The 288,358-nt window shown below is 36.0% G+C and overlaps 2 protein-coding genes and 1 pseudogene across 6 annotated transcripts; 2 read left to right on the top strand and 1 right to left on the bottom strand.

Annotated features, from left to right (window-relative positions):
• The first annotated feature begins 11,195 nt into the window (after positions 1–11,195).
• On the top strand, positions 11,196–28,753 carry LOC149796228 (heat shock 70 kDa protein 12B-like; annotated as a pseudogene). Its single transcript, XR_016422509.1, has 5 exons — positions 11,196–11,341; positions 21,940–22,242; positions 22,779–22,988; positions 25,900–26,023; positions 26,723–28,753. The product of XR_016422509.1 is annotated as a heat shock 70 kDa protein 12B-like (transcript).
• LOC149796229 (uncharacterized) lies at positions 11,337–20,233 on the bottom strand. The gene is made up of 5 exons (XM_089966190.1): positions 19,924–20,233; positions 19,140–19,320; positions 16,626–18,883; positions 15,732–15,832; positions 11,337–15,379 (listed from the first exon to the last, which is right to left on the bottom strand). Exons 1-3 carry the CDS (start codon positions 19,944–19,946, stop codon positions 18,842–18,844), a joined length of 246 nt encoding a protein of 81 aa, XP_089822316.1. The 5' UTR covers positions 19,947–20,233; the 3' UTR covers positions 11,337–15,379; positions 15,732–15,832; positions 16,626–18,841.
• A 68,835-nt stretch (positions 28,754–97,588) lies between the features above and the next one.
• Positions 97,589–231,581, top strand: LOC149796227 (oxysterol-binding protein-related protein 11-like). Of its 4 annotated transcripts, XR_016422508.1 has the most exons (25): positions 97,589–97,848; positions 98,969–99,003; positions 102,915–103,020; positions 105,146–105,193; positions 110,948–111,029; positions 116,755–116,831; positions 128,923–128,976; positions 132,349–132,485; positions 135,967–135,978; positions 144,632–144,734; positions 149,989–150,030; positions 153,159–153,239; positions 161,368–161,432; positions 163,210–163,328; positions 165,591–165,724; positions 166,475–166,560; positions 170,283–170,364; positions 178,191–178,353; positions 184,906–185,016; positions 197,266–197,426; positions 207,735–207,854; positions 208,899–209,060; positions 212,817–212,882; positions 221,101–227,529; positions 227,594–231,581. XR_016422508.1 is itself a non-coding variant. In XM_089966186.1 (24 exons), the coding sequence occupies exons 1-24, from the start codon at positions 97,699–97,701 to the stop codon at positions 221,179–221,181; spliced, it is 2,277 nt and encodes a 758-aa protein (XP_089822312.1). In that variant the 5' UTR covers positions 97,589–97,698; the 3' UTR covers positions 221,182–231,581. The 4 variants fall into 4 exon arrangements, 3 of the variants coding, with proteins under 3 accessions (XP_089822312.1, XP_089822313.1, XP_089822314.1); XM_089966186.1 differs by having other exon boundaries at positions 221,101–231,581; XM_089966187.1 differs by lacking the exon at positions 135,967–135,978 and having other exon boundaries at positions 97,591–97,848; positions 221,101–231,581.
• The last annotated feature ends 56,777 nt before the right edge of the window (positions 231,582–288,358 follow it).

Below are 288,358 nucleotides of genomic sequence, written 5' to 3'. Positions count from 1 at the left end.
CAACTAGATCACTACCACTTGGATACCCCTCTCCGCTTGTTTTTTTAGAACCAGCTTTTTTTTGGACTTTTCCTTTTCGCTGTTCTTGCTGTTGTTGTATATCATAATCATCAATTCCTTTTTTAAATTCTTTATATCCCAATTCTTTTGTATCCAAGCGATCAATCTCTTTATTCGTTTTATACAACCAATTAACCCAGTCATCTCGTTTTATATTACTGTTTTTATACGCGTCTTTTAAAAGGTTTTTTCTTGAATGATAGCTTTGAGCGGCAAAATTACCAAAAGTCCTATAATCGTTGGATTTCAGTAATTGAAATTGTTTTATTTGTGTTATAGCCATTTCAGTGAGTTTATCTATAAAGGAAACCCCTCTTTGAGTGGAAATTTTTTGAGGTTCACCAACATCACCCTGTTCAACAACGGGTTCAGAATCATCAATATCAGCTAATCGTTCATACTCTCGTTGGGTTTTTATATCACTGGAAAGTTGTTTTATCCGTTGCTGTGTTTGTTCTGTCTCTGCTGCTATCTTTTCAAGTACAGGAAGAAGAGGCGCCTCTTTCCGTTCGCCTTCCTTAGGAATATCTCCGTATATTGCCCGTTCTGTTGCCGCTGTAACATCCCTAGTCGCTTTAGTTACCGGGGCAAACAGTTGTTCGCTTCCAACAGTAAAATCAGTTTGTAGTTGCTGCCGCGTTTGAAGTTGTTCTCGGACCCTGTCTCGTAACGGTATGAACTTTTTAAGCGCTGCTAGCCGCTCTCTGGCTAGCCGAGTAGTAAGTGATTCGCCTACCATTATTGCAAATTGCTCCGCAATTTCTAATTTCCCGCCGAGTGTGGCGGGGGAATATGTATACATTTAATGTGCCATCGGGGGCTCCACGGAGTTTTCGTCTATAATCCTTCTAATGTTTTTGATCTTACTAGAAATCTCCCGGCGTCGTTCATAAACACGTCCGAGTTTTTTTCGTATTATTTCAACGGCAGTAAATAGTCCAATGAATGCATTTACGTCATTGTGGTACAGGTTCTCATTAATCGTATGTTGTAATCGTTTTATAAAAAAGTACTCGCGGGCCAGGGTAAAACGTCCCCGTTTCGATTGTTCGTTAATAATCTCATAATCGGATAATATTTTTTCGCTGTTGAGACCATCAGATAATTCAATTCCTTGATTTTTTAATTTTGAAATCTCGGCTAATATATTATTGATGACTTCGATATTCATATTCTTATAAAACATCTTATTTTTAAATAAAACAAAAATTATTTTACAAAATGAACCCCGCGCAGTGTGTTATTTAGTATGAAGTATTACAGACAATTCGTCATGGTGACCTTGTCAATCGCTGATATTTGTGTACGAAAATCGAATTCTGTGTCCGGTCCTTTTTGAGATCGCTGTTTGATATATTTGTTCTGCAACAAATCGTACTGAGGCGATACAAATGTCGAAATATTTTCCTGCCTCATTCATCGACTGAAATATTTTTTCCTCGTGCGTTGATGTATTAAACGATTTGACACCCTTTGCTTGCTTTGAGCACTTACCAGTTTGGCCTTTTTTAATATTTTCGCTTTGAGAGATAGCTTGCAAATTACACAGTCTGTTATCTCGATAATTAGAATTAATGTGATCAATAACGAGACCATCCTTGATCAATCCGTGGAAGCATTCATAGATAATTCTGTGACAGAGATGGTTTTTCCCTCCAGCATTAAATATCAAATACCCCTGATTATTTTTCCATCCAACTGGTTTTTTTAGTCTACAATTTCTAACAACACGGTCGCGAGATGCCTCGTAATTAACGAGCACAGGATGCGGCTGAAATTCTTGGTCCATTTGTATAATAATACTACTTGTCTAATTCATTATTTGGTTTAATTATAAATCTTTCAATGTAGTCTTGAGGAGTTTTGATGATTTTGTCTTTGACGGAGTCAGCGGTGGGGTCAATGACGGCGTTTTTTATTCGTTTGTCATAATAGCGTTTTAACTCCCTGTATCGCTTTCCGCCACAATTGATACATAATTGTGATTTTCCTCTTACACCAACGTGGCAAACCAAGCACGGGAGGGGGCCAAGAGAACCATTACGAACGCTTTGTAAATGATACCCGCAGAATTCACCTCTACATGATTTATTGCACGGGGTTGTCGACCCAATCATCAACCATTTGCAGTGATTCATTATACTATATTCTTTCATTTAAATACTTGTTTTAATTATATGGAGGAGTTCGAGAGATTAGCAGCAATTAAGCCCTGGAAAAATATTAGGTTTAATCTCGACAGAGTCCTCAAGGACGCACCAAAAGCGTTAATAAACGATAGAACTCTGTTGAATAAAATACGCGATTGTATCAATGAATTCAAGCGTGATGGTGCATCTCATAGTTGGTCAACATTTCGAATTGATGGCGTTGTTGATGCTACCATGAACGACAACCGCGCAGCAACGATAATATCACAACTTGACGGTAAAAAGTATTTCTTCAGAGTAAAATTCATTGTCCGGGTGGAATCAGGTAATTGGGTCACACGTGATAAATTTGAACCAGTTCTCAGCGACAAGAAAACAGTCATTGTTAGCCGCGACTCCAAGCCGGGGCTGTTAACCGGAATTGACAGACCATACTATGAACGAGCGTATCCTGAAACAGCAGTTGTTTATGGAATATACCCGTTAAATAAGAAACCTGATATCGGAAAACTAGCGCCGATGAAACAGTCAACGGGGATAAATTGTGTAGCAGAACGAGTAATAGAGCATTTTACAAATGCACGTCGAGGGAACAAATTGACTGATTTACGACGTAGCAAAATCAACCGGTGGGAGGAGACAGTACGCGAGCGTGGAGCAACCATCAGCGACATAGGTGGCGCTATACAGTTTCGCATTTTGCATAGGGTTAGGATTTTAAAGAAAAAGAATGTCCCCGGCTTTCCTCACTGGTTATACTGGCTATTTAAAAAAGACCTTGTATATCTTAGGTATAATGCAAAGAACCTTTAATTGCCTTTATTTTGGTGTATGATTGATGGGTGTACTATGGGTTATAGAGTATACAGCTTGGCCTTACTTCAAATGTGCACCTTTCAAAAAAGTGCTAGCTCTACTTGGTCATTTTCACTTCCTGAACTTCAGAGGTCAATTGTATAAAAAAGAGCCGATAGCTTTTTTTACATTTTATATATTTGGTAATTCATTCATTGCACTTTCAGAAGCTGGCATTGTCTAGTCTGGCAAAATTCATTTTCCCTATTTTAATAGCTGCTATGTATAGTGTACTTTAGACTAATTCAGACTGATTTTTTAACACAAGGGAGCAGTCATTTTAGTTAGCAGTGTGCTTAAATCATGTAAAATTTCCAAAAGTACAATATCCAAAAGAAATATCATCCACATTACATTAATGTAGCATAGAGGTATGCAAACATTCTCTCCACTGTGCATGTTTTAAATGCGAACTACTTCACCTTACAGACGTCACTCTCTCAAAAGTACATATTATCTGGTGAGCGCCACCATAAAGAAGATGTAGGTATTATTTTTTTATGATTTAATTATGTTTATATGGCTGAAACATTTAAGTCGCAAGCATCAAAACAATCCTTATGAATAATTCTCCTGCCTTTTTCCCCACAGAACAGTATTTATGAGTGTCAGAGTCTCTAACAAGTCCAGCCTACCCCCCCCCCCATGATAAAAGTGAGCTATTTTAAGAATGCACATTACATTTTGTAAACATAGCAACCAGTGTAATGCTGAATGACAGGAACATGAAACTAGCCAGAATTATTTCTGAGATACCAACAATGAATTTTGCAATTAGAAAAGGGAGGTAACTCATCAGCTTCATAAAGGTCAAAGGTCAAAGTGTAAAATATTTGCCTATTGTTTAATATGGAAGAAGCGAATTCACTTTCTCTTCATTTATTTTTTTATTTCATTGCAAATAAATGAAAAGAAACATTTTCACCATATATTTCTGTCACTTATTGCAATAGTTTTAAATTTAAGTTGACTCTATTCCTATATTCTAAGTCTTCTAATTTCCACATAATTAAGGTCACTACTCACACAAACATACCTCATGGCAAATTATGTAAGCAAGAGAAAAATGATCATAATTTGCTTATTTTCATGCTTAAATGCAATATGAATGTACCATTTTATTCAGAACATCATACATAATTATACGAAAATAAAAAAAAATAATTGCAAACATTTTTTTATTTTCTTTAAGGTGGCGCTATACAGTTTCGCATTTTGCATAGGGTTAGGATTTTAAAGAAAAAGAATGTCCCCGGCTTTCCTCACTGGTTATACTGGCTATTTAAAAAAGACCTTGTATATCTTAGGTATAATGCAAAGAACCTTTAATTGCCTTTATTTTGGTGTATGATTGATGGGTGTACTATGGGTTATAGAGTATACAGCTTGGCCTTACTTCAAATGTGCACCTTTCAAAAAAGTGCTAGCTCTACTTGGTCATTTTCACTTCCTGAACTTCAGAGGTCAATTGTATAAAAAAGAGCCGATAACTTTTTTTACATTTTATATATTTGGTAATTCATTCATTGCACTTTCAGAAGCTGGTATTGTCTAGTCTGGCAAAATTCATTTTCCCTATTTTAATTGCTGCTATGTATAGTGTACTTTAGACTAATTCAGACTGATTTTTTAACACAAGGGAGCAGTCATTTTAGTTAGCAGTGTGCTTAAATCATGTAAAATTTCCAAAAGTACAATATCCAAAAGAAATATCATCCACATTACATTAATGTAGCATAGAGGTATGCAAACATTCTCTCCACTGTGCATGTTTTAAATGCGAACTACTTCACCTTACATACGTCACTCTCTCAAAAGTACATATTATCTGGTGAGCGCCACCATAGCGAGATTAGAAACGTCGTTGAGATTTCCAATAACCGTTACAACGATAACCGGTGAAGTATTATACGAATCGAAGTATAAATCAAATGGAGCCCCAATCAAAATTATTGATCATAACGAACACGCGTGGACGCCCGCGATCACAGTGTTTCCACGGGATAGAACAGTAAAGTATATACCTGAAGAATTCCTGGGAGAACAATTCTCCAAGGATGGTTTTCTCGCGGAGAGGAAACTATTTGATGCTATTGCTTGTTTGTGTAAAAACGACCCTGTATCAGTGTGGTTACTTCGCAGCGCTGAAAACGATGCGGATACCTTTGATCAGTTTGTAAGACCAAACGGTGAATTATATCGCACTGAAGCGTTTCACAACAAGATGAAAAAAACCGCCATGGAATTTGAAGAGCATGATGAACAACTGCTAACAAATTGTTTTACGATTCCATCGGTTGCGGCTCATGTTTCAGCAAGGAAAAATGCGTGGAGTCCAACACGCAAGGAATTTCTACCGGATGTACAATCCAGTTGTTTGGAATACTATCACGGTGGACTATGGAACACTGAATACAACCGCGACGCTATGATTTCCGTTGATATGGTTGCCTGTTATCCAGCGAGTTTTCTCGGGTATGGATCCGGCGCTGGGTACTTTAAACGATTTGGACACCCCAGACATGAAATGACTCGTGTTGCTATTAATGGACCGCTGCCTGATTTTGATTTAACCGGATTCGCTCGCATAGTATCATTTGAATTCGCGGCAGGACTTCATCGCTGTTGTTATATTTGGATCGGTAGACACATGTCTGAAAAGAAGTGGTTGCCAATAGCGCTGCTACGGTATATGATTGATTGTAAAATGCTAATTTCGTTGATTGTCAGTGACGCGATTATATCATATCGGGCGCAGACTGAAGTCTGGTTACCAGAACCGGAGCGTCTAGATAGCATAATTGACGAGTCCAGAAAACACATTGATGCCGACGAGGAATATATCATCGAATGGTCCAAAAAGATATTCAACCAACGAAACCGCGAGGCAAAAGATCTCGGTAGAAGAATAATTGGTAAGTTCACACAAGGTGGAAAAAACTGCGACTACAAACGATATTGCTCACGGCTGATTATAGATGACGCAGAATATGATTTCGTAATCAAGGACGCAGTGGCGAAAAATAAATACGTGAACTGTAAAACAGCTTTCTTGTCCAATGGAACAAGGTTGGGTACAGTTGTTACTTACGGCGATGGAGACAGCCCGGCATATCCACATTTGAGGGCGTCTATGCTGGGTTACGCCGCTATCAATTTATTCTCGATGATAAATAGATTTCCCGACACCGCGGTTAGAGTTGCGATTGATTCATTTTACATAGACGTAAAGTATAAGGGAAACATAGCCGAGTTTACTAGTCCGGACGAGAGTTGGGGTACATGGAGAATTAAAAAAGAAATACGACGCGATTATTCCCCGTCAGCAGATGTCACCGTTGAGAACAATTACTTACGCGGTGATAATCTATCAGAATGGTCTAATGCACCACCGTGTTCCGATCCAATTTGTAGATACAAAACAGTTTATTTAAGCGGCTGTGGCGGGTCGGGAAAAACGACTCGGGCAATTGAATTATTTCGAACGCGGGCAAGTATGATCGTGCTTACACCGACCCATAGACTAGCGCGAGAGATAAAACAACGAAATGTTGACGCCGTTACTTATAACAGCTTTTTTCGATACAGCGGCGGTGAGTGGACTCCTGATCGAATGGGTGAAAAATTTATTCCTGAGGTTATCATCTGGGATGAGATATGTACTGTTTCGTTAGATGTTTTACAAATGTTTCTTGATTGGTTGCTGCTCGCGAATACAGCGGTGATAATGTGCGGAGATCATGGCCAACCACCACCATTCGTCGGCGAGGGTCCACATGATTGGTTAAAGGGTTTTGTGGACTATTATGAAGAAACCGATACTGATTACCGAGCACTTGATGAACAACTGCGCGAGGTTAAAAAATTAATCAGATTACAGCCGGATAGAATTCAATGTGAAATAATCCGCGAGGTGATTCCCGAAACTCCAATGAATGAATTTTGGGAAACATGGAAACCAAACGATTTGATTGTAGCGAGTAGAAAGATAGTCAGAGACACACTTCAGCGGAAGTTGTTTACGTTGCATAAGGAAAAGTTTCCAATGCGCCCAGTGCCGTTATGTTATAGACCCGCGGATACACGGCGGCAGAACATTGAAGTTGAAATTCCAGGCCCGACAGCGTCGGGGACAAAAAAACAAATTCTCGTGCTGAATGATATCGTGCTGGTTGATATCAGCGTCGTTGAGGACGCGCTACGTGCTGATAAATCCCCGTGGACGCTAGGATACGCAACGACAATACATTCCTCGCAGGGACTGACTATCACGGACACAATTGTTTGGATGGTTGATAATCGCATCGAATGGTCAAATCTAGTCTATCTTGCAGTGTCCAGAGTACGGAGGATAAATCAGCTTCGAAGAATTGTTATTGACGAAGCCGGTGACGGAGTCACTGACGGAGTCATCAACGACATCATCGATGCAAGCGTCATTGATAGAAAACTCTCGGGTTACCGCCAACAGGATAAAAAAAAACAGCGGCGTTTTGATATTGATGCCGAATTAATAATTGCGTTACGACAACAACAGAATAATCACTGCGCGAGTTGTAATTGTGTAATGCGTTGGCGTTATTCGGATAAAGACGCTCGCCAATTTACCGTGGACAGGATCGATAACAGTCTCGGTCATGTCAAAACCAATGTGAGGTTGACCTGTCTTGAGTGCAATAGACGCAACGGCGCTAGTTAAGACCACGCGGGGGCAATTGAGTATCGTCAGGTATCACTTGTAGTTGCTCGCGTGTAAACCCCCGCTGCGGGGCAGTTGAATCCAGTCTATAGATCGGTGGTCTATCAGTTGATCGTGTTATCGTTGATATGTTATGTGTGGTAACACTCCAGATAGGATCAGTAGCTCTTTTTTTATCGCCTTCAAGCTCTCCTGGTTCATATAGATATCTAACAGTGACATCGCCGAGAATCGGCTTGGAAACGCTATCTATTTTTGATCTTCCGGGTATATACTTTTTTTTAATCGCGTCGCTGGGCATCATGTTGATTGCTCGGGTAATCTCGTTATTTAACGCGGCAATTACGCCTGGCAACTTTTTGACCCATTCACGAGATCGTTTTTCTTGGATGAATTCCTTCGCGTATTGATATCCAAATAACCGTTCAGCAAGAGTCCGATTGAATCGTTCAACAATTGCCTGATCACGATGTAGCGCAGTATGACCTCGTCGTACCGCGACGCTATGATGTTTCAGCGTTGATAAAACAGCGCCGCGAAATTCACTACCAGGATCAACTTGTAATAGATTTGGCCAGTGCAGAGGGCCTCTTCGATAAATCCGCTCAAACGCATCGGCTACTTCAGTTGCTGACTTTGTTTTCAACGGCTCCGCTTGTTTATATCGACTCGCAACATCAACTACGGTTAGCGCGTATTTGTAACCGTTGTCATGTGGCAGAAATAGTATATCAGCCTGATGAACTTCATTAGGTACGCTGACATCAAAGCGCGAGAAGTTGATTTGTTTAGGCGGTGGTAGATAAATTTGCCATATAGCCTGTTTGGATAACCAATTAGCCGCAACGGCCCTCGTTACTTTTTCAGCGCTTGCAAGCTTACCAATTGCGGCCTTCCCCTTCCAGTATCCTCTCGGAGAATAATAGATGGATTCCATGTTGTTATTATAAACGCTATCGTTTTCAATTACCAGCGCGAGAAGCTCCGCTTCCAATCATTAATTTACCTTTCATAGCCGATTTTACCAACCATGAGGCCAATTTTTCCTTGAAGGATTTATCAGGAATAGCATTTAACGCGTGAATTAATTTTACATCCGCGATATGACGCTGTTGCAGATCGCTACTTTTGTAGTAAGCAACATCATGAGCATGACACGCCTTATCGATAGCGTTTATTGGATACTCACCGAGTTTGGGCTGATTTTGATCATCGAGTCTGATATCTAATCGTGTTCCGGGGCCACAGTAGCTATATCCTGGGAGATGTTTTTCTCCTGGATACTTCGCCCACGGGGTTCCGGGGAGTTTTGATAACTTGGCTGCGATGTCACCTCCTCGCTTTTTTTTAAAACATCTCCGGATCTAATAGAAATAAATCTAAATTTCTTTATACCGCATTGTACACACTTACCAGTAAGGGCCGATCTGTTATTTCTTGTTGTAGCGGTTGTCATATCATTTGTGCCAGTACGTACTCTACACTTCACACAATATAGATCCATAATTTATGTATAGAGATATGAATATAATTGACTTTTCAGCGACCAAAACAAGAGAACCAGTTAAGCATGTTGCAGCATTACCAAACTCGATCCGGATGATTATCATCGGACCATCTGGATCCGGCAAGACGCAATTGTTACTCAATTTAATAATGAGATGGATGAAGTGGGATAAGTTGTATTTAATCGCCCCTAGCGTGGATGATCAACGATGCTACGAGGTGTTGAAAGATTTCAACGAGAATGCATCAGCGATCGCTGAAAAAAATGTTATTGAGTTTATTACAGATATCAATGATGCACCAGGTATCGATGATATTGATGGCGACGTTAACAATCTAGTCGTGTACGATGATGTTATGTTAGACAATCAAAAAAACCCAGCTAGGATATTTTCCAGAGGCAGGCATAAAAACACTGACGTGATATATGTCACTCAACGATACACTCAGATTCCAAAAGTAATCAGAGATAACTGTAATATTCTTGCTGTATTCAACGGCGTTGATACACACACGCTACGAAATATTTGGCAAACATGGTGCGGCGGTGACATGGACTTTAATGTTTTTCGAAACTTTTTTAGTCATGCTCAGTCGACCCCACATGGATTTGTAACGATAAATTTACATGATCCTCGGACACGATATCGTATCGGACTTGACCAAATATTCGGTTAAATTGTAAATAACCACTTAGCAGCAGGAAGGGCGATGACATCGACGCGGTCGTCGCGCTTTTTTACCGGAAGCTGACGACGCTGGGATCGGCGCGCAGAAGGTATTAATTAAACCAAATGACGATTGGACGATCCCCCGACGACGACGTCGTTTTTTTTTACCAGGCGCTGACGACACCGGATCCGCTGAGTGCAGAAAGTATTAATTAAGCCAAATGACGATTGGACAAAATGTCGGATTCGCCCTTCCTGCTGCTAATTCCGGTGACCGAAATTTGCATAATTATAGGCCACATTGTAAACACTGAAGATGATGACGTAAAACACAACCACGCTTCGAGACCGCCCATAATGTCAACAACGGTGAGTACGATCTCCTTCTGATCTCGTTCTTTTCTTCTTATCCTTGTTCTTTCTAATTATAATTTTGAGAGGAAACAATGAAATATATGTAGAACTACTTTTATAATTATATTTCAAAGTTTTTGTGGTACGAGAATAATTTAAATCGACATGCTCTGTACAGTATTGCAAAAACCCACAGGTACTCACTCTTATTTCTTGCCCAGTAGAATTCGTACTCCCTCACGTCCCACCACTCAATTTTATAAATGAAAAGCATCAGGATATTTAAAAATGCTCAAAAACTGAGTAATTTCATTCATCAATTTATAAATTCTAACCAGATTGTCACCAGTGGACCCCTAACATCCATTTTTCTGATGTTTCAAACAAAGCGGAAAAGAATTTGTGTGCTTCTGCAAGTTACTACTTTACATACACAAGGTTTTAAATAAGCTTTTTTTAAAAAAATCTGCGACTAGAATATGGAATCCTGGTTCAAAATTCGGGGCCAGATCATAAAAAAGTACACACACACACAAACGTACAGTCACTTGTCAGTTGAAGTTTGACCACAGCTTTATTCTTGCACATGTTTATTGGGTATTATGCACACTGAGTAGACACACAGACTTTGCTTTGGTGCCCATTCGAGGAAAGTAGGGGCCCTTTTTAAATTTTGGATCCCCACCCCACACAACACTTGACCTGATCCAGCCCAAAAAAACTTCCATCAAATCACAACCTCTCATGTATTAAATTTTGATCCAAAGTTAGCACTATATTCCTATAAGTTTGATAAGTAATCATGAATATAATAGTTGTCAAATTATGAAATACTTTTACATATTAAAATTCATTAGATAGACTTAAATCAGCTCACTTTCAAGCTCAATTCTAGAGCGACCTTTAAGAGGAAGAGGGAGAGGACGGATGAGATATGGAGCAAGAAGTTGAAAAACCAGATGGGGGAAGGAAGACATGCTGTGCAGCCTAAAAACTGAGCTGACCAAGCTCTACACATAGTTCAGACAAGGCAGACAAGAATGAGGGTAATTGTTTATTTATATCTTGCAAAAAAAGTATTGATAGATATTGAAAAATGTTTGGTACTAAGTAACTTGGCAAAGACTCTAATATCTGTCAGTAGTGTTTTGCACAACTTAGAAAATGCATACTTGTATTAAAGGATTAGTTATTTTACCAAACAATGTATGTTTAAACTGCTTTACATTTTGTTGCTACTCAACACCCCACCTCAATATGATTTGATAAAGGAAGACTATGCACAGATACCACAGAAAATACAGAGGCCACCTCATTTATATGGCCAGCTAATATAATACCAAAATTTTAAAAGTAGTATGGAGACAATCTCATTGAGTACCCCATTGCATGATGACATACATGTAATTGATATGAAACTAAATACAAAAGGTTTTAACATGGGTCACTTAAAATTTAAATGTACAAGGTATAGTGGAAAAAATAGAACAGATTAAGTTAATGTTGTCTTCCAAGGAAAATAATATGCATGTTTTAGGACTCAGTGAAACCAAATTAAATGCTAATCACAATGATAATCTATTTCACTGTCAAGGCTACAATAAACCATTATGCAGGGACAGAGAGACGGGGGGGGTGGGGGGGGGTGGTCTTGTATACATTACAAGATGTAAATGCAGAAAGGCGACCTGACTTGGGGTCACATGAAATTGAGAGTATTTGGGTAGAAATTTCACAAAATAATGCAGAATCATTCCTAGTTGGTTTCATTTATAGGCCACCTTCCACCAGAGCAATTTGGAATGATAACTTTTTGAAACAAATAGAAAATGTTCTTGCACAGGAGAAAGAAACATATATACTTGGCAAGAATAAATAAGGACCTACTCAGTACTCAAATAAGGAGTAACTGGATGGAATTTATTGAATCATTAGGCCTAGTCCAGCTGGTAAATGAACCCACAAGGCTAACAGAAATATCAAGCACTCTTATTGATCACATTTATACCAACCTACCAAACAATGTGACTTATGTTAATGTACCAAATGTTGGTCTTAGTAACCTCTATCCTACTTTTTTGACAACAAAGGTTAAATGCAACAGAAATAGGAAAAATACACACAAAACTATCACTTACAGATCTTTCCAAAATTGAAGTAAATAACAATTTCAAGATGACCTATATAAAGTTCCATGGAATATTATCCAAAATATGTGAAGCTCTAAGGGTGTGGACTGATTTATGGATGTAGTCTCTAAGCATGCACCACTAAAAGTACATTGAGTAAAGTATGAAATCCAACCTAACTGATTTACTACTGAAATTCTAGATACTATGAAGACATGAGACCAATTGAAGGCTATGGGAAACCATGCACAATATCAAGTATGGAGAAATAACAAACAAAAACTTTTTATCAATCAATGCTTGAAAACACAAAGAGCAACACAAAATCCATTTGGAAAGTCTTCAGTGAACTCATTGGGGTAACACACGAAGATGAGACAAATAAAATTCACTCACTTCTGGTAAATGACACAAAAGTCACTGATGACACTGACATTGCAAATGTTTTGAGTGATTTTTTTTCACTAACGTTACCACTAAGTTAAAAGAACCAGTGATAGAAAACAACTATAATGAACTGAAAAAATCCCTAAGGAGGTATGTTTCTCTATCCCACAGGTATCAACAAAACTGCTTAAAAAATGTCTCAGTAAACTTGATATCAAGAAAGCTACAGGACTTGATCAGATTGGTCCACCACTCATTAAAACTTCTGCCACAGCTATTTCAGATAGCATAACATTCATAATCAATATAAATATTGCAACCTCATCTGTCCCCAAAATATGGAAAACTGCAAAAGTAATGCATATGCACAAATCTGGTTCTAAGAACGATGCTGATAACTACCAGCCAATTTCAATACAACCAAAACTTGTCAAAATTGATTGAAAAAGATGTCCATGACTCGTTCATGTCATATTTAATGAAACAGTTGCTGTTACACCCTATTCAATCAGGCTTTAGACAGAAACATTCATGTAATTCCCTCTTGCTGTTTCTGGCAGATACATGACAAATATCCAGATGGACAATACACTGGCTTCATCCCCTCTAGGCTTGCATGAACTTAAACACTTTCTTGCATGTATGAGTTTGTATATAAATGAATACAACTGATTTTATTCATTGTTTTCTTATAAATGCACATACTATTGCATCAAACAATAATGCTTTCAGATTTTTTTTTAAACACCAGTTTATTTCTGCCTATAAACAATGTGGGCACGAAGATCATAAATAATCATTATAAAAAGTTTTCAGCAATTGCAGATACAATATTATACATTATTTTATTTTCAACTACTGCTATTTTAGGATATTATATAAAGTGTAACCTGCCTTAGCAGACACCTCCATATATCAGACACTGTTTCATATTTTACATAACTAAAATAGAGAGATCTCCTTCACCACACCAAAACTATAGTTGATGGTGGTTCTTGAGGTGCCAGGTTTCTACAAATTCTCCTCGGATCATCTTCCTTTAGTTCTCTTCTCCTCTGCATACCCTGCTTTCCCTCAAATTGACAGATGAGTGCTTTTTATATAAGCTCCCTGATGCGGGGATGTTTTCTTTTCCTTGCGAGGGTAGACAGACCATCTGCTGCTTTTTTTTATTGTAACATCGATGCCTGTTTTAAAGAAAATATTTTTTTCTTAACATTTGTGACAATCATCCCCATGCTAACCCATATTAACTTTTTACCTAATATTAGAGCCTGATGATTAGTTCCCAAGATGTTGTTTTTGCTCTCATTTGTTCTATCCACAAAATACCATATGAGACAGGATACATGTTTGCCCATTCCTTCATAAAGCAATACATTTTCATGAACAGGCATTAGCTAGTAATAATCTTGATGACAGCGTCTACCCCAAACATCCTGAGGATATTCCATAAACCCCATATATCCTTAATAAAGTGTATCAGTCCCCTGGGAAAGTGCTATACATATCACTGGATCTAATTATTAGACTTGCATTGCTCAAATCAAAATAAATATCCACTATAATGATAACAATACTAATTACAAGATCTGTATGCATGAAAATATTAAGATTCCTTACCACATATATAAATGTGTGCTGATTGTTGCAAAATGATTTGTATCTAATACAAAGTTTTCATGACTTGTACATGTGAATAATATTCCATTCGTCTGATCTCCAGGTAGGGATCATAATGTACAATCAATATATAAAATTATTTCTAATTTCCTGTAGTGAAACAAGCTTACACTATCTCCCCTTCTTTGTTTCTCATTACACCTCAGCCACTATGGATATTGTGATCCAAAGCAGTTAGCTCATTCCTAATCCTGTACACAGGAGGGATGTATGAAAATCTCTTGGCACTGTACATCATGATCTGCTGATGAAAAACTTTCAAGCTCAGCAGTGCTTCAGCAATTATCAAAAACATGTATCTTGTAACATGTGTTATTTGTAATCTGCTAACAGATTAATACAATTGTTAAATAATCATTACTGTTGGTAATTTTTGCATACATAAAATCTTTACTTAAGTGTTTAATGATAGAGTGTCATGGAATTGTTTATACCTGATGTGCATGTATTATACCTGAAATTACCAAAGACTTGAGAAGGAGAGTCACTATACATGTATCATGTGCACACATCTTATGAATTCTAACTTATTCAGATCTTCAAAGGTAAATATATACAGTAATTTATTATTAAGTTGAGAATAAAAACATTTAACGTGGTCTTCACATTTTTCTTTTAAATACCATGCAATTGTTGCAATCCTGAAATGGCATACCTGAAATTTAAGTAATACCCACTGTTTAGGAACCTTTGGTCTAAGAGCACCTGTGCCAAGGTTTTCAGCATTTTGACTTCCTTCTTGGGATCAACTTCATTAAGCCAAGGCTTTGTCCGCTCTCCATTCTCCAGGTAAGGTTCATGAAGACATTTATTAATGCCTTGGCCATGTGAGAGGCTCTACTCATGTGTATTGGTGATGTGATGTAGGACACTTCTCAAGATACTCTGAAAGAATGCCACAATCAATACCTTTAGCAATTAAAGCTGGTCTCTTTCGTCATGGTGATCATAAAGCAAAAGCTACATTGTAGAACTGGCTAACAGTTAACGTAGCAGGACTTAAATTTTGCTCAGATCATTGTTCCTTCAATATTCCTCATTACTCTGACATTTCAAATAAATTGCTTTTAATAAACTACATACCTAGAAGATTTGGTGATGAATATATATATGGATAAAATATACATTAAAAGAAATCAGAAGATAAGTATTATGCACTGTAATTTTGATTTCATACAAAAGTATACAATAGCAAATGTTTACATTTATGTTTCAAATAAAAGGACAGAAAACTCACAAAAAATTGTCCATAGCTGCTAGCAATCTTGCATGAAAACCAAAACTGGTTCATGTCCTGGGACCATTGTAATAAAGCCATATTATCCATTTGTTGGCAACCTTGAAAAGTAGGTACATAAAATAAAGTTAAAAATGCATGAAGAGCAATCATCAAAACAGTAACAGCTTTTCAATTCCAAAAGTTTTATAACACTAAAGAGTGAAAACCAACAAGTCATTTAATTCCCAAGAATAAAAAATGAAATTTAAAAAGAACTTACAGTTAAATCCCAAATAAGTTATATCACCAGTCCTAATGAATAAAGTTCTAATGAACTGCCAGTGGTTTCCAAAAACAAACTTCAACTGTTATCTCAGTATTTTGTTTTTAAATTAAATATGTCTTATGTGCATTCATCATGAGCTAAGTGGATAGATGGGAAGAGGGTGTTAGCAAGAACTGCATGTGGGACATAGATACATGTATAAATGGGAAATGGCATAAAGAAAACATATGAGGCATGTAGACACAATTTCAATATACAATCACTGGTCCTCTAAGTATTGAGTGGGGGGAAAAAACAGCTGTGATTTTTGGGTTAGCCAGCACAGTATACTGGAACTTTTTTGCATAACCAAAACAATGACAGTTCAAATTATGCCTTTTTCTATGCATCAAGTGGCAGAGTTGAAATACCCAACTCCACTTCTGAGAAAGCGAAATTAAAGGCTTTTTTCATACTCAAACTCAAACTAAGAAAAGCATGAAGTGGGAACTCAACATGCTGGTAGTTATAATAATGTCCTTTATCAGTGTTGGATTTGTTACATCATTGTTTTCAGCAGAATGACAATTGTAAGACAATCCCCACCCACACACACAAAAAATCTGCAAGAAATTTGTCATTTTTACCTTCCTGATTCAGTAGCAAATACTTCAGATACTGAAGGTGTCTTCATTCTCTCAGTATGTTGCAAAAGCACTTGGCAGGTGTTGATGTGAAGCATGAAAATGGACTGACCATCGGTTCTGTATGCTTGGGTTCATCTTTTGCTATATTCTTTGTAACTTTGTAACTAAAAATATGAATTAAATATTCATTTGTATTATAAGTTATGTTTTAAATCTGTTTCTGTGCACTGTGTTAAACAATTAGAACTGAAATATTTCATTTAAGCAAGAATACATTATAGATCTATAAAAAAAATCACATCAGTAAAACTAGCTTGACTGCAACTCATAACTTTAACTGATAACAATCTGCCAGCCATATATTCTGGTAGCACTACAACATCCTTTCCTATCATGACTAGAGATCCTTTTGTAATTGTACTCAATAGAGTGCTTTATAATAGATTTACTAGTAGTTGAAAGATGTACAATAAAATATTATTATTTGTTCCATCACGTTTACATGATAAGCTTATTAAACTTTTATGCAAGTAATGTGCATGTCACATTAACCTAAGGTGTGTGTGTGTGAGAGAGAGAGGGATAGAGATGATATAAATATTGATAACGCTTGTAAATTTATCTAAGTTCCCTCGCTGAATTTAAAAAACCTGTCTCACGAAGATAATTGACCGGTCTACAAAATGACCTTTATGAGCATGCTGTTATAAAAAATAAAAAGATATATTCCACCCCAACATACAATACAGTCACCGAGTGAAATATTGATCAGCCGATCACATCTGTTTTGGGAATATTACAAAGCAAGTCCTTTTGCAAACATTTTATTAATAAAACAGTGTGCTTTCAAACATACAGTAGGAACAAGATATTGAAAAATGGAGAACACTTATACATAGACATCAAAGGCACTTGATCCTGGGGAAACTAATGTGTATCACTGGATTATGGACGTTTCGCCCCATGGACGTTTCGGCCCAGGACGTTTTGCCCCACTTCAATGGACATTTCGCCCCACTTCAATGGACATTTCGCCCCACATGGTACATGGACGTTTCGCCCCACATCAATGGAAATATCGGACATTTATAGAAATTCACAAGCATTACACCATTATCTTCATTTTACTTTAGGAGCCTGCCGTTATGATTTAATTTCATGCCCCATAATCCCATCACTCTCATCCATTTCAATTACATTCAGCGTGCCGTTATATCAGACAATAGTTTCGTTTTTTCTTTCTTCATTTATGTAATAAGATCTATCGTTAAACTTTTTTTTTAAACGTTGAACTTTACTCATTTTTTTTTCAAGCTCGGGTTAATTGACTTTTTATCTCCTGCCATTTATTGGCATTGTTACTTTGAATTTTGTAAAACTAGCTATAAATCGGGTCCTAATTACTCGACTGAACTGCTGACAGAAACAGTCCAAATTAATGTATTTCATTTCTATAGCCCGATCGTTATACATTACATCTTTTCAAAGCTGTGCACAGACGATCTAAATGAAAATATCGGCAAAAAAAGGTAAACGAGATTTTACAACTATTTCTACAATGATTTTCGATACTTCCAGTATTAAATAGGAGGACTACTCAATTTATTGGATTATATGCAAGGAATATGTTTAAAGTGTTATTATTAGGCTAAAAGAGCGCCGGGTGTGATTCACACTCGGCTTGCTCCATTAACACGTATATGCTCATTTAGTACCCTGTCCACGAGATACGAGTAAGGGTACTAATATTAGTACTATGTTGGACCATACAATCTGGCACAGCATTTAAGCAAGGTGTTCGTGCTGATTTGGTGGTTTCCATACTTCTCCCATAACTTGATAAGGCGACCCTGAACTTTTGTTGTCTGTTTCTTTTGATGTCGTCTTATCTTCCCCTCTTGCAACAGACGAACTATAGATCCAACTTCTCTGGCTTCCTTATAAAGTAAAGTTATGAGGAGACAGAAAGGCAAATTTCCCTTTCTTGCTCTCCCGTTCATACGATTATGCCACCCTTCCACATCATTATTGGTTCGCATGCTTCTGCCATAAACTGACCAGGAGTCAACAGTCCATATGTCATTGTGAATTCAGGTGTCTTCCACATATCGTAGGAATGACTGCACATTCACTGCCTCTGGATCAACTCTTCGTTGTAATTCTGCAAATGACGGTGGTATGTCGTCTGCTGGTAATAGGGGGAGCGCGAAAACCTTTCACAGAAGTTTGTACATACTGTCATGTTCCTGATAGACCCGCTAGAATTGGAAACGAAAATACAATTATTTTTTAATTAAAAAAATAGAATTGGGACAAACAGATTTATACATTTTCGTAAATAATTTAGATTTTGACTTCTCAAGATATTGAATTTCCCAAAAAATTGTTGAGTTATAAGCGATTTTCAGCATTTCGAAAATTGTTTGAACTAGCTATCCAAAGTCTAAAGACATCGTAACTAGACTAATGAATATTAACATCGCAGCTCAATGGAGTGGACTGAAATGTGTTTACCTGTAATCCCAATTCCTGAATCTTTCTCCAAAGGGCCTGTCCAAAATGAAATGCGCAACCATGTATCTGCGGGGTTTCAAAAGCTGCTCTGATTCCTTGCCAAAGACCCTTTTCGAAGTCAACAACAAATGACTGGACTTTCTTTCGTTTCAGGCAATAGGTCCTTGACTGACTGAAAAACCTGAAAATGGAAGAGAAAAAGTAAAATTATTATTATGATTATTCCGTATCATTTAGTGTCTTTTATTTGTTTGTACAATAATTAATTTGATTACTGATTTTCTAAATCACTTTTTGATCTGGACGTATATATTTAGGATAAATAAATTGAAAATATATTTTCTGTGATAAAATACTGTTCATTATTTTACACATTATGATATTAAAGTAATTATCATAATCTTCTGTCATCATCAGTACACACACACACACACCTTTTTGTAATGTCTCTTCTTCTTTTCTGACATGATGCAAAAACACAGCGGTATCAAATAAGCCATATTGTTTTGTATGATTGATGATGTGTGTCGTTTCTCGCATTACCATTATACTGAGACAGGCTGTACTCGAGTGAGGGTTCATACTTTATTTAATGTGGGACGAAACGTCCATGGGCCGAAACGTCCATGGGGCGAAACGTCCATGTACCATGTGGGGCGAAATGTCCATTGAAGTGGGGCGAAATGTCCACTGAAGTGGGGCGAAATGTCTTGGGCCGAAACGTCCATGGGGCGAAACGTCCAGGTACCTGTATCACTATCATATAACACAGACATTGGCCTACCTGTCCAACAACAACTTCGCCATTTCACTGTCTGATGCCAGTCCTAACTCTTACATCAGTGCTCTCCATTGAACAAACTGGTCCCCAAGACGAATCCTTGATAAGTCCCGTTCGGTTTCTTCCCGGAAAGCGACAAGAGCGGACGACCTTTACGTTTTTGACTCTCACGTGTGTCCGCCATTTTTGTTTATAGTAGATATTTAAATTATAACCACGTGACTCATAACCCGCCCACTGGACGAAGATGACGTATACGTTTTTGTGGTCACGTGAGGCTTCCGTAACAGTTCGTGACCTGCAAGTTTCAATTAAAGCGGGCCCCCACAAAAATTCATTTTCTCTCGTTTTTTTATCAATTGCTCAATTTAATCTTCTCTAACTCTAGGTTTTTTTTAATTATTTCAGCTTATAAGTCGACACATTTCACTAGTTACATGATCTGTAACATTCACAAAATTACAGCCACTCTGCACTATTGTGCCTTTAATTAATAGCAGCAGAGAGGGTGTTGCTAGTGACGCCACTGAGTTAAAATGTATGTTTTTGGGATTATTTATGGTGGCAGCTATTATCTGTCAACTTTCTAGTACGGCTATTTGCAACCCTGCGTCGTTGAAGCCGCGACTTCGTAAGGATAAACTTATCAGTTCGTACAAATACTTGGTCCAAAACGAGGCTAACCACCGTGAAAACATTTAGATGTAAACACCTTCCTGGTTGCCAAAAAAGAAAAGGGCGAAGAAGGCTCAATATTTTAAAAGGTAAGGCGAACAGTTGCCAAACAAGACAACATTACGTATTTAGAATCTTTAAAATGATGTTTCTTTGCACTTGAATTTCATGGGACTATTCTTACAGGCTTTAAAACTGATTACTCTGGAGTTTACCTCTGGACTAAGGAGATACCTACCCATGTTCGAGTGCAGGTTGAGAATTAAGAAAGTAAATTGAGGAAAGGAAATTCAGTTAAATGTTTTAAACATTAAATAAACCTTCTTCAGATATAATAGGTTACATTCGACATTCCGGTAAAGGTACAATAACATCTGAGATATATCGCATGCATGGCTTTGTTACCATGGCATATTTGAAAGCGAAGGTACATACGCATTACTTATCATGATGGGATGTGGACCGCGTTGGATGTTCGTGTTTCAATCACTCCTGTTCTCATTGCATCAGCTTATATAATTAGCACTGTTCTCGCCGAAATGTTATACCACATCTCTTCGCCCCTCCCCCCAATGGTGTGCAGAGTTTCTACCATTTATTATGTATTTTTCTATTTTGTTCTCTCTCTCTCTCTCTCTCTCTCTCTCTCTCTCTCTCTCTCTCTCTGGTGACTTTCCAGTGTATGAAAGGAGAACATGTTGGATGCTCATGTTTCAACCACTTGGGTTCTCATTGTATTAACTTGTATAATTAGAACTACTTTCTCCTTAATAGTATCCCATATCTCTTCTCCCACCCGCAAAACAGTGCGCACTTTCAGCTATATACAATGTCCTTTTTTCATCTCTCTCTCTCTCTCTCTCTCTCTCTCTCTGGTGACTCTTGAAGTTTCTAACTCTCTGTTTTTTTTCTACAAACCTAAAAGGGTTAAATAAACAGCGTCCAATTTAATAATCTTTTCTCTGAAGAAACAAACTTATAATTATATTCATTTCTTCTATAAAAGACCGATGGGATAATTAATTAAAACTGTTCCTACAGAGTTTTGAATCTAATGGCCTTCAAATGCTGACTGCTTAGTCTTTTTATGATTCTCTGTGTCAGCTTTTACATAATAATGCACGCATGCGTGTATGCATGTATGTAGGTATGTCTGTCTGTCTGTATGCATGCATGCATGCATGTATGTATGTATGTATGTATATGAGTGGTATGTATCTAAGTAGATAACTAGTTAGCTAGCGGGTTTGAGAACTAACTTAATAGTTAATTAGATACCTAGGCTTGTACACAGGTATATATTTGCTAAGGAATTTGCACTTTAAATTTCTCAAACATTTGTAGAACAACATGAACCCTAAGGCAAATAAGCTCCTGGTTGCAGCCATTGATTTGGGAACAACCTACAGTGGATATGCATTCCTCTTTAAACATGAAGACATCAGCAAAATCAACGCCAATACTGTGTGGGCTGGTGGAAGTCTGATGTCTTTGAAGTGCCCCACTTGTATCCTCTTCGATGAAAATAAAGCATTTCACTCTTTTGGCTATGAAGCTGAAGACAAATATTCAGATTTGGCTATTGATGACAAGCATAAAAGGTGGTACTACTTTCGTCATTTCAAAATGTCCCTGCACAAAAAAGAGGTAAATATACATTCAATTATAAATCTGTTTATGGTCAAAGAGGTAAATAGACATTCAATTATCCATCTGTTTATGGTCAAAGGTTGCATGATAGGATAAGTAAACTTATTCACGGATTATTCTTCAGATGGTGATATATTGATCGAGTCTAGTAATCATATGGCACAGTAACATTTTCTTGTATAATTTTAAATCGATAGGAGAGTTCGATGGATGTCACCTTCGCTTCATGCCTATGTGACACTGGTTATAACGCAATTTCTGTAGTTCATTTATCTAATCTATCGTCTTAATAAACTATTTTGACGAAACTTAACCCTGCAATGATATTTTAGATAACTGTATTTTTCTTCACAATGCAATTACGATAAAATACCTTTAAATTTGTTGAAATCAGAGTTATCATTTCAACATTCACTACAAGGAAGCACATTATATGCATTCAGACTAATGTTTATTATGAACGTGGGCTGATAACTGTCCAAATTATGTATCTTTAAAGGACCTTATATGCTTACAGCATTGTTTACATTTAGATCAAACGAGACATCGAAATACCCGATGACAAGGGATTGACAATGCCTGCGAAGAAAGTATTTGGTGCTGCGATTAGATTTCTAAAGACACATTTGTTGAAAACCTTAGAAACTCGAGGGATGGGTGTCGCTGAAAAAAATATTCTTTGGGTCCTGACCGCTCCCACTATATGGAGTGACGCCGCCAAACAGTTTATGCGGGAGGCTGCTGTGAGTGAAGTATTGATGCAAGTGTTCATTGTGAGTGAGAATGGAACGAAGGAAGAGTGAAAATGTTAGTTTCCTATCAGCCAAGTTTTGTTAGTCTTAGTAGGGATGGTACCAAACAAACGAGCATATACACACACACAAATCAGCTTGTGAACTAGGGAAACGGCCATTTTGTACTGATGTGTATCCTGATCATCTCCCTCTCTCTCTCTCTCTCTCTCTCTCTCTCTCTCTATATATATATATATATATATATATATATATATATATATACATACATACACACACACACACACACATATATATATATATATATATATATATATATATATATATATATATATATATATATATATATATATATACACACACACACACAACTCACACTATACAATACAGACAACAAGAAAGCTCCAAAACTGTATTAATTCTAATCCTGTTTAAATCTTGGGTACACAGATGTACAGTCTTTGTAAATCAGATTAATACCTGATGCTGAATTCATTTATGGTGCATGCCACTGAGCTCATTAGATATGGCCTTTAAACAGATAGATGCTGAATACTTTCGATCAGGGTCTTGAGATCGGATAGTTGCTGAATACTTTCGATCAAAGCCTTGAGATCGGATAGCTGCTGAATACTTTCGATCAGGGTCTTGAGATCGGATAGCTGCTGAATACTTTCGATCAGGGTCTTGAGATCGGATAGCTGCTGAATACTTTAAATCAAGGCCTTGTTACCGGTGAGCTGCTGAACAGGTTCTGACACCAACAAAATCATTTTGAGGTTCATTTTGAGACTGACATTTTGTGTTAACCAATTACTTATAAATTCTCGTCCATCCTTCCACTATCTTAAGATCCCATCTTAGCAATAGGAATAATAATGATGATAAAACAATGACATTTCACGTAGTCATAGTTGTAAACCGGAACACTACCTGGTTTATCAGGGGTGCTCGGATAATAACCAATAACTAGATATTTGTGTGTGGGTTCTACCCGAATTATTATTTTTTAATTAAATGGCTTTCTCCGATGATGAGCTTGGGGTCAGTGCTGAACAGTGAGGGGATACCAGTCTTGTGTACAGATTGCTTCTATCTGTGGAACGTGGGATGATTGTACTGTAATTTTAGGACCATATTATATATGTTGATTTGTAAATATTTTAGTCTGATTTGCAGAGAGGAAAAAGTAATATTTAATAGATTTGCTGGAATCGAATTGTCTTGCCCAAACATCATAAAGCTTGACCCTAAATATTATGAAAAAACATTCCGCCCAATCAAATCCTTGGCAAGAGCTGTTGCTCAGACTGTTACTTTTAAGCATGAAAGACCTCGCATTGATTGCCTATAAAATTGAAAGCGTATGAAAAGTAAGGGACAAGTCTGAATCTTTCATGGCTTCCTCAAGCTGAATTATAAGTACGAACATGCGCATTTTGTTATTTTGTAGATTTTAAAATTTCAGTTTGTTCTTTGTGATTATATTATGGCACCAGCTAGTAACAGGGATAGATGCAGCTTTAGAATAGTGTCATGTGTGTACTATAGGTGAACTAATACAATGCCCAGAGCTAGCAGTGCCAACCCGTGCATGTCCTGTCAAGTGGTCCATTTGATGCAGCCAAGCACATCTTTTCTGCGTGCTCTTAGATCTTTTGAGTAACACGGGTGTTTGTATTCCTCCTAAGTGCTTACCAGTTTGTGTGATTTGTGTGATTTGGACTTTTTAACGTAGTTTTTTTCAGTCTTATTGCTACGATGTCTGCAGTGTGGCAGTTTATAGTGATGTCTAGCACTGAGGCATTATGCCACAGACATGTAGCGTGATGTCCCACCAAGTCACATTATCCTGACACCAGGCCGACCAGTCCTAACACTAACCTCTTAATCCTGAGCGCCAAGCGAGACAGCTGTTGGTATCATTTTTATAAGTCTTTGGTATGACTCGGCCGGCAATCGAACCTACGACCTCCCGCATCCGAGACGGACGCTCTAACCACTGGGTCACCGGAGCAGTCTTACCAGTTTGTGAACTATTGAGTCACAGAGCATCGATATTAACAACCACAAAACATAATTATGGAGACAAGTATTCATGAGTATGTACCATAATAATTTAAAAATCGATTCGGCTCATAGTTGAGAAGACATTAAAATGGCATTAGACGAATTTGGATTTGATTGTTACCTAATAAACCACCGCTCCACTGCCAAGTGGTTAAAGCGCACGCCTTGGATGCGGGAGGTCGCGGGTTCGTACCCCGGTCGAATCATACCTAAGACCTATACAAATGATATTAACATCTGCATCGCAAGGGGCTCAGCATTAAATGTTAGTGTTAGGACTGGTTGGCCTAGTGATAGGATAATGTAACTGGGTGGGACATTATGCTACATGTCTGCGGCATGATGCCCCAGTGCTAGACATCACTATAAACTGTCTCACTGTAGACATCGTAGAGATATGACTGAATATTGTTAATGCCTTCTAATGTTGACTACATTTATAACTACAGAGGAGTTAATTTGCTAAAGGATTCGGCAGGCAGGTTGGATAATTTTAACTTCTAGATGGTCCTTTCAGACCCATGCCATGCATAAAACGTTATTCTGTACTATATGCAATGGTAGCGTAGGGACCTTCGTGTTCTGATAATTTGTATATTATACTCTATTGACCTTGGTTGAAATTTAAGTCTTTGTGATGTTGATGCAAATCAAATTATTAAAATGTCGTAAGAATCAGTAAAAATTTAAATATTGTTCATGAAACTGGGCTTTATTGGGGGGAAAAAAACCCTTTAAATCTGACCTATATTTCCTGATTAAATTTATAAATGTAGACTTTGATTAGATACAATTTTCACCTGATTTCCTTATGTTCTTGTCTTACATTTAGGCGGAAATAGACAGTGGTGCATTGATAATTGCATTGGAACCAGAGGCAGCATCTTTGTATTGTCAGTTGTTGCGTGGTCAGGGAAGACTGACAGCTGCCAAGTACATGATCTTGGATCTTCGAGGTGGGGATATATGCATATGATCTTTTCACAGTACGTGTCTGGGTATGGATGTGTGTGTGTGTGTCTGTATATATATATATATATATATATATATATATATATATATATATATATATATATATATATATATATGTGTGTGTGTGTGTGTGTGTGTGTGTGTGTGTGTGTGAACGAGAGAGAGAGAGAGAGAAAGAGAGAGAGGTGCAAACTCGAGGGTTTTGATCACCAGCACCATAAACGTTCTTGCACTATATTTTCCTCCATAGGTATTAAAGTTACATTCATTAATCATATAGACAAGTTTCAATGTCACCAGCCCAATAAAAGGTAAATATTGTTTTATCATTGTACAAGAGGCTGGAATTTTGAGTTGCATGAACACAAAATCGAGCGTGAAAAAAAAACTGTTTTCTAAGATTATGTAGAAATTACTGCGGGTGATTCGTTCATGATTTTACATGGTCAATTAATTTATTTTTTATTTTCATTTAGGTTCATTTTGGGCAATTAATGAGATGAAATTTTCCAGTGTAATGTTCGTATTCTAAAACTTATGTTTTCCAAAGATTATTTTTATTCATCTATTTACTCGTCACCTTTCTAAAACAGACTTAGTCTACCAACCCTCTTTTCTCTTTTCCTGACGTTTTGCCTTTCTACCATTTTCACCCATGAATAAACCTACCTGTTTTTCTTAAGATGATATTGCTGATATAACTCTGCATGAGAAACAAGCGGATGGATCGCTCAGAGAACTTCACGAACCAACTGGAGGAGCTTGGGGAGGGACTAAAGTGGATGAAGCCTTTCATCAGATACTGATTAAAATAATTGGCGCTAAAACATTCAAAGCATTTTGTGACGAACATAAAGCTGACCACAAGGACCTGCTTCGAGAATTGGAAGCGAAGAAAAGAACCATAACCCCTGGTTCAGATAGCAAAATTACAGTAAAGGTGCCTGTTTCTTTGACTAACATGTATGAAAAAGATAGCTTGGAAACAATAGCAGATGCAGTAAAAGAAACACCATTCAAAGATAAAATGATTTGGGCTGCAGACAGGGTTCGAATGGAAGCAAACCTTTTTAAGGGGTTATTTCAAAAATGCATTGACGGTGTAACACAATGCGTGAGAGAACTGTTGCAAAAGCCAGAAGTCAAAGGCGTAGACACTTTTTTAATGGTCGGAGAATTCTCCGAATCTCCCATGATGCAAGCTGCCATTAAGGATGCATTTCCTAATGCTAAAATTATTATCCCAGCAGACGCCGGGTTGGCTGTTTTGAAGGGAGCCTTGGTCTTTGGACTTGAACCAATGAAAATTGCATCTTGAATTGCAAAGTATACATATGGTATCAACAGCTCACCTCCTTTTGACAGCACAATACATCCACAAGAGAAGAGGGTTGCTGTAGGTGGAAAGGAAAGATGTAAAGACGTCTCTAAGAAGTACATACAAAAAGGAGAATCCATAAAGATCGGTGAACGGAGATCTGGAAAGCACGTTAGCTTGAAAGCTGACCAAAAGGAGATGCTCTTGAAAATTTATGCTTCGACTGCAAAGGATCCACAATTCACCACCGATCCAGGCTGCGAGTATATGGGACGGTTGGTTGTTAAACTCCTGGAAGAACAAGATATTTTTACGGTGAATGTGGACATGATGTTTGGACAAACTGAACTCTTGGTGGAGGCTGAGGAAGAAACTTCAAGACAGAAATTCACGTCCTACTTTGACTTTTTGTAGAGTCTGTATATGCATTGAAGTTAGCGGGCAATAATACGGTTTTATAATCTAGGGTGATTTTTCTTCTATGTTAACAAATGAATTGAATCTAATGCAACATTTTATAATATATTATCTGTGACTGAAATAAATAATTTAAATTCCAGATTGCACGAATGAATGCATTACTGGAAAATTTACTATTAACATCATTGGAATATCAATGATCCTTATTGTTACTACCTTTGGGATACATATAGGATTTTGGTTTGGAATCAGTTCATAGAATCATTCTTCAAATATCAAACTTGTATTGCGGGAATTTATTATTGTTTGGGACAAAACCATGATTCTCCCCGTGCTATTTTAATTTGCCACACGATAGTTCTGAAGTATGCTTTGGGAATTTAGTATTTTCTGTGAGAAACAATTCCATATTACTTAGGAGGATATTAAACAACACAAAACCCATATGATTCAGTTTTAGTCACCAATAAAAAAAACAAGTTTCTCCATAGATTTCATAAGATGGACGTTTTCCTTCAACGCCAAGCCACATTTGTCTCTTATAGTGTGTAGTCATTTAAATAAGGTCCATTAATTGAGGAATGGTTACAAGGTTTAGATGATGTCATTTTATGTAGTGTTGGTAAGAAAATAATATGCCACATTTTCAAAGTAACCTATCCAACTATGACATAATTTTTGTTGCAAACGGGACCTATTCGCTGTTGACATATTGTTTAATTCTCGAATTGTTTTTTTTTATTTACATAGATAAGACAACAGTTTTGTATCTTTCGAAATTAATTTGTGTAAAGGAACTATTCTACATTTATTTTTTAGATGCATAAATCATTAGCACAAACTAAATGTTGAAAGCTGAATGTTGTTTTCTCAATAAAATGTCATTTTTACTATGAATATTACTTGAGCGTATGTGCGAATCCACTAAAATATAACCATAATTGAATAAAATATTTTATGCCGGCTTTCAAACAAATGGTCAGACCCATTTTTTGTGTCTATCTTAGGTGTCAGTTCAGTTCTATTTTAGATCTGTTTTAGAGTATGTTATAGCAGAATAATAACTGAGGGTCATGCGGTAAGATCTTTTTTCTTCTAACGAAGAAACACGTACAAAACACAGACAATAACACATACTAATTAACTGAATGTCTTACTTTTACAGATAAATTCTGATTTCTTCTATGCGTCCAAATGTATTCCGTAACTGTCGCATGAAAATAGGCGTCGAGGGCGCCAAATGACTTTTAATTCATCTGCTCAATGAGTTACCAAAGAACAGATTCACAAGCACATAAGAAGGTTGTTTCGTGACTTTCCTCCAATATACTTATTTTTATTTACAGTGAGATATTTCCTTTATCTACAATACAAACGATGCGCTCCAGTTTGGTTGCAATATTTGCCACTTTAAAAGAAATGGATTCTAAATGTTTTATATACATACCTGTTTGGGACGGTCTGGGTTCTGATTAGAATTCAGCATTACATTTCAGAGGAAATACAACCTTATCGGAATTTTAACATCACGTGTAGGAATTTTAACAGACAGTATTCAGGGACAAATATACGTATAATGATACACAAGAATGAAACAACAAGCACTTAAAGTCACCAACACTGTTATAGAGGACTTTCATATTGTTATCTCCCGTAATTAATCTTCGTGCTGAAATATATTTAAACACGGTCATTCAAAGAGTCGTTATTTCAGTCACTCATACTTTGTGGAAAAGTGAGATGGATTATTAAATGATTAAAGCAATAAATATATGTTTCATACATAAGAAAAATGGCTTTGCTTTTAATGAATAAACTTCAACAGAAATATAGATATTTTGGCGTAAGCAGTATATACGTTTTATTTCTAACCTGCAGCTATGCGATCAAAATTATAAATTTACTTGGATACCTAAAATTGTACTTTTTTGTTTTAGTTAACTTAGATTAAATGACCTGAGGAAATTGTTATTTAATTTATCGCGAATCGTATAGCATAAAACGTTCGAAAACAAAATCACCAATCTATCAGCTGATGAACTATAAGACTAATCATAAAGGAAAGTTACAACCAATGCTGCAATTGAGATCTTCGTTATTATTTCCTGTAAAGCGTCCATGCCAAGACTATATAAAATTGCAGTTGCATCAGTTGATAAATGAAGGGACAATTTCCATTGGTCAGAACGTATTCATATGATCAGATCCAATTGCGTTTATTTCTGTATAAACTGTACGGTGAACTACTTTATACTAACTTGTATCAATAGAGCCACGAGCACAGTAACTAACGTAAACACCGAACAGGAAGGAATACACACGGCATGCCATTAAAACGAAATAAAAACGGTGCTTTTATATTTTATTTAGAAACTTGAATACATTGATTTGACAGAATCAAATAACACATCGCTCCTGTTTATCTGAATATAAATAATTCTTATTTGACAAGATTTGAAAAGATAAAGATGGGAAATTCAAATTCTGCCAAGAACATTGGGGCTATAGCACTTCCACTGCAGCTCGTTACAAATCAAGTTAAAAAAGTAGGTAAATGGATATAAGGATTGGGTGGAAGGGGTTCAAAGACTAACAAGCAGCAGAGAAGGTGAACAGACCATAGAATTCCGACAAAACAAATAAAACAAGCAAAATAAATCATCTCGTAGAAAGGTCCAGATTTTTACAAATGAACTTTTCCTTGAGATGTTTTATTTCTGTAATGACCGATTATACTAATGAAACCCCAGTTCGAAATAGTAGCTGAAAAAAAAGTACTCTACGTGTTTATTTATTTCTTGTTTATCTTTTTTTGACGACCAACGTTGGTAGGCACCTTCTCTGCTGCTATTAATTTACCACCATACCAAGTTTGATGAATATTTCTCAACGCGTTCTCGCTGTCGTTTCTCTTCATCTGTTTCATCTTTATTTGTTTCATCTTTATTTGTTCTATGTTTCAAGTAATATTCAAGTTCTGATGGTGGTTTTTCTATTTTTGGATTTATGTTCTTTCTTTTTCTGTAATATATCATCAAACTTCTGTATCGATCTCCACCGCAATTTTTGCAAATCTGATATAATCCTCTAACGCCGTTGTTACAACCAACACAACTTCGTGGACCAGCATGAAGGTTTTTCTTTATAAGATAATTATGTTTCTTGCAATATTCTCCACGACATTTTTTATTACATTTATCTGTTGTTCCTTGACGCAGCCACGCACAGTTGTTCATTATATGAAATGATATCTGTTTAATTAAATTTACACCTCTTCTGCTGATATTAATTAAATCATTATGTTATAATAAAATGGTACATTCGGAATCTCATACTGCAAGAATAGCTCGAGAACGATTAGAAGCAATTAAAAAATTTCTTCCTGTCAGAGACTCATTCAGAAAAAATCTGCAAGCGCAGCAAGAAGCACAAGTTGACTATGAAGAAGAAACTAAAAAACTATTTAAGCCCGTCACTGCAGCTACTGAGAAAGTTACAACTGTCATCAAAGAAGATCTTCTTCCGGTATCAGAAAAAATAGCAAGAAGAACTAAACAGGCAAAGAAGATTTTACGAGACCTTCCAACTGGCATAGCTGCAGCTCAACCTCCACCTGTTGGTGAGGAAATACTTGAAAGTATTGGAGAACTTCGTACTGAAGTCGCCGATGTGAGAGAAAAACTTGGATCTAAATCCAAATCAGCAGGAGAAAACTTAAAATTAATTGCAAGATTTAACGAAGGATTTGTTGATATTATTAGAAATACTGAAAGAGAGAAATTACCTGAGATGATATTAAATAATATATCTGATAAATCTAATATTTTAAAACCCCTTCATGAAAAAACAAGTGATGATAATTTCATTAAATGGATATATTGCGTATATTACAACAAAAAACAAGCTAGAGGTTCAGAATTCAAAAGACTTAATGAAGAAGTAAAAAGACTTTACAGAGAGAGACTGGAACAACCAGAACAAGGAGAATTCTCCCAGTATCAGCTTCCTTCACCTCTGCAACAAATAGAACAACAGCAATCTTCTTCGCCGCAGCAAAGGTTGAAGTCGGAAATTAAAAGGGCTGAAGAGCTACTTAAAAAATCACCCTCCTGGAAGAAAATTCCTTCACCTTTACGTAAAATTTCTGCACCGGAAATAACATTTACACCGATAGATACACCACCTGGATTTCGAGGAAGTGACTCACCTGGCTCACCCCCGGTCACCACTGAAGTACTTACTCCGGTAATGCAACCACCAGTATTTAAAACACCTCAAGATGAACCTAAAACAGGATCTGGTTTATGTCCTGATAATATCATCAATGACGTGTCACGGTTAGAAGTTCTCATAGGAGGAAAACGTGCCGGAAATAATTCACCAGAAATAACACTGGACAACAAATTTTTACAAAAGTCATGTTACTGAAATAAAATTAGTCAATTCTTATCAATTTTTATGTGCTGAAGACGAATATGACAGTCAAATTGCAAAATTGGCTCTAGTTTTTTTGTAATCTGCAAGAAATTAATGTTTACATAACGAAATGCATTCCAATAGTAAAAGGTCAACTGTAATAGCCTACCTATAAAAAATCAAGTCATTGACTACATCTTAGATTTCTTCGCCTGTCTCTTGTACAGCTGTTCGGGAGCATCTCTGAGGAGTGTCCAGCAGTAGTCAGCCAGCATTGTAGTGGACCATTTTCCCTGGTATCTTTGTTCCATTGTTGCGATATCTTGATGAAAACGTTCGCCGTGTTGATCACTAACAATACCACAGTTGCTAGGAAAGAAATCCAAATGGGAATGAAGGAAGTGAATCTTTAGAGACATATTGCAGCCAAGTTTCTTATACTTCATCAACATGTCTTCTACTAGTTCCTTATAGTTTTCTGCCCTAACATTTCCGAGGAAGTTTGTAGAAACTAGGCGAAAAGCATTCCATGCTTGTTTCGCGTCACCTTCCAGCAAGTTGTTGAACCGGTCATCTTTGAAAAGCTCTCGAATCTGAGGACCCACAAAAACTCCCTCTTTAATCTTTGCTTCGCTGAGTCGAGGGAATTTTTCATGCAGGTATCGGAATGCTGGCAAAGTCCGGTCAATGGCTTTCACGAAGTTCTTCATCAAACCTAGTTTGATGTGAAGGGGTGGTAGCAAGATTTTCTGAGCCTCAACCAGAGCTGGGTGTTGGATATTCTTCTCTCCAATGGCTACATTCTGCCTGTGAGTCCATTCCTTCCTCATGTAGTGCATTTCCCTTGCTCGGCTATCCCACTCGCATAAGAAACACATGTATTTTGTATATCCTTGCTGCAGTCCCATTAAAAGGGCAACTACCTTCAAATCACCACAGAGGTGCCAGCTGTACTTGTTATACTCAATGGAATTCAGTAGCTGCCTTAAGTTATCGTATGTCTCTTTCATGTGGACAGCATACGCTACTGGAATAGATGGAAGAATGTTTCCATTGTGCAAAAGCACAGCCTTGAGACTCAGTTTCGAAGAGTCCACAAATGGTCTCCATTCTTGTGGGTCATGAGTGATTTTTAAAGCATTCATGAGGCCCTCAATATCGGAACAGAATATCAGATTACTTTCCTTTCTGAAGAAAGGCTCCAATTGCTGGTGGCGCTTTCGATATGCAGTAATTGTGACATCTTCTTCTAGAAGATTCCATTGTTGGAGTCTTGATCCTAGCAATTCTGCCTTGTTCTTTGATAAGTCCAAATCACGAATCAGGTCATTTAGTTCTTCCTGTGTTATTCTGTGTGGGGTTGATGATGCACCACAGTGAAAATCTGGATCACTGCATGCTGATGGACCAGGAGAAGAACAGGTCGACTCACCTTTGTCTTCGTCAGATGAATCAAGAGAATATTCTGCTGGAGGTTCTGGAATAGGAAGTCCCTCACCATGTGGAACTGGTCTCAATGCAGACGGAATGTTTGGGTAGACTATTCTCGACTTCTTTCGCTTCGTTATTCCGCCGGAAAGAGGAGGAACCAAGCAGAAGTAACAGTCATTTAGGTGGTTGCTTGGCTCTCTCCACACCATTGGGACTGCAAACGGCATTGATGACCTTTTGCAATTCAACCACTGTGAAAGCTGTGTTGTACATGTAGCACAGCATATATGCGGAGCCCAAGGCTTGTCTTGGTCACCAACCTTGCATCCGAAGTAAAGATGATATGCCTTCTTCACTTGAGAATTGATACTTTTCTTCTGGTTGGCAAATGTCACTTCCCCACAAATATAGCAAAAATTGTCCGCGGTATTAACACACTTTCGAGGCATTACTGTTCTTTATTGTACGTAAATGGATAAAATAATAAGTTTTATGTAACAGTAGCTTGAACTGTCTCGCACAACGTCTAAAATATTTTAAATGCTGAACCTATCTGATTGGGCTTTATATAGTACACTGCTTACGTCAGCTTCAGCAGCCGCCTGGCATTAGTATAATAGGCCTACACATGTATAGTACACTGCTGACGTCAACTTACTTCAGCAGCCGCATGGCATTAGTATTGCATTGCATCAGAAAATGATGCAATCAACTGTGGATGATGTGAGCATGATGGTATTATGCAATGTTACATCATTATTCCGGATGTTGCTGCAGTCCTACTGGAGAAATTTACACAGTGAAACATAGAAAATGAGGTATATGAATATCTTCAAAACGAGAGCCAATACAAATTTTTCACGGTTATATTCGTGTTCGGCACACCAAAATACTACAGATTAGGGCCTTTTCAAGTCAGTAATGATTTCACTGTTGACCAGTGTAATTAATGAAGCAGCTGGTATTTGTCGGCGACTATTTCAAGGTGGTATTATGGATATCGGCGTTTACCGAGAACTTATTGATGAACTTGTTGATGACTAGTTGTTAGATAAATGGTAAATAAAAATAAGATGATCATACATAATAATCATCGCAAACCTGTACAGGTCAGAGCGGTAAACTCACGATTACCAATCTATAGAGCTACTTACGGAGATGGACTTGGTGATGTTATTCAGGGATTATTTACAAGGATAGCTCCAAAAGTAGCACCTGTAGCAAAACAATTATCGATGAAGGCTATTGATATTGTTCGTGATAAAGCTCCTGGTGCAATTGTCAATGTTGCTGGTAAGGCGTTCTCGGCGATCAAAGAAAGACTAGCACGATTATTGCGACGAAAACAACAACCACCAGTGAAACTGGCAAGTACTGAGGTGATGCCTGCAGATGTCAGTAAAATAATAAATCAGGCTGCAAATCAAAAACTAGCGGCGTTAGCAGATCAAGGACTCGATGAATCTGGAAATAATATTTCAAGTTTGATATCCGGAAGTGGAACTTCCCGAAGTGGAATTTCCCGAACGCGGTAATCAACGTGTTAGACGAAAAATAATTATAATAAAATGTTCAAGCGCGTATCCGACACAGCATTTGACATGGAAGCACCCGTCCTTAAGGATGAATCGGTACGTGATTATCAGTTTTATTCTTATGACGCACGAATGCCAGATCAACGTGGAAGAATTGAACTACAAGTTCATGACACAAGTAGATACTTTTTACCCGCTGATGCTTTTCTTGAGGTAGAAGATAGAATTGTAAGAACAAACGATGCTAATTACGCAGATGCGATAAAAGTTGGTTTTGTCAACAACGGGATCATGGCACTGTTTGATAGCGCCACTTACATGATCGATGGAAAAAATATTGAATCAATTCAGAAAGATGTAGACGTTGCTACAACAATAATAGGGTTGGCAAGATATTCTGATGATTATACAAGATCAGCAGGTCCTACAATGATGTTTGTGAAAGATAATACCGGTCACCCTGAAAACGATCAGTATGATATAGGACGACCAAGAAATCATACCAATAACGCTGATGCTTTTATGGCGCTGGTGATTAGAAATGTTGTCCAAAATTTCAACTTGGGATTTGCAGCGCGTAAAAGTATGTTGCTAGGAGCCGATAGAAGATTTTCATGTACAATTCCACTATCGCATATTTTTGGATTTTGTAGGAATGTTAGAAAGGTTATTTTTGGAGCTAGACACACGGTTGTTCTTGTGAGAAAAGGTGATGATAATGATGCTCTGTGGAGACCCGCTGCTGATGCTGGTAAAGTAGTATTATCGAAACTTTCACTGTGGATGCCGGTAATGACTCCAACTATCGCAGAAGAACAAAAGTTGATTTCTTTCATGGACACTGGTGGTAAGTTCTTGTTGTCATGGTTAACAACAAGCACGGATAGCATGCAAACTAACGTTAACGGTCAGTTTACATGGCATATAGCATCACAACAGGGTGTTTCTGCACCACGACATATTTTTATTGCTTTTAGAACTATGATCGATTAGGTAATCAAGAACGTACTCACATGATATTGACAAACTAGGTATTACGGATATTTCCTTACGGATAAACGGGCAACAAGAACCAACAGAGAGCATACAACTAAATTATGAACAGAATCGTATAGGACGTGCATATCATCGTTTAATGTCATTCATGGGACGTGATCCAAATGTTGATACTGGGTTGCAAATATCACAACATGATTTCAGAACTTTATATCCGATTTATTATTTTTCATTAGAACATCTTGATCTATCAAAACAATCTGTCGTTGATATACATCTCAAAGCAACATTAAATACCGGTGGTGTTGATTACAGAGCAATTGCGGTCATACTTAGCGATAAAGCCATGTTACTTGAAGGTGGTAGTGGTCGAATGAGAGTCGTTGATGCACCAGTGGAAAATCTTTAATTATTCAGAAAAAATAGTATTTATATAAAAATGTCGTATAGTCATGTTAATGTTACTCTGACTCCCGGTCAGGTAAAAAAGCTTCAATCAAAAACCGCCAACAAATGCGGAACTAAGATATCACTAAAACGAGATCAGATTAGTGGTGGTCCAAACAAATTATCGTTGACAAATAATCAGATTAAACATTTCAATAAGGCCCTAGAATCAAAAACTGGAGTTCAATTCCATCTCTCTCCGAGCGCCATCAAAGACATGGTTAAAACAGGTGGTATATTTCCACTTCTAGCGGCCATTCCGGCATTAATAGCTGCAGCTGCTCCAGCCGTAGCAAAAGCAGCCGCGTTAGGTGCTGTTGGAACAGCTGCTGGAATGGCACTAAAGAAAGCAACAGGAAATGGATACAAAAAAAAGGGACGCGGCTTAAGATTGCCAGGATCTCGTTGGGGGAGAGGCCTAAGGCTTCCAGGATCACTTCGTTAGACGTTCCAGCATCAAATTTTGATTTACTTGATGCTGCTAAAAAATTAAAAATAAAAGCCTTTAGAGGTGTTTTTATGCGAGATCAATTACCGAAACAACCAAACAAACTCGAAACAGGTATTATTAATCTAGACTCGAATTCAGGACCCGGTACTCATTGGGTATCATACGCGGTTGATCCACGTGGAATCGTTTATTTTGATTCGTACGGGTTAGCTCCACCTGTTGAATTTATCAAGTATGTTGCACCACTTCACGCAGGAACCAGAGTTCGGTATTCAACGCTACCCACACAAACAATGACAGATCCGCTAATATGCGGCCGTGGAGTAATTAATGTACTCGACGCTATATCAAAATCATCCAAACCACCACATAAAGTTGTGCATGATTATACAAGTAACCGATTCGTTTCGCGTAAAGCGTTTTAAACAACAGGTCTTATTATAATGGTTGATATTTACGGAAGATCTTCTACTAGTAAGAAAATAAAATCCGACGTTGATCTGTCAAAGTATGCGACTAAAGATGACCTTGCTGATATCATGAACCTGGCTGGAGTTGACCCAGATGAAGTTGTTATTTTTCAAGATCGATATGGTAAACTAAAAACCAGCAATATCAAATGGAATGATATAGTCCGGCGAGTGCTCGGTGCAGTTACGGATAATATTCCCGTGTTTACTGACAGCGGCAAAATCAGAGATTCAAGTGTATCATTAGCAACAATTAGAAATGAAATTGCAAGAAGCGTTGCTAATCGTATGAAAAACACCGGTGACACAATGACGGGTGAACTCAGCATGAACGGAAATAAAATAGTAGTTTTAAGAGATCCAACATCTGACGAAGACGCAGCAACAAAAAAATACGTCGACAACGTGGATGGAAAACTATCCACGCTGCGGGCCGAGTATGACATTCACGTGGGCGCGTTTACAAGACTTCGAAGAAATTTTCAAAAAACTGATGATGCCACGGATAAGTTCTTTGGAACTCCTCCAGTCATCGACATGAAACTTTCTGATATCAAAACTAACCTAGACACGATCAAACGAACACAGTAAGACATCGTAGCGGGAATTCCTGAGATTGTCAACAAAACAAAAATTTGATTAAAATTCCAGCTGGAATAACTCCCGGGCATATCACAAACATCGTATGCACGGTATCATCGGGATTTGCAACATGGTCGCAGCAAAATAATACTCTCAAATATACCGCAACAGTCACTGGCGTGTACAGGCTGTCTGTGTTTAGTGCTGCAAAATTTGAAATATTTACAACGTTTCCATGGCGTCATTCCACCGACAGGTTTTCCGGGGTTGTATCTGTTATATTAAATAACGGAACCGAAGAAATATTTATTCTGGAAGCAGCTGATAAGAAATTAACCGCAACATCTTACTGGTGGTGTTTGGAATTTGTAGCTGAAACACCTCAATTGGTTACTGCATAAAAATATATATGGACGGTGCACAATACAGATACAATCAAGCGCGTGAATGGCAGGCGGCGCTAAAAGATCAAGTTGATCAATATACAGTAAAAGTAAAAAAATATCGACGACGATTAGTTATCGTTGATGTGATTGTTTATTCAGTATCCGCTGTTGTTGCTGGAACCGGTGTAATATTATCAGCGTTGACAATGATGGCACCAGTAGCTGTAACTATTTGTATTTCAGCAGCAACAACTATTGCAGGTGTGCTTAATATCATCACAAAAAAAATATGTACTTGCACGAACGAAAAATTATCCGATTACAAAATAAAATTACATACAGCGACGGTAGCATACTCGAAATTATCCTCGTTGTTAACAGCGAGTCTCAGTGATGGAATTATATCTGATTTCGAATTTTCAATGATGACCAAAATATACGACGAAAGTATCGGTATTAAAGATACGAGTATTAATAATGACAGAATTACTCCAGCAGATCGTGACCAACACAACTCCGCCAAAGATAACGATGATCTCGGTAAGTTCAACTAATCCTGAATTTAGTGTTAATTTTCCTACTGCAATTCCAGTAAAAGAAATAGCACTAGCACAATTACGGGTATATTACAGCTGGCCAAATGTCAGATCAAAATCATTTCATGGTGCACCAGCAAATAATTCGCTTGTATTTGCTAGTAAAAATAAACCCGATGGAACACCTGACTGGGTTGTTGTTGGAATATCAACTGGCAGTTATGAGGTCGAACAAATCAATGAGGAATTTCAGCGTAGAATAAAATCAATAACGGGAAAAGAAGCAAAAATATCAATTAATGTTTATGAACCGACCCTGTCCTCGACGGTTGAAATACATTCTCCCGATTACATCGTTGATATTTATAAATCTTCAATCAGATCCGTACTAGGTTGGCCTGAAATTTCTCCGGTGTATGAAGGACTACCAGAACCAACTCGGGATGATTTTACATCATCGAAAAGTTTTCATCATAATATTAAAATGAATTATACAAGTTTCTGGTGGAATATAGAAAAACGTGTATGGGATAAACGGGATCAATTTCGTGTCGATAAAACCGGTGAGTACTACTGGCTCTTACACAACGTTGATGGCGGTAATTCATTTTACGATTTGAATATCAATAATGTCATTCATATAGTAAATTCAGATCATGAAGAACAACTGGTTAATTTACGTATCCTTTTTCATGAATATTTGTCCGATGTGACATCTACGCGTGAAGAAATTATTAAACGAGTGGAAATTTTAAATAATATAGCTGATACTATTAAATATTTTCATAATAGAATCATAAACCTGGTTTTTGAATCATCAGGTGATAATAGAAGATTTTTCGCAGCCAAATACAAAATACCCGAAGCTGACATTGTAACGTTTAAGTTTCCTGATTATAATCCGGATAAATTAAGAAAATCTGTCAATGATGTCATTGATGAGTTTTTTCCTAAAATACTCGATGCATGGAGAAAACTAGCACCATATCCAACCGTTCTTAGATATGATAATGATCCACATGGCGGCGGAAGACACGTATCTCCGGGAATCGTTAATATAACACCGACGGTCGCGGTCAATCTGGTTTGTGACGTAATCGATGGCAGCTATCAAATAGATCTCGGAAGATCAAATCAAGCTCAACAAGGATACATCCTGTACACGTTCACACCACAAGTCCCCCCCCTGGAAGTTTAATCGTGCAAGAACCAACTAATCCTGTGTATCTACGGTGTCACAATAATATGTTAACACGAATAAATTTTAAGCTCACAGACCACCTTAATCGCTTAATTGACATACGTGGAGAAGAACTTGTGATAAATCTGTATTTGAAATCGTAGATCTTTATGTAATGGAGGGTTTTTACACACGAGGATTTCTTAACAGTTAGAAGAACATTTGTAACAGAGATCAGGCTCATATTCGATCAACTTAAAAAAAATAAGTAAAAAAATATTTTATTACTGATACAAAATTGTGTTTGGTACAAATTAATCGGCCTTGCAAAAAAAATATTTTTTTTTCTGAAAATTTGATCATTTTACACTTCACGTGGTCAGCGTTGACAGGGACCCCAGTTACCAAAACTTTCATTTTCATTATCACCAGTAACGGGGTTACTTTGGATCGTTTCACCAGTAACGAAGTTACTCTCTGACATAATTTTTCTTAATTGTCTTATACGAGTACTAATCGTTTTCTTTTCCTCGTACTCGTGGGATAACAGCGATCTAATTTTTTCCACTGCGGCAGAGAGAGGAACGAACTCCTTCACATGATCATCTTCTACGGTAGCTAGCGACTGAAACATTGCCCCCTGAATCCGTTTCATGAGCTTGTATTCAGATGATAGTGTGTGTGTTCCCTGGTTTTTACGTTCTTGTAAAATCTCAAAGTCAGAAACTATTTTTTCAGGATTTAGTTCATCAGATATATTAATTCCATCTTTTTTCAATTTTTTAATAGCAACAATTATATCATTGATATTTTCATGGTTCATTATATAATATATAAATCTTTAAAATAAAAAAAAAATTATCCCTAAAACCCCTATCGAGTCTTTAGCGAGTTCGTCGGGATGTTTCAAGGACAGCACAACATATACAATGAATGAAGAGCCCCTATCGAGTGTATTAGCGAGCTCAGATTATGCATTGGACGGCACAAACATATAACTTAATTAAGGAAATGGATATATACAATGAAATGGTTATATACAATGAATGAAGAGCCCCTATCGAGTGTATTAGCGAGCTCAGATTATGAATGAAGAGCCCCTATCGAGTGTATTAGCGAGCTCAGATTATGCATTGGACGGCACAAACATATAACTTAATTAAGGACGGCACAAACATATACGCTCAGCAAAAATCCCACCCACAATAATTAATCCAGTGGGTGATACGAAAATGTATCAACCACCAGTCAATATTGTGGTTGAATTTTGCTGAGCGGGGGGTTTTGCGGTTCCCCCGTTATTATAAAAATCGCAATTATGCGCACACCACCGACAAATTGTCAGCCATGGGGATTCGATCCTGGACCGCGAGCGTCACAGTCCAATACCATACTGATTGACCTTTCGAACCTTGTTATGAACATATGTTTCGGAAGTGAATATATAGCTAAGGAACCAATACAATTCTGAATTCAAGAAATACGTTTTCACCAAATAAGTTAGATTTATAAAAGCTGGATTATTTACTATACCACGCCATCTAACTGTTAGATGTTTTCATCCTTCCCATAATATAACTGTTAGATGTTTTCATCATTCCTATAATATAACTTTAGATGTTTTCATCCTTCCTATGACTATACGAGATTTTCAATCCTCTCTATGTCTGTTCTATGGAAAAATATATATTACGAGATTTCCCACTCGTAAATCTGTATCGTGGTCAAGGGAGTATTTAGTTGTTAATATTACCCGATAAAAAAAAGTAACCACACATACGCACACAAATACATAATCACACATACGCACACACATACGTATACAAATATATTTTGCTCTGAACAAGGAAAATGCAATTGATTTTTAATTCCAAACACTATATACGTGTATTTCTGTAATCGAGTAAATACATGCAGGATCCCTGTACTGTTAACCCGCCACGATCGATACATACTAGACGCTGGATTCTGCATTCAGTAAGCTGGCATATAAATGTCGGTTTTCTGTAGTTTAGATGTAATGTATATGCTGTGTTGTTCTAAATGTTTCACAAATAGAACAGAAAAATACACGAACTGTATATTTTTGTAAGTTAGAAACCGAAATAATTATGACCATAAAATTACCTCCCTTTCATGAGTCAAAAATAAGTAGTGTATGGGGGAAAATCTGTGACATAAATTAAAAAAATTAATTCGAGGTGGTAATGAGAATTATTGATATCGGAAGATAATTTTCTGTTTATATTTTTTCGAGAAAGCGGTTTTATATATATTTTCTGCCACTTTTTGCACTGAAGACGGATTAATATCAAAGTATTTCGCAGCAGAAGATATTGAATGAAATATAATTGCTTCGCCAGTTTCTGTGTTTGTAGAATTTACCGCCGTTCTATAAACTGTCTTACATCTTCCAGTATTACCACATGCAGAGTTCACGCTTTGCGTGACAATACGAAGGTTGGATAAATTATTGTTTTGAGGATTCCCATCAACATGATCAATAACAAGACCGTCTTTGATCAAACCCTTGTGACACTCATACGTGAATCGATGACAATGATATCTTTTCTTTCCAACTGTAAATCTAAGATAGCCAGTATTAGAAACAGTACCAACCGGTCTCTTCAACTTACAGTGTCTGATGATACCATTAATATTTGATTCGTAATTCTTAATGACAGGATGTGGGACAAATTTATTTTGCTCCATTATAATAATATTATTTGTTTAAATCATTGTTTGTCTGAAATCTTGATATATAATCCTCCACGGATTTTATAGCGTTTTCACCGCTATTATTTTTTTTTGTCATAATATCTTTTAAGTTCTCTGAACCGTTTTGCGCCGCACTTTCCACATAATCCTGTTTTTCCTCGCACTCCAATACCACACCGCAGACATGGTATTGGTCCTAGACTTCCTCGTCGTATGCTTTGTGAGTGCATCCAACAAAATTCCTTTCTGCAGGATTTGTTGCATCGATTTACTGAGCCGATCATCAACCATTTGCATTGAGACATTGTATATATAATATTTTTTATTTTAAATATTTGTTTTAATTATATGAACGAGTTTGAGAGATTATCCCAAACTAGGCCTGTTAAATATAAATTCAACCTCGACAGATTATCTCCAGACTTACAAGTGCGAGATTTGGTTGATCCGAAAAATAAAAGTTTGATCTCGAAAATTCACGACGCCAAGAAGGAATTTTACACGGATGGTGCATCTCATACATGGTCAACGTTCAAGATCATACGCCTTGACGGAGTCAAGGAAGCTGACAAAGTCACGGACGCCACAATGAACGACAAGCGAGCGGCAACTATCATTAACTACATCGCTGAATACGAGGGCAATCAAAAATATTTCTTCAGAGTAAAATTTGTTGTATTAACAGAAACAGGTAGTTGGATTATCCGTGACAAATATGATCCTGTCCTTGGCAATAATAAAACTGTCATATTAAGTAAAAATTCCAGACCAGGTCTACTGACGGGTATTGACAAACCGTATTATGAGCGAGCGTATCCTGTAACAGCGGTTATTTATGGAATCTATGAGATAAATAAAAACCCCAACGTTGATAAACTAGCACCGATGAAATTTTCAAGGTTAAATTGTGTAGCCGAACGAGTAATAGAACACTTTACAAACGCGATGCGTGGAAATGGATTAACTGATTTAAGGCGTGAAAAAATAAACTCGTGGGCTGATTCAGTTAAGGATACCGGTGCTACAATAAAAGATGTTGCTGAACTAGGAAAACTATTAAAATTTCCAATAACCGTAGCGACAATAACGGGAGAAATTCTGTACGAATCTAAATATAAATCGAAAGGAGCTCCAATAAATATTATCGATCATAACGCGCACGCATGGACTAGTGCAGTAACAATATTTCCACGTGATCGAACTGTTAGATTTTACCCCTCAGATACGAGCATGTTTGATTTTATTAAAGAAATAAGTAAAACCGATCCTGTATCGGTATGGTTATTTAAAAGTAATGAGGAAGGTGAATTTGATCAGTTTGTCAGACCAAACGGTGAAATATATCGCACAGAATCCCTCCATGACGAGATGAAAAATCTTGCGGAGATGTTTTTAGAGTGCGAGCACGCGGAAAATACTGAAAAATTACTAACTAATTGTTTTACCGTTCCATCTGTTGCGGCTCATTTCGCTAGAGAAAGAAATTCATGGAAACCAACACGATTTGATTTACTCGAGGACGTACGCGCAAGTTGCGTCGAATACGGACATGGCGGATTATGGAATACCAAATATAAGTACAATGATGTTATTTCGGTTGATATGGTTGCATGTTATCCAGGAAGTTTTCTGGGATACGGAGATTGTTCTGTATACTTTGAAAGATTTGGTGACCCAACAAACGAGATGACGCGAGTGGCAATTAATGGACCATTACCTGATTTTGATCTGACTGGATTTGCTTGTATTGAATCATTCGAGTTTAACGAAAATCTTCACAAGATTTGTTATGTTTGGTTTGGTAGACATTTTTGTGAAAAACGTTGGGCACCTATAGTTTTATTACGATATATGCTAGATTGTATGATACTGACATCGTTGGTGGTCAGTGAGGCGATTATATCATATCATGCACAGACCAAAGTTTGGTTGCCCATGTCAGATTCTGAAGTTATTAGCGAGTTTAAGGAAAAATATCCTGATGTTTCCAAGATGATATTCCTAATAAACTCAAAACCGCAAAAGATCTCGGTAGAAAAATTATAGGTAAATTTATTCAAGGTGGTGCATATGATTATAAAAGACATCACGCACGATTAATTTTAGATGATGCCGAGTACGATTTTATAATTGCTGATACAACAGCGAAAAATATATTTGTAAATCGAGAAAGTGTTTATTTATCCGACGGAACAAAATTGGGTACGATCGTTAGTTACATAAATGACGTCTCCCCACAGTATACTCATCTAAGATCTTCCATGTTGGCTTATGTTTCTATAAATTTATTATCGATGATTAATAGATTTCCTGAGACCGCAGTCAGAGTCGCAACAGACTCGTTTTATATTTCAAGTAAATATTTAGAACCTGTTATGAAATTTACAAGTAATGATGAACGATGGGGTTCGTGGAGAATAAAAAAAGAATTATTACACAATTATGCAGAATCAGCAGATGTTCCAATGAGAGATTTTTATCGTAAGGGTAATAAAATATCAGAAATGTCGAAAGCACCATCGTTGAGTGATCCAATAACCAGATATAAGACAGTATATCTTAATGGACCTGGTGGATGCGGCAAAACGACTCGAGCAATTAATGTTTTTAGAAATTCAGATATAATCGTGCTGATACCCACACATAGACTCGCACGTGAGATGAAACAGCGGCAAGTACAATCGTGCACGTATCATAGTTTCTTTCGGTGGCGCGGGGATACATGGACTCCTGAACGGATGGGAGAAAAATATATACCTAAAATAATTATTTGGGATGAGATATGCACGGTGTCATTGGATACATTAAAAATGTTTCTTGATTGGTTGTTGACGAAAAATACCGCTATAATAATGTGTGGCGATCATGGTCAACCGCCGCCTTTTGTTGGACCATCTCCACATGATTGGTTAAAAAATTTCGTTGATTATTACGAAGAAATAGATGATGATCATACAGCTCTTGATGAAAATTTGAGGGAGTTTAAAAAATTAATCAGATTACAATCAAACAAAATTCAGTGTGAAATAATACGTGGAGTGATCTCAGAGACCTCAATGAGTGATTTTTTGAAATTATGGAGACCCACCGATTTGATCGTAGCAAGTAGAAAAATAATCAGAGACGTTTTACAGGACTCACGGTACTAATTCCACTCCAATGGTAAACATATGGAAACACTATCATATTCAAAATTCAATAACTTAAAATTTATGGGTGCTGATAATGACACCTATAATTTTTCGTGCACATCTAACCTTGGTGCAAGCTTATGTGTGGAGAACATCATATGACCCGCGGCAATTTGTTTACATACATGTGCATGAAACACGTGTTATTGATTCTGCACCAAATGAATCAGGTGCTACTTTCAGTATTGAGTACTCCTGAGTCAAGCCTGTAAAAATGCTAAAATTGCATCAGTAGAAATTTGTCAATATTTTTTTTACATTACATATAGGATAAGCTCTCAAAAGATATTTTTCCTAAAATTTTAATTTTCATTATTAACCAATTATGGACCACCAAACCTGTAAATACTCTATTATTTCTTCACCCATTTCTAGACTGGTTCACAGTTCTTCCGTATAATTAGTACCGTGTGTCCTACAACAGCAGTTATTTCAGCTGCATAAAGAAAAATACCCAGAATTACCCGTACCGTTGTGTTATAGACCATCAGATACACGAAAACAGAATATTAATGTTGATATTCCAGGACAGACTGAAAAACAGAATCTCGTATTAAATGATATTGTCGCCGTTGATATGAGTGTGGTCGAAGATGCAATACACGCTGACAAATCTCCATGGGTGTTGGGATACGCTATGACGATCCACTCGTCTCAGGGATTAACTATTTCTGACACACGAGTCTGGATTGTAGACGATCGTATCGAGTGGTCAAATTTAGTTTATTTAGCGGTATCGAGGGTCAGAAATATATCTCAATTACGTAGAATTATAATTCCTGAATACGTTGATAAATTTAACATCATCGATGATGATATACTAAGAAAAAAATTAATCGGATACAAACAATCTGACAAAAAAAAATAAACGTGACTTTGATCTTGATGTTGAATTTATTACTGAGTTAAAACAGCAGCAGAATAATCATTGCGCAAGTTGTAATTGTATAATGTTATGGCGGTATTCGAGTAATGATTCAAGACAATTTACCGTAGACAGAAAAGATAATAGTCGCAGTCATACACGAGAAAATACCATGTTAACCTGTCTTGAGTGTAATCGACGTAGAGGCGCTAGTGCTAGTTAAGTGATCGAAATCAGTGAAGTGATTTTGGCGGTAGTTGTGTATCCGCGGGAATTATTTGTAGTTGTTCACTTGTAAATCCACGTTGAGGAGCGGCCGAATCTAATCTATAGATTGCAGGTCTACCTGAGGATCTTGTCACGGTAGATATTTTGTGTGTGGTAACACTCCAAATAGGATCAGTCGCTCTCGCTTTACCACCTTCAAGTTCACCAGGCTCATATAAATATCTAACTGTAACATCACCTAATATTTTTTGTTTTTCAACATCTTTTCGTTGTGTTGGTATATCTTTTTTTGTAATTGCATTAATGGGTTTCATGTTGGTTGTTCGTGTAATCTCATTATTTAATGCAGCTATCACGCTTGGTAATCTTGCAACCCATTCGCGAGATCTTTTATCCTGAATAAATTCCCTCGCGTATTGATATCCAAATAACCGCTCAGCAAGTGTTCGATTAAATTGCTCAACAATTGCCTGATCACGATGAATTGCAGTATGACCTCGTCGTATTTTGGTATTATGTCGTTTCATCAGCGATGATACTGGACCAAGAAATTCCTTACCGGGATCAACCTGTAGTAGCTGTGGCCATCGCAGACCACTTTGTGGTCCGAGTCCTCGTTGATAAATTCATTCAAACGCATCGGCTACTTCAGATGATGTTTTCGCTGATAGCGGCTCTGCTTCTTTGTATCTACTTGCATCATCAACTACGGTTAACGCGTATTTGTATGTTTTTCTACGCACAGTATCATGCGGTAAAAACAGAATATCAGCTTGATGAATTTCATTAGGAACACTGACATCGAAATACGCGTACTGAATTCGTTTAGGACGTGGTAGATAAATTTGCCATATTGCTTGTTTGGATAACCACGTTTTAGCAGTAGAATGTTTAACCGCTGCTGCATCAGCAAGTTTACCAATTGCTTCTTTGCCTCTCCAGTATCCTCTTGGTGAATAATAAATCGATTCCATTATTAATTACCAGCCCCAAGCGCTAATTTACCTTTCGTCGAGGATCTTACTAACCAATTAGCTAATGATTCTCTAATATTTTTATTTTTTATAGAATTTAATGCATGAATTAATTTCACATCTGCAATATGTCTATCTTGTAGATTTTGACTTTTATAAGGTACATCATGAGCATGACAAGCTCGATCGATAGCGTTTATTGGTTCCTCGCCTGGTTTTGGTTGATCTTGATTATCGAGCCTGATATCAAGTCTGGTACCAGGACCGCAATAATTATATCCCGGTAGATGTTTTTCTCCGCTGTATTTAGCCCATGGAGTACCTGGAAACTTTGACATCAAATTAGCAATATCACCACCGCGCTTATTAGGTAAAAACGAAAATTTCTTTCTACCGCATACAGAACATTTTCCACCATACGCTATTTTTTTATTTTTTGTTGTAACCGTAGCTAAATCAGTAGTTGGAGTTTTAACTTTACAGCGTAAGCAATATAAATTCATGTTATAAAATATATGGATATAATTGATTTCTCAGCAACAAGAAAACGAGAGCCAGTTAAACACCACCCTGCGTTACCAAATTCCATCAGAATGATTATCATAGGACCATCTGGATCGGGTAAGACGCAATTATTACTTAATCTGATAATGAGATGGTTGAAATGGGATAAATTGTATTTAGTAGCACCATCCGCTGATGATCAACGATGTTATGATGTACTTAAAGATTTCAATGAAAACGCACGATTACTGGATGAAGGTAATGATGTTATAGAGTTTATAACCGATATTGATGAAGCACCATCCGTAGATTCCATAGACGGATTTATTAATAATTTAGTTGTATACGACGATGTGATGCTAGATAAACAATCAAATCCAGCCAGAATATTTTCCCGAGGTAGACATAAAAATACAGACGTGATCTATGTTAATCAACGATATACACAAATTCCGAAAGTGATCAGAGACAACTGCAACATTTTAGTTGTGTTTAATGGCGTGGACACCCACACACTTAGAAATATTCATCAAACTTGGTGTGGTGGTGATATGGATATAATTAATTTCAAAAATTTCTTCTCACGAGCGCAAGCTACTCCACATGGATTTATAACAATAAATTTACATGATCCAAGAACAAGATATCGTGTGGGTCTTGATAAAATATTTGGGTAACAGGGGTGATGATAAAAATTAAATTTAATTAAACAGATATCATTTCATATAATGAACAACTGTGCGTGGCTGCGTCAAGGAAGAACAGATAAATGTAATAAAAAATGTCGTGGAGAATATTGCAAGAAACATAATTATCTTATAAAGAAAAACCTTCATGCTGGTCCACGAAGTTGTGTTGGTTGTAACAACGGCGTTAGAGGATTATATCAGATTTGCAAAAATTGCGGTGGAGATCGATACAGAAGTTTGATGAAATATTACAGAAAAAGAAAGAACATAAATCCAAAAATAGAAAAACCACCATCAGAACTTGAATATTACTTGAAACATAGAACAAATAAAGATGAAACAAATAAAGATGAAACAGATGAAGAGAAACGACAGCGAGAACGCGTTGAGAAATATTCATCAAACTTGGTATGGTGGTAAATTAATAGCAGCAGAGAAGGTGCCTACCAACGTTGGTCGTCAAAAAAAAAATAAACAAGAAATAAATAAACACGTAGAGTACTTTTTTTTTCAGCTACTATTTCGAACTGGGGTTTCATTAGTATAATCGGTCATTACAGAAATAAAACATCTCAAGGAAAAGTTCATTTGTAAAAATCTGGACCTTTCTACGAGATGATTTATTTTGTTTGTTTAATTTGTTTTGTCGGAATTCTATGGTCTGTTCACCTTCTCTGCTGCTTAACATTATAACAATTGGATTAACATTCCTATAATGTAAGAAGCGGACCTTGACAGTTATGATGTAGGGAGGGTGGGAGATCCGCTACCCCCCCCCCCCATTGTACCTGTCATTTTCTATGTCTTGCCCTGCTTGACAATTGACCCCCATACTATAACCATTTACCAATAGTCTTAATTTTGTTTGTAAGTAGCGTTTGTAGGTAGTCTAAACAGTGAATCAACAAGAAAACAGATTTAAAGACGCAAGAAATGATTACTCACGTATCTGGACCATAATGATTAGCAGCAGAGAGGGTGAACGGACCACTTGCTGCAATGTCCATTTTTGAAAAATAAAGCTTTCTACGAAAATGAAAAATATAAGGTCAATAACACAAAACCGAAGTCTCTAACCAAAAACCGCGAGTTCCTCTAGTTGGGCTAGGTTTCTTTGTTACTTTATTTTTGTCGTTCGTGTTTTTCTAAATGTTAATGCATGTTTCTGTTTACCCGTTGGACATTCATTTGTGGTCGCACCTTCTCTGCTGCTGTAATGCGTGAGCAATTAAATCAGTACTATATCAGGCTCTCAACCAAAGATTTTATCCAATCCTGTACGATATCTTGATCGATAATCATGCAAATTTATAGTTAAAAATCCGCGTGGGGTTGGCCGTGGTTTTGAGAAAAAGTTTTTAAACTTAACCATGTTTATGTCTCCTGAGCACTAAGTTTGATGAATATTTTTTAGAGTATGTGTATAAACTCTGTTAAACACAAAATATTACAGTTATCTCTGATCACTTCTGGTATTTGTGTATATCGTTGGGTAACATAAAAAATAACTGTATTTTTTATACCTTCCTGTAGAAATTATTCAACAAGATTATTAATTAATCCATCGAGGTCATCTACAGATGGGGCTTCATCAATATCTGTGATAAAATTATTAATATCATTGCCGTCCTCGTCCAACAATTATGCATTTTCATTAAAATCGTTAAGCACATCGTAGCATTTCTGATAATCTATGGATGGTGCCAATAAATATAACTTATCCAGCTCGAGCCATCTCATTATCAGATTAAGCAGTAATTGTGTTTCACCCAATCCTGATAAACCTATTATTATCATTCTGATGGAATTCGGTAATGCTGAAATATGTTTTACTGGTTCTTCCTTTCGTGTCGCTGAGAAATCAGTGACATCACTGTTATACAAATGTAATAAATAATATGGATTTATATTGTGTTTGATGCAGAGCATCCACCCCCACCAGTGGATTAACAACAATAATAACATAAAATAAAAGGCGTGCACTTACATGTAAATGTGTAAAATTTGGTACAAAAATATAAATTTATCCCCCTTGACAAGTCACTTAAAACAGGTGGTGTCATAACTGCTTCATTAGGAAAATTGCCAGGAGATCCATGTGCTAAATATTCAGGAGAAAAACATCTTCCTGGATATAATTATTGTGGTCCTGGAACCCGATTTGATATCCAACTTGACGAGCGAGATCAACCAAGACCTGGAGAGTTTCCAGTAAATGCAATTGATCAAGCATATCACGTTCATGATTTGGCATATGAAAATATGAATTTACAACAACGACATATATTGCAGATATGAAGTTGATTCACTCGTAAAATTCTATAAAATATAAATGTTTCAGAGACTCAATAGCTAATTGGTTGATATGATCTGAGATGAAAGGTAAACTACTATTAGTGGCTGGTAATTAATCAACCAATTATTATTATTATAATGGAATCGATTTATTATAGCCTTAAAGGATATTGGATGGGTAGGGTTCTGTTGCTGCAAATTGACTAGCACGATAGGCAATATGGCAAATTTAACTACCACCACCTAACAAAATTCAGCATGAACATTTTGATGTCAGTACTCCTGAAGAACTTCATCAAGCAGTTATTTTGCTTTTACCACACGGAACTATTAAAATTGGTAGACAGCAACACGTACATACAAATTCGCGTTGACTGTCATTGACGTTGCAAGCATATATAAAGAAGCACAACCACAATCAACTAAAACAGCGGATGAAGTTGTATCTTCTTTAAAACGAATTTATCAACGACGACCCTTGCGATGGCCATAGTTACTGCAAGTTGATCCTGGAAAAGAATTTCTTGTTGCACTATCATCTCTGATAAAAAAAAAAACATAATGTCAAAATTAGACGAGGACATACTGCAATTCATCGTGATCAAGCAATTGTTGAACGATTTAATTGAACACTTGTTGAGCGGTTATTTGGAATTCAGTATGCGAAGGAAATAATTCAGAAAGATATGACATCTCACGAATGGGTTGCAAGGTTACCAAGTGAGATAGCTGTGATAAATAATGAAATTACTCGCGTAACTTCTATGAAACCCATTAATGCAATTACAAAAAAAAAAAAACAAGTACCAATACAACGAAATGGCTCCTTTTCAAAACAACCAGTACTAGGTAATGTGACTGTAAGTAATTTATATGGTGGCGCTCACCAGATAATATGTATTTTTGAGAGAGTGACGTATGTAAGGTGAAGTAGTTCGCATTTAAAACATGCACAGTGGAGAGAATGTTTGCATACCTCTATGCTACATTAATGTAATGTTGATGATATTTCTTTTGGATATTGTACTTTTGGAAATTTTACATGATTTAAGCACACTGCTAACTAAAATGACTGCTCCCTTGTATTAAAAAATCAGTCTGAATTAGTCTAAAGTACACTATACATAGCAGCTATTAAAATAGGGAAAATGAATTTTGCCAGACTAGACAATACCAGCTTCTGCAAGTGCAATGAATGAATTACCAAATATATAAAATGTAAAAAAAAGTTATCGGCTCTTTTTCATACAATTTACCTCTGAAGTTCAGGAAGTGAAAATGACCAAGTAGAGCTAGCACTTTTTTGAAAGGTGCACATTTGAAGTAAGGCCAAGCTGTATACTCTATAACCCATTGTACACCCATCAATCATATACCAACATAAAGGGAATTAAAGGTTCTTTGCATTATACCTAAGATATACAAGGTCCTTTTTAAATGGCCAGTATAACCAGTGAGGAAAGCCGGGGACATTCTTTTTCTTTAAAATCCTAACCATATGCAAAATGCGAAACTGTATAGCGCCACCTTAAAGAAAATATAAAAATGTTTGCAATTAATTTTTTTTTCTTCATATAATTATGTATGATGTTCTGAATAAAATGGTTCATTCATATTGATGTTAAGCATGAAAATAAGCTAATTATGATCATCTTTCTCTTGCTTACATAATTTGCCATGAGGTATGTTTGTGTGAGTAATGACCTTAATTATGGGGAAATTAGAAGTCTTGGAATATAGGAATAGAGTCAACTTAAATTTAAAACTGTTGCAATAAGTGACAGAAATATATGGTGAAAATGTTTCTTTTCATTTATTTGCAATGAAATAAAAAAATAAATGAAGAGACAGTGAATTCGCTTCTTCCATATTAAACAATAGGCAAATATTTTGACCTTTGACCTTATGAACCTGATGAGTTACCTCCCTTTTCTAATTGTAAAATTCATTGTTGATATCTCAGAAATAATTCTGGCTATTTTCGTGTTCCTGTCATTCAGCATAACATTGGTTGCTATGTTTACAAAATGTAATGTGCATTCTTAAAATAGCTCACTTTTATCATGGGGTGGGGGGGAGGCTGGACTTCTTAGAGACTCTGACACTCATAAATACTGTTCTGTGGGGGAAAAGGCAGGAGAATTATTAAGAAGGATTGTTTTGATGCTTGCGACTTAAATGTTTCAGCCATATAAACATAATTAAATCATACAAAAATAATACCTATATATTCTTTATGGTGGCGCTGACCAGATAATATGTATTTTTGAGAGAGTGACGTATGTAAGGTGAAGTAGTTCGCATTTAAAACATGCACAGTGGAGAGAATGTTTGCATACCTCTATGCTACATTAATGTAATGTGGATGATATTTCTTTTGGATATTGTACTTTTGGAAATTTTAAATGATTTAAGCACACTGCTAACTAAAATGACTGCTCCCTTGTATTAAAAAATCAGTCTGAATTAGTCTAAAGTACACTATACATAGCAGCTATTAAAATAGGGAAAATGAATTTTGCCAGACTAGACAATACCAGCTTCTGCAAGTGCAATGAATGAATTACCAAATATATAAAATGTAAAAAAAGTTATTGGCTCTTTTTTATACAATTTACCTCTGAACTTCAGGAAGTGAAAATGACCAAGTAGAGCTAGCACTTTTTTGAAAGGTGCACATTTGAAGTAAGGCCCAGCTGTATACTTTATAACCCATTGTACACCCATCAATCATACACCAAAATAAAGGGAATTGAAGGTTCTTTGCATTACAAGGTCCTTTTTAAATAGCCAGTATAACCAGTGAGGAAAGCCGGGGACATTCTTTTTCTTTAAAATCCTAACCCTATGCAAAATGCGAAACCGTATAGCGCCACCTATGAACCCGGTGAACTTGAAGTTGGTAAAAAAAAAAAGGGCAACTCATCCTATTTGGAGCATTAGGACACAACATTTCTCGTGTGGTAAGGTCTATGGGTAGACCTGCAATCTAGTCTAAATTCAACTGCTCCTCAACGTGGATTTGTGTGTGTGTGGTAAGGTCTATGGGTAGACCTGCAATCTAGTCTAAATTCAACTGCTCCTCAACGTGGATTTGTGTATGTGTGGTAAGGTCTATGGGTAGACCTGCAATCTAGTCTAAATTCAACTGCTCCTCAACGTGGATTTGTGTATGTGTGGTAAGGTCTATGGGTAGACCTGCAATCTAGTCTAAATTCAACTGCTCCTCAACGTGGATTTGTGTATGTGTGGTAAGGTCTATGGGTAGACCTGCAATCTAGTCTAAATTCAACTGCTCCTCAACGTGGATTTGTGTATGTGTGGTAAGGTCTATGGGTAGACCTGCAATCTAGTCTAAATTCAACTGCTCCTCAACGTGGATTTGTGTATGTGTGGTAAGGTCTATGGGTAGACCTGCAATCTAGTCTAAATTCAACTGCTCCTCAACGTGGATTTGTGTATGTGAACAATTACAAGTAATTCCTGAAGACACACAATTACCACCGCGTTTACTTTTGTAAACTAGCACCTCGATGTCAATTACACTCAAGACAGGTCAGAATCACATTTTCTCGTGTGTGACCAAATTTACTATTAGTTTAGTCTACGGTAAATTGTCTTGGAATATTATTTAAATATTGTCACAACGTGTCTGTGTTACATCTTGCACAATGATTATTCTGTCGTTGTTCTAATGTCATGATAACTTCAGCATCGAGATCGAAGTTGCACTTTTTTGTCACACTGTTTATAACTAGCTTTTTTTCTTCCTACATCATTATCAATAACATTATCGTCAATAGTTTCTGTAAAGTCTATGATAACCCACCGCAGCTGTGACATTCTTATGACTCGAGATACTGCGAGATAGATTGGATCATCAACAATCCAAATATTAGTATCAGAGATAGTTAACCCCTGAGGGGAATGAATTGTTATAGCATATCCTAGTGTCCACGGAATTTTTTCCCTCACTCCGTCAGGCATTAACGCACTCTCAGCAACACTAACATGAACTAAAACAATATAATTTAGTACAAGATTTTGTTTGTCTGATGATCCTGGTATATCCACTTTAATATTCTGTTGTCGAGTACCTGCTAGTTGATAACACACTGGTACGAGAGATTTGAATTTTTTTCTTTATGTAACATAAATAATTGTTGTTGAGGTGTATCACGAACTGTCTTTCTCCTTGCAACTATCAAATCATCTGGTCTCCATAAATTCCGAACTTTGTTAATAGGAGTTTCTGAAATTATTTCACTGATTTTTTTACACTGAATTTTATTTTGTTTTAGACTGATTAAATTTTTAAACTCTCTTAATTAAAGAACAAGTACTCTATGATCATTATTTATTTCCTCATAATAATCAACACAGTTCTTTAACCATTCCTGTGGAGAAATTCCAACAAAAGGTGGTGGTTGGCCATGATTGCCGCACATTATTACAGCAGTATTTTTTATTCAGTGTTTCTATCGGCACTGTACATATTTCATACCAAATAATAATCCTTGGAATATATCTTTCACTCATTCGTTCAGGAGGCTATGCATCACCCTTCAACCGAAAGAAGCTGTGGTAAATATGAGATTTAACTCATCGTTCGTTCATTTCTCTTGGGACTCTAAAACCATCATATCAACATGGTTTGAAGAACGGACGAAATAATTCAATCGCAAGTGTTTTACCAGAACGCACAGGCTCATTGAGATAGACAGTCTTATGTCTAGCTACAGGTACATATACCGATGGTGCTGTCGATGTTTTGATATTTCATTATTTTTGTAATAAAAACTTTTGAAATCGGCGTCGGCAGATTCAGAATAACTAAGTTATTTGTTCTTGTTTTATTCTCCATTCGCCCCATGATGCATAAACGCATATATGTAATTGTTCTAACAATCCTGCATGTTTTTTTATTGATATAAATGAATCCGTTGCGACTCTAACCGCGGTATCAGGAAATCTGTTTATCGTGGATAATAAATTTATCGAAACATACGCAAGCATTGCAGATCTTAAATGAGTATACTGTGGTTACTCTCATCAATATAACTCACAATTGTACCTAATTTAGTTCCATTTGGCAAGAAAACTGTTTCTCTTATAAGTTTTACCTCAGTCAGTGAATCCAGAAGTATATTTCACTCGCTAACTCAGCCTATGATTGCAAAACTGACTTTTAATCTGACCAACATATATAACTAAATATAAACACAGATAGATTGAGACAGAGAAAGAGTGGTAAGGTGTAGTTGATAATGTAATATTCATCCTTACCTTGCAATCGTGTATCCTTGCATTGGAAGTTTAATATGGAGTGATGTCAGTTAAAATTCAGAAATAATGGTACGCGATTAAGCGATATACTACAATTATTCGCGAGTGCAGGTAAAGCAGCTACATCGATTGACGCTAAGTATTAAGAGGTTAATGTTAGGACTGGTTGGCCCGATGTCAGGATAGTCATTGCCCCAATGCAGTCATATAAATCAGGCGGTTGATATCATTATACAGTTCAGTCCAATCAAAAAGAATAATTTTTAATGCAATTTAAAAAATTAAAAAGCACATAACCAAGTCTATACTTTATTTTCAAGTCAAGTTATTTTCCCCCTGCATTTATCACATGTTTTCCATTATATGGACAGTCAATGTGGATCTAAGAGATTATAGAAGTTATTTTAATTGTGTAGTGTAATTGTATTCAAGTGAAAAATATAATCCAAGAAATCTATTTTAAATTTTAGAATAAAACATTAACCCACTTTGAGCTTTCATGTATTATAACTTTTTAAATTGTATCAAGATTCAGTGGAGAGAGAGAGAGAGAGAGAGAGAGATTCAAAATGATGAACTTCAAAAAAGAACATCAAAATATGGAAAGCAAAAGGGAAGATGGTGTGAAAGCAAAATAATTGTATGTATTTGAACAAAGAAGGAACAAAATCATATTTGCTGCAAGCAATATCGCTTTATGAACCATATAATAAATCTACGTTTGGCATATAGATAGCCTAGATAGAACACTGATAACACATTTATTGGGCACATCTGCTGTCCCGGGTTCTTACACCAGTTCTAACATGCGCAATGGTAAAGTGGTCTTCGTTGTGGTAACAATTATTAGAAGTATAACATCCTTTAATTGACCTATTAACAAAATAAACTTAAATATCTTGAGGGATATTGAGTATTTTGTTTCGGTGAAAAATAAGTGACTTTGAGGAAAAAGAGGACATAACAAAGTCAAAGATAAACAAGAAAAGAAGAAATACAAGTGTCAGGAATAAAAACGTCAGCAATTCATGAACAGTTCGTGAGTCCTATACCATCACCACCACAATATCATCTACAGAAACAGAGGAATGACCTGTAGGAGAGGTGATGATCATATTAATAACAATAATAATAACTAGATTAAATTCAATGATATGCCATCACAGAATTGTCAGGTTTAAAAATGTACGATTTAGATGGAAAGTATTAAGAAGTAGTACTCCTTTGCTGCTCGGTATCTGAATTCTCCACATCCACTCATCACATAACGTAAGCATATCAAATTTGCAGCAGAAATATTCCGTAATAAAGATAAAATGTACGACCGAGAACATTTATTTTCAACAATATTAGACAGAAAGTTGATATGTGCTGTTTTAATGAGCATTAATAATTTGTAATTTGTTAACATAGAAATATTGTTTTTGTGCTTCATCCATATACATTTGTGTGAAAATGCACGTGCCCTTGCTTTAGAATTGAATATAAAATTATATTTGATTCTTCGATAACGAATAGCTCAGAGGCAATATCAAACTGACCAAATTCATTTACGCTAATGACTTGATTTTGGTTTAATGTTTGACCCTACATTAAAAGTATTTTATCGCAACTAGGTTTAGTTTGCCATGGAAACAGCAATTAACTTTATTGCCAACCAGTCCTAATTTTCCAGTTTTGCCTTGCTAGTGAATATTCTTTCCAAGAAAAGCATCATAAATGTTAAACAATTATGTTGTAATTATTATGTTACAATCGGAATAGCTAAACAAACTTACTGAGTACAAACATGAATTACTGACAATATTAAGAATCAAGTCATGTGTAAACTTGACATCGATATAAGAGCACAAATATGAAGTCTAAAATGAAATACAATGCCACTGTAGTACTTGGCTAAGCATAATAATAACAGATCGAAAGAGAAAAAATATATATGATATATAAGTCTTGTGTTCATTTTTCTATGTGTTTTGGAGAAACTTGTGGAAGATTAGGACGTCACCGTATAAACTGCATTCATGCACAATTTATCCATCAGGTACAGCAACAGTGTCACTACAAATTGCATGCAGTTGCCGGCTACACGATAAACACACAACGTATTGGTTTCAATGCAAGTATATTTGTATCATAGCTTCAAGATAAATGAAAGACATTGACGCCCATGTTTCACTTTTCAATGCCTTTGGCTAAGATTTTTTTCTCACATGACTAATCCAATTTAGCATATATTTAGCTTATATTATTATGTATCGAGGGAAAGGTTCTTAGAGTCTGACAAGCTACCGCTGTGATTAATGCAAGATAAAATGACTGCAAATTACAAGTTTTATTGCATAATTATGTATTTTTAATGCTTTTCACAGCCATTACTATATATGTTGATAGTAAGTGAACTCGTGTTTAAGCTCCCACCAGCAAATAAAGTTTATACGAGACAGATTCCTCAGTTTATAGTCTCTTCCGAAAGACTGGAGGAGCGGGTAATGCGTAATGTGTGCGTGTGTGTGTGTGTGTGTGTGTGTGTGTGTGTGTCTTTAACGTAGCTTTAACAGTTTTTCAGTCATATGGCTACGATGTCTGCAGTGTGCCAATTATTGTTATGTCTAGTACTGGCGCATCATTCCTCAGACATGTAGCATCGTGTCACATCCAGTCATGTTGTCCTTGCTTCATGCCGACCAGTCCTAAAACTAACCTCGTAATTCTGAGCACCAAGCGAGACAGCTGCTAGTATGATTTTTATATATCTCGCGACCTCCCACATCAGCGGACGACAGTCTAACCACTAGGCCACCGGATCGGTCGGAAGACAATCAACAAGAACTAAAACACAGTGTGACTGCCAGATCGCTATATAAGGGTGTGTCAAATTGAACAATATTTCATTTTGAAAAATGTTTTTAACTGTTCACATCAGTTTTGTTTACAAAAATGACTGACGCTTTAATATGACAATTCTGAATCGTGTCCACAGCGCCACACGGGCTTCTTTGTTTACTTATTGAAAAGTAATGATTATATATCCTCTCTTTCTTTTACATTGTACTCCCATAAATATTATAAAGGGTTAACCCATAACAGATTGTTTATGATTTTGTTTGACAAAATGTAAATTATTAAATGTTCCAGACATCAGAATGTACATGCGTGGAGCCTTTTGTGAAAAATGCATCAAAATGTTTTGAAAATTTGAAATAAATTCTGAATTGTAATATTACTTTCCAATACAATAAAATCGTTAAACTTAACGACAGTCTGGTTAGACCTACTGGTACAGTGCCAAACTTGTGATTCAGAGGTTGGGGTTCTTTCTCGGACAGATCAATTATTATTTGGTACAGATAGTACTGCTGTTTTCATGGTATCGAGTACTCATCGAGGTGTAAAGTGAAGTCAGTGGAACAAAAATATCTCATATGCGGATAAAACCTTCTCATACCATTCAATAGATAACTTAAAAGATATGAAAGAAATTATATTACTCTTACTACATCGGTAAGTGTTACTATGTATGCTTCAGTGCTTCGATGCCAGCTTTAAGTCTCTGTCCGCGCATGTTTAAAAGATGCAGTTTTGTTATTTTTAGCATGTATTTAAGTTATTCATTATTACTTTACATGGTTTCAAACTGGAAGTTCAAATTGTGATCTTTATCAAAAGTCTTGTGAAAACTATTAATGTATAATTAGTTCATCCTGTTTGTTCACTTTTGTAGATAACAACATGGACAATATTAATACAGACGATTTGCCTATCGTCAAATCATATCTCCATTAGGACTGTAGTTTAAATTCTCTAGATGTAAACAAACATCTGTAGGTGGGGTGGTGAATAGATGGATATGTTTTTATGGTCAATTGATTACTGTCATCTACAGCGATGATGATGCTAAATGATTGGTGCTCATGAAACAAGGTCAATAATAAATATGTGGCATGTTTTGGTTCTATCGAACTCGAGCTCATGACTATGTAATTGTTCTGTGTGTCTATATATATATATATATATATATAGTTTGTTTAAATTTAGCCCATGTTTGTTGAGTGTAATGATCATTTTTAAACAACATATTTTATAGCTAAAATCAGTCCATGATTGTAGACTATAGTTTAAGATAATGTATGCATTTTGACCTTACAAGATTATAGAAGGCAAACCTGATTTTATATTGTTTGCAAGCTATAAATAAGTTGTTTACTGATAACTGAGTTTGTGGTCTGTCATTAGAATGTTATAGAAGAGAACTTGTTTACGAATGTGATGGGAGAATGACTCAGATCCAGATTATCTTACTGTGTCTTACGTATTAATATAAAGTTATAAAGCAAACGAAATTCTTCATTCCTACTTTAAGTTCATTTGTATTCAGATTTAATTGGAGAGGAGTCTTGACATTTTGGACTAAATCATTATTGTGGGATTATTTTTAATTTGTTCAAGAACGTTGTGCATTGAATCATTTTGATACATCAAGACTGTTGGCTCATCTGAAACTATTGTGACATCAACACATTCAATACTGGAATTCTTTCAGAACAGTCTATACGTTTGGACTTGTAATGTAACGTTAGTAGTGATAGTTGGCGATTGGGTACAAAATGGCATTAGAGGGACAAACGAGAATTTAAAATGGGAACGGCGCTTGGGAGACATTGTGAATTTAACAGGAGAATGGCACCTAGGGGATAATGGGAATTTAACATGGGTGACGTCATCAGATTTATAGGGACACGGGTTTATATGGACAAAATGGTTTACTTGGACAAACATAGACGTACAAAAAAAAAAACCTTATGCAACATAGAGACAAAAATGTTTTGGCAATGTGTATAACTTTTTGAGACAATTGAGTAGCCCTGAAACGGGTTGTTAGGTTCTTCTTCTTCTTTTTCTTTTGTTTCTTGTTCTTTTTCTTGTTCTTCTTCATCATCGTCCTCTTCATCTTCTTCACCATCTTCTTCTTCATCTTCATCATCATCATTATCATCTTCTTCTATTTCTTCTTCTTCATTTTCTTCTTCCCCGCTTTATATATTGTCTCATGGCCAGTTCGTCCAGGAGGCGTAGCACATATTCCGGGTGCATCTGGAACTCTATCGATTTCTGTAGTCTGCTGATTTGTTAGTGTTGACACGCCAACAATGGGGAGCCAGACTGGAGAACGTTCCGCTTTACAGGCCTGAAGCACGGAAGTGAAGGAACACACACCTCAAACAAGCAACAACACACGACCACACACAGTCCCTAACATCTAAATCATGTACCGTGCGGATCTAACAGATAAATTCTCTTGTGTATCAAGAGATTTGTTAGCTACGCTCGGTAAGGGTAAGTATCCATGCTGCTGCTAACCAGTTTGTTATTCAAATAAAAATCTACTTCGCTGAACAAGGAATGAATTAAATTGACAACGGGAGCTACTATGGCATTGACACCAGGAGCGCTGTTGTTCGTATTGAGAACTTTGAATCTCAGGTACGAGTTACTGCTATTCAGATCGATGTAATCACCGGTCACTCCTTTGATTTCAGATTCGATGGGGATGAGGTAGTCAAAGACGAGACAGGTTGAAATTCTACCCATTGTGAGTTTTACAACGTCTTCATGCGGGTGGAATGGCAAATAGATAAAATTGTGTTAGGAACATTTGCAATAATCTCGCTGCATCATTTTGTTTTGTTCAATAATAAAGGCTTCTAATTCTCTGGCGGTTTCTCTTTTCTTAGTCTTTCTAGCAACGTGATTACGAGCTCTGGAGGGCATCGACATCTATTTCTGCGTTGTCCTTGCTGTGGGGAGAACGAAGAAGGAATGCTTTGGTCATCAGCATGCAGCGCATTTAGAGGAGCATCTCGGCGAGCCAACACATCATTTCCAGTGTGAAGCAATATATTAGCTTTCAAGAAAGCTTCTTTGGGATATTGTTTGTCGAGGCTGACAATTTGGAGAAATTCATGTCATTGCGTCACAGCGGCAACTTTCAAAGTGTGCAATCCTGATTTCACCTTCGGTCTCAAGACGGGATCCACCTAAAGAACCGCAGATTTCAAAATATCTCCTAAACCATGTACTTGTTGTCGAACGAGTCCTTGTTATACATGTTCCATGACTTACAAGTAGCAAGTGAACAGTTTTTTTTTTAAATGTAGCTTCACCATTGTCGCTGGTATTCTTTTATACGAATGTAGACGTCCTTACGGCTACTGCAGAATTTACTTCGAAAGGAATGACTCGCAGTAACGAAAGCGGTTGTTTTTCCCACCACGTTATTCTCCACCACATCGAAGTACACAAACATCAGATTCACTCCTTTATTCACTTGCATGGGGTATTTAAAATAATTGAAAACCTCTCGTTGCTGTTGATGGATTTTTTGGGAACCATTTATTCACTTGCACAGGGTAGTTAAAATAATTGAAAAACCTCTCGTTGCTATTAATGGATTTCTTGGAAACTTTAGCGATGACTCCACCCAAAATAGCATAAAACTCGGTACAAAAGGTGATGGCCAAAGTTTTGGTATGCGAATTTGGCTAAGCGAGGAGGCAGTCCTTTTCTTTTTCTGTTTTGGGCAGGGGAGTGACGATGATGTGCACTTTTGTTGGTTGACATCTCTTTTCTTTCAGTACCACAAAATCACTGAAACGAATGGTCTGGTATGACTCTTTGTTTTACTGGAATACGTTTCCACTGATAGTCTATACGACGACTCATTTTTGTGATGGGCATCACTTGACGTTGAGGAGTTTGAAACGGACTAAATCATGACAGTTCTTGCTTGGGTAAATCCAGTAAACTCTGTAACAATCCCGATCTCTCTTGGAATTTGATCTTGGTGGAATTTGCTTTTTTAGCGGTCGACGTTCGGGCTAAAGAAGAATAAGAGGTCGTTGTCATCAGAGAAGTTCCTTTAGAAACGGGTTTCTATTTTTTCATCGAAATGGAAAAGACGCCTCTCAGATCTGGTTTGGCTGGCATCACGAGCAACGATGAAGTAGAAGAAGCTTCTGACCTCTCTTTCGGGTAGAAACTGTTTTCTCGGGGATCTTTTCTTCTTGGGGTGTTTCGTTTCCTTTTTGGGGGGGGGGGGGGGGCTTTTCTTGGGTATGTAACCTGGTCCTGCTACTCTTTTTGTCGTGTAACGTAAATGAATTTTACTTTCGGATGGCTGCTGTTGAGGCATTCAGATCCCATTTTAAAGTGATCGAATGATGAAACCTCCAAGAGAACCGCTACCTCCAGGCCTGAAAAAGATTTGCTTTTTAGTTCGAAGATCAATTCCGGAATCTGCCAGTTACAACAAGGCCGCTTTATGATTGTCAGAAAAGCGCTTGGTTTGATGAAGGATGTGAATGATCCCTTGAGTTACTTGACGCGCTGTCACCGTAAACCATCGTAAGACTACTTTGAGGCTGGCTTCTAACACACGATCACGCTCTTATGGATTTTGTTCAGGGCGCGAATCAATTTACCTGAAAGATGAGACTGAAAGAACGTCATGTTGACGATTTGTGAGACAGACATGATATTTTGGAGGTTTTTATAGTTCTTTTAAGCCGACAAGGACGTGTAAACATCTAGCCCACCTTATTCACACCAGTCATGAAACAGATGGGTAAGAAATCGCATATAATCAGGTTTGGTTGGTTTAAAAGCGACGATTAAATAGGCATGAGCTGTTTATGTTTGAGTGGCAGCATCTTTCGCACAAGTCAGCCAATGAGTTCCTAACTGAGTGACTAACACTTGATCTTGAGATTTATCTCTGGGACATTTCACCTGCTCTTGAGATTTATCTCTGGGACATTTAAACAAAACCACTTAATGGACACTGGGACCGATGGTACGATGAACCTTACTTTTTTGAAGCAAATGTGGATAATGTAAATGACACTGACATTACGATGATGCCATTTGCTTGTAAACCAGAGTTTAATTTCTTATTCGTCTTCTCCTAACTTGTCTTCTAAGATAACCAGATGTGTTTGACTCGTGTCAGACACGAAACCGTCGTCTTCGCGAGAATTGGATTCCACAAAGACGATGGATTCTCCTTGACTTGCTTGAAGGAGCCTGGACGTCGATTGCCTCCTTGCCCTCTTTGTAACACCACACGATGCGCTCAGGTGGACGATCTATTAAATATCTTTTGTGTTCAATCAAACGTTTGAAAAATTCGGCCTTGCTGAACCACTCGGACCAGCAATCCGCATGTTAAGGGGACGGCAAAGATACAGTGCCTATCAACTTGAATGATCTAACCTTTCGTCAATGGCTTTGAGAACAGACGAAGAGGCAGAAGAGGAAGATGTAAAGGTTTAGAATTTTGAAAATAACGGACAATACGAGTTTTCGTACTTCTTAGGACACGTTTATTCTGTGTTATAAATTGCGACTTGACATGAAATACAAATATAGATAAGAGGCAAATGGTTGAATACATGGCTAACATGCAAAGCAAATTGATTAAAATGCAATACGATCAAATCACTGTACAATAGTTTCGGTGAGAGTGTGGTGTCCTAGAATTTCTAAGGACACTCTCTAATGTTCTATTAGTCTCTACACTACTGACAGTCTCTAAGTTTTCTTCCCAGCGTGGCTTTCGTTGGTGTCGATGTCAACGACGGTACTGCTGTCCTGAATTTTGCTGTCCTCTGTGTCGGGTTTCTCTACCATTTTGGTTGACACGTGTTTAAATGTTACATTGTTCACCTGACGTTTTAAGTCCACTTTTATGATCAGACCAATTACACTTCTTTCGTCCGAGCATAGAAGCCAATACTTTTCTAGTCACGTACATCTTTCCAGTGAGAGTTTTTGTCACCAGCTACACACACATCTTCGTAAGCATCCAAAGTCGATAAAGTTTTACAAATCTTTTCTTCGCGTAGAATGAGAGTCTCGTGCATGTTAAAGGAGCAATCATGTTGCCATTGTAGGTACTGTTCGTAAATAGTCCAAAAAGAATCTGCTGATAAACGAAATTCCAAAACGCAGTCAATAACACGCACATCAATTCAAAGAAAACAGTTTTTGTAAAAGGTTTTGGTATCCTTCAAAGCTTGAGTATGGTCATTGATTCCCTTCCACGGAGTCTGTTGCAACACTACTGATAAAGGTCGTGGCATAGTGGTAAGCTTTTATACCCATGTCAGTCAAAGTTTGAATTGTATCCTTAGTCATTCAATTTTCCTTTTTTTTTCTGGAAATAGTAATGAATCAGAAGGGTATATTTTGTACCAAGATAAGTTGATCAGTACAGGAACAGAATTTACTGATGCATCAAACATACGACCATAAATCACTACTCGTAAAGGTACGAAGTATCTGTGAAAACCACCATGGTGATTTTAAACAGTCTTGGCCATTCTGCTTCAAATTCTTTATTTCCTGCAATTTCACAAACTATTTGAGATTTGTAGCAAGGAATAAGATGGTCGAAGTGTATCTCTCCTATAGTTAGTTGTTGAATGTCCAACTATTTGTACAATTTAACAGCAATCAAGCCGCTTATGGCATTCAAATACTATTGGTAAAAGTATATGTTTTTTTCTTCTTCCGAATACAGTTGTTTCTTGCGTTTCACTTTTATTCTGACAAACTCTTTGTAAACCCGTTCTCTCAGCTCCAGAGGTAGATCCTGAATGTGTTTTTCTAAACGTGTGTGTGTGTGTGTGTGTGTGTGTGTGATGCAATACCTGTAGTTTCACCCGTTAATAGTGCCCCACTACGAAGAATAATGTATAGGTACATAATGCTTGCATACATGTGTAAGTACGTTCGCATATCTTCCTTGTATGTGTCTTTTGGTATATATGTATGAATTTAATTGTTAAATATATTGTTACGAATTTTACATGAATACAAATATACTAGTTTCATGTCCAGATGAGTAGTTTAAGACTATGTCAAGAAAGAGTTTTTGCCAAAGAATGTTCTGTATCATTCATATTATGTACAACGTTAAATGTATTTCACGATGTCCGCCATTTTTGTTTTGGAGGCAATTTATGTACTGGAGGCACCTCCAGTGTGTCATATCATTGGTTTACATTGTTTCAATGCTGTAAATCACACATATAATAGTTTCATGTACAGATGGATATCTTGAGACTATGTTAAGTTCGATGTATTGCAAAACAAATGTTCTGTTTGATTGATATTATGTACAACGCTCAATGTATTTCACGATGACAGCCATCTTTGTTTTGGAGGCAATTTACGTATTGTAGGCACCTCAAATTTCCACTACGCGGTATATGCAATCATTATTGAACACCAATAAACCGTTGATATAACTAGTTTTTAGGTTGAATAAGTTACGCTCAACAAGAAAATAATGCATTTACCTTCACCTGCGAGGATAACGCATTAGGATGGTGCATGTTCTAATTTTCCCGCACCACCAACTTGTGTGGAGGCCAATGTTTACTGTTTATACGTGTGACACAAGGATTTTAGTGTTTGATCAAACGTTTGCGATTAAGATTGTAATAATATAATTAGCATTTAATGTTTGTTTTGTATCTCAATAACATAACGATATTTTGTATTTATTGAGTCTTAAATACTTGTTAACAATATGTACTATTTTAGCGGAGTGTTACACTGTGTGGTGCAAGCGAAGGTTATAAATATGGGTTTCGCGCAAAACAGTCAGTTTCCCTTCAACCGGCATCGCGTTCGTATGCAAATGCAATATATAATCGGCTTCCAAAAGTGATAGGGAATGTTATCATTCTCTAAGTAGAAATAATCATATTAGAAAATATCCATTCATTAATGCAATATGAAAATTAATAGTAAATTTATGTACTAAGGAAAATCAAAGTCAAAGATAAAGTGTTGAGTACTCTTACGTAGGGATATGGGGCTTCCATAACGCTATTTCAGTACATTTGTATGACTTTATATTTTTATCGTAAAAGAAATGGTCACCCGTTTCGCCTGTTAATTCTATTTATTTGAATCCGTTTGTATTGGGATTTTAATGTTACCCCTATGAATATTATAAAATTATTATAGTAAATTATATTTTATCAATATCATTATTTAATATTAGTTATTGAGACTGCTGGTTATAAGTATATGTACGTTCTGTTATACTAATTTATTTATTGACTAGGAAGAGAATATGTGAATTCTATTATTTTCAATTGATTATTGACATTTTAAGACTAAAAAAAATCCTCTATTTTTCTCATTCAGATTTTACGTTATAAATAATCTCCTCACATATAAGTAGCTAGTATAAGAAGCCATTATTTCTACAGGGATTTCGTCTGTTATCATACGACGTACTACGTACTACCAGTACATTATACTATTGCAACCAATTCAAAGTCTCAGTTTGAGGATTGCCGAACCATCGAAACAGGAAGAAATTTTCTAAATATAAGGGAGCGTGCGCTGGGAAATTAAACCGGGGTGGAGCACGTTACAATATCTTCGTATTGGTTTATTGCTATAAAGGTATGTATGTTTACCGTGGAAGGGGCGGAGGACTGTAATTCCAAAAATAAGCAAATATATAAGAATAACAGAATATAGTAAATAATCTTCATTACATATTTGGTAATGTGTATTATGCATGTAAATTGCCGGCGTTTTTCTCTTTCTCCCCCCCCCCCCCCTTTGTTCTCTCTGGACCGTTCTATCTATCAAGAACTTCAAATGCACTTGTCAATCGTTTATAGTTTGATATAGTAATTTGCATCCACTACTATGAATATGAATGGAGCAGAATAGAACGCAATTTTATTGATTTGACGTATGCAAAAATCACATAACCGATCATATGAGTTACATAATACATAATTCATATGCAATGCACTATTGCATAAATGAATGAATAATGGCGATAAAAATTCTGTGCACATAAATCTATTTCTATATTATTCTAATTTACAGAATAACTTAAATAGTGAATGTATAATCTAATATCATACATATAAGTTTAATAATTCTTTAAAATGAAGGTGCATTTCAAAATTAATTATCAGTATATTATGACTAATAATTTAGAAAATACTTATTTATGATTATAAGTATTATGCACTTCATAAATTGTTATTATATAATTTGAGTTCTGATGAAATATCAAACATTCGTCAATAATATATCAAGGTATAATATATTATTTCTTTTTAGAAATGTGAATTATACATATTACAAATACAAATAAAACTGTATATCTCTATTTATCCAATATATATATAAGATCCAGTTTTATGTATTTGTATGTATTAAAATATAATTCATCTGTACTGTATATGCATTTTTCCATGTCAGTTGAAGGATACAACAATTACGTTAGTTAAAAAATGTTAAGTAATGACGTCATCTTGTTTGTGTCACGTTGTTTATATCATGAATCAATTAGAAACAGAATATATTTAATGACTTAAGCAATGATATTGACTTCAGTTTGAATTCAGTCAGATGAAGCAATAAAGCTAAACCGGTCACACGCTCTACGTGTTATTATTGTTTATTTTATCATATATATATATATATATATATATATATATATATATATATATATATATATATATATATATATATATATATATTACAGTAACTTATCTAAGAATGCTTGTAGACCATCTGCTGTTTCTGATAATATCACCGTATAATCAGCAAACAATCAAAATTAGACAGATATTTTTTCTAAAGTGATATTCGCCTCTAAATTTGATTGTAATGTTGTTTCCAGATCATTTATATAAAGAGAAAACAGAAGTGCGAAGAGGCTTTCTCTCTGAGGACGTCCAAGTGAACAATCGAAATAGCCTGAGTGCGTGTTTAAGTGATTTACACATGACTGCGTTGAGCTTTTAATAAATCGGAATACTCTTAACATTTTCAGTTACTCCGCATTTTACTATTTTGTACCACATGTTTGTCCTTTCCACATAATCAAGTTTATTTTCTTGAGTAAATAAAGGCACAGAAATGCGTTTTCTTTTCTTCCAGTGGCTTTTGGTTGAAAAACTTTAATATAAAAATGGCATCTACTGTACTATGTATTCCGCTTATAACCAAATTTTGCATCAGTAATAATATTAAAATGAATTACCCATGAGGAAAGTCTTTGACTTAATATGCAAGTGACATTCATATTAACGGAAAAATTGCGAGCACGCAATCCAGATATGGCGCTGCAATATGTCTATGGTTATACAATAGAAGAAGTAAACAAAGAGGAAAAGATAAAGGTAAAAAGTCTTCTTATTCTTGATTTTATTGGGGGGGAAACAGTTTTACTTGTGCTCATTGCATTAGTTTCTATTGTTGTTGTTGTTATTGTTGTTGTTCCTGATGATGATGATGATGATGATAATGATGATAAGGAGGAGGAGGATATGGTTGATAATTATTTTAAAGGGGGCATGGCGATTTAAATTTTCCTGCTTTGAACACTTGCATTTTTGCCGTTAAAAGCTATGAATATAGCATTTTCTTTTCATATGAACCACGACATAATATACCTTTCCTCCCGTTTACCAATCGAACACCCCACCCCCCGAACCACTCAGGGGATTGGACGAGGTTGTGATGGATTGCTAGTGAATTGTCTTCTGCCTATATACGTGTAACTTAATTTTTTTTCATGTTTTGTCTATGTGCTCATTACCGCTCATCTTTCCTTTTGCATTTGTGCCAAATGACACTTATTGAGTTTTGATGATGAAATATTGACATCGCAATGTGACGTCAACAGCCAGAGCGTCTGTAAATCCAGAGACAGAACTGGCTGTCGTGACCTGAAAGTTATATTATCAAACATTGCCGTAAAACATGGTTCGAATGAGAAACTCTAATCCACGATTACTACAGGGTTCCAATGAGAAACTCTAACCCATGATTGCTATAGGGTTCGAATGAGAAACTCTGCACTAAGAGTGATTGCTATTTTTTAGCATCACCAACCAAGTAAGCAATCATCCCCTTTTTCTATTATTTCTTGTAAAATATTTCTTGGAACATCTATATAATATTGAAGTCGATATGCGCTTCATCAAAATCTCTCTTTCGGCTTTCCAGCTGAACTTATTCATTCTGCACAGTCAGAACAGTGGTAATTGATTTGGCTTCCAACGTCTTGCACAAGAGCCACTCCATGGAAAAGTTCGAATATCTGACGCGAGGTTTGATCCATGTGACGACCGATAAGTGCTTCTAGCTGCTGCGACAGCTTGCTGTTGTGCAAGAATATAGGAGACACTTCCATTATCAGCAAACATATACCCTGACAGAGAAACAAATTTATACATGCCAATCGACTTCTTGAAATATGTTTCTGGTCGGTTCTTATAGCTAAATTCAAGAAATGAAACAGAGCTCGGTGATCGTTTATGCTCACAACCGGCGATTGTAGTCCGTGTTTAACGAGTTGATGGACACCTTTCCAGACCATCAGATTAACCAGTGTTTTTGATAGTAGGCAAGAATGCTACAAGATCTGAAGATATTCTTTTTAATAAACATAACGAGTATTTCTCCAGTCCAATTTTATATCTGGCACATGACATGATACTAATTACGGTTCCGGAAAACTAGTTAGAGATTTATCTGAAACTGTTACAATTAGTTTTATAACACCAATGATTTCTCCCAAATCCGCTCTCCTTTGAAAAACTGCAAGGCTGTATCTTACAAGGTACCTTTGTCATCTGGGGTGTCTTCACCTAAATCGGAACTGTCCATTACAAAATACACAGGTTTGTGTCTGTGGATGAGCATAGAATCTTCAGATCTGGGCTTGTGTTTGGCTCAGTGCTCAGGCTTACAGACAAAACAAAGAATTGGTTCGGTATTGCAAGCAAGCTTTTGTATCCCTGCTTCACAAATTTCATTCGAGAGATTTGACTGTGATTCTCCAAGTCTCCATCTCAGAAGCATTTAAAGGCTACTGCTGGCAATGTCACTGACATACATGTTAGTGAGAAAATATTCAAGAGTGCGCGATGGGACCTTTACGAGTTCAGCGTGAACTACCCAGGTACTCAGAAAACAAATACTGAATGCTATTTTATACTTTCTCTTATTTTGGTTGCTTGTTATATAATCGTCTCTTTTGTATCTGGAAATTGAAAACTAAGACTAATTTGTCTGTTTGGGTCTGGAAAAATCTATGTGGAATATTTTCATTAACCTATGTTCAAGAAATTTCACAGAATGCATTGCTTACTCTACTTGCTTTTTAAATACTACCATAGTTTTCTATAAATGTGCCGTCGAGATTATAGAACTATCTTTCGTATGACTTTCTTCTATCAACAGTTGAAGCTCAATTTAATTTTTGTGAGGGGTGGGATGGAATGTTGAGGCTTGGATTTGTTTGAACAAAATTTCGGCCCCCCCCCCCCCGCACCTTGACAAAATTATTTATTTATTTATTATTATTAGTATTATTATTAGTTAAAAGAATTATCTTGCAGAAAAATCAACAATTTTTATCCAGGTTCAAAAAAATTCCAAGTCTCCGACCCCCACTCCACCCCGCAAAAAACAACAACATTCAATGGCCTCTTAGCATATGTGTCCACTGAGGTTTCGTCAGCTGTGCTCAGTGTAATAGCAGTAGATGTTGATGGTGTCAGCACTTTTCTCACTCTTAATTGACTGTTTGCAAACTTTGCTAAACAATGTTTGTTATATTCATTTATTTAATATTAACAGCAAAGGAACCCTTTATATCAATTGCACATGAAAATATAATTACAGGCCATTTATTTTCAGATACAACTTTTTAAAGTTTTATTCCTGTATTTCTGGTCAAAACACGCTGAAGAGAGTGCTTTGGATCCTTGTGAAATGGAGCACACGCGGTTCTTCTTGTTATTTGTGTTTCTTCACAGGACAACTCATATGCAATAGTGTAAAAGTATCAGTTTGCTTTCTTTGTTTATAAAAGACCAAGCATTTTATTCCAAAAAGTTTCTTTATATCCTTTCCTGCGTGATATATTTTAATACTATCTTGCTTCTCCACCAAACATGATGCACTAAAATTACTCAGTAATCGGTTTCTAATTGAGATGCATTCTTTGTATGTTTCTTCTCGAAGAATCGTTTCATATGAACCATTTGATTTAGACACCGTATTCAAACGTATACTTATGGCAGGCTTGGCGCTCAGCATCAAGAGGTTAGTGTTAGGACTGGTCGGCCTGGTGTCAGGATAATGTGACTGGGTGGGACATCATGCTACATGTCTGCGGCATGATGCCCCAGTACTAGACATCAATATAAACTGCCACATCGCAGACATCGTAGCGATATGACTGAAAAATTGTTAAAGTTACGTTAAAAATACAAATCACAAATCACATCACACATCACATCACACTTGTGGCAGAGAAAGCACAGGTCAAAGTAAATGTCAATTTGTTCGTCATCGTTTTCTAAGCTCGTGTTTCCCATGTTTGTTACTTACTCACACTCACACTATTTTGGGTTACAAAAAGAAAGCCTTTTTGTTGAAATGACGATATGCATATCGATTTCAGATGGAACACGTATTTGATAAAAGAAACGCAGAAGCGATGAGGGACCTTTTCGATATAAATAGGCGAAACTGGATTGTATTCTCAAACTATAGTATCTTCAGCAATCTAATTTCTGTAGTTGACATACATAATAGACAGCACCACCAGAATCATTTGATAATTGCTGGCATATATTTTATCCCAGATATATTAAGCCTAGAAGGTAAATAAAACGTACAATTTATTCCGTTATCAGAAAGTGTTCTTATTTGGTCGGTATAAGTATATCATAGCCTGATGCCAAGTAAAGAGAAAACGCGTACTTTGACGCTTCATACATTATTCCCGCGTTAGTAGTGAAGGGGGATACTATAGGGTCTATGGGATTTATCATTAAAAACACCCTTGGGAACATATAGGGTCTATGTAAATTTAACATGGAGAAAAATCGTGGGAACATATAGGGTCTATGGGAATTAACATGGCCAAAAACCCTGGGACAATATAGGGTCTATGGGAATTAACATGGCCAAAAACCCTGGGACAATATAGGGTCTATGTATATTTAACATGGCCAAAAAAAACCCCTTGGGACTGTATAGGGTCTATGTAAAATTGAAACATAAAAAATAAAAAATAAAATAAAAAAAGGGGTAGGCAATGGAAAGGCTATCTCTTTTCGAGAAATATGGCTGGCCCTGAAAAGGGCCTTTGGGTTTATGTTAATGTATTCATTAACATAAATGGCACCGCATTGGTCTTCTTCTTGTCCTTAGGCTGCGTTTTACTGTTGGTCCGTACATCAGCACTCTTTTCAGGCATCCTTGTCTTTCGACGTAGATCCTATGTTTCCACAGGCTGGTGTTTGTCCTGTGGACAACGGTCCACTTGGATCGGACATACATGAGCAAGTCTGTCCGAAACATCATGGAAGACACAAGGGTGGATGACTCAACTGTAGTCCACATCTTGAAGCGACGAGAACAGGTGAATCAATGCATTGAACGGCGCTTATTTATAGGTACAGGAAGGATTGAAACGGATTGAGTTCATTCACCAATCCGAACACGCGTTACAGAATTCAGTCAGCCCGCATCCAATCCGAAGAGAGCAGTCTGTGACGTCACGTAGTCTATATAGATTCGCTAGCGCTTGTGTGCAGTCAATCTATGCGACAGTGATTCAACATGACGGAAACTCAGAAAACGATCCATTGGGGTGCACCAGCAGGGGAGACTGCCCAAGGGAACTCGGACTTACTTTCAGAAGAGGTGAATTGGGATTTTGTGGATTTTCTCTCCTCGCAAGAATTTGTTCCGGAACCTTCGTTACCTTCTTCATTACCGCAAGTGGAGAATTTTAGACAGAGACAGAAAGAAGAATTGGAGAAATTTATACAACGACAAAAGGAAGCGGAACAGGCTTTTCTCCTACAGCAACAGCAACAAGAAGAAGAGGTAAGAAAAAAACAACAGCAAGAAGAAGTAGCAGCAAAGAAACAAGAGGGTGAAAATCAAACGGTCACGGTACTGTTGGACATTTTAGCGGAGTTAAGAAGTCTGAAACAAATGTATCAGACTTCTTTATCACGACCGAAGAGAATACGACCTTCCCGAGCTAAACACGTCAACCCTGTGACTAAGCCTACCGTACCACCCTTAGTGATTTCAACTCAATCATTATCATCATCAACATTACGCAGTCCAGAAGTAGGCCTTGGCCGTGGCAAAGGCATAAGGCAGTTAAAGTTGATTGCTTAAACTCACCCCTTCACCATGAAGAAAAAGGCCCTTTTCAGGGCCACCCACATTTCTCGAAAAGAAATACAATTTCAATTTGCCAATAACTCAAAAAAAAAAAAAACCCACCCATTTTACCCTTATAGTACGTGTCTGTGTATGAGTGCGTGAGTGTACGTTCTTATTTTAAAATCAAAACTCAAAGACACTTACCTTATATCATTCATTTATTCTTTTATCCATTTTTTTACAATCCAATTCACAGCACAACACTTTAATAAAAAGTTCATTGACTTCTTCTTTTCCTTGTTTACTCTCTCTGTTTTTTAAATTTCTTCACCGTCTTTTCCTCATTTTCTTCCCTTCTTCTTTTCTTCTTCTCCTGTTTCTTTGCCTCTTGTAAATAGAATTGTCTTTTTTCTTCCTCTTCTTCCTCTGAAGAATCCCTCTCTTCTTCCGAAGAATCCCTCTCTTCTTCTGAAGAATCCTTCTTTTCTTCTGACTCCTCTTGTTTCTTTTTTGGGCAATCTGGAGACCAATGTCCTTTTTCTTTACAATAATAACAGGTATCTTGACTTTTGTCTTTTTTAGTCCCTGTTTTTGTTCTTTTTTTGACGGTCTGGACACTCTGAAGACCAATGCCCTTTCTTCTGACAGATATAGCAAGTATCTTGACTTTTATCTCGAAAGGAAGGAGAATAGTCCGTAGGCTGGTCTGAAGAGAATTTTCTAATGACCCCTCGCAAAGTTCTGACGAAACGTTCCATCTGGTTAGTCTCTTCCATCGTTGTGCTCGGCTTGAGAGTGAAATGAATAGTGAAAGAACAAGACACACACCCTTTTATATACGCTGGTCTGCTATGACTATAAAGTAGCTCATGGTGTTTGAACTTGAGTCATTTGACTTTTTGCTTTCAAGATGAAACGATCCCATTCTTTTGAGAAGAAAGAAGAAGAAGAAAGTAAGAGGCAGAAACGTGATCTATCGCCTCGAACCAGGGGTGAAATCTTGGCACAAATTCATGCCAGTGATTTTGAAGAGGACATGAGTGAACCAGAATTTGAAACCTCTAAACCAAGTTCACTACCTTTAGTCAACCCTGAAAAATACTATTCCATTCGAGAGACGGAAAAGCGCTCCTCTAGAAAATTTAGAACCACGGCTTACAAATACACGGTGAAGTTTAAAGATTTCAAGTCTGAAGTACCGTTAGAGAAAGCAGAAGGGTTCATCACCGGAGTGTGGGATTCTCTGCTCACTGCACTCAAGCGACAATGTCAACCCAAAGAAGACGACCGCTTGAGACTTTCCATACAACACGACGGTTTGAAATCCCCTGTTTGGATCGAGTTTAGCACCCCTGCAGAATTGACCGCTTCCAAAGTCATGGACAAGATTCAACACGTGCAACAATCTAATGACCAGTTTGACATCACCGATGGAAAAGCCACATTGGACATGACCCACGTCTCTCCTCCTCAAGGGACCGGACGCAAAAAGATGTTATTGGTGAACGACCTTCGTAGCATTAAGCGTAGCCTTGTCCAAATTCACAATCCTCATGACCAGATGTGTTTAGCCCATGCCATCGTGGTGGGACGAACCTATGCCAACAAGAACGACACGGTAGAATGGAAAAGAGACTGGGAGAACATTCGACAATCGGACCGAGCCAAACAACGAAGTGAAGCAGAACTCCTGTTACGACAAGCTGGCATGTCCAAAGACACACCCTGTGGCATTCCTGAGATGCAAAAATTGCAAGATGCCCTAGCTCCACGATACACCTTGAAAGTGCACCCTCAAGAAGTGCGCGGGTCTTTGTCGTTTCGAGGGCAAGATTTTAAGGACGGAAAATACATTCATGTTTATCATCACGATGAACATTTCGATACCATTACCAGTATCACCGGATTCCTGGGATACGGTTATTACTGTGAGAAATGTGACCATGGTTATAACATTCGAGAGCAACACAAGCATTGTGGATCGAAATGCACAGGATGTTTGGCCTCTTCACCCTGTCTGAGCGAAGAACCAGTGCCTTGTTCAACTTGTCTGCGTACGTTTGTCAGCCCTACCTGTTACCAACAACATCTGAAAACGCAAGGTTCACAGAAGAAATGTGCTTGTCAACTGCTGAGATTGTGCTCTACGTGTGAACAAGTCATACGTACCAATAATACTAAGGCACACGTATGTTCAGGAAAGAAAAAATGTCACATTTGTCACCACATCGTGGACTTGGAACACGAATGTTACGTGCAAAAATACCAACCCCCACCAGAGAAAGAGGACGGTCACAAGAAGAAAGGCAATTTCATCTTTTTCGATTTCGAATGCATGCAAGAGACTGGCATTCACATTCCTAATTTCTGCGTGGCTCATCGAGCGTGCGAGAAGTGCATTCAAGAACCTATCTTCAGTCATTGCCCTCACTGCAGCAAGATTCCTGGAGGGCGTGAAAAAATCTTTCGGGGACCAAAGACGCTAGACGATTTTGCCCAATGGGTCTTAGACCCCATCGACAAGACGTGGAGCCAAGAGGACATCGAACTTTACGGAGATTGTCATCGTCATGCCACGGTGATGGCTCACAATTTCTCCGGATACGATGGACAGTTTCTTTTGAGGTACTATACGGAACAAGGCACCGAACGTCCTAAAGTGACTTTGAACGGAGCCAAAATCATTTTCATGCAAGTGGGACAAGTACAGTTTAAAGATTCGATGAGCTATTTGGCCATGCCTTTGAGTCGAATGCCTAAAACGTTTGGAATGACAGAAATGGCTAAAGGGTACTTTCCACACTTTTTCAATACGGAAGCCAATCAACATGCCGTTCTACCCCATTTACCTGAGGCTCACTGTTACGACCCCGACAACATGCGTACCGAACAACGAGAAGCTTTCTATGCTTGGTACCAGGCTCACGCCTCGGACCCTTTCGACTTTCAGGAAGAAATGCTAAAGTATTGTCGTTCCGACGTGGACATTTTACGACGTTGCTGTGGAAAATTTCGAGAACTGTTCATGGAACACGGAGGGGTCGATCCTTTGAAAGAAGCTTGCACCATTGCCAAAGCGTGTTCCTTAGTGTATCGAAAACGATTCATGCCTGAAAACACCGTGGCTGTCATCAGCCCTCAAACGACCAACTTTGTCAAACGTCAATACTCGGTCAAAGCCCTACGCTGGTTACATTACTTGTGCGACAAGGAAGACAAGTGGATTCAGCATGCCCGCAACGGAGGGGGCGAAAATACCATCGGAACGTATTCGGTCGATGGCTGGGACTTAGAAAACCCCAAGATCGTGTACGAGTTTAACGGTTGCTTATTTCACGGATGTCCTGTTTGTTACCCTGACCGTGGCACTAAAAATCAGTTTTTGCAACGAACCATGGAAGACTTGTACCAGGACACTTGTCAGCGACGCCTAAAGTTAGAACAGCAAGGATACCAAGTGGTGGAAATGTGGGAACACGAGTACGATCACCGTATGAAAACCGATCCCGAGTTTAAATGCCTCGTGGAAAGTTACCAGTTCATGGACCCGCTGAACCCGAGGGATAGTTTGTACGGAGGAAGGACCAATGCCACCTGTTTGCTGTACCAAGCCGACGAAGAGAAAGGAGAAGAAATCAAATACTTGGACGTGTGTTCGCTGTATCCCTACGTGTGCAAATATTGTCGCTTTCCTGTAGGGCACCCGCAATTGTTAACGGAACACATCGACCTGAAAAACATTCGACAATACGAAGGCTTGATCAAGTGTAAAGTTTTGCCTCCCACGAACCTATACCATCCCGTCTTACCTCACCATTGTCAAGGCAAACTGATGTTCCCTTGTGCCGTACTTGTGCCGAAACGTGCAACCAAGACCAACCTTGTCATCACAGCCAGGAAGAACGGGCCTTGACGGGAACCTGGGTCAGCGTAGAATTGTTCAAAGCTCTGGACATGGGATACCAACTGTTAGAAGTGTACGAAATTTGTCACTTTCCCAAGACACAACAATATCGCAAGGGTGACCCCACTCAGAAAGGCATTTTCGCCGACTACGTGGATGCCTTTTTGAAACTGAAGCAAGAAGCCAGCGGCTATCCGTCCTGGTGTCACACTCCCGAAGACCAAATACAATTCAAAGAGAAATACTACGAACAAGAAGGCATCACTTTAGACCACATCGAGAAAAACGAAGGCAGGCGATCGTTTGCCAAAGTGATGTTAAATTGCTTGTGGGGTAAAATGGCACAACGACCGTGTTTACCCAAGACGGAATATTTGACAGAACCTTCCCGCTACTTCCAGATGATTCACGACAAAACCAAATACATGAAACACGTGGACGTCGTTCGAGAGAATTTAATCTTGGTCAATTACGAAGAAGATCTGGACTTTGTACAAGACGACCCTTTTGGAAATGTCATCATTGCGGCTTACGTGACAGCCCATGCTCGCTTAAAATTGTACGAAGCTTTAGAACTGTTAGGGGAACGCGTCCTGTACTTTGACACGGACAGTTGCATTTACATCCATCACCCGATTCAACATCACCCTGACATCGAAGGAGACCGTTTAGGAGCCTGGACAGACGAGCATCCCGACGACAAGATTCTAAGTTTCGTCAGTGGTGGTCCCAAAAATTACGGCTACGAATACCGGGACAAACAAGGAGAAGTGCACACGACGTGCAAAGTGAAAGGACTGACTCTGAATTATCGTACCAGTCGAGTGGTCAACTTTGGGGTATTAAAAGAAGCCTTGCAATCGGGAGAGGATGCAAACTTTAAAGTGACCACTCACCAACCGAACAAGATTGTACGTTTACCCACTCACCACATCGTCAGTCGACCCTTGGAAAAAGTCTATCAAATCGTGTACCAGAAGCGAGTGCGACTTCCCAATCATTTCACCTTACCGTATGGACACGTCGGTATTGGTCTGTATATAAAAAAGGAACCCTAGGCAAGATCGATAGTTCATTGTGACTACCAAGACCGAGCGAACAAGATGAATACTTTGAAAGAGGCATCGTTCCAGTTTGGGGATTGTAAAAAAGTTGTATCTTCCTCTAGTGTGACTAATATTGGATGGATAAGACCCATGCATTGCGACGGAAAATGTCCGGAAGGAAACTGCGATTGTCCATGTGGTTACCATTGTAATTGCGTAACGGAGTTTGCAGACGAGTGCGATTGTGAGCCTTGCGATGGATACGATGCTGTACCTTGTGACCTGAGCGATGCCGTAAAGCATCATGGGAACTTTAGTGCCCCTACCCCTATCATGGAAAGTGATGCTGTGCGTGTCAAACCTGTGGGATGCGAAAGTGATGCTGCTCGTCCTCTTGGACATTTTACTGGGTTTCGTTTTAAAGGGGAATGTTCACCTTCACGTCTACCCCCCTACGGATGTCATCCAGCCCTGAGCAAACTCCTACCCATGTCACTCAACCCTCATCGAAACGAACCTGTGAAAGACGAATATTCGTTTCCTGTGCGTTTGTCGGAATACTGCGACTTTGAAAATCGTCTTCAATCGTTCAAACGAAAATGGCCAAAGTATCTGGGAGGACCGACCCCCGAAGAATTAGCCAGAGCCGGATTTTTCTACTTGGGCGAAGGAGATAAAGTCAAGTGCTTCAGTTGCGGTGTGTCACTTCACCATTGGGAACCGCAAGATTCGGCCTACGTTGAACATGCTCGATGGTCACCGAATTGTCATTACTTACCCTTAGTGGGACCGAGACATTGAAGTAACTTACCATGTCGTTGACGAAGAAGAAACCAGACTGGTTAGGAGTCAAATGTTGGACATCACCGAGACCAGTATTTAAACTTCATTTCAAAAACGATATTGAATCATTACCTAAAGAACTACAAGAGAAGATTTACAAGGAAGTTTGGCAGGGGTTTGCCAGAGTGAAATCTCAATGGGTCACTGTAGAACTTTTGTGTCGAGAAATTCATAAGAGGAAAGTGAAAAAAGTCAACCAGTGTGTTAGATTTCTTTGGGTCAAGGGTGCATTCCTCCTATTGTATCGCTTTAGACCGTTTACATCAAAAGAGTTCAGTGACATTCTTGGACGTTACCCTGAATGGCAGTGGTCAGAAATTACTCACTATGTGGATTACTTTTGTGAATTGTATGGACTGACCTATTCATGAATACTTTACAAGAGAACATTCGTGCTTTGCCTGTGGAGTTGAGAGAAAGGATTTACCGAGAGCTGGTTAAAATACAAGTGAAACGTAAAGAACAATTGCATCCGTTACGTCACCGGTGTTTGAACCACTGGTACCTGAAGGCTATACAAGGATTGATTCAATTGAAAGTGTTCCATCGGACAGACATTGATCAACGATCCTCTAGTTTTAAAAAGGATTGGTTTGGTATGGACGATTCTACCTACATCATTGTAAACGTACTGCATCGAATTCCAGAGGAAGAGTTAACGAATTACCAACATCTTGAACGCAATGTCAACTTAGTGAAAGAGGAAACTTCTGAACGAATTGTAATGTGTAGATTAGTGACTCAACGATTTAAATTCGACACTGAAGTAAAACCATGTTTGTGCAAAGAGTACATTTCTTGTGTCAGACCAAAGAGGATTTAGTATGACCTATTCATGGATACTTTGCTAGAGAACATTCGTGCCTTGCCTGTGGAATTGAGAGAATGCATTTACCGAGAACTGATCAAAATACAAGTGAAACGTAAAGAACAATTGCATCCGTTACGTCACCAGATCTTTAACCACTGGTACCTGAATGGTATAAGAGGACTGATTCGTCAGAAATTTTTTCACTGGTCAGACCTTGTTGAATACTTTCAGTATGTGAATGATGATGGGCCAGACGTTCGTAATTTTGGTTACTTGGAGATTCACTTACTGCAACGTATTGAGGAAGACGAGTTAAAGGATTACCAACATTTGTTACATGGAATCTGCTTAGAAAAAGACGAAACATCTAGACAAACTCTGACGTTTCAGTTACAGTATGTAACATTTAAATTCCCTACTGGAGAACGAACGTGTTTGGTTAGAAATTACCTTTATTGCTTCCGAAACAAAGACACTATAAAATCAAGTTGCCATGCCACGGATTATGTCACATATCATTCAACAGATTCCGTGGAAGGAACTCAATGACCATATTCAAACCGTGGATCATTACCATCAATTATTACAAGAATTTTATCCATTCAATTTGGGACGACAAGTGGTGTGTGTCTTAGTGACTTGTTTTCTGGGATTTCGTTTACCAGCCGATTCTTTGTGGACTCTTTACGATCAGTACTTACCACCTCAATGGTCTTAAATGGTCACGAAAAACTCCTTTTGCTCAAAGCCTTGCGGTTTCATCTGGATACTTCTCGACCTCAACAGGAAAAAAAGATTCGTCAACTTTTAGCTACCCAAGACGTGTATGACGATGTGTGTGTAGCTTGTGACTTACATCCCCATTGGACAGATGTCCGTGCCTGGAAAGAATGGGGTTTTGAGGCTTGGACCCAAGAAATGGCCCAGTATGCACGAGAGTTGTTCAAGGAAAAAAGTTACTTTTCAACCCGTGTTAGTGACGGTGCCAGAAGAACCCGTCACCCAGGACAGGACTGTCGTGGACAGGCCTGAAAGACCCTTTCGGGAGGACACTTGTGTGACCTTACCCCCTACTATAGAACTGGTTAGAACATTACCCAAAACATGTGGTTGTTGTACAGACACTTGTGTTTATTCCACGTTCATAGTTATCATGTGCCTTTTATCCTTGTACTTAAGCCTTTGGCTTTTATGTATTTTTGTCTTTCGTATTCATGTTTGAAAAAAAAACATTCAATAAACGTGTTCTGAAAAAGTATATAAACTCTTGTCTTGTTTGTTTTTCGTGTCACAAGTGACATTTCTCACACCATGGCTACCTCTACTGTCTCTGCTCCCTCTTCCTCTACTGTCAAAGTCATCGACGAACACTTAGATCGTGCCAGTTGGGAGGCTTTGTATCTTCGCCATCCCTTTAACATGCTCATTGCTGGACCTAGCGGTTCAGGCAAAACCGAATTCGTCAAACGTTTGATCGAACATAAACATCATTTGATCGATCGGCCACCTCAACGGATCGTGTCGTGTTACAAAGAGTGGCAATCGGCGTACAGCCTCTTGCGAGAAAGTCAAGGCGATTCCATCGTGTTTGTGGAAGGCATTCCTAAAGAAGACGACGGCATCGTCTCTGACTCCCATCAAACCCATTTGGTCATTTTCGACGACATGTTAGGAGAAGACGAAGAAGAAATTAAACTGTGGTTCACGCGCAAAGGGCATCACCGTAATGCCAGTGTCGTTTACATCACCCAAAATTTGTTTCAACAAAGTAAAGCCCATCGCACCATCAGTCTCAATGCGCATTACGTGGTCTTGTTTAAAAGCCCTCGAGATAAATCGCAAGTGCAAGTCTTAGCCAAACAGTTAGGAACGCCTTGGCTGACTCAGGCGTACGACGATGCCACTCAAACGCCACACGCCTATTTACTCGTCGATTTGAAACCTACGACTCCCGAGGATTTGCGATTTCGTACCCACTTGTTTCACCACTGGTGCCAAGACGGAGGGCCTGTCCTGTACACGTCTCCGTCCTCGACTTCATTTCACTCCCCATAAAAAAAAAATCTATAAAAACCTCAGACCCTTTCTCGTCTGTCTCACTCTCAGTGCGAACATGACGTCCCTTCAGTCGCATCTTCCCGTCAAATTGATTCGTGCCTTGTATGGCATCAGTCGAGAAAAAGATCCACAAACACGAGCTCGTGTCTTAGAAGCTAGTCTCAAAGAAGTCTTACGATGGTTCACGGTGACGGCACGTCAATTACTCCAAGGAATCATTCAGATTCCTCATCAAACCAAACGCTTTTTCGATCGAAACAAAGTCGCTTTGGTCCAACTGGCCGATCCCCGCATCGACACTCAAACCAAAAAACAAATCATTTTGAAACCTGGAGGGAGCGGTACTCTAGGAGGGGTCATCATTCGCTCACTCTTAAGATGGGATCCTAATGCCCCAAAAGTTATTCCCAAGACAAAAGTCCAACGAAGCCCCAAGAAGAAAAAGAAAAAGACCAGGTCCCCAAGAAGAATAACTTCTCCAGTGGCAGGACCCTCCTCTTACCAGACACCACCACCCCGGAAAAAGAGAAGAAGTCCCCAGAAAAAGAAACAGAGAAAAAGTCCTCAGAAAAAGAAAAGTCCACAGAAGAAAACTAGTCGCAAGAGAGGCACTTCGGCCAGGACGCAACCTTACACTCGCAAACCACGACCTGCCACAGCGGTGACTGCGTCTCCAGCAGCCTCACGTTTGTCCACTTCTCCGTTGATGTCACCAGGAACTGAAGAGTACTTGGAGACGTTGATCACACCAAGAACTTCTCCGTTGATGACCCCCAAAAGAACTTCCCCAGTGGCAGGACCCTCCAATTTAGCGGCAGTGGCTGCTGCTCACAAAGTACCTTCTCCCAAAATCAAAGTCCATGAAAGATCGGGTATGTTACAAAGTTTACTGGATTTGTCCAAGCAAGAACTGGCTCGATTTAGTCCGTTGCGTACCCCTGCACGACGTGTCATGCCTGTCCTCAAATTGATACGACGTAAAGACAATCAGTGGCGACGCGTTCCAGTATAAAAAAGGCCTGTGACCAAGTCGGGGTATCAGTGAACTTGTAAAAGATGTCACCTCCAAGAAGCCACAAAAGAAAGAGACAAAGGCAGACGCGTCATCCGACAAAGCGCTTAGCCAAGCATCGACGTTACCCTAAGAAAAGACACAGTCGTTCCAAGAAAAAGAGGCGTCAACAAAGGGGAGGATTCCTTGGCGATTTTGGGAAAAACATTGTCACCTTTATGACAAAGCGATAGTCCCAAAAAAAGATAAAAGGGTGTGCGTTAAGTCATCGACGTTAGTGTCTGTTCGGTGAATGTCCCGGAACCCACAAGCAAAAATGTCACCCTCCAGAAAACCCCAAGGAAAGAAAAGGAAAGGACTGCCACCACGTTTAGCCAAACATGGGGACCTGTTATCTGTCCTGTCCAAAGCTTCTCCACCCCTACGAAAAAAACTCATTCAAACGGCCTCCAAAGAGGTCATCGATACCGTGTGCGAATGCTGTTTGAACGTTTTGAAAGGCACGATCCCTTTGTCCAAACACCAGAAACAATGCTTAGGCAAACATCGTCACGTTCTTCGGAAAATGGTTCAAAAGAAAATTCCCATTCGTCAAAAAAAGAAGATGTTAGTGCAACGTGGAGGCATTTTACCTCTCTTGTTAGGCCCCATACTGAAAGGAGTCTTGGGAACCATGTTGGGAGGACTGGTGGGAGCAAGATAAAAAGGCCCTCGGAAGTCCCAAGATCTCAGAATCGACCCCTGACAACCCCATGGAAGGACGAAAACTAGCTTTAGTGCCTTACAAACGATGGATGGAATACCATCGTTGGCAAGAACAACGCACCCCGCATTTACCCCCCAATCCCAATTTGAGCGAGATGTCCCAGTTACAACACGAATTGCAGTCCTTGATGGATCGCCAAGATTTGTCCGAAACAGAAAAATCGCAAAAGTACGGTCAACTCTTGCAACGACTGCAACTCTTTCACCAGAAAGCTTTAGACGAAACAGCTCTACCCACTCTGAAAGATTTGAAGACCTTGATGAAAAGTCCAGCACCATCACTAGTACCAGTACCAGTACCGGTACCAGTGGTCAAGACAGAAAAAGGAAAAGGAGAAGAAGAAGAGGAAGGGTTTCAAACTCCACCCGAAAAAGTACGCAAGTTAACAACACCACCTACCTCCAGAATTGGATGGATTAAAAAGATGATGGCCACCCCTTCTTCCTCACAAGAGAAAAAGAAAGTGAAGACAGAAGTGAAACAAGAACCGATATCCCCCGCTCAGACATCCTTCTCTTCTTCGACACCTATTGCCGGCCGCACACGCAAAGCATTGCAATCCAAGAAAGTACCCCAAGAGAAAAAGAGTAGCATCCTCCAAGAGTGGGTGTCTTATTAACACACCAACCAACACAAAAAAAATGGAAAAAGTCTTAGCCAGCATTTACTACGATCCCTCCCATCCTGCAGGTTACGCAGGAGTTCAAAAATTGTATCGTGCTGCCAAAACGCAACTGAAAAGTCTCCGTTTACCTCAAGTGCAACGATGGTTACAAGAACAAGCTACCTACACTTTACACAAACCCATTCGACGCAAGTTTGCCAGAAGTCGCACCCGAGTGGAAGGCATCGATCATCAATGGCAAGCCGATTTAGCCGATGTCTCTCATTTGGCCAGCTACAATCGTGGCTACAAATATTTGTTTTGTGTCATCGACGTCTTTTCCAAATTTGCCTGGGTCGTGCCCTTGACTTCCAAATCGAGCAGCGAGTTAGTGCGAGCCCTGCAACGAGTGTTGAAACAAAGCGGTCGTCACCCTCTTCGATGGCAAACGGACAAAGGCACCGAATTTCTGAACCAAGCTTTCCAAAAAGAATTAAAGAAACGTGACATTCATTTTTTTACCACCGAGAATCCCGAAACCAAAGCCAACATCGTGGAACGTTTTCAACGCACTTTGAAAGAACGCATGTGGAAATATTTTACGCATCACCACACTCTGAAGTACATCGACATCTTACCGCACCTGGTGCAAGCGTACAACCAATCTTACCATCGAAGCATCGGACGTGCTCCGGAAGACGTGACTCCCGACAACGAAGTGTTGGTGTTTGAGCGTCTGTTTGGTACGTCCCCGACGAGGGCTGTCCCCAAGAAAAGTGGAGAGTTGGCCGTAGGAGATTGGGTGCGCATTGGCAAAACCAAACGCACTTTCGACAAAGGTTACTTACCTAACTGGACGACCGAATTGTTTCGCGTCACTGGACGAGTGCATGGCCGTCATCCTGCCGTCTATAAATTGGAAGACATGAACGGAGAAGTGCTCAAAGGAACGTTTTATTTGCCCGAGTTACAACGTGTCACCAAAAAAGAATTCGACGTGTACGACATCGAAAGCATTCTCGAACGCAGAACCCGTAAAGTGGGCAAACGACGTGTCAAAGAAGTCAAAGTACGTTGGAAAGGATATCCACCCAGTTTCGATTCTTGGATCGACGCTTCGCAAGTCATCGACTATAAAAAGAAGAAGTGACCATCATGCCCTTTCACACATCAGACGCAGCTACGTCGACCACTCCTTCTTCCCCTAGTTCTTCTGTGCAAGATTTACAAAAACAACCCTTGTGGGTGTGGTGTGGAGAAAGTGTGCCTAAAACGCAAATCGTCTTTTTCTGCCAAATCTTCGTGGTGTATTGTGTCATCGGGGCAGCCATCGCCAATTTGAGTTTGCAACAAGGAGACAAACAATTGTGGACCATTTTATTGAGCAGTTGCATCGGTTACCTGCTTCCCAATCCCTCCCTGAAATTCTCCTCGAACGGGAACCCCGGGAACCTTGTGTCCAGTGCCAGTGTCAGTCACCAGTCCAACCACAATCAGAACCCCATTTTGGGCGGAGACACGCCTCTGACGTCCAGTAATATCCCCTCGGACAGCCACAGAACTCTGGAATTATGAGTCACCAAAACCAATTTTACTTAACCTTACCCGGTGACAGTTCCATGGAGGTGTTTCCCAAGAACACGTTGTGCTGTTACACGGCCAAATTACCTCAAGCCATCCCCTTAGATCACGAAGCCCATTGGGAAGTGGCTTTAGTGGAAATGATTCACCCGACCCAAGTCCTCAATGTCCTTCCCAATCAAAATTTTTTTGATGTGGAAGTTCATGACGAGCAAATGCAACAGTGGATGGATAGCAATGTCAAATATGACAAGAAAACCCGTGCACAAAAGTACACCATCTATCACTTGTTCATTCCCCCAGGCTATTATTTTAGTGGTCAACATTTGGTCAGCACCATAACCTCCAGGTTTAATGTCGTGTTTCTGAAAGCTTTAGAGCATGTCAACAAAAGTGTCACCATGGAGTACCACAAAGCAGCTCGTCGCTTCTTGATGAAATTTGAACGAAGTAAAATCCTGTCCATTTTATTTTGTCCTGAATTGTTTGACATGTTGGGCGGAGACATGGACATGAGAAAGGCCATGCTCAAGAAAAACGAATTACCCATCGTTTACGACAACGAGTCTTTTAGCAAGTTATTTCGTGCCCCGGTAGAACTGAACCAAGGACTGAATTTGATGTTCGTGTATTCCGATGTGGTGGAGTACAACGTGGTGGGACACACCTCCGTACCGTTACTGCGTGTCATTCCTTTCAAAGTTGATTCTGCCACGAACGCTGACGAAGAAGGTGGAAACACTTAACACGTCCACCGCGAATTTGTCCATCCTCACTATTTGCCTGTCAGCAAGTCGTATTTGGACACGGTCAACATTGCTATAAAAGGAGATTTGGGACAAAATATTCCATTCACCAAAGGAAAAGTCACGGTGAAACTCCATTTTCGAAAACGGTTCTCTCACGACTCTTAAGTCATGTATACAGTGTACCGAGGAGTTGCTCGACAGCGAGGACACGGCTTAGGAGATATGTTAAAATCGGCCTTTCGTTCGGTGGCTCCGGTGTTGAAACCGATGGTGACACGCGGATTGCACGCCTTGAAAGATGCGGCACTGACGCAAGGCAAAGAATTTCTCCAAAATGTCATCATCGACAAACAAAACCCTAAAGAAGCCTTCATGAGGGCAGGCAAAAATGTCTTGCTGCAAACGGGCAAAGACATTTTAGGCCAACGAGAAACACCTATAAATGCCCTGCACGCTACCGAGTCAGGCATTCAGCAAGGACAAGGCAGAAAGAGACGACGAAGAAAACACCCTTTCACCAGACTTCAAGCGAGAAAGGCCAAAAAAAGAAGAACCGTTCGAGACTTAGACGTTTTCGATTATTGAGAAAGAACAGAACAAAAAAATGATGCACCGAGAGTCATGCGCCTGTTCCAAGACGGAACTGGATCTGTTTGCCATGCCCCCCACCATGATGACGATGCAAGAATCCCAGTGGGTGGAATTTCACCCCGTCTACTCATTGACAGCCTCAGCTCCCATCGAGTTTGAAATCAAAGGACAGCCCGAAGATTACATCGATCTGAATAGCAGTTACTTGTACTTGAAAGTCAAAGTTGTCGATGAGGACAATTCGACCCTAGATGGCGATGAGGTAATAGCTCCCGTCAACAATTTCATGCATTCCTTGTTTAGCGGAGTGGACTTGTACTTGAATAACAAACTGGTCAGCAGCAGCATGGATACTTACCCTTATCGAGCGTACCTGGAAAATCTCTTGACGTACGGAATAGATGCCAAGAACACTCATCTCAATGCCTGTGTGCTATGGGAAGCTGACGAAGCAGGCCAGTTTGAAAGATTCGAAACTGATGCAAGCAAAACACCAAACAATGACGGATTTGTAGAACGAAGAGACAAAATCAAAAACGGACAAAGTTTAGAACTGATGGATCGTTTGCATTTGGACATGTGGTTGCAAGAGAAATATTTGCTAAACGGGGTGAATGTTCGCCTGAGACTGAATCGTAGCAGTGCCGCTTTCCATTTGATAGGTACTAGTGCTTGCAAAACTGTCATCGAGGAAGCCAGGCTCTACGTACGACGCGTGGAAGTGTTACCTAAAGTGGGAAACGACATCAGTCAGACGTTGAGCAGAACGACCGCCAAGTATCCCATACGACGCGTGGAAGTGAAAACCTTCACCATTCCCAAGGGACAGCGATCCATGATCGAAGATCATCTGTTCCAAGGACAGCTACCCAAACGTTTGATCGTTGGTATCGTCGAGAATACAGCCTTCAACGGAGCTGTCGATAAAAATCCTTTCTACTTTCAACACTTTGGCGTGTCCAAGATCGAAGTCAGTCGCGATGGCAAGACCTTGTGTACCCGACCTTTCGAACCTGACTTTGACAAGAAGAATTACTTGAGACCGTACTTGTCCCTGTACGAAGCCACCGGACAGTTAGGAACCAACACCAGTCACGGCATTACGTACGAGGATTACGCAGGACGTTATGCTTTGTGGGCTTTCGATTTTACTCCAGACCAAGGCAGCGACGAGGGACATTTCCACCCTATAAAATCTGGTCAGATTCGTGTGGAAATTCAGTTTGCAAACCGAGACCCTGATGTAACGGTGAACGTCATCCTGTATGCCGAATTTGATAATACCATAGAAATCAATAGTTTGAGAGAAGTCATTCTAGATTACTAGAAGCCATGGAAGACTGTTATCCCTCTTTACCTAGTGGAGAAACTTTGGACATGGAATGTAAGGAGACTGTGGAAGAAGAAGTAATCATGATGAAATCGAGATGGCCAGAACAAGAAGCCCATTTAGTCTCCTGTTTTGCCAAACACTTGGTCGACAAAATGACGGAATTGATCAAGAAAAATTGTTATGGATGTCAAAACGATCATCCCAGTCAAATTCAACACGATAAATGCCTGATGTTAAGTCAAGAAGAAAAATTGGACGAGTATCTGGACGAAGCTTGGAGTCTCATCTCGAACAAAGACGTGTTGCACCAGTGGTATAAAGACTTGCGTGAACATTCTTGTCCACCATTAACCATTCAAGAGATCCATCGTATCGAAGCTCTCCTAAATCAGAGTGAGGAAACAGAACGAATAACCGTTTATTCGTCAGACATTTTCAAGCAAAAAGTCAGGATCGAATTGACGACTTATTATTACCTGTGAAGAAGAAAAAAACATGGATACCTGGGAACTTTATTACCTTTTGAACCACAGTTCGTATACGGCTTCTTGGAATCCTGTCGTCTGTGCTAAAGATGAACTCCCTCATCGCAAACCTAAAGACCATCTAGCTTACGTGATCAACACGGACGACAGTCATCTCCCAGGAACCCACTGGGTAGCCGTTTACTTTCCTCAAGAAGGCTGTGTGGAATATTTCGATTCGTACGGATTGCCCCCTTTGGAAGACGATATCATCGACTTTATGAGAAGAAATGCTCAAACCACCCGTTTCAATAACGTGAAATTACAAGGCACAGATTCCTTGGTGTGTGGACAGTACTGTGTGTATTTTCTGCATCATCGCAGCCTGGGCTATTCCTTAGAACATTTAGTGACTCATTTTGATCCTCGTTCTTCTGCTAGAAACGATGTGAAAGTAGATCGATGGTTTTGTGACCATTATGCTTATCTTTTGTCTCAAGCTAGGAAACGTAGTGTCCATCAATGGCCTAATGATTTCCAACAGTGGAAATCACAATTTCATTCACAACGTTGTCAGCCCTGTTTAAAGTAGATTGTCAATTGAGAAAAAAATGTTTGTGATTTGAAAAAAAAAATTGTTTGATGTTATAGTGTTGGATTATTGTTAAAAAATGTTAGAGTTGTTGTTTAGTGTTAAGTGATTTTTGAATAAAAAATGTTGTGTTTTGAAAAAAAAAATGCCTTTGTGGTTTGTTTAGCTATAAGAATGTTGGATTGATGCTCTTTCATTTCTTACTATCCCTCTCATGACACTCACTGAACGTTGCGACTCAAAAACCGTGTGGGGATGTTTTCCTTCACGTCCGCGCTTTGACTTTAAGAACCGGTTTGTTCCCAGTCTAACCATCCATTGTCGACTCATCCTCCTACGAAGATGTGCTCCAAACTAGCTAAGCTCAACGAAGCCTACGTGAATTTGCATAGGGTCAGACACAGTCTGATACCGAAGCCAGAAGAAATAGAGAATGTGAGAATGTTAAAAATCACTGAAGACCTGATAGAAGAGCTCTTCAGAGAAGAAATGAACAGGGAAAAAGAAGAATGGACAGAGAAGTACAGACTTCAGAGACAGCAGCAACAGCAGCAACAGCAACAGCAACAACAACAGCAGCAACCTGAAGCTGACAGAGGCTTTGTCCATTGCCGTATCGACACCAAAGAGTTCTTCTTCTCTTTCCGAACAAGCAGACCTATCGCCAGAAAGTCTATCCTCAGAGGACATCGCGTTCTTAGAAACTAAAAAAGAATGCCATAGCAAACAAAAAAAAAAAACAGCCCTTTTGAGGGCTACCCCAATACTCTAGAAAAGAAATAACGATCGATTTGCCAATGTGTGTAGGTAGAGTAGTGTGAATATAAACACTAACTCTTTTATAGAAAAATGTGAGGGTATGTGTTTGTGTGTTTGTGTTTGTAAGAGCTAACGTAAGTTGGTGAGGATAGTAGATTAAAATAATGTTTTTTGGGTTTTTGAGGTGTATATTTGGAGTTAGGTTGGATTGTTTTGCGTATGTGGATAGTCAATGGAAGTGATTCATAAAAAATTTTAAAATAGTGATGGGTAGCATAAAAAGTGAGTGAGTGAGTGTTTCTTTTAGGTCCGCGCGTTGTTACTGTTTTTTTTTGGTCATGATCTAGGTAAGATGAATTTTATGTTTTTAGGGGGATGTTTTCCATCACGTCCGCAATTTCACTATAAATTGAAACTCGTTCGGCAGTCCAGCTACCCTTGTTGATTGATCAACACCACCACCACCAGAAGAATGAACACCAGAATTGTGAAGCTGCTAGAACTCCAGATGCACCTGGAATATGCCAGGCGCATAGTAAACGAACTATCAGCGGAGGCTATCGTAGAAGAAGCAAGAATGAAGAAAGAAGAGGAGGAGAGAAGAGAGAGGGAAGAAGAGGAAAAGAAAAGAGAAGAGAGGATGTCGTTCAATATTCCCGAGACAGAGGATTGGGGTGTTGAAGCGAATCATCCTCCCTCTGCGCTCCCCAGAAGAAAGGTGAAAGAAGACTGGGGAAGAAGATGCGTGTGTGGCGCCAGGCCAGGAAGGTGCAACCATTAGATAGGTGCATCAGGAGTTCAAAAAAAAAACCAACAGCCCTTTTCAGGGCTACCCAATACTCTAGAAAAGAAATAACTATTAATTTGCCAATGTGAGTAGGTAGAGTAGTGTGAAAATAAACACTAACTCTTTTTTAAGATAGTGTGAGGGTATGTGTTAGTGTGTTTGTGTTTGTAAGAGCTCAGGTATGTTTGAGTGAATAGTAGATTATGGGTTTCTTAGCGTATGTGAAGAGTATAGTTAAGGTTTTATTATATGAAAATAGAAAGTAGGGGATGTTTTCCTTCACGTCCGCGCGTTGTTCGGTCATGATCTAGGTAAGATGAATTTTATGTTTTTTAGGGGGATGTTTTCCTTCACGTCCGTGCTTTCACTATAAGAACCCACAGTGTTCGTTGTTCAAACCATTCTGCAAAGAATAAAAAGAAGATGGCGTCAAACCAAATGGACAAAATACAAACCTTGCAAGACGTTTTAGACAACTTAGGAATAATGGAACAGATGCTAATAAGACTCGTTGAAGACCATTATTCCTATAGTCCCCATCGTGTAAAGATGGAAATTAATAACTTAAGAAAAGCAAAGGACAAGATTAGTGGTGTCATGAAAGAGATAAAGGAGGAGAAGGAGGATGAAGAGGAAAGAATAAGAATACGCAAATGGAACGAAAAAATTGAAAAAGAAGAAGAAAATGAAAAGAGGAAGAAAGAAGAGGAGGAAGAGAAGAAAGAAGAGGAGGAGAAGAAAAAAAGAAAGAGAAGAAGAGTGTAGGAGATAAAATAAGAAATTGGTGGAGGAAAAGAAGAAATTAGAAGAAGAAGAAGAAAACCCAAAGGCCCTTTTCAGGGCCAGCCATATTTCTCGAAAAGAGATAGCCTTTCCATTGCCTACCCCTTTTTTTATTTTATTTTTTATATTTTTATGTTTCAATTTTACATAGACCCTATACAGTCCCAAGGGTTTTTTTTGGCCATGTTAAATATACATAGACCCTATATTGTCCCAGGGTTTTTGGCCATGTTAATTCTCATAGACCCTATATTGTCCCAGGGTTTTTGGCCATGTTAATTCCCATAGACCCTATATGTTCCCACGATTTTTCTCCATGTTAAATTTACATAGACCCTATATGTTCCCAAGGGTGTTTTTAATGATAAATCCCATAGACCCTATAGTATCCCCCTTCACTACTCGCGTTAATCCCAGCTTCTCAGTACTTGAAAATCCATTTCAGGATAGTTACAAATATGCTTTTGTGTATTTGTTTAACATATCATGCGAACAATATAGTTTTATAATGTGATACTTGTATAATTCACGAAGTTTAACACGTACTAAAATTAATTTCCCTTGCTTGCGACCTTGTCCTATTTGTGAGAAACTTTTCAGGCAAGAGGATGAATTGACCAGTCAAAAGTTATATTGTTCTCCAAAAATAAAAAGTGTCCATATAGATTTTCTGATATTCCTGTTGACTTTTTTTAAATTTAAAAACAGAAAGAAAAAAGCTCAACACAAATAAACAAAATGAATCTATTATAGGAAAGTGGATTAAAAATGCATTGGAAAAGAAATAAAAGATTCATAGTTCCAAATGAATATTATAAGAATTTGTTTCCTTCCTGTTGGGGCCCCGAGTGGCCGAGTGGTCTATCGCGCTCTCCGTTACGGATCACTGCCATCTCACCTCTGTCTGCGTGGGTTCGAGTCTCGGATTCAGCCAATGTGGATATATGAGAAAGCTTGCCACTCGTGGGTCGGTGGTTCTTTCCGGGGTTTTCCCGGGTTCTTCCTCCACCATTAATACTGGCCGCCATGTATAGCATATCGTGTGCTGAAAAAATGGCGTTAAACCCTACAACAACAAAAATCCTTCCTGTTAAATGCAAATTAAGTATGAAACCCGAATCTGAGGAGTTATTTCGTCCATTTTGCATTGATTTCATCACTATCGTTGGCTTTTTTTATTGAAAAAAAAAATAATAAAAACAGCATTAAGACATAAACAAAAGAAAACAAATTGAGCTTAATAACTAAGTTAAATATAGGCAATCTCCCCTCAATATTATCTGTACATTTGTCTTTCAATGTGAAGAACCCTTGGACAACAATGGTTTTATAATGTAGACTCCGTATCATTGTCACTACCGTTTTGACCAGCTTACGAAGATTTATATTGTAGTAAATTTAGAGTATGTGCACGTGGTTGTAGTGCCCCGTTTTAAGCAATTCTTAGATTTGTGTGATTACTTGTTTGATTATTGGAATTTGGCGCCATGGAAATATTCCTGGCCCGAACTAATGAGCTAATCAATAGGAGCAAACGTCACGGAGTGAAGTGTTAGTGTGTTTCCATGATGTCCTGGTTCACTAGTACTGAATTCCGACCAGAACCGAATGACTGTCCCTGTCGTAAAATAGTACATATTAAAAGCTAGTGGTATACATTGGTAGCGTGCCTGCAAGGACAGCACTTACGGTATTAAACCGGTAAATTACACAAGGGCATAAATAAAAAGGGACTTGGCAGAGACCGTTTATGTCGCCATGCGGCCGAATATGGTGCAGTTATATCGGCGAAATGTGCCTGGAAAGCATACATTGACTGGCCTAAGGTGGCGGAGTTAAAATAGTTCCCATTGTTAGGGAGTACTCACATAGGTTCTAAGGCGTGAACGGTTGGTGGTACGGAAACATAATGAAGCCAAAACACGCAGATGTACGGTTGATGGATAGTTGACAGTTTGGTTTATCTGTGGTCTTGCATTAATTAGAGGAAAATTTAGGTATAGAATGGACACGTCGGGCTTTCTGATTTACAACTGAGATTGTATGGAAGTCTTTGGAAAGTCGGGGAAACTTATGACTTCTAGCGAGAATCGCGCCAGGGTTTGACAACCGCTCGGTCAAGTAAATACCCGTGTGCGTGTAACAATATTCTTGCTTTTATGCGAAATATTATGTTATTGTACTATGTGGTTTCTGAAATCAAGACTACTTTTCTATGTTGTTTAATGAAAGAACACACAAGAATTATATGACATTATCGTACCAACTTTCCTAATACCTTTATCCTTTATTTGTAGACCTTTATCCATTATTTGTATATCTTATATCGAAACTAGTCAATTAATTGAGGTGGAAAGTGAGAGGGGAAAATAAAGACGTGTGTAAAAATTCTCGAAGATGTACAGTACCGGTTGTATTAGAAAGTGATTAATGGAATAAAGTATTTGTAAATTGCCTTCAATGTTTATGTGTTTCGCACGTGCAATATATATTGTTAGCACGATGATAGTTTAAATTAATTATTAGACTCGTCGAAAATCAACGAGAGCATGCGGTCAAGAAAATTTATATTTTTAATCTCGAAATGGTGTACATAATTTGCCTTTTGGGTGGCAGGGATAGTTTTGCAAATTGGCCCCTGTCAAATTTCTTAAGGCAATAGTGTAACTTTCTAAGCTATTATTGTGTAATAATTAAAGATATGGATATATTGATGAATTTGGTCTTTCTGACTTGTGTTGTTCTTGAAATTGATATGAGGCATGTTCACCTCATGTAGTCACTGCACAGTATGTGGCCAGTTAAAAACCGAAAGTCTGCTAGGAAGCAGAGCTAGCAACCAAAGCTGTCATCTGTCGCCTTATGTCAATTCCCATGTGAAAGGTATTAAGGAATTGATTGAAAATGACTTTTTTTTTATATACATGATGCAGTCAGAATGTGCAATATCGAACCAAATATCGTCACATTCACCACCTCGTTGAATAGGGTTGCTATTTTGACCCTAACATTTAGGAACGTCTGAGGTGTCATGTACAACGAGATATCACTATCTTTAAGATGGCACTGTGTAAAGTGTCCAATATTTGCCAAACAATGATTACCTTCATCCCCTCGTTAAAGAGGGGTCATATTTTGATCTTAATCTTTGGCTATATTTCGGCCATCGTACGCACATCACCTCATCAATTTCGACGTAAAATTTTATCAAGGAATCGATCACAGAAGGAAGTTTTGAGATGACGCTGTGTACAATGTGCAAAATATTAACTAAATAGTTTTGTGTGTACCCGTTTCCTTTATCTTCGCCAACTAGAAAAATATTGGTAAAAAATAATTAAATGACCGATTTGGTGGTTAAGCTTGAACACCAGATAAACACTGCTATAATTCAAATCGAAAGTATTAGTAAAATTCACATTGTGTCACTAACAAACAGAATATTAATGGAACAAATGTGCCAAGGTTAGATTAACTAGATCTCTCCATATGCGGCCATTTGTTTTGATCACGTGACAATATGGCGTCACCTGACTTAGTATAGCGGATTGCTGCGATTATAGGAAGCAGGGAACCAGACTTGGTGTCCTGGCAATCGGAGCAACCTTGGCATTTTTTCTAGAGTCGCGAATGTTTCGGCACATACTTGACGGAAATGCCCGAGGGAAGTTCCGATCCGTGCTCGAGTAGTACTCATCATTAATAAAAAATATAAAATAAAAATAAGAAAACCAGAAGATTTGACAAGGATGAGTACAAAATAGCAAATTTTAAAGTAGATAAGTAGTTTTAACAAGTCTACTAAAAGCATGAATTGGTCCCATTGGTTTGACCGGAATTCCGTCATATTTAGAATGGCTGCCGCCGAGAAAAAGAAATTGAACTTTGCCCCACAAGATTTATCTAGACTTTCGGAGACTGAGAGATTGCAGGTTTTAGCAGTCATGCGAAGAGCACAGGTAAAAATAGAACAGAATCACCAAATATTAATTGCTCTTTCGAACGATTATCCCACATTCTTTAGATATGCGTTTATTCCAATTTTAGCGAATTTCATTAGCCATGAGATCGTGTCCCCGTCTTGTCAAAGTTACAAGGAGTTTGTCAACGTCGCCATTGTTGCTAAAAATAGATCGGCTTACTTAACTGGCCAAATCGTGATGTGTATAAATATGTTTGCTGACACTGTACAGTAAATGTACCAGACTCTTATGTCAGTTTTCATTTGAGAAATAGCTCCAAACTGATAACTGTCACATTTAGCCTTCGATTCCACCTTTTTAATAATTGTAGCACACTTTAACATTCACTTTCCGCTTTTGAAGTTTTGCCTCATTTGACAGCTATCTTATTTTGTGATGGTATGTTCTTGCTGTTGCATTAGGTTTTCGTTTCTTTGCATGAGCTTGAAGAAATTTTGCCATGGGTTATCCATGCCAGTCATTTTGCAATTTATTGTGAAAGTTGTACGAATTCGTTGTATAATAATGAACAGACACACCCCTAGGTCGTCATTGTATGGGTTACACGAGTAATACAAGTGTATTGCCCAGGGCACAGGGGCTTGTTACAAAGAAAATCTAGGGATGAGGGTTAGATTTTCTTTGTAACGAGCTCCTGTGGCCCAGGGTATTATCCTGATGATATTACTGAACACTGTTAATGGTAGAAGGTATATTTAAAAAAATCATGTTGCTGGACATTGGGAGTGCTTTGCTTTATACAGAGCTCAGATATTGTGAATTACCAGTGACAGCTGATGTAATTTCTAGAAATGTGGATAGAAGTGTTGGGGGTAAATCCAACATGAGGTGTACAGTAAATGCATACTGTTTGGGTGGGACTGGAGTAGGCCAAATATGTGAAGTAAGAGTAATGTGGCATGGATGATTTGGAACTGAGTCTTGACCCATTATTGGGGAAAACATTGTGATCAATTGTCAATGAAATTTTGAGCATTTAATTGCTGTCATTAGATATTTGGCATTATTTTAAGTATTTTACACTGTTATTGGAGCTCATTTACCAAAGTAGTAATTAAAAAGCTAAATAATTCCAATTGCTGATCTTTTTTTTCAGGCCTTGGATGAGCATGAGGAATCCAAAACAAGAAGGTAAAAATGTTGTTTTTGTGTTTAAAATTATATAGTTTAGCTTGTTAAATTTATGATGGAGTGAACCATCAGGTTCTATTGTGTATGTTGGACTAAAAATTTCAGGTGAATTAACTTATTACACCTGCTTAGTAGTAGGCGATGTGTTGGAAGAAAGGATGAAGATAGTCATTAAGTGGTATTGTGCAGGCTCTGCAAGTTAGATGGTATTAAAATATAAAAAATACAAAACATACATTATGAAAATATCAAAAACTTTCTTAAATTTGAAAAACTGCTATATATCTTCATTAAAAGCATTAAACCAGGGTCATACTACCAGGCAAAGTGGGCGACTAAGTTGCCTGAGAAACGTAAACTTGGTGTCTTCTGTTACATAAGCGAAAATGAATTTGGTGTGTGATTTTTAGAGGAACATTGAATGACCATCCTTTTTTGAGATGCTCCCTTGTCTTAGCCAGGTTAGTTCCAGTGTTATGTCTCGAGACAAAAAAATCTAGGCTTCAAGCCACCAAATAGTTGAGGCTGATATCAATTGTGCCAACAAACACATTCACAGGCATGTGTTTTGATTGACCATTAACCCTTTTCTGAGTAAGTTAGTAACTATTACTTCATGATTTTCACAAGTTATCCTTTGATAATAAAAACATACAAATTTGTGTTTTGAAACTCAAACTTATATAAATAGCAATTTGTGTTTTAAGAATAGAATCGGTGACATGAGTATGTTAACTGCTGCGTGTACATTATTTTCATAACAAAAATCAGTTTGGAACCATAAGTAAACCTGTCATGGGGAAATAATGGCAGATATTGCTATTTCTGGGAAGTACCACTTCGTTAGATTGTCACTTATCATAAACCATTGGGCAAATATATTCAGGAAAATATGCAATTCATAGAAAGCAGAATCTAAATATTATGTTATTAAAGATTTAGCTTTAAAATGCAAATATATCGGTCAGAAATACACTGGACACTGCTATGGAATTTGAGGGACACTAAGATCAAGTTTGTATTCTGAATTCACTCATTTTTGTGAAAATATGAAGAAGAAAAAACAGCAAAGCAGATTCTATTTAGTTGATACCTAACGTTATACCAGGTACATAGACAAATAATAAAATCTTATATTTTCAAGCCTATCATTGGACTGTTGTAATGAAGCTAAAAATAGGTGCATGTTGGTTGTATCAATTCGATTAAAAAAAAGGGTTTAGTTCATTTATATACCGACTTTAATTCTTCATTGTTCTGTCTATGAACAGTTATTGTAAAGTTTTATTGACAACTAAGAAATTAGGACGAAGAATATGTTCTGAAACGTGTGCATTGCCTCTCATGTACATGGCACGGGTTGTTTCAAACAAGTTTAGAAGTCTTTTCAACTACCATTTTATAGTGAACTTTCAGAAAGTAAAAAGAAAAATTCTTCATTAAGGATAGTTGATTAAGCCTTTGTACTAACTTGCAATTACAGTACTGTAATCTAGCTACACAGTTAAAATTCATTAATTGTATAGCTTCTTTTGTTCTCTTTTAATGTCATATTGCCAATATACACTGCATATAATTATGACAGCTTTTAAACTTGCACCAAATGTATTATAATAAAGATAGAAGTAAAAAAAAAATTTACTTGCAAAAAATGTATTGCATAAAACTGATGTTAAATGCAAATATGCATACTTGGATATAAAGTGCATACTTCAAATAAAAGAATGAAAACAATACACACACATGCGCATATATATATATATATATATATATATATATATATATATATATATATATATATATATATATATTGCTTGTCTTGCTTTGCTCCCACTTCTTCCTGTTCAATCACATCTCCCTGTTCTGTCCAAACAGAGAAGTCACTTCTCCCAGAAATTCAAGTCTAGCTATTAATTGACAACTATTCCCATATATAGTTGACTGATGCTCATCAAGGGCAAATCATTCCAATTCATTTTCATGTGAGAGATTAGAGATTTAATTAATCTCCGTATATTTTTGGGTTTAAAAACTTATTTTAATTAGACATCCAGTATTTGCTTTGAAATGGTTTTGGATTGTACTGATTATCTCAAGTTTCACATATAAAAAAAATTATTTGTAAAAATTTTTTATTTGGTGAATATCTGAGGGTAGTGGAAGCTCTAAAATTAGCACAAAAGTTAATTTGAAACATGGGGTTTTATCCTGCTTAACCACGCAAGATTAACAGTCTTGGGTAGGACATCAATAGTGAATTGGGGTTTTGGAATTTAATCCTAGCAGGTCAAAATCAGCTTTGCAATCCTGGTATTTTAAGTAGAAATGCATAGATGATGGCTATTATTTTGCCAACTTTGCTTGGTAGTGTGACTCAAAAAATAATCTGTGGTAATGTTCAAATGGAGAATGGGAGGTAATAACTTGTACATGGCTCTGAAGTTCTTAGAATCTGGCTTGCAAGGCACTTAAGGACTTTTTAAAAATTGTTCATTTCCTTCAACTAGAAATTCAGATGTCTAGCAGCTCATACCTTTACTTGGGTATCGATGGCTTTGTGTACATGTGTGTTTTGGAGTTTTAACGTAGCTTTAAAAAAAATCAATCATATTGCTACGATGTCTACAGTGTGGCAGTTTATAGTAATGTCTAGCACTGGGGCATCATGCCACAGACATGTAGCATCATGTCCCACCCAGTCACATTATCTGACACCAGGCCAACCAGTCCTGACAATAACCTCTTAATGCTGAGCACCTAGCGGGGCAACTATTAGTACCATTTTGGTATGATTCGGCAGGGGTTCAAATCCATGACCTCCCTCATCCAAGATTCTAATCGCTAGGCCACTGGAGATGTTGATGGTTATTTAATTGATGTTTATCATTTTAGTTCATTTTGCTAGACCAGTTCCCACTCACCAGTGTTGTGTAAATACACTGGCTTCAGCTGTTTGTTCCCTTCCCCCCCCCCATCCCAGTTAGTTGCAGGTAGTGAGATTCACACTGGTTTAGTTGATATGTTAGAAGAAATATTTTGGAAAGTGACACAGTGTAAAGGTTTCACCCAGTACCAGTATGTCTGGAGTAGTGTAATAATACGCTTGCTTTTCTGTGTGGACAGATACAAAAGACAGATTGTGAGTCCTGAGGATGCATAACATTTTCCCAAATCATACATGTTAATTTATTTGTCAATGATGACCTATTAATGTTTTCAAAGAATTGTGAACAATTTTAAGTTTAATTCATACTAATCAATACAACTAATATGTAAGAAGGATTTTTAGACTCTGCAGTTGCACACTATTATAAAAAATGAAATTTTGGGATTGAAGTCTCCTTATTCTGTTTTCCAGGTTATGAGTCCTGGACTCTCTCTTTTGAAATATTTGTAAGAACCCTGTTAAAATATTGAAAATAGTATTGTAAATCAATAGATGATCACTTAAATCATAATCATGTAAAGAGTTATTTAAAAGTTTCATAAATTGGTGGTTTCTGTACATGTTGATCATCAAACCGCTATGGTGGCCTAGTGGTTAGAGTGTCCGCCTTGGATGTGGGAGGTGATGGTTTCAATCCACGGCCGAGTCATACCAAAGACTTACAAAAATGGTACTAACAGCTGCCTCGCTTGGCGCTCAAGAGGTTAGTGTTAGGACTGGTCAGCCTGGTGTCAGGATAATGTGACTGGGTTGGACATCATGCTACATGTCTGCAGCATGATGCTCCAGTGTTAGACATCACTGTAAACTGCTACGCTGCAGACATTGTAGTGATATGACTGAAAAATTGTTAAAGCTATGTTAAAAATCCAAATCCAAATCACGCATATTGATCATCTAATTTCCATGTCTTCTCATGATATGTCTGATTTCCATCGTTTATTTTTCTGTTATTTTCCTGCAGAAGGCCCCTGGAAGGGCAGCTGTACAAGTACACAAATGTGATGAAAGGTTGGCAGACCCGATGGTTTGTCCTGGACCCAGAATCAGGCATGCTCGAATATTATGAGGTATAAGGAGCCTAAATGGTTATTATTAATAACACTTTGGTGTAAGGGAATGTAAACAAAGTTTGATCAAAAGTAGACTATACATGTCTTGTCTTCAAATTTTTCCAAGCCCATAAATGACTAAAGAAAATTTTTCAGAAGGAAACTTGGATTGTAGCTAACAGCCCCCAGATTCAGATATTTTGAGAATGTTCAGATACTTTAAAAATTTCCATGCAAGTAAATGAACTGAAGCCAAGAAAATCCTCAACGCTTCTATGATGCTCACTTTATTTAATTGTAACTTAGGGTTGTTCCCTGTCAACGTACATGATACTTAGGGAAGGCAGTTTAAAAAAAAAATATTTGCCAGGGTACTTTTATTTTACAGAGTTTATATTAAAATGATAAGAAATGTCTAAATTACATCTATTTGTGAGTACCCCACTTTAAAAGAGTCTTCCTTGGGTCCCATGTATATTTTAATGGAACAGCCCTTATAGAATGTCAAGAGTTTCGGGATAAATTTCGAGTCTGAGTTAATTCTCAAAGAATTTTGATAATATGGGGCCATGTTGGTCCAAGTTTCCTTGGCATAATGGAAACAAGATCCCAGGACAGAAGCCTGAATAGTTCCTCTGAACTACTGCAGTCCTGGGTTTCCTGATTTCATGAAGTGCAGTGTCATGTACCTATCCAACTAATGTCACACAAAAACACACTGCTTCTTGTTTATATGTTTCATACTTTACTGTTATATAGGTCATGTATATTTTGCATCCATATTTCACACTGGATGCCTATTACATTGTACCAGCCTATCCTCTAGGGATGCAGGATTGTTAATACAAAATCCTCTTGCTATCAGAACTGAGGGGTCAGAGTGAGTGAAAAACCCCAAATCATTTTAGTCAAATCTAGGGGTCAAATTAAATATTTTGGAGTCTTTGATATACAAAGGAGGGTAAAGGGAAACGGTGATTGAACGTCCATACTTCAAATTGGATTATTACTTATATTGTTAAGCCATTCTTAAGTCTTGATTCTTTTTTTTTATTATATACCTGTTAGTTTTATACCCATGAATGAACCAAAATTTTACCAACAACATTTTAATTTTTTTTATGTAGACAGTGTCTCATTTTGATTTGTCTGGAATGTAATGTTTTCAGGAATGAAAGAGGAAATTAATAATTAACAAATGCATTTTATATCAAAACAGTCTTTAGTAGCAAATGAACATATATAACAAGTAATATTTATGAGCAGTTGAAGTCTGAAATGCTTTTCAGCAAACACAAGCATTGTAGTAGATTGTACATACGGCCTACTGTGATTATACATATCTATAATGCGATAATTGGGGCCCAAAAATTGGATCGCGTTAATATTGGGGTTGTGTTAATGTGGGGTTTTACAGTATTTTACTTTTTTTAGAGAACAACTCATTGACACATGTGTATTTATGTCTAATGTGTATGATGAATAGGGTATCAGCACCGTTTACTATCGTGCCGTCATGGCATGCAGTTCAACTATAATGCATGTAATTCCATTGAAAAATTGCACACACATTTACAATATTCAATAATTTTTTCCCCAGATCATTGTGTCTGAATTCAACGTCTGATATACAGCATGAACAGAGTATCAACACCATTTACTTGCAGTCTGATATCGTACCATTGGGGCTTGTAATTAATCCATAATATATGTAATTCCATTGCCAAAATTGCATATTTAAACTATTCAGTAATTTTGTCACACATCATTATGTGTCTGAATTCAATGGGAAAAATTAACAGAAAAGTTATGTTAAGAAAGACGAAGCATGTGTATGGTTCATTACGTTCCAGGGTCTATGTACAGTGTCTGTACAAATTTCGTACTGCTAAATTTTTCTCATATGCATTTCCGTGTACATTTATCCATTGCAAATTTCCAATAATTAACGCTTGTATGCCTATTTGTTTAAACGACTACAGCAAGAATAATTAACAATCAACACATGCTTTCAGCCATATTTTAAATTGGGTTCATCAAAACTTTAGACATAAGTCTTTTGTGTGACACATCAAATATTTATTCCTGATAATGTGTTTTCCACATTTGGAAATATATTTAAAAGATTGCCTTTTATTTTCAGAAAGAGGAACACAAGAAACAAAAACCTAGAGGTGTTATTAATTTAGCAGTAAGTATACTTAAGAATTTATTTAACAGTATGCTTAAAATTGTATTTAGCACAAAGTATACTAAGAGCTGTATTTAACACTAACTATAATCAAGCCTGTATTTAGCACTAAGTATACTCAAGGCTGTATTTAGCTGTAAGTATACTCAGTGCTGCATTTAGCTGTAATTATGCTCACAGCTGTATTTAGCAGTACGTGTACTCAAGGCTTTATTTAACAGTATACTCAAAATTGTGTTTAGCACTAAGTATACTCAAAGCTGTATTTAGCACTAAGTATATTCAAGGCTGTATTTAGCTGTAAGTATACTCAAGGCTGTGTTCAGCTGTAAGTATACTCAAGGTTGTATTTAGCTGTAACTATACTCTGGGCTGTATTTGACAGCAAGTATACTCGGTGCTGTATTTAGCAGCTAGTACTGTTTTCAGATGGTATTGCAAACATTATCTGTTGCTGCTTCTAAAACATATTAATGCAAGCAGCCTGGAAAATCGATAAAGAAAGTTCCTTTTACATGGGTTTTAATAGTTCCACATCATTCGATCCTCTTTTAATGGGAACTGTATGTATTCATCTGATCCTCTAAAGGTAAAGGTGCTCGTACTGTTAAAATTAATGCCATATTCCATGGTTTCCCTAGCCAGATGTGTACAAGCTCCAGATATCCTGCTATTTCCAGTCATTTAGTATTCTATTTGCATTGATAAATGATTCCTTGTTAAGAAACAATATTTAATTATTTTAGGAAATATGCTGGTTGTAAATTACAGACCTGCCAACCATTATGATTTTGCCATAAGTTTTTATAAAAACATTACCCTTAAAATATGGACTTGTGAAACAAAAGGAAAAATATGGAAATTTGACTGTTGTAGTAAAATCAGGATAATTTGATGATCCTTGTTTGATTTGGATCTGGTTTCACATTAGCTTTAGTGAAATTAGTCGGAAAACCAGACTAACTTTATAGTTGTACCCCATATGCTTTAAAGTTATCACATTGATTGGCTACATCATGTCAAGGCAGTGGGAGCAAAGTTATCACATTGATTGGCTATATCATGTCAAGGGAGTGGGAGCAAAGTTATCACATTGATTGGCTATATCATGTCAAGGCAGTGGGAGCAAAGTTATTGCATTGATTGGCTATATCATGTCAAGGCAGTGGGAGCAAAGTTGTCACATTGATTGGCCATAGGAAGGTAAATATTATCTACATTTCACCCTATACTGGCTCGGGTTAAGTTTTAATGTGACCTTCATTTCGTCGAATATGTCAAGGTTTTGCACATTTAGATTTATACTGTTATTCATGAACCTTGGTGAGTGGATACATCTTGATGACCAATATACCCTCGTCACACGTGTAGCCACTTACCTATTGGGTGAATTTTGTGTTTTGCTAATTTCACAAGCTCTGTTCATGGAAGGAGCTGAATATTAATAATTTATCAGTGTCTTTCAAGAACTAAATTTTTTTTTAAAAAGTGTGGCAAGTTGGCTTTCTCTAGGTTTCTTTCAGGCAAATTAGATGACACTTATGGCGGGGGGGGGGGCAGGCCCCATTGGCCACTCGCTTAGATATGAGAGGGTCCTGAGATGGTTGAAAGAGGAGCTGGGTGTTGAGATATCGGATCTTTTTAACTCTGCAGTGCATATGGCACTACATTAGTGACAGTTTGTTGTGATAACAAACTCCGAATTTGTCCATTTGTCTTCGAATGTAATGTCTGTGTCACTGTGTTGGCATTTTTAGCATGCAGCTAAGTTACTAGTTTTAATTTACTATTTCGTAACCATTTTGCATATTCTGCATTTGACTTTGTTACAAACTGTACAGTGCATTTATCATTATTTGACCACATAATCCATATTATTTCCAGTTGGGAGCACTAAAACAAAACAGGTGGGTTAAGAATTTCATTCAACATTTTGGTCTTTCCACAGCATCGTGGGATTGTAATTTTTTTTAATTGACATTAAATTTACAAACTAATTCATATTTGAAATTTTGTGAAGAAATGGATGTTGAAAATATCGATTTATCATTTTACTGAACCATATCTGACTGAAACCATTCTGTTCATTCAACACATAGACTGGTGGTTTCTCTTGTTGACATGGGGAACCAGTCTGATAACTAATGTCCAGCACATGGACAGTAATACACAAAAAGAGATCAGCATCAGAAGCTTTAATATCTTTTATTGAAAAGTCAAAGTTCTTCTATTTTCTTTCTTTTTTGAATTTAATCTGTGTTTATTGTGATTAAATAAAGCAGATGGTATTTCCCAGTTACCATATAAACGTTCATCCCTAATAATCATAAATACTGATAATTATAAAGATGAAGCGCTAAGATAACTGCATGAAAGAATTATTATATCATTGTCATGAATGAAACAAATCATCATAAAATGGTTCAGAACTTTTTTGAACCAAATTCATGATAAATGAGAACTTGATGATAATATTTTTTAAAACCTTGTTGACAAAGTCCATACACTGAGATTCTCCTACATAAAGCCTAATGCCTGAAAAATTCTCAGGAGACCTGTGATCATCAGGAATAATTCACCTACTGAAAAAAGTAATAGTTAAGTAGATGAACAAACACATCAAACTGTTATATCCATCACCTTGTACGAAAAGATGCTATGGATTTTATCAATAAAATTTGAAGCTATCAGCAACTTCCCAGATGGCTTCTTTTTGGTCACAATAAATGTAATTTCTCTCTACACCAAGCTTCCCAAAAGGTTTATCTTGAATGGTTAGAATACGCATTACTCATAAAACCCCACTTGAGTCTATCTAATCAATGCATTCTAGACCTTTTATAATTGTTATTACACCACTCCCTCGATAACTCGCACACATCGGGGTCCAGAAACATCAACCGCACTATAAGTGAGGCGCGAGTTATCGAGGGACCTATAAAATAAGCCCAAAACCAATAAAGTGATCGACGACATAAAGGAAAAATAAGGGGGGGGGGGTAGGCAGATTATAGTGTTGAATACTCACTTTATAATCGTGCTGAAATTAACTGTGAATAAATATCTCTTCATAATGGTGTACTTTATTTATTATTTCCTCATAGGGCAACATTAATTTCAGGATAAATTACAGTATATTGAGGCGATCACCGAAAACATTATTCCACGTGGTTTCCGTTTGCTTAACATGTGTACCACTTCACACATTGTGTACTACGTCACTAATTTTTATGTTGAATTGGATACATTCTAGTTTTATTGTTTGATCCAAATTAGACGTTTTTTTATATACAAAAGATCGACTCTTTTCGAGAAACAGTGTCGATCGAACGATAGATAGATTTGAATGCGATGGAAGTAAAATGGAAAACAAAAAAAACAAGGGTTAATCAGTACTAACATATTTAATTGGTCTAAAAATTTAAAACAATGTAAATTAGAACAAGCTAATACTTGCCGTTTGTGCCACGCTTGACAAATATCAATTCACTTTTTGAAAAAAATCAGTTAATTTTTTGTGTGTGTGTGTTACTTCTTGGTTTCTCTCCTGCCGAGCAAAATCCCTCAGATTTCTCAACTGCATAAGCTTTACGTAGTCAACATTTTGGGTCTCCAGCCACCTTATGGCAATATCAAAATATTTGATTGCTTCCTGTGCAGAGGGGGGAGGTGGTGCAACATCTGCGTCTGCATCACTTTCAACACTTGTGGTACTCCAGTTAGAATCGGCTTCTGCTGAAAATTTGTTCATTATAGAATTAATTATTGTTTCATCTGACATGTATTTGGCTGTGGGGCAATCATTGTCAGCGCAAATTTACTCCTCATATCATCAAGAGAAACACCCATCTCAGGACCATTAGTCTGTACGAATTTCTCCCAAACAGCCTCGGCATTAATGACATCAGTTTCACTGAAACCTTCGAAGTCACTATCATCATCGCTGTCTCTGTTACTGTTTTGCTTTACGTCAAAGGCAGCTTCAAGACCCTTAATCCAGCACCCCAGGTCTTTTGTAATCGATTTTTTAATGCAACAAACATTTCCCCAAGTTGTTGATCAAAACAAAGCCGGCAGGTAATTAGATTCTCACAGAAGTACTCACGGGTTTCAATGTGATGGTCGATTGACTCTTTTCATGTTTCCAATGAACAGAATATGTTGTGATTATAATGTTTACACTGAAACGGAATTAAAGGATTATAACGTGACTTTCACACAGGAAGACGTTTAACTGGTGTTTATTTCATTCTCTATTGCCACCTGTTAGCATTTACCAGAGGTTTTCATTGATCGCTATTTCACCAGACTGTTTATTTACAGTATACTGACAACTGTTTATCATAAAAACTTACATAATATATGATATCTTTAAAAAGAGGTCTCGCTAGGATTTTAAAACTGGGTCTTTCTGCCTCTGAATTCAATCACTAAATATCAGTACATTTTCTCACCCGGCCACCAGTCAAAGCCTTTGAACTAGCCACCTAGCTATTGCATCATGTTTTTTTTTTAATGTACTCTTATAAAATGGCAGCATGTATGTACATCAAAGAGTCTTTCAGTCACTGAATTCTGTCGTTGTAAATATCAGCACAGTTAACTGATCAACACATTTTCCCACAAAGCAGGTGACTGAAACAGGACCGGCAAATCTTCGAATTTTCCCGCGCACCTATTACATGCGTACAGAGGACTCCCGCCTCAGTGATTTTCTGCGTCCCAGATCAAAAATTGGTGTCCAAATACACGTAATTAAGCGTATTCGAGATCTCTGAAATTAATTCTTATTTAGAACTTGTAAATTTCAAAATATGGATTATATTTTTACAGGCATTAATCACCATTTTCGATGATAAAACGAGCAATGTATCAAGGTTTAATTTATCAATTCTTATCGTAATTTTTTCATGTTCAGCATATTTTAAAGATATTTTAGATACATTTTCTCTGAAAAAATCGGGAACCAAGACGGACACCGCGTTATAAGCGGAATTGCGAGTTATCCAGGCGTGAGTTATCGAGGGAGCGGTGTACATTGCAATACTTTCATTTTTCATGACTACAATTATGTACAAGTTGGCAGTACTGCTACAGGAACCAAAGTTGCCCCATCTTATATCAATGCTTTTATGGGTTATTTAGATTGGCACCCTGTAAACCCTGCATTTATTAAAAGATTTAATGTACATTATCTTTATCACTTGGATTGGAACAGTAATGGAACTAGACATTCTGTCAGTACTGTAACAATTAACACAAAATGATTCGGTTTATGACATAATCATTGAAGAAAAAAAGCACGTTCCTTGATACAACCAGAAAATAATAAGATCTCGTTGGATATGTCATGTAATACTTACACCTAAACAGCTATTTACTCTGCATCTCCTATCTCCCCATCGTGAAGTCTAGTGCATGTAGTCATTTGCTATGTATTTAACATATCTTCATGCAACAATTTGACTTTCAAGAAACAGGCAACAAGTCTCATCAAATTTTTGTGAGAACAGAGGCTACCCATATCAGATAATAGAGAAAGCAAGAAGAACCATTCATCTTGATCTACTCAGTGTCATTCCTGCAGATTGTAATTCTGGCCGTTTGATAGCAGTTTTCTTTATATATGACAAAGAAAGTCATTGTCACCAGTATTCAATACTTAAAAGACGTTTGTTAGCCTTGCAGGTGGTTCATAGAGACTAGCTTTGAGGTTGATTTACTTTTCTTTGAATTTTTCATCCAACATTGCAGGCTTCTATTGTTATTCCATCTGATGAGGATTCACAGACATTTCAAGTCAGTGCTACCAATGGAGAAGTCTACAGATTAAGAGGTTAGTAGAAGAATTTTCAGAATATACAGTAATACCTCGTGCATTCGCGTTTCTGGATTCACGAATTCACGGGTTCGCAAAATTTTCATTGGTACCCTCTACGTACATGTTTTCTTTTGTACCTTCGTTATATGACTTCTTTGACATATGAAGTTTACCTAGTTTACCTTCCTGACAATGACAAAGAAAATGTCAATCATTAAGTTTACAGTCCCATTCGTTACTTGGTTTTACCTTACTGTGAGTGCAGAAGAAAATGGCAGCCAGTGAATTAGTATAGGGGTAATATTAGTATACATGTACCGTACTGTAAATGCGCTAGTGTGGCAAATACCCATTAGGCGATACTGTACTCTATTTTTATGTCAACCATTTATTTCTCTTTTTAAGGGTAATGTATTAAGCTAACTTTTAAATGAAATTAAAGTGATTTGGGTCATATTTAGGGTTTAAACCCTAGAAATAAGCATTTATTAGCATTTTTAGTACCAAACATTCGCGATTCCTCCTGATCCGCGACTGGTTCTGGAACCTAACCTCGCGAATGTTCGAGGTATTACTGTAGTACCAACAGTATAGGTCAGTCTTACTTGTAAAAAGTAGATATGATGGGCAGCAGTATATGGCCATATTCTGTTTACAGTTCTATTCACAATCAAGCCACAGCTTTACATATTTCAGAAAGTGATAAACAAAACTCAGGATTTTATGTACTTCCAAAATTAAGTTTATGGGGAATTCCATGTACAGTCCTTCCCATTTATATCGACATCCTCAGGTCCGAGGAAATATTGTTCACATAGGCGGATGTCGAGATAAGTGTTTGGGGGATCTGAAAAAAAAGATACAAGTTGAATTCGTCAGTAAGGGATGACCTGTAGTCAGTGAGTAGCATTTACACTTTGAGAAAACAAACAATGGAAATTTTGATTACATGGAGACAAATGCAGTGTGAAATACGATTGTATAGTGACAAATTACATTTTGGTTACCTTTGTGTAATAAAATCCACAATAAAATATTGCATCGGTTACATCCTGATATAAAAAAAACATTCACTGCGATATTCAATGTCGGCATTAGCACATGGTTGCATATTTGTTATTTACATGCTTCAAGTACATGTACTTAAATTGGCCCAGATTTTTTTCAGTCTGTTCCCATCATATTGAGGCTACCAAGGGGATGGGACTATTCACATGGAAATGAGAACCTGTCAGCAAGTTGGTTTAAACAGTACATGTATTTAGTTACAGAAGTCATTGTGAAAAGTACATAAATGCAAACAAGACATATGCAGCTGATATGAATTGATGAAGGCGTAATGTTGCATACACTGACACATGCTAAATAAAGTTAAAAAGGAAACTGTCACAGCACAGTAAACTTGTTTTAATCACCGATCACTTTGGAAAATGTAAAAATCGATCAGATTTCATTGCTTTTATATAAGTCGCCACAAGAGGCCAACTTTATAGGACCATACAAAAGCCTGCTTTTTTTCCAACCACGACATTAAAGCCTGGCGGCAAGATCAACATATTGTTGAACAAAGTATGGGTCAGAACTGGCAGCTTGTCGACATAAATGATTAGGAAACAAAGGATTTGTTCAAGCTGGGACCAAGGGCTTGTGTCAACATGTATGTTTATTTTTTGTCTAGACATCAACATAAGCATGACAATTTTGGTAGTAATAGTAGACCAAGAGAACAGGACTTTGCTTTTTTGTCAAAATAGGCGGCTTGTCAACATAAGTGATGTTGATAAGTGGGTGGGACTACTAACAAAATTAAGTGAATGGGGAATTCCCAAGGACACCAGAACATGAACTTTTATTGATGCCTGTCAGATCTCTTTGTGGAGATCTTGATCTTTAAATTAATCATCTTGAAATATAATAGTAAAACATGGTCTGCAAAGTACAAAATTTTGTTCAAACGTGAGGACCTTAATGCAGAAACTAAAATTTTGAATTTTTTTCTTATTTATTATTTCAGGTATTGATATTTGCAAATTGTTTGTGATCGTAATTTCTATATGGTGTGATATCGTATATTTGCCATTAGAGATTTTTCCAACAGTAACGTTTTGGTTGGTCCTTAAATGTATAGGTTTTTTACCAGGCAATAACACAATCATCAGAATTTGGGTGTCTCCACAGAGCAGACCATTTGTAATAGTTAGTAACCCAAATAAAAGCAGTTTGGGAGGCTGATGGTTTATTTTTATGTGTTTTAATCATACACAAGAAAATGCTTTCATGCATCATTAGCATTTAACCAACTGCACTCTTGTATCCATCTTTTCTGGAACTTTTTAAATCCTGGTATTATGACATTGATCATTTATAATTTGTTCTGCGGCTGCCATTTCCCATTTTGACAAGCATTTGGCTTTTAAAACTGAACTTTTGCTAGGTGTCCTGCACCATTTCATATCCATGTATGTCACTGTTTATGGTAGTCATAATCCTGGGTGAAATATGATTTGTCAAGACTGATTGAGATTACCATAAAGTGTCCTGGGAATTCCCAGCAGTACACAGTATGCTTATACTCATGGAATTAGAGATTAAATCTTAGTTTGAAAACTGCAGTGTAAAATTTATTTGACATGCAAGATGTTATTTATGCATGATTCACTTACAGATTTATATGAAAGGGAACACTGAAAAGTGAAGCCACAATATACAAGTTTAGTCACTATAACTTGGTTCAATGGAGTTATAAAAGTATACTCTGGTTTAAGTGAGGCCACATTATAAAGTGGTTCCCCACTCTACAACTGTTCGTGTGAGCCATACAAATATATTGTAGTATAAGTGAAGCCACATTATACAGTTGTTTCTAGCTAAAATACTTAATGGGAGTCATAAAAGTTTACTGTGGTATAAGTGGGGCCACATTATAAAGTGGTTCTGCACTATAAAACTGTTCATGGTAGTCATAAAGTATACTTTGAAATGATGTCCCTTTATACAATGATGTCTCACTGTAATGCAGACCTGCCAATTCTTATGATTTTGCCCTAAGTCTTACGAAAATTACCCTTAAAATACAGAATTACAACATTCTAGCAAAAACTATGGCAAAATGATTGTTGCCAAAAAAATCTGGATATTTGGATCTGGGTTTCATTTTAGAATTAGTGAAATTAGGTAGGGAACGAGACTAACTTTACAGCAGCACCCAGATACTTTAAACTGAACCTATTTGTTCATGTGAAGCATCTGCATGATCAAACTGTTGATTATAGAATTTTTAAAAATGGCATCCAGAAAGCGATGCATATTTAAGACAAGAGGGAAAATAAGCTTCTAGAAAAGTGTTAATAATCAACACAGGAGAATAAAAAGGAGTATTCAGATTCTTGTGAATAACAGCTGGAAAAGACAAAGTTATGTTTATCGGACATCACTTGTCAATTTGAGTATGTCTCGTGGTGGGAGATATGATTGCCATCATCATGTGAAACGGAAAAGAATTTTCAAGAATTATGTCAAGTTGAGAGATAGCAACAAGCCATTGAGCTGCATAGAGTTTGGAACTCGAGTTTGTGCAACTGTACTAGTGGTAAATAAAGTATATGCGTACTTTACAAACTTTTCTGTTGAACATCATGTGTTGATGTTCGATGCATCAAACTTTTAAGTATGTTTTCCAGCTTTACAATAGCAGTTATTGATATTTTGTTATACCTTACTGAAAACTGGTCAATCTTATGGAAAAAAATCAACTGCCTTACTGAGAAGGACTCATCAGGGTTGGCAGGTCTGGTGATGCTTTTCATTAGAGTTATTCAAGAGTACAGTGAAATAAGTGAGTTGCCATATACTGCGTGTACATTTATATAGAAAAATATAATTAAAACAGTATAATGGTATTCATGGCCATACCCATGTTATATTGGTGATTGTGTTAATATGATGTACTTTATAGTGAGAAACAACTATACTGCGATACAGTATGTTACAGACAAGATTGTGTATTAGAGAGGTATTGTTGTTAAACCATTCATTTGTTGGCTATCATTAACTCGAAGCTAATATCAAGTGAATTAAGCTGCACTAATATACTATGTATACTTGCTTACATGTTGAGTCCAACTGTAGACTGCACATACCCAGATCTGCTTTCACATGATGCACCAGCAGATCTGAGTTTGTGCATTATGTGCTAGCAGACAAGGGCCTATGTTGTTCACAGTTGGACATGGTGTATGAATGAGTATATATGGTGCATTTTTTCAGTGATAGGGTTCATGACCTTAAATTTAGTCCATGTATGTCTCTTGTGTGTGTGTGTGCGTGTGACTAGGATTTTTAATGTAGCTTTAACAATTTTTCAGTCATATTGCTTTGATGTCTGCAGTGTGGCAGTTTGTAGTGATGTCTAGCACTGGGGCAACATGCCGCAGACATAAAGCATGATGTTCCACCCAGTCACATTATCCTGACACCAGGCCGACCAGTCCTAACACTATCCTCTTAATGCTGAATGCCTAGCGAGGCAGCTGTTAGTACCATTTTTGTAAGTCTTTGGTATGACTCAGCCGGGGTTTGAACCCACGACCTCCTGCTTCCGAGGCGGATGCTCTAACCACTAGGCCTCCATTTATGTCAGGGCTGTGGTATACTGAGGGGTGTTATAGTAAGGGACCACTGTACGTACATGTATGCACAAAGGGCTTGAACAAATAATGCTTTCTTTTTTAGATTTTGATGTGAGATCATTAGTGTAGAGGCATGTAATTGTATTGGAAAGTGAAAGTGGTGTATACACATTACCAGATGCATCCAAAGGACTATGCCCTATTGTCCTGACAGTTTTCTGTTTTTAGGAGCTGAACTGGGAAGAAGTACAGGGATGGAAGAAATACCCTTTTACCTATTGAACTCTGTGTGAAGAGGCTTGTAAGGGCTGCTTTCATATCACTTGGGAGGGGGAAATTTGCCCCTACCCACTTTGCATTTTTTACATTAACTGGAATAGATCCAAATGAAATAGACAGAACTGCTGATCAGGTTGGACTTAAATGGAAACAAAGTAATGTGGTTATAGATTCCACAAGGAATTCTTTATTGTGTGTCAGAATAAATCTTTGAATGGTGGAACTATCATTGCCTCTGAAAATAAACATCATACTTGAACAGAAGGTTATATATATATATATATATATATATATATGTGTGTGTGTGTGTGTGTGTGTGCGAGTGATTTAGATTTTTATCGTAGCTTTAACAATTTTCCAGTCTTATTGCTGCGATGTCTGCAGTGTGGCAGTTTAAAGTGATGTTTAGCACTGGGGCATCATGGCGCATACATGTAGCATGATATCCCACCCAGTCACATTATCCTGACACATGGCTGACCAGTCCTAACACTAAACTCTTAATGCTGAGTGCCTAGCAAGTCAGCTGCTAGTCAATTTTTTTAAATCTTTGGTATGACTTGGCTGGGGTTCGAAATCACAACCTCCAGCATCTGGGATCATATATATATATATATATATATATATATATATATATATATATATATATATATATATATATTATTGCATTCATGTATAATGTAGGCTGTTTTTTGGGGGGAGGGTGCCCATGCATGTACAAATTCATATACAGAACCTGTTGAGTGTTCAAAATGTTAAATGCTTGTACCTTAAAAGAAAGTAAATTTGAACCATGCAAATGTATTGCAATATTTCATAATGCTTGCTTTCAGGTGTTGATGCCAAAGAAAGGCAGCAGTGGGTTGACAGATTACGGTCTACATCAGAATATCATGCATCAAATGTACAAGTAAGTTACAGGATCATTGTGTCTCCAAATCACTAATGATATGGGTCTGTGTATTTGCATGATTAGTGTTGTGTAATTCCATCTCACTTAAAAATGGTGACTTCAGATGCTAAATATAATACATAATGAATGATATACACAATAGTGAAGGTGATTTATATGTTTGGATAGACTAACAGATTGTTCTCCACTAATGTTTATTTTCTGAAATTGGTCACTTAGTAGAAAATCAGGATTTTGTTTGGCTGGCAAGTAATGAATTCAGTTGTGTAGATTGAAATTATACCCATGGAATTTATCTTTCCAAGCATTCTGTATATTATCATTTATTCGCAATACCTCACCAGATGAAACAGTTATCATTACTTTGTTCACTTAGCTCGAGGGCTACCATCAAATTTTTAAATTTGTTGGATTTTTAATGTCGGGTATAAACCATGCAATCAGGTGGTTGGGGGAACTCCCATGAATTTGTAAGTGCCTAGCCATAAATGAGCACTCACTAATAGAACTCCCATGAATTTGTAAGGGCCTAGCCATACATGAGCTCTCACTAATTGAACTCCCATGAATTTGTAAGGGCCTAGCCATACATGAGCACTCACTAATAGAACTCCCATGAATTTGTAAGGGCCTAGCCATACATGAGCTCTCACTGATAGAAGTCCCATGAATTAATAACTGTACCAGGCCTGAAATGAGCTCTCACTGCAGTGTATGTTACATTTTTCAAGTAGGTGCATTTACTCAGATTAAATATAATAATTATTCTGAAATTGAATCCTAAAATAGTTTAACCAAAGTCTTTTTAGTCCTGATCGTTGAATGCTCTGCACCATAAATGTCATGAAACAAATTTCTGATGCAAAATTTGATTGCTGTGGCATTTTACAATGGTGGCCAGGTGCTAAATTGGGTCCAGAAAAGAGTATGTCTGATCCATCTTAACAAATAAAGTGTTGTCCAAATTTGATTTTAACATGTTTTCAGTGTGACATCACAATGCACAACATTCAATCCAGTTTGTACTGGATCACACCTTTGGGTTGATATTGTCCAAATATATACATGTAACTTAACATTGAATTTGCCATAGGTATTTCTCTGGTTCATATAAATAATGACCTTTCAAAGGAATTTCAATATTTGAGGATCCAATAATTGCTTCTTAACACATTAACCCCTAGCGACGAGTTAATGTGGCAGGAGGTAGTAGAAAGGTAAACTGATGTAGCTCTACAATGATACCAAATAATCTGGAATTTCTAGTTGCATTACAAAATATAGAGGGAAAAAATCTCATTTTTTGGACCCGATTTTTTTATACCCAAAATTGGCCTGTGGTTGGGATCTGATTTTGTGTCCGGATTTTCGATGCTTGGTCTCAGATCTAAGGCAAACCGTTATGAACTGCAAACAGACAGATTAACCTTTGCAAAAAGTAGGATAAGATGGGCATTTGGAATAAAGAGTGGTCTCGATACAGAAATAATGGCTCCGTTTAGCACAAAAAAAGCTCCAACTTTTACCCTTCTGCTCATGTGCAAGCCAAATAGCCAATGAAAAACGATGTTTCTAACACAACTAGGCAGTATGTTATTGAAAGATCACCTGGGATTTGGTGTTTTCAGATCTATTCAGAAATAGCTTTCCAAATGTGTTTCCTGCGCAGAATTTCAGGTGAAAAGGATAAAAACCTCCAGGGGTTAATGTGTTCAAGGTATTTGTGATCAAATGCTGAAAAATGCCGCCCATTATGGAAATAGTTGGTTCTGAACACGTACATGACCATTATGACTTGTAGTATAATTGAAACCCCTCCCACCATGACAGTTATGATATTTACTATAATAGAACTCCCATGAACTTTGGGGGACCTAATGAAAGAGGTAAAAGTACAAGGAAAATTTGTTTGCTCTACAACTTGCACTATAAGCCTTCACCTGACTTGATCTGTATTTATTTTGTTTTACTATTAGGAAAACCATATGTTGTTGTCTCAAGCAGAGAGCTGATGAAAATGTTTGCTCCAATTTTCTCAGATGATGAAATTGATATGGGGCCAAGTACACTGACTTTGCTGGATCTTAAAGGACAGAAATGAATTTTCTCTGTGTAGGGATTACTGCTTTGCTCATTAAACCTGCCTTAAGATGTACACATCCCTTTTTTGCTCACTTGGCCATCATGTCAGATGAAATAATCTAATTGCTATGCATCCATTGTCCATCTATCGTCCATCAGGTAAAGCACTGGACTTGTAATCCAAGGGTCACTGGTTAGTACCCATCTAGGTCAGCCTGGTTTGGCAGCCTTAGTCTGTCCTTGAGAAAGGAGCTCCCATTTCCTTGACATGTTATAGTCAGAATGTTGAAATTGCTGTTACCAACAAAAGCAAAATGCTCATCAACATTGGCTTGTTATCACTCTGGAGGCCATGACATTTTACCACTCTGGAGGCAATGTATTTGATCTGATTTAGATAAAACTTGGGATTTGCTTGCATCATCAATATCACAGATGAATTCAGATAATGTGAGTGAGATCTATGCATATTAATGAGGTGGTCTTGCATTGGATTGGCTGAGCTTGTTTCCATTCTAGAGGCCATATTTTTGTTCTGATTTTAATTAAACTTGGAATATATGCTTATATCACCAAGATCTCAAACAAGTTCAGTAATGAGAGAGATACATAAATTTAATGAGGTGTTACTGGCCGAACTTGTTACCATTGTTTAAGTCATATTTTTTGTTCAGATTTTGATCAGACTGGGAGTATGGGCTTATGTCACTAAGCTCTTGGATGAGTTCAGTAATGAGTGAGATTGTCACATTAATACGATTGTCCTGTACCTGATCAGCTGAGCTTATAAATACTCTAATACATTCAGTTATGAGTGACATCTATACATATTAATGAGGCCATCTTGCATCTGGTTTGCTGAATTATGAGAGTCTGTATATGATTTTATTTTGACCAGATTTTTGGTATATAAAACTATATCACTGAGATCATGAAAGAGTTCTTTTATGAGCAAAATTCATGCGTATTAATGAGGTGATATTTCACTGATTGGAAAATATCTTTGCTTTAAGTTTGGATCCTGTTCAGAAAAAAAATTCACTGCAATTCAATGACAATGTTCTATGTCAAGCAGGGATCTTAACTTCATTAATTTAGTTGGAAAATAGTGAAAGATTGAACTTAGCCAAGGTCTTAATGCAGTCTTTCATACCAAATTTGGTCAGATTCCATGAAGTCTTTCATACCAAATTTGGTCAGATGCCATGAAGTCTTTCATACCAAATTTGATCAGATTCCATGAAGTCTTTCATACCAAATTTGGTCAGATTCCATGAAGACTTTCATACCAAATTTGGTCAGATTCCATGAAGTCTTTCCTACCAGATTTGGTCAGATTCCATGAAGACTTTCATACCAAATTTGGTCAGATTCCATGAAGTCTTTCATACCAAATTTGGTCAGTTTCCATGAAGTCTTTCATACCAAGTTGGTCAGATTCCATGAAGTCTTTCCTACCAAATTTGGTCAGATTCCATGAAGTCTTTCATACCAAATTTGGTCAGATTCCATGAAGTCTTTCAAAAGTTTAAAATGAAACAAGATATTAATGCAAAAGAAGAGCAGAGTTCTAAATGAAACGGGGTTCATAACTCATATATTTTATTGGAAAATGTTAAGTATCAAGGTTGACCAAAGTCTTAATGTATAACCATTCACTAAATTTTGGTGAATAAATAAAATGTTATTGAACAAAAATGACATTATCATGTAGTAAAATAGCAAAGTTCAGAGTCAGATGGGGGCCCTAAATCCAAATGCAAGGCTCATACCAAATTTAGTTTGAATCTGTGAAGCCGTTCAAATTTTTTTTTGCATATATGAAATTTGAGACAGGATGTGGTAGGATATTATGTGACATGATTGATGGGTTGCTCTATATTTGCCTGCCATATCTATGTTTGGGGCATACAATAAAGAGCCTTGGGATATTATCAATTGTTTTAAAGAGGCAAAACAGGATGTTGTGTATCAATTATTGATGAATGAAGACTATCCCTCCATTATCAGTAGTAATGTATGTTATACACTTAGTAATATCATCACATACCAGTATATATCTCATGATATACCTTAAGTTTTTATTTTTAGAGAAATATGCAGTGGATGAACTGTACTGAGTTCTTACAGTGTACATATACAGTGAATTTTCCCTGCTTATTGGCGTATGTGTTAACCATGCTTACGTCACAGACCAGTCAAATAAAATGATCTCAGAAGTTATGGCTGTTCTGATGCATATTAAATCAACAATATTGCAGTTTGTGTATATTTGACTGCACATGCACATGATATAGATGGATAGATATAATATATGTTAAATTTAACTACTTTTATACTTTCTACATCCTTTTCAGAATGTATCAGTTGACCTGGTTTCATTTCTGAGTTTTGCTTTTATGTTTAACTTAATGCACTTAAGCCAAATTTTGGTATAAGGCTTTACATTAAGAACAAGGTAAAGTCCGATGTTCAATATGTTTATGAGAAAATAGAGTTATGACCTTTGTTATTGACTTTAAAACATTACCCGTTAATTGTATCATGTTGACTGGTGCATCCATGTTAAGTTGATACATTTCTTTGGGGGTGTTTGGCATTATTGCTTTAGCTATGTCTATCTGTCACATCATGTCCATCACAAACTTAATTTCAAGGAATTTTGAAGGGTTTCTTCAATTGAAATTGTTTGGTAGCGTTAAAGTGATATAGGTCATGTTCATCTTTCACCATTTTGTGACAAACTGTAAGCAAGTTATAGTGTTTGACTTGGAACTTTGCCATTTCAGTTCATTTGCACTTATTTACTTCTAAACAATTTATGGACAGAAGTACAAATTGGAATGAGGCTTTACATTAAAAAGGCCTTGGCTAGGTTTGATTTTCGCTGTTTTCTGGCAACATTTTATGGAGTTATGGCCCTTGTTTGACTTTGCCTTTTCAATTTGAGTTCAGCTCAGTAACTTTTGACGTACTATATGGTTTGGAAACTGATTTGGTATGAGGCTTTACACAAAGAAAGGTTGTGGCCAGTTTTGATTCTCACCACATTCTGGAAGAATTTTAATGAGTTACGGCCAGTATTTATGTAGAAGTTTGCCGTTCAATTTCAGCTGAATAACTTTTAAAGGATTTCATGGATTGAAACCAGATTTGGTTAAGTGGTTTGTGTTGCAAAGATCATAGTAAAGTTTGATTTTTTTCTTCTGGTTTTTTTTGGGCAAAATTATATTGTTATGGCCCTATGGTTATGGCCCTTGTTTTGATTTTTTGTAAAAATTTCTTGTTCTTATATCTTTTCTTTTCACTGGAAACTACCATATTTCTCTGACAGTAAGACCAGGGCGTCAGCCTAATGTAATTTTCAAAAAGTAGAGGGTGGGCTTATTCATGGATATAGCTTTGTCATATTGAGTCTTATTGTCAGAATCAAGTGTACCAGACTTCACTGTTCATTTGGTTCCAGGCACCGATAGCAACATGAGAGTAAGTCCTTTATACCATGTTATTTACTGTTAAGATGAAATATCTTCACCATAAAAGCATTCAGATAGCTTATCAGTTTATTTAAAGAAAGGTCTGAAATCTGATTTTACAGAAACTAGTTTGGGATTTGGCACTAAAGATTAAAATGTATTTCATGTTTTCTGATGGAAGCAAGGCAGAGATGTTGCTGGGCTTCACCAACATCACAAATTGTGATTTTGTTTTACTTATTGGTGACAAAAAATACCATCTGGCAATTATTTTCAACATTTTTTGGCTTTTTAAACTTCTGTATACAATCTTGGGTTTGGGGTGGAGAAATTCAAAGGCATCATGAGAGGAGGCTGCAAACTTGGATATAAATTGCACTGGAATATATTTATTGTTACATAAATAAAACCTTTGTTCATATTGACAAACACATCTTAACAGCTCATTTTTGTTTGCATCCTAATCCGCGTATGCAGCAGTGTTTCCCTAGACAGATATTTGTGTATCAGGAACGTACGCTGGAGAAAATTGACGCACATTTTGTTACTGTGCATTTTTTTTAACGCAAAGGATTCGCATAATGCGATCAGGATTTATTAATATCCAATGCATTGGATGAGGAGTGGCATCATGTATATTTCGAGCATTGACTTGTTCCCCGCTTTGTTTACTCCCTATGTTGCTCTCCTCTATTTGTATTGCGGTGTACAATGCATGGAACATACGAAATAAGGAACCAGACTAGCATAGGCAATGTTATGATGGAGCAGCTTAGCCTAATCTCGCAAGCTCTCATGCAATTTCCATCGACCTCAGCAAGATGTCATCCATGTGTTTAACTCGATGCTTGTTCCACTAGAAAGTGATCTCCAGATTAAAACATCGTGCACTGAGAATCATTAGCGAAGAAAGTGAAAGAAGCAGAACACAAAAGAGTAACTGTGGATCTAACTTGAATGAAAAGTAGAGAAAATAATTCCCTTGACTGGAATACGGCACATCGATTAGAATTACTGGTGTGACTTTTGATCGCATGATTGCAAAGACTGCAAAAGTAAATAATCCTTTCGTGCATGGGTTTAAGAATTTTAAAAAATCTGCCATTGTACGCCACAAGATATCTGGAGAACACATTATAACCCAAGACATTCTTTCACAACAAAGAAATCAGTAAACTTGCGGAGACAAATGATGTTTATTTGGATTACACAGTCAGGGTGTCATTGCAGATTTTGTTGGTTTTTAACTTTGCTGCAGTAAAAGAAAGATCTTATAGTTCATGTGTAACTTATTAGAAACAAGATGAATCATTGGCCTCTTAGATTTTTGGATACATTTGTTCTAGGACTAAGTGCAATGAAACTGATGATGGTACACATTTTATGACATACAGTAAATTAACTGCCATTTGGTTACAAAGATTTATTAGACTTTTTGTATTGGCTTGTATGTAATGTGTTGGTCTATAATATTGCTTCAAAAAGATTATAAGGAGACTGTTAAAAGTATGACATTAAAAGAAAATGAACTAATAAAATTATTCTTTGAATGGACAATGCATTTGTATGTTAATTGTGCATGTTCGTTTATTTGTATTTTTAGAGAGAGAGAGTATGTTGTGCAAGTTGCAATAACCTATTTCAAGCTGAAAAATTACAAGTCAGATGAAAATTTGTCAGTACATTTTTGACACCCACATTTTTTAATTGACCCCCAGTTTTGACACCAAGGTTTTTTTTTAACCGTCAGTTTTAGACCCCTGGGGGATACACTGGTATGCAGTCACCTTGCCTGGTTACTGTCTGCTGTGATGCACTGTGATATACATGCTACCAGATTAGTTTCAATAGATTGACCTCCGAAGGCAGGAACAGGAATGGCTACTATTGACTAAATTAATGTTGGTGGGTGGGTGATTTTGTTTTATAAAAATGTACCCTAAAAATATAGTTTTGATGAAACTTCAAAGAAAACTGATTACCTTTGCAACTCCAATTGTTCTGTACAAATACTGAACAGATGAAACAAAAAATCGGTCTTAATTAAAGTTCTACAATTATTTGATGTTACCACCGTCGTAACAAATTGCCATTTGCTTGGTCCTTGAAAGTTTGCATTTAGTGGTGACCTCAATAACACATACACCCTTTATCAAAACAAGCAGATTACAGTCTTCAATAAAAACAAAGCACCTTTCATCAAAGGAAGTCAGCACCAAAGTTAAATAAAAGCAATGATATCTGATCAATGTTTGCATTTTCCAAAGATATTGGAACACTTTTACTGTGCCATGAATGTTTCTGCTTTGCAGGGAAAATGTTTATGCTTTCATTTGCTACCAAAGGCAGAATAAAATGTAAATTAAATTTAAAATCTTTTGAAACTACAGTGTGACCCCACTATAGTGCGCTCTGTTATAATGTGAATTCGGATATAATGCGGTCGTGGCGTGGCTCCTGAAATTTCATATACATGTATTTTTCTTGTGCACAAAAAAAATTCTTAAAAAGTACGCAAAAAACAAGAAGTTGCTTATCATTTTGTGGAAGAGATCACTTATGAATAATACAAGACGATCATGGCTTGGCTCCTGAAATTTTATATGTATTTTTCTCATACACGAAAAAGTATTTTTTCTTCTTCTTAATAGTTAGAAGAAGTTTATTCTGGGATTGCGTAGGTCTTCGCCAATGTCGCAAACTTGGAACGTTTTTCCTTATTGGCTGCAAAACATACCATGTGGCTTTTTTATTTGTTGGCAACATTGTTGGCTGTTTAAACTTTTATATACAACCATTGGTTTGGAGTGCAGAAATTCAGAGGCCCTATGAAAGGATGCTACAAACTGGATATAAAATGCACTGAAATTTATCTATTGTTACATAAACAAATTCTTTGTTCATACTGACAAACCATCTAAACAGTGCATTGTTATATCATAATCCGCTTACCCTGACATCTAGCATGAGTTCTGTATGTTGTGAAATATCCGCTCTTTTGTTGTCGGATTTTTGGCCGCTCGCTAGTAATTAATATATTTACAAAGACTGACATTGTATGTGGATGGTAAGTAAAATTCCTCTTCTTTTCACTCAGAATTAAATCCTTCAGAACACTACGTTTTCTTTAATAATCCCTGTCATCAGAACACCTGTGTCTCTATCATCCGTTGACCCTTTGTTAATTTTCAGATGCATGCGTGGAAGGCAGCATCATGCTGCTACCACATATGTAAAAAAAATACATCTTACTTATTGGTTTATTCAGTAGGCATGGAGGGACACTAACTAGAATAGTCTAAACGACAGCCAATTCCTTTTTAAAAATGTACCCAGATAAAATAGTTTGCTGAAATTTCAAAGGAAACAGATTACCATTGAAGCACCGACTGTTATGAAAACATACTCAGCAAATGGAAAAAATACCAGTCTCAATCATGCAATACAATTATTTGATGTTGCCACCACAATAAGAAATGGGCATTCGTTTGGGTCTCCAAAGCTGTCCTTTAGCGGTGGCTTCAATAGCGCATGCGCCCTTCATCAAAGAAAGCCGACTACAGTCTTTCAATAACAGCAAAGAACTTTTCTTCAAAGGAAGTCAGTACCAAACTTAAATAAAAGTGATGGAATCTGATGGAATTTTGCATTTTCCAACGTGACTGGCACACGTTAACTGTGCTGTGACAGTTTCCTTTTTGTAAGGAAAAGTTTATGCTTACAAATGCTACCAACGGTGGCTTGAAACGCTTAAAATATGACCTGTTACAAAATAATGAATATTTTAAAGCTTTGTGTGTGCATATTTTCGATGGAATCACTTGTATTGTGGATTCAATATATATGATAAGGTTTGCATCTGAGTACACGGTGTTGATACTCTATTCATCATATACATTAGACATTTATATATAAACAGGATTCACGTATATGTACCAATTCATGGTTCTCTAAATAAACTATTATATTATGGTTTCTCTGTTTTCAATACAGGTGTATTTCTCATTTAATATGCATCAATTTAAGATGGTAACTGTGCCGACAAAGCAGGTATTTTACCGCCCGCATTTATTACACACACCCCCCCACACACACACACAATTTTTTTGGGGTACATTTTCTTCACCTAACTGACTTGGTTGCATGTAACACGGTTTAGTATATAACGCGGTCAGGTTTTATGGCTCCCAACTACCGTGTTATAGCAGGGTCGCACTGTATTGATGTTTGGGTGCAAAGATGTTTGTTAAGCTTTTTAATTTATTCATGTGTTTTCATTTCCCTGTTAACAGCCTCATCCCATTGGTGGCCTCGGCAAGATGATAGAGCTCTCCAACTGACCAAAATCAAGGCCATGTACAATGTAGCATGCAAACAGCTTTAAAGCCATAGGCAACAACGAATTTCTCAGTAATTATTTAGTGACACATGTTTGTTGACAATGGGATATAGATCAAATGAGGACTAATGTTTTTACATTTGAGTTATTTGTTTTTTTTCTAATCAGATGTGAATGACATATCAATTTTCTGACATGTGATCCATACTCAAATTCATGGATTTTTCTTATACATGTACCTTACTTAACGCATTAATGTTTCCTCTACACAGTTGTAAGTTGTCAGTACACACTCTCAATGTAAATCCTAGTCACTGATGCCAGGTTACCTCTTACAAATTTCACTTTATGCAAAATTTGATATATTTTGTAGCCCCCACCCCTCCCCGAAACTTATCTCAACATCCACTTAAGTGGACAATATTACCTTGGTCACAAGGATATCGAGATAGGTAGTACTGTATTATGAAAATGGTGACATTTTTTGAAAATTGGTAGAAAAAAATACTGAGGTTGGCAATAACTTTATTAATGCCAGCACCGTCCCTGGCAAGGTATCTGATGGCACTGACAGAGTTGGTAGGGATGATATTATGTCATATGCGTTGGTCAGGTAAGTAGCATCGGATCCTCCCATTGTGGTCGATACTAAAACCTGTACCCATGTTTGTTGTGGTTGTGGATACCAGAAATTATAATAAATTTCACTTTGCAATATTTTTTGTAAAATTATAAGCCAACATTAACATTATCTCAGTTCCTGTACCAAACCACACAAACTGGAATCAGTTTACTTCTTCTATTATCAAGTTTTTGTCTACAGGAGCATGATGGTATGTTAGCCGTGAAATTTCAGTGTTTTCAAAGTTATGATGTTGTGCTTGTCAGTTTGAGCTTCCAGATTCTAATAAGGAATTTGAAACTATTCTTTGAATTCTTTTGCATGTTGTGATTACTAGGTTCTTTAATACCTTTTCAACATGGAAATGACTGCAAACTATGACTGGCAAACAACAGGTACAAAGCAATACAGAAACACTGACACATTATTTTTCTGCACTAAACATTGTGATCAGTGAGTATTTCAGTCATATTTAACAAAGTTTGACGGCTGATTGATTTTGGAATTAATAACTGAGTTTACAGGAGTGACCAAAGAAACTTTAAGAAACAATGCCAGTAACTTTTTGTTTGAATGATGTATAGAATAAATGATCATTTTCGTGCCAGTGGAACTCTAACAGTAGGGGACATTGTCTGAAATTCTTTTGAAAAAAGATTATGAATGTTGACAAGATTTTTGTTCACCCTGGGTCAAAAGTAGTGGTGTGCTTTTTATTTTGAAGATTCCCTCATCTTCTACTGTTTCTCCAAGTGCAAGGTGGGCTTATGACTATCAACATATCATCAGAGCAATATGATAAGAAAAATGCATTTGGATTTGGTACAAGTTTACTTTAAACTAAGGAGTTGTAAAAGAAGTATGAGATTTTCAAAAAAAAAGGATAACTCAGATAGCTAAGAACTGTTGATATCACAGTCTTTTGGATACTCAACATCTACTTCTGCAGACCTGGATTCAGTCCATGGTACTAGCCATTCCAACCAAAAATGGTCAACCGTGAGAAATTTTTGTGGGTTTACAGTGTGATATTTTGACTTAATAACTCTGGGGGATTTATGGGAGCTCATTAAAGGGATACTGTTTAATTGGACTGTTTGAAGGATTCATTGCATTGAATTGTGATGTTTGATTACCTGATTGAAAAATTGTTGATGAGATGGAAGAGAATGTTCATCTCAGACTCGTGTAGCTTTTATGGTCAGGATCTTGTGTACTGTATATAGTCGCTTACAAGTCCAACTGCAAGCTGCACAGACCCATATCTACCATCACATAATGCGGCAGCAGTTCTGGATCTGTGCAGATTGTTAGCAAGCAACTTCAACCCTGATCTGCAGGTGCATTATGCTGTGGCAGATCAAGATCTTGGTTGTTTGCAGTTTGACTTGAACTTTAAGCGAGTACAGATGGTAGAACCTGCAGTCGGGATCTTGTGTAGCTTTTACAGTCAAGTCTTTATATGGAACTTTCAATAGTATTACTAAGCTAGATCTTAGTTCCTCTATTTTACTCATGGAATATAAATTTAAATTTGTTCTTTGTGTTTTTGTTTTGTCTTTTTTTCAGAAAAAGAAGGTGAAAGTAAATTCCAATCATCAAATACACCAGATCGTGCAATATGTAGGGACTAATATTTTTTCCACAATTAGTTTCTTAAAACCTTGATAATTTTGTCTGCTCTTTCAAACTTTTAGTTAACATGCCAGAGAATATGTAGAATATACATTATTGGAATAACTGCATCGAATGCCAGTTAAAAAAGACCTGTGCTGCATTCATCAAGGATAGTTGTATGCACTGATTGCATTGAAGACGCTTGCTACCGAATCATTTTTGCTGTGAAAGGAATTTTCAGCTTGATGAACAAATTTTCACATCGAGCCAACATAGCAATGAATTTATCCAATTTTTAAATTGCATTTCATTGATTAACAAATTAATAAAGATATTTGCATTTGTTCTTATCTACTGAAAAGAGGTCTAAATACATGCTAGGCTAAATACATGCTAGGCTAATGTTAGTCTAAATACATGCTAGGCAATTAACCTTGAACTATGGTTCTTCTCGCCTGTTTGCTAGTCTCATTTGGCAAGCTGTTCTGCAAGGGAAACGAAACTTTCATGGACTGCTCATTAGCGAGCTATCACACTCACAGCTTTTGTCATGTAGCACCACTCAATAGCAGAACACATAGTAGGAGTATTAGCTTAGTGCTACTTAATGCTAGCCTTACTGAATGCAGCCATGGTCCTATTGCTACTTAATGCTAGCTATACTGGTCCTACATTTACAAACCTGTCTGAACATTACTAAATGCAATCGTGGTTCTATATTTACCGACCTGTCCGAACATCTCTGAATGCAGTCATGGTTCTATATTTCAAGACCTGTTTCAACAGTTTAACTCTTACGACATGAAAGCCATACTTTGAATCCTTTGCATGAATGAAATTATGCAGATTTATAAGGCAAAAAATAGATTAAAACTAATTTTGAGAATTTTAAAATTTTACTTTTCTTTTGAAGTGACGTTATTTGCACTTTCGAATCCAAGTGCAAAAATTGTGTTCATGACAATTTGTGAATTCTGTATGTGCTTGTTTATAAGTCAATGTTCATGACAATTTGTGAATTCTGTAAGTGCTTGTTTATAAGTCAAGTCCCACTGCAAACAGCATAGACCCTGGTCTGCTCTTGCATAATCATTTGACAGATTAGAGTCTATGTTGTTACTTCTACTGATTACTTTGAATAAACTGCATAGACCTAGATTTGCTAGTGCAATATGCGATGGCAGATATAGAACAGTGCAGTCTGCAGTTGGACTTGACTTGGAAGCAAGTATATACAGTAAGTAGCAAGGGATTAAATATGGATACATAAGTAACTTTTATTAGAAGCACCTTGCATGCTAATCAACTTCTTCCTCAAATTTTTGCTTTAACATGGTTTCTGCTGTACCTTATCTGTCAGATGGAATTTCGCCAGTTATGTATCACTGTCTGTATGCAAGTTACATATAAGTATAAAGTCAGTACAAAAACTGCATTATTTTCCTTTAAAAAATAATTACATGGAATTCAGCGAAATTCATGAATGCCATTTTTGTTTTTACCCTGCTTTGGCAGAAGGTTAGCCTAGAGATCACTTTGGTGTCTGTCTGTCTGTGTCCAACCCTAGATTAAAGTTGGTGTTAAAGATTTGTAAATTATGTTCAGTGTTAACTTTTTTTTACTTTCTAGCTTTACAGAAATGGTGGGCTTGACATAAAGGGACTCTCTTATATGGATTTTGTGGTTGTAACAGAATATACATTGAAATACCAGAAAAAATTATTGACCACTAATGAAAACAGGAAACCCAACCTTTCAGGATATTCAGGAATCAAAGATGCCATTTTATGCAAAGCCACAAAAAATGATACCAAACAAAATATAATTTATTAGATGTAAAAAATATACCTGTAATATTTAGATGTATATATAATTTAGATGTAAACCCCATCCCCAAAATTTGTTTATGCAGTATTGATTATTAGGTAATGCAGATACAAATTTTGAGAAATGTGTAACTTTCATATGGTTTGTGACACACTACAAATACCTAACAATCTTTCTCATTGTCTTGTACATTGGTTATGCCTGCAGCTTTTTTGTATTCCTGTTTATCATAGGTGATGGATTTTGTTGATGCTACTTGTAACCAATTACTTTAATGCATTAGATTCAAGTAAATGTCCTATTTGGGACATATCAAATGAGTTGTTGGGAATAACGCCAGCAGAAGCTTAGATGTTGTTTTGTAAAGTCCATTCTCAAGATATTTTTATCTATGAACGCTGAATCATGTTGGCTTTGTGGTTAAAGCATTTAGCTTATGACCAAATGGGTGTGAGTTTGATCCCTGTCTTAGTATCAGCCAAGATGAGCTACCATCATATGTCTTTGGACAAAGTATTTTACTCTACTACTGCTCCGATGGCCTAGTGGTTAGAGCGTCCGCCTCAGATGCAGGAGGTCATGGGTTTGATCCCAGGGCGAGTCATGCCGAAGACTTAAAAAAATGGTATTAACAGCTGCCTCTCTAGCTCTCAGCATTAAGAATTAGCATTAGGACTGGTCTGCCTGGTGTCAGGATAATGTGACTGGGTGGGACATCATGCTACATGTCTGCGGCATGATGCCCAAGTGTTAGACATTACTATAAACTGTCACACTGCAGACATCGTAGCGGCACGACTAAAAAAAATTCAAGCTATGTTAAAAATCAAAATCACTCACACATTTTACTCGACTTGCCTCAGCACAATATAACCTTCAGAGTATTATAGTGTTGTTAAGTACAAAAACCATGAATCCAGTAGGCTCAAATGGCTGAGTGATAAAAAATGACATGCAATTAATTATTAGATGCAAAGCAAATGTGCTAGTTAAATGGGACCCTGTTTGGCCGAAGAAACGGAAATTTTTAGTAATAATTCAGTGATACATTTCCATGATTAAAGAAATGGAAAGATAAAAATCTGTTTCTTTCATTTTGAAGTAAATATTTGGTTGCTAAGACTGCTGAATTAGGCGAATACATTATTCTGTTGGTTGAAGAACAGGACATTTATATGGTATACGAGAATAAAGTAGATAATGGGACGTATATGAAACCAATTGATATATCATTGTTTTAAGTGAATTTTATATATTTAAAGAAGGATATTCTTACTGATGTCATAGTTATTAATGCTAAAACACTCAAGTAAATTTTGTAGAGGAAAGATAAAAAGTAATTCACAAGTAATTAAACATAGACTTGTAGGTGAATTGCATTAGTCTGCTTCTTATATTACAGGAAAATACCAAGTCGTATATTTAAAACTTTTAATGTAACTACCTTGCAGAAGACAATATTGGACTTTGAAATCCTAAATTTATTAACGGAGCTTTTTCAAGAAATGGAATTCATCAAGCATGACAAAATTATAATTTTCTTTCTTTCAGATTTCCAGATCTGTAGATCAGGTGCGATCAAAATCGTTTTTGAATAGTGGACCTCCACCCCCTCCAACCCAGAGGTCTCAGCAGAAGTCTTCTCAGTCAGGCTCCACAGAAAATGTTTTTACAGTTGTGCCACCGAGGTTAGCAAAAAAGACAACAAACATTGAATATGAGTGTACAAACAATGGACCCCTGTATTGGTTCAGCTATTAAAGAACCAGAAGGAACAAAGTAAATTTGTTTCTCAAAAAGAATTTAATTAAAATAGAAAATGAATGATGTTTATACTTTTATTATATACCCATATTGTCTTGCATGGTTGATCTGGTCTTTGTTGCGAATGTTTAACCCCTGTTCACGTATCACACATCCTGATAGGAACTGTTGAAGGGTTTTCACTATTATCTGTCAGTATGCTTTGATGCACTGAATCAAACTTTTATACAGTTTGTTTTGAATTGCATTCAAACTGTATAGCAGATAGAATTTTGCATGGCATGTAAGATGGGATATGTATTGAATACAGAAATGCATTCATGTTTTCTTTTGATTAGGACCCCTGATTTGCCTGGCTTTGATTTTTGCAGCATTACTTTATCGAATTTTATTGGATTTCAGTCAGATTGGCATGCAGATTTATATTGATGAGACTGTGAATTAGCTTCATTTCCAGCATTCCACATTTCCATTTGTCCTTTAGAACATTCCATAATATAATTTGGAGATACATATGCATTTGTTTGGCCATCCTCCTGTCTTCTTTACACAGCATTAAGTTACCAAGAGTTGTTGGATTTCAACAAAATTTGGTATGCAGCTTTACATTTATGAGACCTCGACTGTATTTCATTTCCATTGTTCCACATTATCATTTAGTAGATTTATTGCCCTTGATTTCCTCTCCGCCTAAGTTTGGTTTCTGCATCATAATTTTACTAAGGAAATTGGATTTTAGTACAATTTATCATGTACGTTAATATTGCTGTGATCTTGACTGCCTTAGATTTCCAGCTTGCCATGTCATCACTTAGGGAGTCAAGTCACTTTATTGCTCATTTAGCTACTTTTATACATTATTGTAAACTTCAGAAACTGTTACCCCCACCACAAAAAAAAAATGGATTGTTGATCATTGGGTCTTTAAATTCATGGTTCTTAGCAATTACAGACAAAAATTGGTGGTCCCCCAATCATTCCTGTTATTTAACTTCGTGGCAGTTGTGCATAGTGAAAAAATACAGAGTATTGCATGTGCAAGTAAAATATAATTTATGCAAGTCATGTAGGCATTTGGTATGGATTGTGTCAACAGTGGGTGTCATTTTTGAGAATTTTATTACACACACCTTTAAATAATGATCATGTATTTTATTTCAATAATCCTTGATAAATATTATTGGAAGATCAAAATATAAACATTACGAGAAATGCATATGGCATAATCAGAGTTAAAGTATGTGGACAATGGACTAGATCAAGCAAGAGGTATGCTCCAATATAAACCAGATTGGAACACATTTTATAATACTCTGCATTTGGTAATATTTAGACCTGATTTGCTCTCGTCTTGATCCAAGTTAAGCACTTGGCCACACTGTAAAAAGCCCATAGCAATAATTGTTATCTGGAAGTTTTGTGATGACAACTAAGGTGTAGAGCATTCAACAGGAAGGAATTAATAGACTTTGTTAAACTATATTAGCATTAAATTTTAGAACAACAATGAATAGCTTATTTAAGATCCAAAAATGCAATGTAGATGCATGCATAAAAATACTAATTAAGACAAAAGTCTACTTTTGTGAGATTTACATGTTAGAATCTCGCTTGGCTACCTTTGTTGTTGTATTTCCTTGAGAACTTCAGAATTCCCAACTGTTACAATTTTGGCGTGAATTTCGTTACTCTCATTAGCAATGCACAATATCATGCCACATTTAAAAATATCACTAATTCCCAAATTCTCAATCGGCTTAAATCAGGAATAAAATAATCTTAATCCCGCTATCAGCAGTGGATCTTGTAATGGTCCCATGCTGCTAGTCGTGATATTAATGGCAGTTATCCAATCGGTACAGTTTGCCATGTTGCAAGCTTTGACATGTATTTTAATCTATATTTGTAAGAGAAATTCTACAAAAAACCTGTGAAGAAAATGGTCTCAACTGGAAGTTTTCTAAAACTAAAAAATGACAGATATACATACAACTATAAATTCTTTAAACAATCATTTAATGAATACATCTGTTTCAAAGGATTGGATTAAGATGAGGTTAATATATATGGCTAATTGTTGTTATTAGAAGTACCCATGAACAGTTTTGTGCCAGAAACCAAGGTCAAATTGGGTGGAATCACTGAACATATATGTCAGTTTTTTGAAAACTCGCAACTAGCCAGGTGAGGTATTTAACTTTTATCTCTTTTTCACTAAACATGAGTCTGGAAGGTTGGCAGCTCTGGAAGTTGACCAGTCCCTTACTTTCTGCTAATTATTTCCTCGAATTCATTTGACCTCCTGGTTTATAAAACTGTCTTAAGCAAACCCTTGTTGATACAAGTGAGCAGTCAGGCTTTTACATCTATAAACTCTACTCTTGCATGACCATTAAAAACCAACAGGATAATATGATGGCATTGTCATTGTGTATATTAGCACCCACTACATTGATGCTCTTGTCGCATATAAAAAGCTTCGTAAAAAATTCAAATCACATCACATCACACACATATAAATAAAATATTTCGGGTAAAACCCTTTCAGAGAATAAGATATGGTTTTTTAATAGAAAACTCAGAATGATTTACTAAAGATCATTATAATTAAAAATGCATTCAAGTATATTGATGGATTTCAGAAACTTTTTTCTTAAGATACAATGTGGGTTTTATTTATTCATGATAATCCATGTTACTTGGAGGCAATTTAGGACTGCAAAAAATGAATAGGAGCATTGTCATCAGTGTCCCAATCATTGATTGATTTAAAGAAAAACTGGTTTTAAGCTAGAATGAATTTGATAATAGAAAGGCTTATATTGTTTCTTGAATTGTTTTTTGAATCCGAAAGGACTTGGAATTGTTGGGTAAACTATTCTTGCTGATAGCAAAGCAGCAGTGTACCATTACTGCATAAGACTGGTGAAAAACAGATATCACTTTTTTCTTTTAGTAATGATGATAACAGTGGTAAAGTTTTGTGTAAAACTTCTAAAAGTTAGATGGAGTGGGGTTAAATCAGATGATTTTTCTTGATTTAAAAATGAAACTCGAAAAGTTATTTTAAAAGCAGTCCACTTTCAAAAATTCATCCGTGCCATGTTGTTGATTGTTGTCATTTTAATCATAATTAGCTTACTGTTCATACTCAGTACTTTTTAATTTGATTACCTTTCCCAAGTTAGAAAATAGTTTTCACTCTTCAAGCAGTCACAACAGTATTAGCAATAGGATGGACTGTATGTATTATTATAGCATGCTACAGGCAAAGCTGTTTTCTGACAAACCCTAGATTTTTTAATGTTTATTTTTATTTTTGTTATCGCTTATGTGCTTGTTTGGTTGAATTTATTATGAATGGATAATCGTAATGCAGTAATTTATAATTAATCCTCCTCATAGCGATCCCGTTGAGTAAGTATAATTAGAGGAGTTTGTAGTAGAGTTGTATTAACTCGTAGAAATTTCTACTAACTTTATTAGCTTTGGTTCTTTTAGCTATCTGCACAGTACTTAAGGTTTTTTTGGACAAATCTGAAATATAAACCCATTTGTGGAACTTCTCACACATGGTAATTAAATCTGAAATTTGAACCCATTTGTGGAACTTCTCACAAATGGTAATTAAATCTGAAAAATCTGAGGAGAGGAAATTTGAAACCTGAAATTTTTTTGTTTTAATTTTTTCATAATTTCAGAGAAATTTTTTTTGTTCATTTGTAATGTAGTTGGGGTAATAGTTTGAACAAATTATGTTGTTTGGTTGTACATATGGGAGAGAACAGCGAAGATGAACCATTATGAAAATCCTTTCAGTTGGTGATGAAAGGTTCTGTTGTAAGAAGCTGGAATACACACCATATTTTGGCTAGATTTGCACATACCCTGAAAACTCAAAAACAAGCCGCAGTTTGTATTTTTCTTTAGGAATATATGTTAGCCTTATGTTAGTGAGCATCTTATTTTTTGGAAGGTTTACTCTCAAGGTAAGCATATATTCGATTAAATATATCAGTAGATAGTTGGGAAAATTAATTATGGACAATCTAAAATTAATAAAGTATATTACTAGAATGTGAAAGAAATTTTTAATTAGATGCAGTTTTGAATGAGTAAATGTTATTTATATTGTAATTGATTTGTGATTTTGCAATTAGATTTAGACATATCGGTTTAAAATCTGTTTCTTTATAATGACAAGTTTGCCGCTGTAAGTTAACATATATTAAAAGCTCCTTAAATCCCAATGTTTGCCACAAATGTTTGGCAGATTGAAGGTTTTGACTATAATGTACTCTGAACAACACGTATTAGTCACAGGAGTTCTCAAATATCATAACATTGACTTGTCTAAATCACTAGGTCTACTTCATAGATTGTTTCTTGTCATATAACCAATAACAGTGCTACCAAGTAAGCTTAATTCAAAGGTGACTAGGTCTAGTTGCCACATTGTTTCTTTGTTGGACAAGCAATAGATGTCTTGCCAACTAAGCATGTTTTGTCATTATTATTTACCCAATTGTTGAAACACTCTTTAACCACAAAATACAAGACAATAAAGATGTTACAGCTCATCTCCTGTTCTTCTCAAAACTCCGTAATTGAGTGATTAACCCAGGGTCTTTACTCAGACATTACATCACTTCCTAGCACCATCTTGTTTTGAGTCGTGGTGTGCACGCACATGATACCTTCAGAACATAAGATGCGAAGCCCAGGCACAAATGAAGGAAAAAATATACTTGCAACAACAGTTGATTTTTATTATCATCTGTCATGATTTTTTTATGAACCACCTGATAAAATAAATCTTCACCATCCAACTCTTTCAAAAATTCCCATCAAATAGGCATTATATATTGTCAAGGTATTACATAAATTGTTGTAAATTAATAATTAATTCTTACACCACTGGAGTGGAGTAAAGTACTGTTGTGAGGCGAAGTTCCATTGTATAGATTTCTGAAAGAAAAAGTGATTTTGTTTTTATATAAGGAGTAAATCTGAATCAAAATTAATTAATCAGTGAATGATAATGCTAATACTAAAGCTGCATTAAATCTGGAACTGATAGTTACAAATTGGCCAGCACAATGAATAGGTATATTAAAAAGTTCTTTTTTTAATTAAGCTTAGTTAGCAAAATCTATACCAATTGTCCGGCCAGTAACTTCTCATGGGTCAGTGGTTCTTCCCAGGGTTTTCCAGGGTGTTTTCCTCCACCAGTTATACTGGCCACCATGTATATTGTGCTGAAAAATGGCATAAAACCCTATAGCAACAACAACTGATTGTCCGACAGAGAATTTGATTTTGTTTTTTTGTGTTTTAATGCCATTTTTAGCACATGTGAGCCAGTGTATTTAGTGGGGGAAGACCCCAGGAAGGACCATTGTTCCAGGGGAAGCAACTGGCAAGCATTCTCACATACCCACAATGGCCAAGCTGAGACCTAAATCCACATCGACAGTGGTGAGATGATAGTGATCTGTAAAGGCCAGCACATTAGACCACTTAATTACCAAAGGACCCTGTCGAACAAAGAAATAATCTGTTAATTAGACCAAATGAATTTTGAATTTTACTTTAAAAATGTTGATTTGGCTGTGAAGTGGATAAACAAAGACAAGTTGATACAGTTATGTTTAAGAACTCTTATGACTAATATCCAGTTTGCTGGTGGTATGTGCCTGTCAAAATCTTTTGATCTACCATACATGTGCAGTTAAAATGGTGTGTGTGTGTGTGTGTGTGTGTATATATATATATATATATATATATATATATTAAAGAATGCAAGCCGTTATGCATTAAAGAAAATAGGCAGATTTATTATTATGTCTTACTTTCAGTAAAAACATTAGTGAGAATCGGGTTTCTTACTTTCTATGCAGACTCACTTTCAAGGTCAGCTTAATTTAGATTTTTTAGGATATTGGGAATCTCTCAAATTACTGTGCAGTGTTTACTTATCTGATGGTTCCTATCCTGACATTTTTCTGTGTATCTGCATTAATGTAAATTGCTTTTCAATTCTATTCTGTTGTACTGAATTTTATACTCTGCTGCTGCACTAGACTTTAGGTTCTAGGGTTGTTGCCATGACAACAATGTTGGCCTAGTTTTAATCCATTTGGGCTTGGTTCTAATTAAACAAATTTCTTGACCACAGATTTTCTTATAAATATTCTGAACATCTGAAGGCTGGATATGTCCATTTTGAGCAAGATTTTCAATTCTGGAGTAACATTTCTTACTCAAAATGCTAAGGGTTGTTCCATTAAAACATGCATGGGACCCAGGAAGGCACTTTTAAAGTGGGGTACTCGTCCATAGATGCAATTTAGAATTTTCTTATCATTTTAATGTGAACACTGTGAAATTAATCAAAGTACCCTGGCATACATTTTTTTTAAAAAATATCTTCCCTAGGTGCCATGTATGTTTGGTCGGAACAAATCTAAGGAAAGTTTTATGATGGAGGTTCCTAATTTTAACATTTTAGCACAAATTGATTGTTTTTAACATACACCGCTTTTGGAATGGTCAATGCAGAATGAGTTGTTACAGAATTTGTTTATAGTTGTCATGATGATGATTAAAAGTGTTGTAAACCTGATACAGTTTGTAATATAGTTATATCTAGCTTGCTTGCTTGGGACTGTTTTAATAAACTATACTTGGGACCCAGGAAGGGATTTTTAATATGTTCTAGTCATCCATAGATGTAATTTAGTTGTACTGATTACATATGAACTCCTTTATTAATCAGAGTACCGTGGTATACATGTTATAAAAAGCTACCTTCCTTGGGCACCAAGTATGTTTAACAGGAGCAGTCCTTACTGTTGAGAAGGTCATACAGTATGAATTGTAACCAGTACAAATTTTAGAAGGTCATACAGTATGAATTGTAACCAGTACAAATTTTAGTTTCCAAGTATGACATAGACTAAATTTAATCACATCTACCATTGAATTTTATATTTCATTTACATATATTCAAGTACTCTTTGGTCATCTAGTAGTAGATATTCACAAATAGTATTTCTTTGCCAGACTGGCTATTCAGCATCGCACGAGTACCAGTTGGTTACATTTTCTTTCTTTGCCCAGATGTTGTTTCTTTTATACATTTGATGGCTGCTACTGTATAATCTTGACTTAACAGTGCATTATTCCTGTTATAGTGTTAACACATATAATATCACTGTATGACATGACACATTGTGACACAAGAAACCAGATAGTCTTGTCACAGGGTTATGCAACATCCCATTTATTTAAAATAATATATACTATTGCATGATCTTAGCCTATGATATTCACATTTTTGATGTTATTATCTCATGCACAATTAAGTTGGAGATATAAATAGGTTCTGGGTATCCTTCTGTCACACATTTGTTTCTAGAGCCTAACGTTAAAGCCATTTAAGATTATCTGTGAAATTTGGTACATAGATTAGTGGTATAGATATGCCTTTTGCTATTCATAATTTTTCAGTGACAGACAATATTAATGTTTTCATCCGTTTCTCTGTTCATCCATCTACCATTCATACTTTCATTTTAAGAGCACAAATCATTCAAGATGTATCTGTGAAACTTGATGTAAATATTATTGGGCTAGTGTTCAAGATTTGCAATTTGCTGTTCACTTTATACTCTGGGTCCAAAAATGGTTCAAACTGCAGGGATTCCTGCCTTTTGTTTCCCATGTCTGTCAAAAGAACATTATTATTTCAGCAGTTTAGTACCTCAGCATGAATGTGTTACAATGATTGAGGTTCACTAATCAACAATTAAAACAGTGATCATGTTCCCATCCATTAAAATTATAGCTTTAAGTTTGTTGTTTTACATAATGACTAAAAACTGAATGCTGTGTCTATCTCTGTCTGAGTTAGACTACATCTGTCTGTGTGTGGATGTGTTTGGGTTGGTGGGTGTATGGCACACATGGGTATTTAGGCCACTTACTAGCGAGCCTATCTGGCTGGACACTTTTGACTTGTGGTATGTGCATACCAGATTTATCCTCGGTGGCAGCTATACTTTGCTTTCATGTCATGTACCTGCTAACATATGTATGTATCAAGTATCCTGAATCTGCTTGTATCTGCTGATGGTACTGAGATTTAGAACGATTGCAAAATACTCCTGTCAGACATTTATAGTTGTGAATTTAAATCTCATTCTCTTTCTTATATTTAACATCACAGCTGTAAAATTGAATAACTTCAAACCTCTTATCTGACAAAACAAGCAAAGGATGGAAGATTTTCATTAGTCGTGTCTTGGACTACCTTGAACCTCGGTCGTAATTGCCCCATAATCTTGCCCTTTCACCAGCACTAACACAGCAGATCAAGGTGTACACTGCAACACCTGCGAGAACCCATCTACTTAAAGAAATATATTGGATAACATACTGAGTGATCCCATCTGCTAAAGAAATTATTGGACAGTATATATTATGTATGGCAATCCCATCTACAAAAAGATATATATTCAAGATTATAATTTATGTGATGTATTTCAGTCCCATCTGTTAAAGAAATTGGTTGGAGAGTATATGTCATGTTTGGTAGTCGATCTATTAAAGAAATCTATTGGTTGGCATATGTCATGTATGGTAATCCTATCTATTATTGAAATCTATTGTCTGATATATGTCATGTATGTCAATCGATCTATTAAAGAAATCTGTTGGTTGGTATATGTCATGTATGGCAGTCCTGTCTATTATTGAAATCTAGTGTCTGGTATATGTCATGTATGGCAATCCCATCTATTATATAAATCTATTGGTTGGTATATATCATGTATGGCAATCCCATTTGTCAAAGAAATCTATTGGTTGGTATGTGCCAGGTATGGCAGTTGATCTGTTAAAGAAACCTATTGGTTGGTATATGTCATGTATGGCAATCCCACTATCAAAGAAATCTATTGGACATTTTATGTCAGGTAAGGCAATTCCATCTTTCAAATAAAGCTATTGGTTGGTATATTTCATGTAATGTATTGCAATCCCATCTGTTAAAGAAATCTATTGGAATGTATATGTCATGTATGGAAATGCCATCTACTAAAGAAATACATTGGAGTATTTGTCATGCATGGCAATTCCATCTATTAAAAGAAATCTATTGGTTGGTATATGTCATGTATGGCAGTCCCATCTATTACAATAATCTATTGGTTGGTATATGTCATGTATGGCAGTCCCATCTATTACAATAATCTATTGGGTGGTATATGTCATGTATGGCAGTCCCATCTATTACAATAATCTATTGGTTGGTATATGTCATGTATGGCAGTCCCATCTATTACAATAATCTATTGGGTGGTATATGTCATGTATGGCAGTCCCATCTATTACAATAATCAATTGGTTGGTATATGTCATGTATGGCAGTCCCATCTATTACAATAATCTATTGGTTGGTATATGTCATGTATGGCAGTCCCATCTATTACAATAATCAATTGGTTGGTATATGTCATGTATGGCAGTCCCATCTATTACAATAATCTATTGGTTGGTATATGTCATGTATGGCAGTCCCATCTATTACAATAATCTATTGGTTGGTATATGCCTTGTATGGCAGTCCAATCTATTACAATAATCTGTTGGTTGGTATATGTCTTGTGTGGCAGTCCAATCTATTACAATAATCTATTGGTTGGTATATGTCATGTATAGTAATCCTGTCTATTAATGAAATCTATTGGTATATGTCGTATGGAATGCCTTCTATGGAAGAAATCTATCGAGGTGTATATGTCATGCAGGGCAAGCTTATGTGAAATACCACTTCACAATTGTGTAAAAGAATTTTTTGCATATATGAAATAGTTTGATGTGCAATAAGATATTGTACATATGTGCAATAGTTTTACTTATGAGGAATTTCACATACGTAAAGGTTTTTCTACATAATGAAAAATATATTGTTTTGCATATGTAAGTTTGACACATGAGAATGAATTATAGGTTATTTAACATTTGTGATATTCTTTTGTTCATGTGAAATTCTATTTTACATATGTATAATTTATTTTATACACTTGGTGGAAAACTTTTTTACATACCTGCTAAAAGAATTTTTCAGTTGGGATAAAGAATTTCACTGAGGTAAATTATTTTTTATTTTACATATGTAAAAACCTTTTCTAAAATCTAAATGGTTTTTAAAATTTGTGAAATAGGAATTAATACTAAAATTGTTTACCATCGCCATGTATAATATTGTCAGATAGTTCATAAGGACATACAGACAGATAGATCTATATGCATTACCGGTATATGTTCCTTTAGTATCAAGACTCTTTCACCCTTTCAAAGCCTCTTCACCTATATTTTGCTTTAAATTATGTACTTACTTTGCAGGACTAATACACACATATACATGTATGCCATATAGTGTGAAACTTAACTGCAATGCTGATTTTAAATTTGTTCTCTATTTCTGTCTATGATGCAGACATGCTGAAAATTGTTTTAAATTTCCTTGTCTGTCAGTTTGCAACTTGAAAGATAAACAGAAGTCCTTGTGATTATTAAAGAATATTCAAAGACAGTTATTTACACAGTACATGGTGTTGACTCTAGCAAGACATCAAAGGTTGTTTGCAGCAAGTAGTTGAATGGGTGAAGAGTAGAAACTGTATTAACAATTCTTAATTTTCAGTATATTTTTTCATTTCTCATCATTGGCTGTCAGTTGATTCAACTGTTACTCACATTTTCTTTGCTGGACTATCACCCCCCCACACACACACATACACAATATTTGCCTTTTGCTAATGCATTAACCCAGTTTAAACACACACACACACACACACACAGACACGCACCCTATCATATCTACTTTGTAAATATGAACTGTATAAATATATGAAAATTTTCAAAACATCCTCTTTAAAGAACTTTCTGCACATTTTGGGATATAAATGACTGTGATGTCAGATACATAATATCACATATATATTATTTGACACTGTGATATAACACCAAGTGATATCAACGCTCCGATGGCCTAGTGGTTCGAGCGTCCGCCTCGGAAGCGGGAGGTCGTGGGTTCGAACCCCGGCCAAGTAATACCAAAGACTTACATAAATGGTACTAGCAGCTGCCTCGCTAGGCACTCAGCATTAAGAGGTGAGTGTTAGGACTGGTCGGCCTGGTGTCAGGATAATGTGACTGGGTGGGACAGCATGCTACATGACTACGGCATGATGCCCCAGTGCTAGACATGACTATAAACTGCCACACTGCAGACGTAGCGATATGGCTGAAAAATTGTTAAAGCTATGTTAAAAATCCTAATCTCACACACACGCACACCGAGTGATATCTCATAGCAGTGTAATAGATATGAAGCCAGAACAGTAATGTCATAAAGAGCATTTCAAATTAAGATGTGACAGTCATTTATATCCCAAAATCTGCAAGGTCATTGGACAATCATTACTTTTTCCAACCATTCAGTAGCATTTAGATAGTGTAATAAAGACATGTTAGTGTAATAAAGACATGTTAGTGTAATAAAGACATGTTAGTGTAATAAAGACATGTTAGTGTAATAAAGACATGTTAGTGTAATAAAGACATGTTTTGAATGAATGGAAGATAGAATCAAAGAAGACATTTGCGTAAATGTCACGAAAATCTCTTGCCGATTACTTTTTGAAGATTCTGTCAGCATGAAGATTGAACATCAAATTATAAAATAAAATTTGATGAACACATTGAAAATCAAAAAGTAAAGTCCTTGAAGAAGCTGTTTACTTGTATGTTACTCTAGCTTAAAAATCTTTTAGTGTAATTACATTTTTGAGAAGTTAGAAAAGTGTGGGATAACTTTTTTAAATTTCTTGTGGTCAGTATTCATACTTATATTGCTTTTTAATTTAAATGTAACTGAAATTTTAATTAATCTAGTAGTTTAGCCAAAATTTGGTTGCCAAAATATTCAGTTTCAGGAAAATTTGTGCTATTAAGTTTTTTTTGTTTTGCAATGAGAATAAATCAGTTTTATCTGTTTCAGAGCTCCTGCAGCTCACCCTCACATGATTGACCCATTCAAAGAGGTCAAGGAGTACATGCAAGAAGCAGAAGACTACTCACTAGATCTGACTCAAAAAATTGATGTAAGGACAAAACAATGTGGGTCATTCCCTTCAAAAGCCAAATACATTTGTAGAAATAGCTCTCCTGCGACATTGTAAGAGGCAACTAATGAACTAATGGAGGCTTGAGCAAAAGTGGCTCTGTGGTTAGCATGTCAGACTTGTGACTGAAAGGATGTGGGTTTGAATCCTACCATCAGATCATCCTGGGTCGATTGTCATAGTGTGTCCAAGGACAGAGCACATTTGTCTATTTGCCTTGGTATTAAATAACACACTTGTGGTGTAAAACACCAAGTTTCATTTTACACCTCTCCCTCGATAACTCGCACACAATGGGGTCCACAAACATAAACCGCACTATAAGCGAGGCACGAGTTACTGTGGGACCTCCAAAAATTGAAAAAAAATCACTTTAACATAGAAAAAACCGTAGGGGGGAGCGGCGTTAGGGAACTGGGCTGTTTAATGACTGAATCTTCATTTTACAGTCATGTTGATAATAATTTTTAATAACGCGCTTTTTCTAATGAAGTTGTTCATTATTCTGTTTAAATAACATTTTTTTTCTTCAAAATATCCAACATATGAAAGATTGTTCCAACTAGTTTGAACAACCATCACACGTATGCAAAAAATCTGTATATTATGTCACTGCTTTTTGTTTTCTTGATGAGTCTGGTTCCCATAGTGGTGTTTAATAGTATCTTGTCAAATCGGTAGTCCATAATTTGGGAACTAGCCTAACTGTTGATACAGCACCAAACAAGATTCCTTTTTTTTTTCAAAAACATGTGACATTTATTTCCAGACACATCTATGTCGAACTCAGTTTTTTTATTGTTCAATTAGTACAATGTTAATGTCATGATTTCATTGGAAGTAATAATGAAATTTCTTATCATCACTGAGGATATCTCTACATGCCAGTTCAAGAATTCTCTGATCTCTCTTGCCCACGATGGTCCGTATCTGAAATCAAGCCCTATATTTTACGAAGTATTCATTTTGCTTGACTGCCTTGTTATCTTTGATCACAGTTATGAAAGAGTTGGTTAATTTAAGGTAGTTTCTCTTACATACACAATAACGTTTATTACATTGTTCGATTGACCAAATGAAGTGAGTTCACCCGACATATGACCGGGGCCACTAGATTTTAAGTTAGTCTGATTTTTGTGCCTTTTAACTTTTCTTTTATTCCACCTCCTTTTTTTATTATTCAAAAGACATAATTAACGTGATAATACAAAGGAGGCCTGCTTTTAATTCAGTGAAACAATACAACAAATACTTCCGCAAGTCAGTTATCAAAACACGGTCGGCACTTAATTAGGTTCTCAGAGAAACGCTTGCAGACCTAGCTGTTATGGTAGATTGACGCATTTTACGTTTAATTACAAGAGGACACATTGCATTTATGATGATTACACTTTAAAGGAACTAGAACACAAATTTAAATTGATTAAAAAATTATTTAATATGTATTTATTTATTAGAGTACTGCCTCCACTGGGCGTAAGTGACATTTTCATTGATCAAAATTTCCTTACATATCGTTAATTGCGTTGTACTAGGAATGTCGTTTGGAAAGAAAATGTACAAAATTGTATGAGCTATTATTAAATTTGATATTTTATAGTGTTGATTAAAATTTCCAGGTCCTATCTACCGTTTTCAACGCTAAAACGAGCGATACATCATTGTTTCCGTTACCAATTTTGATAGTGATTTTCTTCAAGTTCAACAAATAGAGATACATTTTTTTGTATTTTTGGGTTTAAAAAATGGGATCCATGCCTGACACCGCGTTATAAGCGTGTTCGCAAGTTATCAGGGCACGAGTTATCAAGGGAGTGGTGTATCTTAATACTGTAAAATGTGCATACATTTTTTTAAATTACTATATTATTTGCTTCTTTGTTGATTTATCTTCGAATGTTTTTTGGTGAAGTAAAGAGACTCAGCTGTGGTCATGACAACCATTCTCCAGATAGCTGCATATGAATGGGTCTCAGAACCAGATGGGGGTTCAGTGGATTTAATGAGGGGTGCAATGTGACATGAAGCCCAGATTAGGAACCTAATTTCAATTATATTACTCTCTCTTATCTGTGACCGCTCTGGTGGCCTTGTGGTGAGAACATCCAGCTCTGCTGTGGGAGTTTGCAGGTTTGAATCCCTGCTGATTCATACCAGACTTGCAAAAATGGTACTAGCAGCTGCCTCGCTTGACACTCAGCATAAAGAGGTTAGTGTTAGGACTTGTCAGCCTGGTGTCAGGATAATGTGACTGGGTGGGACATGATGCTACATGTCTGCAGCATAATGCCCCAGTGCTAGACATCACTATAAACTCTCACTGCAGACATCATAGCGATTGACTGAAAAATTGTTAAAGCTATGTTAAAAATCCAAAACACACACATGCACACACACACCTCCCCTTGTACCTGCACATTTTACCAAGAATTGCATTTTTGTGTATCTGCATGTAAATGGCTTAACGAGTCTTTATGGTCATATGGGTGAAAGTTTTCCATATAGAGACATTGCCCAAGACTATTTTCTCAATTCCTGTAAATACTTTGAGTTTTTTGGATGTTTTTGTTTTGAAGGCCAGAAGGTTGGGTTAAGCATCTTTTATTTTGAGGTTTTTCTAGCAATAATACCAAAAATTCCATATGTGCATGTGAAAATATTATCCATATCCATACATACCAACCATTACACTTTTGGCATAATCATTACGCTTTTTTGCACTAAATTATGCCTTATGCGTAAATGTATTAGGATTATGTGTTTCTGGTATGTCCCCCCTCCCAAAAAATTTATAATTTGTTTCCTTATTTTTATTAACATCCCTTTAATCTTTCAGACCGTATTCTAGAAAAGATGGCTTCTACATAGCTATGGCATAAGAGTACGCTTATCCATCCTGGCATGCACTTTCCTAACAGTATTATGTTCTATTTATTGCAGCTGCCCTATTTCCAAGAAACATGCTTTTGACCTCGGTTTCTATTTATAGCAGCTGTATGGCTTAGGAGAGAACAGACTGTTTTTAAAATGTTTAATCTTTCCTTGCAGATTTTTTTGTTGTAATTCATATATGATATGGAACCAGTCTGTAGGTATTTTGGTGCTAAAAGTCAAGTCAGATTTATTCTAGTAGATGCTGGTGTTAGAGCAAAAATGTTTTTCAAATAATTTCTTAGATGGATTAGAAAAAGATGAAAAACCGATTCAGAGATGAATAAATGAATTACACAATACAGCGTTCCATTCTAGGGCACCTTCACGCCCACTGCATGCTGTGTGAAAAGGATTTTAATATTCGTCAAGATGGTAAAACAAACAAACCTTGAATTAGCTTGTTTTACAAACTCCAATACTAAGGTAACTTCTAACATCTTTTTTAAAGCAGAACTAATAAATACAGAGGCATTGTTTTAACAGAGTTCTTAATAGAACATGGACTACCCCTAGCAGTAGAAGACTATGTTGATCCTTTATTTAAATAGATGTTTTCTGATTCCGAAATTGCAAAAAATGTGCATCTGCAAGAACAAAATCATCTAATTTTATTAGGTGTTTAGCAGAAGATAATTCGCTTAAAATTGCAAATACCATGAAAATTGGTTGTTTTGTATTGCAACAGACAAGAGCCTTGATTATGATGACAAAATGTTGTACCCAGTCTGTGTAAAAGACTTTGACGACGAAAAAGGGCAAAGTCAAAGTGCTCTTCTTTGATCACCAGAATTAACAGTAGATTCCACTGGAGAAAACATTTTTGATTTGCTTGATAATGCTTTCAATAAACATAAGTTGGCAGAACTGTATGGGGTTTTCAGCTGATAATGCATCAGTGAAGACTGGAATCTTAATGGAGTTGCATTCTATATTTTGAAAAATGTCTCCATCAGGATGTCCCTGTCATAATATACACCTTGCTGCAGGAAAGGCTGCTGATAAATTAGAATCAGAAACCCAAAGTATTAAGTTGGCATTCTACCTGACGTTGTACTTCATGCAGAGTTGATATGCAATGGCACCTTATTTCCCAGCTAAAAGATCCAATAACTGGAACATATATATTTCTTCTTTTTGTCAGGTTATGAAAGGAATATTGGTTCTTTACTGTTCTAATGTTGACTGTGAGAGATTGTTCAGTATTGTTAATAAAAATAAAACTGAATTCAGATCCAGGTTCTGTAACCCAACACTTAGTGCTCTACTGGTGTGCAAAACATTCAAGCCTCAGCTGGTACAAAGTGTTTTGATATGCAATATGAGAGACTGTTGCTTTTTAAAGCTCAAAGTGCAATATATGAAAATTTGAAGCAGTAATTGACGTTAAAAGTCCAGAAGGATAAATAAATCTTTTTTTACATATGTTTATTGAATTTTTATCATGTTATATGTGGATTATTCTTTTTCTGCTCAGATTACTCTCTTTGTCCACTTGGATTACACTTTTTCCTCGCCAGGGGTTGGCATGTATGCATATTGATCACAAACTACAAGCAGTGTTAATGATGCGAAGATTTATTTAATTGAGATCTCAGCTATTGACAAAATATGCTGAGTTATTTTCAGCCGTCAAACACAGTAATGAATAGTGGCAGCACCTGTACATCATTTTTTATTTAAGCACATGACACCAATAATCAATTTTCAATTTGTCATAAATGTTCACTTATTGTAAAGCAGTTTATAACTTCCATGTTCTTCAGGCAGGATGGAGGGGGGAGGGAATGTTTATGCATTGTATGAACTTGCAACAAAAAACATGGTAAAGATTCTTTCTTTAAAAGTGAGTGATGATTTTGAATGAATTTGATATTTGGCAGAATTCTATTTTCCAGAATACATTCAGAATTAGCTAAGTTAAGTGGATTCAGAATTGCCATGAATTTTGGAAGGAATTTGCCCCCTCATCTGGCTCTTATCCTAGATCATTATGGGGGCCACAGATGAATCCTGACCTTAGGTTTTTGGTAGAAGCAATTTCTTACACTTTCACCCATTTGGTTATATTTTTAACTTGGATATTGGCTGTGCAAGATGCTAGCTGGAAGAGAACTATATGAAGTACAATAAAAAGTCATTTCTAATGGAAAATTAGAATTATGTAGGCATCAATGTAGTTTTACAAATTATGGAATTATGTAAAAGCTGTTGAGGTGTCATAGGGCTATTTAATTGGTCTAACAATGCTGATCATTAACGAAAACTTGTATTATGTATGTATCAATCTGGTTTATTTCAGGCTTTACCTCAGTCAGGGCAAGAAATTACTGGACTAGACAAGGTAAGTTCTTGAAGAAACACACCTTCTCAGCATGCTCTGTTAATGTGCATTAAGAATATAACAAATTTAGTGACTAAAGAGGGGATGATGTTTTTGCAATTACTGCACAATGCTGTTACCATTATAACACACATTATATTCTTGCCTGTAAGTCAAGTCAAACTGCAGACAACATCAGTCTGAACTTTCATAACATAATGCACCTGATGATCACGGTCTGTGTTGTGTTTTCTACTTTCAAGATCTGAGCGTCTTTCAAATACAATATTGAATCAGTCTATAATTTGTTTTATATGCATTTGGCTTTCACTATGAAAACCAAACTACTTAAACTCCATGATGTAGATTTATAGCAGAAACAGTGAAAATTCTCCTCCTGCAGACAATTGTTAACATAGTTGTATTTGTTCTGCAATTCACATATGGTATTACAGACCCCGAAACTGCTAATTTTATACAGTTTGCATTTCACTGGCACTTCATTTGCACTCAGAATTTGTCATTTTGTGAAATGTTTAGTTCATTTTGTTTTACTTCATCTTTTATCATTCTGTTTTGCATTTGTGTTCCTCATTTCTCCATGAATTCCCAAATCACAATTAATGTTTGGAAATAAATTCTGCCACGGTTCAAATCCAGCCCTTTTGGAAAGGTGGAAATTTCATCTTTCCTATCTACATGCCAAATGTAGAAAGGGAAGAAACTTATATTCGTTATCTCCCCTTACCACTGCTCAACTAGATGCTTAGGAGTTTAAGCTATTGTTGTGGTATGATCAGCATCCTTGTGCACTTTCTCTTGATATCCGCGGAAATCTGTGTTATTTTCTACAAATGCATATAGAAAGTAAGTGGTCAGTGAATATATTTGCAACAGGTTCATGTCATTGTTTGTTATTTTTTATCAATATTTGTGTGAATTTGTGGACTTGTGTTTTGGATCTTGTCCTCCAGTGCAGTATTGTTGGTGCTCATTGGTTGTTTTATTTGTGCACATTGCCTATACTGTTTGCTTTTTAGTTCAGAGTGTTATCATTGTTATATGTGAACACTTGTGAGTTATTTTCCACATCACTGCACAAGAGTTGTTAAGAAGGAGCCAGACCCTTACCATTGAGCGCATTAATCTGTTGGTCTTGCAGCAGAGTTGTGAACTTCAATGATAGACCTGTTTGTGACAAGGTGAAATCCAGAAACTGACCACCACTCTCCAGTCCTGGACCAAAAGAAACCTTGTCTGTGGATGCACTATCAGTACGTTCAGAGAGGTTTTGAGGTTATGCCTGCCCTCCCACTGTTCTGGTACTATGGATAAATCTAGGAAAATGAGGGACCAGGACTATAAAGTGATTTTGATATCCCCTTTCATGTGGCACCAATCATGGGTGGATATTCTGTCGATCCTAGCAACAGACATCATCAGTTTCTTTTCTTCTTATCCATGTTATGTCATCACTTGTTACAAGAGCATCAGTTATATTGCCCTCTTATTAGGAGAGTGGTTGATTCTGCATGAAGGCAATCCAGCCATTTTTCCCCTTGAAGAGTGCCTGTTGTAATGGTTGGATGATCATGCATTTTCCCCTTCTGTTACCTGTTCTCTTAATGTTAATATGATCAGAGAATGTATTTGATGGAAAAAGTAAATCTGTGTTAAATTGTCTTCGAGAATACTTACCTGTCTGTATTACTGTTAAGCCCTACTGCACTGTCCGCATGGGACATCATTATTGATGTATTGCTCAGCTTAAACTAGTAAACAAGCAGTTGATTGGTAGCCACCTAGCAACGGTAAGTGACGGTAATGGTAAGAGTTTCTTCCCTTAATCTGTGTCAGATATAGAAGGAAAGATGAATTCTTTGTCTTTCCTGTAGGGCTAGAAGGGAGGATGAATACTTTTGTCTTTTCTTATGGACTGGATTCAAGAGGTAGTGGAGTTTATTCCTAACATTAATGTGATCAGGTAAATATTCTTGGAGAAACATTCTGTCATCATTTATTTCCATTCAATCCGCATTTTGTTTGCTTTGTGTTTCATTTGAGATTCATTCTGCATCCAGTTTGCATTCCTTTTTTGTTTCACTGCAAAATTATGCATTTTTTGGTACTAGTAATGCCTTTAATGCAAAATTTCATACCAACTTGTTTTGACACATTGTATCTATGCAGTTTGATTCATGCAAGTTGTAAATTTGTTTTAACATATTCATTTTTAAAATCAAATGACTACTCAGGCAACATGTAAATGATTAAAACAAAATTCCGTCCTGTGTCTTGGTACCTTTGTTTCTGTCATTATACTTTTATTAACATTCTGTATAAAAAAATACTGCTGTAGGTTTATTACGTGAATGGTGTTCCATGGATTTTATTGTATTTTTCAACACTTGATTTCATTCAAAATATCAAGTGTTAAAATATCTCCATGGCAAATCTCATTGACAGTTATATAAAATCCAATTAAGAGTGTGGTATAAGAAGGGATGTTCACAGTAAACAAACTAGTTCATTTACCTGCCACTATATTCATTTTGACATATTTACTACAGTGTGGTCTTCAATTTTATTTCATTATGAATAGTTTCAGAATTTAATTAATTTGAATAGTCCTCTACCTCATTATGATGGGACCCTGAGTGGCCAAGTGGTTTAAAGTGCGCACCATTACAGGTCATGCCATTACAGATCACTGCTATCTCACCTGTCTGCGTGAGTTTGAGTCTCAGGCTCGGCCAATGTGGGTACCTGAGAAAGCTTGCCAGTAGCTTCTCTTGGGTCGGTGGTTCTTTCTGGGTTGTGTTGGGGTTCTTCTCAATTTAAATTTCCTCAATATAATGCCAATTTAAATTTCCTCAATATAATGCCAGTCCTCATGTTTCAAAACTATGGACATGGGTCCCATTCATTTAGCCACTTATTTTATTAGACTCTATTTTCTGTTCCTAGCCGGTGAGAACCGATTGTGGTTTCACTTTTTACTAGTAAATATCCAGAGTTGAATGATGTTGTGTACATCATACCAAATTATCTTTGCAACATATCTTATTATAAGGTAACCTAGCATATAATACACTATACTTTTATGATTCCTGCTGTGAACATCACTGTAATGATTTCTTTATTTTCAGGACATTTTACTCATCAAGGCCACATCATCAGCCACACTGCAATGTTTAGGACACTGTCTCTCGATGTTACAACAAAAACAGGTATGTACCATTATACTTGCTTATCAGTCAACTACAAACAACAGTGATCCTGATCTGCCATCACATAATTTGCAAGTAGATTAGATCTGTATTGTTTGTTCTACTGATTACTTCAAACAAACTGCACAGTCCCAGATGTGCTGGCGCATTGTGAGATGTCAGACCTGGGACTGTGTGGTTTGCAGTTAGACCCATAACTGAGTATATTTGGTATACATGTATATCCCTAACATGACTTTTCAAAATTTAATTTTTTGTATAGTCGTATGTTGTTATTATCTTCCTTTTTGTGTTTTTTTACAATTTGCATCTTGCCCCTTTAGTCATTGGGAAAGGACTTTGACTAAAATTGGCCCTATGTCAGATTTTAATTTTTTTTTTCCTTGCTTATCTACTGTATTGATAATTCCTGAGATAGATTTTTTTGGACATGGATATTTAGTCTTTAGAGTGTTTTGTATGCAAAATGACGAAGTCATGTACAGCAGAAAACTTCAAGTGACACTCATCAACATTACAAGCAATGAGCCCTGTTTGTGTACTAAAGTGTGTACATAGATGTGCAAGTGGGAGAAGTTTATATTCTCTTTTCCTTTTATATTTATCAAAACTGTGATATTTCCTGTTAGTTTTATTATTCATAGAGCTCCTTCAATATGGTGAATATTTTTTGAAATATTAATAGGCTAGTTAAAACAGGTGCCAGTGGTTCTTATTTGTATGATTGGGAATCATTTTCTTGGTGAAATTATTCAGTTTATATCAAAGATGTATTTTTGTGATTTAGTGTGGCTAGTTTTTCTGTTTTTAGGTTAGTTGAAGATATCAAAGTTACTGTTATAGAAATAAATGACATGTTTCTCCACCTTCATATCAGCTCTGGTTACATTAAACACCCAATTTCATCTTCATTATTAATGTTATTGTTAATTGTCAGCATTAATGGAAAATATTGGTGAATTCTCATATGTATCCATAATTACATTGCAGTAGTGCATGTGGTTAAGATCAATAAAGATAGATAGTCTCTTCAGCATAATGTTGTTTCTCACTTAATTCGCTTGCCATTTTTGGAAGGTACTGTCCCTTACTAGGGTTCGGTAGGATGGCTAGATGTCAGATAGATGAACAATCTCAGGCCTTCTTGGGACTCTTGTTTCTTAAAACCACATCACATAATTTGATTGGATTTGATTGCAGGCATCCTTTCTTCAGTACCCTTAAATATCAGAATAAATGGTGCAAATCCAACATTAAGTATGATATGACCACAGTTACAAAATAAGGTCACCACTATTGCATATGAAAACCCTGAGAATGACTTCAGAATGCACTCTGTGTAGTTTTCCCAGATTTTACTGAAAACTTCTTAAATTACCACCACAGATTATTCGAATAACAAACTTGCAATTAGGCCATTACAGGTAGACAGGGGGCCCCGAGGGGCAGAGTGGTCTAAAGCGCTCTTCATTATGGATCACTGCCATTTCTCCTTCAGATACGTTCCCCGATCACATTAACGTTAGGGATATAAGCCTGCTACCTCTCAAATCCAGCCCTACTAAAAGACGAAAATTTGTCTTCTCTGTCTATCTCATATAGACCAAAGGGCAATAACTCTTGCCCCTTACCTCCCCTTGCCACCACCAGGTGTCGCCAGTTTTTAAGCTTTGCTTGTACTGATAACACGTACATTATACCGCCAAACAATCCAAGCCATCTTAGCGTTAAATTGGACCGTCTAAAGTTAAATTTGGATTTATTGCGTTGGACAATCATTCTTCTACAGGTTGTATACATTATTTTAACAGTTTTTTCAAAATTGAGTGACTTTGTCACCCTTACGGATTTTGTCTACTGAAGACCATGTTACACACGCTATCACTGAACTCGTGTTGTCAGTTAAGAGTTAACGTGACACTGACTAAGTTCGCTTACTCCGTTAGTAACGGTTGTGGTATTAGCGAATTAATAACATGCTGAATTGCTAATTTGTGCTTTGTTTTCTTTTATTGTGTCGTTTCAGTAGAAATGTCAACCAAATGCATGAAATGCAAAAAGTTCAAAGCAAAAGAAGACAACCATGACTCTTGTATCGTATGTACCAAGTGTACATCATCTATACCATGCAGTGTGTGTAATACTTGGACAGAGCAAATGTGGGCTGATGTAGTCCAGAAGGCAGCAAAAGGGAGGGAAAGACAGAATAAGTCAAAGAAAGATAGCACTGATGTCCTCAGTATACATCCGAAGACAGTCTCCATTGCGAGTCTTGTGGGGGACGTTGGGGTCCCCCCTTCACCTAAAGTTCGTCGTTTGCAACCATCAGCCACAGTAACATCAGCGGCAATGGAGGAAAATAATGTTGACAGGGTACAACAGTCCACCTTTGAACAGATGCATTGTTTGGTCCAGGAAAAGACAATGCAGCTATTGACATCAGGCCAGATATTACCCTTATTTCCCTTGCTCGCTTCCACAGCTTTTTCTGACTCTTTGGGGGAATGTTCCCCCAATTTTAGGCTGCCCAGTGGGCGTAAGTCCCCCCCGCATGTCCGAGCATGGCCTTCGGGCCTGTAAGTCAGGACGCTTGGGGTTTTTACCAGATCCATCGGATCCATTTCATTATACAACCTCTACGTCACCGGCCGTCCAGCTGTCCCAGCATATGTTCACGGCTTATCCACATGGGAGAGCTAGTGACAGTGTCAAGGATGACGGAATCACGTCATCTGTGCCACCTGGTATGCTCTATCCAGAAATGCAAGCTATTCCAGAACACGACTCGGCACACAGTGAGGGTGATGAAACTCCTGCAAATCAGCCGTACACAGATCCAGCAATGGAATGGACTGAGTTTGGCTTCAAGGCGGCAGTGGAAGAAATTTATAGGATGTTGACAACTTCAGAATGCCCTCCACCTCCTACTGCCACTCAAGACTACAAAGTTAAGGCGTCTGTAGATCTTGACGGGGAGGAAGAGACGCCATCCTTCCGGCTCCTTTCCCAGTCGACAAAAATTAAGGAGATCAATGATCGTCTATCAGGACGAATAGGTGATCTGGGGAATGCTAAGGCGTTCTTTTCAGAAAGCCAAGTACCAGTGACGTTCTTGTGTCGCTGGTACAAAACTCATTCAGACGCCTTCAGTACGGATCTTCTACCCCTGGACAAAAATATGGCAGCAGTTCAAATGTCCGCTCCACTGTTTTACAAAGTGGACAAGAATGTGTTCCATGCCACGTCAAAGCTAGTCCAGAACGTAGTTGCTATGTCTTCAGTGTTAGACTTGGCTTCATTAGCCATTTTCCGACTGGATTGCTAGAGTTATTAACAGGGCAGCTCACCATTCCATGGCTAATGCGTTGACTGCTTCTGCCAACTTAGACCTGATACGACGTGACGCATGTCTGTGGTCCATGTCGCTCAAGCCCCTTCATACTCCGGCTTTACGGATGACTCCGTTTGGGTCACCTTTACTCTTTGGAGGGAAATTGAAGAAGTTCGGAAGCAGGCAGCTTAGGAACTGCCCATCCAACTCGCCGCCCAACCCTCGCAGGCATTTAGGAAAAATCAGCCCCTGCCACAGTGGAGGGATGATTGGCGGACCAGGGACAAGGGATCCTTACAATCAAATGTGCAGTATAGATCCCAACCCAATGCCAGGAGACAACAGTCTAATCAAGCTAGGAGGCAACCATACAGAAGCGGTAAGAAACAAAGTTTCTTCATCTTCAAGCCTCCTAACTCTTAAAGTTGACATACCCTCCCCACCACCCGCGGACAGCCTACCTGTGGGCGGCCGCCTCCTGCAATTTCAGGACCACTGGACCACCTTTCTTCCTCAGAACGATTGGGTGATCCAGGTCATTTTGGAGGGGCTTCGGATTTCATTTATCCAACCCCCTCCCCTGTCCTCTCCCCTCTTCACGGACGTACCGTCTGACCGGGAGAAGGATACCTTTCTACAACAGGAGATACAGTCGCTCATAGAAAAACGGGCGGTGGAGATTGTGGAAAAAAAAAACCGCAATCGCCGGGGTTTTATTCCAGGCTGTTTCTTATCCAGAAGGCAAACAGCAAGTTGAGGCTGATCATCGACCTGAGTCGCCTCAACCAATACATTTTACCACTGAAATTCAAGATGGAAACGGCGAGATCAATCCATCTTTCCATCCGGCGGGACGAGTATGCCATCAGTCTAGATATGACTGACACATATTTTCACGTCCCTATCCACCTCGCATCACGGAAATTTCTCCGATTTGCTTACCACGACACGGTTTATCAGTTCCAGGTCCTACCCTTTGGCCTCAACATCAGCCCTTGGGCTTTTACCAAGGTTATGGGTTGCGTCGTCACCCTGTTCCGCTCGACTTCATCTACAGGGACGGCAGTGTACTTGGACGACATCCTCCAGAAACATATGGTAAGTTCTATTCTGCTCAAAGGCAGAAACGATCTTTTAGCACTTTTAGATCATCTAAGCTTTCTCGTGAACTGGAAAAAGTCCGATCTCCGTCCATCCCAGCGTTTTGTCCATCTGGGTATGGAGTTTCTCACTGATCTGAATCTGGTACGGCTTATTCGCGCTCGCGTAATCCGGATCATCGAACTCGTCGAGTCCATTTCCAACAGGACGTGTATTTCAGCGAGAGAATTCTTGCAACTCCTCAGATTATTCAATGCGGCGGCGGACTTGATCCCACTTGGCCGTCTTTTTATGCGTCCCTTACAAATGACGTTACTGGCACAATGGCGCCCCTTTTTAAGTCCCCTTAATCAAGCAGTAATGATCACGCCCGAGATACGATCATTCCTGCGTCAGTGGCACAACCCCGGTTGGCTGTCCACGGGGATTCCTCTGGAGATGCCCCAAGCGGAGATAACGGTATGTACCGACGCCAGTACCTACGGTTTGGGGTGCCCACCAGTTGCCGGACTTCGCTACAGTCAGCGGCACAGGGGAGCCAGGGGAGAGGCCTCTCCACATCAATCTTTTAGAAATGAGGGCTGTCATCAATGCCTTTCATTTCTGGAAGGATCAACTCTCAGGAAAAACTGTCCTCGTTATGTCAAACAACTCTGTGGTGGTGACTTACCTCCTCAAACAAGGGGGCACCAAATCACCAGACCTGTGCATTCTGATCTGGCAGTTTCTACATTGGTGTGACAACCTCCACATCAACGTACAAATCAGACACATTCCCGGCCAACACTCTATCCAGGAAAGGTCAAGTCATTCACACGGAATGGTCACTTCATCAATCAGTCTATTTTCAGATTTGCACACTTTGGGGGCATCCAATGATCGATCTTTTTGCGACAAGGTGGAATCGCAAGTTGCCCACCTTCATCTGTCCCGTTCCAGACCCAGAGGCTTGGGCCTTGGACGCTCTGTCAATCAGCTGGGAGGGGTTGTGGGCATTCGCCTATCCTCCCACGGTTTTGGTACCGAAAATAATCCAGAGGTTAAGGGGTCAGAACTGTTGGATGATTCTGATTGCTCCTCTCAGATGGAACAAGTCCTGGGTAACCGATCTACTCGATCTAGCGATAGATCTACCCAGGAAGATTCCAACCAGCCCAAATTTTCTCAAACAACCGCTGTCACGGGTGTTCCACCCCTGCCCGGACCGTCTTCTTCTTCACGCTTGGCTCTTGTCCGGACAGCCTTGCGAGACAACAATTTAAACCTTCGATTGTGGAGAGAATCTCAAGAGCAAGAAGGCCCTCCACTCTGAAGGCTTACGAGGGAAAGTGGCATGTTTTCAGGGACTGGTGCCATATCAATAACATCGTCCCTTTGAGTGTCTCAATCCCTCAACTGGCCGACTGTTTTCTCTGGCTTTTCGAGGAGAAACAGTTGGCCCCAATTACTATCAAAGGCTACCGCTCCATGATATCAGACACATTCCGCCATTATGGTAGATGTGATATTGGGCATAACAAAGATCTATCAGATCTTTTAGCCAATTTTGATTTCAATCGACCAAAATCCCTCACCCTGTTTCCAAAATGGAATCTGTCCTGGGTTTTAACATGGCTCAATTCAGACAAATTTGAACCTTTAGCCCACACTTTGTTAAAGCTACTATCATACAAAACATGTTTCTTGATAGCCTTAGCTTCAGCATGCAGGGTGAGCGAGTTACATGCCCTTTCCAGTGACCCAAACTTTCTTCAGTTCAGATCAGATGGTTTGGTGGTCCTCCTGACGCAACCAGGCTTTGTAGCCAAAAATAGGTTACCATCTATTGGCAATCAAAGAATCGTCATTCGCTCGCTTTCTTCCGTAGATAAGTCAAGAGCAACAGCCATGCAAGATCCTGTTCATGCACTCAAGCACTATTTAAAAAGCACAGAGGCGTGTCGGGACACAGGTAAGCGCCTCTTTCTTCCGGTCAAAGCTGGTAAACGGGATATCACCCCTCAAGCCCTTGCTTCATGGCTGAAGTGGGTTATACGCTCAGCGTACTCTGAGGTCTCACAAGATCAGAGTCGCCTCATGAAGATTACAGCTGATGAGATTAGAGCAATCTCGGCGAGCCTTGCTTTCGAATGCAGTGTTTCGATCCGAGATATAATAGAAGCTGTTGGCTGGCATGCAGAGTCAACCTTCTCCAGTTTTTATCTCAGAGATTTGGCTTCGTAGAGGCAAACCTTGAATCTGGTAGGTCCGGTGTCTGCAGCCCAGATGACCACCAGACCCATTTAAAACAATCAGCACAGCCTATCAGCTTCGCTGGATTCGCCAGTGAAATTTCGTAGGTAAGAAGATTTCAGTAACTATCTTCTTAACCGTATATAGGGGTCACATATCACGGGACCCTAGGCTGTGTTGCTGATGAAATTAGGTGAACGGGTTATCGTTCAAATGGGGAATCCAGCCATCATTCCCTAGAAGGTACCTGGGGTGGAGGTAGGATGCTCAGCATTCCCTCCTCCTATTACCTATTCTCCTAACGTTAATGTGATCGGGGAACGTATTTGAAGGAGAAAGCAAATTTTTTAGTAAATTATGTTTCTCTGAGAATACTTACCCGATCACATTACTTAAAAACCCTCCCAACCACCTCGCTATGCGAGCTTCCTCATATAATATATATCGCTCAGCTTAAAAAAACTAGCGACACCTGGCGGTGGCTAGGGAAGGTAGGAGGCAAGAGTTATTGCCCTTTGGTCTATATGCGATAGACAGAAAAGATGAATTTTCGTCTTTTAGTAGGGCTGGATTCGAGAGGTAGCAGGCTTATATCCCTAACGTTAATGTGATCGGGTAAGTATTCTCGGAGAAACATTATTTACTAAAAAATTTGCTTTCACCTCTGTCTGCGTGGGTTTGAGTCTCAGATTTGGCCAATGTGGGTATGTGAGAAAGCTTGCCAGTAGCTTCTCGTGGGTCGGTGGTTCTTTCTGGGGTTTTCCCGGGTTCTTCCTCCACCATTAATACTGGCTGCCATGTATAGTTTATCGTTGGCTGAAAAATGGTGTTAAACCCTACAACAACAACAACTACAACAGGTGGACAGCAGCCATATGAGCAGTTAGTTCTGTTTGAAATGAAAGTATGAAAGACAGTAATTAAATAATCCATAAATGGTAACTTGTACATTATTTTGGGTAAAAAAATAAGCATATTAGAAAGGAAATTGATGCCAAACTATTCTTTACACGTGCACTTTTGTGGGTGTATTGTAGTAGATCATGTCCATCAATCCATTGCTATTGTCCTTGTTAATCTTACCAATTGATAAAGAGTAAATATATTTATTATAATGTTTGTGGAGAATAAGTAGATGACAGCAAAGTTTTCCAATTCTAAATGCAGTCGGGGAAGGGGGCGTTTGGGGTGGGAGGCGTTGTTGTCAGCAGGGTGTGGGGGTGGGAGGTAAAATATTTTTGGTGGAAACCATTACATTCTAGTTTCAAAATTGCTGATATTTGTTCTGATAATTATTTTCTGAAAATTGTATTAAACATTGACTTCATGGATTAAAGGTATATTACACTGTACCCATTGATTTCCACTTACTGATTAATGTTTTGTTTTTATAAAATGTCAACATCATTATTATGTTGTTATGTGTGTGATTATATGGGTGAGCCTTGCTTTTCTTATATGCAGGAATCATATAGTTACAAGCATCGCAGTCACAGTCTTGGATCTGTAGAAACAACACAAGATATTGTGTAAGTTTATTGTTATATCAGCTATATGTACAGATAAGTAACACACTCATTGGTTGTATAACTGATAACTCTGTCAACAAATTTCAGAGTGATGACTGACTATATGCATGATACTAGAAATTAGGATGTAGGTAGATGTTATTGTTTAGATTCATGTACAAACCATGTTGGTACCTATATCAAAAAATTAAAGACTGGTATTATATTTGATCATTGATGTTCTATTGTGAAAAAAGCATTTCCTTTTCTAATGGAAAGAAATGTATATTACATAAAGGAAATGATTTGTAGCTGTTTACATATCATAATTGGTTGAAAAATGCCATTATTATGCATAAAACTCATTAAAGTCCTGGACCGGCCCTTCCTTGTGAAAGTAACTGACTTGTATGTCAAATTGTACATATGTTTTTATACACCTGTCATAAGGCAGAGGACATTGTTATGTTTTTATCCATCAGTGATTGTTACCAAATTTCATTTACACATTGACTCAGTTCTCAACCATCTACATTTGCTGAAATATTATGGATGGCTTTCACTTGGAGTAAGGAAGAAGCCTCTCTGTTTAGGGTTCAAAAGGTCAACATCACAGACCTGTAACAGACTGAGGATGGTTTACACTTGGGGAAAGGACAAAGTCAATTGATTTTTGAGGTACAAAAGTCAATGTTACAGAGACTATAAGAAGAAAAATGGTGTCCTTACATTAGTTCTTCATCAAAGAGCTGTACCAAACTTTGTGGATAGTTTGCACTTGGAGTATGGAAGAAGTTTATTAGTTGTTTTGGGGGTCAATAGGTCAAGGACATTAACTAAAATAAAAAAACTTGTTTGGATGCAGTTTGGTGGTCAAAACATCCTGGTCAGTGTGACTGAATAAAGAAAATAGTTTCGGCACAAAAATTTCAGTTATCAGTCTTGTGCTTTCACCAAAGTTTGTGGATGAACAAGGTGAAGGTCAAGGTCACTGACTGAAAGAAGAAATGTTCTTTGCACAGTAACTTTAGTTTTCAACCATGTACAATGACCATGAACTTGTGGAGAGCTTATACTTAAGGCGGAATAGGCCTGCTGATTTTGGGGTCAAATGTTCAAGGTCAGGAGTCATTGTGGCTGGAAGAAAAATGGGTTTTCCAGAATAACGAGAGTTAGTTCCTTGGCCAAACTTAGTTGATGGCTTTAATAAAATAAAAAATGTATTCAGGTGTCTGAAAGTCACAGATCATGATCAAAGCAAGCCTAATGGTTTCCGCACAGTAAGTTTACTTCAACTCGATGTACCTTAGCCAAATCCCAGGATTTCGAGTTCCATTGATCAATTGTCTCCCATGTCAAGCAAGTCATACTAGTGTCTACATGGAATACTCTTAAACACAAAGTACCCTGACAAATCTGTAGCTTTAAGCCGTCTTTAAAAATTTGTCAAAGGAAATCACAATAATTCCTGAAATAACTGGTTTTGATTTTAATATAATATCTAACAAAAATTAAATTTTGAATAATAAAAGATTTTTTTATTTAGTGCATTCTCTTCTTGAGTGTAAAAGGGCCATAAATAGCACTGTCACTGGAGTTGTGTTATCCCACCAGATTTTATTGAAATTATCACTGCTCATGTCCAAGTCATCAGTATTCCTACGTTGATTTTCATTTGTTGTAATTCTTGTTTTGGTTGGTTCAGAAATTGTCATATTTCTGCCTTGGTCTTCATTGTTTGGTGTTGTTTGCAAGTAAATGTTTTTATTATTTTCATTTTTTTTCTTTCTTTTCTTAGGCTACCACATCTTAGAATAAATCGATCAATTAGCAATGCTGATAGCATTCCATCCCCTTCAGGAAGTTTTACATCAGCTAGTTCTCTACCCCATGTGATACCTGAACCAAAACATGATGGTGAGTCAAGATTGAAAAGTAATACTGTATTTATTCGATGATAAGCCCATGCTAAATAATACACACCACCACCCCACTTTTTTCTATAAAATTTTTTTGGAAAGTACTGTTGATGATATTTTTGTCTGAAAATAGGCCCACTCATTGTTTTTATAATTTCTAAAACTTTATCTTGTCATGGGAGAAATGCTTTAAATTAGAAATGCCATAAAATAGAAATGCCGCAAATGTCTATGCATAGTGTCTAACTTGGGTGTACAATTTAGAAGCATTCATTAGTGTGTTGCACATCATCTTCTGACATGTAAGTTGTGGAAAACATTAACATGTAAATTAACAGAAGGTATACATTGTAAGCTCTTAGAAAGATGTAGCATTTGGTTGCATGATCAAAGTTATTTATCCATGTATATTGATAGTATTTGTAGATCTGTGTCTGGTAGATAAATAGAAATGTTTGTCATAGAAAAAGACTACTTTCAGTTTAACGTTTTTTTAATGCATGAATTTGCAGACATGGTTGTTAGCTGCTTTCTTGATGCACTTTGATGTATCAGACCTTCAAAATGTGAAAATTTCAGATCTCAGCACATTAATAAGAGCAACTTATTTTTCATTGGCTATGAATAATTCTTTGATTATTTTGATATTTATAATTCCCACATTTTTATGAGGTAAATTGCTGGTTTTGATTACTTTATATCTATAATTCCCACATTTTTCTGGGGTATATTGTTTACTCTGATTACCTCGTATATATAGTTTCCACATTTTTCTGGGGTAGATTGTTATTGACTTTGATTACTTCATATCGATTGTTCCCACATTTTTCTGAGTTAAATTTTTTAATTTGATTACTACATACCCTATAGTTTTCACATTTTTGTTGGCTAAGTTGTTGACTTTGATACAAATCTGTTTCAGGTGGTAGAAATACAGTACATAAGGGATGGGGGAGGAGGGGCAGGGGCAGCCAATTAAAACTTTATAAAAGTAGGAGTGGTTTTATAATAGAAAAAGTGATTAGTAGTTATTTACCATTTTGTTTTAAATGGAGGGGTTGTATTTATTGTGAAGCATACATCTTGCAAGAGATAAATATGGTAAGTTACAAAAACACATGGTAGAAATGCTATAAATACTCCTATTAATAGAATCCTGACGTTATAAACTTGAATCTTATACAGTAACCATATGCTTACAAAGACAGCCTGTGTATATAGGTCCAGTTCATAAGAGGTCCCATTTAAATATAAATCAGTACATGAGTACAGTATTGCTTCCACGATAGTACCAGTGAACCAGCCTTACAAATCGGTTGAAATATTTGTCAACATTTTTAACAGTAATGTGTGGGATTATCATCAGATAAATATAGTATATTGTGTCTTGTGATTGTAATCATCATTATACCTGAGGTCAACTATTTTCCGCACTTGTGCAAAAAATGTGGGAAAAAAATCATACAGAAGATCGTCATAAAGCATCAATTTCTCAGTTGTTATGACTGCTCCGGTGGCCTAAGTGGTTAGAGTGCCTGCCTTGGATGTGTTTGGTCATGGGTTCAAACCCCTTTCTGAGTCATACCAAAGACTTATAAAAATGGTACTAGCAGCTTCCTCACTTGGCACTCAGCAATAAGAGGTTAATGTTTGGACTGGTTGACCTGGTGTCAGGATAATGTGATTGGGTGGGACATGATGCTACATGTCTGTGGCATGATGACCCAGTGCTAGACATCACTGTAAATTGCCACCCTGCAGACATTGTAGCAGAATGACTGGAAAATTGTTAAAGCTACATTAAAAATAAAAATCACACACATACATTCTCAGTTGTTACTGTATATACTTTGCATATAACTTGGGTACATTTGCAAACAGAAACATTGAGATCTGTTAATGCATCATATGCTGGCAGTTCATGGTCTATGTTGTTAATTCTACAGAATACTTCCAACAAATTGCAGAGACCAAGATCTGTTTGTGCGTTATTTGATGGCAGATTGAAGTCTGTATAGTTGGTAGTTGGATTTGACTTATAATTGAGTATGTATGGTATATATTAAAAATCACTATTGACTAATAGACCATCATAGTATGTACATGGGATTAATGAGAGAAAAGTTTGAAGAGTCTCAAGACCCAAGTTATTCAAGGGTCATAAGGTGAAATGTCAATGTTGTGGGTTTCACTGTCATTGTTATAACATGTTTGCAGGTGCGAGGATAAATCATTGATATTACGAATTCTGATAATGCAGGTCCAATCAATCATGATGAGGAGGTAGAAGATGAGGTGGAATATAAAGACACAGATCTGGAGGCTGTGGAGGAACACAAAAGTATTATACTGCACTTACTCTCACAACTCAAACTAGGGATGGACCTGACCAAGGTGATTTTACCTTTCTGGATATTTCTTTTCTTCTATCTCATCCTCTATACCTTTCCATTGATATGTTTATATTCAAGTCTGCTTTTTTTGTTGTTCTTATGCCCCCATGGCATACATCAAAGATAACATAATACAGTTTGAAGAGTTGAAAGTCCATGCCTTTGAATCAGTCTGCAAGTGGGAAAATATGATTTGTTTAAAAATCTGTAAACTAAAAAAATTTGTAAAGTCCAATTAAATTTATATGCACTAACAAATAAGAGGGGACCCCGAGTGGTCTAAAGCGCTCACCGTTCCAGACCACTGCCATCTCACCTCTTTCTGCATGGGTTCGAGTCCAATGCTCGGCTAGCGTGGGTACGTGGGTAAGCCTGCCAGTAGCTTCTCATGGGTCGGTGGTTCTTACCTGGATTTTCCAGGGTTCTTCCTCCACCAGTTATACTGGCCACCATGTATAGCCTATCTTGTGCTGAAAAATGGCGTTAAACCCAAGAACAACAACAACAACAACAAACAAGAGATTGTCATGGATGCTGTTATTTACCTGTTACTGATTACCATGCAGAAATGTAATTGATTATTTTCAATTGGTTTAAACTGTATCAGTTATTGCATGTTTGACAAAACCATCAGTATGATCAGCTTACATGTTTTTTTAATTGGGTACTGTAAGAAGTAGATTATCTCCGATGTTGTATATTAGATATTGCTTTATTATCAGTAAGCATACTTTTTAATTTTTCATTTCAGGTAGTATTACCAACATTCATTTTGGAAAAGAGATCACTGCTAGAAATGTTTGCTGACTGTATGGCACATCCAGATCTATTCTTACGGTAATGAAATTATTTGATTTTTATTTACTGTCATCTGCGTTGAAGCTCATTAATACTGTGTTTGACTTAATACTGTACTTTGTGCTTAAAAATCTATTTGGGTGACTTATAAAGCAAAAGCTTATAATAATATATGTACACCAACAAAGTCATAAACCGCGTCACCATTAAGCGTATTTACCCATATTTGAAGAATTATCTCCCTTTGTCTAATTCATAACAGTATTACGTTATGATCCTTTCAATTTCTGATAATCAGTTTTGTTTCCAAACAATAATAGCATGAGTTCTTCTTGATCAACTGTTTGCCAGAGTTTTCAGATGGTTTGCAGATATGATAAGGAAAAAATATATCATTTTCACGGTAAAGGTTAAAGGTCAGTGTCACTGTGATTAAAGGAAGAAGAAATGGTTTCTGCCTAATAACAGAAATTCAACATCACATTCCTTAACCAAACCTTATCAATGGTTTGCTCTTGAGGTAAGGAAGAAGCCAGTCAATTTCAGGGTCAGTAGGTCAAAAGTTTTGGTCACTGAGACTGGAAAGTATAAATGTTGTTAATGCAAAATAACATTGGTTTTACATCACAGATCTGGACCATACTTTTTGGATTACTTGCACATTGGGTGAAGAAAAAGTCTGTCAGATTTGAGGTTAGAGGTCAGTGATCAAGGTCACTGTGACTGAAAGAATGAAAATAGTTTACATAGAATAATATTAGTTCTGCACCAAAGACCAGTACCAAACTTTGGTTGACCTGCACTTGGGGTAAAGAAAGAAGCATATTTTGCGGATCAGAAGGTTTTGGTTTTTAAATTTTGTTGGAGTTAATGACACTTTAGCTATATCATGCAGAGGAAATCCGAGCAAATTAACTTTCCCATGGACACACCAGAGTAGCTGGCAGAGGCTGGCTGTCCAAAGTCAAAAAGTCAACGTCATTGTGCCTGAAAGAAGAAAAATAGTCTTTGCACACTTCAGTTAGTTCTACATCACAGACGTTGTGAATGGGTTGCACATTGGGTGAAGAAAAATCCTATTTTTGCGGGGTCAAGAGGTCAATGATTGGGTCATTGAGGCTGAAGAGAAGACACATTTGAAAAGCTAGAAAAGACTTTGGATGGCATACACATCTGGTAATGAAAAACCAACTGTATTGAGGTGTCAGAATGTCATTGGCCTAGGTCACTGGCTGAAAGAGGATTACTATTTTTGATAATAACATAGTTCTACGTCACATCAGTTCTGCCTCACAGGCGAGGACAAAACTTTGTGGATGGCTTGCATTTGGAGTAACAAAGAATATCTATCTGGGGTAAAATGGTAAAATATATATGCCACTGTGAAGAAAAAATAGTTTCTGCACAATAACAATAATTCTACATCGCATACCTCAACCAATTTTTGTGGATGGCCTGTGGGGTAAGGAAGAATGCTTTTTATATGGTAACTTTAGTTTTGGAACACAACAATTTTGTGCCAAGCTGACTCTTAAGGTATGGATGGAAGGATGCCTATTGACCAAAAGGTCAATTTCAGGATCACAGTGGCTCAAAGGTCAATTTCAGGATCACAGTGGCTCAAAGGTCAATTTCAGGGTCACTGTGGCTCAAAGGTCAATTTCAGGGTCACAGTGGCTCAAGGAGGATAACTTATTTTCTAGAGTAACTTTGTAGATAGCTTTTGCTTGGGGTAAGGAAGAAGCCTTTTGATTTACTGGTCAATAGGTTAAAGATCAAGTTCTTAATCACAGGTAAAGAAAAATCCCATGGGTTTTGGAGTAGCTTTAACAATTTTTCAGTCATATCGCTACTATATCTGCACTGTGGCAGTTTATAGTGATGTCTAGCATTGGGGCATCATTCCGCAGACATGTAGGATGATGTCCCACCCAGTCACATTATCCTGACACTAGGCCAACCAGTCCTAACACTAACGTCTTAATGCTGAGTGCCTAGCGATTTTAATAAGTTTTTAGTATGACACAGCCCTGGTTGGAACCCACATCCAATGCAGGTGCTCTAACCACTAGGCCACTGAAGCGGAACCTGAACCATTAGAGACATGTTGATGAATTTTGATAAGCTTTCGTATCATTATTAGAAATTATGTTGTATAAAAAAGAAATCATAGGTGTCTCCATATTTATTGCAAGCTGTGATCATCTGTCTGTCCATGACAATATTCAGTTGATACCTTCAGAACTGTTAGAGATATCATCATGAACCTTGGCAGGCATTTGTATCATGACAAGTTTTATGTGAACCATTAAGATTCAGCATTGTCAGTTGAATATTTTTAGAGTTATCTCCCCATATTTAAAAATTGTACATATACTTAATTGTCTTTATAACTCTTTCAAGTATATTCATGAAACTTGGTATGTGCTTGTATCGTAATTAGATCATGTGTCTTGTAAAAATATGGACAATATCTGAATGTTATTTTATAAGTTATTAACATTTTTTTTTTATAAATGTGTTTATCCAGCTCTTCTCCCATACACATTTACGTTGGTATCATCCAAAGTGTTTGAGATATCTTCATGAAACTTGGTACACTTTTGTATTATGATGGAATTTATGTTATAGATGAGAATTGGCTTCACCTTGTTATTACTTTTAGAATGGGATATAACATAAGTAGTTGCTTTTCAACAGATGTGGTGATCATGATGAAGTTGTGAAAAATGTGTTTTCATTATGTTGAATATTCTGAATTTGCCAAATTTTAAATGGAATAGGATACCCTATACATTTTAATTGAGCCAACCCTGAAATTAAGACTCATTAACAAACCGTCCAATTTCTACCCATTAATAAACCATCCAATTTCTACAACATTTTGTCCTCTAAAGTCAACTTTGACAAAGTTGCCTAGTACATGTAATGCATGTTCTGTGTGTGTTCTATGTGTGTGTCTGTGTATTAGCATGTGAGGAGTGAATAAAAAACTGAATGTCTTCTGTTTTTGTTGTTGTTGTGGAGTTTAATGCCATTTTTCAGCACACGATAGGTTATGCATGGTGGCCAGTATTAATGGTGGAAGAAGAACCTGGGAAAACCCCAGGAAGAACCACCGACCCACGAGAAGCTACTGGCAAGCTTTCTCACATATCCACATTGGCTAAATCCTAGACTTGAACCCATGCAGACGGAGGTGAGATGGCAGTGATCCATAATGGAGAGTGCTTTAGACCACTCAGCCACTCGAGGCCCCCTGAATGTCTTAATGAAGAAATATAAATATTCCAAATTATTTGTAAAAATCTGTTTGTAAAATGATGTATAATTTAAGACAAAACATATTCATGGTCACAACTGAAATGAAAATTTGGAATTAAAAATCTTTCTCATTCTTATCATATAAATAAATAATTTTCAGATACATGTATACAAGTTTCCCTTAGTCAGCTGATATTTTTTACTTCAAAAGTACACTATTCTCTAAAATAAGCCAAACAAAACAAATGTTTATTAATATGATAAATTGTCTGTTTATGAAGTTTTAGGATATTTTAATAATAGTAATACGACAATAATAAAACATGAACACCTTTGCAGTTTATCCAGTAACACTTAAGTATGGTTTATGTTTAAAATTTTCTTCATCTTAATTGTGCATATTTATCCAAGTCCAAAACATGTCTTTCATATTTTCTAAGATATGGCAGTAAAGTCAAATGTAAAGTTGACAATGCTATATAATTTCTATTACATAGGATAGCAGACTTTGATGATCCAGAGGCAAGAATGTTAGCTGTTTTAGAATGGTACCTTACCTCATTTCATGCTGGCAGACAGGTAAGCATAGACATGATCTTCTTCTTTACCAGAAAATACAAAGTACCATTTAAATGCCCAACTCTGTACGTAGTAGCGGCATCTTGTTTTACTGTTGTCCATTGTACTTGCCATGCTGGACTTAGGATTCATACTGGACTCAGAACTAAGAATTAGTGAGTTCAAATCCCAACATTGGGTCATTGTTAAATGCTGTGTTATTTCCATTGCCAAGGCACATTATCACAATTTCCTTGACACTATATGACCTACTTGTATTGCTATTCTGTAAAACACCAAGGCAAACCAAATGCTGTAGTCCATCTGTCCATCCATGAAGTTAAGTTATACAATTAAGTCTTTTTTTCCAGACACTCTGTGACTGTCATTTGTTTTCCATAAGCACATTTCTAGTTTAGATGCTGTTTTTACTTTGAACAAAATTAAACATGAACATTTTAATATACCTGTGCAAACCTGAAACCAGAATTGACTTTTTCTAAGCTTAAAAATGGATTGTTTACCAGAGAATGAAGGAGTTACCTTCCCACCAGAGGTATTGGATAACGCACAGTAAAAACATATGAAATCTTTATTCATTTTTGTCTGATAATAGTTATGGTTAAAAAGAACACTACATGATTATATTTTTAAATACATATTTGAATTTGCTAAAAACTATTTATTTATAATCAGTTTAAGCTCATAAAAGCACTCATTCATTTGTATAGAGTAGGACTCACGGTACTCGTTCAGTTCCCATAGTAAACCTATGCAAATACCAAGATATTAAAACTTCAATAAATTTAAATTTCCGAGTGCTTATGATCAAAGCTATATTTATCAGTATAGATGCATACTTGATGACAGCATGTGTGTAGAGAAAACTATATGAGATATAGCATTTTCTGTATCTAAATGTGTTAAACGTGCTTTCAATTTTGCTCCATAGACAGATTCTAATTTTAATAAAAAGTTTTCCAACTTGGGTCTGTAAAACAACTGAAATTTCATCAATAAAACAATGTCTGTTTGGAGGAGAGGGTTAAGCATAGCTGCCAACCCTCACGATTTATGAATTTCATGACTTTTTCAGCGATTTACGGATTCAAACCACAAGTAAAAAATTAATGAATTCTCCAATTCTCAATTATTTTAAATCTTTAATAAAATAACCTATTTCCCATTAAGAGCTTGTTGCGATATTGGCAGTTGCTGAAACCGTCCAAGTTTAATTTGGAATATACCAAAAATTGGCAGTCCATTCAGCCATTGTACATTGATATACATCATGCTTTTTGCACAGTGTGCCACAAATTTTAGTATTGGGCATGGTGGCAGAGATGATGTAAGGAAGCACATCGGTTGCAAAAAACATGTAGAGGTTGGGAAAATTAAGAATTCACAGATTTCAGCTCTGGAATATTTTAAGCCATCGATGGAAGACCTACAAGTTACCAACGCTGAAGCATTATTTGTGAGTTTTCTTGTTGAACACAATCTACTTTTATCAGCTGGAGACCATGCTAAACATTTATTCCGACAAATGTTCCCGGACTCGAAGATCGTTTTCAAATATTCCTGTAGCTCCTGTGCCTTCCTCACAGCAACAGTGACAGTCAATGAGTACTTTCTCTCATGAGGAAAAATAAGACTTTAGGGCCTACTTAAGTGCAGAAAATTTGTCAGCAATTTTAGTCACCAAGATCAACCAGCAGGCAAGAAACCTGAACAGTTTTGAAAACAAATTTACGATCAAGCAATGGAGGAAGTTCAAGTCTTCCACAGTATCCTGTCTTGATAAATAACCACAAGAACAAGTGAAGTTTATATATGTAGTGTTTTAGTTTTATATTGCGATCTTGATATAGTGTAGTAATGACATTGTAATTCATGTCCAAATTCACTAATTTTTATCCCTATTTTCACTAATTGTGAGCCTGGAAGGTTGGCAGCTGTGGTTAAGTTACAACTGGATAAGCTCTGAAAAGATTCTTTTTACTAAAATCTTACTTTTGTTATCAACCAATCCTGGCCAGCCAAACCCATATATAATCTATTTTCTGGTCACCTATTTCTAGGCTGGTTCCCATTTTTCCATATAATTTTTACCATGAGTCCTATATCCACCCTTCATTTAACTTACAGACCTATGAATATAGCTGAATAGATAGGTAAACAGTGTGCAGAGAATTGCTTGTGAAAGATTACATTTATGCACATTAAATTACATTGCAAGTTCATGTACACTAAGAATGGCATTGGTGCATTTCAGGCAAAATTTAATTATTTGAACATTGGTCAAGAAAATCTGAAAAAAATATTAAATTAAATCTGTCTTATCAAGAGTTACCTTTTTACTACAGTAAAAACTGTTATGAACAACCTCTGCTATGACCAACCACATTTGTAATGCACGTATCGATTTTATTATATAAAAGGTCTGTTGTGAGCAGCCACCTGCAGAATGTGACCAGCAACCATGATATTTTGGCAAAATATGCATTTCGACACTGCTATGAACGACCACATCGCAAGAAACCGAGATCAACACCACTGACCTTGACTTAATCCTTTGTAATCATGAGAGTTTAGGATACATGTAGTATGCAAACAAAGTGCACATTAAATAACACTACAGTTGAACATATAGCGAGATAAACACCACTAACCATTATTTAATCCTTTGTAACAATGAATGCATAAATAGTAAGGATTGTTCAAATAAGGTATTACAGAAAAAACAAAAATAAAAATAAATTTGCCTAGCTGCCAGTTTTGAGAAATTTACAAGTCCAGCATATGGTGTCATTTGTTAATTGCTGTAAACCAGACTAAAGTACATGTCACTAACCACGATTGTAGTGCTGAAGTCATGTGAATAGCCAGTAAGATTAACCTTTTTTTCATCAAAGGGAGTAATGATGGACAGAAGTAGTCAATTTAGAGTTTTGTATTTTTTCTTTATCTTTTTGAAAACCCACACAACACTGGTAGTCCTAATGTCCCAGTGAGAAATCTTTTGAAAGGGCTTCAGTGTAGGGTTGAGTACATCGTTAGTCTTTCCAGTTGATCTTTAATGCCTGGGGGTGAGTGAGCTCTTTGTCTTTAATACTAGTAAGTGAGAATCATTTCCAAATTTGTTTTTTTTTTTTAAATTTCTTTTGTTACAGTGTTTTACCAAGTCACCATCTGTTTACTCGGGTCCAGATGGTCACAACCTTTGTTTATTGAGCTATAATGCTGGTGATTTAAACTTATCTCAGAATAAATGTATTGTTTCTTGATGAGTTAATTATGTTGTTTGGTTTCATTCATTGGTACATAATATATATTTATTCCACATTTCCCAAAACCTGATCAAAACCGAAATACATCTAGGCATTATTATGTCAACACTAATAACAATGGCAGAACTTCCGATGAAAAAGAGAAAAATTCTAACACTGGAAGAAAGAATTAATGTAATTGAAAGCAGTGAAAAAGGGAAAACTGCTCGCAAAATAGCAGCCAGCTTAAATGTCGGCAAAACGTAAGTTCAGAGTGCTATCAAAGACAAGGAGTCCATTAGAAACAATTGACAGACTGGTGCACAAGCACATAGGAAATATGTCAGTGTACAAAGTACAGTGTATGGGGATCTTGATGAGCGAGTATGGGAAAGGTTTTGTGTTGCAAGGAGTAAAAACATACCAGCAAGTGGAAAGCTGATTCAGGAAAAGGCCATTATTGTCGCAGTAGAACTGAATTATGATGACTTAGCTGCATGAAATGAGACTACCACCCATCACAGAAGAGTATAACTAATGTGATATTTTTTAATGCTGATGAAACAGGACTCTTTTACAGAGGAATACCTGACAGGTCCCTGTTGCAGACATATGATGTTCACATGGGAGGGAAAAAAGCAGAGGAGAAGTTGAGACTATTGCTAGCATGTAGTGTAACTGGAGAAAAACTGAACCTCTTAGTTACAGGCAAATCACGCAAGCCAAGATGTTTTAGGTCATTTAATTTAAGATCCAACAGAAGGGCATCAGACATCTTTTGTAAATGGCCTGTAGCTGTCAACAATAAAATGAAAAGGAAACATTGGAACAATTTAGTTATCGTAAACAGATGCAATGCACATCCAGATGTTCAGTTTAGCTATGTAAAACTGATCTCTCTACCTCCAAATACAACATCTAAACTACAGCCCTGTGATGCAAGGATAATTCAGGCTGTAAAAATGAATTAGCAGAAGAAACTGCTGCGACACATTCTTTCCCAAATGGATGAGTGCTCAACACCAACTGAAATATCTAAGTCTGTCATTGTTCTGGATGCCATTTTATAGATTAAGTCAGAGTGGGATGCTCTGTCAGCATACACCATTAAAAGGTGTTTTGCCAAGTGGGGCTTTTCTGTCAGTGTTGAAGCCATAACACCAGAGAGCAAAGAGAGTTAACAAGACATATAACTATCAATGGAATCTCTTCTCAATGGCATGACATTGGTAGAATATGCCGATACTTCTAATGTTTTCACAGGACCAGACTTGGAGAAGGATATTCTTCAGAAAGGTAAATCGGGCACTTCTCTAAATGTGGACAGTGATAGTGACAATGAGTCATTTGTTGATGAAATTGTGCCTCAGATTATTTCACATTCTACAGTCATAGAACATTTAAAGGAGAATAAAGAATATGCTTTACATCATGGCAATCCCAGACTTTTGCTTCTTTGCTCAGAAATGGAGATAAAGGTTCAGACCAATCATCTGTGTAAAAAATGTCAAAAAAGAAGTATGACAGATTTCATAAAGAAAAGTGATTGTGTAGAATAAAATATATATGTCATAGCTAACTGCAGTTTTTGTTACATTTGAAAAAACTAAAATGTATGGCCATGTGAAGTTATCTTACGGATTGGATAAATATTATCTTAGTTTATTTCACAACTCATATACTGATACATGTACATAGTCATGTGATCTTCAAATAAAAATTTGATTCACGTTGTATGATAGATGTATATAGTTAATTTAAGAGGAATGCATGCAGTATTTAGCAAGATTTAAGAATAAAGGGCATGATACATGTACAGTGAGTATGGGTATTTTTTCTTCTTCAAATATTGCCCCTGGGAACCAGTCCATTTTCACACACCTGTTATGAGAGACCACCTGTCTTGAGAGACCACTTTTGGTTGCTGGAAGGGGCGGTCTCTCGTAACAGGTCTTACTGTATCACCATTTATCTCTCTTCAATTTAAGATTGAATAATATTATCAGCCTTTTCATATTATGCAATAAATGAGTAAAAGGTTAAGATGACCATGTACTACTATAGAAAAAAGGTCCCCAAATGGCTTAGTGGTCTAAAGTGCTCACCATTACGGATAACTGACATCTCACCTCTGTCTGCTTGGGTTCGAGTCTCTAGCTCTGACTATGTGGGTATGTGAAAAAGCTTGCCGGTAGCTTTTTATGGGTCAGTGGTTTTCCGGGGTCTTCCCTGGCTCTTCCTCCACTGGCCGCAATGTATAGTCTATCTTGTGCTGAAAAAAGGTGTTAAACTCTATATTAAACTACAACAACAACTATTACTACAGAAAAGAAGATTTAAATAACAGAAATTACCTTAAAAAACCCAGATCCCAAGTAATTTACAACTAACTTAAAGTAGGCACAAGCCATATAAAATATAAAATAAGTAAGTTCAAAACAGTTGGTGATAAAGATCATATCTGAAGAATAATATTTCAAAACACACCTTGGAAATATTACATTACTTACCATAATTACTCTATAAATGGTAAATTGTAAAAACTTTATATATATATATATATATATATATATATATATATATATATATATATATATATATATATATATATATATATATATGTATATATGACCAGTGTGCAAAACACTCCTCCTAACATAGCCAGAACTATACATTCTACACACTGCACCCCTCCCCTTTGTAGGTAACAGTTCCCATATCTCAAAATGTGTTTAATATCCCATTGAAGGTCACTCTGAGGTATACAATAGTTATTCATTTTGCTTTTTATCCACACATAGAACCATAATTTTGCATTTATAGTAAAGTTAATTGTACATGCATATGAGAATTCACTGTAGGTCTGTTTGTCTCTTTAGGACTCCGGTAGTAATTTAGTTCCTATAGTAAACCTGTTCAAATACTATGAAAATAAAAATTCAATAACTTTAAATTTCTGACTGCTTATGATTAAACCTATATCTGTAAGTATAGACACATCCTTGATGGTGTGTGTGTGAAGAGAAAACCATGAGTCACAGCATTTTCTGGATGTACTTGTGCTTTCATTTCCGCACCAAATGGTCAGGTGCTTATTTCAGAAATGAGTTCTCCAAACTCAAGTCTGTCAAAAGACTGAGATTTCATCAATACATTTTTTGGGCAGTTAAAGCTAATATAAGCTCTCTAAAGATTTTTTTATATACCAAAATCTTACTTCCATTATCAAACAATCTTGACCAGCCAAACCAATATATATACACTGCTTTATGTTTACCCATTTTTAGACTGGTTCACATTCTTCTGTATCATTAGTACCATGAGTCCTGTAATAGTAAAATGCCTACCATGGCCAACAAGTCCTTTGCCAGAAGAAGAGGGAACTCATATAATTCACAAATTGGGAGCTGTGACCCTAGTAATTCTCTAATATCAGAAATTCGCATACTGGGCACAGTTTGCTTAAAACTGTCCATTTTCTTTTAAGAAAACACCTTTTAATTTGTGATATTAATTTGTGAATAAACAAAAAAAATGTGGAATCTCTCTTGTGAAAATAGCAAATGTATATGATTTGTTTATAAATGTTTGCTATATTGCCAAAAAGAATTTTAACTTTCAGGCTTCATCTTTTCTTTTGGCTTCCAAAAATATTTTGAACTGAGTAAATAACAAAATTCAAAAGTTTTTAAACCTGTTCATTTTTATATCATTGGTATCATCTGCAGAAAAATTTTGATTTAATAATAACCATTGATAGTCATTGTACTTTTTAATAATTTCAATATGTATATCTAGCATTATTGTAAAAACATGTTTAGTAATATGTCACAATTACCTTTTCCTACAGAGATCTTTTTGTTTTCAATAGCTGTAATTATTTTGTACTTGACATTGTCTTAATCTGTCAAATTCTAAATGGGAAAGCATTTTCCTTGTAATTTAAAAAAAAATTAAACAGGTTTTTATGTATAGTTTTGTATTAGCATAAACATGTTTATGTTTTAATTTTCTGTAGTTTCGTTTACAATATACTATGGATAATTTGCAAACTAATTCATGAAAAATAATTGCATTAAAAAGTCCTTTTTTTCTGAAGAAATTGCTGTGGTAGTTTGGTTGGTTGAACATCATACTCATAATGCAAAGGTTGCAGGGTCAGGGTCTGTCTAGACCAGCCCATTTTGGCTGCCTCAGTTTGTCTTTAAGAAAGGAATTTAGTTCCCATTTTCTAACCATGATGTGTTGAAAGTGGCAGCAAAGACCAACCAACCAACAACTGATGAAATTATAGGGACTATGGCATATTGGAAAAGAACATGCATAATGTCAAGTAACTCCACCTACATTGACTGTGATAGAGTTCTGCCATAGTTTCTAGTATATGGATGTACATAATGATTTTAGAATCTTCATCTAGCACAGGGACCAGAGACTCTTGGGTTGGGGGTGGGGTCGAGTGAGAGAAAATACAAAAATGATGCTGCTGTTCCTCTGCAGATTTCTACTTAAACAGCCAGGATATTAAACTTTGCATAGGAACATTGTAAATATTACCAGGTAACATTTTCATTTCAGGGTTCTGTAGCAAAGAAACCTTACAATCCCATCATAGGAGAAACATTTCACTGTTCCTGGAAAATTCCTTCAGAAGTAATAGGGTGCACCACTGAGGGACAGTCATCAAAAAAGGAGATTTTACTGATATATTGTGCTGAACAGGTGTCACATCACCCACCAGGTAAAATAGTTTTGCTATAATTAATTTTTGGTGATAATACTGCTTAGGAGTTTGGATCACAGGAGCCATTCTAATCATCTAATCATTTAAGTTTATTTTTCTAAGAGAAAATGACATATTGGCAATTATGAAGTTAGTGCCATATATATATATATATATATATATATATATATAGGCTTGGACAACTATTACTTAGACCTAAAACTCTAAACAAACTAGTGAGTGTTGGGTACAGCAGTTAAAATGTCAAAGAATGGATAGGATTTTCACAACTCAGAAATATTGCTAATTAACCTTAGTGTAAAAGCTAAAACTCATAATGCAGGAAAAAGTTCATATTTGCTGCCACCAGTGCATACACTGTATCCCTTGATCTCTTTCAAGAAAGTATGGTTGTCTCATCTGGGCCACATGTACAATTTCACTCTATCTGCAGCATGTGAATTTTTGTGACTGAGAGTACTTAATTACCTCACTCTGCAGCTTTATGTAGTTGTGTGTATGAGCACTTGACTACATCCCTCAAGATGCAGCATGAGTAGTTGTGTGAATGAGCACTTGACTACATCCCTCAAGTTGCAGCTTTATGTAGTTGTGTGAATGAGCATTTGATTACATCCCTCAAGTTGCAGCATGAGTAGTTGTGTGAATGAGCATTTGATTACATCCCTCAAGTTGCAGCACGAGTAGTTGTGTGAATGAGCATTTGATTACAGCCCTCAGGTTGCAGCATGAATAGTTGTGTTAATGAGAGCATTTGACCACCTCACTCTGACTGCAGCACAAATAGTTTTGTGATTCTGAACACCTGATCAAATCACTTGAGCTGAAGATGGAGTCATGTGAACAAGAGCAGCAACTGATCACCTTTCTGAAGTTGCATCATTAGTAGTACTTTGAATAGGAGCACTTGATCATCTCAGTCCAGCTGCTGCTGTTGTTGTTGTTATTGTTATAGGGTTTAACGCCATTTTTCAACACAAGATAGGCTATACATGGCAGCCAGTATAAATGGTGGAGGAAAACCCTGTAAAGAACAAATGACCCATGAGAAGCTACCAGCAAACTTTCTCACATACCCACATTGGCCGAGCCCGAGACTTGAACCCACGCAGACAGGTGAGATGGCAGTGATCCATAGCAGTGAGCACTTTAGACCACTCGGCCACTTTGGTCCCCCAGTCCAGCTGCAGCATGGGTAGTAGTGTGAATGTGAGTACTTGATCACTCTTGCTGTAGCATGAGTATTACTGTGAATGTGAGTTCTTTATCACCTCACTTTTGCTGCTGCCTGAGTAGTTGTGCTAGTGGGAGCACTTGATCAACTCCAGCAATAGTCTTGAGTGAATGAGAGCTGCATAAGCAGTTGTGTATGAGAGTACTTGATTACCTCAGTCCAGCTGTAGTACAGTGTGACCCCACTATAGCATGCTGTTATAAAAAAAATTCGGACATAACATGTTCGTGTTGTGGCTCCCAGATTTCATATACATGTATTTTTCTCATCCATGAAAAAAAATCTTTCTTAAAAGTACAAGAAAAAAGTAAAAAGTTTATTATCATTTTGGGAAAGAGATCACGTATGAATAAATCAAGACAATCGTTGTGTGGCTTCTGAAATTTTATATGTATTTGTCTTGTACACAAAAAGTAGTTTTTCTTCTTAAAAGTACAAAAAATAATGTGAAAAAAGTTTATTCTGGGATTGCGTACGACTTCGCCATTGTCGCAAACTTTGATTTGTTTACTTATTGACAGCAAAATATACTATCTGGTGATTTTTTTTTATTGGTGACATTGTTGGCTGTTTAAACTTGTATGTACAACTGTTGGTTTGGAGTGGAGAAATTCAGAGGTCCCATGAAAGGAAGCCACAAACTGGATATAAAGTGTACTGAAATTGATCTGTTGTTACATAAACAAATACTTTTTCCATATTGACAAACCATCTTAACAGTGCATTGTTATATCATTATCCACTTATGTTGACATCTAGCATGAGTACTGTATGTTGTGAGATATCCGCTTTTTTGTTATTGACATTTCTGCTAACGGAAATCAACTGGATGAAGCATTATCTCTTAATCTGTCTTTTGTTGCATTTTTGGCTGCTTGCTTGTAATTAATATATTTACAAAGACTGACATTTGTATGTGGATGGTAAGTAAAATTCCTCTTCTTTTCACTCAGAATTAAATCCCTCAGAACACCCACATTTTCTGTAATAATCCTTATAATGAGACTAGAACACATGTGTCTCTGTCATCTGTTGACCCTTTGTTAAATTTCTGATGCATCCATGGAAGGCTACATCACGCTGCTATGACAGATGTTTAAAAAAAAATCCCGTGTCTTACTAATTGGTTTATGCAATAGGCAGGGAGGAGCAGTAGCTAGAATAGACCAAACGATGGCCTATTCCTTTTTAAAAATGTACCCAGATAAAATAGTTTGCTGAAATTTCAAAGGAAACAAATTAACTTTGAAGCACTAATTGTTATGAAAATGTACTAAGCAAATGGAACAAAATCAATCTCAGACATGGAATACATTTATTTGATGTTGCCTCCACAATAAGAAATGACCATTTGTTTGGTTCTCCAAAGCTGTCCTTCAACGGTGACTTGAATAACGCATGCACCCTTCATCAAAGAAAGCCGACCACAATCTTCAAAAAAAACAAAGAACTTTTCATCAAAGGAAGTCAGTACCAAATTTTTAAAAAAGTAATGGAATCTGAGTTAGTTTATGTATTCCAGCATAACTGGAACACTTTAACTGTGAAAGTTTCCATTTTGCAGTGAAAATGTTTATGCCTATGAACGCTACCAACAGTGGCTTAGAATGCAAACTAACTTTTACCAACTTGGGACATACTGAAATATAAATGTGCCTCATCATTCATTACATGATTGTGCTTTGTTTTTCCACTGAATTAAGACCAATATGACCTGTGACAAAATTATTGAATATTTTCAATATTTGTGTGCATATTTTCGATGGAATCACTTGTATTGTGGATTCAATATATATGATGAGATTTGCAGGTAAGTACACGGTGTTGATACTCTATTCATGCTATACATTAGACATGTATATATAAACAGTATTCAGGTATATGAACCAATTCATGGTTCTCCAAATAAAGTAAACTATTATATGTGCCTTCTCTGTTTTCACTACAGGTGTATTCTCATTTAATATGCATCGATTTAAGATGGTAACTGCGCCAATGAAGTACGTATTTTACCACCCACATTTATTGCTATCCCCCCCCCCCCCCATTTTTGGGGGGGTACATGCATCATTTTCTTGAGCTAACTGACTTGGTTGCTTATAACATGGTTAGGTCTATAATATGGCCATGTTATAGCGGGGTCGCACTGTACAAGTAGTTGTGTGAATGGGAGCATTTGATCACCTGACTTTAGCTGCAGCATATGTAGTCATGTGATTGAAAGCACCTGTTCATCTCACTCTTGCTGGATCATGAGTAATTGTGAATTAGAGCTGTTGATCATATCACTCCAGCTGCAGCATTAGTAGTAGTCATATATGTTTTATGACGGTCATATTGTAGAATCTCATAGGATCTCATCGATTCATAAACAAACCATTAATTTACCATGTACATGAATAAATGATCATTCTTCCTTCCAGCCCTCCATCATTGTCTTTTTTGTTTAAGACAGTTTTTCATGCACTATTGGCAGAAACTCGTACAGCTTTGTAAATGCTTCTTCATGAGCTCACTAACACCCTTCCACCAGGGCCCCGAGTGGCCGAGACGTCTAAAGCACTCTCCATTGCGGATCACTGCCATCTCACCTCTGTCTGCATGGGTTCGTGTCAATGAATTCGGCCAGTGTGAGTATGTCAGAAAGCTTGCCAGTAGCTTCTTGTGGGTTGGTGGCTCTTCCCATGGTTTTCCCGGCTCTTCCTCCACCATTAATACTGGCCGCCATGTATAGCCTATTGTGTGCTGAAAAATGGCGTTAAACCCAATAACAACAACAACACCCATCAACCAGAGAAAGGGTGGGGTTTGGTTAAGTGGACTTTTATCTTTTAGTTTATCTTTTACACTTTCTCATTAATTATGTGGATTAAATTGGCAGCAAAGTATACTATCTGGTGATTTTTTTTTTTATTGGTGACATTGTTGGCTGTTTAAACTTGTATGTACAACTGTTGGTTTGGAGTGGAGAAATTCAGAGGTCCCATGAAAGGAAGCTGCAAACTGGATATAAAATGCACTGAAATTTATCTGTTGTTACATAAACAAATACTTAACAGTGCATTGTATCATTATCCACTTATGTTGACATCTAGCATGAGTCCTGTATGTTGTGAGATATCTGCTTTTTTGTTGTTGACATTTCTGCTAACGGAAATCAACTGGATGAAGCATTATCTCGTAATCTATCTTTTGTTGCATTTTTGGCTGCTTGCTTGTAATTAATATATTTACAAAGACTGACATTTGTATGTGGATGGTAAGTAAAATTCCTCTTCTTTTCACTCAGAATTAAATCCCTCAGAACACTCACATTTTCTGTGATGTGATGTGATTTTGATTTTTAACATAGCTTTAACAATTTTTCAGTCATATCGCTACGATGTCTGCAGTGTGCCAGTTCATAGTGATGTCTAGCACTGGGGCATCATTCCGCAGACATGTAGCATGATGTCCCACCCAGTCACATTATCCTGACATCAGGCCGACCAGTCCTAACACTAACCCCTTAATGCTGAACGCCAAGCGAGGCAGCTGTTAGTACCATTTTTGTAAGTCTCTGGTATGACTCGGTCGGGGATCGAACCCACGACCTCCCGCATCCGAGGCGGACGCTCTAACCACTAGGCCACCGGAGTGGTCCACATTTTCTGTAATAATCCTTATAATGAGACTAGAACACCCGTGTCTCTATCATCTGTTGACCCTTTGTTAAATTTCTGATGCATGCGTGGAAAGCAGCATCACGCTGCTACCACAGATATTTAATAATAAAAAAATCCCACGTCTTACTAATTGGTTTATGCAATAAGCAGGGAGGAACAGTAGCTAGAATAGACCAAACAAATGTCAGTTCCTTTTTAATAATGTACCCAGATAAAATAGTTTGCTGAATTTTAAAAGGAAACAGATTACCTTTGAAGCACTAATTGTTATGAAAATGTACTAAGCAAATGGAAAAAAAATCAATCTCAGTCATGGAATACATTTATTTGATGTTGCCTTCACAATAAGAAATATTTGTTTGGTTCTCCAAAGCTGTCCTTCAACGGTGACTTGAATAATGCATGCACCCTTCATCAAAGAAAGCTGACTACAATCTTCAATAAAAACAAAGAACTTTTCATCAAAGGAAGTCAGTACCAAATTTTTAAAAAAGTAATGGAATCTGAGTTAGTTTATATTTTCCAGCATAACTGGAACACTTTAACTGTGCAGTGAAAATTTCCTTTTTGCAGGGAAAATGTTTATGCTTATGAATGCTACCAACAGCGGCTTAGAATGCAAACTAACTTTTACCAACTTGGGACGTACTGAAATATAAATGTGCCTCATCATTCATTATGTGATTGTGCTATGTTTCTCCACTGAATTCAGACCAATATGACCTGTGACAAAATTATTGAATATTTTCAATCTGTGTGTGTGCATATTTTCGATGGAATCACTTGTATTGTGGATTCAATATATATGATGAGATTTGCAGTTAAGTACACGGTGTTGATACTCTATTCATGCTATACATTAGACATGTATATATAAACAGTATTCAGGTATATGTACCAATTCATGGTTCTCCAAATAAAGTAAACTATTATATGTGCCTTCTCTGTTTTCACTACAGATGTATTTCTCATTTAATATGCATCGATTTAAGATGGTAACTGCGCCAATGAAGCACATATTTTACCAGCCGCATTTATTAATGCACCATTTTCTTGAGCTAACTGACCTGGTTGCTTATAACATGGTTCGGTCTATAACACGGTTGGGTTCTATGGCTCCCAACTACCATGTTATAGCAGGGTCGCACTGTACAAGTAGTTGTGTGAATGGGAGCATTTGATCACCTGACTCTAGCTGCAGCATATGTAGTCATGTGATTGAAAGCTCTTGTTCATCTCACTCTTGCTACATCATGAGTAATTGTGAATGAGAGCTGTTGATCGTATCACTTGAGCTGCAGCATAAGTATTAATTATGTATGTTTTATGACGGTCATATTGTAGAATCTCATAGGATCTCATCGATTCATAGACAAACCATTAATTTACCATGTACATGAATCCATGTCCATTCTTCCTTCCAGCCCTCCGTCATTGTCTTTTTTGTTTAAGACAGTTTCTTATGCACTATTGGCAGAAACACGTACAGCTTTGTAAATACTTCTTCATGAGCTCACTAACGTCCTTCCACCAAAGAAAGGGTGGGGTATGGTTAAGTGGACTTTTATCTTTTAGTTTATCTTTTACACTTTTTCATTAATTATGTGGAAAACAAAGTCGATTGATTTTCTCTTTCATTAAATTTTTCAGTGTCAGCCTTCTACTTTGAATGTCCAGAAAAGAATGTTTGTGTAAATGCTTCAATATGGACCAAATCCAAATTCATGGGCATGTCAATAGGAGTAGTTATGATTGGAAAAGGTAAGTGTTGCTAACCAAAATTCAGGTAATAAGAAAGCTTTATTAAAACTGAATATACATGTGTACTGAAAGAGTCGGTTGCACAACTGAAGATTCATAAAAATGTGTGCAAGCAACTTCAAAGACCTGTCATTGAAGATGAAACATAAAAATAAAAAATCATATGCAAGTGGTGAAAGGGTCTACCACATGAAATAGAGTGAAACCACAGTATGTCTTCCATGCTAAAACCAGGTGGTCCAATTTGACAGTGTCATGAAAAGTCCAAGTGCAGTTATCATTGGACAAGCCCAGGATGTCCATCTTGAAAATAGGATGAAAAATCAAAATGGAATTAACATTGGATAATCCTAGGGGCCCACATTGAAAATGTGGTGCAATGTCTAAATGGTCTTATCCTTGAAGAAGACCATCTTTGCTAAAACTTTGCAAAAATATTTTACATGTTGATGATTTTCAGAGTAAAACAGTAATGTATAATGTACCCAACAATGATGATGAAATGTTCATCATAAGAAGGAAACAATTGACATCTTTTTTTATCTCGTATGATCTAAGTTTTCATTTATATAATATCCAGAAATTTGTGATTGCAGTATTGTGAAAGCAAAAGATGTACAATGTTTACATATACAGACATCTAATAACACTGACCGCTGTGGACTTTTCACAGGCATTGAGTTGGGGTCAGGTTGTTGAACATTTATAATGTTCTCGTTTTGCTCAGAAGTGAATTGTTTTTGTTTCTTAGGTTAAGCAGATTACATTACTCAATTACTTTAGATCGATGTGATATAATAATACAATACTACTAGGTTTAAATGAACCATTTACTGCACATCTTTCTGGGCTGCATAATTTGTACAATATTTATCCTTGAAATCAGTAATGTGGCATCATTTTGTATTTACTTCTTGTGCAGTAAGAATTTTCAGTAGAGAGAAATTTGTTGAGGACACTGGATGGGTATTGGGTATGCTTGTTTTTACCTTTACTATGAATATGATGTTGCTGGTTGCCATGGCAGCCAGTGACAAAAGTACATTTTTTTCAGTATTCATTTATAATGTTCTACTTTCTTGATCCATCAGTTATGCTTTGAAAGTTCATAATTTGTGATTGAGAAACAAAAGATTTTCTAATTATTTGGCTTAAGTTGCATTAGAAATAGGCATAACTGGTTGTTTTTTTTTCAGTCACATGCTAAGATTGAATAATTAAAAATAATAAAGTTTGGCTGTATATTCTATGTTTATATTATTCTTTTGTATATTCAGATGGTCTTAAACAAGGAGGTTAGTGTTAGGACTGGTCGGCCTGGTGTCAGGATAATTTGACTGGGTGGGACATCATGCTACATATCTGTAGACATCGTAGTGATATGACTGAAACATTGTTAAAGCTACGTTAAAAATCCAAATCACACACACACACACACATGGTCTTAAACCATAGCTGCCAAGTGTCCCATTCTTTTCCAAATTTGTCCTGTATTTTGGACCTGAATACAGGTTTATATTTTTTGTGCAAAAATATGTTTGTTAATTTAAAAAAATAACCAAATATTTCCTTGCAATTTTCAGTTTAGAACAGACACTCAGTTACATCCTGATAGATTGCATGTATATAGTTATACAGTTCTAAAATATGATTGGTTCATTTGAAATTGAAGCTACCCATGCTTGTCTTTATCCACCATATTAGATTTCGCAAACAATTGTCGCTATCACTGTATCTCATCTTTGTAATATTCAACATTTAATCGTGTTGAATAGGAAAGCAGAATATTCAGAATTTTCTCCAGGAACGACAAGAAAACAACTGGAAGGATAATTGTGCCCTCTTGTTTAGATTTGTGAAACCATCTAGTAAAGGAGAAAACTTTATGTTTTGCAAATTGTGTAATGTGATTTTGTTATTGGGCATGGAGGCACCCATGATTTACAAGAGCATGATAAAGCCAATAAACATCAGCTTGCTGCTTCATCATCAACAACTTGGACTAAACTTACGACACATATAAAAACCCGAGATAACCTTGATGTAATTTGATTGAAATTCAGTTTATTAAATTTCTTCTAGAAATGAACCTTCATTGTTCAGTTACTAGTGTTGCTGGAGATTTATGTTGCACACGTTTTCCAGACAGTCAAATCGCAAAGGATTACTCGTGTGGAAAGAAAAACAAAAACAGTTCAGTAAGAAAATCATAGAATTGAGATCATCAGTGAAAGATGGTATATTGGAATTGATCATGATTTTTTTTTAAATGAGGCGTGGAAAAGGCTCGTATAAACAGCCTATATCTGAGTGTGTGTTGCACTCTTGCACCTTCTAAATGGGTACAAGAATGGAACTGGGTGCCCATTCAGAAGGTGCAAGAGTGCAACACATGCATCTTTGACATTAAATGATTAAGGAAGGTACTGTCCTACTTTGCTGATAGTTGTATACATTGTAAATAGTTACATATGCATTAAAATTTTAAAAATCAGTATTTGTTCCTCAAATTCAGTATTTTTGTACTCAGGTTGGCAGATATGTCTTAAACTTTTCAAATATAAAAGAGTATTTTGTTCTATTGTTGAATTTGTTAAAATTGATTTAAAATAGCTTGGTTACCATGGTAACAGTTAATATTAAGATATTAAAGCTGATTTTATAACATATCACTAAAGTTGAAAACTTTTGGTTGAGTTCATATGACTGCCTATGCTCAGGTTCAAAAGAAATTTAAAGAAAGCTGAGGAATGACAAACGATTCATAAAAAGATGAAAAAGTAGTATAATCAGTCTTCTGCATATTTGTTTACATAGGCATGTACCATATGTACTTGCTAATAGACTGATCCTCCAACCCCCAACCCCTTATTTAAGGCCACAGAAAGCCTATTTCTCTTTGACCCTTCTATAAGGTGGAGTGTTGTTTGCAAGTCATGTCTGTCTGAAGGGTGACTTGTCATCAGTTATTTTGAATTATATTTGTTAAAACAAACAAGCCCACCTGGATGGATGGACTCACAAATATATTAACAACTTGCACTTTGTTCTAATTAAATCCATTTAAGTCCACCATGCTTGACATTTTAAATCCATTTATATGATAAATTCCTGAACTCAGTTAGAGGTTACCTACCAGTAGAAAAATAATTCTGAATGATCCAATTAACAGTATCCCATAATATGTTAGTTTAATGCATCTTCAAATAAACAGTGAAAGTTAAGTCCACATCTTTGTGATTCATAATATCCTATATCAGATCTAATTTCATCTGATACAAAGTCCAAGAATTCATCACCATTGATAAAGTTGTAAAATCCTCTTTCGTCGACTAGTCATTGCACATTATCAAGATAAATATCGCCCAACAAGTTTCCTCGGCTTTGTTGTCAGATGCAGGTTCATATATGCAGAGACTGAACTCTGTAAGTAACACTTTGATCACACACTATGTTCAGTCTGTTAAAGGCTGCAAGTGAACACATGTCAGATTTGTGCCAAGATCACAGGGAATTCAAATAATAAGTCTCCGTTATTTGGCACTGAGCAAAATATTAAACTTGCAATTCTGTCAGAGAGTTGTCACATTGGAAAACAAGCGAAGGTATTAAGGCTAAATATTCACCAGAAGCTGTAGAACTTGACACTGAACCAGTGCATGCACTAAATTCTCTGATCAATCAGAAGGATTGTAAAATTAAAAACAAAGTGAGTGCTTCCTTTACAAGCCAAGGGCAAACAGCATAGGCAGAAAACTTGGGTAATGTCACTTTGGAATTAAATCTAAATTTATGGAAAAGGAAAATACAACATGTTCTAAATCTTTCATTGCTTCAAGCACAGTGGTTATACAGCAAAAAAAGTATCAATGCAAATACAGGATGTTAGTACTTGCATGAAAATGGAATCAATATACTTGCTTGAAAACACTCAAGTAAACAACATTAATGGACACTTCACTTTGTGGTGTGTTGTATTTAATTTACATGTAATATTTTCAAATTATTAAAACCCAAATAACTTGTAATGCAAGAACGGTGTAATGCAGGGGTCTCAAACATGCTACCCGCCCAGCCATATTCTGTGGCCTTCAGAATGATCATGATCACAAGGTGGCATGAGAGATAAGAAAGGGGGTGCCACCCTTGAGCCATTGAAAATGCCCTCATGCAGCTCTCAGGGTCGTTTGAGTTGGAGACCCTGGTGCAGTGAATCCCATTAAGAAATGGATAAACACAGTGCATACCATATATACATTTCTAAATGGGAATAGAGGCATGAAAAATGGAAAAATATTCGAATTGGCAGTATTTTTTGTACTGCAGATATTTAGCAATCTGAAATGACCCCTAGATTGACGACATTTTGTATATGCCACACTTGTAAGATGACCCCATTTCTGTATGAATAAAATTTTCAGTACAAAAATGGTTGAAATATAAGTGAGTATATATGGTATATAGATACTGATCTATTTTCATCGAGACACATGTAATATACAGTAATGACTACTGATGTAATATGATGACTACTGATGATGTAATATACAATGATGACTTCTGATGTAATATACAATGATGACTACTGATGATGTGATATACAATGATGGCTACTGATGATGTAATAATATATAATGATGACTACTGATGATGTAATATACAGTGATGATGTAATATACAATGATGACTACTGATGCAATGTACAATGATGACTACTGATGATGTGATATACAATGATGGCTACTGATGTAATAATGTATAATGATGACTACTGATGATGTAATATACAGTGATGATGTAATATACAGTGATGACTTCTGATGTAATGTACAATGATGACTACTGATGATGTAATATACAATGATGGCTACTGATGTAATGTACAATGATGACTACTGATGATGTGATATACAATGATGGCTACTGATGTAATAATATATAATGATGACTACTGATGATGTAATATACAATGATGATGTAATATACAGTGATGACTTCTGATGTAATGTACAATGATGATTACTGATGATGTAATATACAATGATGGCTACTGATGTAATAATATATAATGATGACTACTGATGATGTAATATACAATGATGACTTCTGATGTAATATGCAATGATGACTACTGATGATGTGATATACAATGATGGCTACTGATGTAATAATATATAATGATGACTACTGATGATGTAATATACAACGATGATGTAATATACAATGATGACTACTGATGCAATATACAGTGATGACTACTGATGATGTAATATACAATGATGACTACTGATGTAATATACAATGATGGCTACTGATGATGTAATATACACTGATGACTACTAATGATGTAATATACAATGGTGACTACTGATGATGTAATATACAATGATGACTACTGATGATGTAATATACAATGATGACTTCTGATGTAATATACAATGATGACTACTGATGATGTGATATACAATGATGGCTACTGATGATGTAATATATAATGATGACTACTGATGATGTAATATACAATGATGATGTAATATACAATGATGACTACTGATGCAATATACAATGATGACTACTGATGATGTAATATACAATGATGACTACTGATGATATAATATACAATGATGGCTACTGATGATGTAATATACAATGATGACTACTGATGATGTAATATACGATGGTGACTACTGATGTAATGTACAATGATGGCTACTGATGATGCAATATACAATGATGACTACTGATGATGTAATATACAATGATGGGTACTGATGATGTAATATACAATGATGACTACTGATGATGTAATATACAATGATGACTACTGGTGATGTAATATACAATGATTACTGATGATGTAATATACAATGATTACTGATGATGAACCTGGCTTTTATACTGTAAGATCAGAATTTTATCAAAAGAAACTGGTATCAGCTTTGAAATGTATATAGATTTTCATGTTCTTGCAATCTTTAAATGAGTGGGAATTATAATTATGGACATATTGTCTAGTATAATGGAAGCAAACAGACCTTAATTTTAAGTATAGAACACAAATATAAATTCATTGAACTTAACTGAAAATCCAGGTTTACTCCTCTTTCAGATCTATTGTTCTTTCCTCTGTACAAATGACTGCACGGGTGACCTTGTGGTTAGAGTGTCCGCCTAGGATGCAGGAGGTCATGGGTCCTAACCCCAGCCGAGTCATACCAAAGACTTATAAATATGGTACTAACAGCTGCCTCACTAGGCACTCAACATTAAGAGGTTAATGTTAGGACTAGTTGGCCTGGTGTCAGGATAATGTGAGGGGGTGGAACATCATGCATGTTTGCAGCATGATGCCCCAATGCTAGACATCACTATAAGCTGCCACACTGCAGACATCATAGCGTTATGACTGAAATGTTTGTAAAGCTAGGTTAAAAATCCAAATCACACACACATTCTTCTGCAGAAATGATGTATGATGTACATCAAGCCATCAGCTCCATAGAAGTAATTTGTATTCTTAAGCCAACACACTTAAAGCATGCCATTCCATTGCATCTTTCCTTAAGTATTTGTCAAGCTTTCTGTCTTGTACCAAATCTGTTATGTATAAACCACTTAAATGCATCTGTACTACATTTTTCAGAAAGCTGTACAACCCAAGTGTTATGTATATTTAATTTATATTTGATATAATTTAATTGGTTTTTTTTGTTCGTTTAAAAATAAAATTATTCCATTACATGCTATTGTAATGTGATTTTGTTTGCTGGAATTCGACATTTTCCAGAAATTAGTTTGACCTGACTTTTTTTAAAACCCCTAATATTAGAATTTTGTATCTTAATGCTGACCTATTTCCTGGCCTTGGTTCAGATTTAGTAAGAGTTGGAGTAAACAACTTTTTTTAAAAAAAAATTTATTGTGGGATTGATAGAGTGAAATAGAGGCTGACTGGGAGTATGTGATGTTAATCATTTGAAGCTTTGATCTTGTTCTAGAAAGTGATCATGTGACCCTCATATGGGATTCTGTTTTTCATCTTAAGTTAGTGTATAACCTTTTTCTATAGAGAAGTTAGTCAGTTGGGCTTTTTACCTTTGACACTGAAAGGTGTTTTGTTGTGACTAGTTTGAGTTGATTTTCTATTTTATGGAATTATTAATTCTTTTCCCTAGGAATATTTTAGTACTCATACAGAATTCTTGGACAAAGACATTTATTGAAATTTTATTCAGAATACAAACACCAGAATATTATTTTCTGTAGTTTAACAAAGAACTGTTGACGTGTCAGTACTATACTGGCTACAGTATACATCATCACCTTCCATTTTGGATTTCATCAGGACTCGAACTCAAATTCATTAGAGAATTTTATTACTAGGACTTCTGATTTTCAATTCTTGCATTATTTTTGGATTTGATTCTTAAAACCATAAGTTCTTTTCCTCATTTTTACCTTGATTTTCTTGGGAAATAAATTATTAATTAAATTTTACAAAGCTTGCTGTCTTCACTCTTTTTATGAGAGCCTAAGCACGTAACACGAGTTCTAAAATCCATTCATTAATAGTAGTGATTAACAGAGCATATAAGTGTATAAATTGGCATATTTAAAGTACATGTAATGTGAATAAAAAGGTCAGAATAAAAAAATGTTTTGGGTATAAACTACCTTGGTACAAATAAGTACATTTTGGCAAAGAGACCGCTATAAATTTAATAGAAAATTATGGTAGGTTTGACAGTTATCTTAGGAAGTCTGTGTAGTGTGTTTTGTAGCACATTTTTAATGTTCGTGTGTCAGAGAATATACTCAGACAGTAAGCAACCATATACTTACTCTTTGGCTTTTGGATTTATAGAAGAAGAACCATTAGTTATCAAAAAGAAAGAAAGAATGTGTCAGTTGTGAGTGTGTGTGTCTATATATATATATATATATATATATATATATATACACACACACACACACACACCACATACATTACAAATTACATGGCATTTAAAGTGTAGGTGTAAAGTAATTTGATATACAAATCGTATTGTGATCCGCCCATGGCGCAATAATTGCATATATAAACGCAGACAGTTGATTCTAGATCAGTTATCAAGTTCCACACATTAATCATTATTGACATATGAAAATAACAATAAAATATATTAATAATCCCCATTTTCTACATTAATTTATTATGGTATCACATATCACAATCTTTTCTGCTTTCTGTTCCCCCCTCCCCTGTCATGCAGAAATGTGGAGTAAGAGAGAAATATAATTTGAGCTGGATTAAAACCTTGAAATAGAAGTTAAACCAAGTAACCCACAAGAATATGGTTCATCATAACTATATTTGTACACTTTCCTTGGGATTTATCTACAGTGTTTATCAATGATATACAAAGTTGCAAACCATCTTGACATTATACGGTAAATTTCCCAGTTATGTATAACACATACTGTAATGTATTTAATGTTTTGTTGTTGTTGTTTCTTAAACATAATGTTCTAAAAACTGATTATTATTAATTAAATATGAAAATGTCTATAGGCTGCTCTCTGTCTCTCTCTCTCTCTCTCTCTCATCATAGCAAGATACCGGCTGTAATCTATGAAATGATGATCGTAGAGGATTTTGTTTGTGTCATCCCATGATGACTCTCTGCTTATGAATGATGGTAAAAGTTAAGTCAAACTGACCAAAGGATGAGAGAAGGGGGGGGGAAGAGTTTTAAGGTCAAACCGACCAGAGAGAGAGAGAGAGATAGAGAGAGAGAGTTTATGGTCAGTGGTAGTGTTACTAACGCAGAATAATGACTTAGATCAACTGTAAATATATTAAAATATTTTAATTATCTGTTGTTGGTTAGTCATTTCGCTTAGTTTCTATTTCACATTAATTTCATGCACCGGTACGTGAATGGATAAGTGTTCATGTGAATGGCGTAGCTAACCAAGTGTTTGTAGTGCTCTACTTTTATCATTGAAACCATCTTTCATGATTAAATCGTAAGTGTTTATTATATTGATTCAATCATTGTGAAGAAAAAAAGAAACTAAAAAAGAAATGAATCAACTTATCAATATGCAAAGGTGATTGTGAATAGCCATAAAGGTATAGAACTATTTGATAGTGGAACCACTCGGGGGATGTGAGGAGTTCATTCACTTGGTCAGTACACAGCTGCTTGTAGTAAATCTTAACTCAGTTCAAAGCGGCAAATACATGTATTTGTATGTGATATAAATATATGTACAGTATGTACGCTGTATCAATGATATACCACTCATACATTTTTCATCATTAGTATATATATATATTGACATGGGCAGTGGAAAGCATTTCCTTTCAGATTAGAATGAAAAACAAGATGGTTTATTTAAATGGAAAACTCAGTTTAAATAATAAAATTATTTTAAAAAAATTAAATTTCAAAAGGGTGTGCAAGAGGGCCTACCTTTTTTCAAAAGTAGCTTGTTTGGCAAATTCAAAGATAACAAAAATGGCATACTGGTATAAGGATTATTCAACCAATTAGCAACAGTTTTGGTAACAAAATTTAGAATGTCAGAAACAATGAATAAGCAAGCTTCCACTCATATGAGCAATATATATATTAAACAAAATATATTACTGTAGTGCGGTAACCGTTTGAAGTAGACATTACAGTGACTTGGGCTGTGGGGGAGGGATGTTGTTGTTGTTGTAGGGTTTAACGCCATTTTTCAGCACAAGATAGGCTATACATGGCGGCCAGTATTAATAGTGGAGGAAGAACCCAGGAAAAACCCGGAAAGAACCACCGACCCTCGAGAAGCTACTGGCAAGCTTTCTCACATACCCACATTGGCTGAATCCGAGACTTGAACCTACGCAGACAGAGATGAGATGGCAGTGATCAGTAACGGAGAGCGCTTTAGACCACTCGGCCACTCGGGGCCCCGGGGGAGGGATGATAGAAAGGGCAGATAAGAGGGCATTAGAGTCACATCCCTTATTTCTATTTAGTTGCAGTACAGAGGTGAAAGGGATTATTAAAAGCTGATGTACTGCCGTACAAAGATTTCGTTATAGAAAAGAAATAGTTGCAACGGTCACACACCACTAAGAAAATAAATAAAGAATGTACATTTATCATTTAGTAAGTAAATTTTTATAAATATAAAGAATCCTTTTTTAAATAGAAATCTGTGATTCTTAGACATTTCTTTCAGCTGAAATGATAGATATAAACTTAAGCAGTGAACACCTGTCAGTAAGTTAGTTTTAGCAAATAACTTTGTTTAACAGATCAAAGTTTGCACTGATCTTCCTGTGTTTCGGAGAAACCTTGAAAACAGTTAATAGGACTGGTTCAGATGATGACATTTTCCTGTGTATATTATCAAAAATTATTTGTCTGTACTATTCAGAATTGCAAATGACTTCTGTTGCAACTGAGGGATGCAATGCACTTGTAGACAAGTAGCAGACACAATGTTACATGCAACAGGTGAGTATAGATTGAACTGCACAATTGCTTTAATATAGCAGTTAAACTAATGACTTGCTTGAGATTTACTTTCTATATTCATTTTCTCATTCCTATAAGTGATAGGTATGGGATATATAGACTTCATTTCGGTAGCATTGGGTGTCTTAATCAGATCTATTACGAAAGACATAATAAGGCCTCATGAAGTTAAAGGGTTTGGTATTAAAAGAGTTGTTATGCGGTAAAGGGGTTGGTGTCAACAGCCATCATTATGCAGTTACAGTTAAGAGCAAAAAGTACAGTATTCTGTCACCTTTTTCAGATGTTTCTACCTGTGCACACAATGTGCTTATTGTTCCCATGCTTTTAAAATAAAAGTAATGGATATATTTTTTGCTTCTTTTTTGTCTGTCCATTTGTCCTTTTATTAGTCTGTCATTAGATAAATTCTTCTCCTAATAAACTGCTTTATGAAATGTCACTAAACTGTATGGCCATCCCCCTCTCCTTTTATATAACAAACTCAGACCATATATTTTTCCTTAGATATTTTATTTTCTAGATAAATTTTTCAGAATTTTAAGATATTGAATATATTAAAATTTTATCACGTAATGTTCTATCTTTGCATTATTTGGAAGTCTTTATCTTCCTAAGGTTTGTGCAGTTCTTAATTTAACATTTTTAGAACTTTACATTCAGTTTGCACCATAGAGGCATAATTATACCTGCATACATACATCCTCTTCCCCTTGTGATTCTGAGGCCAGGTCAGATGAACAAGTGGTCAAGTTTACTTAAATTTCATTTTCACGGATTTTATCAATGCAGGAAGACATACCAACTATACTTGCATATAAGTTGAATCTAGTTGCACAGACCAAGATGTTTTATCGCATTATGTGCCATCAGATCTAGATTTCTGCAATTTCTTATGAGCAAGCAATAGAACAAAATACAAAGACCCTTATGTGCCAGCCCATTATGTCACAACAAATCAGGGTCTGTGTTGTTTTTGGTTGGACTCAACTTGTATGTTTGTAGAGTACATGTATATGTATTTGTAACAGAGTTAGGTTGTGACCCTTGCGTAACAATCCATCATAGTTGGGTTTAGGGGAATTAGAGGTCCAAGTTATCCTGTATGTCAACAGTGTGGGGATTTGTGATATCAAGTTGTCTAAGTTGCTCCAAGTCATATTTTTAGATTTTTAAAATTATGATCAACATTCTGATTATTTTGATTAAGAAGACTGCATTACATTGTACAGAAGCTAAAGACTATGGCTTTGTGAAATTTGATAAATCTATCTTAGATTTCTATTATACAGCCTGTATGAGGTTCCTTGCAGTTACATAGCGAGGTTTTTATCTCAAATTAAAACCTTATTTCTTCACCAATTTTGTACAAATTTTAGTAATGTTTTAATAATGTACTTTCCAAATGTTCATTGTGCTTTACAGTTCATTGATACATACATGTGTATTTTTCTTTCTTTGGGGGCTCTGAGTGGCCAAGTGGTCTAAAGCGCTCTCCGTTATGGATCACTGCCATCTCACCTCTGTCTTCATGGGTTTGAGTCTAGGATTTGGCCGATGTAGGTATGTGAGAAAGCTTGCCAGTAGCTTCTCATGGGTCGGTGGTTCTTCCCAGGGTTTTCCCGGGTTCTTCCTCCACCATTAATACTGGCCGCCATGTATAGCCTACCGTGTGCTGAAAAATGGTGTTAAACCCTTCAACAACAATAACAACAATTTTCTTTCTTTTTTTCAGTGCATTTAAAATTGCTGAATCATGATGAGGAGTATATATTCAGTTTACCTAGTGCATATGCAAGATCCATTCTTACAACTCCATGGGTGGAGCTTGGGGATAAAGTTCAGATTACCTGCCAAAAAACAAATTACGCAGCTGCAGTTACATTCCATACAAAGGTAAGATGTTTGCCTTAAAAGTTCTTTCGTTTCATTCCAAAGAAAGTTTTCATTATCCGTTATCTTTCTATGGACACTGTGTTTCGTGGAGTAAATGTTTCTCACACTATAAAATTTAACATGGCAAACTATGTTATGTACCATATTTACCATGTATGTTCGGTCAGTTGAATTATTTTTATAATTCTTTAATGCAGTTTAAATTTCAGTTCCAGAGTTTCATAAGTTTTGTTCATAGCAAAAGTTTTGGATACTTGGACTTCTCCATGTGCTTTTGCTTCTTTAACTAGTATGACTAGTTATTAATTATTCCTATTATGGTACCTAATCCTTAATCAGATTAACTCATTGATGTCCATAAAGATTGTTTCCATTATCGCCTGAAATAGGGCTGGGAAATACATTTTAGGGATTACATCTGAATGCATCCAGACACATCAGCTTCTCATAATTTTGTTCAGTCAAAAGCTTAGGTGTTTAAAAGACATTGCTGTTGATTGGCTATTTCCCCATGCTTATGCAGAAGTTTGAAAATTTGGGTTTATTTTATTTTTTGGAGGGGGTGCATACTTTACCCACAATTTTTTTGTGCTGGCACCTTTTTATTCATGCCTCAGACTTATCCTACCTTTTTGCAAATGTTCATCTGTCCATGTGCTGTTCAGACTGGTCTGCTATCCGTCTAAGGTAAAAGGCTAAAACCTTACACAAACTCTGGTTCTGAAAATGGCAGTTTTTGAGGGGGAAAAAAACCTTTCTCGAAAGTTTTATTTTTTCTACTGGATTTTTTAATGCAAATAGAAAGCTAACATTGTATGGTATTATTAAAGAACTGTCTTTCTCCTTTTCTTTAATACTATCTGCTTTGGTGTAAATAATATTGACATTACAGGACACACTAGTAATTACATGGAAAAATGGGAATCAGCTTGGAAATGGGTGAACATAAAATAGAGTATATATGGGTTTGGCTGGCTTGGATTGGGCAATGATGGAAGTTATGTTTTAAGAAAAAGAAACTTTTGAGAGCTTATCCTTGTTGTAAGTGAAAAAAAATAGAGATATTGTTTTATTGCTGGAATTTCATTCCTTTAACAGTCTTGAGTTTGGAACGCTCATTACTAAAATTAGCACATGACTCTGGTGCGGAATTGAAAGCACATGTTTCAAACACATGCAGGTCCAGAAAAGTTTCATCTATACTGATTAATATAGGTTTGATCATGAGCACTCAAAAAATTTAATTTATTGAATTTTTAATATCATGGTGTTTGCATAGGTTTACTTTGGGAACTGAATTAGTACTGTGAGTCCTATAGAGCTCGGAGGTTGAGTGCAACCTCATGACATGTAAATGCGACAAGTGGAGTTAATGAGTTAATTGAAATATGCAGTGTGTTGGCCGAAAAGATCTGCATACTGGTTAAGAAATGTGTTTTCCTTTTGAGTCATTTCATTTGATATACTGACACATAGCTAAAAGGTCAGTTATGGAGGTTTCTGTTGAGACTTATTGTTGAATCTTCCATACCTGAAAATTCCCATATGCAATATTATTATAAATTTCTATTCATCGATTTATAAATACTGTAATATCATCAATTTTTGTCGGGTACCAATTTTCATGGTTTTCATTGTTGCCCTAAACATGAATTTAAATCCCCACTGAAAAATGAACCACATATTAGGATGATTGCCCTCCCCACCCCCATTTTCTTACAGTGTTTCAGACATTAACATGTTTCATTCCTAGACATTAACACAGGTACTACCGGTAGTATTTGACACATCAAGGTCAATACTGTAATCTGGTAATTAAATATTAGCTTTTACATGTGTTTGTTTTATTTTATTTTTTAACCTCTCGAAACAATAATTATAAATCATTATACATGTATATTGTTTCAATGCACACGTTCTATAAGGTATCCAATAGCTGTAATTTTACACTCAATGCCTTCACTCGATATGTGAGGTAAGTTAGGATAGAGACAAAATAGAGAAAAAAGCATAAGGTATTCAAACAATAGAAATACTGAAAATGAAAGAAAAAATAATACAAAATAACAGTATATGAAAATTAAATTTGATACTTATATCATTCCTTTATTTGAGTACAACTGTTGCTGAAACATTTAAATCCTTCTGAAAGCACATTTCATTATATCCATGCATTTTTAATCCAAAAGAACAACAATCCTGTAAATACTAAAACTATTTCTTGAAACACTATTATTAATGAAACACTATGTATGTACACTAATTACAGCCGTGTATTAAAGTTCACACTTTACAGATTTTTGGACAAAGCCACTGTATTAACATTGTGTTAATCAAGTCTCATGGTACTAACAAATGCTTCTCAGGTAAATAATCCCCAAATTGCTGAAGTAAACAAATCCAGCTTTCTCAAAACCACTGATGATTAGGTCTGATCTTTCACTCACTGTCCCATGAGCTGCAATTATCCATTCAGCATGAATTGGCTTGGTTAGTGAGGTTGCAAGGTTTACTAATAATGTGCACTGATTATCACCAGTAACATCTTTTTCCATCCATAAACTATTTAGCATACCACTCGTGGAAGTGTGACTTTAAATTCTTCTTTAAAACCAATTGGCCTAGTGTTGATGGTTGCATCGGCTTCCTTTGATGTTGAGCACTCAAACAAAAAAATAGCGGAAGTGATTAATCTTGATGGGTGTTTTATTTGTGAACATAGAGATGGAAGCATTGTTTTAGTTTTGTTGGCTGTGTTGGCTTCGACTGATTTTATTCACTTGGTCAAAATAAGTATTGAACTTAACAGGTCTTTGATTTATGCTGATACAGGTGGTAGTTTTGCTTTAAACATTAAAGTGGCTGCCGTTTGTGTCAGCATAGTTTTATTCTTTTGTATTCTTTATTTTTGTTATTTGTAGAGGTTAAACCATGAAATTAAATACCTACTAATATGCAGACCTTGACAGGAAAAACCAGGATTTTAAGTACCCATGAAAATGCCTTTTTTAAAATACAAAACCATGAATTTAAGTGCCCATGAAAATGTCTTTTTTTTAAATACAAAACCATGAATTTAAGTACCCATGAAAATGCCTTTTTTTAATACAAAACCATGAATTTAAGTACCCATGAAAATGTCTTTTTTTAAATACAAAACCATGAATTTAAGTACCCATGAAAATGCCTTTTTTTTAAATACAAAACCATGAATTTAAGTACCCATGAAAATGCCTTTTTTTAAATACAAAACCATGAATATAAGTACCCATGAAAATGTCCTTTTTTAAATACAAAACCATGAATTTAAGTACCCATGAAAATGCCTTTTTTAAAATACAAAACCATGAATTTAAGTGCCCATGAAAATGTCTTTTTTTAAATACAAAACCATGAATTTAAGTACCCATGAAAATGCCTTTTTTTAATACAAAACCATGAATTTAAGTACCCATGAAAATGTCTTTTTTTAAATACAAAACCATGAATTTAAGTACCCATGAAAATGCCTTTTTTTAATACAAAACCATGAATTTAAGTACCCATGAAAATGCCTTTTTTAAAATACAAAACCATGAATTTAAGTACCCATGAAAATGCCTTTTTCTAAATACAAAACCATGCATTTAAGTACCCATGAAAATGTCTTTTTTTAAATACAAAACCATGAATTTAAGTACCCATGAAAATGTCTTTTTTTAAATACAAAACCATGAATTTAAGTACCCATGAAAATGCCTTTTTTTAAATACAAAACCATGAATTTAAGTACCCATGAAAATGCCTTTTTTTAAATGCAAAACCATGAATTTAAGTACCATGAAAATGTCTTTTTTTAAATACAAAACCATGCATTTAAGTACCCATGAAAATGCCTTTTTTAAAATACAAAACCATGAATTTAAGTACCCATGAAAATGCCTTTTTTAAAATACAAAACCATATAAATTGAGCCCAATGAAAATAAATGATGCTACAGTAATTGTGTTTAACAGTAGGACCTTTACAAAAGTTATCACGGATATTATTTTCCCGAATAAATGTGTAAAGCGGCATATATTAGAATACTGCTAGTGTACAGATTGTGGTGTAGGGAATTCGCAGTAAGTTATGAAATTGGTCTTTTGGAAATTTAAGAAATTGAAAGGACTAATGCAAGAATTACAGTCAGTATGGTAATCAAGTTCAAAACAGATGATGACAATTATTTCAATGGATTTTAATACAGAAATGCTATGGATTCAAATGCTGAACTGTACTTCTGTCTATTTTCTAACTTGTTTTTGATGCAAGCCAGACGTGTAAATTCATCCAGGGCATTGGCTGGGGATATGCAATTTTAAAGCCACACGCAATCATGTAAAGAGATGGATCAACCCTTGGTGACGGGCTGTAGTTTGCAATTGCTTGTTATAAGCTATATTGAGAATGTATTTACTTAAGATCCTTATATTTGGTTAGAAATATAGGCAGTAACTCTTATAAAAATTAACTGTGGTGTTTTAAAATGATACATGGAGGACACAGCCCTCTTTAAATATAATCCTTAATCTTGAAATAAAAGTTTGCCATGTTCAGATTGATATCTGTAGCCCCTATTTTTCCATCAAAAAATCTGTTTAGCAAAGATTTAATAAAAATCTGTATTTGCTGTTGAAATGAAATTCCTCTTATTAAAGGGATCAACCCATACAGAAATATTTTTCTCTCTCAGTCTCACTCGGATTTGCCTCACCTGCCCCCATTATTGCCAAGTGACATGACTAAAACCATTTTTGCATTGTTAAGAATTTTTAAAAATGATTTATTTGTAATATGCTTGGAGGAAGAAAAGCAGAATGATCTATTGAGACAGCTTGTCATCATGCTTCTTAGTGTGATAATTAATTAGTACATCCCTTTCTTCAGAATTTGTCATTTTTATTTGACCGGACTTTACATCAGCACACTTCTACTACATTAGTGGCAGATCAGCTTGTTTTTGGTATGACATCATACATAACAGCAAAACAAGCCATATATTTGGACAGTTGAACTCTAAATTGATTTTAATGGTTGGTTAGCTCAAGTATATTTTACCATAGAAACATGTTGTTGTTTTTTTAGCTCTGCTGGTCAAAGATCAGAAGAGCATTTTGGATGGTCATTTGTCCACTGTCTGTCATCCATCCATCCATTAATGCAAGTGTGCTATCGCTACTCCTCCCAAACTACTTGGAGAATTGCCATGAAACATAACGCACACATTCATCCCAGGTTTGATTGATCCAGAATGAAAATGGTGCTGCTTGGACATCCAGTATGGCCGTCATAGCAGTCATCTTGAAAATCTTGTTATCATCATGTCTCCTAGATGGACAGTCACATCATCATGGGCTTTTCTATTAAAGACGTTTTATGAAGTCTAGTTGGTCCTGAATAAAATGCTACTGATCTGACATCTAATATGGCCACTATGGCAGCCATCTTAAATATCCTATTGCTGCAGCTCCTCCTGAATAGACAGTCCTTTTCACCAAAATATTTCCTATGCTGTCCAGTTGGTCCTAAACGAAAATAGTACTTATCTTTCATCCATTATGCTGCCACAGCAACTGTCTTGAAAATTTTGATATTGCTATTCCTCCTAAAGGGAAAGTAATATTGATGGAGTTTTCACCAGAAGTTTTTTTAAAATTTTACTGCCAGTGGCCAGCTTACAACTTTTATTACCAATACGTCTCCTGATTGAATGGTTATAAGAGCATTTGGTTTTTACTAAGACTTTATATAATGTTTTGTTGATCCTAAATTAAAATGGAGCTAATCTGATGTCTGAGAGGTGACCATCTTGAAAATCTTGTTTCACTACTCCTCTTAAAATGGAAAGTCGTTGAAGATAGGTTTTTCATCTTATGATGTCTAGTTGGTCCTAAATTAAAATGACTAACCCTCAGTATGGTAACCATGGTGGCTGTCTTGAAAATATTGTCATCTCTGCTTCTGCCAAATGGAGGGATATATCGACTTTAGGTTTTCACCAATAGACTTCCTATTTATGCCTGGTTGGTCCTAAATGAAAATGGTGCCAGTCATCCAATTTTACTGCCACGATGACTGTCTTGATAATCTTGCCGTTACTCCTACCCAAGAATGACTGGTCATTATGACACAGGGTCAGGGCCTAAAAATATAGTTGGTCTGCGGTCTGGGACCTGCAGTTTTCCCAGTCAGACCCAAGAGATAAACTTTGTCAGAAGTTTGTTGAACCTCCCACGTTTCCAAAAAATGGAAGTTAAAAGTATTCCTCTGCAATCTCAGAATTGTCTCTTAAGCAAAGTGTAAAATGTCAATATAGATATGTGCAAAATAATACACCAGCAATGTTACTTGAAACTTTGTGACAGTTTTGCTTTGTACATGATAGCCAGACTGGAACAACATGTATAGAAAAGTGTGATCCGGTGCTATTTTACCTCGAAATTTGAGTACCTTTCCACATAAGCATAAAAATCCCAAGACCTAAGGTCTGATCTGTTTCCACCTTATTACCTGGAAAGATACAATTTGAAAGTCATCCACTTGAAGCCTTGTTCAGCAAGGCTTGATATTTTTGATGTAATGGCTGGCTAAAAAATGGCTGTTCATGCAAATTAAATGACTGGTCCCAAACCATATGGTTTAATTAGCCACTGACTGCAATGCTAAAATGCAAAGCAATGTGCATTACTTGGTTCCACGCTAGTTAAAGTAACAAACAATCAGTGTGACTCTTTGAGTTTTCTTTATTTCAACTTTGATTTCTCATCCATTGGCAAATCCAGAAAGCTGCAGGAACCCAAAAATGAAGAAAATGGACCCATAGCTAAACAGGAATTTGCCCAACATGGATGCATTATATGACTAACATCATCTTTCACACCTGTAAAGAACATCACACCTGTAAAGAACAATGTAAAAAAAAATTGATCATGGCCATGTGTCGAATGTGATCAGGCTACAGGAAAAATGTGTTCAACCTTTTAAAGATCCAGTACCCTGTCATGTGGCACAACAAAATTAAAGGTTGATTTGAATTCAGTTATATTAATCTCAAGTCCACTTACTTGGGGAAACAAAGACCATTTAAAAATTCTGGACATTTTATTCAGATCAGTAAAGATAGGAAACTGCATTGTTTAAAAATAACTACTTAATTCATTTATTAAAGCTCATTCATGTAATTGTGCTTTTGTATTGAATTGTATGTTCCTCACAACAACTCAGCAGCTCTGACTTTTTTATATGCATGTCAGACCTTGCTCCAGCAGAGGTTGGCAGATCCTGGACCTGCCACCCATCAACAAGCCCTGGGGTTTTCAACAAAAGATTTCTAACAATCTCTACTTTGCCTTAATTGAAAATGGTGCAATACTGACTTCCAACATGACCATCATAACAACAGTTAATATGAAAGTTGAGACATCGCTGAAGAATATCAAAGATGATTTCTACACTTGACAGTTAAAAGGAAGAAATTATTTTAATCTAGTAGAGCACTTGTTTTAATTTACACATAATATTCTAACATAAAGCTTCTTAAATTAACATTTTGAAGGTTTAGAGCACTTGCTTTAATTTACACTTAATATTCTTAAAAAAAGCTTCTTAAATTAACGTTTTGAAGGTTTTGAGCACTCATTTTAATTTACACAATATTGTTTAAAATAAGCTTTTAAATTAACATTTTGAAGGTTTTGAGCACTCATTTTAATTTACACACAATATTGTTTAAAAAAAAGCTTTTAAAGTAACATTTTGAAGGTTTAGAGCACTCATTTTAATTTACACAATATTGTTAAAAAAAAGCTTTTAAAATAACATTTTGAAGGTTTTGAGCACTCATCTTAATTTACACATAATATTGTTTAAAAAAAGCTTCTTAAATTAACATTTTGAAGGTTTTTTCCTTAAATGACTTTTAACAATATTTTATTACCGGAAGTGAATACATAAATGGTAAATGGAGTGGAAATGTTTTTTTGTAACTTAAAAGTTCCTCCTTCTGACACTTTTTCTATTGGAAGCACTCTCCAACTAGTTTAATCTAGTGTGCATGTATTTCATTACTGTACTCCCTCTCCATTTCAATGATTTCAATAAAATTTTGACATTTTGCCAAATAAACTTTTCGCAGTTTGGTCATTGATAAAACTGATATAATTATATTGCAACTGAGATGTATACAATTTTTGCCTTTAGGTGACATGCTGAATCAACAATAATTGGTGTGAAAATTTATGTTGTTGCTTGTTTTGTTTTTTTGTTGAATGCCATTATATAGTGCAAGATTGCCTATACATGCTGGAGAAAGAACCCAGGAAAACCACAGTAAGAACCACTGACCCATGAAAATGAATGGATCACAACGTTATCATTTGAATAATTCCTAGTATAGATCATCGGAAATTAGTCATGATGCACTGTTAACTTCAAAGTACAGTGATGCAATTTTATTTCATGTCATTAGTTTGGATGCACACAAAAAAATACTACTTTATTTTAGTATTGTACTATAAATTAAAGATTTTATTATTCAAGTCAGTGATGTTGAAAAACCTTATTGAACAAAAGACTTGATGTTGTTGTTTTTTTTTTTTTACTTAACATGGACAAATAAGTAAATATTCATGATACACATTTTACATTGCAAAGACATTGATTGTGTGTCTATACCTCATTGGCCATATTGTTTATGTGGTATCTATGGAGATTTTTGGCTTTTAGTGGTTTGAATATATGGCATAGTGTCCATTCTTTTTTACCAAATGTATTTTGTATTTCTAATAATTTTAATAACTTTTATAGTGTTACTAAACTTTTTAACAAAGCATGGGACATTGGCCCTTCAGGTCAAGTTTTGTAAGTCAAGGGAGGCAACCCCCATTGTAGGTAAATTATTGTACATGTAGTAATCTCCCCTGGAGAGTAGAATGGTTTTAAAAGGAAATCAGCACTATAATTCTTCCAGCAATATTTAAAATGATATATATTCTCTAGAGGCATTTAAAGAATATCAAATTTAGAAATGTATTGTGAAGATTATTTAGACCATTTTTAAATAATTAAAAGGATTACGAATAGCAGTATCTCTGTCATCTTGTGCTAATAAAATTTACTTGAGCCCTCCTCATCATCCATATACACATTTCCTTCTTGTTTCTGAACTGACAGGTAGAATTTTATGTAATTCTTCTTCTTTGTTGGTGGAAATTCATGCTTCTTTCTCAGTCTCATCAATGATATCTTCTACCAATCATCATTTGACCACCCCTTTTCATCTTGGTGCGAGACTGCTCCAGTGCCCTAGTGGCTATAGCATCCGCTCGGATGCGGGAGGTCGTGGGTTTGATCCCCGGCTGAGTCATACCAAAGACTTAAAAAAATGGTACTAACAGCTGCCTTGCTAGGCACTCAGCATTAAGAGGTTAGTGTTAGGACTGGTCGGCCGGTGTCAGGATAATGTGACTGGGTGGGACATCATGCTACATGTCTGCGATATTATGCCCTAGTGCTAGGCATCACTATAAACTGCCACAAAGCAGACATCATAGCGATATAACTGAATTTTTTTCAAAGCTATGTTAAAACTTCAAATCACACACACACACACACACCTTGGTGTGTGATGGAATTTGTAATTGCCCAAATTTGATGAGATCCGTTTATGATGACATTTCAGAATCAGCATCATGCGACCCAATTGTCCATTAGAGATTTTGACATGTGAAACCTTTCTTTTTTTGTACAACTGTATAATATGTTTTCCACAGATGGTTTATACAACTTTGGGAAATCATTGAATTGGAGGGATTTCCTGGAATATTACTTGGGTTTTAAAAACAAATGGATTTTTTTCTTTGAAAAGTCTTTGAATTTCTTGAAAGACTCCTTGAATTTTGCCAGAAACTCCACAAATTTTCATTAGGGAATCCAGAAAATAAAACTGAGTAATATATATCATTTTTTTAAATAAAACGTTTCATTATTTTATTTTCCAAAAGTAATTAAAATTTTGATAAAAATTAGGTCTTTCAGTTGTACCAGATGGACTTGTGTCCCTTCACTGTAATGTCTGGATAATCAGATTTGCAAATGGATAACTAGTTCAGATGCTGTAAGAAAGAATATGCCTTGAAATCGTTTGGAAGTACTTGAAAATTCCTTGAAAAGAGAAATATGACTGTATGAACCATATTCCATCATGTTATATATATTCTGAATGTTAAATTTTCATTGGATTATAAATGATGATATTTTTTTATCTTTATGTACAAATTTATTTTGTAGCCTTTCTATGGAGGGAAGCTTCATCGTTTGACAGCAGAGGTGAAGAATGGAAACACGGGTAGCATTGTTTGTAAAGTTCAGGGAGAGTGGAACAGCCAGTTAGAAATTTACTATGCAGATGTAAGAATACTTGCATTTAATGTCAGAAAACCCAACTTTTAAATGATATATTTGCTTATTACCTGCTTTGCAGTAATTTGTATAAAGTAATTGGATTGGTGTCAAATATTTTGATGACACTTTGCTTTAAATATTTATTCATTTTGAGAAGCATGTAGTATACAGGAGGATTTGCTTCGTCCATGTACCTATGTATCTGTGTTCATCCATCCATCCTTCTTCAGTCATAACTCTTACATGGTACGCTTACTATTAAGAAAATTGCAGTGTGCGGTTGCATCATTTGATGAAGGCATGAAGCATACCAATACTGTTTATTGTGTTGTGACTCCCTTTACTAGATATATTCAACATAGAATCTACCTGATGCCACCAAAAGTCTTATCATGGGTACATCTTGGAATAAATGTGTAGTATGCAATAAAATTGGATTCTGTGACTTCAATTTCCAAGGGTTATAGAATTTAATATTGCTTTGAAATGCATACTATATAGGCCGGAATGTCTTCTAAGCTGCGTCTTTAGCAAAATCCTGGATACAGCACTGTATATGGGACCCTTTTTCTGTTGACAATTCCCTAGGTCATTCACACTTTATTAAATGATCACATAGGTCATTCACAATTTATTAAATGATCACATAGGTCATTCACAATTTATTTAATGATCACATAGGTCATTCACAGTTTATTAAATGATCACACAGGTCATTCACAGTTTATTAAATGAATGCATAGGTCATTCACAGTTTATTAAATGATCACATAGGTCATTCACAATTTATTAAATGAACACATAGGTCATTCACAATTTATTTAATGAACACATAGGACATTCACAGTTTATTCATTGATCACATTTGTGAGAAAGAGAGGTATAATATTTGGGTGCTCTGTTTAAAGGAGGATATGTTATTACACTTTTCTGTTGGCAAAACTTCATTTTTTATATGGATTTAGAAGTAGGTCATGAACTACCAAATAAAATTGCATGTATTAACTTTAAAGACTAATTTGTTGTTGTATTTTTATTTTATTAACACAGGGTGAAACGAAAGTGGTAGATGTGAATAAATTTAAAATTTGGCATAAGCGTGTTCGTCCATTGGAAAAACAAGGAGAGTTTGAGTCAAGGAAGCTTTGGCAGCACGTGACCAATGCATTGAAACTGGGTGATGTCAATACGGCCACAGAACACAAACGTTTTGTAAGTACTTGATATAATAACTTGGAAATGAGCCAAATCATTATTTGTCATGGAAGAGTGAGCTTGGTTAGCTTAGCACTTCCTCTGTCATGTGCTATCTGTCTTTGATAGCTATTACATTTGACAGATCTTTTCCCCACTTACATTAGTTTGACAAAGTAACAAAGCAAAAGCTTTTCTTCGTATAGAATGAAAACCTTCTTAATCTGGACACTTTTGCTTATTTTTCATACAAACAAGTGTTGAATTTGTATTAAATTAACAGAGTTCTCAAATTATTTATGTCCAGAAATTGAAGCTTATATTATGGCAAGTACTTGAAAATGAAAGGGGAAGGGCATTGAACTAGTTTCTCACCAAAGACATCATTTGGAAATATGACTCTCTCAAATGAATTTTACATAGGAATCCATGGTATTTTGCCCTCAATGAAATTCTAACATTAATCTGTTTCATTTATCCGTCATTTTCGATTGATTGATGAGTATATGTCTACTATTCAGAATCACTTCAGGAAATAATAGAAGTTCCAGATTTTAAGGGATACCAAGACATTACAGTTAAAAGAGTCTCGATTAATGGGCTTTATTCTATTTGTGTATCAGTCTAAAACTTGTTCCCACTTTGGAAATTATTTTTATGAGGTACTCAGACCTGCCAACCCTACTGAAAAAATCTGGAGAATCCCGATTTTTTGGACCTATCTCCCGATTCACCAATTTCTAAGAAAAAATCCAGATTTTTCAACTCCTCAAGACATGTGTCTGACATGTTTCTTAGTACTTTACCATATCCGGCTTGATTTCCATTTTTCATCCACCAATACAAAGAGATTGTCTCACATTGTGGTTCTCTTTATCCGACCCCATCAGCAAATCACAGCAATATAATGGATAAGTTTCTCAGCAAGAAGCAAAAAAAAAAAAGTAACTGATGAATTTTCACCAGCCAAGAATAAGAATCGGGATAAAAATATAGGAGTGATTGGGAGAAGCAGTTTGCTTTCATTCAACCATCGACTTGCTGGGCCTATTATGCATTCTGCCAATGTTGCTCACAGCATCTCTCAATACGACATTAATAAACACAGTGCAAGCATTGCAGATGTGTCTAAACAATCTGTAGTATCATTTATGGACCTGGCCTTTTTCTCCAGCCAAATGGAAGGAATCGGCACTGATGATCTGCATAGAGAGTTTCAGCTTTACCAAATCTACTAATTTAGACACAGAATTGAATGTGGAAAGAGCAGATCATCAGTGGTTTGTTCTCAGGTAAAAAAAGGATGGATCTGGCCATCTGTTGTTTCCAACCCTTATGAGAGTAATGCTATCAATACTTTCAATACTGCACAGCAACAGCAATGCTGAGAGAGCATTCTCAGTGGTCAGAAAAAACAACTAGCCAAAGAGCCAGCCTGTCAGCATTAACCCTGGATGCTATTCTTGTTAGCAAATTTGGCACCCAAGGGCAAATAAATGATGAACTTTTGCATAAATGCATATCTACAACATACAATGGACTGAAATAACAAAAGTAGACATCTTTATCATGATATATACACTTTACTGTTGTACCTCCTGATTTTTTACCCTGCCTCCTGATTTTTAATGGTGATTTTCCTGATTTTTATTTTTTCAGTGTTGGCAGGTCTGAGTAATGGAACTAAGTATGGGTGATCAGGAAAGACCAGGATATTCAAAGTGATTTATGTTCATCAGTTCAAATGAAATTAGATGGGTTTTAGGGATCGCCTTCCAACCCATCAAACATTGTTGAGCCCATGTTAGTGGAAAAGTGAGACACAGCAATCACTTTTTCACCAGTGTTGGCATTGATGTCGGCATTAACAGTTTTTGTTTTGGTTACATATATGTTTTTGCATATATTTCCAAAACAATGTGATAGATTTTTATGATACTTTGTATGAATCATTATGAAGCTAAGAAAATTCATTCTGCAAACACGCTTGCTTGCTTATTTGACCTTGAGCTCAAAGTCAGTCTTAGAAAATTTGTATTTTGGCATTTGGTTAAAGGTTTGCTTTTATTTCCTCGGCTCTGTGGTGTATATTATTTATAGTTAGGATGAATTATTATGAAACCTGGCCAGTACATTTTGTGACATGCTTACGTACCACTTTGTCTTCGGGGTCAGTGTCACCATGAAAATGTGCAGTAAGGTTTGGTAAGACTTTCGTCATGTGCTACATTTCCTAAAGCCCTTGATGGATTTTGCTCTTACCTGGTTTGAATAATTATGAATCTAAGATACATAATTCTGTAACATGCTAGCATGTGTCTTTTACATCCTTGTTATGGTCATAGTCACAAAATTTGCATTACGGTTTTGGTTAGAATTTTTCATTTGCTTAATGTTTCCAAAATACTATGATGTATTGTGTTTATGCTTGGGATGGATCATTACGGAGCCTAGGCAGTTGATTCTGTGACACACTTATTCACTCCTTTGACCTTGGACCCTACATCACAGTCATAGAATTTTTTTTTTTAAGGTTTTGGTTGAGGCTTTTATTGGTTTGCTCACATTTTGTAAACCGTTTTACTGATGAAAATTATTGATTGATACGGGCTTTTATAATGGTGGCTAGGTACTAAACTGGGTCAAGGAAAGAGAACATCAGGTCAATCATAATAATTAACAGAGTAGTACAAATTTCTTTCAACACATGCAGCTTTCATTGTAACATCACAGCATGCGACATTCAAGCTAGTTTGTGATGGGTCACACCTTTACGTTGATCTTGTCCAGAAATGCCTGCATACTTTAACATTGGTTTTTGCCTTATTTGTTTCTCAATGCATGTAAATAATCACATTGTAAAAGATTATGGATGTACACTGATCCCAATAAAGTGAATGATTACTGTGTAAAGATGCATGTCATCATATTCAGAAAAATTACGCCTAATGCTGAAGTAGTCAATACTGAATGCCTACATGACCTCCATGACTTGTACCATAATAGCAGTCAGCTGTTCATTGAGCCTAATGAGTAGATGGGGGGAGGTGTGTGTGTAGAGTTTCCAACTATTTTGATGAAAAAGCATTGTTTTGGATATTGTTAGCTGTGTACATGTTTAGAAAGTTTTGTAAACATTGCAGCCTTATTTAACGCCATGCTAGCCAGAACCTTACTGAATATGAATTAGGTTAGTTTTGTCATATTTGATGTGATTTTTCTATACTTGCTTATAAGTCAAGTCAAACTGCAAACAACAAAGATTCTGATCTGCCATAGCATAAAGCACCTGCAGAAGAAGGTCAGTGTTTATTCTACCGAGTACTCCTAAAAACTGCACAGACTGCTAGTGCAATATGTGATGATAGATCTGAATCTTTGCAGTTTATTCTTCTTCTCATCTTATAAGCAAGGATATATGGTAATCTTATAAGCAAGTATATATGGTAATCTTATAAGCAAGTATATATGGTAATCTTATAAGCAAGTATATATGGTGATCTTATAAGCAAGTATATATGGTAATCTTATAAGCAAGTATATATGGTAACCTTATAAGCAAATATATATGGTAATCTTATAAGCAAGTATATATCGTAATCTTAAAAGCAAGTATATATGGTAATCTTATAAGCAAGTATATATGGTAATCTTATAAGCAAGTATATATGGTAACATGAAGTAAGTTAGCAACATATGGTTAAGACGTGTCTTTTATTTTTACATAGAAATACAAGACATTTTTATTTACAAATTCTGTTTTTAAATTGACAGTTGGAGGAAAGACAGAGGGAAGGAGAGAAACACAGGAGAGAAACAAACACATCATTCCCAACACAGGTAATAGACTGTGAACCCAGACCTAAACATCAATATATTCTTACCATATATATATCAGTTACATTATATCCCAAGATTTCATTTCACTATAATAGCCATCTGTACAAGGTTGCTTTGATCTCTGTGACAGTCATCTGTTCAGGGTTGCTTTGATCTCTGGTGTAGCCATCTGTACAATGTATCTTTGATCTCTATAATAGCCATCTGTACAAGGTAGCTTTGATCTTTGTGGTAGCCATCTGTACAAGGTAGCTTTGATCTCTGTGGTAGTCATCTATACAAGGTAGCTTTGATCTCTGTGATAGCCGTCTGTTCAAGGTAGTTTTGATCTCTGTGACAGCCATCTGTTCAAGGTAGTTTTGATCTCTATGATAGCCATCTGTTCAAGGTTGCTTTGATCTTTATGACATCCAAATGTTCAAGGTAGCTTTGATCTGTGTGATAGTCATCTGTACAAGGTAGCTTTGATCTCTGTGACAGCCATCTGTTCAAAGTAGCTTTGATCTCTCTGATAGTCATCTGTACAAGGTTACTTTGATCTCTGATAGTCATCTGTACAAGGTTGCTTTGATCTCTATGATAGCAATCTGTTCAAGGTTGCTTTGATCTCTATGATAGTCATCTGTACAAGGTTGCTTTGATCTCTGTGACAGCCATCTGTTCAAGGTAGCTTTAATCTCTTTGATAGTCATCTGCACAAGGTTGCTTTGATCTCTGTGATAGTCATCTGTACAAGGTTGCTTTGATCTCTATGATAGTCATCTGTACAAGGTTGCTTTGATCTCTATGATAGCCATCTGTTCAAGGTTGCTTTGATGTCTATGATAGTCATCTGTTCAAGGTTGCTTTGATCTCTATGATAGTCATCTGTACAAGGCTGCTTTGATCTCTGTGACAGCCATCTGTACGAGGTAGCTTTGATCTCTCTGATAGTCATCTGTACAAGGTTGCTTTTGATCTCTGTGATAGCCATCTGTACAAGGTTGCTTTGATCAGTATGATAGCCATCTGTTCAAGGTAGTTTTGAGGGCAAATTTATGACTTGAATAGTGCTATTGTTTGCAGCTACTGCCCCAGATCTGACATTGCTTTCTTTCATGTTTTTATCATGAATATTGACAGTTATCATCTGCTAGCTTTCAGAAGTCCTAAGGTTACACTTCACTGTCTCTGACAAGGTCCTGTCATCTAGAAAGCAGACCATCTATCTTTGCTGATGTCCTATGGTTACTGTTCAGTGTCTCTAACAAGGACTTGGCATCTGTAGAGTACACCTGTCTGTGCTAATTTCCTCAGGTTACTGTTCAGTATCTTTAACTGATCCTACACATTAACTTGGATTTTACACTTAAAGAACCAAAGGAAAATCTTAGTGTCTTATTATTTTATTTCATTTGTTTTATTTTTTATCTTATTTCGTATTTTATTTCTTTTAAATAGCAGTATTATTTTTGGAAACTTAGTTCAGATACTTTTGACTGTCGTGCTTTATTCTTGTTTAAGTCCATTCTCTCCTGAGATTTCTTTTTTAACCTGACATTATTGCCAAGTAAAAGATATAAAGCTGTATGGGACTGAATTCAGAGCAATTTTGTAATCCAAGATAATAATTTTTGTCACTTCCAAGGAACAAAAAGCCCTATGCTGAAGCTGAAAATTTGAATATGTTCTACTAGTTCATTAAGAGACTGAGTACAAATAGTAACCAGCGAGTTTTGGGGTCTTCCGCTGAGTAAACATTACATTGTAACTAAATATCTGGCACACAGAATCATTCACTTGTGAGAGGAAGATGATCTTGTTTTCTTGTTAAAATCTTAAAAACAATTTTGAAGTTTGGGTGGTATTTGCTATCATTTGGGCATCATTTCTTAGTGCCTGATTGCTGTTCTGAGAGAGTTCTTAGCTTCCTTTTATATTATATAGTTGTCTTATTTTATTATTCAGGATTTTTGTAAGCCAACATTGGTTGGAAGCAGGACATAACATCACTTTCCCAGCAACATTTGCAACGTTTGTTTTGGGGTTTTGTTTTTGTTTTTTTCATTTGCGTTTATGCCTAAACTCTTTCTTGGATTTTCTTCATATTTGCCATGAATTGCTATAAAGCGAAGACAGTTCATTCCATAACATGATCCCTTGCTCCTTTTACTGTAGGGTAAAGGTCTTGGTCACATAAAATTTGTGTTTAGATTTTGCTTAATTTTCCTAAACTAAATTTGGCCTATGTCAAGGATCTACATTTGTCACTTATCAACTACAATCACTTTTGCAAATACCATCACCAAGCAGAAAATATGGTACTAAAATTGCATTTTAACTGGAAAAATAAACGTCTAAAAGAATCCAGAATAAAATTTTCATCTCACAAATAGGTTATTTAGTGCTGAGGGAATTGGAGTAAAATGCCTTGCCCAAGGACATACCATGGTATCTGAACCAGACCAGTCTGATGGTAGGATTCAAACCCTCACGTTTTCAGTCATGAGTCCAGCATGATAACAACTGAGCCACTGTGGCTCTTTTAAAGACGAATTATAAGCTGCAATGTTGGATATATTCTTAGATATGCTGTTATGGTATTTGCACAAATTTATCACACCCAACCTTTATGTTTTAATTACATCCTTCCAATATTCAAAAAGTTCCTCCATTTCTTCTAGTGGAATGGGATAATTTTCCACCTAAATTTTCATCACTATAATAGTTCCTTGGAGAAAGTATTGCCAATTGGCATACATTTTCATTATAAACCATTGATAAAGATTAAATTCATATTCAACAACAATCCCCTTTAGGACTTCAAAGACTCCAATACCAATCAATCTGCAAGGTGTTTAGATGATTCGTTCATATTGAATGTGCTGTTGGAGTTTTCCTTTTTTGTTTTTCTTCATAAAATTATTATTCAAATAACAAATTATTGTAAACATCAAGTTATATAATGAGTACTAAATGCTAATGTCACATTTGCTAAAAAAACAAAATGAAGGCTGTTTCAAGGGTCTAATGTTACATTTGCTAAATTAACAAAATGAAGGCTGTTTCAAGGGTCTAATGTTACATTTGCTAAGTTAACAAAATGAAGGCTGTTTCAAGGGTCTAATCTTACATTTACTAAAAAAACAAAATGAAGGCTGTTTCAAGGGTCTAATCTTACATTTGCTAAATTAACAAAATGAAGGCTGTTTCAAGGGTCTAATGTTACATTTGCTAAAAAAAAACAAATGAATGCTGTTTCAAGGGTCTAATGTTATATTTGCTAAATTAACAAACTGAAGTCTGTTTCAAGGGTCTAATGTTACATTTGCTAAATTAACAAATTGAAGGCTGTTTCAAGGGTCTAATGTTACATTTGCTAAAAAAAACAAAATGAAGGCTGTTTCAAGGGTCTAATGTCACATTTGCTAAAAAAAACAAAATGAAGGCTGTTTCAAGGGTCTAATATTACATTTGCTAAATTAACAAGATGAAGTCAACCACCTCGGATTGTAGCCATGTAATGGCAGTTTACAATGGAAAAATTATGAAGTGTAGTTTCAAACAAAAATGCACCAAGTTGGATGGGGTGTCATGAATTTTCTGTTTCCATTTAACAATCCATTCAAAATGACACAAGTCAGACTTAACAGCTAACCTAAAGGGCTCATATATTACAAGGCAGGAAGTCTGATAAAATATACGTTATTTGTAAGAATAAACTTGTACAACTATTTCTTCATTTCACATTGAAGAATAGTACCATGTACATGGAGTAAAGGGCTTGTTGAAATTATGCCTTCGGCCACAATGAAAACTTGTTAGCAATTTTTGGGGATTTTTTTAAATTTATATCTCAGAACCATATACAGAATTTCTAACCTAGCACATTCAAGTTGTATGTAATTTTGTAGCTGTCATTTATTATCAAACCAAAGTAGTAACTCTAGGTCTGTTAGCATGTGACTTTGTTACTCTACACAAGTCAAAAGGAGGGCTGGACATCATTTCTGTAGCTTTTACTCAGTCTGGATCAATTACTGTTTGGCTGACATGTTTAGAGACTGCAAATCAAAAATCATTTTGTTCTAATCAGAGTAATTACTCAACCTCTGAAGAAATATACCTGTATAATGAAGCCCGTTTCTTGTCCAGGATTATGCAGTGTTTGTTAAAAGGTGAATTTTACACTGTCAATCCTTCCTTTAGTCCAGCACTTCTGAGTACAACCAGTTTCTTGATGATTGCTCTGAAACTTTTGTCAATTCAAGATTCATCTTCATAATCAACAAATTGCTTTGCTATGGCAATTTTCATTAGAGTATTGCAATTTTTGTCTTGCTGCAGTGTATGACTTGATCTTATGTTTGTGATGAATTGCCATGAAACATGGTAAAATTATTTTCATCACCTGAAGATTTGCATATCAACATCATTTTGTCTTGTAGTGTAATGCAGTGTACGACACAATTATGTCAACAAAGCTAGTCCCACAGTTTGTCTTGTTGTGTAATGCAGTGTACAGCACAATCATTTCAACAAAGCTAGTCTCACAGTTTGTCTTGTAGTGTAATGCAGTGTACGACACGATTATGTCAACAAAGCTAGTCCCACAGTTTGTCTTGTATAATGCAATGTACAGCACAATCTTTTCAACAAAGTTAGTCCCACAGTTTGTCTTGTAGTGTAATGCAGTGTACAACAGAATTATGTCAACAAAGCTAGTCCCAGTTTATCTTGTTGTGTAATGCAGTGTACAACACAATCATTTCAACAAAGCTAGTCCCACAGTATGTCTTGTAGTGTAATGCCTTGTACGACACAATTATGTCAACAAAGCTAGTCCCACAGTTTGTCTTGTTATGTAATGCAGCGTACAACACAATCATTTCAACAAAGCTAGTCCCACAGTTTGTCTTGTAGTGTAATGCAGTGTACGACACAATTATGTCAACAAAGCTAGTCCCACAGTTTGTCTTGTTGTGTAATGCAGTGTACAGCACAATCATTTCAACAAAGTTAGTCACACAGATTGTCTTGTAGTGTAATGCAGTGTATGACACGATTATGTCAACAAAGCTAGTCCCACAGTTTGTCTTGTATAATGCAGTGTACAGCACAATCATTTCAACAAAGTTAGTCCCACAGTTTGTCTTGTAGTGTAATGCAGTGTACAACACAATTATGTCAACAAAGCTAGTCCCAGTTTATCTTGTTGTGTAATGCAGTGTACAACACAATCATTTCAACAAAGCTAGTCCCACAGTTTGTCTTGTTGTGTAATACAGTGTAGAACAAAATCATTTCAACAAAGCTAGTCCCACAGTTTATCTTGTAGTGTAATGCAATGTACAACAGAATCAATTCAATAAAGCTAGTCCCACAGTTTGTCTTATACACACAATCATGTCAGCAAAGCTAGTCCCACAGTTTGTCATGTTATGTAATACAGTGTACGATAAAATCATGTCAACAAAGTTAGTCGCACAGTTTGTCTGGCAGTTTGTTTATGGATCGCTGCGAAACTTGGCACATATTACGGTCGTTGGTCATCATCTAAAGATGCACATATTGACTAATCTTTATATTTCAAGTTTTGTAAGACAATAACCCACTGACCACTACTGCTTCTGGCTAGGTGTTAATGGGGGCCCCAAGTGGCCGTGTGGTCTAAAGCGCTCTCCATTACGGATAACTGCCATCTCACCTGTCTGCATGGGTTCGAGTCTAGGATTCGGCCAATGTGGGTATATGAGAAAGCTTGCCAGTAGCTTCTCGTGGGTCAGTGGTTCTTCCCGGGTTCTTCCTCCACCATTAATACTGGCCGCCATGCATAGCCAATTGTGTGCTGAAAAATGTTGTTAAACCCCACAACAACAACAACTAGGTGTTAATGATAGATACCTAGATCAGACACAAGAGTCACTGGTTTGTCAGCAGTTATGGTACCTATTTAATTCCCTTTATACAGCAGGTATAAATTCATGTTGTCATAACTTAAATTTCTTATCCAGTTTTCATAAAATTATCAATATATATGAAGAATTGTACTTTTGGTATAAGTTTCTTCCATAATGAGGACTTCTAATTTTACATAAATGGTTTTGCTAATAAGCAGGTAGAGTTATCTCTGCCTTGGGGATCGATCAGTTTAAATCCCCAACATTAAATTTCCTTCATTTAATTTATACTTCTGTCAGGCAAAGCCACAAATTTAAGCCCCAACAAAAAAGTAACTTTTGCCTTCCCAGAAAATTGCTTTCTTTGAAAATAAATGAAAAATGTAAATTTAATTATTGGCTGAATATTAGATATACTAATTGTTCTATTGTATGTTTTGGTCGCATTCTGCCTGCAGTTTCTCTTGAAACACTTCACTGTCGAGGACATGTTAGTGGAAAATCAAGTCACATGAGTTGCTTTACTGCAAGTGGTGGGAGAATTATGAACAGGTCAAGTTTTGGTTGTAGGTTTCTATATAATATTTTCTACATCCCTTTCGATTCTCTTCATAATTAGTATGATTGATCATGAAGCTAGGACACATCGTTATGTGATATACTCACTCTACCGTTTGACATCGTTTTCAAGGTCACATTCATAGAAAATTAGTGTATAGTTTTGGGTTAGTTTGTTTTTTCATTTGTTTATACACATATATTTTCTAAAGCCCTTGATGGATTTTGTTTATACCTGGGATGAATAATTATGAAACTTAAGACAATTCTGTGACACAGTCACTCTACCCAGTGACAATGGGGTCAAGATCACAATCAGATAAATTTGTGTTAAACTTCTGTTTAAAGGCTCTTGGGAGTATATTCATTGAAAGTTCTTTCATTTGCATATTAAATATTTTGCAAAACCCATGATGGATGTTGTTAGTATTTAGGATGAATTATTTTTAAGTTAGATACTTCAGTCTGCAACATGTGACCCCTAGTCAAGGTCACACATTTTGCTGCAATGCTTCAATCATGGACTCAACATGACATGCCCTGGCCCTCTTGTTCAGAGAAAGATTGATCAATAAATATTTGTATTTCTTACCCTATTTATAGTAAAGGTCATGCCAGTCATGTATGCACATTTACTCAAATATAAATCTTTGTTTTAAAGTTTAATACTAATTTTGTTTAACCGAAGTTTAGTCTGTCCTGATCAGTTATTGAATGCACTGTACCTTAACTGTCATCAAGAAACTTCCAGATGAAAATGATTGATTGCTGTGGACTTTTACAGTGGTAGCTAGGTAATAAACTGGGTCAAGAAAAGAACATGTTGAGTTTAATCACAGTATTGGGTAGTATGAATATGTTTATGAACATCTGTCAAGTTTAGTGTGATGTCACAGCGCACGACATTCAATCTGGATTGTGCTGGATCACACCTGTTGGTTGATCTCGTCTGAAAATGTCCATGTCTTTAACATTGGTTTTGTTTTCAGTACTTCACATGGTTTGTAGCTAATAACCTTCCAAAGGAATATTGATGTATGGGGATCCAAATAAAGTTAATAATTGCCTTTTAAAGTATGCACAAATTTTAACAAATGACACACAGTACTAAAGTAATCAAAGTTAAATGTATACATGACATGTATGGCTTTTACTATAGGAATCTGCATACACAATTGTTCATTATAGCCTGTTCAAAAAGATTAGATTTTGTCCATTTTATAAGAAATATGAATTCAGCTACCACTGCCCTATATACTTATGAATAAGTCAAGTCCAGCAGCTGCAAACAACATATACCGCTCCGGTGGCCTAGTGGTTAGAGTGTCCACCTCGGATGCGGGAGGTCGTGGGTTCAATCCCCGGCCAAGTCATACCAAAGACGTAAAGAAAACAGTACTAACAGCTGCCTTGTTTGGCACTCAGCATTAAGATGTTAGTGTTAGGACTGGTTGGCCTGGTGTCAGGATAATGTGGCTGGGCGGGACATCATGCTACATGTCTGCGGCATGATGCCCCAGTGCTAGACATCACTATAACCTTGCCACACTGCAGACATTGTAGCAATGTGACTGAAAAATTGTTAAAGCTACGTTACAAATCCAAATCACACACACACACACATAAACTACTTAGACATTGATCATTATGTGATAGCAGGCCTTGGTCTATGCAGTTTTTAGTTGGATTTAACTTACAAGTGACTATACAATGTATATGGTACTTACAAAGAAAATTATGTTATCAGCAAATAATATAGAAACTATTCTCTTGTTTTCCAGTATTTTCATAAAGAAGAGGATGCCTGGGTATTCAAGAATATGCTAGGAAAGAGAGGAGAGAACCACAGTCACTCATCTTGATCTGAACTTGAGTCCCATAGATAATTATTGACAATGTTCAAAACTCATGTCCATCTCTAGTTTTATCCCCACCCCACCTCCAACACGTTCACTCTGTTCTTCATGATATATGTTCAGTGTGCAAAGATACTCAGAAGAATACTTAATTACAAATCATAACATTTCATGCATAAATTAACTGTAGTAAACTTTGTATAAAATGAAGTCCAGGAGACGAGAAAACTTAGCTTGTTAAATTCTGCTTTTGTTATATATAGAATGTTGGTAAGATGTTTCAGTTTGGCAGGGAATTAATCAAATGCTCATGCATTACCTTTTCTTGCATTGTAAGCTTTTATTATACGTATTGGTTTTCATAAAGGTTTTCAGTTCAAGCCACATTTACCTCAACTTAGTCCGACTCTTGCATGACTCCAAAAGATCTTTTATATTAGGGTCTGTGTAATTTATCACTGTTGTGATTGAAGTTGTTTCATTCAAGACATGAAGCGGAGCTTCAGGTAGTTTTTTTGCTGTCTCAGTACATTTTTACCACACCTACCTTAGTGGAGGTCTTATGGAGTCAAGCATAAGATTTGGTTGAATGAGACTGAACTTTCACTGGTAAAGGTGTTTGCCATCTTTTGGATAATCTTTCTGTAGCATTAATATTGTAATCTGCTACATGTTATTAACCCCACTCTGTACCCAGCTGTAGGTAATATAAAGGATTTTTTATCCCGAACAAAGCCTAAAAACCGAACTCTCAAAATGTTAAAGGTATTTCAACCAACATTTATACACATTTAAGTAAGTTTCATTTGATACTTAGAATTTTCCACACTGAATATATTTTTGGTTTACTGTGGAAACAATGCACTTTAGAAGTATTAAATAAGTTGAGAGTACTGTACCATATTGTGCTAGATGAAGTATAAAAATGGGAGTTTCTGGACCATAAGGCACAGTAAGTAGGAGTCTTTACATATGCATGTGAAAAGGGGAATATACCATATTATATATATATATATATATATATATATATAGCTCTTATGAGATCAGTTGATGTAAATAAAATTAATCTTGCATATATTGTTGGCAATTCACTTAAAATATTCTGATATTTGGTTAAGGCACAATAACTACATGAAGTAATTTTCTTGGAATAATTTCTTCCATTTGTTATGGAAGGATGACAAATAAAATTGCAGAAAATAATTTGCCCATTGAATATATTATCTGATCACATTAGCTTCCAGTCTTTGCTCTGCAGGTGGAAGCCAGTGGGAGAAACTTGGTCCTCCATCCTGCAGAAATATCTGAAAGGCAGGGAGAATGCACAAAATCTAAGTCTATGCATCAAATGTCTTTAGTCTTCACATCAACACTGAGTTGGTCACAAGCATTGTGTGGAATGCTCCTCTGGATCCCTCTCCCTTCCAAGATTCCCCAGATCTTGATGTTCTGGTCAACAGGATGAGAAAGAATGATGGACTTGAGGCCACCTGCAGTTGGACCTCCAGATGTAAAGACTTATCTCCAAAACCACACCACAGATGTTGACCTCATTGAAACCACATCACAGATGTTGACCTCGTTGAAACCACATCACAGATGTTGACGTCATTGATTTACTTTCTTGCCTGTCTTCCTGTATTACAACAAGTGACTTTACATGACGGGAGAATTCACTGTCTCCTCTTGGCAACCCAGTATGTGTAATGCTTCCCACATGCTGGAGTATGGCCAGAGCGACTGTAGGTCTTAGTGCACTGGGGTATGTCAGAACTTTCTGTTGTGCTTCAACAACTACATATGCCATCTGTGCTGTCCATCACACTCACAGCTCCTGACCACTCTGTTCAGAAGAGCATCCAGCCGTCCAGTTCTGATATTGGTCAGAGGTCAGTTGCTGATGAGTTGGTCCACAAATTTGCTTGCCTTTTCATCATCTATGTGTTTTATGGAGACTTTGTTCATTTTGTTTTCATAGTCATCCCAATGTTGGCCCAGTGACCTACTTAATTGATTCAAGCCTTATCAGTTTCCCATCCTCCCAATTCAGATGATGGGTCTGGACTTTATGGCATTTCGTGAGGTCATGTAACAGGCACATATCCTTTGATGACTCTTCCATTTTCCCATCCACTTGGCAAGATTTATGTTGATGTAGAAGATGTGCCAGGTATAGACAACTCTGCCAATGTGTACAAGAATAATCTCCATCTTCACCCCCCAGTTTCGTATTTTTGCATAAGAGTTAGATTTTTAAAGAAAATGAATTTTCCAGGTTTTGCTCACTGGTTCTTCCAGCTAATTAAAAAAAGACATTGTATATCTTGAGTATTTTTAAAAAACATATAATTCCCTTTATTTTGGTGTATGATTGATCATAATAATTTGGATTACATAGTATAAAGCTAGGCCTTACATCAGATGTGCACCTATCAGAAATCTGCTAGCTCTGCTACACCATTTTCACTTCCTGGAATATTTTGTAATTCATTCATTGCACTTTCAGAAGCTGGTATTGCCATCTCAATCAAAATTCATTAACTGTGTTGTAATAACTGCTGAAGATAGTGGCCTGTAGACTAATTCAGGTTTGAGCATATGGGAGCAGGCATTTTGGTTAGTTATGAGCTTAGATCACTTACAGTTTTCACAAGTACAGTATGTCAAGGAAGTTCAGTCACAATAAATGAAAGTAACATAGAGGTATAACAACATTCTCTCCATTGTGCAAATTCAAACAAATTCACCATACTTGTGTCACTTCTCAGGAAATCATAATATCTGTTTAAAGTGGTTGGTACTGAGTACTGATGAATCCTGTCTTCCACCAAGTAGCTACCACTGTTGTCTTTAAGTCATGTATGTTGGGTTGGGAGCACTAGATATAAATAATGGAGGATGCTAGGAAGCACATTGTGCAAGAGTTAACTTTACAACTTTCTTTACCCTAATCTTTACATCAGCATCAGTCACAGCTCTAGGGGCAAAGCTGCTGTTGCCAGAAGGGTAAACAGAAAGGCTCTGTTCAGTGACAATGGTTTCATCACAACAGCAGTTTAGGTGCCAGTATACTCATTACGGAAAACAGTCCAATAAGGGAAGAGGAAACCATGTTTTTCCTCCCACATGTGCCCAAACAAAGAGCAGTGATTCTTATTGCTCCCTGCCAAAAATATTCCAGCTGACACTGTGCTTATTAATGTTTGCCAAGTTTGGATTTACCTTCCAGAAAATGGATAGATGATCTGGTACTCATTTTCCTGTCACCTGGATCATCATGTTATGATCTTGACTGAGATAAGACATTTCCAGCATCATTGGTAAAACAGAGACTAGCTATCTGCAGGAATTTCTCTGGAGATCTCACCCCCCCCACACACACACACACTCTGACAAAATAATGGAAATTACAGTCTGAATTATTGCCAGCAGACAAGGTTGTGGTGCCTACCTTCTGTCTTGCTTCTGTGCAATTGGTGGCAACTGTGGGCTGGATGAGAGGGTCCTTCTTATCAGCCTGATGGAAATGATGGCCATAATCAATGCCTTTCAAGTCTGGCAGAACCTCTTACCTCTTCTTACGTTATGTGTTTAGGCTGTAATAAACAAAAGAATTAGTGAAAACAACAAGCTTTGAAACATTTTACAAATAATTTATTTCCCTGGTAAAAGGATGTAAAATTGAAAACATAAGAACTTAACAGTTTGAAGAATCAAATCTAAAAATAATCCAAGAATAATTCACGAATTAAATTTTAGAAGTCCTTGTAATGAAATGTTCTAATGAAATTTGAGTTTGAGTCTCAATGAAAAATCCAGAGTGGAAGGCGATGACGTATATTATAGTCAGTATGGTGCTGTAGTGTCTGCAGTTCTTTGTTATTCCACAGACTATAATATTCTGGTGTTTGAACTCCCAAATAAAATTTAAATAAATTCTTTATGAGCACTCAGATATTTCCAGGAAAAAGAATTAATCTTTTAGAATCCAAATAATTTGAATACAAATTTAAATATAACTTCAAACTGGTCACAACAAAATGAACACCTTACGTCCCATTGTTTAGAATCCCGACTGAGATTATTTCTCTATAGACAAAGGTTATACAGTCAATTAATGCGCAAAACAGATACCCGTATGAGGGTCACGTGATCACATTAGAAGGTATTCACATGTCTAAGATCATGTATTCCAATACAGCCTCAATTTCACTATTATCATTCACACATTAAAAATGAATTTAAAAAAGTTGTTTATTTGATTCTCAATCAAGGCCAGGAACTAGGTCAGCAAAAGATACAAAGTTTGGTGTTTATGATTAAACAGTCGGGTCAAACTAATTTCTGGAAAATATCAAATTACTAGTAAATGAAATTGCATTACTTTGACATGTAATGAAATTAAAAATAAAATGATTTCAAACTTACAAACAATTAAATCAAATATACATAACACTCTTATGTGGGAAGGTTGCCCTCGTAATTTCAGGCAAGTCTGTGGTGGTCAGCACCTTCTGCAAAGTACTGTGACCACATCACTGGATCTATACTTTCTTGTCAGGCATATCCTCGGTTGGTGCTGTCATTATAGTAATCATGGTCAAGACAAGACACCAGCTAGGCAGAATGTGCTTGCTGACTCTTTGTCTGACACTGCACACTGATTGGTATTTCCATTTGTCAATTTCCATCAGATTTTGGGGTTATCTGATGGTCAGTCTCTTTATGACCAGGTGAAATCACAAACTACCCATCCATGACTCGTGTACCAGACCCAGAAGCCTGGGCAATAGACACACTGTTGTTCAGTTTAAGAGGATCTTGGGATTCATCTTCCCTCCAAATGTTCTTATTCCAAGATTGACTCATAAAGACAAGGGATTAGACCTGCAAGATGGTTCTGAATGCCTTTCTTAGGATGGATAAATAAGACATTATGAAATAGAGGATGTAAGCAACATTGACAGTCTCTCTGACTTGTTGGACATCTTTTCTGGTTCTGGTCACTCACGTTGTCTCCCAGATGGAATCTGTCATGAGTGCTTCAGTGAATAAATTCTTACAAGTTTGAATACTTGTCCGTGACTTCACTAAAATTGTGATCACACAATGACATGTTTAGTGAATTGCATGCCCTTTCAGTTGACCAGAACTGAACAATTCTGTTTAGATGGTTCAGCAGTTCTAATGATGTAACCATGGTCAAAGGTCAACTGCTGTCTACAGGCAACCAAAACATGATCAGTGTTAGGAGAATGGTTTTACCTTTCACTTGAGAATATGCATCCCCATGTCTACAAAGGGGTTACCAAGGTAGAGGTTGTATGCTCATGTGCTTCCTCCTTCTCTTCTGCATCTCCATGTCTACAAAGGGGTTACCAAGGTAGAGGTTGGATGCTCATGTGCTTCCTCCTTCTCTTCTGCATCTCCATGTCTACAAAGGGGTTACCAAGGTAGAGGTTGGATGCTCATGTGCTTCCTCCTCTTCTGCATCTCCATGTCTACAAAGGGGTTACCAAGGTAGAGGTTGGATGCTCATGTGCTTCCTCCTTCTCTTCTTCATCTCCATGGCTACAAAGGGGTTACCAAGGTAGAGGTTGGATGCTCATGTGCTTTCTCCTCTTCTGCATCTCCATGTCTACAAAGGGGTTATCAAGGTAGAGGTTGGATGCTTGTGAGCTTCATCCTTCTCTTCATCTCCATGTCTACAAAGGGGTTACCAAGGTAGAGGTTGGATGCTTATGTGCTTCCTCCTTCTCTTCTTCATCTCCATGTCTACAAAGGGGTTACCAAGGTAGAGGTTGGATGCTCGTGAGCTTCATCCTTCTCTTCACCTCCATGTCTACAAAGGGGTTACCAAGGTAGAGGTTGGATGCTCGTGAGCTTCATCCTTCTCTTCACCTCCATGTCTACAAAGGGGTTACCAAGGTAGAGGTTGGATGCTCGTGAGCTTCATCCTTCTCTTCTGCATCCCCATGTCTACAAAGGGGTTACCAAGGTAGAGGTTGTATGCTCATGTGCTTCCTCCTTCTCTTCTGCATCTCCATGTCTACAAAGGGGTTACCAAGGTAGAGGTTGGATGCTCATGTGCTTCCTCCTTCTCTTCTGCATCTCCATGTCTACAAAGGGGTTACCAAGGTAGAGGTTGGATGCTCATGTGCTTCCTCCTTCTCTTCTGTATCTCCATGTCTACAAAGGGGTTACCAAGGTAGAGGTTGGATGCTCATGTGCTTCCTCCTTCTCTTCTGCATCTCCATGTCTACAAAGGGGTTACCAAGGTAGAGGTTGGATGCTCATGTGCTTCCTCCTTCTCTTCTTCATCTCCATGGCTACAAAGGGGTTACCAAGGTAGAGGTTGGATGCTCATGTGCTTCCTCTTCTGCATCTCCATGTCTACAAAGGGGTTATCAAGGTAGAGGTTGGATGCTTGTGAGCTTCATCCTTCTCTTCATCTCCATGTCTACAAAGGGGTTACCAAGGTAGAGGTTGGATGCTTATGTGCTTCCTCCTTCTCTTCTTCATCTCCATGTCTACAAAGGGGTTATCAAGGTAGAGGTTGGATGCTCGTGAGCTTCATCCTTCTCTTCACCTCCATGTCTACAAAGGGGTTACCAAGGTAGAGGTTGGATGCTCGTGAGCTTCATCCTTCTCTTCACCTCCATGTCTACAAAGGGGTTACCAAGGTAGAGGTTGGATGCTCATGAGCTTCATCCTTCTCTTCTGCATCCCCATGTCTACAAAGGGGTTACCAAGGTAGAGGTTGGATGCTCATGTGGTTCGTCCTTCTCTTCTGCATCTCCATGTCTACAAAGGGGTTACCAGGGTAGAGGTTGGATGCTCATGTGCTTCCTCCTCCTCTTACCTATACTCCAAACATTAATTTGATCAGGTGCTGTATTTGATGGAGAAATTAAATTTTTATCATAAAGTATGTTTCTCTGTGAATACTTATCCAAGTCACATTACAAATAAACTGACACCTCCCAGGAAATGTGAGCAGCCTTATTTATGTATTGTCCAAGCATATGGGTAGCCACCTAGTGGTGACAGGAGGTAATTATTTTGTTATCTGGGAAAAAGTTGACTCTATTGATACTGTCTTTCTTGTCTGAATTAAAATCTAGACAGGAAATATGCATATATTTTTTTATCTTTCTGGATGACTTAATTCAGGATATAGTGGAAATTACTTTTGTTAATGTGTTTGGACAAGTATTCTTGGAGAAACATAATTTACAATAAAAACTTCTTTCTTTGAAGGGAAATAAATAATTATGTAAGCATTTGAGTTCATGGTGAAATTAATGGTAGATGTGGTGCTATGAGTCATATATATATATATATATATATATATATATATATATATATATATATATATATATATATACATATACATATATATATTCACAGAGATTCTAAATGTGTTTCACCTGTTTTGATGGAGGGTGCTGTTGAGTGTAGTTCAGTGAACTATGCCAGTGAAATCTCATGTCTCTAGCTGTACTTTCTTCACTAGGTGTATACCACTCTACTCCATAAGTGGATCATTCCTCACCATTTTATGGATTACCACATGTTGTTCCAGTCACTGGAGATGTAAAAATTATAAATTTGCAAGCCAGCCTGTTTCCACTGGATCCAAAAGCAGCAAAACTTTCTCATATAGAGAGTGACAAAAGCAGATCAAACACTTGTTGTGTGTCATAAGAACAATCAGTGCTTTTGTTGCCATTTTTACCTATAGTTTTGATAAATGCTTTTGACATCTATCTGAAAATGCTAAAATAGCAATCATTTTATTAATTTGACACTTAGATTTTTAACTAAGCTCACATTGATTTCATTTGTTAATTTTTGTAAGCTGATAGTAAATTTGCCTTAAGGATAAATACTCTTTTAAGTCTAAATGCAACCCTTTGGACTTGTAGAAGTTATAGATAAAATGAACTTATGTAGATTTTTTTTCAATGTATTGACTGAAATGTTGTCTGGTCATTGCATTTTACAAGTCTGCTCATACAGTGTAATCAATGTACACTACCACCTGTGAATCACCTGGTGTAAATTTCACTCGGATACACATCAAGAGTGGATTCTACCTGGTCATTTTATGGCTTACATCAGCATTCCTAATGGAGGCGGTAACATCATGGGTCGTACGTCAGTCACATCTATTACCTAACAGAGTGTAGCTCAAGCCTGACTCTACCTGTAAATCCCAGAGATTTCACTGTGTAGTGGGGGGTACTTCTGTGGACACTACACAGACATGAGTGGAAAGTACACTTTATATGTACTCTGTTTAGATGCATGAAAGTTTTGGTGAGAACATGCTCTTTTTTGAAGAATTTATAAATGTGTCTTTTGAGACTGAACCTTCTTGCCAAATGTATCATGAAGAGATGTCACTCGAGTAAGTCCTGTATAGATAATTTTTACGCATGCAAAATAATATGCAACCTTTTGTATATAATATATAATCTAGAATGAAATCATGAAATTTCATGTTTTGTATACAATTTTGATTTACAAAATGTCAATTTCATTTGCCTTTTTATCATGTTCAAGTAAGAATTTATGTGTATCATCAAACTGTATAGAAAAAAAATGCCTAGGTTTGTGTGGAAAGCTGAGTTCATATTGGTTACATTTTCTCTTTGTGTGAGCATCCATGTGTATAAAGTCCAAATTCTGTACATATATGAATTTCTCGCATCGAAATCTGGTGCTCATATGACCTGTATGTTCATTCAGTTTTCTTCAGTGATTTTTAGAGCAGACCTATCATATCATTTGATTTGCACAAGGGAGCTGCAAGGGATCAGTGGTTAGTTTGTCAGAATATAAGGCAATGGTTCTGGGTTAGAATCCTGTCAAAATCAGTCAGTTGCTGTGGTGTGTCTCTGGGCAAGACGCTTTACTCCCATTGCCTCGGCACTATGTAGCCTTTAATGTGATAATGTGCCGTTAAACAACCAACCAAAGTTAAAATGTGTTCATTTGCATAGGGTAAGTCTTCTTTGACTTGTCAAAATTACTGACATAATCCAAGTAATTTTCACTTTTTAAAGTGCAATGATATTACTGAAAAGCAGTTTATTCTGGAACATAAGTAGTAGAATTATGGTCGCAAAACAGTTTTGTGGTTGAAGTCTTAAACATGTTACCATACACAAACAAATGCATCATGTAGTATATTTCACAAAAGGTACCCGGGTTCCTGCCAGTTGATCAGTAGGTTTAGATATATTTCAAGGGAAAGAAGCCAATCACAAAGAACTTTGGTTGCAAAATGTTGGCACTTGAGTGTGCAATGGAGAGAAATATGAAAATGAACTGAAATTATCCTTTTAATACACACATACCTGTGTACAGACATGAGTTACAGATATATAGACACATGTAAGTGATATGTCTGTTCCTCTAAGTTGATCAGTAGATTTAGCTACATGTATTTTTCAAAGGAATTAAGCCAGACAAAAAGAGCTTTGCATCTGTAATGTCGCATTTGATTGGCAGTTGAGTGTACAATAGAGATAAATGTGGTGATGACTAAAGGCCAGTCCTCGCTTCTTTTCCGTATCTGTATTATTTCATACAATTAAAGGTATGCAGGAATCTACTGTAAACTCGTTATAATCCAGACATCTCTAGGTGCTTCCCTATTATTTCAGACTTTTGGGGCATTTTATTTCAGCTGTGTTATTAGAATACAATTAGAATATCAATTTTGTTGTTCACTCATGCCAAATAAAGAACACTAATGCTTGATATTTGATCCACTCGGACAAATATAGTTGTTATTTGGACTTTGTAATAGCATAAGGAAAAATTGGATGATGTCAAGGAAAGTATTTTATGTTTGAAGGCATGAATCATTTTTATGATGCCTTCTGTACAGGGATTCTGTTCGATCTCCTTAGTCATTATTTGTATCACTGCAATGTGTAATATTTCTGTATGATGGTTATATTTCAAGTTTAGAGATATTTGGTTTGAAAAGGACATAAACAAGATCATGACAACAACCTTCAGCTTTTCTCAGCTTACGTTTCTCATCTTACGTTTTATTTGTATGTAATCACATGCAAAGTAATGTATTGTGAATTCATTTATTTTTTGTGGGTATAATATTTTTGTGTTTGTAAGAAAATTTATATTTTCATGGATACTCAAGTTGGAGGATTAAGGATGGGGTCCTGTCCTTTCCACAAAAAGGTTTGTTGTTGATTTTTAAATTTGTGGTTTGAAGCAACCAAGAAAATTGGTATCCAACAAAAATAATGAATGCACAGTATATGCAAAACTATGTTCAAGCACAGTTATGTGAGATGTATGTACCCTTGCTAGATTAAAATTGCACTCGTGGTTTGGCAGTCAACAGAATAAAAATATCTGTGATAGGATTATTTTTGTTGGTATTTTAATATTTCTTTAATTTTTAACTGACCTGACCAAAAGGCTGTGTGAGCTTACAGGATGGCCCTGCATCTTTTATGCATTGATGATCAGCAATTGCTATCTCCAACTTCTTAAAATCCACTGGACCAGTTTCTGTTACATTTGGCAGGAAACACGATGGCATGAAGACCTTTCAGCCTTGTGCAGTGCTGTTGATCTGCCATCAGATATAACTGCACTTTTTATATATAAAAAAGAACCGCTTCAGTGACTGAGTGGTTGTAGCGTCTGCCTAAGATACAGAATGTCGCGGGTTCGAATCCCAGCCAAGTCATTCCAAAGACTATTAATATGGTACCAACAGCTGCCTCGATTTGCTTTCAGCATTAAGAGGCTAGTGTTAGGCCTGGTTGGCCGGTGTGACTGGGTGGGATATCATGCTACATGTTTGCAGCATGATGCCACAGTGCTCGACATTACTAATTACTCTTACACTGCAGACATCGTAGCGATATGACAGAAAATTTGTAAACTGATTTAAAAGATCAAAAGCACACACACTCACACACACTAAAAACAGAAAAACCTTTAAGCAGCTTTTCAAAAACTGCTCGATATAATCTGATCAAGTTTGACAGAAAGCATCCTTGCATAAAAAGAGCTTGAAAATGTCAATCAATTATGGCCACTATTACTAAAAAAATATTTTTTTAAAAAAAACTGGCATCATAAAAACTGCCGAACATAATAGGACTGGATTTGACGGAAAGAATCCTGACATGAAGGGTTTTCAGATTTTTACAGTTGATACCAATCCACCATCAAATATAGTTATTACTAAAATACAAAATAAAAATTAAATGAATGCTTCTTGGCAGCAGCTCAGCTGACTTTGACCAAATTTGACAGAAAGCGTTCTGTATAACAATGCTGATTTGCCATCAAATATGGCAACCATTGCTAAAAGTAGAGAAATCTTAAAATAACTTCTCCAGATCACTTAAGATAAACTTGGATGAAATCTAGTGTAATGGGTACAAATTCATGTACTCAGAGTGCCATGCTTATTTTAAGCACTAACTTGGATGAAATCTAGTATAACGGGTACAAATTCATGTACTCAGAGTGCCATACTTATTTTAAGCACTAACTTGGATGAAATCTAGTATAACGGGTACAAATTCATGTACTCAGAGTGCCATGCTTAATTTAAGCACTAACTTGGATGAAATCTAGTATAACGGGTACAAATTCATGTACTCAGAGTGCCATGCTTAATTTAAGCACTAACTTGGGTGAAATCTAGTATAACGGGTACAAATTCATGTACTCAGAGTGCTATACTTATTTTAAGCACTAACTTGGATGAAATCTAGTATAACGGGTACAAATTCATGTACTCAGAGTGCCATACTTAATTTAAGCACTAACTTGGATGAAATCTAGTATAACGGGTACAAATTCATGTACTCAGAGTGCCATACTTAATTTAAGCACTAACTTGGGTGAAATCTAGTGTAAGGGGTACAAATTCATGTACTCGAGAGTGCCATACTTATTTTAAGCACTAACTTGGATGAAATCTAGTATAACGGGTACAAATTCATGTACTCAGAGTGCCATACTTAATTTAAGCACTAACTTGGATGAAATCTAGTATAACGGGTACAAATTCATGTACTCAGAGTGCCATGCTTAATTTAAGCACTAACTAGGATGAAATCTAGTATGACGGGTACAAATTCATGTACTCAGAGTGCCATACTTATTTTAAGCACCAACTTGGATGAAATCTAGTATAATGGGTACAAATTCATGTACTCAGAGTGCCATACTTATTTTAAGCACTAACTTGGACACAGCCTTTAGAAAAATCAACATCAACATCGGTCTTGACGGCTGTTGTATTTTCAGGAAATCTTGCATCAAAATAAAATGACTGGAATTTTAGTGACCTTTCAGGAACTGGCAAAATCACACCAGTTCGCTTTGTCATCCTTCACAAAATCCAGGATGGAACGTTTTATTTTCTCTTTGGACTTCGATTCTGGTCTCTGTTGAACGCAAGTAAAATTCTTCAGGCATCAGCAGATCTCCAGGAAATTTTAAAAAAAAATATTAATGATTTTCCTGTGGACTAAAATTGGATTCAAAAACAGCTAATTCACTCATTGTAGTGATACCTTGAAGTAACATCTAGACTTTTGCCAGTAGAGAAATGAGAAAACAGAATAACATTACACATAGGTATAACGACCACGATGTTATTCTAACAATCGTTAAGACGAGAAAGCTCCTGTGGATTATCGAGAATGACCCATACCATCCTACATGGCGCCGTATGAGGCCAAAGGGAAAGAGCACGCCAGCCCAAGAACTGGGTTGAAAACATGGCGGAATGGAAGGCATGACACGAAAAGAAGCATCACAGACCGTAAACGAACACAGTCTTTGGAGATTATGTTGAGGAAGGAACATCGATGTGGCGCCCCAGCGATCTCGTCAATCAAAGGATAAATGTGATTGGATTACAAAAATAATAGGAGACCGAGAAGTCTACTAGGTACAAATTATAGATTGCTTTTGGCTGAATATTTATACGTTTTTTGGTCAAATGTGAATCACTTTATCGTCAACTTCTTTGACAATAATACAGTTCTTTTAAAATATCTGATTTGCTCGTTCCATTGGAAAATTTGTTTCTATTTCTGCAACGATCTAAATGCATATGCTGAGATTATTGTACAGTACAGTGTTCCTGTTTATTAATGATTGTACATGACTGACTTTACTTTAATATGACACCGCTCCAGTGGCCTAGTGGATAGAGTTTCTGCCTCAGATGCTGAAGGTCGTGGGTTCGATCTCTGGCCAAGTCATACCAAAGACTTACAAAAATGGTACTAACAGCTGCTTCGCTTGGCGCTCAGCATTACGAGATTAGTGTTAGGACTGGTCGGCCTCATGTCAGGATAATGGGACTGGGCATGATGCCCCAGTGTTAGACATCACTATAAACTGCCACACTGCAGACATCGTAAAGATATAACTGACCAATTGTTTAAGCTACGTTAAAGATCCAAAACACACACACAAACACACACACACACACACACACTTTAATATGACCGTTCTGGTGGCCATAGTAGTTAGAGCGTCCGCTCCAATGCGGGAGGTCGCGGGTTCGAATCATAACACAGACTTATAAAAATGTACCTGCAGCTGCCGCGCTTTGTGATCAGCATTAAGGGGTTAGTGTGCACAGCATTTCTAAATAAACTTTTGATGACTTATGATATTGAACTTAAAATTTTCTCACATTCAGACAAACCTTAATGTAATATTGATCAACTTATGACCACGTATGCAAATGAGATTATATTGGGCCTTACCCAGATGAACCACGCTTTCAGTAGTCGACTCTTTTACCTCCGGTGATGTTTTAAAAAAGGTTGCATTTCCTTATTAAAAAAAAGCTCAGAAAAATAAAAAAATAAAAAGTACCCCCACCCCGTCACATGATCTAATTAAACAGATTGAGGCTAAATATTCTCATATTGTTTAGGTAGAGGTCGTTTTAAGTAGAAGTCTTCAAGTTGGATTTTCTCATGTTGCAATAAGTTTATTTTTCATGACATAATAAGCTTTTGTTTGTTGTCTCCCTTACGCAGACCGCCACGTTGGATGCGGGAAAAGAATGACTCGCTGACGTGGCGTGATTTTGACTTAAATTCAAGTTACTATGCATTACTATTAATATCCCAAATTGTGTTGAAATATTTGGAAGAAAAGAACATCCACAAAATTATTTAAGTGTATAATGCACTTATACAAAATTAGGTTCTACATAATAAGATAAAGGATAAAGACCGCAATTTCATCTCAGCCGAATGAGGGTTCGCTAAATAATGCCTGGATGTAAAATCTCTATTAGTTCTAACAGTAATAAAGATTATATATTACGTTGTGGCAATTACAAATAGGATGAAATATTTAATAAACTGTTACTAGAACAAAGAATTTATTGTATTTAGTCCCAAACATTCACATTCAGTTTTGAATTGATCCGTCGTGTTCATATTGAAATCATTAATGACCAAATGGGATCAGAAGTCTGAATATATTTATACAAGGGCATGAACCGCAGAATTATCTATGAGCGCCTTGTGAGATCTTATTGGATTAAATCTCTCCAATGTTTGGTTTTACGTCCGAACATTTAGCATGGTAGGATTCTTTATTGCTATAAAGCAACCAACCATCATTCAGGTTTTATTATTTGCCCTTGATTTTGATCATGGAATTCATTAGCCAAGATTCATTTAGCTTGCTCCATGATTCAGCTATAACCTAAGTACCAGTGAAAAGTCGAAGGCTATGTATATATAGAAAGATATGATATGCTGGTTTGGTGACGATTGAACACACATTTTAGCGAATCGTTTAATATTTTAATCAAATCCACGGGGATGTAGTCTCAACTTTGCTATTGTGTATTTTAGTCGTTGACTCATTGATAAAAGGCTGTGAATGTTTAGCGTGACCGTAAGTTTGTGTAACAAAGAATATTTCTCAAAGAAGATGCAGATTAACAATTTTACTTTGAGGAGACGCACATTTATGATTTATCCAAAAAAATATTCGATCAGTTAGCAATTCAGTTATATTATATTCAATTATATTCACATCATTACGTGCCTGTCTCTTTTATGAAACCGATTATATTTATTCGCCAATCTTAACTCAGTATTTAACATTTTTGCAAATGATTTATTTGTTTAAATATATATATATATATATATATATATATATATATATATATATATATATATATTTGTATGCTTATTTTGTGCTACTGCGAGAATATATTGCAGAAACGCATTTTGTGAAGTAATGCAACTTGCAAAATAGGCCTGCTACACAAAAATATTACATACGGTTTATATTCAACGATATATAGTGAGGCGCCCCTTCCAGCTATGTTTTGTGTATCATTTGTCAATGATACTGGAACAGGTAAGACGTGAAACCTTGGTCTGCTGAGAATGCATTCAACAGTTTCGATCTCTTTCCATAAACCCTCTGTCATTTTCCAACATACACAACATACTTTGGAACTTAAAAGGGGACTTTTTATATGGAATTACATCACAATTAATACTTCCAGTTCTGTACCCACGAATGTAGTTCTAGTCTATTTTTAGAACATTTTTTCCTCTCTCATTTTGGTGGTGATAGAAGAGTTTTATTTATGCATTTTTGGTAGGGATTTAAAGGTAACTGTTTATTCTTGATAATATAAGCTCAGGGTGTTGTTGTCTCTGTGTATTTCGGCGACAGTGCATGGTGAGTAATAAGGCCTTGGTGATGATCCGGTAGTGAAATCTGTGTTCTGTTTACATGCTGCTATGTTGACAGGCCAGCATCTCAAAAAAGAGCAGGTCAACCTTTGACGAGAACTTCACTGTGAAGTCATCTTTGAAGGTATTTTAGATTAACATATGATTTTTATTGATTGTCACACAGTGGAAAGGTCAGTACTGAGAAACAAATGTAGAGGACATATAGTAAAATTAATTGTGTTCTATGTCCATATGTGTATTGCACGGTGTACTCTCTCTCTCTCTCTCTCTCTCTCTCTCTCTCTCTCTCTCTCTCTCTCTCTCTCTATATATATATATATATATATATATATATATATATATATATATATATATATATATATATATATAAGAGAGAGAGAGAGAGAGAGAGAGAGAGAGAACTGGTAGAAAACAGAGAAAACAATCACCCGCGCCAAATTCTTTGTGCAGCTTCATTCTTTTTTACGGTTTGGAAAATGTACTCTCCGATGACCGCAAATACTATGCTCACAACGAATCGACAGAACCACCCAATCTCAAACTAATTTTAATAATGTAATAATTTGTGCAAACAGACTTAAGTCTATGCAGGATAAATCGGCGTCTTTTGGAAAGCTCGGCAATCTTTCATTTGGAAGTCTATAAATAGTGACTCTCCACAGGTCCATATCTTATTACAACATTATGGGGAATATTTTTCAGGCGACATTTACGCCCTGGTTGGTCGATCGCTTCAAACCATAGTCATTATGTCATCGCAATAATATGAATGATTTATTCATAGTTAATCCCATATCATTAGAGAATAAAGACTCGTGCAATTATTTCACTCTTGTAGTTATCTAGTCAGGACAAGTAGCTTAGGATTATAATAAATATACAAAAATTGCATTCCCGGTGACATTTTCGAGTATTTTTTAAAGTAAACTTTATACTTACAGTTATTGCGTGAGGACAATTAAAATATGCTACGGATTGGGTCAGTGAGGTTGGCGTTGTGTGTGGAAATACGTAATAAAAAGCATAGCTCGAGTGTCACATGGCAGTCATAAAATATTGATCACTGTTTCTTTTTTGCTGTTTTTTCCCCATCAACTCTGCCTTGTTCTATGAATGAAAGCTCTCCCTCAACGACCATTCATATAACGTCGGTAAACACCTGTCCTTCTTTTCTATCATAGTTTTCATTTTGATTTCCAAGTTGTATCAAATTTGCTGTGGAAATTTCATGATATCGTCCTTTTTGTGGGGTGGAATGTAATACGTGTGTGTGCATGTGTGGATGTGTGTGTGTGTGTGTTTGTGTGTGTGTGTGTTGTTGTTGTTGTTTGCAATAGTGAACTCATCTGCAAATATTACATGAAAGCGGAACGTTGTAGAATAGCACTATGTAACACAATTTTTATTCCTGGGTAGTAAGTGTTATTTCCTAATTGTTTATGCCTCGAAAGATAGAAATGGGCTATTATTCCCCACAAACTTTGTTTTTGTGACCAGGACAGTGATATTTTGAAATTTGCATATTTTCCAGAACATTCCAGATAGTGTCAGTGCTAGGTAAACTTGGAGTATCTTCTAGAACTTGCCAGTAATATAAATTGTAACATAAATACAGGGGCCTTAAGCCCACCAGTTCAGTTTAGTTCCGGCTGCTTAAGTGGATATATATCAGCATTTTTCTGAGATGGGATCAAGAGGCTGCAAGCATCCGTCATATGCATTTTGCTTTGTCTGCGGCCAATTTATCACGACAGGAGAGAAAAAGTACTTCGTGGAAGCATCTGCAAAGATGTGTCAGACCTACAAGGAATATTCCGACATGCCTGTCGGGGATAATAAAAAAAAGACCTGGGCACCTCATTTCACATGCAAGCACTGAAAACAAACAAAAAACTCTGGAAGGTAAGATGAACAATTGTTGCTCGGAATTTTATGTTATAAAATTTGTTAAAATTTTTAAAATTGTAACAGTTTTTAATTTTAAAATGTTTTACAATTTTCAATCTTTTTGAAAAAATAGAACATATATGAAAAATGTTGCTAGAATCTCTTACACATTAGTCATGGGTGAAATAAATGTATTTTTGTAGGATGGTACAGAGGGGAAAAGAGAGCCATGAAGTTCGCTATCACAAGAATTTGTCGGGAACCCATTGACCACTTAACCAACTGCTACTTCTGCATGGTGGACCCTTCCAAACGTCGGACTGGCAAGAATACATCTGTTATCACGTATCCGGATCTTCCTTCAGTTATCGCCCCGGTGCCTTACTACCTAAGCTCCCTGTACCCACTCCTCCGGGGAGAGAGAGCAGTCGTGTTTAGAAGAGAACAACATTTCAGAGAGCGAGGAAGACGTTATAATGTTCAGCGCTTAGGTTATATATCAAAATTTCGACGAATACAAGCAAAGCCTCATCAAAACACGTTGTTCATTGGTCACGAACATGAAAGCTGTCGCTACTGCAATAGACGATTTTGTTATAGAAACGTACATTTGCCATCTTCCTGAGTATCTTGAAAACTGCCTTTATGCTTGCTCCCGAAGACATTTTGAAAACTGTCTTTATGCTTGCTCCCGAAGACATTTTGAAAACTGCCTTTATGCTTGTTCCCGAAGACATCTTAAAAACTGTCTTTATGCTTGCTCCCGTGGACATCTTTAAAACTGCCTCTACGCTTGTTCCTGAAGACATCTTGAAAACTGACTCTATGCTTGTTCCCGAATACATCTTGAAAACTGAATATATGCTTGTTCCCGAAGACATCTTAAAAACTGACTCTATGCTTGTTCCCGAAGACATCTTGAAAACTGATTATATGCTTGTTCCAGAAGACATCTTGAAAACTGAATATATGCTTGTTCCCAAAGACATCTTGAAAACTGACGCTATGCATGTTCCCGAACACATCAGTCAGACACTTCTCCTTGTAAGATATATGTATTTTTGTCAGGTGCTGAGTTCTGAGAAGACATTAAAGTCGAAAATATCCGTATAATATTCTGGAAATTACCCGAACTTTGAGTATATAAATGAAGTATAAAATATTCCTTTGAATAACCAGATAGATCGGTTGTATCTTTGTCCGAATATGGCTTTGCTTTTTAATTAAATTTACCAACAGACAAGACCTATCTGGCAGCTTTCCAAAGTTGGATCATATTCGTAATTGGGTCTGCAATTTAGATAGTATAAAAATAGTGAACATTCATAAAATTAGGGCACTAAAAGAATGTTATTTCTGACAGATCGTAAGCTCATGTTCCCCTGCTGTTTGAAATGACTGATGTTATAATCTCACACAAGGAGAGGTGATTCACATAAAGTGAATCATTGATAAGAGCGCCATCAAGACATCAGGAAAGAGAATTCTTCCCTTAAACTGCCTCTAAGAAGCCTATCCGACATATCTCAGTTTGTTCTTTGTGTTTTTTCTTACCTTGTTCTTTTAAGGTTGGGGTTGAGAGGAGTGTATTATTTTACTGAAATTCCGTCTGATTTTGTAAATTCATTTATATTGTTATATTTTGATGTCAACATGAAAGGACGTGCTTTGCTATTTAATTATATTGTCAAAGAAAGACTACAATATTTTATTTTGTTAAAAATTAGTATAATTGACAAATAATTAACTAAGGAACATGAAAACACACGCATATATATATATATATATATATATATATATATATATATATATATATATATATATATATAGCTACAAGTAGCCCGAATTGCCAAACGTGTTTCAATTGATTTTTAATTCTTACATGTGTCAATCTTATAATACTATATCCCTAATAACCAGTTTGGAGACGGAGCATAGCAGTTCTGTATCAGTACTATTGATTAAAGAAGAAAAATGTTATTTCTACAGTTGCAGAGTTTCACAAGCTGAGCTTTGATCTGTGTCTGTATTTGTCCATGCTTCTGTTTTTATGTAACGTAGTCTTGCCTCCTGTCAGGTTGGAAGTAAATGGTGAGTGCGTCATAAAGACAAAGCCGTGTAGACTAAAGGTCCTGATAATTAATAGTTAGGTTTGAACAGTAGACCTGATTCAACAACACAAGTAGAATCTTGATTCGTTTCAAGATAAGATATTTTTCATGTACAGGTTTCATCGATGTCCTATTAAAGCTGTACACAAACTATCAAACTTCGGTATTTTTAAATAAATATTTTGTTTGAGATATATGATTTTTATTAGTATGGTGTCAGATTTATTTACCGGCCTCGTATGATGATTTTGTTCTCCATGTACCAGATTGTTCGCATCCCACCCCACCACCAAAATAATGTCCTTAGGGTATTATATAATTTTTCCAAAGAGAAAAGTCACTCTTTGATTTTTTTCCCCTCCAAGCAAGCAATTCTTTCCGTGGGAAATTAAATTCTAGTATCAGTTACCACTCACCACCCCAACTGTCCCAACTTTTTCCTTTTAATATATCAGTCAGTTTATTTTTTTAAATGGCAACTAAAGGTATTGTAGATACATTTGTGCATACTGGCATATTTATTACATGCCCATTTAATCTTAAGCTTCTTCATTCCGTATTGCCGTATCACACACACACACACACACACACACACACACACACACACACACACACACACATTGGAACTATTTAGATGTCTCCACTGACGTTCGCGCGTAAACATTTGTAGGTGTTGTGAACTGAACTTTTATAAATTCCAAATTGCGTTGAATTTAATTTATATTGTTTAGATAAAAATATTTCGAATGCATAAAATAGGGGAAATATAATAAATATTAAACTGCATTTTCATTGTGTTCCTAGTCGGGGGAAAGAACTTGCTTGATATGGCTAACCAATACTGCATTGGTGTATGTCTACGCTATATCAGTCTCGTTCTTTCCACCGACTCAGAACAAAACGCGTATGTAGTTTTGTGTATATTTCGAATATTGTAATGTTAGACCAAATCTCAGAAGTTGCATGGACCATATTTCGCTACATTGACATAATGCTATCTCAATAAAAATGTTGATTCTAATTACATCATAACATTCAGTTACGATGCGGAGCCCTGGGTTTACGTTTTTTGCGTTCTTGCAACCAAACCTTGAGCATGTTCATGTTAAATATCCAATGGATTATATCCACTTTCAATCGATTTTAAACAAAATAGTCGCAGTGAACCTGGGATATTTTCTACGATGTCATCAAAGTTGGCAGCTAGGTTAATAATGTGCGCACCGGGAAAGACGAGCTATGTTTTATGCCTAATTGCTCATTTAAAAACTTAGGAAACACTCAATAAGTTGTTTTGTTGCGTGTTTTTTTTTTTCTTCTTCAAATTTAGTAAAGAGTCTTTGTGATGGTCATTAGTTTATGTAGTTATGTGGCAGTGTCTACACATAGCATGCAGGAAAAAATGGATTTTAAAGCAAACATAATCCCAAGGATCTTCCTATGCAGAAAAATATAGTGCGGTTCTTCCCCAGAGGACAAATTAATATAAAACAAGATATCGGCGGAGAAGTCAGCGCTATGACTATTCTTCCAGAAAGAAGATTATTCGGCTTGGGTTTAAAATAAACAATTTTTCTTTTATTTAAAAAAAATGTTTGATCTATATTTTTATACATTGGGTGAAAATGGCTTTTAACAAGTTTTTCTCCAAGAGACAAACGGTTCTTGGGTAGGTTTCTTCAGAGAAAAACGGCGGGATGTGTGCGGGATAGGAATTGCCCTAGGAGGTATTTCAAAGTATGATGGGGTGTGTTTAAGGTGAGAATTGTTCTAAGAGCTATTTTCTTTGGGTGTTTTTTGTTGTTGTTTCTTTCTTTCTTGTGAGGTTTTAGGGGATCCATCTGATGGGGTGGGGTCTCTGACATGGGCATGATTCTTTCGCCGGTAATTCACGAACATTAAGTTTATTAATACTTAATTAATCACTATTTGCTAACGTTCTATTCATCAGAAAGTTAACATTATATGGAATACAGCTTTAAAAAGAAGAACATTTTTTTAATGTCTTTTTTACGATAATACGTCTTTCAGTTTAGAGCGCGGGTCTGTTTACGATATATGATTATCATAATAACTTAAAGGCGCGGAAAGGATAAATACCGAGTGAACTACCTTTTCAAATGATCCAACTAACTCCCTGGCTGGCCACTTTATACCACAACAATTTGCTAACTTTTTCACTGGTTAATTAGTTCAACAACAATTTACTAATTCCCCGACTGGTTAATTTTTAACACAATGATTTACTAACTCCCTGACTGATTAATATATACCACAACAATTTGCTAATTCCCTGACTGGTTAATTTATTCCAAAAAAAAAATAGTAATTCCCTGAGTGGTTAATTTATTCCACAGCAATGCACTAATTCCCTGAGTGGTTAATTTATACCACAACAATTCAGTAACTCCATGGCTAATTAATTTATACCACAACAATTCAGTAGTTCCATGAGTGGTTAATTTATACCACAACAATTTACTAACGCCCGATCGGTTAATTTATACCACAACAATTTACTAACTCCCTGACTGGTTAATTTGTACCACAACACTTTACTAACTTCCTGACTGGTTAATTTATAAGAATGATTAATTTACAACACATCAATTTACTAATTCCCTGAGTGGGTAATTTATAATTTTATGAAATTAGTGTTCTCATAAACTCTCAGTAATGCTGTTTTCCATGACCATATAGAAGAGAGAGAGAGGGAAAGAGAAAGAAGTTCAGACTCTCTTGAAAGAGGTGTCACTCATAACGGTGTAGATACGGACACATCTTGGTGAAAATGGCTTTGCGGGAGGTACGGAATTCTGTAACGATACAAGCCTCTTTGAGATTCCGAAGAAGACTAATTTTATTGAAATACCCAACAAATAAAATTACATTACAATATCAATCTACATAAACTTAAATTACGGATATAAGAGATACATATAAAGCTACGACATTCTTTCACATACCAACATCATACATTGGTATAATTTCTGCCTTCTAGAATATAATACAGATAGTAAAACATCGAATACATTCTCGATAGCTAAAGAATCTAAAAGTCAGTATTTCAGGCTAATACCGTAATCATTAAATATAAATATATTTTACTAAATTTAACCTAAAATGTCAACATATTAAACTCTATTATTTAAAGAGTAATATATTTCTGAACTAGCTATCACTGAGTATGAACTTGCTAGCGAACGTTGTTTTTTAATACTATAATCAACAATATAATTACGATTAAATATAAGTTCTTCAAACAATTAAACTTTTCCATACATTATATTAAAGAATAGAAAAAAAAAATATAAAAATAATCCTATGTTGCAACGTACCGATGTTTGATTAACATCTTAACACTAAAAGTCCCTATACAATATTTTAAAAAAATCGTACGCAGACGGTGTCTTACCTGTAACGATACAAGCTCCCATGAGATTGCGACGAACGGACTGATTCGTCAACAACTGTCCTGGCTTTTTGTGCATAGTTTCTTAGGACGCAGCCAAGTATGGTCATACGTCTAGTTCTTGAGTAACGCCAGAATCTCAAAGTGAGGCTTCGTCGTTTCTTACAGACTACCGTATGGATCTATGTACGTCATTAGACAGTTTGTCCCGCATCAACACGTGGAGCTTATAGCTTAGTCAGTCAGAGAATTTTAGGAATCCGCTAGTTCAGTAACTTACACAACTTACCGAATGAAGTTTTTGCTGACTTTACAATACAACGGAAATGTATAGTGCAAGAGAGTTTTGCCTTTTTGCTCATAAGGGCACAGCCTTTATCAAATAGTATATAATTGTAATACCGAAATAAAATGAATTTAATTCAATATATTTTAATAGAAAATTACTTTCAATATAATTTAATCAAAAATTACTTTTAATACAATTTAGAGAAATTTTCAATCTTATTACTTTTACTAAAAAAATTCTGTCCTAATAATACCACAACAGTTAACTAACTCCCTGACTGGTCGATGTCTACCACAACAATGTAAGATTAGACGTATCAACATCTTTCTTATTATTAGTGAAGCGAAATATAATTACGCACCACAATTTAACGATTTGCATGTCAAACAGATATACAATCCACAGTCGACTTTATTAAAAAGTTTACTTCGAAAACCAAAGTATTGTTTTTATGTTTTTCAGAATAAAGTGCGAACACCTAATATAGTTAATCATTTTGGTTTTATATTGCTCAAGTATTTCACATCTTAAACATTTTATTACTGCGTGTCTTGCTCCCCCACTACCTTAATTGTTGTTCGAATTTATTAATTATCTGATATCTCATCCTTTTACTACATGTACCTATCATGTCATGTATGGTCAGGGCACTTCAAAGACGGCATTCGAAACTTTTTAATCTTGTTTGCATTTTCACTTTGTACAAGTTTGTCTTTGCAAGAAAATATTGGTGTCGTTCTCCTTCTCCGCCTCCTCCTCCTCCTCCTCCTTCTTCTTCTTCTTCTTATTATTATTATTATTACAGTGAACTCTCGCTAAAACAACGTTCTTCGCGACGGAATATTTGGGTTCTGACCTAAATTCTTGGGATGAAAGGTGTTCAGTGGTCAATGTTTAGTGGAATATTTACTTTCTGACTCCAACAGAGCTTTACTGGTAATAAACTTGCGTTTTTCATTTTTGTAGTGCTCTTTACAAGAATATTTTAATTTCTTTGGGTTTCTCCTTTTATCTGAAATGTGTTAGAAGATAGTATCTAAACATATTATTTATAAAAAGAACAACGGATTTAAATGGAGTAAAGCACGTGTAATGTTTGAAAAATAAGATAATAGTGGATACAAAGTGAAGATTTATATTTCTGACCCGTTCTTCTCGGTTTTTATATGTGCCTGTTAGAGAATACTATGACATGGACCCGATCTCGTCAAAATGAAACGCTTGATTAGCAATAATAAAAAACAAACATAAAAACAAATTCGTTACTGCGACAAAATGGCTTGAATCAATTTGGGGATTATAACGAGAGCTAACCGGATGATGATGATGATGATGATGATGATGATGATGATAACCATATATCGAATAAGTAGTTTTCCTTTTGTAATCATTCTCCTTGATTCCTTAATAAGGCACTGAAATGATATTTCTTTTTTTTTAAAAAAAAAGGTATCAAAACCTTGGTCGACATGGGCATCTAGTATTAAAAGATTAATGACTTTTAAATCTCTGTTGCAATAATTCCTGTAAAATACCATGTCTCTTATTATTTTGTTTAGTTGAATCAAGTTCTGTTTTGATATCCGTTGAACTGAGAATATCCAAATACGATTGTGATAATCTTGTTTTCCAAATATACCTACTAGACACCATATTGTCTTCATTACTAATTTTACTTTCACTTCAGAGAAGGGGCCCCGAGTGGCCGAGTGGTCTAAAGCGCTCGCCGTTACGGATCACTGCCATCTCACCTCTGTCTGCGTGAGTTCGAGTCCAGCCTCGGCTAACGTTGGTACGTGAGAAAGCCTGCCAGTAGCTTCTCGTGGGTCGGTGGTTCTTCCCTGGGTTTTCCAGGGTTCTTCCTCCACCAATTATACTGGCCGCCATGTATAGCCTATCTTGTGCTGAAAATGGCGTTAAACCCTACAACAACAACAACCACTTCAGAGAATATCCTGTTATAGCTAATACTCAATATATAACTTCATGGTACAATGATCGGATAAAATGCCATGTTTACCTACCTGTAACGATTAAACACGGGACCTTAGATATTGACTAGTAAATATATAAATGACTTTTTTTTCCTTTTCCATTTGCAAAGTGATTGTTCAGAACGCGTTTACAACATCAATTATTGCATAACTTTTAAAAATTTGGCAAAGTTGTGTCACGTGATGCATGTCCAATCTCATGTTCAAATATAGAAATAGACAACGGTACATGAACGCTCAAGTCAACTTGTACATTATCTGGGTCAGCTCGTGTCGTGGCATTGAGGTCACAACTCACCAAATGATAATTATTGCACGTTCCAGAGTTTTCTAATGTAAGAATATGTTTATATAGTATGCTTTGGAGATGCGATCCTACTGACTCCTATCTACTTGCATTTTAGGGAATTACATAACAAATAGAGAAGTAAATATATCTTTTCTGTATTTAACAATAAAAATGAAGCAAAGCTGTGTGAAACACATGTGTACACTTCCATATCAGTAAAACGTAAGATTATATTTGCCACAGCAATTTGGAATTATCTAAATTTGATTTTGTAATGTATGTTGTTCTGGTTATAAAATATCACACATAAAACATCTACACACACAAGCTCACGAACGTTCGATTTACATTTGGGTCATTGCAGACACGTAGAGGGAGAACCAATGGCGGAGATACAGTCTACAGTGTAAAGCTGACTGCGTCCAGGAAGTGTTACGCGATATAATCAAACCTAAGTATCACAATATGGTAGTAGTACCATTATGGGCCTTTAAGACCAAACTTACACGTCACGAATCCTAATCCGAAAATTACTTCTTGTTCCCCATAACGTTTCCCCTCTGGGAATATTTTTAATGGAGTCTTGCATCCCGTGGAAGCTTCTCTTCTCAAGCCCGCGTGAGTCCGCATGGGAGCCAGCGTCAGGGATTCACGAATTGTGGAGCCGTGAATGCTAAGTGTGGTCTCATACGCGCCCATTATGATATTATGAGATAGATAGACCAATAACATAGAAGTTATTCACTATCAGAGAATTGCAGTGAACTATTATATAATATCATTAGAAACCACAGTTTTACGCATGATGTATTGTGAAAGAATTCACGTCTTCGGCTAATACGTGAATTAAATTACCAGACCCATTTTGTGCTTGTAACGTCATAGAACAAATTACATTTCTGTTTAGTTTGAATGCGTCATTTGGTCGAAGAGGCCCCAAAAGATGCAATATAATTTTTCAAATACGTGTTCCGAGCATGTGTAGTAAACTAGCAATTAGGGATTGCGTCGGAGCGAGCAGGACGAAAACTTAGTGAAAATTAAATTAAAGCACAGAAAAGTCATTGTATGATATTGTACAACGTTTGCAAAAGGTAATTGCTGCACGGAAGATGCATAGACGCCGCGAGAGTAATCGATATTAGATCACGCAAAGACACATTCGGGAAAAACCAAAACAATACATAATCCTGGGATGTTATGCCTCCAGCGGCTGGACCTGAATTACGTCACGGGTCAGATTAACCTGAACTGTCGAGGCGATCTTGATAATATCTGGAATTGATCGTTGGTCATGTGAATATTATTAATATCTCCGGGCCAACGAGAACTGTTCTCAGCGACGACAATACGATGTTAACATCACACTGTGGAAATTCAATCTATATGGCAGAGCTAAAAAAAATATGTTTGTATTCGCGTAATAAAATTTGAGAGTCTTGGCCTTGTCACCAACGTAATTTTTCGTCAGATCTCATAATCGATTGATTTAATCTCGTATGCTTCCGTGAGGAGTCCAATAACATTCCAGGTACCATCCCTACCATTCTCTGCCGAAAACATAAGCGAGTTATTCACATCCAGTCTTCCAATCGCAAATTGTGACAAATATAATAAATGCCCAACGATGCTAAAGCGATCTCGATTACTCAAGATTGCCAAGCGGCGATGAATATCAGGAAAATGATTTCCGTTTTAGTTTGACGAGATTGTAATCGTCTAGGTAACAGTAGGGGTTAGATGTTCAACGGCACACTGTATCGCAGCATTGATTTAGCATAACACAATAAAACTCATCATCGGTGCTATATATATCATTGATGTCTTTAAACGAGTTCTTCCATTAACGCGTGAAACGTATCCACGTCCATGGTAAACAAACGCTGACAAATCGATATGGATTAATTGATGACTTCAGTCGAACTGACCCCGTGAGTGTATACAACCTGTCAATAAGTTCATTGATACGCTGCTGGTCTGAAGTCGAGCTAACAACGATGAGCAAACTTTGCGCTTAGCTGATACCTTTACCAACAATTCGTGTGGTCTTTCAACAATTTGTTCATATGCTGCCTCCCTTGTCGACTAAGTTTTGATATTATGCGAAATTCCTTCCAGTCTTTGTCTGTTGCCTTTGACGTTTAATACTTCTCTCGATATACACGCCAAACCCTAGCTAGCCTTGAAACAAGTGGCAAATTTTATGACAGTCCTCTCAATATGTTGTATTTTTAACTTGCGATTTGGTGGCTGTGGAGGATGTGCCATTGGCTATTACTGGGCTCTTTCTGGCAATTGTTCAATGTATTGGGCTGTCCCGACAATCGGAACTGATTCCTTGTCTGTTTCCACCGTCTAGGCGGTAGTTTCCGAAACTTTCTTAATTGTTCCACTGCTTCGCGCGTGGGTTGGATCAGCAGTGCAAACGTTTATTCGAAGGCCGCTGTGAGGTCATCTCGTGTAGCCTGTCACGACGTAAGCATATAGTTTGACACGCTCGCTGACACCAAAGTAACCCCGAAGATGTTCCATTATATCCTGGAAAGCTATGCGGCATCGGTCAGCTTACTCTGCGATGACATCGCTCTCGACATATTCTGTTTTGGGGGTGAGTGCTTTTTTTTACATTTTATACATCACATGATTGCGATACTTGCGCGGTTTATCACTTAAGATGATTATGAGGAAACCATGTGCGTCCAGAAACTCATTCAACGAAACGTTGGCAGCATGCCAGGTCCAAGAAATGTTTGCGAGACAATGCGCTTCAATGGAACGAAATATAAACAACATGTTGCAATTGTTCATGATCACTTTGGGTCATCTGGGAAAATGATTTATTGGAGCCTTTGCTTCGTTATTGACAAAACATCACGTGCTGGTTCCTCGTGGATGTCAGGATACATCGCGTTCAAGCCATTGTGGAACGATTTAAAAGTCACGTGTGGAACGACTATCTGGACAACCAAAAATAATAATTATGAGTTGAAAGGTTAATTAATTAAATGATTTAGTAGAAGAGAATTGAACATTACAAACATTGCAAAAGTGTTGGAAAGAAATCCAAGGGTAATGTATACAGTTTTGAGCTGGGTAGGGGTTTACATGTCGAGTGTTTCAGGTTGGATGAGTGAAGCAGTTGATGGTGTATGAATTGCCGATATAACTACAGAGTTTATCATTATTCTGCCTTTCACTAGGTCAGGGACTAACTTTGTGGTGGGGGATCGTGACTTAACCGTCCAGGAAATGTTGATATATCAGGTTATAATACATGATTTGATGGTGACATCTGCCACCAGGAAGTTAAACAGCATTGATGATCAGTAGGGCCATAACCTATATTGAACTCAAGAAAGAAGAATATAAATTGATTGTTCCCATATGCAACAGGTACTAGGAAATACACAATGCAGTTAGATAGAAAACAGAAACAGAATCAATATAATAAATAGCTGAAAAAATACATTTGTATGCAAAGGAAACAAATTAAGAGATATATTTACATCAGCTCACAGCCAACACAATGTTTATTATATAACGAAGTGCGAAGAAAGTTAAAGGAAAGAGATTAAAAGGAAAAGCATTCGTTCTTTGTTGAATATATGTATCCTTTACAAATGGAAAGCTATGGATCTTTTGATCGGGAAATCTATTTTATTTATCTGATTCATAACGTATGAAATCCAGAAAATATAGGTTGATGTTGTTGTTGTTTATTACAAGTATGTCAAAAGAACTAAGAACAAGGCCACATCACAGATTCTGCTTGAAGTGATAGAGTTACTGTTTAGCTGACAGAATGTTCATTTCAGAGCCATGTGTCCACTTTGTGATAGATTTACCTGATTCATTTTAAAGTATGGCGTCTTAGCTAGATAATCTCAAACCAGTTGTATAGATAATGCTTTTACTAGAATTTATTTAAAACACTTGCGAAAAATGAAAATTGTCTGCAATTTTGTGAACATAATATTTCTTTAAAACCCGCGTATTTCCTTTATGAAAAATAGACAATACCAATGATGGAACAATAACTTATCAGCATATATTTTGTAAAAATTGGATACAGTTTGATGATATGAGTGCTGGAATGTAGGAAAGACTGTGAGACTACATCATTTGAACTTTAAATCGGACATTTAGCCTGAGGTTCCATATTTAGATTTGAATTCTCTTGAAATGGGTGCAAGCTTTTGTTGTATTATTATGTGGTAAGGAGTTAGTTCTAATTAAGCTTAACTTGAGGTAAACTGGAGGCTGATTGAGAATCAAAGGTAGCGTACGGAATTTACCAATGTGCTCCTATGCAAATGTAATACAAAATTTATGTACAAAGAAACAATCCCTAGAAATGGCAACATAGCTGTAAAACAACATTGTATACATGTAAAATACATATTTGTTGCCCATAAATTTATTTAGAAAGATCAAATTTATCATTACACACGTTTATTTCCATGAACTTTGTGTCAGAACTCAAATATTCCGTTGTAATGAAAGTCGATGGCACAAGAGATGGTTGCATTCATTTTTTAATTGACGATATGAAATATCTATGCCATTAACGTACTTTATGCTCAGCGTAAAGCTAGTAAAAATACTATGTTACGGCTAAACTTCAATTTATTACAGAGTTTAATGTTCTTAAACAGGAACTATGTTCTCACATTTATATATGTTGACACACATTTGTAGAAATGATTACGTTAATTCAAGTCAGGTAGGTTCTTAAAAAATTATATTATATGATTTACATTTACGTCCAAACGTCAAGGTAAATTTTAAAAAATAATTGGATTCGATTTTTCTTTATACTAGAAAAGTTACAATGATTCTGACCGAACTGGCGATCGAACTGGTTAGCGGTGGATTAAAATGACAGGTGCGAGCTGCAGCCCATGGGTCAATCAATTCATTTGGACATTGTTAAAATATTTCTACTTCTGATGTGGCATAATATGTTGTTATGTATATTTAATTTAATTGTGTGTTCGTTAGCTTTTAATAATAAATATTATTTGATTGCATGCTATTGTAATGTAAAATTGTATGCTGATATTGACCTTGTACAAAACTGAGTTCATTTCTTCTTGACCTGAATGATATTTTTATTTCATTTTATGTGAACAACTAATATATAGCTAAATTATTCTCTATGTGTATGGGCTTAATATCAGGATCTTTATTAATAGAAGTAAATATGTTTATTTGGGTCAGGGTTTTTGACTTTCCTAATTGAATTTTACAGGTTTATGGATGTGATTTTGTAAACACCAGGATCATTCTTGAAGGTTATTGTCCATTCTGGAATGTTTTATTTTTTAATAGAAATTGCTAATTGTGACCTGAGGTCAAGTAGAGAACTATATAATCTTGTAATTATGAGAATTTAGCCATTTGTGCTTTTACATCTGCACTTTCAAGTTGGGTATCATATGTTGTGACCAGCAGTTTTGGGCTGGAGTCTTTTGTGTTCAAATTATTGAATTTAAGTGATTATTTTCTCTGGAAATACAAAAGTGCTCAGATAAAATTCTTGGTTAGAGACATTCACTGGAATTTATACTGAATTCAAAACTGGAATTATATTACTGTGATTCAACAAGACTTGACACATCAACACTCTATAAGCTAAAACAGACACGTCATTGCCGTCAGTTTTTGGATTTCTTCGGGACTTTTACTGAATTTGATTCAGGACTTTAAATTGTTAGGACTTGTGTCTGTAATTCGTGGATTTTTTGGGGGGATTTAATTAGCAGTACCGTAAATTCTTATTTTCTCGTACTCACTTTGAATTCTAGGGAAATTAATTTTTTTAAAAATTTTACAAAGCTTGTTATCCTTCACACTTTTCTGTTACTTATGTTAAGAGCATAGACTCGTAGCTATGTATGTATGGATGGATGGATGGATGGATGGATGGATGGATGGATGGATGGATGGACGGACGGATGGATGGATGTATGGATGTATGTATTGTTTTATATATGCGTCATTCGATGTTAACTTGCCTATATATTTAAAGGGACTTGCAGATCAGTTGGGTCCGGTACTTATTACAGATTTCATGTTAGTTTATCAATGAGAATAATGAGAATGTTGTATAGCTTTGCACTGTGTAAAACATAATTCACTGTACAATATAAAATAACATATACATGTGTGTATATATATATATATATATATATATATATATATATATATATATATATATATATATATATATATATATATATATTCTTTATCACTCAGAATTGGTCCATTCCTGTGTATAGATGCTATAAGTGCTATATTGTTGATCACTCAGAATTGGTCCCTTTCTTTGTATAGACGCTACTGGAGGGATACGTATCCGGCCAACAAAAGAACTCTCATCAAATTTACGGTGAGAATATCTTATTGATAGCCACGTGACGTGTTAAGCTTCCCTTATCTTAGAGTAACTGTCAATGATTAAATATTAGCTCTTTCCGAAGATAAAATGATTGAATTTCACAGCTTGTGTTAGTCAACACAACAAATGGAATATTTATCCGATTTTCACGCTGAGTAATTTGAGGTGGAGACACAATTAAATTTAGTTTATTGATATCGCTTTGTGCGTAAAGAACATGCAACAGTGAGTATATCAATTATTTTTGGTTGCAAGAAAAACCAACTGTTAAACATTAATCAATGTATTGTGGCAATCCATTGGCTCTAAAGTTTAAATATTTACAAGGTTATTGTATTAAGAAATGGCCCTGTCGTAAGAGTTGTAGCATTCATTCTACTTAACTTTATGTATTAGTTCTTATACTTGCGCAATACGTTCCGCATGAGTGTATTTTAAGATTGAAGATACATGCGTGTGTGTGTGTGTGTGTGTGTGTGTGTGTGTGTGTGTGTGTGTGTTAAGTTTTCGCAGATACTGAAGTAGTAAACAGATGTATTTCAATTGCTATCTAAACAATCCAGAACAGGACGACAAGAACTTGTCGATTACAAATGGAAGACACAAGGTGCATAAAAGAAGTTTGAATTGTTAAAGGATTTTGATGACGATATTCCAGCTATCATGTCTGTAACTTATGCAAAAACAGAAATTTAGAAACGAAAAAAATACTATCTATGAGGTTATGATAAAAACGGTAGGTATATATTTCTATTAATAGTCATTTCAGCCATCCATTTAATGGTAAGTTTGTATAAACGTTAGACCTGATTTTCTCCATGTTTTCTTTTTTTTTTGTAAAATATCTCAAATTGTGCTAGATGTCTAATTGCGATCTTTTTGCAGTAGTTTTCTGCTGTCCTTGCAATTCAGCCTTATTGTGGAGTTTATTTTTCTTTGCTGCTGTCCCTTCAAGCTCTTTGAATTTGTCCGTGGTAATCGTCCGTTATAATTTCAGCTTCTCTTATTTGTTCAACAGATGTTACATTCGTGACGATTTTTGCATATCTATTTCCTCAGTCAACATATGTATTTAAACAGAACAAATATGATGAGGAAATAAGGAGGAAATAATAAACGTTGAAAATGTACAGCTGTCTTGACAAATAAATTGAGTAACTGTTGGCTTTTTTTGTTGTTGACGAATTTGTGTCCCTACAATAGCTGCCAACTTTATGGTATGCGATGAAGTCTAAACTAGATTTTTACAATACTTTTCAGTGATGAAGTTAGTCATCTTCAACGATTCAACAGTTTCTTTTAATATTTGGTCTTTTTCTTTTAAGAGATGTTTGAAGTTTCAGACCTGTTTTATTGACTATCATGCATCTAGAATTTGTAAAGTGGAAAAATTTTCTTAGGGGTATAGGATCAGACAAATCAAAAGAGAAACGTGGAATAACAAGGTATATGTATTAATCATCTACAGAGACGTATTTAGGTTTGGTGATGTTTGACCATCTTCAATAGCTGTCGATTGATGTAACACCTCTTATCTTTACCGTAGTGCCTGATGTTATGTTGAATTGTAATCCTCATGAAATTCTACTTCTAGAATTGCTGTGCCATCATTGTGGCATCTTTGTTTCATGGTATTAGTCGTCGACCTCTCAGACTTTTCTCCCCATTTTATTGTTTTCTGTAGTACTCATTCTGTGAAGATTTGTTGTAAGCGCTGCGTTTGTCAACGTGTTTTGTGGGGTTTGTTTTTTATTTTGCTTTTCTCTTCCCTACATTTAGAACATACCTTAAAATCAATTTCTTCTTTACCAAATTACTTTTCAGATTACTTCTCACTACTTGTATGTAACCTTTCCTCCACTTCAAATTTGTGAGACTGATCAATATCAGTTTCTTTGCCCTTGCCAAAAAAAAAAACCGGAGGTTAGTATAAAATATCGTGACTCTAAGGCTGGTAAAAAAACCCATTGAAATGTTAGCTTCAAAAAGTAAGCAAAAGTCCACTTTGAGTTGAACTTGTATGACAACATGGAAAACGTTCAAAGGAATGTCAAAAAGTTAAAGTTGAACCTTAAAGTAAGAACTGGAGGAATCCAGAACGTAGAAGACAATTCAAATCACACAATAAGATGATGAAACTATACTATGTGAAAGAAATTAAACATGCTTGATCAGCACATTATTTTGATACGTGATTGAACGGTTGCTTTCGATATCTTGTTTATTTGGTGAAACAGTCAAATCATTTTTTTTATACAGCTGATCAGATAAGAAAGCCTTTACAGAGCGGGATGTTAATGACCATATAAATGAAAGCAACTAAATAACAAAATGAAGTCCCTATAACCTCCACACAGTAGAATAAAGCACTTTGTCTGCATATTATCCATTTCCATAGATGTTTTAGCAGAACTTAAGTCACGAGGCATAGTTGGCTAAAGTTGATAGATAGAAAAACAATATGTTGGGGAATAAAACTGAAGACATAATCAACGCAACTTACCAAGCATCATTAAACTCTGTTCTTACAGTATGATCCGGGACAACAACACTCCAATGTCTTGAATGAATTAGAGGGATTAAAAATATTTTGTAATGGAAATAAACTGATATAAACCTATAATAAATACAGTTTTTAATTGGGTGCCGGCAGGTATGGATTTAAGTTCTGCGGGTATAGGTAGTTTTATTTAGTTCTGTATCTGGATCGTGTTTATCTGGAAGAGTTACTAATATACCCGTCCCAATGTCTTTCACCAGATTTAACATAACACTTACAGGAACTGTTTCAAAACATTGAAAAGGTAAACCTTTCAAAGAGATATACATATGATGATAGTATAGCATTTGTCATCACAACGTTGAACTGTACCGATGTCACGATAAGCAAAACGATCAGACGAAATGAAGAGTTATTTGTTATCATCAAAGCATTAACGAAAGATTACGAAACGTTATCAGGGAAAAAATGATTACAAAAATAGAGTAGAACCAAAATGTTTGGAGAAAGTTATGAAATACGAATGGAAAAAAAACGTGTGATGGCATTAATTTGTGTCTTCGGTACAGCTCTTGGATGCGCTAATATTTCCTTCACAAACGAAACCAGTGACCTTAGCCAATCAATACAACTATATTAGAATTGATGGGCTTCCTTAGAAGAAACAAACTCTATCTCAACAGCACAATTGATAACAGAAATGGCAAACAGTCCATTTGATTGCAAAGAATAAATTTCATCCATGGCTATTATAAAATTTCTAATGAACACCAGAGCAACACATTCCCTTACATCAAATAACACGAATGAAACAAGGACTGCTTCAGATTTTCTGATGAAGAGTACAACCTCGAAATGTAAAACGAAATGTCAAAGATGGAATGACTGAAAATAGTAACAACGTAAAAAATATATTTAAGGCTAATGTTTGTAACACAACCCAAACATGGAAACCATTGTGTATATCAAAACAGAAATTATAAATTGCCCAGATTCACTAGACAAGTACATATATGTATTGGCCGAATTCGATACACTTTGCTAGTTGTTGTTAAAAAAACAATATGTATTTATATTCGTGTACAGAATCAATAACACGGTTACTTAACTTGCTGTTATTCGTGTTTAGTAAAGTTTCTGCCAGTCAAAAGATGTTTTTTGTTTGGAGATTTTGTTTCATACATATTTAGTGACTATCACAAAGACTTACACAAGAGTACAATTAACAGATTGAATATCTGCATCAGAGAGGACGATAGAAAAAGTAATATCACGATATGCATGTCATATATGTTTTACGTGTATCTCTTACACCCCAATGTGATTTCTGATTTTCTTTATACATTGATACAAAAATTGATGAAATACAACACCTGCGCAAAGCAAAACAATACCAACGACCTAAACCATTAAATGCCACACTGTAATCAATATATCAAGCCCTGGACAAGATTCGATAGCTCAATCGGTATCGTATTGGACTGTGACGCTCGCGGTCCAGGATCGAATCCCCATGGCTGACAACTGGCCGGTGGTGTGCGCATAGTTGGACTTAAATTATATGCCAATTATAAAGTTTATACAAAGTTCTAACTCAAATAATTATACTCTGGATGATGATAATTTGAAAGGAATTCACAAGACGTGAAGAAAAAGCACATTCACAATAAATTAACTGATATTATAAACGAAACAGAAGGCTAAATCTCACAGCTACCAACAAAAAAAAAACCACAACCGGATTGATGATTACAGAAAAACATTTTAAATGCATGAAAATCTTCAAATAGAGATTAGGTACCTTATCGATTTATATTCAAACCAAAATATAATAAGCGGAAAGACATATGTCTGAAGCAAATCTAAAACGATAACATTGTGGTTCTTAATTTTGTGAATTTAAACTAGACGGGGATAAACGGTGGGAGATGTGAATTTGGTTGTGAAAAGAACAATATTGTAAAACATCGTCGGAAAACTATGACACTTTACAATTTCATCTGGAAAAGTTACTGAGAAAACTGAAATTAAAAAATCAACAAAATTAAAAAATACTGACTTTTTCTATCACAATAAATACTAACCCGAACAACAGAAGAACAGCTATCACGAATACAACAGAAGAACTACAGAAAAAGAACGATCTAATAATGATAACAAAATAGATAGAAAATGATGAAAGCAAATTAAATGTGACGAAATTTTACAGCATATTATACGCTGAAGTTGAAGACTCGAATACTGATACAAAATGAATATTTAAAGAAAACTAGTCCAACATATTGGCGTGGTCCAAATAAATACATGTATTATATCTAGAAAATAATAATATTTTACTTATTCTGTTGAAACACTTAAAAGGAACTGTACAGTCAGCGTTTAGAATATAAAGTGACTGCAGTCACAAAATTGGTTTTCTATAATACAGCACAATACACGATGGTCACTACACCAGTTATAATTAGAGATGCCGTAGTTAACGTTTCAGTAATGGTGTTTTCAAGTTATTTCAACCTAATTGGTCTCAATAAGAAATAATTAGACATGACCAATTGATGGATACAAGGGAAAAAGTCAGTATTCAATGGCAACAAAGCAAAGACAATTGACAGTTTGAATAAAGTTTCAGAAAGCAATACTTTATTCTGTACTTTAGAAACCTGGACAAAGCTAGTATGTTTTCCTATATATATTAACATAAAATTCATCGTCTTTCATCAAAGTCTTTCCTTTTTAGCTTATTGTAATACATTTTGTACACAGACCACTTTTTAGTTATACACCGGTAAATCCACCCTTGATCAGTTTGGTTTACGTGATCTTTATGTTTCTCAGACTGAATACCATCAGGTTTTCAATTAATTAGTTTTCTGTTTGCGATTGGTATTTCGTATTGGAATCTGAAACTTTATTTAGCGAGTGTTGCGATCGGTAGAAGTAGGCTTGACTGCATTTTAAACGAAGTACAGTGCTTATGTGTGTAATCTAAGTGAGTACTTATTTAGTGCAAGTGGTCGAATCGATTCAGTGCATAACTGCATGAGGTTCAAATATGTCAGCATACTCGAATACTCCTTTACGGGCGGAGACCCAGTCAAACTGGTCGCTCGTAGGCGACAACACAAATCTCTAAAACAAGAGATAACATGACTTAAGGGATTTACTATGGAGATCCGAAATCGCGGACCTAATTGCTTAAAGCGAGATACATGGTGGGTTTAGCCTTATCAGTGTTTGCCTTAAATCCCTGGTTTGTGTCCACACCTTTAAGACCACCAGAGCCTTTAATTCCATATCATAACCCGCTTTCTCTCTCTCTGATTTAGATTTCCAAACCAAACCCCAAGCTTTAGGTTCCTTTTATCATGGAAGCACGGCATTGATTAGGAAGTGAAGATTTAGATAGGAAGTTATGCCATATATAATTCGGGGGTGGACGCCTGTCTTCGTCTGCGTTATTGTGTTCATCATGCATTGGCTGTTCCTGGAAACGAGAACAATTATACTTTTTTTCAGCTGTCTTGCTCCACTGCTACAACTTCCTTTGTTGTTGAACAACCCGCCATCACGTGATACTCGCCAGTCAACCCGTTTATGCTACGATGGACCCTCATTAATTGCTTTAAATGTTCACTCCTTGGCTCTCCACACTACATTGTGCTCTAGACTAAATTAACTGGGACTACATTCATCATTACTTAAAGGTAAACAGAAGCGAAAAACGAAACTTGTTTCAAACTTGGCCGGCATAGAACAGGACGAAGAATTCCAGTTATCTCCCTTATGTCCTTTCCGGCTCAACAATTCAAACATTCAACCGTTAATTTAGATAATCTAATTCAAATCCCTATTAAATCGTCAACCTTTGTGTCAACTATCCAAGAGATACCTTTGCGTATTGCATTGTTTAATGCCCAATCAGTAGGACCACCGGAAAAGAGCACAGAAATAGTTAATGTTATCAACAATCACAATATCGACGTCTTTTTCCTGACAGAAACATGGGTATAAACATCAGACGATGAGCCCAAGTGGGCGGATCTAACACACACAGGTTGTTCCATCAAGTCGTTCCCCGCCACTCTCGCGAAGGTGGAATTGATGTCATCACAAAGAACTCCATGATCAAACGTTTAAACCACATCACAACTTTCAATTTCTACCACACATCGTTTGAACTAATCCGAACCGCACTTACACTGGAACAAAGTCAGTCCATTTTTTCTGCCTATACCGCCCTCCTCCTAGTAGAAAAAAACAAGCGGACTGAATCTCTCTTTTTGGAGCAGTTTCCGAATCTCCTGGGGTATGGAAATTCGATAGGTAGCAACCTGATTATTCCTGGAGATTTCAACTTTCACTTTGACTGTCCCGGAAACCCAAACACATCAAAACTCCTAGATTCCGTTAATGTTTTCAACCTCAAACAGTCAGTTAACCAACCCACCCATAAACATGATCACATTTTAGACTGGATTCTTCATAGACCTGATGATAATATTATACGTTCCTCCATGGTATCCCACGAACTTGCAATAGATCACCTCTGCATGCCATCTTGACGTATCAGTAGTAACTCTCCACCTTTATTTGGTTTTAAGAGAACCAAACTAATGCATGACATCCAAGCAAACCTAATAACTTGCCTACCTCCTACAGCAGAATAACTCGATAACTGCATGCGTTCATTGCTCGACAAACATGCCCCAGCCACCAAGTGCAGAGTATTAATTCAAAGTGTTTTCCATTGTATAGCAGTGTTAGGGACCAGCTTCGCACTACTAAAAGAGACCGCCGTAAAGCTGAGAGGCTTTGGCTTTCCACCAGACTCACTATTCATAAGCAAATCTATGAAGCCGCTAAGAAGAACGTCGCAAACATAGTCCATACAGCGAAATCAGCCCACTACAGTACTAAGATCATAGAAAGTTCCAGCTGCAATGAGCTCTTCGAGATTACTAACAAGCTAATATCAAGGAACAAATGTACACCACTTCAAAATACCTTCTCTCTAGTCGACCTTCCGGACTTGTTTGCAAATTTCTTCCGTGATAAAGTACAAGCCATTAGAGATAAGCTTGACAACACCATTTTAATTGACTCGTCGTCACCATACAATTGGGATACAGAATTTCAGCGGCAACCATTAGCAGCATTTGGACCTGTCTCTATCCATTTATTACGTACATTCGTGATGAAGAGCGCAAAAAAGTCATGTGAACTTGATCCAGTTCCAACATCATTGCTGCTTTAGTGCTTAGATCCAGTATTGCCTTCACTAACTGATGTTATTAATACCTCTCTCTCATCCTGGGAATTCCGATCATATTTCAAAACATTGTAAAGCCTCTGCTGAAGAAACCAACACTAGACCATAACGATTTAAAGAACTACCACCCAATTTCTAATCTCCCATTCATATCAAAAATCTTCGAAAAGGTTGTTCTATCCCAGCTTGTATCTCAGCTGAATTCAAACAGTCTTTTTAGCCATGTACAATTTGCAAATCGCCCTTGCCACAGTACTGAAATACTCTTCTAAAAGTAGTTAATGACATTCTTTCTGCTTTGGTTAGCGGAAAGATTACAGTCTTCGCCCTCCTTGATTTGTCTGCAGCATTTGACACAATAGACCATGATATATTACTTCACCGTCTCTAGCATATATTTGGCATTCATGGTACAGCCTTACTGTGGTTCAATTCCTACTTAGTCAACAGGACGCAAATTGTGTCTGCAAATGGAATATACTCCAGCCCAGTTAATCTATGTTGTGGTGTTCCATAGGGGTCTGTTCTTGGACGTGTTCTCATCATTCCATACGCTCAGCCGCTCTCAAGTGTCATAGGTCATCATCCAGTGTCTCACCAATTGTACGCTGACGACACCCAAATATACAAATCTAGCCACCCAACTGAAGTTGATGCTACCATCCAAGGTGTAGAAAGGTGTATTTCTGATGTGAAATCATGAATGACATGTAACAAGCTGCAGATGAATGATGATAAAACTGAGGTCATTCTGATCACAACACAAAGACTTTCTCATTCACATCCTTTACCTCAAACAATAAATATCAGTAACACCAACATTAAATTCACACAGTCAGTACGAAACCTAGGTGTCACTCTGGAGAGTAATCGCACGTTACACCAACATGTCATGAACATATGCAAGGCTGCATATCTTCAGCTTAGACGCATCAGCTCCATTCGCAAATATCTTTCAGTTGATGCCACTAAAATACTTGTATGTTCATGAGTACTTTCAAGACTGGACTATTGTAACTCAATTCTGTCTGTTTCATCCCAATATCTACTTCAGAAACTTCAAAAAGTTCAAAAAACACAGCTGCTCGGATCATACTTAGAGTACAACGATCAAAGCACACCTCCCCGCTGCTCTGTACTCTACACTATCTATCCATTCGATCCACAATCAAACACAGAATGTGTTCTCTGTGCTACGTTTCACTGACGGACTCCAGTCCAACATACCTATCCGACCTAACCCATGTGTACACACCAGCAATATACTTACGCTCCTCTTCTGACAGTATTCCCACTACGAAAACGAAGTCATATCGACAACATTCTTTTGCAAACCAGGGCCCAGCAACGTGAAATGAATTGCCCACTGAACTTAGACACAAAGACACAGTGATCTCATTCAAGAGTGCTCTTAAAACTCACTTATTTCGACCGCAAGAACAAACTTAAAGACCTAATAATGTTCCCTACCTTAAATATTTTCAGCATGTTTTTTATGTTTTCTAATTTCATGGTGTTTGTCTTTTTTGTAATAATATCATTATATATGTTTTTTATGTTATATGTGTTGTCTAATGTTTAAAGCGCTTAGAGCTTCTACAGATTAGGCGCTATACAAAGTCCTCATTATTATTATTATTATTATTATTATTATTATTATTATTACATAAGTACATGGAAAAAATATAACACAAATTATTATCCGTAATTTTTAACCTACGATTACGATTTTGTTCTAATATTTTATAAAAGAATTTCTTTCAGATCTTTTCTGAGATGCGAAAAGAGGCAAAAAGTTGGACAATGTATTCAAGACTTTTTCTTCTGTTTCGAAATTTTAATACATCATCGGTTTGAATTTGTCAATAATAAACTTAAAACAAAAACTTATGCAAATATTTTCTTCTGAATTTTCAGGGAATAGAACAGATGGTTACACATACACCACTGTAATTGATCTGAACATACCATCATATTTGCATGTTTCTGTATTCATAGGATAAGATACCGCTCCAAAACTACTCAGTAAAATCCCAAAGCGAGGCTGCATTATAACATTACGGTAGAACTCAAAAGACGGGTGTCCTGTATACGTGTAATAATATAAACTAGCATTTAAGTTAGTCTTAATATCCTCCTTAGTAGATAGTTAAAGTATTTTCTTGTTCTTATCTCCATTAACTTGAGCCTATGTACCACTTGACACATATTTGTGGGGTTGAAAAATGTCGATAATACCTCCAAAACAGAAACGTGTCATTTTGGATAATGTGTGTGCCAAAATGAATTAGATGTAATATGTTTGTATGCTGGTATGGGGCATGGCCTGCTCGGTTCTAAGAGTCAAAATCATTACATTTTGACTTGCTAATGACGGTAATTTCTTATAATATTAACTTTGATAATAATTAAACCAACCTATATTTGCTTTAGGACCGGCACTATAATATCACAAACTAAACTTACTCTTTTCCATTTTTGTTGTTGTTTGTATTGAAACCCCATAAACCTAATTAACAATAGCCATTGCAGTTTTAGTTCAAGAAGTGAATTCAGCAGGAATTCTAAGATAGTGACTTACCCACAGACCATTTTTTACATTTCGGCATTATTCTACAATAATTACTACTACCACTCGTCTGCTGCTAGCCTAACTTGGTTGGGCTTTCATTTTATACCAGTACTACAGCTTTGATATGGTTTGCTGTTTTTGCACAGATCTAACAATCCGAACTGCGGCAGAGCAATATGTCCTAGGTTACTTAAAAGTTATTGATTTGAGATTCGAACTCGCGACTATGAATCAGACGGTCTTCCAGAGCTGATCTATCCCTCTTATGTCGAACTGGTCTACATTTGTCGGAATCGACAGTGTCATCCTATCACAAACGGAATCTACGAATTTTATCCCAAGCGAGCGTGCCATGAACTAAAATTTTATAAACGGTCGCGCGTTGAAGGTTGTCAACCAAACGTCTCTGATTGAGACTTACCCATAAACCACTATTTTACCCATAAACCACTATTTTACCCATAAACCACTATTTCTCATATGGGATTGTCAGAGGCAATATCTGGATAATATTAGCCGAATGATGTGATGGTTGTTCCCTATGTATACTATACCGTTTCGTGATTATTGGGAAAATTTATAATTTATATATCTATCAGTAAAACATTGATATTTAGAAGAAATAGGGCCAACACAATCATTACACACTTGTATCCCTATCCAATACGTATTAATTGATTAAAGGAAAGTTTCATTCGTATAGAGTCCATTTCTAGGTTACTTTGTTAAGGGTCGCACATAAATGTATTTACATGGCTATATTTCCTCGTTATGAAGAGAGACTACAAAAAGGTAAGTACCGAGAACATAACATGAGGTTAAAAATCCTGTCCAGCCAAAGGAAGCTACAGAGATCTAGAACGGTAAAGCACAATCCAAAAACGATGCTTCAAACACCAGAAAGCAGACAAATGAATGAAAAGCAATGACAAAATGATAGCGAAGAAAACAAACACTTGTTTTCGTATTTGATTAAATAAATTCATTTTAAAACATGACTAATGTATTATATTCTATATTAAAAGTAATATATTTCAGAAAACGTTTCTTTTCTATAGGAAATGTCTAAGTTAGAGGGATCCACTATGAAAATATGTTAATCTTAACGTACTCTTCTCATTCAACCAATCTACATATGGGTGTGTATATATATATATATATATATATATATATATATATATATATATATATATATATATATATATATATATATATATATATATAAAATAATAATAATATATATATTCATATATATTATAAAATAACGCCACGGCTTTCTTAAACATGGGGGATTCTTAAGAATGAAACAAACAACGAAACAACTTCTGAGCATAATTTGAACATTTGCTTGAGAACATCCCAGCATTATGACATCTTACAAACGTAAAATGTATTTGTCATTCCGTGATCTAATAGGGCCTCCGTGACTAAAGAAATAGAAACCCATAAGGCTGATGTCAGGCCTGCTTTAGGTGTCTTAGAAAAGCAATGAGCTATAGTAACAAACACCTAGAGGTCAAGAGCTGTCATATCCTCGTAAACCCTTCGGAAGAGTTTGGCTTGATTTCTTTTTTTCTTCAGTCTCGATTATTATGTGAACTACTTTTAGCTCTAGAACATTTTAAACCAGCAGACGATCACCTGGAAATTTATAGACCTGGAAAAATGATAAATACTTTTGAAGAGGTAAGTGCATAGCTTGTATTCGTGGAAAAAAATTGAATCGTCATTTTAATCATTTTCAAGATAACTCAAAATGACAAACAGCAAATAATAATAATAATAATAATAATAATAATAATAATAATAATAATAATAATAATAATATCACTATTATTATTATTATTATTATTATTATTATTATTATTATTATTATTATTATTATTAAATTAATTCATTAATTATAACGACAAAGCCAAAGAATTATCAGCTTTAATTTGGTTTCCTTATGTCTAGTCTCTTTCTTCGATTTCTATATTTTATTTTAATTAACTCCAAGATTTGCTTGGAACCTGAATAAATTACCGATATTTTACTTTATAAACCACACATTCATCGTTATTGATGGCATTTGTTCAAATCGCTATAAAACAAAAAAAGAAAAACTTTTCCTGACGGTGGCTATGCCAACCATTTAAAAGTACCGCCAATGCAGTCATTGAAAGCGAGTTGATAAATATGTCCGAGACCAAAAGGAGCAAAGGAAGTCCTTGAAACTAACCTTGTATAAGGTACATATATTTATGAAACAGAGTTGAAGACTTCCAAATGCTCAAAGTCTGTGTGGTTTACGTGAGCATTCCGCTGTGGAAATAGGGGGAAGATGCCAGCATTTATACGTGAGCATTGCGCTGTGGAAAAAGGATGAAATTGCCAGCATTTATAAGTGAGCATTGCGCTGTGGAAATAGGGGGAAAATGCCAGCATTTATACGTCAGCATTGCGCTGTGGAAATAGGTTAAAATTGCCAGCATTTATAAGTGAGCATTGCGCTGTGGAAATAGGGGGAAAATGCCAGCATTTATACGTCAGCATTGTTCTGTGGAAATACGGGGGAAATGCCAGCATTTATACGTCAGCATTGCGCTGTGGAAATGGGGGGAAATGCCAGCATTTCTACGTGAGCATTGCGCTGTGGAAATACGGGGGGAAATACCAGCATTTGTACGTGAGCATTGCGCTGTGGAAATAGGGGAAAATGCCAGCATTTATACGTCATCAATGCGCTGTGGAAATAGAGGATAAATACCAGCATTTGTACGTGAGCATTGTGCTGTGGAAATGGGGGAAATGCCAGCATTTATACCTGAGCAGTGCGTTTTGGAAATAGGGGGAAAATGCCAGCATTTATACCTGAGCATTGTGCTGTGAAAATATGGGGAAAATGCAGCATTTATACCTGAGTATTGCGCTGTGGAAATGGGGGGAAATGCCAGCATTTATACCTGAGTATTGCGCTGTGGAAATAGGGGGAGAATGGCAGCATTTATACTTGAGCATTGCGTTGTGGAAATAGGGGGAAAATGCCAGCATGTATGCGTCAGCGTTGCGCTGTGGAAATAGGGGAAATGCCAGCATTTATACCTGAGCATTGCGGCCAGCATTTATATCTGAGCATTGTGCTGTGAAAATAGGGGGAAAATGCAGCATTTATACCTGAGTATTGCGCTGTGGAAATAGGGGGAAATTGCCAGCATTTATACCTGAGTATTGCGCTGTGGAAATAGGAGGAGAATGGCAGCATTTATACCTAAGCATTGCGCTGTGGAAATAGGGGGGAAATGCCAGCATTTATACATTGGTTTCACACCAAACAACAACAACTACTACTACTGAATCATCTTATTATTCTTAGTCCTTGGCTGCCTTTTTTCTTTATTTTTTTCTTCATTCATTTTCTTATCAGCAAAGTCTTCCACTTTTGAGTTTTTGCTATTAAGTCACGCCTGTTTGCCTCGTTTTGTGTGGATTGACATGTCCCAGAGTACAGTTGCTTTTTCATTCTCGGTTACATTTTATGTTTTATGTCAGTAACATTTTGGCTCTACAGCACATCGAGTTTTCTTGTTTTTCGCTCCAATTTTTGTAGTTCGTACGTTGCCCAGTTTATGAAGTAAAAAATATATGTCATTGCAGGGACAGCAAGTGTACTGATAGCTGTGATCGTATTTGCAACATTAAGTTCACGTTGTATGGCAAGTCTTTCCCGCCTGTAACAATCCTTTCTTATGGCTTCTTTCATGTATCTATGATGGTTTCCTCCTCCTTGGTTATTCCTAAATACTTGCATAGTTCATCATGTTCAAGGTTTTTGAAAATTTGTCTGTGTAAAGTTTCATGTTAGGTGCATTGATAGATTTTATTTTTTCATTTGATGATAGGCCTTTCACATTTTACAATATCAAATTCCATTGTGATACCCTTACTGAATTTTGACATAGTTGGGAGTTTTAAGCTGGTGTTCATTTATTTGCAAAACGTTTCAAACCATCCATGTAAATGAGGTTTGACATGTTCTTCTTGTAGACGGTGTAAACCATATTTTTTAATTCAAAAGCGTTAATGTGCTAGTGGCAAAACATAATAGAAGTGCTGAGCATGAGTCTCACTGCAATATTTCACATTTGATCCTAACATGGTCACTACTGAACATCACTTCAGTGTGATTAAGCACAAATAAATCGGATTGTCCAGATTCCATGTGTTCTCTCCATGAAATTCCTCAGTGTTGGAGCTAGCTTATACATCTTCAGACTTTTGAGGATTTCACATTGATGATTGTCTAAGACTTTCTGATAATATAACACTGTTGTTGTTTGGTTTTATATTATCTATTATCCTCCAATAGCACCTTGTTTATCAGAAGCCGGACCTTCCAGCATCTGCTTGTACCAGGGATGGGAGTTTAGTTTGTTCGAGATATTTTCAGGTTCTCTCAGTAGTTTGTAGGTTGTGGTTTGCTCTGTCTATGTTTTCTTTCTTTTGTTGGAGGTAAGTGATTCCAATTGTAATCCTTTCTAGTGTTCTTTCTGGATGGTTCATTATGACATTGATCTACTGATTTCATCATAGGTTGATGCTAAATTTAGCCAAGCCTTTGCGGTTTTGTCTATTCCAATTGAGTTATAGCTACTTGTATTGGTAATCATTACCCTCAATCGCGCTGTTGTGATACCTGCTTATCCCTGTTCATCCAGGTTCATATTATATGTTCCCAACGCCATTTAGTATTTTTATCATGTTGCTTCTTGTTTTCCCAAGTTGTTCTCCACAAGGTCTCAATCTCTTCTGAAATGGGCATATTTTTACCTCAGTGTTCTTCCTAGTTCTCACTAAAAGTGTTTGGCTTTCGCCTGGAATTGTTTGTTTTGTTTGAATTGTGTATTGCATTTTCATATTTTCTTAATCTTTGGATAATTGAGACATTCTTTAAGTCTATTGATGACTTTTTGATGACTTTTTATGTTTTCTGCTTTTAGTCTGTTGTGCAGTCTGTGAGTTTTGATTCTCCATTTCAGTGAGAAGTGATATTTCACTGGTTTTTTTTTTTTAAATCTTCGATGCTGGTTGTTTCTTTTCCTTCTTGTTAGATTCTTTGACATCTTGCCACCTGATTCGGATGTAATAATGGTTGCCACTGGGTACATGCGATTATTTATATCAGTTATGTCTTTCAATTAATTTGTCGTGTCTTTTATAATCTGATTTCTAATTCTGTGCAGGTGGTTGGTTTTTTATATCCATTTTTATCTTTGTCATTTCTAACCTTTTCCACATGATTTTATCTTTTATTCTCTGGAATTGCGATGCATAGTTTCATATCAAATCGTTTTCTTCTGAAGCTTGATTTTCAGTTTCACCTGATTATGAGTTTGTTTGTTTGCCTAATGTATTTTATGGCACTATTTCAGCAGTATAAAGCAGTTATTCGATTTTCTGTTTGGTCTTCATATTTTACTTAGTTTCAAACAATAGACTTAATTGTGCATTACCTCCGTGAACCTTATCGAATGTTGGTGCTCCGTGTACCTTATATATATATATATATATATATGTATATATATATATATATGTGTATATATATATATATGTATATATATATATGTGTATATATATATATGTATATATATATATATGTATATATATATATGTATATATGTATATATAAATATATGTATATATATATCTGTATATATATATCTATATAAATATATGTATATATATATATGTATATATATATATGTATATATATATGTATATATATATATATATATATATATATATATATATATATATATATATATATATATATATATATATATATATATATATATATATATATATATGTATATGTATATATATATATATGTATATATATATATATGTATATATATATATATATATATATATATATATATATATATATATATATATATATATATATATATATATATATATATATATATATATATATATATATATATATATATATATATATATATATATATATATATATATATATATATATATATATATATATGGGAGACATATGGAGGATTCTTAAACCTTTGCTTAGATCAAGAAATTACTCTCAGTGGTAGCCCTACGAACATATAAAACAAGAGACAATATGGTATAAATTGATCAACGCCCACTACTAGAATTTGATTTCTATAAATCCTATAACAGTGTTTAAAAATTAGAAATACAGACAAAACGGAGGGGTTGTTAAAATGAATTTTAAGGAGGGCCGTCATGGACATGGAATCAACTGAGTAAAATCGCTGGTTCATTATACAGTTTTTCATGCAGAGAACTTTACAGGTTATTAGTTGTCGCTCTTTGTTGCAAAGAGCAAGATAAATGAAATAAGGATAAGGCACACATCATAAAGAAATATGTCTTCTGTCTTTAAAATTTCGCTTCACGGATGTATTATATCAGACTCTGATTATAAGAAATCCTAATGTCAGATCTGCACTCTTTCGAAGTTACTAACGGCGACAAGCGCTTCCCCTCTGAGGTGACGATTCTCCGACTGTTGCTATTTGATTTTCCTGGGTAAAGTCCAGAAGAGTGTACAGAAGCAATTCATTGCTACTGAGCAAGTGTTTACGTACCAGTCACTGAAGTCCCAACCAACTTCCTGTGTAAGGAGATCATTGAGGGTGTTACAATCGTATTGAAAACACTGTCATATTCGACCGAGTCAACTATTTGTACTTTTGTCGAATGCATCACCAGGAAAACTTTCGACGAAATGGATCCGGAGCATTTTTATGGTTACCATATATTTAATAGCTTATAAGTCGAGTCCAACTGCAAACTGTACAGACCGTGATTTGGCGGTGCATATTGCGACGGCAGATCAGGGTTTATGTTCTTTGCAATTGAACTGTACTTCCACGGATGGAAAGACTGTATTGCTCAACATGTATCATATATTAATTAACTTGGAGATACTATGACATTTTTTCAAAGTTTGTGCACCGCATGTATTACGGACATATGTTACGGAGATATATTAAGGGTAATCATGCTTTTGTCTTTTCTCTTTCATTGGTACTTTGAAGAAAAACTCTTCCTTCATGCGTAGTTTACTAAGTCATCCATGTACCATCAGTACACGTGTGAGTCTTTGCTCTTGTACATGTAACTATGAAATAGGGTATACCTTCTCAACATTTTGGAAAGACGAGAGAAGTAGAAATATTTAAGGAAATGAGAGTTTAAAATCGAGTGTTCGTATTAAAAAGGTTATTGCATTGTCCATTGTTATAAATCCGGTTGGTATAAATGACTGATGTGATACGAGAGGATGTCCTTTAAGTGAAGTAAGTCATCTGAGAGTCAGGGCACCTGTCAAGAAGATAACATGTTGTTCTGATAGGAAATGTAATTTTTTTTTTATATAATAAACATCAAAATGCACAAATATGTACTATGTCCTTGAGTACTTTATTTGTCTTCTTTTTTTAATCATTTTAATTCTTTTTGTAAAATTAATGATGTCTGGCTTTATATGTTGCACAATCTTTAGATAGTTATAACAGTCTAAAGGATAAATGCTTGTGTTATTTAAATAGGATAATAGGAACGAAAAAACCCAATGTAATAAAGTAAAATAAATAATATAAGTTTTTGATATTCCATGTTCTTGTAGATATTTTATTTTTGGTTTATGACCTATTGCAGGATGCCTAAATTCATCAGTCATGAGGGGCACTATTACAGCTATTATAGTAATAATTTTCCATAGCAAGATAGATAGATAGATAGATAGATAGATAGATAGATAGATAGATAGATAGAGAGAGAGAGAGAGAGAGAGAGAGAGAGAGAGAGATAGGTAGATAGATAGATAGATCATGTCAGCGCAGCGATACAGAAATTTTACCAAAGAAGAACGTGCAAGTAAAACAAAAACACTAACATTAAAATGCAAAACACATAAAATGCATTTAATAGATCATCGGTAGACTTGAAAACAGAACATACTTTCTATTTATGTAGGTCTGTTGTACATTTACAGACTGGTATGTTTTGCAAATGTTATCTAAATTTTCAGGAGTTTGTTTGACATTTTGTACAATAAAAGCACTCACAAAGAGCGATATCGTTTCCACTTCAAGAGTGAAATATTTCAGTATATCAACTCATCAAACGTAGATTTTCTTTATGTTATATATTTGTAATGGCAAATTCTGTCGATGTTCATGGATTGTCTCCATCCTGTGCCAATACGATTAACAAGTGCATTCTTACATCAATAAAAGAAGTTCCTAATTTTTTTTCCAAATTTTTGGACAGCAGCGATATATATATATATATATATATATATATATATATATATATATATATATATATATATATATATATATATATATATATATATATATATATATATATATATATATATATATATATATATATATATATATATATATATATATATATATATATATATATATGGGGTGGCCAGACAAAATGGTAGCGGACAAAATGGTACGGACAAAATGGTATGGACAAAATATTAAGTGGACATAATGGTATTGGACAAATTGGTATGGATAAAATGGTGCGGACAAAATGGTACGGACAAAATTGTATGGGACAAAATGGTACTAGGATTAAATGGTATAGACAAAATGGTATGGATAAAATGTTGCAGACAAAATGGTATGGGACAAAACGGGATAAAATGGTACATATATTAGAATTTCGCTTGCTAAGGAAAATAATAATTACCTAAATTCATAATAAAATTTAATTTTTATACACATATTAAAATATTCACGCATCCATAAACTAGCTGAAAAAGATAACAATACAAATGATTTTTATTAAATTCGTGTAACTTCGGAAATGTTAATTGTATTTTATTTTTTAAAAAAACCTACGTCAGACTGCAAATAACTTATGTCGAATCTACAAAATGCAACGATACCAAATAGTAATTCAATGCAATTTTAATGACTGAAAAAATTCGCAACAATTTTGATGCAACAAAATCAGTCTTCCATTACCTAAAAGCAATTTATGTCAATATACCTGTGCATTCAACCCAGACATAAACTAATGGACTATGGTTATTCATATCATCTGAGATAGAGATTATGTTGGTCTCATTTTTAAATCAGACAACTAAAATTAACTTTATGATGACCTTCATCAACCTGGCTTTCTGGCATTGAAATTAAGCATTTACCGTGAAGCCTAGGAAAGAAGAAAACATATGTTCACATTAACAAAGCGCTTCACACCATAGTGGTCGATTACAATAACCGAGATCCGGTTACATATTGGGAGATATTGCTAGAGTGCTCAATATAAATGTTATCTGACTGCGACTAGGTTAAAAAAATTGACCTCATATGATAAATTTTATTTGACTATGCCTTGGATGTGTGACACTTTTTAGTTTATTTTTTCTATTTCTAAAATATTTTATAGTAGTCAGAGGTTTTGTACTTGTCTTTTGTCATGTAGCTTTATTTTTCTTGACTTGCATTTTTATTTTAAAATTAAAAAAAAAATTGTTTGTATAGGTAAGTATTATAAATCATCCATGGTCAATTCGCAATAGCAGCCTATTAATGTTATTTATTAAAAACTTGTCTGTTTTTTTTTTTTACATTTCGTACTAATAAAATTATAGTCGTACCATTCTGTCTGTACCATTTAATCCTAGTACCATTTTGTCCCATACCATTTTGTCCATACCATTTTATCCGTACCATTTTATCCATACCAATTTGTCCGGTACCATTATGTCCACTTAACATTTTGTCCGTACCATTTTGTCCGCTACCATTTTGTCTTAGTACCATATATGTACATATATATATGTGTGTATATCTATGTATATATATGAGTATATATGTATAAATGTATATATATATATATATATATATATATATATATATATATATATATATATATATATATATATATATATAATAAAGAGATCTTTTGTTAACACAGTCTATGTGCTGATTGATACTGTTCGTTTGGGGTAGTTTAGAAACGTCACAAAGCAATTGCATCTGACAGACATCATTGAGTAGCATATTTTAATCAAAATAGTTTAATGATTGTAAGGATTTTCATTCTTTAATTTGTTCATATAAAATTAAAATGGAATTTTTAGTGGCGTTAAGGAGAAGATGCTGTTACACTTTTCACCACTGGTTTGCAATCAACTCTAATCACCGCCGTTTAATCCATCGTTTTCAAACGATTGCGATACGAGTAAAATTTGTTACTCAACCTTATATTATTATATTTTGTTCTGCATATTTAATAGGTATTATGTTTGGGCTCTTCGTAACGATCATATGCTATTTTGTACTTGACTTTTGTCCGAAATCAAGAAATTTTATTGGTGTATCCGCTGGTGATGAACGGTCAGTGAACTATCAAATTGTTGTATCTAAGTCGTTTCGACCGGAAATTCTTATTCTAGCCCATGAAACACCTGTGGCTGGTTATTTAGTGGTCAGTAAGACCTGATCTTGAATCATTCTTATTGGCCGAAAATTGAAAGTGATGGTTATAGATACCGTAGATCTTGCCGCACAGGTCAAATGGTACGAAAACCCAACCAGATGATACCTAAGACTCATCTGCAGCCTATTCGTACATTTGACAAAACATTTAGCAGAACAATGGTAGATTATGACGGCCATTTACCTAAGACCAAAACGATAATGAAATAAAGGTATGGCAGAAATACAAAAGAAAGGATTTTTCAGTCTTGTGATAGAGTCCTGGCTCAGAAAGTTATAAGAAAGTAAGTGACTTAAGTTACATGTTACAGTAGTGTGTTGATAGAGACAGCACTGTTAATCATGCTTTCAATTTAGTTGTACCTGCCCCACAATGTCAGGATTTAAGGGACGTAATGCAGTCGGACTGTAGTGGCTTTTGTGTAATCAATCGTTGAAGTTTACATCTGCAGCTACCTGAAACGTGTGAACTATCGCAGCTATTATTTGAATATGAGCACTTGTTTCCAAATGTTCCAACAAAATTTACCATGACGTTGAAATTGTAGAATCCACGCCTGTAAAACAGCATTAGGATGAACCCACTCGATAATAAATATTTGACAAAAGAAATTCAGTATTTTCTGGAGAATGATTTTATTGAACCAAGTAAAAGTGAATGGAGTTCACTATGCATTCTTGTGCCGAAACCAGAGAATAATTTCAGCATGTGCACCGACTATAAAAAAGTGAACATAGTGTCCAAAACAGATTCATTTACATTGCCAAAAATCGATGGCTGCGTTCACAAAATTAGAAAAGCGATATATGTGACCAATTTTGATATTTTTAAGGTATTCTGGAAATATCCACTCACGGAAAGGTCAAAGGAAATTTCGACTTTCGTAATTCCTGATGGAATTTTTCAATATAAAGTAATGCTGTTTGGGATGAAAGGTTCGCCTTATACTTTCCAATGTTTAATGAACATGATTACACTTGGTGCAGATAATTGTGACGCTTACATCGATGATGTCATCATCTACAATGACAACTGGAAAGATCGCCTAGAAACTATTCGGAAATTCTTTGATAAATCCAGTGATGAAAATTTGACAATTAGTTTAAGTACAAGTGAGTTAAGGTCAAGGTCAAGACCATCTCATAATTTCCTGTGCCTTTCAGTAAACATCAGCTATTTTGGGACATGTTGCTCAAATTTGTCCAAATCTTTTGAACACGAAAACATTTATTGACTAAGAAAACCAAGTTGCATTGGTCTGAAAAATATCAGGAGCTTTTTGATAAGTTGTAGGCCATACTTAAGAGTGCACCAGTTCTTTCAGTTCCAAGCTGTGCCAGCAGAATGAACAAATGCTTTACTAAATCAGTTTTTGAAAATATATATAATCGGAACACCTCGTAGCCTTTTTCAAAATTGGAGTGATACAAAGTGCAAAGTGGTAAATCGCCGGACAATGGTGAAGAAATCAGTCACACGCTCAGCTACGCTATACAGAAAAAACTAAGGCAAAATAATTATAATAAATTTATGAAATCATTTGTGCAAGACCAGTAAAAGAAAGTTCTTTAATGAGTTCATGCTTGAAGAAGAAACTTAGGAATGTTTCCAACAATAATAAATCGTCTACCTCAAGTCGCCAGTAAATGTTCGCTTTTGCCCGGCCTAAACTGTCAAGCTAATGTAACTACAAACAGATAAGTAACTAATAAAATCGGTGTCTCCCGATTCGCTAGTCATTGATGTCAGTTGCACAACAGCCACGTCATTCCCATAACGGCTAGTTTGGTGACTTCCCCTAACCTGCAGTGATTGGTTAGTAGCGTGACAGAAGGATGATGCATCATGGGAAAAAATATAAAAAATTCCTTACTTTCATAATGTTGGATCATAACAGTTATATGCAGTCTCCTAAGTGTCACGCAGTTGTCACCAGATGCTTTTAGTGTGCCAATCGCAACGTCATTCCTTGTTCCATCGCATACAAGATAAAACCTCAGATGTAAATAATGGCCATTTTCAACTGCCCTCAAGCCTGTGGTTGTTATTACGTCATAATAACAATACAACATTACAATGATTGGATGTGGTCACTAACAGCAACGCGAGCAATAGCTGCAAACAATTGAAATCAATTGAATTAGTCATTTTCTTTTACAACACAGTCGCGGGAATACGATTAAGAATTGAGTGTACATGTATTTCATTTATTGTTGAAACGTCGTTTAGTGTCATTTTCAAGGCCTGTTCTTTGCAAGTCTATGCGGATGTTTGCGGGCCAAAAAATTAACTAATTTCGGAAGTATCCTTACGGTTACCTTCGAATCACGTTCAAATAGTTGAAGTTATTCGACTCGCATCAGATGAGGCTGTTCCAAGCATTACATATGACATTATTTGGTCAACAAGGTACATATACAGTGACGTCGGAGGTATTTTTCTGATCGCTAACATAAGGACCCGAACATGTTCCCACTATCCAGCTAGTCTTTATATATATTCAGATCACCTCTGCAATTTCGACAAGGCAAAAGCATCCCGAGGTGTGAGCCGCTGGATTGACCTAGAAGTTGCGAATGCTGTATATACAAATTTTACATGACATCAACAGTCCTTACGGTTACTTCCCTTTTAAGCTTTACCAATCATTTGTGTCACATACGAACCGTCATCAAAAAGGATTTGAAAACAAAACTATTGACATAAATATGGATGATATGCAATGCTTGTTTATTCCTGCAATATTTCAACCAAAAGACAAATACACACACACACACACACACACACACACACACACACACATATATATATATATATATATATATATATATATATATATATATATATATATATACATTATTATAATTCTAGACGCATTCCTCTTCACTTTAAGACGAAAGGAAAGAAATTAAAAAAGATAAAATGGTGAACAGAATGATTAAATGGCGAATAGAATTTTTTTGCTTACATTTATGTATTAAAGAAAACACGTCATTATATATGGAAAATATAAACTCATATAAAACAAATATGAGAGTATGCATTCGTCAACATACATACATACATACATACATACATACATACATACATACATCACCACCATATACACACGTTTCCCATAACAGAGTTTATGACTCTGTTAACTATTTGTACAATAGACATCTTTTATGAAACGTCTTTCCATAACAGTTTCTATAAGCGCTGTATTTTTCTATATTGAAATTAAAAACTTCAACCTTTTTTAGCTGAGGCAAACTTAATTACATCATCAGCCTAAATTTTGCCTTTAATTCCAAAGATAACATGTATGATTGTGAATTTTAAATTATATAATTTATACAAATCTTTGTTATGTGAAATTGCCTCTGTGTAACATACAAAAAGATCAGAGCTCGTTTGGGATAATTCTAATTCTTTTGAGAAAAACACAAATTCTATGCAATATTTCAACTGCAATAATATTACATTTTTACATTTTGAAGTTGATGTAGTGGCAATAAAAATTTCTGTCAGTCGTCTTCTAAATTACCAAATTCAAAATTCCATTTTCTTCAAAAGGTTAATACTTCGTTGTTCCAGTAATTTTTACACCTTTTTTATTTCTTATAATGGTACACCTAGCAATATTAATAAGAGGCTGATTAGAGACGTATTTGTCACTAAATTTATTTTTATATAACTGGAAGATAGCCTTGAAAATCTATGAAATTAGTGCCAATAGAAATTTATCCAAAAAGAATTCATAATAATAAAATCATTCACAAATCTTTCAGAAGCCACGCAAGGATTAAACCGTATTTGTGTTTCTCAATACATGTTCAGATGTGACTATTTTTAATGATCTAGTTTGCTCTTAATATGTTTCCAAGACGTCTAACAAAGAATGATTCAAGATCCTCTTTTTTTTTACTGAATGAAGAAATAATATTCCAGATTAATAAACACACCAATCTTTTTTACAGAAAATTGTAACAAACTTTTCCATTTCGATTCATGCGATACCTTTCTTCAAAGCCATGTAATTTTCAACGCAATCGCAAACTTAAATATAGCAATCATGTTTAATCTCCCCTCATGGTAATCCTTCACGGAAATATTTGTTTTGATTTCGTCCTTTGACTTGTGCCATACAAACGCATACAAGAGTGTATTTATTTCGCTAAGAATATGTTTGGAGTGATTCGGTAATGCTAATAGAAAGCAATTAATTTTAGAGAGAGCTAAACTCTTTATCACAGTTATTCTTACAATGGAGTTTTTAAAAAAACCAACCTCATATTCCAGTGAATAAGACGTTTCTTGATTTCATGAACTTAAGATGGATAATAAAACTTATAATAATTTCCAAGCTAGCTGAAGAATTTATTTATCATTTATTTGTTTTCTCTACGTATCATGGTTGTTATGGCTACCATGAGAGGAATACACCATAAAAATAACGTCCATAAACTATTAATATTTATATATCATTATTTTCTTTTGGGGCGGAAATGCCATTTTTTCACAGCATATCGCTTCATACATCTTGGATTAAAATAACATTCATTATTAATATAACATGCTTATTAAGTACTGGAAAATACGACGTAAGTATACAAAAACATCAACATGGATGCGGATTACACTTGGAACTATACCTCTCTCGCTCCAGTGGTATTTGAGGTGAAACGGCTCCTTGAGGCAGTTATATCGCTACATCTGGGTATCGCTACCATAGAATCGGAATTAGAGTGATTCCAATCTAATTCTATTCCGTGCATTCATGCAAAGGGTTTACAGGGTAAATACCATAATCGCACTTTAAGTGTTTACTTTCAACACATATATGGCAGAGAAGAAACTGCATGTTTACTTGACTGGGCGATGTTGCTACGTGTAAAATGAGAATCATAAGTGATCAAATAATGCTTGTTTCTGTTCGCGTTCAAGTATGAAATTGAAACCGGGTCAGGGTGAATTTTATAGAACAAAAATATTAACAAATGTACATGAAATAGTTTGAACTGCTACAAATCGCTCAGTTTCCCATAAACTTTGTATAAATAAAACTGGATGAGTTATGTTCCATTACCCATGCACTTTCAGGTTTTATATGTTAATCTGAATAATTAAGGTAATCCACACTGAATTTTTTTTACAGATATACATCTCTCTAATATTTTAAATATATCAGATTCCAAATAAAGATAGTTAAGACAGGTTCTTCCCTTTTAATCGTATTGTAATTATTTGCTGAAGAAAAAAAAAACATATTTTATAATTAATTTTAAATTGTAATCAAAATTTTTATGTATGTGGTTAAATTTTCTGGGTGCCGGAAACTAATTTTGTTCAGAAAAAAACATTTACGGAAATGAAAGGAATATAATTTGTTCCTCGAAATTATGTATTACACAAGCCATACTATTGTAAACAGGTATTTGAACTCGAAATACTGTTTTATTGTCTGTTTTATGGAACATAAGATGAATGAATTTTCATTGCTTGGGATGATCGCCCTTTTCTATATTCCCATGCATCGTGTCTTTCTTTTTCCATTCACATGCTTCTTTGGATTAAAGTTGGTAATTACCTTTGACCTTTCTACGATCCCACAGTTCATTTTTCTGAAATTATGACTAATACCTGCCACTGCAAACGCAGCTTTGAATAAAATTTGCGTAGTCATTCTTACAGCAGATATTAGTACTAATTCAGCTGTCAAGGGTTTGTCAATCGTTTTATGATTAATAATACTAGATTCGTACCACCTTTATACAAATATATCATATAATAAACACGTTGGAGAGGGGCATACCTCCACTGTCTCCCTAGTTATTGATTATTATATTAAATTTAATTTCTCTTCTACACTGAGTTTCACACGCCGAGCTTTGATCAAACTCTCTATTTGCCCATATTTTTGTTTTCATGCAACGGAGCCTCGCATTCTGTTAAGTCCAAGGTAAGCTGTGCACGCATCACAAAGACAAAGCCGGGTAGATTAAACCCGCTGATCATTTATACCGATATTTGAGCGGTGGACTTGATTCATCATCCAAATGTATCTCTGAGGAAAATTAAATTGGTTTTAAGACAACTTGTTGTTCTTGTGCTTTTCCTTTGACTTGGCACATCAACTGTCAAGGAGAGCATTTTATTGGTCACCGTATCTTTCTTTTGATACTAGTGTTTATTCTTTTTTTTTCTTTCTATAATGTGTATACATATATATATATATATATATATATATATATATATATATATATATATATATATATATATATATATATATATATATATATATATATATATATATATATATATATAACCAAAGAAGGCAAATGAATACATTACAAACATTTTATCTTTGATATTACATATTTCGATGAAGAAGTAAATCAATCAACGTGTATATCATTATTGGAAGTCAAATACATTCATGGATACAATTGACTGATACAATGTCAATAAAACATGACACAGATAGTGATATTTTCAATATGTAAATCTTTGTAAGTTTAATTATGAAAACTGATAAAAGAAACAAAGCAGAGAACAACATCCATTTAAAGCAAAGAGATGAACTAAAATATGCTACAGATAAGATTATAGGATAGTGATTATGTAATGCTGACAAACACACACACACACACACATACATATATATATATATATATATATATATATATATATATATATATATATATATATATATATATATATATATATATATATATATATATATATATATATATATATATATATATATATCAGATTTGTGTGTCAAAGCACTGTCACAATGTGTCTCCCTAGCTCAGATTATAGTTGTGTGTCAAAGCACTGTAAGAATGTGACTCCATAGCTCAGATTAGAGTTGTGTGTCAAAGCACTGTCAGTAAAATTAAGAACAGCTAGCTACATAGATGGAAAAACATGACATATTTGATGTCAAACGGGATAAGAACCAAAATATGCCGTCATTCTGAAAATCCGTCATAGGACAACGGAAACAAAGAGAGATAGTGTTCCAAATCAATAAACCGACTGAAAGTAAAATGGAAAAATTAAATATACTACCAGACAAACAAATATCAATAGCCAAAATAGATTGGAAAGTCGTCTTCCTCATTAGATTACACGCGTACAATGACATTGCGGTCTAAAACACGATTTGCCATATATATATATATATATATATATATATATATATATATATATATATATATATATATATATATATATATATATATATATATATATATATATATATATATATATATGTGTGTGTGTGTGTGTGTGTGTGTGTGTGTGTGTGTGTGTGTGTCTCCTAAGATTACAGTGATAAAATAGTCAAAACCCAAATATTGAGATATTAATATGAGTGATTATTTCAACAGTTCTGAATGACGGGCATTTTAAAAGTTGACAAAAATTGTATTTATTATTATTATTATTATTATTATTATTATTATTATTATTATTATTGTTATTATTATTATTATTATTATTATTATTATTATTATTATTATTATTATTATTATTGTATCATTCACTCGATAACTCGCGCCCTGATAACTCGCGAACATGTTAATAACGCAGGGTCAGCCGTGGATCCCAGTTTTTGCAAGAAACAAAAATGCTAAAACACTGACCTCTATTTGTTGAACGTGATGAAAATCGCGATCAGATCTGGCAAATAAAACCTTGATATATCAGTCGTTTTTTCGCTGAAAATGGAATCAACAGTAAACTATCAAACTTTATTGAGAAGTAATATATTTTGTTAAATTTTCATTCAAAAAAACATTCTTAGTTCACCGTAAATAACAATGTTCAACGAAAGTTCGATCAAAGAACATGTCACTAAAGCTTGTTTGATGCAACATTTAAATAAACAAAAAAACATCAATAAGTTTTTACCAATTGAAATTCCTGTTTTAGCGTAAGCATCATAAATGTAATGTGCCATCTTGTACTAAATCGTGAAATATGTCAATCTACCGTAACAGCTATGTCCTCAAGCGTTTCTGTGAGAATCTAAGTAAGTGCCAACCATGTTTTGATATCTGACTTTGCGGAAGTATTTGTTGTATAGTTTCAATGAATTAAAAACAGACCCACTTTGTATTATCACGTGTATCAAATACAGGGGATGGAATAAAATAAAAGTTAAAAGGCATGCAAATCCTGCCTGCATTGTGTGTCAGGTCAAATAATTTAATTGATCAATCAAAAACATATATATATATATATATATATATATATATATATATATATATATATATATATATATATATATATATATATATATATATATATATATATATATATATATATATATATATATATATATATATATATATATATATATATATATATATATATATATATATATATATATATATATATATATATATATATATATGCAAACGTAATATAAATAAAGTACCTCAACCTAGCTTGCTCATTGACATATGGGATGAAAGCAAGGCAACCAAGCGAAATGAATACTTCGTGAATTAAAAGGCTTTGTTTCACAGATACGGTTCGTTATGGAGAAGTGAGTTTCAGATTTTGTAGTAAACTTAAAATTCCTGAATTGGCATGCAGGGATTTCCTCACGGACGAGAGGCAGTTTCACTATTACTATACAATAACGGCATCAATATTTTGCTAAAAGAACACTTGTTAAAAAAATGAGTTTTTATGTTCACAGTTTTTACACGAACTAAATGTTCCTAGCTCTTGAAAAAGGACTCTTGTTTGGCGGTGAACTGAATCAAGCTCTAGTCTGGTTTTCTGATTTGTACTGAATAGAGCGAAACGCAGATACATACAAAACAGGGAACCAGACTAATCAACAACAATAAAAACAGTGACGTACTACACATGTTTTCATGTACACGTGAAGGTTGTTGAAAAAAGCTGGAATAATATTAAAGAGCTTTCAGAGGTTGTGTATCTTAAAAATAAAGACATTTTATACAGAAAAAATAACTTTTTCGCCAGAAAAAGCGCTTTCTTGACAAATATTCCCAATACGATTATAAGGGGAGTATTCAGCCATTAAACAGCCCAGTTTCCACTCCACCGCCGTGCGGTTTTCTCCAAGAAGAACTCGGATGGCATCACCTTTTGCTATTATAGTGCGGTCTATGTTTTGTGCTTGCTTTATCGAAAGAGAGGATAATAATAATAATATTTATATAATAGTAATAATAATAAATATAAAAAAATAATAAGAATAATAAGAATAATATATACTCCCCTTATACGACAGTAGACGAATCGAGTGTCAGTTGTTATATCTGTCTGACTTGTTAAGTTCTCAGCAAAAAAAAAATGTTCTCAATTTATTTTATCACGGCTTCTGCACATCTCATTATGGTTTGATTAATCACTGGTTAAATAATACTGATGACGTGCAATTAGCTGCAGTTTTATTCTTAGCCTAAGTAATGTTTTATATTTTATTACATTTCTTCTATTTTTTAAATCTTTCAAAATCACAGATACTCATTTTTTTAAACAGTTATTTGTCTTTAGGCGACATCCGATATAAAGAGCTGACAATGAAACATTTATTGTGGTTGGGTGTACATTAGACAAAGAATCCATGGTTCTTCAATACTTCAAAAAAGGCAGGAAATTGAGCAACAACGACAGCAAATGGAAAACCAAAGAGTATAAGCGAAAGAAAAAGAAAAGAACAAGAAACAAATAATAAATTATAAGTCACCAAAGGCTTTTTTTCTCTCAAGTACGCAAACTTACTTGATTGATTGATTCTTATTTTTACGGTGTACCAACACTGTTAGGCTATTTAGCACCATACAAAAAAAGGTTCTATATATGGTCATTTAAAAATGATAAAAGGTTTTATATCGACCAGCGATATCAAAACCAAACAGATGAAAGTAAAACGATAAGATGGGTAAGGATAGCATATAAAGCTTCCCTATCAACGGGAATCAAACTTATTTTACTACATAAATGAATAGATTCTTATAATGCAAAAACCTCATTCCTATGGTTTTTAGTCTATGTTAGTAATAAATTAAAAGATGTGAGTTGGCGAGGTACTGTTACGGATTTTAAGGAGGCTGTGCCAAATGGGATCAATTTTAGGTCCTCTCTTGTTTTTGTTTAACATAAAGGACTTTGATGGAAAAGAACATTCTTTAGTGCATATGCATGCAGATGATGCAGACGAATATGTTAGTGATATAAGTGTTAGCATAGCTGACTGAAAACTAAACAAACATTTGCAACGTGCTAAAATGAGGTATAATACCAAAAAAATATATAATAATAATAGCTTAAATGTACAGATAAGACAGGAAATGCTTCTGTGCTCAGCACAACGAGCAAAAAGCTGTGGAGAATCGTATTTAGAAGAAAATAGTATAAATTTTGAAACTGTAAAATATGACTGACATCGAGATATTCTTGTCGACAATACTTTATCATGGTCTAACCACCTTGTAAAAACTGTTTATAAAAGTATCTATGAAAATACGAATGATAAAAACAGTTATAAATATTATGTCGAATCAGTTAATCCAAAAAAGTGTACAATACAATAGTTTTTCTGCATCGTATCGCCTGCTATACTAAAATATAAGGAAATATATTCACATGGATTACACCGTTCAATGAAAACGTTGATTTTATATACCAAAAGTTGGGTTCTATTATTATGAATGAAAACTTTTTTCTTACACCGGTATAGTTCTGTGGAACAGTTTGCAGCATGGTTATAAGCAAGGACCTAATATATAAGCTTTTAAGAAATTATACCTCTAAAATATTTCAATGAGCAATCCGGATTTTATGACCGTGTGACATTCTGTACGAGGTAGCTGTGATATATCTATATTAACGTTTGATAACTTTTTTTTATTAACTTCTGTTATATTTATATTCGATTATACATTAGATGTTGACCGTGTAGATTATTTTTACTAGTTATATGCATGCCTGTTTTAAGCTGGTAGCTAATTATATTATCCTGGATTATTATTATTATTATTATTATTATTATTATTATTATTATTATCACTGTTGTTATAAAAAAAGAGACAAATCTACTTTCAATTTTTCGCGGAAAGTTTCATTCTTTTTCAAATTGCTGAAATAGGCTGAAAATTATATACTTTCTATTAGCTATCTGGAGACAAATATTCGTATTATAAAAACAATATTTATTTCAGTTTGTTTTTTTTCCCCCCAACTTTTACAAACATATTAATACGTGAAATCTGGGGATTTCTTTTTCCTTTTTTCATTTTAGACGTGTATGCCTAAAAGGTACAATTGTGATATTATTGGTGATTATTTTTAGTTTTTAGTGTAAAATCATCCATACAGAGGTACAGCGAGAGATTTCAAAACTTGTGTGCATGTCCAAAACGTTTTTTCTCGTGTTACAACTTGAATAATAAAAACATGGCACTTTACAAAAATGTAAGAAGCAGACGAAAAAGAGGAGTATAAGTGATAGGGGATGAGGGATGTTAGTGCAGAACGAATGTTTATACCTTTGAAATTGATTGAGAAAAGGAGAGTACATAAAATTAGACGCTTTGATCAGTTCTTTACCAAGACGTCTTGCAAGGTTCCTAGCGATACAAAGTTTAAATAAGGCATGACATATTTTTGCCAAGGGCAACGATGGTCCGTAGACGGCTTGTTGTGTGATCTCTGCGTGGTTATTACACACTCTCTTGGCATTTCTCGGGAGCGGAAAATAAATGTACCCATCCGAGATACCTATAATTCACGGAGTAAGTAAGAAATAATACGGCTAATTGTTTTTATTTGGAATCTTTTATTCTTTTTTATTAATATAACTCTGTAAAAATTATAATTATGATGATGACGACGACGACGATAATGACTTGTTTCTCTTCATGCATCGGTAAATATTGTATTAATTTTTCTGTGTCTGAGATTAATGACTGTAAAAATGTGGCGTATATTTAATGCAAGTTCTTGTAAATATTAAACAACTGATTATGACCTATTTACAAACATGCAAAACGTAGTTGCAAATAATGACCTGTATGGGGGGTAGCATGAAGAACACTAAAATAGTTTTAAGGCTAATTAGGAAATTAGAAACTATTCGGGTAAAAATTAACTATTGCAAACATTCTTGAAAACAGTTTGCATGCACACAAACTTCAAGACATCTTATCTCATAGAAACATTTTTGCACTTGTCTCTGTTTGACATAAAATTAGATTTGACTAACATGGAAGTCTATGCTTGCATGAACATTACACCAGATACCCCAAGATATAAGATAAAAGAAAAGAATCTCTAATTCTACTTCATTGGCCAAAAAGAAAAACATACGACCAGTGTTTGTTCGTTTGCAAATTTCTATGTGTGTAAATTCTGGTTAAATGAATATCTCGCTCGATAATAATATTTTTAATAATTGTGTTTTAGCCGCAAGCCAGCTCATGTCACATTTTTGGCATATTTTCTTTATTCAAAAGAAGGCATGTCAATTAAAATATGTCCGCCTGTCAAAACTTTTCTTATGAATGACCTTGTATCGATACCAAAGTGTTTGAATATTGACAGTTTAATCCGCATAATCCGGTGTGGTAAAGATAAGCCATTGAAAAATGAACATATACTGGACGCTCGTGTCTGAGCTGTGTTAAATAGGCATGCTTAGTTTCAAGAGCGACGTTTCACAATGTTTAATTGTACGTTGTGTCAGTTATTGGTGTAGGATATCGATAGATACAAACGGGATGCTTCATCGCCGAATAACACTGTCGGGTTTCTCTGATCCACAACTCAAGGGCACATCACGCATCCTGATCAGAGTAAAATGCCATTTGATAAGCTTGAAGAACGTGTTCGATAAAGTAGCTGCTATGCACATACATACATACATACATACATACATACATACATACATACATACATACATACATACATACATACATACATACAAACATACATACATACATACATAGTCAAAATGACACTAAACTATTGGAGACATGATTTTTTATGATAAAACAATATATATGTATGTGTGTGTATGTGTGTGTGTGCGTGTGTCAGAATTATTTTCATATCTTGCAGATAATTTTATTGATAAAATGTGGAGACTTAAGTATCGTGATTTGTCTGTTTTATTATATATAAATGTTAGGCAACATTCATTGGTAATTGTTTAGACTACAGAGATTTAATAATAATAATTATAATAATAATAATAATAATAATAATAATAATAATAATATTATTATTATTATTATTATTATTATTATTATTATTATTATTATTAGTAGTAGTAGTAGTAGTAGTAGTAGTAGTAGTAGTAGAAGTACTAAGATGACAAGCTAACCTACCATACGGACCTCATAAAAATGTATGCAAACTGCATACGTAAATACATCAGTAAAAACGCATACGTAAATACATCAATAAAAACGCGAAATCCTACTTAAAACAGCTAACAAAAATGACATGTAAAATAAATGGGGATGACACCATTATTTTAAAACAATGAAAGAAGAAAACATGTACATATAATAAAATTAGAATAAAAGTTTGTATCATTAGCTGAGATTGAAAAGGTAGACAACATATTAGGACTTGAATTTACAGTAAGAAGTTCTAATTTCAACGGAGTAATATTCCATGATTTGGATCCAATACGTTGAGAAATTTATCAAAATAGAAAGAGCTAGATTGTGGAATAAAAAGATGCTGTTCTGAAAAATAACCAATGTCACGGTCATAATATAACAATTTGGCGAGAGAATATAGATCAGGTACAGGGCCAGCTACTGTTTTTCAAATCATGCCAAACTTGTTCAGTGTATCACTGTTACAAAATGAAAATCAGCCTAATATCAAAAATAGTCCAGACAATGGTGTGATTTTTTTTATACATTTATTTGGACAGCACGATTTTGCAATTTTTAGGAAGTTTGAGCGGTAATGTGATTGAACCAAACGATGGAGCCATAATCTAAGCTCAATAAAGTTTAAGAATATGTTATGTGAAAGAATTTTCATATGTGCAGTCCGTTTACTAAGTAATAACTCAGTTACGAAGCACAGAGTTAATACTGCGATTAACCTGGATGTACCAATTAAGATTGTTATCAATACAGATACCAAGCAATTGTTGAGAGCGTACAGTGTCGAGTTCAAGGTCACTGATCATAA

This window comes from Sinohyriopsis cumingii, chromosome 7 (genome assembly GCF_028554795.1).
Source record: "Sinohyriopsis cumingii isolate HCF-2022 chromosome 7, ASM2855479v2, whole genome shotgun sequence".
Lineage (NCBI taxonomy): Eukaryota > Metazoa > Mollusca > Bivalvia > Unionida > Unionidae > Sinohyriopsis > Sinohyriopsis cumingii.
This window is presented reverse-complemented; position numbering and strand designations above follow the sequence as displayed.

What these genes read in the sequence shown, in the direction of transcription:
- LOC149796229 (XM_089966190.1), bottom strand. Translation starts at nt 19,946, where the DNA reads ATGGCGAAGTTGTTGTTGGACAG. An exon ending in GCGAAGTTGTTGTTGGACAG is followed by an intron (nt 19,321 to 19,923) that starts GTAGGCCAATGT and finishes TTCCATTTTCAG; the next exon opens with GTTTTTCAGTCAGTCAAGGA. An exon ending in TTCAGGAATTGGGATTACAG is followed by an intron (nt 18,884 to 19,139) that starts GTAAACACATTT and finishes TTCCAATTCTAG; the next exon opens with CGGGTCTATCAGGAACATGA.
- LOC149796227 (XM_089966186.1), top strand. Translation starts at nt 97,699, where the DNA reads ATGAATTGGTCCCATTGGTTTGACCGGAATTCCGTCATATTTAGAATG. An exon ending in GAGGTGTTATTAATTTAGCA is followed by an intron (nt 105,194 to 110,947) that starts GTAAGTATACTT and finishes CCAACATTGCAG; the next exon opens with GCTTCTATTGTTATTCCATC. An exon ending in TAGAAATTTACTATGCAGAT is followed by an intron (nt 207,855 to 208,898) that starts GTAAGAATACTT and finishes TTATTAACACAG; the next exon opens with GGTGAAACGAAAGTGGTAGA.